The sequence below is a fragment of the Balaenoptera acutorostrata genome, chromosome 11 (genome assembly GCF_949987535.1).
Source record: "Balaenoptera acutorostrata chromosome 11, mBalAcu1.1, whole genome shotgun sequence".
Taxonomy (NCBI): Eukaryota; Metazoa; Chordata; class Mammalia; order Artiodactyla; family Balaenopteridae; genus Balaenoptera; species Balaenoptera acutorostrata.
The window spans coordinates 106,872,346-107,089,197 of NC_080074.1; the positions used below are offsets into that span (position 1 = coordinate 106,872,346).

The 216,852-nt window shown below is 51.5% G+C and overlaps 1 protein-coding gene across 18 annotated transcripts; it reads right to left on the reverse strand.

The window, feature by feature from the left end:
- Nucleotides 1-5,757: 5,757 nt before the first annotated feature.
- MICAL3 (microtubule associated monooxygenase, calponin and LIM domain containing 3) lies at nt 5,758-182,886 on the reverse strand. 18 transcript variants are annotated; one of them, XM_057556878.1, is made up of 44 exons: nt 182,655-182,886; nt 156,181-156,365; nt 155,218-155,268; nt 137,703-137,838; nt 105,829-106,167; nt 103,607-103,814; nt 101,670-101,786; nt 101,170-101,271; nt 100,489-100,644; nt 99,421-99,521; nt 97,181-97,438; nt 96,724-96,839; nt 93,990-94,116; nt 93,010-93,106; nt 90,519-90,666; nt 88,328-88,524; nt 86,885-86,997; nt 86,733-86,795; nt 86,116-86,289; nt 84,685-84,768; nt 81,743-81,841; nt 80,035-80,091; nt 77,861-77,968; nt 75,530-75,637; nt 74,873-75,059; nt 65,489-65,577; nt 64,677-64,764; nt 47,257-47,452; nt 41,291-41,499; nt 39,907-39,993; nt 38,053-38,187; nt 37,021-37,083; nt 34,281-34,394; nt 33,441-33,578; nt 33,171-33,253; nt 30,587-32,285; nt 30,051-30,145; nt 23,117-23,227; nt 21,967-22,060; nt 17,676-17,726; nt 10,738-10,803; nt 8,643-8,742; nt 8,412-8,485; nt 5,758-8,338 (listed from the first exon to the last, which is right to left on the reverse strand). In XM_057556878.1, exons 5-44 carry the CDS (start codon nt 106,090-106,092, stop codon nt 8,154-8,156), a joined length of 6,561 nt encoding a protein of 2,186 aa, XP_057412861.1. In that variant the 5' UTR covers nt 106,093-106,167; nt 137,703-137,838; nt 155,218-155,268; nt 156,181-156,365; nt 182,655-182,886; the 3' UTR covers nt 5,758-8,153. The 18 variants fall into 18 exon arrangements, 17 of the variants coding, with proteins under 17 accessions (XP_057412861.1, XP_057412863.1, XP_057412862.1 ...); XM_057556880.1 differs by lacking the exon at nt 137,703-137,838; XM_057556879.1 differs by lacking the exons at nt 137,703-137,838; nt 155,218-155,268.
- Nucleotides 182,887-216,852: the final 33,966 nt, after the last annotated feature.

Below are 216,852 nucleotides of genomic sequence, written 5' to 3' on the forward strand. Positions count from 1 at the left end.
AGGGCTGCTGTAGCTCCGGCAGCAGCACCACGTTCCCCAGATGGCGGTCACAGTAGTCCTGCTGTGAACACTGTCCTGCCAACCATTTTGTAGATGCGTGTCCTCACTCCTCTTCAGTCTCATACCTAGGAGTGGGGCTGCTGGGGCATAGTGCTGGGGAATGTTTAACTTTATCAGAAACTGTCAGTTTTCCAGAGTGGCTGTGCCATTCCCCACTCCCGCCAGCCGTGTCCGAGCATCCCGGCAGCTCCCACCTGCGCAGGGTCCAAGCTGCCCCTCCTCCCGTCAGGGCAGCAGCCTCCTAACAGCTCTCTCCCTGCCACCTTGGCTCCAGTATCCTCCCTCCTGCTGTAAAATGTCAGGTGTTGACACCCCACTCTTGAAAACCCTCTTGGGTTTCCTGGGGCCTTTTCAATAGCCCACGAAGTCCTCCGTGCTCTGCACCCTCTCTGCTAGAATCCCGCCGCTGTCCCTGCGCTTCCCTGGGCCCGGCTCCATTCTGCCCAGCACGTTTCACCTGAAATATGACATAATTGTGTATATGTGTTGGAAGGTGTCCCCTCCCTGGAATGTCACTCTCTCGCCACGGTACCCAGGGGCACTCAGCGTGGAATGAACGTGTGAACAGGAGGTGGGTGCCGCATGGAAGGCTGAGCAGGGTGCTGTGAGGGCGAGTGGCCAGCGGGACTTGGTCATCTAAGAAGGTGACATCTAAACTGGCAGCTGAAAGCCAGAAAGGGACCAGATGTGGCGAGAGGGGAAGGGCATTCTGCACGCAGAGGACGTCGCTGTGAGGAGTGGGTGACACGGGAGGGCGGGGGGCTGGGTGAGCAGTGGGGTCTCATCCTGAACACTGTGCCGGCCACTGCCCATTAGGCCAGGTGGGACCTACACCAGTAGGCCCCCCAAGGGGTCCCTTCTCCCCGATCCAGCCCCCAGTTCTAATTTGCAGCTTCTGCTATGCTGTGGGCTTTATAATCCATCCATGTGTTAAAAATGAGAAAATACATCGCGATGAAGAGTGGCCCCCGCTTGCCACAACTGGAGAAAGCCCTCGCACAGAAACGAAGACCCAACACAGCCAAAATCAATCAATCAATCAATCAAACATACGCATCTGATTCAAGATCCTCATTAAAAAAAAATAAATAAAAAATAAAAAATAAAATGAGAAAATAAATATATAGATAAACACACAGAATGATGGTCTCAGCAATGAAAACAGAACACAAAACCCAGTGCGTTTTGTTTGTTTTTTTTGTTTTGGCCGCACTGCGTGGTATGTTAGTTCCCCGACCAGGTATCGAACCCACGCCCCCTACATTGGAAGCACTGAGTCAACCACTGGACCACCAGGGAAGTCCCCCAGTGCGGTTTTGACTGAGAGGTGTAGCCAGCTAAGCAGAGCCAGAACCTGACCTCGGTTTTACTTTTTCCTGAGGTTTCTCACTGCTGCTTCTGGCTGCTGGCCTCTCCTACAGTGACCCCTATCATGGTGATGGGGACACTGGACAGCTACATGCAAAAGAATGAAACTGGACCACTGTCTTACCCCACACACAAATATCAACTCAAAATGGATTCAAGACTTGACATCTGAAACCAAAAAACTCCTAGAAGAAAACATAGGCAGTAAGCTCTTTGACATCAATCTTTGCAATGATTTTTTTTTGGTTTCACACCAAAAGCAAAGGCAACAAAAGCAAAAATAAACAAGTGGGACTACATCAAATTTAAAAGGAAACCATTAACAAAATAAAAAGGCCGTCTATGGAATGGGAGAAGATATTTGCAAATCATACATCTGATAAGGGATTAATATCCAAAATATATAAAAGGGACTTCCCTGGTGGTCCAGTGGTTAAGACTCCACACTTCCAATGCAGGGAGCCTGGGTTCCATCCCTGGTTGGGGAACTAAGATCCCACACGTTATGTGGAGCAGCCAAAAAAAAAAAAAAATATATATATATATATATATATATATATATATATAAACTCATACCACTCAATAGCAAAAACAAACAAAAAAATTGATTAAAAAAATGGGCAGAGGAACTTGGACATTTCTCCAAAGAAGACATACAGATGGCCAACAGGCACATGAAAACAAGCTCAATATCACTAATCATCAGGGAAATACAGATCAAAACCACAGTGAGATCACCCACACCTGCTAGAATGGCTATTATCAAAAAGTAAGAAATAACAAGTGTTGGTGGTAAGGGTGTGGACAAAAGGGAACCCTTGTGCACTGCTGGTGGGAATGTAAACTGGTGCAGCCACTATGGAGAACAGTATGGAGGTTCCTCAAAAAATTAAAAATAGAACTACTATATGATCTAGCAATTCTGCTTCTGGGTATTTATCAAAAAAATGAAATCACTATCTTGAAGAGATATCTGCACCCTCCTGTTCACTGCAGTATTATTCACCATAGCCAAGACATGGAAACAACCTAAGTGTCCATTCGCTGACGAATGGATAAAGAAGATGTGAGCCACGTGTGTGTGTGTGTGTGTGTGTGTGTGTGTGTGTATGTGTGTGTGTACCTATAAATGGAATACTGTTCAGCCACAAATAGGAGTTCCTGTTCTTTGCAAGAATGTGGATGGACCTTGAGGGCATTATGGCTTAGTGAAATAAGTCAGAGAAAAACAAATACTGTATGATCTCACATGTGGAATCTAAAAAAAAAAACACCTGGGGACTTCCCTGGTGGCGCAGCGCTTAAGAATCCGCCTGCCAATGCAGGGGACACGGGTTCGAGCCCTGGTCCGGGAAGATCCCACATGCTGCAGAACAACTAAGCCTGTACGTCACAACTACTGATCCTGCGCTCTGGAGCCCTCGAGCCACAGCTGCTGAGCCCGTGAGCCACAACTACTGAGCCTGTGCTCTAGAGCTCATGAGCCACAACTACTGAGCCCGCATGCTGCAACTACTGAGCCCACCTGCCTAGAACCCGTGCTCCACAAGAGAGGCCACCGCAATGAGAAGCCCACGCACCACAACAAAGAGTAGCCCCCGCTCGCTGCAACTAGAGAAAGGCTGCGCGCAGCAACGAAGACCCAACACAGCCAAAAATAGAAAGAGAGAGAGAGAAAGAAAGGAAGAAAAACGGACACAGCAGATTCGTGGCTCCCAGAGACAGGGACAGGGAGTGGGTGAAACGGGTGAAGGGGGTCGAAAGGTACAAACTTCCAGTTATAAAATAAACGTGTCCTGGGAATGAAATGTTCAGCATGGTGACTGTAGTTAACATTGCTGTGTCGTGTATGTGGAAGTTGTTGAGAGAGTAGATCTTAAAAGTTCTCACTGCAAGAAAAAATGTTTAACTATGTGAGGTGATGGCTGTTAACTAGACCTACTGGCGATCGATCTGCAACGTGTACAAACATCAAGCTGTGATGTGGGCAGCCGGGAGCCAGAGGTCTGCGTGCGGGAGGCGGTCTGGGCAGAGGGAGCTGGGCTCTAAAGGGGCAGGAAGGGGAAGAAGGGGGCACAGGGACGCGCCGCCGCCCTCCTCCTGAGCTGCCTGCACCGCAGGGCCTGCGTGGGGCTGGACCAGCCAGGGGCCCTGGAGCCTGCAGGGCTGAGGCCAGGGCTCCGAGGGGACTCCTACGGTCGCTGCTGCTTCGATGGGCACCTGTTCCCTCAAGCCAAGGAGGTGAGGCCTCCGACTTCCCCAAGACAAATCCCTTCGGGATGGGGGCTCTGGGTGGCAGCAAGGCTCACACCCCACCTCCCACAGCACCCCCGTCCCAGCCTTCTCTCGGGGTCAGGGTTCCACGGCCGCAGACGCCACTTCTTCCCTCCTGGCGCCCAGCTGACTCCTGATTTGTGGGGTCAGGCCTTCCTCCATCCTGGCTACCCCAGCCCGTCACCACAGGATGCAGACTGACAGCCAGTTCGCGAGGGCTGACATCTCACATCCCAAGGGCCGTGAGTCCCAGGCGTGCAGCAGGAATTGGGCCGCGGGGCCACGGGCCCTCCCCGCTCTAGACCAAGAGCCAGACCAGCAGAGGCCGGGAGAGCTCTTTCCAGCACCCAGGCCCCTCCAAGCTCCTCCTCTGTGCGCCCCGCCTGCCCCACGGAACCCAATGGGTCGAGGTGCGTTCGGCGGGGTCCGTCTGGGAGGCCAGGGAGGCCCAGTAACTTGCTTGGAGGCCGGGGGAGGTTGGCTTACGTGTAGGGGCCACCCCAGCCCTGGAGAAAGGTCTGGCCCTGTGCGGGGGTGGACCAGCTCCCAACCTTCAAGGCGCTTTCCCACCAAGACAGAGCCGAGGCTCTGGACCTCGAAGGACAGGCAGAGAGGTGAATACCACCCGGGTCCCCAGTCCCCGCGCCCTCCGCCCCTGGGCCGCCCCCTCCCTGCCCCCGCACACTCCGTCCCCGCTGCTCCCTCCGCGTGAGGCAGACGCGGGTGCGGGCCGAGGCGCGTCCCCGGCTCGCGCTGCCCTGGACACGCTGTGGGCGGCGGAAGTGGGTTGTTGAGTGACGTAGTGACCGGAAACCCCGAGAGGTGTGAGACCCTCAGCCAGCAGGCGCAGCGTGTGTGCACGTGTGCACCCCGGGCGCTCTCTCCACGTCTGTCCTGGAATCAGGGGCCTTCTCAGGCCCACAGCAGCCGGGACTCCACTGCCCCGCTCAAGTCCCAGCTGCAAGGCCACCTCAGGGAGGGGACACGGGCGTGGGGCTGCCACAAAACGCTCCCTGCCAAGCCTGGCAGCCCCAGCCCCTGGGCACCGCACTGGAGGTCTCTGTGCGGGGCGCTGGCCCACCCGAGGACGCTTCCTCCCTCCCCGCCGAGCCGCACTCGGGGGGGTCTTCCGGGCAGTACGACAGCCCGCTCCGTCCTTCCCATTTCCCACGCCGGTTCCTAAGACGGGACCGTGGGGATCAGGGTTCAGGAGGGATTCCAGAGCCACGGACGCGGGTTCTCGGACGGCATGGTGGCAGCTGCAGGGCAGCCTTCCCTCGGTCGTCTGCCTGAAGCCACCATCACCTCCTACCACGTGGGTGCCTGTGGACCGCAGCCAAACCCTGCCTGTCTCCGTCTCTGATCAAGGGGCCCCTCTGTGGAACAAAAGGGGGTCAGCACAGGTGGCACCGGCCCCACTCCCCCAACCAGGCACAGTCCCTGACCCAGACTTCCTCTGAGGAATCGAGGGCCACGCTGCTTCTGTTTTTCTACCCGATGCGCACGTGGTGCTGGAGGCTCTGGGAATCAGCTGGCCCGGCACTGACCCCGCCCGCTGCCGCCCCAGAGGGAAGCCCTGTGCCTTTGGGATTAGCTCCACAGTGACAGAGGCCAGCCACACGCCCCGCGGCCAGCGCACGAGGAGGGCACCTGGGCCGCAACATCAGGGCTCCCAAGACCCTGTGCTCTGAGTGTACCTGGGGAGGTGGATACATCTCATCGACTTAGGCCTGCAGGCTGCAGAGCCCACAACACCGGGCTGCCAGGGCCTCGGGGTCACCCTGACGAGGAGACCACTTCACAGAACGCGCGTCTCTCCGGGAGGGTCCTGGCGCTGCTTTGGAGGGCGGCCCCGTACACCCTGGGCGCTCCACACACTTTCTCAAGGGGTGTCAGCAGGTGGCCAAACCAGGACAACATGGACAAAAATAAAGTCCGCTGAGAAAGCACAAAGGTTGTGTTCTTCAAACCCATACACACTGACAGGTGCCGCCACGTGTGGACACCAACCCACCGAAGAGCGTGCCCTGGCTCGTGCCAAGAATACACTCTGTACCTGTTTTAAAAACTTTTATTGCGCATAAAATGGCCCATTCCCCTTTGTAGATCAGTTGTTACCACCTTTAAAACTGTTTTCTTTAAACTCTCCCCACTTTCTGCCCCACTGAAAAAATTCTGCTCTTTGAAAAGATAGAGGATAGTCTATCACTGCTGGTCGGAGCAGCTGGGGGACAGCTCCCGGGGCAAAGGCCAGAAGACGCCATCTGAGCAGGACTGGACCCCCAGGTGGAGCCGCTGGTGACCTCAGACTGAGGCGAGGTGCACTGCCGCCCTGCCTCTGCTGGAGCTGAACCTGGTTGTCCCTGCATGGGCCTCGGGCTTGGGCTTGCTCACGCCGTGGCATTTCAGAGAGAGAGAGAGATTTCCTGCTGCCCTGCCTTCACGGGGACTTGACAGGAGCTGAGTGCATTTCCAGAGCTGGGAAACACTGCATGCAGCCGTCAGCAGGGCACTACAACAACCTGCAAACTAGTGGTTATAAAACGGGAGCTTTCAGAAAAAGTGCTCTACTAGAACCTGAAGTCGTAGCCCTGCGGGAGGGAGTGTGGGAGCATTTCCGAGCTTCTCTGCAGCCTCCAGGCCGTCCTCGCTCCTGCAGGCACAGTGTGCTTCCACAGGGGCGGGTGTCGTGTCCCTCCTGGCCACTCTGTAAACTTGTCCTCGTCCTGGGTGGGCAGAAGCTCGAGGGACGGGCCTGGCAGTTGCAATGCACTGGGGCGGTGGGTGGGAAGGGTATGGGAAGGGTAGGCAAAGGCCACACAGGCGATGAATCCTGTCCCAAGCCCAATTTTATTGGAAGGCTGGGATTTAAGGATGGGATCTAGAACACCCTCCGCTCCCCCTTTTAAGAAAGGAGAATAGAAATGGAGGCTCTACCTCATCAAGCAAGAGGTGAAGGTCAGAGCCATGAGGGCTGGAGCAGCGCGTGCCCTGGATTCCAGGGGGGCAGACGGCAGCTTTGGGACAGATTGAAGAAGAAGACAGTTCTTTGCTCCTTTGCGGTGAGAATGACTCTGTTGAAGTTGAGGCACGATGTGGTTCCCCAAGGACATCCCAAGGTCGGCGTGGACGTCCCTTGTCCTGCCAAGGCCTCTCCTCCCTGCACGCGGTCCCGCTCCACCAGGAGTCGGCTGGAGGGCCTCGGGGCTGGCCTGGCGCTGCCCTCGCTCCTCGGTGTACGAGCACGGCCCCTGCAGAGTCTAACAGTGGCTCTGCAGGCTGGACGCTGCGGGCCTCTGGCTGAGCCACGGCTCCAGCTGGCTCCACGGTGCTTCCCGTCCAGTGCCTCCCCACGAAGAGGCGCGGGGCTGGAGCTGGGCCGGAGCTCGTGTGTGTGCGCGACCCCAACTGGAGTCCCCCAGCATGCCATCACTGCAGCTGCCGCTGGCTGGGTCTGGGCCTCGCTGAGCAGGCTCCCACACGCTGGTGCAGCCGGCCTAAAACTTTCTTTAATAAACATGCTGTGGGAGGTGAGACCTCGGCACCAAAACGGAGGAAAAATGGGTTCTGCAGAGCCAGGATTCCAACAGGGAGGCCAAGAGGCATCTGTGCCTCATGGCGTGGCCTCCAGCAGCTCAAACGCATCCTTGACAAGCGAGCGGTGTAGACACGGACGCCCGGGGCCGGGCACAGGAGGACGGGCGCTGCACGCCGGGGCCCACACGGGGGTCTTGCTGACCTGAGGGCTCAGGTCAGCCCCACGACGAAAGAGTAACGAATGGAGTGACAGCGCGGTCAGCTGGGACCCACCTCCACACCCCTACCCAGGTGCCAGGCAATCAGTATCCTGGTAAAGATATAAAAGTGAAGTTGCTTCTTTTCAAGTATTAAAAAAATAAGTTAATTGACAAAGAGGGTGCGAAGCGGCCGCGTCTCCCAGGCTGTCAGCTTCGCTCGGGCAAACACAGGAACAGGCGAGGACAAGGCCAGCCTGTGGCGGGGCGGGAAGAGGGTCTCCGCCCGACCCTGAAGTCAGTATCTTCCAGTGTCGTGAATTAAAAGCAAATGCAGCAGCCTCAGGCCTCAGGCCACAGCCAGGAGAGGCCTGGAGTGTGGCACTGGGCCCGCGGGCCGGGCCTCCTCAGCCCTGGGCCTGGGGGTCGCGGGGGGAGCCGTGACCCTCCTACCAGGCGTCCCCCCCCAGGACCCATGTTCCTCCGTCTCCGAAGCAGGAGGACAGGGAGGCCTCTTGCAGGAGGCTGAGCTACTGGACCACCATCTTCACCTGGGGCTCCCACAGCTCGGCGCTTGACTGCTTCTCAGAGCCCCGAGGAGGTCTGAGTGCAAACTCCCAGGAGGCGCCAGGCCCGCTCAGACCTCGGATCTGGGTGGTCTGGGAGAAGCCAGCCCGGTCAGACGGATGCACAGACCAGCCAGGGCCGGGGCGGCGCTCAGGACCAGTTCAGGCTGAAGCCCTTGGACAGCATGGCGGCCTCCAGGTCCTTGTCCTCCTCCTTCTCCCGGAGCCGCTGCTCCTCCAGCAGGGCCACCAGGGCGTCTCTCTGCTCCACCACCTCCAGCATCTCATTCAGGATCCTCTTCTCCTCCGACAGCTCCTCCTCCGTCTTCAGGTGATCTGGGCAGAACCAAACACGTGAGTTCGCAGGGCCAGAGGCAGCGGCCCACACCTGCCTCCCCGCCCCTCCTACCTTCCATGGCCATCCGCTCACGGAGCTCCTGCTGCAGCCGGCTCTGCCGGTCCTCCAGCTCCAGCTCCCGGGCGCTGGGGTTTCCGGGGATTTGGGGGGAAAACAAGCAAGTGACTGGTGGGGGGGTGGCACAGTTCCACGTCCCCTAAACTGGGAGGGGGCTGCGCTCCTGCTGTGACGGGCCCTGAGCCCACGTCCCACCTCGGCTCCCCGAGACCCGAGGCCACTCACAAGATCATCAGCTCCGACTCATAGCGCACCATGGCGTTCTTCTCCTGCACCAGCTTGAACCACTCCTGCATCAGCTTGGGGTCGTCCTTCTTGCCCATGCCTGCCGAGAGAGGGCGTGTCGGGCAGGCAGTGCCGCTGTCCCCAGCCCAGACTCGGCAACGGGGCAAATGTGCAGAGAGCCCAGCAGGGCACTGCCTGACGCTCCCAGGCCAGGCCCAGTTCGCCTTCGGCCACGAGGACGCCCCACCCCCAAGGGTCCCCAGCCTGCGCCTTCCTCTGTCCCTCCGGCCGGCCTCACGCCCCAGCCGCTGGAGGCAGCTTGCCTGGACCTCTCCTGCTTGACCGCTTGCTTTCTCTTGGCATGTTTTCGGTGCTCTGCCCTCCTTTTTTCTCTTTTTCATTCATCTAGCATGTATTTGGTACTTGCTAGGTACTAGGTCTGCTTTGAGGCCAGTCTAATGAAGAGGCAAATGGAGATTAAAAGGGTACTCGGCCTTCCTTTCCGGGGACACTCACTACAGCACCTCCACAGGGTCACTGCCCCGAGGCCTCCTCGTTTCTGATATCCTGACCAGGGAAGGGAGGTGCCTCTCTCAACTTGCGGCTCCTCAGGCTTCCTGACAGATGCTCCCGCGACCCCTGCATGGCAGACGCAGTACGTCCCTGGGAGGCGTGGGGACTCTCAGCAGGGCAGGGAGACCGCAGGCTCCCCGCTCTGATCCAAGCCCAGCGGCAGCTTCTGGGGCAGGTGCCACCCACGCTCGGCTGCCTGCACCCTACTCAGCTGACACCCGTCTCCACCAGGAGCGGCCTGACCCCCTCGGGCTCGGCCGCAGCAGGGGGAAGGAAGACCTTTCCAAGGAACCACACCCCACGGAGGGGACACAAGGAAGCCCACGGCCGTAGTGGGTCCTGTCCAGACGCAGAAGCCAGACTGCGGTGGCTCTTCGCTGTTTTCAGATTACAAGCCACTCGACAGTCTCAGGAAACTTGGGGACTCTCTTCCTGGAAAACTGCATGTGAACACATCCAATAACTCTGCCAAGGACTCCAGGTGTTCATGGGCCCCAGAAGTCCACCCACGGCTGGGCTAAGAGGCTGGGACGGGGAGGTCTCTCCTCTACTTTACGGGTCACTGGTCAGAAGTCCTCTCCCAGTAAAACCAAGCCCAGGAACACACGGGGTGACTCTCTCTCAGGGACCCCGGCCTCCCACCGCACGCAAGGGCAGGGGCCGCGTCTGCACTGCGCTGTCCTGGGTCCTGGCCGCTGCGGAGTGCGTGCTGGGCGCCGGGGCCAGAGCACTCCCAACCGCCCGGCAGCCCATCCAGCTCCGCGCGTTCCTTCCTGAGCGGCTCTGCACAGGGCACCCGCGGGGCGTACAGGGAGTACGGGGCCCGGGGCAGGTAAGCTCTCTGGGCACCAGGATGCCTCCTGAAGCGCTCGAGCCAGCTCCGGAGGGACGGCCGAGGTGGACGCAGCTGGTGGTGGTCAGCGGTGAGCAAGCGCCGGGGAGAGCAGAGGAAGGTTAGCGGGTTAGCCGTGGTCACACTCCCTGGCCCCGCCCGCATGCCTTGTCAATGACAATCACCACCACAAGGGACTGCAAACCAGACAAACTTAAAACACACACACTCAGCAAGACACGGGGCAGAGAAGTTTGCTTTTAGTGGTTTGGAAAGAACTGGGGCATCTGTGTAGCACAGTCTTTGTAAGGACAGTATTCCTCGACTTCACCAGCACAAATCGCTGCCACATGGGGCAGGGCTCCTCACCCGCGTCCCGGTCCCTCTATCTGCGGGACTGGAGGCTGAAAGGCCCGACCACGAGTGGTGGCCTGGAACCGTGGATGCCTGCAGCCTGAGAGGCCCCCAGACCTGGACCTGCTCCCTGCCTGCACCCCACCCCCCAGCCCCCCGAGACAGTCGAAGGGATACTGTACCTTGTAAGGGACTGCCACATACTCAGGGGGTTTGTAACAGGGCTACCAGGTGTCAGAAGAAGAACGAGAAAGAGCTGGGTTTCGGGTCCCTGTTTGACTAGTGTTGCTACGCCCCCCCGAGAGGCGGTGGGGAGAAGGTTGGGGTTTACTTTACCTTCCTGGACACAGCAAGGGCAGAAGGAGAGAGGTCTACGTCGTGGAGTCCCGCCACTGGGCTCAACTTCAAAAAGGGCCAAACAAGGAGGAGGAGGAGACGAGATGGACAGAGAGGAGAAGGAGGAGTGCGGAAGTGGAGAGGGACAGGGAGAGGTGAAGTGAAAAACAAGCAGAGGACAAAAAGCAAAAAAAGTGAGAAAGGAACAACAGGAGGAAAAGAAAAAATACAAGAAATGGAAAAGCAGAAGCAAGGGAAACACGGTCTACAAATGAATTCAGTCCTTTATCCAGCACGGAAACTGAGCAGGAGCAGCCCCGGGCCTGGGGAGGGCGGGCTCCCTCCTCCTCTGGTCCTTGCTGGGAGGGCGGGAGAGCCGGGAATGACCATCTGGGGGCCTTTTGGGTTTGGGGATCCCTCCGTGAAAACATCCGAAGTGTCAGCAGGCCTGCCCGCTGCCGTGGAGTGGCCAGGCCCGAGTGAGAGTTCTCAGATGTCACCCTGTGGGTGAATCTAAGGGCTGGGGGCGCCTCTGGGCACTGAACCCATAGAGGAGCTCCCCGCCAGGGAGGCAGCGCCCGGTCTTTGATGGGCCTCCAGGGCTGACGCCTGTGACGCTCTGATTCTGCGCCAGGGCTCGTTGGCCCAGCGCGTCCCCACGGAGGCGGTCCCCACCGCCCGAATCTCTGTCCCCCCGTAGCCAGGCAGAGCCGATCGCCCCTCGTCCTCTGCCCCTTCCCTCTCCGCAGAGGGTCGACGCCACAGCTGGGGACGCTGTCACACTGCGGACTGCACGACAGGACACGCCAGAAACTCACAGAAACAAAGCTGGGAAGTTGTGCAGAGGACATCTCTAGACTCGGGGCCTGGGGCTCTCGGGAGGGGGGACCGTCAGCAAGGGACCATCACAGAACCACAGGGCGCACGCAGGGGCCACGACCCCGCGTGGTAGGCAGGGCCTGGAACACTAGAAACAAGCCTGTTTCGGTGAACAAGGGCCAAGCAGCCACGTGTTGGTTGAGAGGCCCTTTACTTTGCAACGGGGTGAGTGCAAGTGCCACGTTTTCTCTTTTAAGCTCTTCTCTGTGTTCTCCACAGGGCTTTGTGCATGAATCTGATATTGGGTGAAAATTCACGACTAAGGCCAGAGGCTGTTTGTGTGTGGGTGTACAGAGGCTGTGTGTGTGGGGCGGGGTGTGCAGAGGCTGTGTGTGTGGTGGGTGTGCAGAGGCTGCGTGTGTGGGGCGGGGTGTGCAGAAGTTGTGTGTGTGGTGGGTGTGCAGAGGCTGTGTGTGGGGGGGGTATGCAGAGGCTGTGTGTGTATGGGGTGTGCAGAGGCTGTGGGTGTGGTGGGTGTGCAGAAGTTGTGTGTGTGGTAGGTGTGCAGAGGCTGTGTGTGTGTGGTGGGTGTGCAGAGGCTGTGTGGGTGTGGTGGGTGTGCAGAGGCTGTGTGTGTGTGGTAGGTGTGCAGAGGCTGTATGTGTATGGGGTGTGCAGAGGCTGTGGGTGTGGTGGGTGTGCAGAAGTTGTGTGTGTGGTGGGTGTGCAGAAGCTGTGTGTGTGTGGTGGGTGTGCAGAGGCTGTGTGTGTGTGGTGGGTGTGCAGAGGCTGTGTGTGTGTGGGGTGTGCAGAGGCTGTGTGTGTGTGGTGGGTGTGCAGAAGTCGTGTGTGTGGTGGGTGTGCAGAGGCTGTGTGTGTGTGGTGGGTATGCAGAAGTTGTGTGTGTGGTAGGTGTGCAGAGGCTGTGTGTGTGTGGTGGGTGTGCAGAGGCTGTGTGTGTGGTGGGTGTGCAGAAGTTGTGTGTGGGGTGGTGTGCAGAGGCTGTCTGTGTGTTGGGTGTGCAGAGGCTGTGTGTGTGGTGGGTGTGCAGAAGTTGTGTGTGGGGTGGTGTGCAGAGGCTGTCTGTGTGTTGGGTGTGCAGAGGCTGTGTGTGTGGTGGGTGTGCAGAAGTTGTGTGTGGGGTGGTGTGCAGAGGCTGTCTGTGTGTTGGGTGTGCAGAGGCTGTGTGTGTGTGTGTGTGGGGGTGGTACGTGTGCAGCGATCACGTCCAGAGTTCCAAGTGGCATGACCAGGTGGTCACTGGGGCAGGCGCAAGTCTCCCTTCTTACAAACACCCCCAACTTATAACTCATCTACATGCAACCTTCTCTGTCTCAAGGCTGGTGCTCAGGACACCTGGATATGCCCACAAACTACAGGGTCCCCACCTCTGACGCTTCCTGGGTCAGATGTTAAATGCAAACAGGCTGTGGGTGAAAGTGGAACAGCATCCCTGCTTGTTAGCAAGGGACAGGGACATGACACACAGCCACACGCATCCGAAACAAGGAAGCACGTGCCGGCAGCACAGGTAAGAATGTGCTTCTCCTTCTGGACATCACAAAACGCAGCATTCAGCCCCTTTTATGTAGACCACGTCCTCAGACGCCCTTCCAGCACAGAATACGGCATGAGATCACAGAACAGGACTCAGGACAGAAATTAGGAAAGCAGCACCCTCGTGACAACAGGCAGAGCAGATGTGAAATGGCCAGAGGCCATGAAAGGCGGGTTGTGACTCTCTTCCTTAGCCTTCCTGCGTGCTCTGATATTTCCATAATGTATACTTTATAATCAGAAAAAACACCCAATAAATACTGTTTTAAAAAGAAGAAACTGAAGGGAAAAACCAGCCAAACAAGGGGAGTTCCACCCCAGACCTGAACCTGAAACGAGCATGCAAGGGAGACACAGAGGCGCTGGTTTGGAGCTAGTCTCTTGCCTCATTTGGAGACATGAGAGACACAGATTTGGTTCACCAGCGGTAAGGGCAGAGAGGTCGTCACACTCGTGGCAAATAGAAGTCGTTGACATTAGTTTCTGTATAACATCGGGGAGATGGGTTCCTGTCCGTGTGCATCACTCACTCTGACCCCAGCTGCCACCCAGAGCACCCAGAGCCCGCGTGCCAGGTGCGGCCTTGCAGGGCGGCCGTCAGCACCCACCCTCCCCAACTTCGGGTCAGGCGACATGTGTCACTGAATTTGAAAAGCTGCAGATTATCATCGTGCAGCCAGGCACATCTCACGGATTCCAGAGGGACGTGTGACGTGAGCGTGGCAGTGCGTCAGAATTCAAACCACGGGCACCTGTGTGGCCTCCTCTGGCCCCGGCACTGGCCCCGGGGGCTGCCCAGCCAGACAGGCATCGGCAGCTCTGCCGTCAAAGGAGGGACCGGAGGCTCAGAGGGTCTGACGTGCGCAGCCCGACTAGGACCCGCCCTCGCTCTCCGTTCCCAGCACAGAGGGCCCTTCCTAGAGGACCGACAGAGGCTCCAGGCAAAACCAACAAAAGGACGCAGCTTGGAGGACAGGGGTCACACACAGAGCCCACTCGGGCGGCAGACCTGGAAGGGCCACCAAGCCACCTCCGCCCCGCCTAACGGAGAGGCCCAGAGAAGGCGAGTGGCCGGGCTGGGGACACGGTGAAGCGGGCCTGAAGCCAGGTTTCGGCTCCCTAAGTCGGGTGCTCTCCAGCGACTGCCTTGCCTCTCTGGTGGCCCGGGGCCGGTCCAGGACCCTGCAGGCTGTGGAACAGCGGGCAGCCACGACCAGTCCTGCGGCGACCCCCCCCCCCACTTGTTCTTTCTATATTTCCATCTCCCCTGCTTCCTCATAAAGGCTTTGCCTGAAGCACTGCATCCTCCCTGCCACCCAATCACCCCACTACAGGGAACGTCAGGGTAGCTGGAGACAGAGTGGCTGGTCTGCAAGCCGTAGGGCGGCCTGCAGCATCTGACAGGGTGGAAGGCTCTGCCCGGCAGGCCCGGCCAACAGAGAGCTGGGGAGATACCTTGTTAGGAAAACTCAGTATGGAACAAACCTCTAGACTGGGGGGAAAACGAACGGAAAAAAAAAAGCATGTGAAAATTGAGATCCAACACACACACACACACACACACACACACACACACACACACACACACACGTGTGTACAAACACAGGCTGGGACACCCACACACACAGGAATGCTGGGGAATCTCAAGGATTTAAAGTTCCTAAAGCAAAACCAGAGCCAGGCTAATGCTCAAACCGAACAGACCAGCCAAAAATCTGCCAGCATCAACTAAGGGGGGTGAACAGCACAGGGAGGCTTGGAAGGGGGAGTGGGCGGGCGGGACATGCTTCCCTGCCTTCCCACCACAACTCACAGCAACAATGAAAGCCCCTCCCCAGTCCTTTACACTACGTTTCTAAACCACTCATGTTCTTTCAATTTCCCCTTGAGACATACAAATCAAGAGGTGAGGGCTTTGAAAACTAGAAATCAGGTGTATGTATTTCAATTAATTTTTTTTTTTGGTCACACCATGCCGCATGTGGGATCTTAGCTCCCTGACCGGGGATCAAACCCACGCCCCCTGCATTGGAAGCACAGAGTCTTAACCAATGGACCGCCAGGGAAGTCCCCAGGTGTATACATTTCTAAGTTAAAGTTCTCCAGAAGAGATGTTTTTCTCTGAAGATGTCCAGTCGCCTACTTGGTCTAGTGCAACAAGATGGGTGGCCGGGCAGGCGGGACGCTGCCTCTGTCCTTTAATGGGTCCTTTGAAATCACAAGATTCAGCTGTGTGGAAAGGGGATCTTTATACTCTGTGGCTCAGAAAGAGACTTTTAACAGATTTGGTGCCTTTAAAAGTTAGCTGAGAGCCACTGTAAGACCCCATGGAAGCAAGTCTGTGCGGCGGGCAGAGGTCGGGCAGGGATTTGGAGGCTGGTCTCCTCTGGCAGGGTGCCTGAGCCTCCTCTTACCCACGCAGGAAGTAAGACTGGTGCTGGGTTTCCCTGTGGCTCTTTGGGGATGCAACAGTAGAGAAGCAATCAGATTCTACACTTCAGGCTCCAAATTTCAAAAGGGTAAAATTTCCCCAAAAAATGAGATTACCAAGCGCTCCAAGAAGGAAACATCAGCAGGAACTGAAAAGGGGGCTGATTCTGGCGTCTGTTCTCCTCCCGGAGCCTGTGGGAGGGCAGCAGCCTCTGTGTGCTGAGCAGAGCCCACCAAACTTAGACGTGACACAGAAATCACAGAGAACTGACAGAGCAGGAAGTGAATCGGGCAGCGGGGGTCATAAGGTGTTTAATGTGGGCGTTCATAATTCAGAGATACACTGAGTTCCTTTTCCTATTTATTTCGTTTTCCCCTGGAATTTGTGGGAATTCTAAACCCAGAAGGCTAGAAGCTGAAGTCCAGGGACATAGAAATGGAAACAGTCAACATCTTATCACTCAAGCCAACAGGAGCAAAGAAAGCAAAACTAGCCACATGAGGTAATCAATGTGGCAACAGTATTCGAGCTAGGAGGGAAGGGCGAACGTAATTTTAAAGAAATGGGTTTGAAAGTTCTTCCCAGTAGATTCTGAATTAAACAAAAAAATACTTTTCACATTCGTTTGGAATCGACATAAACGTTCCCCAGGGGTGTCGGGAAGCGGCGGGAAGGGAGCCCAGGACGTTAGTCAGGGGTGGGGTCTGTTAGTCGGGGTGTAAGCATCAGCCCTTTTACAGCAGCAATGGCCACGAGGTGGCAGCACCTGGACACCAGAAGCTCAGGGCCCTGGAAGGCCGTGCAGAGGGGCGAACCCATGGACATGGGGTGAGAGAGCAGAGCAGAGGCCAGCGACAGTCCACCCCCAAGGAGGCCGGGAGGCTGGGAGCCTCCTTACTGGTGGAGCCTCTCTAAGACCAGGGCTCTGTCTTGAGTCGCCATCAGAATCATGCTTTGGTTTTTAAATGAATGGGCCAAGAAGTGAGTCTCTTAAAAGGATGGGATTACGGTAAAATATGAGAGAGTGATCTTTGTCCCCTCGTCTGTTTTAAGACCACTTTCAGGCACGGAGCCTGCATGGGGAGATGAAGAGGTCAGACCGCCTGACCCAGGACGCAGGACTCCAAGAAGGCGCCGGGCCCCGAGCAGCCACCCGGCTTGGCTCCTGACACGAGGGCAGCTTTCCAGGAGAAAAGGTGCCCAAGGTCTAGAGGTGAGACTCAGGCCTTGGCTGTTTCTCTGATCCGACACAAATGGTGAGCTTTGTATGCAAGAAAACAAACATACTGAGTTCCTTTGAGAGGGCGGTTCCACTTTAGAAGGCATGAGAGTGGCCTGGAAGGTTTGTTAAAGCAGGTAACCAGGCCTCACCTCCAGGGCTCCTGACTCAGAAGGTCTGGGGCGGGGCCTGAGAACCTGCACTTCTAACAGGCCCCCAAGGGGTGGTGCCAAGGCTGGCACTCCAGGGACCATACACGGAGGACCACTGCCTGGGACTTTTCCTGTCTTTGTTGAAAAGAGCTGCAAAGTAGGTCCCTGGACAGAGCAAGGAGGGAGGAACATTCTCAGAGGCATCGGTCAACACAGCCTCAAGCCTGGTGATCCGGGCAGAAATCACCATGACACCACTCCCAGGCACCTGGACCTCTCAGCGGGGGCCCGAGCACGCCCTGATGGAGACAGTGGAGGCCGAGCTCTCTGTGTGTTTGGTTCCCGAGTGTGGTTGGCAGTGAGCTTCCTGGGGGGAGTGGGAGGGATGTGATTCGAGGGGAGGTCATGGTAGAGTGTGTGTGTATGCGTGCGTGTTGAGTGTGTCCGTGTGTGTTCCTACCGTCAAACAACCAAACGATATTAGTGGGACCAGAGTGAAGATCTGAGGTTGACAGGCTTGGGTAGGTGAACTTTTATTTATAAAACATTAAAATAACCCCAGGCAGCAAAAGCTATCTCAGGTCTCCCCCTGGAGCACGTACGGGCAGGGGGAGGGTCGGGCATTGCTCCCTTTGAGCTGGAAAAGGGCCTGTGCTTTTGCCATCTGCTGGTTATCGGGATGACTTCTTGCTGTTTGTGAGCAGGTGCGGGGGAGGGGGGCATCAGCAGGGTTAGTTCAGCAACAGGGCTGCATACATACCACCCAGACGCAAGTCGATGAGGTCAGTGTAATAAGACTCTCCCCAATAGTCTACAACAAGGAATCGGTGAAGAGAGTTACTGCATCAGATAACCCTCCGGTCCCCACGAGCCTCGAGCAATGAATGGCGTGAAGCATAAGAAACACCCAGAGACGCAGCAGGAGGGGACAGGCGGCAGCTGGAAAGCATGTGTCCCCCCAGGTGCCCCCCACGTGCACACTGTAGCCACAGACCTTGGGTGCGAGGGGCGGTCACAGAAAACCACAGGTGGCTGCACTGACAGCAAGCGATCAGCCAGGACAGAAGCCTTGGCTTGGTCGGGAATCCTGCTGGGACTCGACCTCATCTAACTAAGATTTAAAGAAACTCAAGGGCAGATCAAAGGTTACGAACCTCCCTAATTTCCGAATATTAGAAGCCCCAGGCTGAGGGGCTGAAGGCGAAACGTGAACACCCTAAAAAAGCTGTGTCAGGAACCAGCCCTCAGCGTGCCCTGTCCACACCGACCCCACCAGGAGAAGCACTTCTGCTGGACGGCCTGAGATGCAGGAGGCCCTGTTTCTTCTGCGTTCAGGCCCCCTGAGAGCGGGCAACGGCCGGCAACGTATTCACGTTCATCACACTCCAGGACCCCGACACAGGCGCTGTGAGCGAGGGCGGCCCCCCAGGACCGTGACGCACGCAGAGCGGAGTCGGCTGCGGTTCGCTACCCTTTCCTCCACAACTCACAATCTGACAGCTGGTCCTGGCAGCCTCTGGTTCCACACGAGGGCTCCTCCTTCCAGAACACACACACTGGAAAGCAGACTGAGGCTGATCCAGTGGGTTCCAGAGACAAAGAGGGCTTCCCAGCTGCCCCAGACCAGAAACCTCACGAGTCTCAGTCTTATCCAAGGCTCTGAAGCTAAACTTGCCGTGCGGATATACGTAAGACTCAGAACTATGCGAGCCTTCTCTGGAAGGCAGCTAGGCCACCAGTCTGACCCCGCAGAGAGCCCATCAGGTGAGATCGAATGGCCAGTTCAGGGAAGGAGCTGACCAGCACTCCTCAGCCCGAATGGCCTTCTCAAAGGCTTGGCTGCGAGCAAGCAGACTAGCAGGAGGGATGGGACACAGAAGCCCAAGAGAAGGCACAGCTGAGCCTCAAAGACGACCTCTGTCAGGTGGGAACAGAGCCCCAGGGGCTTCTGACAAGAGGGAGACTAGGAAGTGATGTGCTTAAAAGGAAAAAAGCAAAGTACTGGGTTCCTGTGTCGAGTGTTTCCCAAATGCATTGTGGGAATCTCCCAACGAGGTACCACAGCCCGTCTTTGAAACAGGAGACGTGTATTTGGACACAAGTTCTGGGAAGCTTAGCAGACTCTGGACCAGAATTGTGGTTTCAACCTGCTCTCTGGAAGCTTCGGGCTCTTCAAGTGCTGTTCCGGGGTCTCCCAAATACCCAATTCACAACTACTTTTAACTCATCAAAAAACTTAAACACGGCTTCCCTGGTGGTGCAGTGAGTTAAGAATCCTCCTGCCAATGCAGGGGACACAGGTTCCATCACTGGCCCAGGAAGATCCCACATGCCGCGGAGCAACTAAGCCCGTGAGCCACAGCTACTGAGCCTGCACTCTAGAGCCCATGAGCCACAACTACTGAGCCCAAGTGCCACAACTACTGAAGCCCGCGCGCCTAGAGCCCGTGCTCCGCAAGAGAGGCCACAGCAATGAGAAGCCCACGCACCGCAACGAAGAGTAGCCTCCGCTCACCGCAACTACAGAAAGCCCGCGCACAGCAACGAAGACCCAACACAGCCAAAAATAAAAAACAAATAAATAAATAAATTAAAAAAAAAACAAAAACCTTAAACAGGACACACCACGTTCGAATCTTTGATCCGCCAATGTGTAACCCACTGAAGCCCATCAACATGTTAATCTGTGCTGCAGGTAAACATGCTTCTGTGAGGCCCCGGGACCAGGCTTCTTCTGCCCTCTGTGTGCGAGTGTCTGTCCTGCCTGTGACGCGGGGGAAAATGACACTTCATTCATTAACTTCAATCCTGGCCTGCTAGCAGAGTCTCACTCTCGGAGTGTCCTGCCAGGGTGGTCCTCCAGGGGTCAAGGTGGTCCTCCAGGTGCCATGGTGGTCCTCCAGGTGCCAGGGTGGTCCTCCAGGTGCCAGGGTGGTCCTCCAGGTGCCACAACACATAGCACAGCTGGTTCTGGGTTCACTGTATGTTTGGGAGCATTTATCTGAGATCTCTTCTTCATCAGGAATCTGAATTGCAGTTGGATCTGTAGTGATTCCACTGAGAGAGCAACTCCGACTTCAAGCTGCAGACACCCAGACCGTTCTCACTGTGCACGTCCTGAGATTCCCATGGCTGTATATGACCTGCCCCCACCTCTGAGCATCAGGTGCCCACCCTGCGTCCAGGGTTGGACTGGACATGGAGGGTATTAACCCTGCAGCTCTCCACAACCTGCATTTTCAAATTTGTGTTTATTAACATTTAAGAGTAATTTTTTTTTTTTTTTGCTTTAAACTTGAACTCATAATCTGTCTTGTAAAAAAGCTTTCTGCTGCTGATTAAAAAAAAAGTTTGAAAACCACGTAGATGAAATTCTGGTTGTATGTGTTTATGAAAAGGTAATTATCTAAACAACTAGTAAGCGGAATTTCAGCAAAATCCCAGGTCAATCTTCAGTGGTGCCTTTTCTCTGGCGCCTTGGCAGGCAGCAGACTGAGGAACGCAGCCTGCTGTGGAAATGCCGAGGGGCCGCCACGGACAGACCGCAGGGCAGGTGACAGATATCTGAATGCCATGCGGAACCATTAGCGCTGGGTGCGCATCTGGACCTCAGAGCCCTGTGGAGCACAGGGGCACTTAGGCGAACTGTGACCCCTCTCCACCTTGGCAGGAGGAATCTGAGGGTCCAGGGCCCTCCTGGCATCTTCTGCAAGAAGAGAGCGCAGAGATGGCAGGGCCCGCGGGTCCCCGTTCCCACTGTTGCAGGGCTGCTCCATCCAGGCGGTCAGGCTTGGCCGAGGAGGCCGGGTCAGGGCACGCAGGGCGGGGGCCCTGCCGGGTGAACCTGAGTCCCCGCTCCTGGGCACAGGGGCCGGCTCGCCTCATGAGTCAAGTTCTCACATGTCATCTGGTGGCACAGGGAGTCCAGCATCAGTCACAAGACATCACAGCCTCATCTTCCTGCCTCGTGTCCTGTCTTCACCTGAAGGTCACCCTGAGTCGACTGTTAGCTGCACTCCGTGGCCGTGAAGGGTCGGGACGGGAGACCTCCTTTGTGCCTGACCCCAGTCCTCCAGAACCCCACGAGCGCATCCTGACACCAGCCGCTCACTCGGAGGCCAACCACTGGTCAGTCTCCCAGCAGGACCAGAGGCAGCGACAGGCCGCACCCGTGGCTGCCTCCTCCTGACTCGCCTTCAGTTCTCCCTCAGCCCAAAGCCCAGAGGACCCGCCCCCGCGCCCGAGGAAAACCACGCCGCCACCTGTCCTCATCCCTGGTCCCACGACCCTAGTGCTGACCCTGGAGGCCCGTGCTCTCTACAAAGGGATGGAGGCTCCAGATTCGGGGGCTTGGGAAGGCGGGGAGGCATCACTAGTACCTGGGTTGGGGCTACAGCTGGGGCTGGTCCAGTGGTTTCAGGGTCCTGAACCAAGAGGGCCTCCTGGGCCCTCGGCACCTCTTTGCTCTCCCTGAGCCCCACTGTGCTGGGCCCACCCACAGGCTCTGGGGACAGTGGTGTGACTGCACTGCCCCCATGGCTCTGCCCCAGGAAGAGCAGCCACCAGCACATGGCCCTCACAGCCACTTCCCAGGGTCTGCTCTGCTTGGGCTCTGCCCTGAGTGCCCAGCCTCCAGGACAGAGCCTGGTCCACCCGGGGCACTAGCTCCACCCGTTGGGGCGGGTGGGGGGTGGGGTGGCCTGCACGAGCAGTTCTGTGATGGTTCCTTGTGCACAGCCTGCCCCGTTCCAGTCACTGTCTTCTCGAGGAAAAGATGGGGAGGAGGGAGGAGAGAGGAGGCCCAGGGCGTCAGCAGCAGATGATGGGCCGAGGGGACGGCCGGCCCTGAGACTGGGCGGGGCAGCGCCAGATGCACGGGCCTTTCTCCTCCTTTGCTTAACAGAAGCCCCAGCTCTCAGTGACGAGGGGACCAGAGAGAGAATCCTGCTGGAGACTAGCTGACTCCTAGGGACGTGACGGGAACTAGCCTCCCGCGGGGCTGGGTGGGCTTTCCTCGGGGATCACCTGTCCGCCAGGAACCCAGCCGGTACCTGCTTCCCCACGCAGCGCCTTCTCCACGGCAACCCCTCTCTCCTCCAGCTGGCGCTGCTTCTCCTCCACCTGCTCCAGCTGCCGCTGGATGATCTGCGGGCGACACGACAGTGTGAAGGAGGGAGAAGGGCGAAGTGGCCGGGTGCCCAGAGCACGGCACGAGGGCATGAGGGTGCAAACACCCCAGCGGGGCTCCTCAGAGTCTCAAACAGATCCTGCTTCAACAAGATTAAAACTGCCCAGAGCAGACTTGCGCTTGCCGGGGTCAGGGGTTGGGGTAAGGGACTGGGAGTTTGGGGTTAGTGGCTGTAAGCTATTAGATGTAGGATGGATGAACAACAAGGTCCTGATGTACAGCACAGAGAATCATAGCCAATCTCCTGGGATAAAGCATCATGGAAAAGAGTATAAAAGGAATGTATACAGGTAGATAACTGAATCACTTCGCTGTACAGCAGAGATTAGCACAACGTTGTAAACCAACTCTACTTCAATGAAAAACCACGGCTCCACTCTGCACGGAGAGAGGCTTCTTAGGGATGACTGACACCCGGGAGGACCTCCCACCCCGAAGCAGCGGCAGGGACATATCTTCACACAGAAAATGAAATAAAATCCAGGGATCCGGTCATGCAGGGAACACAGATCCAGAGTAATGTCCAGGGAAAGGACGAGAAGACTGGTTTTGGAAAACCAGAGGAATATCTTTGCTGGGATTTGGACTTGCTGTTAATGTTTCTTGCCGTTGTAGAGCTTTTGATTATTGTCCTAATCTTTATGAACACAACTATATACATACGATGTCATTTAAAAACCACATTGCATTTAGGTATCTTTTAATACTTCGCATTAAAAAATTATTTTTTGTTTAAAAAAAAAAACGCTGGAAGGCCTGGGACCCTGAGGACAGCCCCAACCTCTAAATCCCAGGCGTGTCGGAGGCCAGCGAGTCACAGCTGCCTCTTGCTGACGGCTCCGACAAACGCGCGAGCTGGCTTTACAGTGCTTCTTCCAGGGCTAGGGATCTAGGAGACTCAAAGCCTGGCCCCTCCCTTTCACCCAGCCACCGCCCCCCCCCCGCCCCCCGCGAGGCGGCTCTGCTGGCCTCTTCTCCCGCCCTCCCGCGGGTGCGGACTCCCCGCTGCTCACCTGGGCGCGGTGCAGCCGCTTCAGCTCCTCCTGCTTGGCCTGCCTCCGAGCCGCCTTCTGCACGCGCCGGGTCAGCTTGGTGTTCAGCTCCTCCTCCGTGTAAGTCCTCGGCTGGAGGGGACGACAGGGGTTTACTCAGTCAGGGTCACGGAGGCCGCAGGGCAGGCGGGGGCGGGGTGTGTGCAGACGCCCAGACCCTCGGCCTGGCAGGAGCTCCACAGGCCAGGGGGCACCCGGAGATCCACGGGAGACGCTCCCATGGGGCAGGGACAGGAGGCTGGCTGCACAATGACTGCTGGGCAGTTAGGACAGGAGGGCGGGGCGCCTTTACTGCTGAGATCACCTGTTTCGCATGTAAGGACGTCTGCTCTTCTTTAAGACGGTGGGGGTAAACATGTTGATGAAATGTTTTCCCCAAGCCTCTTGCTTGTAGGGGGCACACAGGGAAAGGAAAAAGAGAACCCAGAATCCTTCTACTTTTTTGTTTGGTATCAAAGCCCACTTTTTTCAGATGAGCACTACTTGCAAGGTTCTTTGAAGAAGTCATGCCTGAAGGAAACAGGGGTGCTTCTATTTTAAGTTTGAGCGAACCCAAACCAACTAATGCAGCTGGAAGAAGGGTGCCGGTGAACCTGGACAGATCAGGGGTCTGCACACCAAGGGGAGGGAGGACCTGCTCTGGCAGGGCTGTGGGGCTGTCAACAACGGAGGGGCGCCCAGCCAGACAGCACAGCTGCACCTGCGAACGTGGCGTGGAGGGCACAGCAAGTGTCGGGCACAGTGGGTGAATGCGGGCGACACTGAGGGACACCTTCTTTACAGCCTCCAAGAAAACGAAAAAGGAGCCTTTGCAGACTTTAAAGGAGCTTCCGAATTTAACTCAGGAGTTTATCCTGGTGATCTTTATTCTAAGAGTTCCAGTGCTAATGGAGAGCCACCACTTAAGGACCGTCCCGGGACTCCCCGAGCAGGTACCCTGCAGGTCACGGAGCCAAGGGCTCAAGAACTCCCCATTCCTGTGGCGCCCAGGCCCAGAGGGGCCTCCCTGTCCCCACTGGCACCCGGAGCAAAAGCACCACATGGCCCCCCAGCCTGCGACAAGCAAGGCACCTCCCCGTCCTTGCCCGTTGCTGCCGTCCACGCGTGCCCAGACACGGTTAGCGAGGGTTCGGCTGCCGGGCTGGGCGGGGCTGCAGCAAGGCCTTCCCACAGGGACAGGACACAGCCTTCGATGTACATCATGTCCTGAACATAAACCGACTTTTAAGGGGACGTGATGGAGAACAAAGCAGAACGGCAATAATAACAACGATCAAAAATTAAAAATAGAACCCAGAAATGGAGCAAAATCAGCTACAAGTTTAAAACAAACATGCACGACTACAACACATGATGGCTCTTCCCGTGTCAGCCAGGATGGCTGCATGCAGGCTGGGAGTGAGACGCCAGCAGCATCACCTCAGTGAACCCGTCTGAGTGAGTGAGGCCTGGGGTCACTCTTCTGCCGAGAAGACAGCGCCTCCTTCACTTGCCCCAAATTTTCTGTGCTCTGTCCTCAGTCCCCTTGTGTGTAAAGTAACCACAAGGTCACAGGAGCTCTTTCTCTGTGCAAGTTCAGACTCCTCCTCTGGCCGAACGCTACAGAGTGATGGCTGGGGGCAGGTGGTGGGAGCCCCGGGTAGACTGCGTGTCACCCAAGCTCTCTGTCCTGCTGGTGCCCCTGAACAGGCCCCAGCAGCCCTGGGAGGGGGTGGCCATCTCCCCATTATATGCCAAGAAAGGGACCTAAATGGCATGAATAACAGACTTCCACCAGGGATACTGCAGGCAGTCAGCGTGGCCTCTTCTCATCCACTGAGTCTAGAAGAGAGCTGCTTGGCAGCCCCATTAAATAGCTCAAAAGCAGGAAGGGAGCGAGAGGGGCGGCCGCTTCTCCCAGGTCAGGGCCTCCCGGAGGCCACACCTGGCCATGTGTGCACATCCTGCCTCAAGCCAGAGTGAGGAAGGTTTTCATTATCAGAACAAGGCAGTTAAAAAGGAGACAGGTAATTTCCCCATGTGGCATGTGAAAAAATCCAAAGGAACTAGTAACTATAGCCTGAGGACCAGCACTTATCTATTAAATTAAATGGGGAGACTGAATAGCCAAAACAACCTTGAGAAAGAAGAATGGAACTGGAGGAATCAGGCTCCCTGACTTCAGACTATACTACAAAGCTACAGTAATCAAGACAGTATGGTACTGGCACAAAAACAGACACATAGATCAATGGAACAGGATAGAAAGCCCAGAAATAAACCCACGCACCTGTGGTCAACTAATCTATAACAAAGGAGGCAAGGATATACAATGGAGAAAAAACAGTCTTTTCAATAAGCGATGCTGGGAAAACTGGACAGCTACATGTAAAAGAATGAAATTAGAACCTTCTCTAACACTATACACAAAAATAAACTCAAGGGCTTCCCTGGTGGCGCAGTGGTTAAGAATCTGCCTGCCAATGCAGGGGACACAGGTTTGAGCCCTGGTCCGGGAAGATCCCACATGCCACAGAGCAACTAAGCCTGTGCGCCACAACTACTGAGCCTGTGCTCTAGAGCCTGTGAGCCACAACTACTGAGCCCCCATGCCTAGAGCCCATGCTCCGCAACAAGAGAAGCCACTGCAATGAAAAGCCCAAGCACCGCAATGAAGAGTAGCCCCCACTAGCCGCAGCTAGATAAAGCCCGCACACAGCAACGAAGACCCAATACAGCCAAAAATAAATAAAATAAATAAATATATTTTAAAAATGGTATTTTTTACAGAACTAGAACAAAAAATCTTAAAATTTGTATGGAGACACAAAAGACTCAGAATAGCCAAAGCAGTCTTGAGGGAAAAAAACGGAGCTGGAGGAATCAGACTCCCTGACTTCAGACTATACTACAAAGCTACAGTAATCAAGACAGTATGGTACTGGCACAAGAACAGAAATATAGATTGATGGAACAGGATAGAAAGCCCAGAGAGATAAACCCACACACCTATGGCCAACTTATCTATGATAAAGGAGGCAAGGATATATTACACAATGGAGAAAAGATAGCCTCTTCAATAAGTGGTGCTGGGAAAACTGGACAGCTACATGTAAAAGAATGAAATTAGAACACTTCCTAACACCATGCACAAAAATAAACTCAAAATGGATTAGAGACCTAAATGCAAGACCCGACACTATAAAACTCTTAGAGGAAAACACACGCAGAACACTCTTTGACATAAACCACAGCAAGATCTTTTTTGATCCACCTCCTACAGTAATGGAAATAAAAACAAAAATAAACAAATGGGACCTAATGAAACTTAAAAGCTTTTGCAAAGCAAAGGAAACTACAAACAAGACAAAAAGACAACCCTCAGGATGGGAGGAAATATTTGCAAATGAATCAACAGACAAAGGATTAATCTCCAAAATATATCAACAGCTCATGCAGCTCAATATTAAAAAAACAAACCACCCAATCCAAAAATGGGCAGAAGACCTAAATAGATATTTCTCCAAAGAAGACATACAGATGGCCAAGAAGCACATGAAAAGCTGCTCAACGTCACTAATTATCAGAGAAATGCAAATCAAAACTACAATGAGGTATCACCTCACACCAGTTAGAATGGGCATCATCAGAAAATCTACAAACAAATGCTGGAGAGGGTGTGGAGAAAAGGGAACCCTCTTGCACTGTCGGTGGGAATGTAAATTGATACAGCTACTATGGAGAACAGTATGGAGGTTCCTTAAAAAACTAAAAATAGGGGCTTCCCTGGTGGCGCAGTGGTTGAGAATCTGCCTGCCAATGCAGGGGACACGGGTTTGAGCCCTGGTCTGGGAGGATCCCACATGCTGTGGAGCAACTAGGCCCGTGAGCCACAATTGCTGAGCCTGAGCGTCTGGAGCCTGTGCTCCGCAACAAGAGAGGCCGCAATAATGAAAGGCCCGCGCACCGCGATGAAGAGTGGTCCCCCACTTGCCGCAACTAGAGAAAGCCCTCGCACAGAAATGAAGACCCAACACAGCCATAAATAAATAAATAAATAAATAAATAAATAAATAAAAATTGTATAACTTTAAAAAAAAACAAAAAAACCCCACTAAAAATAGAAGTACCATATGACCCAGCAATCCCACTACTGGACATATACCCAAAGAAAACCATAATCCAAAAAGACACATGCACCCCAATGTTCATTGCAGCACTACTTACAATAGCCAGGTCATGGAAGCAACCTAAATGCCCATCGACAGATGAATGGATAAAGAAGATGTGGTACATGTATACAATGGAATATTACTCAGCCATAAAAAGGAATGAAATTAGGTCACTTGTAGAGATGTGGATGCATCTAGAGACTGTCATACAGAGTGAAGTAAGTCAGAAAGAGAAAAACAAATATCGTGTATCAACGCATACATGTGGAACCTAGAAAAATGGTACAGATGAACCGGTTTGCAGGGCAGAAATTGAGACTCAGATATAGAGAACAAATGTACGGACACCAAGGTAGGAAAGCAGCGGGGCGGGGTCGGGGGTGGGGTGGGGGGGTGGTGGTGGTGGTGGGATGAACTGGGAGATTGGGATTGACATGTGCACACTAACGTGTATAAAATAGATAACTAATAAGAACCTGCTGTATAAAAAAATAAATTAAAAACTAAAAAACAAAACAAAAAAAACTCAAAATGGATTAAAGACCTAAATGTAAGACCGGATACTATAAAACTCCCAGAGGAAAAATAGGCAAAACATTCTTTGACATAAATCACAGCAATTTTTTTTTTGGATTCATCTCCTAGTGTAATGGAAATAAAAGCAAAAATAAACAAATGGGATCTAATTAAACTCAAAAGCTTCTGCACAGCAAAGGAAACCATAAACAAAACAAAAAGACAACCTACGGACGGGGAGAAAGTATTTGCAAACCATGAGACCAACAAGGGATTAATCTCCAAAATATACAACTAGCTCATACAGCTTGATATCAAAAAAACAAACAGCCCAATCAAAAAATGGGCAAAAGACCTCAACAGACATTTCTCCAAAGATATACAGATGGCCAACAGGCACATGAAAAGATCTTCATCATCGTTAATTATTAGAGAAATGCAAATCCAAACCAGAACGAGGTATCACCTCACACCGGTCAGAATGGCCATCATCAAAAAGCCTACAAATAATAAATGCTGGAGATGATGTGGAGAAAAGGGAACGCTCCTACACTGTTGGTGGGAATGTAAATGGTGCAGCCACTATGGAGAACAGTATGGCGGTTCCTTAAAAACTAAAAACAGAACTACCATATCATCCAGCAATCCCACTCCTGGGCATATGTCCGGAGAAAACCATAATTCGAAAAGATACATGCACCCCAATGTTCATTGCAGCACTATGTACGATAGCCAAGACACAGAAGCAACCTAAATGTCCTTCGACAGAGGAATGGATAAAGAAGAGATGGCACATATATACAGCGGAATATTACTCAGCCATAAGAAGGAATGAAATAACGCCATTTGTGACAACGTGGATGGACCTGGAGATTACCACGTTAAGTGAAGTAAGCCAGACAGAGAAAGACAAATACCATATGATATCACTTATATGCAGAATCTTAAAAAAATGATACAAATGAGCTTATATACAAAACAGAAATAGACTCACATAGAAAAAAAACTTATTGTTACCAAATTGGAAGTGGGGGAGCGATAAATTAGGAGACTGGGATTGACAGACACACACTACTATATATAAAGTAGATAATAAACAAGGGCCTACTGTAGAGCACAGGGAATTCTACTCAACACTCTATAATAACCTATAACGGAAAAGAATCTCAAAAAGAATATATGTATATATATACACACACATATATGTATAACTAGATCCCTTTGCTGCACACCTAAGACTAACACAACACTGTAAATCAACTACACTTCAATTAAAAAAAAAAAAAACGCGCTGGTGCTTCACCGGCTTCTGGGGGTTCCCGGGAACGTGGCTGCCAGCTCCAGGGCCAGTGCTCACGCCCTGGGCCAGGCCGCGTGGTTTGGTTGTATTTGAGTCAAACTGAGGCAAAGTGGGAAACGTGAGTTATCTCTTAGTTGACAGGGCTACAGATGATTTTTTAAAAATCTGTATTAATTTTTCTATATAAACATTTCAAATAAAAATAAGTCATTTTTAGTTAGTTCCTTGCTTTTTTAAATGAAACGAAACTCAGGAGAGGTTTGTTTCACAGCCGCCTGCAGCAGGGTCGAGGAACCACGTGCCCCAGTGCGCAGACCCGAGGCTCCCCACCCGCCGGCTGACGCAGCCCCATGCTCTGGGGGTGCCCCACGCCCCTCAGTTCTTACTCTGAAGATGCTCAGACCCGCAGGAGACGGAGAGGCGGACGACACCCTTGCCCACCTGTGCCTCTTCTCCCGAGTCGCCTGCAGACGCCACGGCCCTTCCCCCCACAGAGGCAGCTCGTGTGTCCTCAGCACAAGGTGCCTCCCACGCAGCTCCCGCACCCCAGTAGCCTACTCGGGGCGGAACCGGGGTGACGTTATCACGTACCCGGACACAACGTCGTGCCAGGTCAGCACGTCCTGGGCGCAGCCCTGACTTCAGTGTTCCCTACGCGGCCCCCGGCGAGGGGGCGCTCGTGGGATCCTAGGGCTGGGGTCCCAGACTCGCTGTCGGCGTGGATGAGTAGGGCGCCTGGGGCCCGGGGACAGCTGCGGTCAGAGGGACGCGCTCCCCCTCAGACTGGCCCTGACACAGGCGGCTCGGGCCCAGAGGAGAGCTCCCGCCGTGTCTCGGCCTGGACACGGGCCAGGCGCGGGGCTCAGCTGCGCGTCGGCTGGGGTGGGGCGCTGAACAGGGGACGGAGTCGCAGCCGCGGGCCACCCACCTCTCTCCTGGACTTCTGGGAGGTCCGCTCCAGGACATCGTCGCTGGAGATGTCCGAGTCCTCCGAGCAGCTCAGCTGGCGCCGGGGCCGCAGCTCTGGGGGGGCAGAGGCAGAGCAGGGACAGTGACCAGTGGCCACACGGGGTACTCTCCCCACTTCCACACCCACGGCAGCCCAAGGCAGGCGAGCGGAGGTGTGGTTCTCCCCGGCTTGGGTCTGCCCCGCACCCGGAGCCACGAGCCTGGATGCTGACGCGCATCCGGGCGGGACTGCGCCCACACGCGCCGCAGGGGCGCCATCTGGCGCCAGCGCCCGGCCACTCACCACCAGGCCCTCCCTAGGAAGTCACAGCCACCCCGACGGCCCCCGCCCAGCTGCACGCTGGTTTCAGAACGTCCTGCTGGGCTTAGTTTCCTTCTCCCTAGGAAGCCCCAGGGGAGGGGGCAGCATGGGAAGTGGGTCTTTCGAGGGAGCTGCAGGGGCTGGAAAGCCCGCGCCGTGCGCTCTGCCCGGGAGGGGCCCCCGTGCTGCCGTACCTGCTCTTGTGACAGGAGACGCCCCCGGCTTGCCGGCATCCACGGTGGCCCCGCTGGAAGGGGTGCTGGGGCGGGACCTGCCATCGCCCTTCTTCTTTTTGTCCTTCCTGTACCCGGAGAAGACGGACTTCCACAGGGACCTGGGCTTGGCTGCTGCTTCCTCCAGGGCGCTGGGGCTGGGCCTCTCCGGGGGCCGGCCCTCACCCTTGGGCTTCTTCTCTTTCTTGTTTCTTCGGGGGGAGAAGAGGGACGATCTCTTCTTGCTCTTCCCGCTGGAGCCCTCGGACGAGGTGACCGAGCCGTCCAGGCCCCCTGAGTCCGAGGGAGGGGACGGCACCTCCTCACTCGTGGCCTTGTGCATTGGGGTGGGCTCCTCGGGGCCCTTGGGGGGCACGGCGGTGGCTCTGCAGGGCGCCGGGGTCCTGGGGGCCCTGGGGGCGGTGGCCACGGTGTCCATCTCCTTCATCCTGCTCAGCTGCCGGGCCATGGCGTCCCTCAGCGCCGGGCTCCGCACCGACTTCTCCCGGGCCCGCATGCGCTCGGCCGCCAGCTCCTTGGCCTCGGCGGAGACCAGCGGCAGCCCCCGCTTCTGCGGCGGGACCCCACTCTCGGGCCCCCGGGTGCTCTCCTGGGCCAGGGGCTGCTCGGGGCAGGGCCAGCGGGAGGGGGGCGTGAAGAAGGGCTCCTGCAGACTCGAGTCCTCCGTGCGGTCGTCATACGTGTCCTCCACATCGTCCGCGAACGGGATCTCGTCCACGCTCTCCACAAATGGCTTCGGTGCCTCCTCCGGGGGCGGCCGGGCGGGCTCCCGCGGGGTCCGCGCGCACGTGGCCGGTGCTCGGGGCTCCGAGGCTGCGGGCTGCCCTGCCAGGGCCGGCTTCCCGTGAAGGGTGGCGGGCTCCTCGTCGGGAGGTGGGGGCGGCGGGCTGGAGGGGGGCGTGAGCATGGTGGAGTCGGAGGTGCTGAAGCTCTGGCTGCCGGGTGTCCTGGTGCGGGAGGAGCTGCCCTGCAGGCCCAGCCCCGAGCTGCTGGACAGGTCTCTCTGCTCCGCCCGGGCGCCCTTCGGCTCCCTGCCAGGTGGGGACCCCTGGGTGGGCAGGGAGGGCTGGGCCCCCCCGGCAGCGGGCGGCCCCAGCCTCCCGGGGACGGGTGTGGGTTTCAGAAGCCAGGGTCCCTCGCCCTGGGGGAGCTTCTCAGCTGGAAAGGCCTGCAGGGGCGCGGGCTGGAACCCAGGCTCGGGTCCAGGGCCCCGTCGCACGGGCGTGAGCCCCAGGCTGCGGCGTATCTCTGCGCTCTTCATCCAGAACTCTGCCACCAGGTCACTGCGTTTCAGGGCCTCATCCCCAGGGAGGGGGCTGCCCAGTGTGTCCTTGGTGACCCCTTGGCTCTTCACGGGGAGGGGGGCCAGGGGCGTGGAGGTTCTGGCCGGCACAGGCTGGAAGCGGATGGGGGACACGGTGGGGGACGGCACGGTGGCCTCGGCGGACGGCTGAGGCTGGGAGCAGATGGGGAGGGGGGCCAGCGGGGACCGGCGCTGTGGGCTTGCAGGCGAGGGCGGCGTCCTGGCTTCGGGCTGTGATCGGACGGGTGTGCCGGCTGTGGGCTCCCCATGGGAGAGCTCTGGCTCTGGCTCTGGCACAGGGCTCTCCGCAGGCAATCCCTTCGTGGCAGCTGCAGAGGCGAGCGGGGCTCGGGCGTCCTGTGGGAAAGCAAGGTGCCAGGAGCTGCTTAGAAGGCAGGGTTCTGACGGGCGTGCTCTCCCACCAAGGGCCTGAGCTTCCTGAAACACCCTCTCCATACGGGGGCCACGATCAAGGGCCAGGAGGACACCGCCCTTTTTGATCTGTCTGTCAAGCTTCAGAGCCCCTCACCCGGTGAACACGTGAAGCTTTCAGGTTTGGTTCATCCCAAACGCATCCGGTTCTTTGGGCCCTGAACTGACAACAGCCAAAGGATGCTAACGACAAGCCCCAGAGCTCCGAGGTCTCTGACGTGAGACTTAAAACAGCATCAATCGCATTCTGCCTCCCGGACTGTCCTTCCTGCCACGCCCCGGCCTCACTGCAGATGAAACCCCCCAAATCACCTTGCTCCTCAGGACCCCAAAGACCAAGCCAAGTAGCCCCAGGCCTCGAGCTCCGGCCGCCCTCTAGATGGCCTCCCCTAAAACGTGCTCCACAGGACACAGTGTTGCTATCTATTTACGGAGCATCCTGCAGTGCGTAGTTCAAAGACCACTGGTCACCTGGACAAGTATTTTTAATTTAGAAAATCATACGTTCATTTTAGCATAATATTGAGAAAAAACACATCTGTTGTATCAAACCAGTAATCCCACAAATATGACCGTTTTACCTTAAAAATGAGTTTACGTTTAAAACGGCGTGCTGTGTGGACCCACAGGGAACAGTGGTGGGAAGCTCGGCGGTGGGACTGGCGCACAGCAGGCCACACCGGGCCGGAGCCCCAGGGCCACTCCTGTTTTCAACAGCCCATCAGCGCAGGGAACAAAAAACTGGGTTCGCACCAAGGCCCCTAAGGAGTCCCATCAGCTCTGCCTCCAAAGTGGGCCCCAAACCCTTACCTGTGCCCTGGGGCTGTGGGCTGGGGAGGACAGGACCGAGTGCTCCTCAGGGGACCGGCTGGGGCTGGAGACCGGGGAGCGACCTGAGAAAACAGACGCAGGATTTGCGAGAGGAAACACCCGCTCGCACTGCAGCGGGGCTGCTCCCAGGGCATCCCGGCCTCGGCCGTGTCACCAGTGTAGGATCTGCGTCCAAAGGTCCAAAGGTGAGCTGCACAGGTGCCACAGGGGAAGGGGCCGTGCAGGGAGGGGAGGGGCTCGCACACAGACCTCTCTCTGGGCGCCTTGCCGAGGCCGGTGGTGGCTCCTCCTCGCCTTCAGACACCCGCAGCTCCGGTCCCGCTCCCGCCGCCACCTGCTGCAGCTCCGTGTCGGTCTCTGACGGCACGTCGTCCGACCAGTGCTGACCTGCCGAGGGAAGCAAGCACAGACCTCCAGTGAGGCTGTGCTCCTTGCCAGGCTCCCGGCTCCTCAGAGGACAGCCGCCAGGCCATCAGCTGCAGCGTGAGGTCCAGCCAGCTCTGCATCCCGGCCAGGCGCTGCCCACTGGTCCCCCTCCTGACACTCGTCCATCAACACAGCATCCTCTGCGACGCGGAGCCCCAGGATGCCCGTGGCACCCCCTCTCTTTTGAGGGTGCGGGCCTTCCTGAGCACACGGACGGCTCCACAGGAAGGACCAGCCTTGGGGACTCGGAGCCCTCCCGGCCCTGCCGCCCCTGCCACCAGTTCCAGGCTCCTAGCGCCCAGCCCGCCCGTTCTCACCTCCCAGCCCAGTCCCTGCCCCTCCCCCTCAACGCCACCTCCTCCTCGTACCAGCTTCCAGAGGCAGCAGCTGGATTAAAGGCCTCGTAGGAAGCCCTGAATCTGCTCGGTTTCTCCCCATGACTCAACGAGTGCAGCCCACGTCCAAAGGGTGGGTGAAACAACACACTTTCAGATTAGTGGCAGAACAAGGAAGGAACCAGGAGCCCTAACGGCCGCTTCTCTGAGCACCTCACTTCCGTTTTAATGTGCGTTCTGTCTTCCCTGAGCTCAGACCACTGCGGCCCCCTCCCCAGGAGGAAGAGGGTGGGCACCACGGTTGGGGGAGGCTCTGGGGTCCCCGTACCATCATCCAGCTCTGCGCCAGTGTCCCCCGTGTCCCCATTCTCTGCTGCCTCGCCTTCTACCTCTGCTGGCTCTGAGTCCACATCTTCCTCCAGGTCGTCCTCGTCAAACGGGACTGCAAGGCAGAGACGTTCAAAGGAAGGAAGAGGAGAGAGACGGACAGACAGACAGACGACAGACGCATTGGCAGGGGATTCCCAGGGCTGTCAAGTGACGACCACAAGGCGAAGAGGGGAGAAGCCTGCCTGGGTGGGGGTCGGTGGGCCGGGAGGTCTCCAAGAGCAGGGTGGGGCCTCCTGAGCACGGATCAGGCAGGCACCCAGCTGCAAACGTGGCAGCCGGGCCCTGCACCGACCGCTTTGTGTGCAGGACTCACTTAAGCCTCGAGGGGGCTGCTAACCCTGCCTCTCAGGGAGGACTCGGAGCCCAGGCAGCTGGCGGGTCTGTTCGCAGCCCCACCGCTCAGCCTGGCACCAGGGCCGTGTGCAGGGGGGTGACCAACCGGCAGGGCTGCAGCCCCGCTTGGAAGAATTTAGACACGTACTTTTTTTAAGCATAAGAGAGAGGGACAAGGGGATGTGGAAAGTTCGTTTTTTGGACTCAAGACCAGCCCTTCAGCGCTGCAAAATGTGGCAAAGCTTCATTTCTCCTGAGCAAGGAGCCTAACATACACACACACACACACACACACACACACACACACACACACTCACACCTGTTCCCAACCCTGCACAAGAAGAACTCAGACTACAGTTCAGGTTACAAGAAGGCAGCAGGAAGCAGCCACAGAGGCATCGCGCTGCCTGGACCAGGAGTCCCTCCTCCCGGGGCGCCCTGGGGGCTCTTCTCGGGTCTCCTTTCAGGAAAGGGGCTGGCCTTTGACCCGCACATACTTGGCCTGAGGGTCAAGCCCAGCAGGCTGGGCAGCAGAGGAGCCCGCTGAAACGCAAGGCCAGGCCAAAGGACCACGAGACCCTCGACGGCCAGCAGCCCGGCCTCATGAAGCTGTGTCCCTGGCGCCCCGGGCCGTGCAGTAACCAGCAGTGACCGTGAGCGGCCACAGGGTCAGAGCACAAGGAAACTGGGGACAAGACAGCCGTGATGGCCTGGAGGTGGGCACCTCTAGGTGCTAGGACTGTATTTCTTGACCCAGGTGGCAGGTGGGTGAGCCTTGGTGTTTTTAAGTAATTCCTTAAGCTGTTACTTATCCTCACCACCCCTTCGGTGCACTCGGCTTACTAAGACGAGGTGATGGTGCACACCCGCCCTGGAGAGTGCTATGAAATCGGCCTGGGACGGACGAGGCAGGGCCGGGACGCCCTCCTCTGACGACGGCGTTTGCCGGGAGAAGCCCTGCGGCGAGCACTCAGTTACTTCCACAGACTGAGACCTCTGTGCGCTAGCACTGCTGCTCCCTCATCACACGCCAGGGGAGGGGGCTTCTGAGGCAAACAAGCCTCTCCGCCCCGTGCTTCCTGGGGGACAGCGAGCTGGCCGCCGATGGGGCAGAACCCGGGCCCACCCACGGCGGGTGCCCGCCGGGCCCACACGCGTGCTAGAATCAGTCTGCGAGCGGCCGGGCGTCGAGAGGCAATTTTACACGTTTGTGTTGGCAAGTCCGTTGGAAGCAAGCGTGGCATGGACTCGCCAGCCTGGCATGGCTCCGGACACAGGACACTAGAGCCGCCCAAGCCCAGACCTGGCCCTGCAGCCCCCAGCGGTTCTCCTACTCAGAGAAACATCTGCGCAGACTCGGGGTTAGGAGTCTACGGTCCTCAGCGGCGCCCTGAAAGGAACGACTGTCACACGTATCAAAATACACGACAAGCATCAATGCAGCAGCAGCAACGCTGAAAGAGACACAGCTTGAGGGAGGGAACTGGGGGTTAATCCAAGTTAGGACGGAGCGGGTGCTAGAAGCAGCCACACACAAGGAAGCAGGCGGCGCCGACACGCTCAGCTCTGGTCTATTCGGCGGCCGCTGGGACGTCCCAATACCTCAGCCTCGTCCAACCGTCCTGGGGACAAAACTAACTAGGAGAGGGTGACCGCAGCCCTCTCTACAGCTCGGCATGAAGGTGCCTCCTGACCTGTGAGCCGAGGAGGACAACGGGCGGCTGGCAGGCGGCTGGTGGGGCAAACATCCTGCCCGCCCGGAAGGGGCACCCGGCCCTTCTGCATTTCACAACCGGTGGGGGCCAAGGCTGTCCCACGTCCTGCCCGGATGCCAGGGCCCCTTGCTGAGAAACGCCCACCCCCGCCGAAAAGTGCACTGAGGACAAGCAAGGTCTCTTGGCTCCCTCGTGGCCTGAGAGCTTGCAGAGAGCCCTGCACCTCGGCCTGCAGACCCAGCCTGGCCCCCACCCCAGTACTGACTGCCTCAGCCGTGGCACCCCGGGAGGTCTGCTGACCGTTACGAGAATCCTCCAGCCCACACCCCACCACGGTCCAGCCTCATTTCTGCGGACTCTGAGCCCCAGTGCCGCACACAGTCCTTCAGCTTCGGCTTCCCCCGATCTCTACTAACAAAACACGCCCACCCCCGCCCGACTGCACTACTGCTCTGCGTGGCGCGTGTCTGTCCATGCAAGGGCGGCGGCCTGAGCGAGGCATGCACGTGCCCCCGCCCTCCGCCGCGCATGCACTAGCGGCAGCACCGGAAGTCCAGGGTTAAGGGACCAGCAGAGCTGCCAAGAGAGTGGTTATGGTGAGCGGGCAGAGAACGAACATCACCCGACAACCTCCGGAGACCGACTCCAGCCAGGCCTGCACTGCTGCACGGCGAACGGAGGGAAGGTCGGGCCCTGAATTTGAAACAGACGATAAATACAAAGTTACACAGGAGTAAGCGTTCCCGGCGAGGAGAGCGGAGGTCCTCCTGGAGTCCACACGGAAGAGAGAAGGACGACGTTACAGCCCAAGGCCCGTCCGGCACCGACCAGGGACAAGCGGGGCGTCGGGACAGGGAGAGGAGAGAGAGCACGGGGGGTCAAGGCGGCGTCCCCGGTCAGCAGGCTCTCTCTCGGCTCCTGCAGAGCTGCTGGGTGTTTACGCGGCTGCAAACGTGGCTAAAGAGGTGGGCCTTGCCTGCGGCGAAGGTGGCTACCTCCCATGAAGACCGGGCCACCCGCTCTGTGCCCTCGGCACCCTGCAGGCTGTGTCCCCAACAGGCACTGAGTGCAAACGTGGAGACAGGTGAGCAAGAGACAGAGGGCGAAGCACCAAGGCGGGCACGCCGAGGTCGGGCACGGGAAGGACGCCCCCAATGGTCTCCAGGTTTTCCTTTCCTTCCTTAAAAGAAGCCAGAACAAGGTTCATCTTCATCCTGCCGTGGGATGCAGAGCACCTCCCCTAAAACCTAGAGCTGGTAACCTCCTTGATATAAATTTCTTCTTAAAACTTAATTTCAGTCCAAGGTATGGTCCCTTGACCCCATCCTGTCCACGCACACTCAGACCGAGACACAGCGCATGAGGAAAAGCACAGGACATTCCTCCAAGTGGAGAAGGAAGACGCCTGCCTAGTGACACGGGCAAAGTCAGCAAATTCTTGGTTTTCCCAACGTCAAGTTCACTGTTTCGCGTCAGCGGACAACAGCCCACCTCTTACCCACCGAGACTTCACATATCCTCTGACGAGAGCCCAGGGAGCAGACATGCTCCGCTGGCTCTTACGTGTGAGGAGCCCGGGGGCCCCACCCTACAGAAGAGTCCCCGGCAGCCCGAGGGGAAGCGGGACAGAGGTGCCAGGCACCCTGCGCCCGGAGGAGTTACCTCTGGAAGGAGGGGACTCAGAGGCCGGTGACACTCGCTCCTCCTGGTTCTCACGAATGTGCGTCCAGTGCACGTCAGCCTGGATCTCCAAGGGATCGGCTGGATTTACGAGCTGCTGCAGCCTCGGGCTCCCAGCTAGTGTACCAGGTTCGAGGGGCAGAGGAGATGAGGAAGGGAGAGATGACGGGAAGGAAGGAAGGAGAAAGTAAACAGTCCAGGGAAGGAAGGATCAAACACCACAGGAGAGGAAACAGAAGGAAAAGTTACCATATTTGCCAGGATCAGTTTGAATCAGAAAGAGGCAAGAATTGAGAATAAGCACACGCACACACACGTGCAAACGCACACACGCCCGACTTCTACTCATTCAACTTGATTCAGTCCCTTCAAGCCTCATGCAGCTGTCGATGTGGATGAAGAGTCCTACACTTCCCTCCGATGCAGAAAGTACCTTCCTTTCTGAAGCTCTTTTCATCTTAACTGCGTCTGAGGGACCCAAGTGTCCAGTTAGGAGAAAAGAGCAGATCACAACTGGCCTCTGCAGGGCCAGCCTCCCAAGGTCCCAAGTACGTGGCTCTGTTAGCCACAGAGCCCGTGCCTATGGCCACCTGCCACGTGGACACAGAGGTGGGGCGGGACAGGGCAGTTCTGCCACGAACCAGCCGGCTCACGCGGGGCAGAGAGTGACGCTGTCGGGATTCTAGTTTTTATCTTATGCAGCTAAAGAGAAAAACATCCCCTTCTACGATGGGCCTCATGCAGCATGTTGGGCTGAGGCGGGGGTGGGGTCAGAGAAGGCTACGGTGCGGGGGAAGCGGAGTCTGTCCTGCAGACCCCAGAGCGCTGGGAATTCACGGGAACAAGAAGTCAATCCCCCTTTGCCCTTTCTGAGGTCAAAGCCCTCTTCCCGAACACTCTACTGGTGCCCCGCTGATCCCCCCCTGGACATAAGACTCCGCTTCTTAGCCAGGTGAGAACTCACCAGGGGCCCCGCCTTCAGGCTGTTCTTGCTCTCGGGGCCCAAGGAATCTGCATGCACCCCTGCCCCAAGGGCTCCCATAATCAGTGCTTGGACCATGCCATACAGTTGGGTTAAAATAAGGGACAGCCAGCAACTTGGGGGAGGGGACCCTACAGGAGGGAGGCTGGCTTTTCCGGCAGCAAGAGCAGGTACCACCTGATCAGAAGGACTCTCTACTGGGCAACCTGGCTTTGGCCTTGGCTTTGGCTTCATCACGAAAACGACAACCTCCTAATCTCCAAGCAACAGGGAACGTGACGTGGGCAGAACTCACCGCTAAGGCCACCGAACGTGGATGGGGGCTGTGCTGGGCGTGGGGTCGCAGCCCTTGCGCTCTCTTGGGAGCCGCTGGCCTCTAAGGGCTTCCTCTTGGCGGTGCTGGACGGGGCTGAGTCACAGCAGCCACCAGAGAGCCCGACTGTCTTCGGACCAAGACATTAAGTCAAGGAGGAAACGCAGGCCCCTTCTCCACCTTCCAGGCAAGCAGGGGAAGACAGCGAGCCTTCTCCCCGGGGCGTGCCTGCGTGCCGCCAGTGCATGCAGCCTTGGGGACTCATCGCCCAGGCACAGGGGAGGGGCTCCGGGCGCCTGTGCTGGCCCCGCCACTTCTGAGAGCTGACTGTGACGTGAGGTGCTCGGCTCACATCAGAGGAGGAGCTGAGTCGTAATCGGATGAGGGACTGGCAGCAAACGGTCAAGGGGCACAGGGCGCCCAGGGGTGGATGCCTCGCCCGCCGCCGCGGCTCTAGGAAACCCCGTCTCTCCACGGGGGACCTGCTCTTGGGGGCGGCTGGACGGCTGCCAGGGGCCGGGGTGGAGGTGGGCAGAGGTACCTTCACGTGTACCCATGTCCTCTTCCTCTGGCAGGTGCCCCAGCGGCTGGCCTTGCAGGAGTTCTCTGTCCCGGGGCCAGTACTCTCCTTCCACACCCACAGCAAGGCACCGCGTGGGGGCAGATGGGGAGGAGAGGACAGAGAGAAGAGTCATCTCTAGGCTCCTCCACTCCAAGCCCGTTCCCGCAGGCTGGAGCTGGACGCTACTTCCGCGTCCAGGAGATCAGGTCTCGGGAGGGAAGCAGGGCCAAGCTCTCCTGAAAAGGGGGCACGCCCCGACCCCTGGCTGTGTCTGGAGCTACAAGCCAAGTGGCCTTCCCTGGGGCGGGCTGTGCACGCGATCCCCACTGACTCACGCTGGGGCACTCGGCTCTACAGACACAGCCGGTGAAGGAAGCAGCCCCGGACGCCATCCCCCCGCTCCTCACACGAGGGCGGTGTGCAGGCCCCACATGCTGCCTTGGGGTCCCACCCCAACCTCCGGGTGGGAAGGAGGCCTACAGCAGGACCGGGGCCATGGCGGCTCCAGGAGCCCGAGGAAGGAAGGCCCCACCTCTGCCACCCGACCTCGTCAGGGCCGCCAGCTCGGGGCTCCACTGCCAGCTGAGGACCATGGGTCACGCACACCCTGCCCGGTCAGCGCCCAGCCCTCGCTGAGCTGGAGCGAGCGAGCCCAGGCTGGGACTGGCCGCCGAGCACAGGGAACTCCAGAAGGAACAGAGAGACAAGCTTGCGAGGCGCAGAGCCCTCCAGGGCCAGCCCCATGGGCCAGGCTCCTTGGCTAACGGCTCACGTCCTCCTCGTCCTGTCCACACCCCACAGGGAGAGCACGGCCTGAGCAGACACGAGTTCCCACGGACTCAGGTCTCTGCCTGCCTGGCCCTGCTCACCACTCCAGGCCCGGTGCAGCCGGAACAGGGAGAACGACCCTCCGACAAAGGCCAGAGAAGGAGCCCAGGAAGCTCTTCCTCACCACCCGGGATCACACAGGCGGACGGGACAGGACCCAACACCTCGAGTGCGAGACAAGAGGCATCTCAGAGCCAGCCCGACCGACCTTCCAGGACACAGGTCCCAGCACGTCACCACACACCACAGGTGACCCCTCCTGGGGGGCCCTCCCTCCTCAATGCTCAGCAGCCTCCGACGTCCAGGACCAGGAACCAGGGAACCCCAAGAAAGCTAAGTTCCCTTCGTTCCTTTAGCTGGAAAAGGACAGGACGAGTGGCCTGACCTGGAGGAGGCCCTTGTCCGCCTCTGCGTCCAGCTGTACCCGGACAGCCCTTCGTGGGTCCCCTGGGGCCCGCGGAGGCATGTCGCGTGACCCCGGCCACAGAAGCCTCCCACACCCGGGCCGGGGCAGGAGGAGAGGCTTTACTCTGACCTTCACTAGACTCGTCCTCCTCGTCCTCCTCGTCCTCCTCGTCCTCCGCGTCCTCCTCCCCAGCCACGAAGCTCCTGGAGGCCTCGAGCTCCTCTTCGCTCTTTCCTTTCAGAAGAGCGTGGATCCTCACGGCCTCCTTCCAGGGCACGCCACCCAGGTCCGAGGGGGGCAGCGGCGGCTCCTCCTCCTCCATCTCGGACTCAGAACTGCTGCGGAAATGACCACAGAACCCAGTGAGGGGACCCCAGGACGGAGAAGGGGGCGGCTCAAAGCCAGGGGCACAGGCAGAGGCCCCTGGCAAGGCACCCACCGGGCGGGAAGGGAGGGAGGACACCTTGGGGCCAGCGCACAGAGGGTGAATGGAGGGCAAGATGGGCCACACGGGCCGGGGCAGCCCCGCCGGGCACAGGCTCGAAGCTCGTGACCCTGGGGACCGAGGGTGAAGAGCACCTCCGTTCCCGTGGACGCACCGTCTCGTTGGAGGATCTCGGGTGGGAAGATGGGCCGCCGGCAGGAAGCGGGCTGGCGGAGGTGCTGCTCGCAGGAAAGGGAGCCCCGGGCCCCACTCCCAAACACCACAGCGCAGTGTGCAGCGCTGCGGGTGAGGGCGCCTGGGCAAGCCCCCACCCTGCGGAGAGGCGCTCGCTGCGCGAGGGCCCCGGCGCCTGCTCCCGGGGCTAAGAGCGTCCGCCTTGCTCAGAGAGCCCGGCCCGGCTGCCCGTGTCTGGGAGGGAGACCCTAAGCCCCGGGGTGCCCTGCCTGATGGGGAGGCCTGACTCCCTGGGGCCTCCGGTCAGGATGGAGAGTCTAAGAATGTGGTTTGGGGTGAAGGCCTTGAGTCACCAGCATCAGCCGACCCGGAGACCGGGGTCAACCACATTCCACAGGGAACGTGGACCCCAAGGCTCTGTGGGTGTCGCCACACATTAACACCAGGAGAGTGGCTCTGCATGAGCCCGCGGGGACGGGAGCCGCCCTTCTCAGACTGGCCTCCGCGCCCCTCCCCATAACAGAGAAGGGCTGTGAGCACAGCCCCGCCAGTGGGTTCTGTCCTGTAGCCTTTCTAGAAAATTACTGCGCCAGAGGGTGGCGCTGGGGACTCCATCGCTTTCATCGAGTCAGAAGTGAGGGTGGCCTCCCGGGCTGCGTCCCTCGACCCCTCACTGGGCCGCAGGGCTCTGCCACGACAGCTGTGTGACCATGAGCTGGCTGGTCATGCTCTCCAAGTTTGTGTCCACGCCGGGAAGGGGGTGTGAACACTTGCTTGCCGCGGGCGCCCCTAGTGGAGCGAGATTTTATTGACCGCATCACGCTTGTGCCACACTCGGGTCCTCCAGCCATCCACTCGCTTGTTCACGCACTCACACACTCGTGCATTCATGCGTTCAGCAGACGGTTCTGAGCACCTACTGAAGCTCAGCCACTGAACTCAGAAAGAGCGAGCGGCTCCTCGCTGTCCGCAGCTCAGTCTGGCGACTCCTACTTCGTTCATTCATTCAACTAAAACTTACTGAGTGTCTCTGCTCACAGCGCCCTTCCTAGACGTCACAAAGCTGCCACAGAAAAGATCTTCAGTGTCAGGGGAGATAAGATGCAAACACCAGGACTAGACAAGGTGGGCGGTAAATGCAGGGCGGTGGGGGTCTGTACGAGGCAGTTTCAAGTGGGAAGACATAAGAATGTGGACCACAGAAAGCTTGTCCTCTGGAGTCTGATTAGCCCTCAGTGTTTACTTAGCCATGATTTTTGCCTTATCGTTGTGATTTCATTTCTTTACTCTCATTAACTAACGACAACGTGTGAGCCCGTGTGTGTCATTTAACATCTTTCAAACGTGAAATCAGGGTAAGAATGCCTCCTGTGCTCAGCTCTAACCTCAGGTCGATTTGCAACACTGCAGGTGGACAGGGAGGCCAGCCTGCCCTCCTTCATGCCAGGCACACTGGGGCCCCAGCTGTCGGCGGGCAGCTCTGGGGGGTGGGCTCAGGGCAGCCCCTCCCCGTGCCGTGTCATGAGGGCAGCTAGCGTGATGAGGTCCCACTTGAAGCTGTGACAGCTCAAGGACCACAGAGAATAGCAAGAGAGGCACAGAGCATAAAAACAGGGCGGAAGTCAACCACGCTTCTGGAGCGCCACGCGCTTCTGGAGATGGGACACAGGCAAGCCGCCCTGCCTGCCGTTGTGAAGGACAGAGGCAGACGGACAGGTATTGCCAGCTGTTCCTCCCCAGGCGTCACTGTCCACGGCCCTCAGAGCAGCCCTCTGGGTCTGGCTAGGCTCCTCACGTCACGTAAGAGTCACAGTGTAAGGTCACTACTCAAGGCTCATCTTATAATGTATTCTCTGGCTGCTCCCAGTGCCTGAATCTCTGGGTCTGGCCTTTGAGGGGCAGGAGGAAGGATCTGTGTGAGGCACATTCCCCGCCTGGACCACAGCCTGGAACACTTCCAGGGGGCAGAATCCCCACAGCAGAACAAAACATAAGACAACCGACTTCCCTGTCCTTTAGGGAGGAGAGGGGGACCTCAGGACACGGCCTCCCAGGAGACACGAGAGCCAGAAAATGTAGTCGTCAAGACTAGCTTTCCACGACAGCAGGGATCTGTTTCCACCTTTGTAACGACATCCTGCCCTGTGTGGCTATTTGATCCAGGCAGCCTTCCAGACCACACCCTCTCTTATCGCTTGCCTGGCGCTGCCGAGACGGGCAAAAGCAGACAAGGGACGCGGCCAGGCAGGCCAGGCAGGCTGCACCCGAGCTCACAGGGTGGGAGGTGGTCCCCGGGAAGGCCCTCAGCAAAGCGCACCGGCGGAGCTGACGCGTCCCGCTGGAACCTCCCTGCTGGGCGTGTCCGAATCACTGCTCTCACAGCGCCTTCCTCTCACGGAGCCCACGGTGGGCTGGCAGGAGGACGCAGTCCACGGACCAGCTTCCCAAGGGACAAGGTCTGTTCCAGACTTAAAAGAGCCAGCAGAGGAGCAGACCCAGGGAAGAGGACGTGCCCGGAGCACGAGGCACTTCACGTGGATCGGCTCAGCTGATCACACAGCAGCTCAAGGGCACAGCCACTGTTATCATCCCCGTTCCCACAAGTGAGGGAGCCGGGCTTCCAGAGGTGGGATGGTCTGGGTGAGACGTCAGGAACCCCCAGCGTCCGCCCACATCAGCTCACCCCGTCAAACCCAGGAGGAAGGTCACGACCCGGCTCCTGGCTGCCGCGGTCGACCTGGGAACTCGGGCAGCCGCCGCGGATGGACACCACCTGAAGCTGCTGGTGGCTTCACTTTTAAATTAACCCGCTGGTAATCAGAGCGTCTCCGAGCAATGCCCCGTCCTGCACGGCTGCCCCGGGGTCCCGCCCACGCTGCCAACCCTGTAGGAGACCTGCCGGGTCCTGCCATCTGCACGCGGTGGAGACCACTCCACGCTCAGGCCGGCACCCTGCTCAGCAGCGGCTCACTCACCACCTCTGCGGGTGGAGGGCGAGGAGGGGAGCAGTCAGGGGTGCCTCGCAGGAGGGGCTGTTGCTCACGCTGTCACCCTTTGGGCTGGCCTGTCTTCTGTGACCTTCAGGGAGTCCTCTGCAGCCCTGGCTGCCTGTCTGGGAAGCATACCTGGGCTCCGGCCCTCCCCGACACAGGAAGGAGAAAACACACGGAAACCAGACCAGCCTTCTCCTGCCCCGGCACACAGGCTCTCCCAGAGAAAACGGAAGTACTGTTTCCAGGGTCCCCTCTGGAAGATGCTCCTTCCCGCCCCTCCAAGGAAGGGTCATGGAGCTGATGAGGCCTCGGCCAAGATTCTCTGCTTGTGTGAAGGAAACCGCGAAGATGATGGGAATCACCTGGGTGTCTGTCAAAACAGGTGTTCCTGGTCTCCACCCCAAGCCCAATGAGTGAGACCCTGGCAGGAGCAGGGCCAGGAATTATCCTTCGACCCAGTGTCACACGTGTTTATCATCAGGGACATTTGAGAAATTTAGAGCAGTGGTTCTCACAGCATGGTCTCCAGACCACAGCACCAGCCGGGAACTTCTGAGACGTGCAGATCTTGGGCTCTACCCCAGACGGACTGGGACAGAAACCCCCCAGCTGTCTGTGCTCTCACGAGCCGGCGGGTGATTTTGATGCAGGCGAAGCTTGGTCACCACTGCCCCAGGGCAAATTCGAGGCAAGCCCGATTTCTGGCACTTAAACCACCTGTTCAAGGAAATCCAAACAGGAATCACCACGCTGCCCCTCCTAGTGAGGGTTGCCTGGGCTGTGCTTGGATCCACAGGTAAGACAGTGATTACAGCAACTGCCCACCGGGTGCAGACACTGTGCCCACTACTTTATTTGGTTTAATCCTCAAAGCAAACCTCTGAGGTGCAGTGTCCTTTGTAGATGAGGAAAGCAGGGCAAGAGAGCGTAAGAAACTTGCCCCCAACTAGCAGAAAGTGGAGCTAGGCCTCAAGTCTGGGTTATCTGCCTGCAAAGTCACGTCCCAACGGCGTCCCCTGCTCTGCCCGCACCACAGGCGCCCAAGGTAAGAGGAGAGTGAATCCCCGCTTGGACCGGTCAGTTCCTGGAAACTCTGTCATCTCTCATCTTCAAGTCCGATGACTCCCCAAGGAAGGACGGAGGCATTTTACGGCTTCCTTGGGGAAATAAGACAGCTCTGGCGCTGCACTCTTACGAGACCATCGTTACACTTTACATAGCATCCACGCTTAGCGCTTTTTCAAATGGGAATGTGAGTACGATGGGGCATTTACTACACCACCGGGTGCTGACTGACCTATCCTTCTACCCCACCTGCTGCGAAGGCCGTGACTCAGCCTTCCTGCAAAGCCCAGGCTACATCACCTCCACTCCTGCCCCATAATCCCTCGGTTTACGGATCACAGTGCAGAAAACGTTATTCCTGCAGGACAGGGTCTGCCCACGTCACCGAGCCCAGCCCTCCACTCCGCCCCACCTCGGGAGCGCTGCGTCCTGAGGGCGCTGGTCGGGGAGGCTCCGCAAGGGGGGCTGCAGGGGGTCCGCCCGTCCTGACTCCACTCCACCTGCCTGTCCTGTTCTCTTCCAGCCCTGACTTGGGCACTGACCCCACTGACTCAGGCAGGCCTGCGGGTGGCGGGAATGCGCGGACAAGGACAGAGACGGGGGGGGGCGTGTGGGGCACTTTCCCCAAAGGTGTGCGTGCGGCTCAGCCGGCCAGCACCATGCACTGCGAGGGGCCCTGGGATGCAGGTTTCTGCTCCTTTCCACACACGGGAGAAAGAAAGAAGCCCAGAGAGGTGAGACGGCTTCCCCGAGACTGCACAGCGACCTGGTGGCTGAGTCACCCCAGAGCCTCCATGGAACCCACCCCAGGGGCACAGTCGCCCCCCGCGGAAGCCCCCTCCCCAACACACCTGTAAACACCAAACCAGGGCACATTTTTTCTGTTCCTTTTCAATGAAAAGCAGTGTTAACGTCTTGGTAGGCGCTCAGTAAGTCCTGAATCTGAATTAAGTCAAACAAACTGGTCCTTTCTGACTAACGAGACGGGGAGCTGGAGCACCAGGCAGCAGGGAACACGGAGAGCCCTGGACGTGGACCAGAGACCCTGGGCTTGAACCTCAGTCAACCCTCCATCCTAGTCCTGGTCAACATCGGTTTCCTTACCACGAGGGGGCGAGATGCACATCCTGTACATTTCACAGGCCCCGGAGGACGACCAGGTGAGGAGTCGGACGCTGGAGTCCGCAGCCGTCGCCTACAAGCGCCTACACGTGCCCAGTTCTGTCCCAAGCACCTTCTACCCCGGGACCCTCGCATGACTCTGCAGGAGGCCCTGGTGCTGCCGCCCTTCACATGGACGAGCGGGCAGGCAGAGAGGTCACACGACCCGCCCGGTCACGGGTCACGACGCAAACCCAGGCCGTCGGGCTCGGGGCCCCGCTCCCCTGCCCGCCGCAGACACAGCCCCACAGGCTGACCTGCTGGCCGCGTCCTCCTCCGTCCCCGTGTCCAGCACACTGCTCAGGTTGTGCTCGGCCTGCGTCTCCTCGGGCACCTCCTCCAGCCCCTCCGCCGGCCGCACCGACAGGCGGTAGTTCTCCAGCTCAATCCTCTCCGGGGTGCCCCGCAGCCTCTTGGCGATGCTGGGCTCCTCCAGGCCGTTCACGCTCGGGCCTGCACGACAAGCAAGAAGCAAAGTTCTGGGATCAGCGACAGGGACGAGGGAAGGAACTTCTCCCTGGAAGGAGGGGCAGCCGTCCCACGAGGCCATGGAGCCGGACACGGCAGCTGTCAACAAGGTCGGGCCCCGGAGAGCCCAGAGGTCTCTGGTGTGAGGGGGGCAGAAGACAAAAGACCCCACATCTGCCCTACAGGGACACGACAGCCTGGGGAGCAGTGCACACTGGCCGGGGGGCAGGGGCAGGACTGGCCCTCAAGGGAAAGCAGCCTGTTGAGAAGGGAGTCCTCCCCGCTGCCCCACCCCCTCGGTCCAAGACCTGCTGCCCCCCGACAAGGTCCAGGACCCGCTGCTCCCAACTCCACATGGTCCAGGACCCAATGTCCCCACCCCCTCGGTCCAGGACCTGCTGCCCCACCCCATGGTCCAGGACCCAGTCGAGGTTCGGGCACTGCATCCGTCTGGTCTACTGAGGTGTCCAGGTAAGCTGTTCTGCAGAGCTTCTCACACTGTGGGTTTGTCTGTCTCATGTTTAGATTCACAGCAAGACTTTTTGTTCCACGGGAACACCTTGTGGGCGACTCTGGGCCCCTCCCACTGCACCCACGCAGGACAGTCAGGCCCCCTCGTTCCTGGTGACACCAGCTGGACGGCTTGGTTGAGCTGGTGCCCACCCATGTCTCTGTGGTAAAGAGACCTTTTCCTCTTTGTAATTAATAAGTAATCTGTGGAGTGATGCGGAGAGACCCTGGACTACCTGTTCCCAGAATACCCACGTCAGGGGGCTAAAGATCCACTGATGACCCTGCCTGGTCAATTATTGCTCTGGGAGGCCCACGATGACGGTTTCTAGATTCTATCATTCCTTTGTGAAGAAATCTGAGGACTGGGCTTCCCTGGTGGCGCAGTGGTTAAGAATCCGCCTGCCAATGCAGGGGACACGGGTTCAAGCCCTGGTCCGGGAGGATCCCACGTGCCATGGAGCAACTAAGCCCGTGCACCACAACTACTGAGCCCACGTGCCACAACTACTGAGCCCACGTGCCACAACTACTGAGCCCACGTGCCACAACTACTGAGCCCTCGTGCCACAACTACTGAAGCCTGCGCGCCTAGAACCCGTGTTCCGCAACAAGAGAAGCCACCGCAAGAGAAGCCTGGGCACGGCAATGAAGAGTAGCCTCCGCTCGCCGCAACTAGAGAAAGCCCGCACACAGCAACGAGGACCCAACGCAGCAATAAATAAATAAATGAAAGGAAGGAAGGAAGGAAGAAAGAAAAAAATCTGAGGCCCGCGATGGGCTCGTGGACTCTGAGGACTCAGGTGTCCGATGTCGCCGTCACGCGCCCCCCACCTCCCCCATCTCCATCGTTACCCTTCCTAACACACCTTGTGACCCCACGTTTGGGCAGAAGAGGCCCACCGACCACTTTCCTGTGTCCACTGTGACAGGATGTCACATGTGGTGCAGTCAGACAGACCCGCTGAGACATCGGACTCCCCCAGTGACCAGCTGAAGGACCTTAGGAAAATCATACGACCACTGAGAGCTCGCTTCCTGATCCGTGAACAAGGACAATCCCATGTCGCAGGGTTACTACGGGTACGAAGTGAATTACACACGCATGTATGCACGTTTGTGCAGGTGCCACCTCTGTGCCCTGTACACACTGCCTCCCTCTCCTGCGAGTTAGGGGATACAGCTGAGGTCCAGGAACATCTTCACCACCAATCTGTACAAGTGTGTTGCATCCATCTGCCCTGGATTGCGAATGACAGTTACTGGACGCAGAAAGCTGGGAAGAGGCTCTGAGCACAGGGAGCACACAGGGAAGGCGCCCGGGCGGAGGGACGCAGGCACCGGGGTGGGGCGGCGCACAGGGCTTCGCGTCCCACCAGGGCAGGCGCCTGGCTTCACTGACGCTCTCGGCTCTGGGGACCGACACTAGGTTTAGCAGGTGAAGTCACACCAGCCAGTGTCAGGTGGTCTTAAGGCGAAGCCCAGAAGCCCCCTGATGAAGGGCTGAAGGACGGAGTGGGAACACTGATTTAGTAACTTTTGTGACGTGAGAGGTTGTGCAGAAAACATCAGGAAGGCTGGCCCTTCTGTCGTGCGCATGTTCCGAACCTCGTCGTAAAATCATTAGAAATAACCCTGTGAAGGCAGGCAGTCACGGAATAAAGTCTCGGCGCATCTGCTGCAGTGACCAGGATCTCCCACCAAGTGGCACCCTTCAAATCACTAGAGATTCTTTCTGAAAAGCAAGACCTGGGGCGCGTTCACTTACAAATGCAGGTAAACGTATCACCGTGGGGTCTGGGCACGAATCCTGTGCCGTGTGCACACATCTGCCCGTCCCGGTCTTGGTGCCCTGGGAGCCTCATTTTGGACACCCCCGGACTGTCCTTCGACACTGAGCTCAGGGCCCGCGAAGTGTGAGCTCTGATGCTGGACGAGGGCGTGGTCTCCAGGTGACAGCACGAAAGAGGCAGGGAGCACAGCAGGTGGACACGGTCTCGACAGTCTCCACACCTGCCCCCAGGCCCTCTGAGGGCACAGGCTCTAACCGCGGGGCCAGCCTTTCCAAACACCAGCCTTCCCGGCCTCCTTCTTTCTCCTCATCAAAACCCAGATCGATAAAGACAAGGCCAAGGGTCCCCGACCACAGTACCACTTGATTCTGTCCTTCCCATCGTGTATTTTTGACAACTGCCCTTAAACAGAAAGGAAAATAAATGGGTGGCAACTACCTGAGCACAGAGTTTTAGGGAACTCCATGAATCTGGAATGAAGACTAGTATTTCTTTTAGATGGTAGAAGAAAAACAGAGTAAGAACTGTCACTTCAGGGAAAACAACTCACATCATCAGTTCAGACTGAGCAATTTCAAGGTAGAGAAGGAACACTCATGGGAAGACCCCTGGGGGAAACGCACAGTGTCTGCCAGGAATTCCACGAGAACCTGGGGAAACAACGCAGGCGAAAACACTCTCTACGCCGAGCGTCGCCAGCCGGGCATGGCAGAGAAAGTCCTCACAGGGATGGTTCCAGGCGTGTAGAGGCCTCAGGGCTCGAGCACACACGCGGGACCACGGGAGCATGGAAAAGGGGCGCGTGGCCCACCCAGGGATCCAAGGAGGGCGCTCTGGAGGAACACGGAGGTAGGCGCCTGCTGTAAGGTAGGTAACAGTTTGCAAATGAGATCACCGAGGTTCAGAGGCAGTAAGTCAGCTGCCCAAGGTCACACAGCTGGTGAGCGGTGCGGCCAAGACCCGAGTCCCAGGAGCACAGCGTCTGTTCAGAGGCATGGCGTGCTGCCGCCAAGGCGCGTTTCCTTGGAGTCCTGCTCTGCCTTCCCCCGCAGGGGCGTCTTCACCACGATCTCCTCCCCACCATGACCTTCATGACGAAGGGCAGCGACTCCGTGGAAATGACCTGGAGCAGAGCATCTGGCATCTGGAATGACATCCTGCCCTCCTCCCAGCGTCAATTCTCTGGAGTTTCCACAGGCTGCGTAGAGCAGGGGATCATCCAACTCCAAGCCCAGAGTCTGGGGCTTTGGGGAGGGGAAATGTTAATTTAATACCGGGCTTGGCCACAACCAACCAAAACGAAGCCAGAAACACTCAGATCATTCACGTCAGTCCCCACAGAGAGGAGGCTGTGGGCCGTGAAGCCTAAGACATTCCCACTGGAGACTTTGTAAAAGGCGGGAGGAGTGGAGTCACTCACTGGTCAGGCCCCAGGCCCCTCTGGTCTCCACCCATTTCCAGCGACCAGGGAAAGCAGGACGTTCCCTCAGGGCCGGGTCCCCATGGAGGCCGTTTTCCCAAAGGGAAGGTGGCACTCAGAGGATGCTCGGCAAGTACCCAAAACTCACCAACTGCCAAAATATGCTTAGCATTCCTGGGCCATAGCCTTAAAATGTCATGGGAAATTAAAACAAACAAACAAAAAAATCAACAAAATCAGCATCCTTGATTCTCTGTCCTGAGCAAAGGGTCATTTGCCAGATTAACTGGACGGTGATGATAAATTAAGACACTGAAGGAAGTAATGGTGGAGGAGGCCTTGGCAGTGGTTCTGACACCGTGACAGACAGAGGACCCCCACCGGCCACCCCCGGGTCCTCGCTGTCTCGTCAGCTACGGAGGAGCCCAGGAGAGCAGAGGCTGCGGAAGGGCAGTCTGGAAAATCAGAGTGAACCAGCAGGGTCAGGTCAAGACCCCCGGCCTCTCCACGTCACATGCTTTTGATGCGGCAACACACAGGGGCTTCCCAGCTGAAAGTGGGACGAGGGATTTGGGATCATTCCTAGGCTGACTGTTCCCTAAGTCCAGGCAAGCAGATCTCAGGTCACTGGAGGCCAATTCCAGCTCCACAGACCAAAGGGAAACAGCTCCAGGATCTGGGTGGCACCCTAAATAAGAGAAAGGCTCTGAGCCTGAATGACGGGCCCTGCTCTGGGACAGTCACTGCCTGCGTGAGCTCCATACGTCATCCTCAAGGAAATATTTTCCTCGCGGGAGAACCTGCTCTCAGCTGACGGACGAGCGCTGCCAAAGCCCTTGGCAACACGCGTGAAATCACCCTGGGGGAGAGGGCGCCCTCCTCACGAGGAGCCCCCGTCCTCACGGGGCTGCGAGGGGGTCCCTGCTGCAGTTCTGCAGCAATGCATGGCCACCCCAGGACAGGACCGCTGTCTGGACCAGAGACAGCTGCCTCTGTGGGGCACTGCCTTCGAGAGGGGCCCCGTGATGTGAGCTGCCCGGAGGCCCCGCAGCCAAGAACCAGCCTGGGGACCAGCCCACTCCTCTCACCTCACTTCCACTCAGCTGTCCGAGGAGCGGGTGGCCGCTCTGCCCGGGACCCCGTCACCGCTCCCGTCCAGCGGGACGGTGGGGTCTGGTGTCTGCGGGAGGAGGAGGAGGAGGCCCACCGTGGGGGAAAGGCTCCCTGGGGCTGCTTCCAAGGCCTTCTCAGAAGGGCCCTGGGACAGCTGGTTTGGGCCTCAGCAGACTCTGCTGGGCCGGCCGCACGCCTGAGGCCTCACACGGCGATTTCTCCCTCTGGAGGACACCGCACACTTCGCCAGCGCTTTGGTTCTGGAGGCCAAAGGAAGGAGTTTCCAAGCACTGCCTCGGTGAGGTGACTCCGGCCCCTGCGCGTGGACCCTCCGACAGACTCTTCTGTGGTTTCCTGCTGGCAGGGGGTGGGGTTCACAGCATGTCCCGAGGTCACAGGACAGGAGGGTGTCAGATGCTCCTTTGCTCGGGAAGCAGGTGATGGAGGAACAGGGACGACCCGCTGAGTCAGGACTGTGACGTGGGCTGCACGCCCAGCCGCTGGGCGCTGCCAGCGCTATTACCACCCAGGGTTCTGAGGTCCACAGGCCCTAGGAGACCGGTCCCGGACGGCACCCGGGGCCATGTGGCTGTGCAGCGAGGGCCGGGATTGCTAACTGCCCCTCCACACCCACCGTCTCGTCGTCGTCCAGGGGGACCACGTGCTCACGTGGGGCACGGAGAAAAGCAGGTCACGCGGACGCGAGGGGGAGATACTGAATTACCAAGAGTCGGGCAGTGACCAAGAGGCCGAGGAGGGGAAACACAACAGGGACAAGTCAGAACTGTCCCAGGAAACCCACCAGGCGGGAGGGGGGAGCCTGCAGCCCGCAGAGTCCCCTCAGGAAGCTGAGGGGCTCGTCCATCGCCACAGCCCTTGGCTCCCCGTCTGCAGGATCCCAGGGAACTTTTGCTGTTACGTTAGTTTTCTAACATTACGTGACTTTTGCTGCCATTAGTACAACATCTCCCAAAGGTGTCTTTTTGGCAGGTGGAAATCCTGGCACATGTCACTCAATCTGGTCAAGGCAAAGAGGTCTCTTTTAAGGCACGTACCCGAGTCTCCATAAAAAAAACACCTTACCAGGGCTTCGTGTAGCTCTCTTGATAACAGATCTTTCATGTGTTGAAATATCTCACAGATGAAACTCGACTTGACCCTTAACAGTCAGCTGGGTCACCCGCAGAACGGCCACCTCTCTGCTGTCGAAAGCGCTGGGGTCTGCTGTGTTTTCTCTTAAATCCCACAGAGCTGAGCTCTAGCTGCCATTCTGCTGTTCCCACCTGGCCGCCCACATCCACACACCTGTGCACACACGGGAGCCATGGGTGCGGCCGGCAGATCAGGAGGGTCCCTGCAGCTCAAGGTAAGGGACCTGTCCACCAGCCCACTCGTGGGGCTAGCCTCTGAAATCTTAATAAGAGGCAGGTAAAGATAAGGATGGCCCACAGGTCAGCCCAGCCTGGCCCTCTGCTCCTCCCGCTGCCTGCTGCTGCTGGCCCCTCTGCACCCCCAGGGCTCTAGCACGCTTTCATCACACCATCTACCTCCTGAGCGCACCCCAAACTGGAGGGTCCGCTGCAGAGGGCTCTCCCGGCCTTCTGTGGTTCTGGTGCCGTCAGTGTGGCAGAGCAGGTGTTCGGTAAAGCGTCTTGAATAAACAATCAAGACGGAAGGTCTCAGCCTGTATCTGAACCTACAGCAACACTTCACTATACTTTTAAGGAATCGGTTGGACATAATCTGGTCTCAGTTTCCTCATCTTGACACACTACACTGAGGGCCTCTGCGTGTCTCAAGGAGCTCGATGCTGTTCCAGGCCCCAAGAAGAGGCAGGAACACCACCTCTGTGAAGACAGTAGCCGTTCCCTTAGCACCCGGGACAGAGAAATTCCTATAGAGATGCCAACGTCCTACAAGACTCCACGGAGGAAGGCTCTGAAAAGACACCATCTCAAACGACCTGATGTCCTAAACGCATGTCCTCGCTTCACCGTGGAGAGCAGCTGCGCTCCAGGGAGCATCTCGCTCACTGGAAGACCAGACCCGTACGAGCACGCGGAGGGGAGAGGTGGGAAGGCAGAGAAGCACCACGAGTCTGCCCGCCAGGCACTGCAAGATGATGAGCTTTTCCCAAGATGCGCATTTAGACTGCACCCCTCCCCTCCGGGGCACTTCAGTCCAGAGTGCGTCCCAAGCTGGCTGCGAGGGGCTCTCGGGGGGCCAGCTGCACAGCCCCAGAGCTGGCTTGGCCTCTGAGCCATGGAAGGTGGGAAGCGAGGCCCTGCCCATAATCCAATGATCAACAGGGACAAACCCACCTCACGACGAAAGGCCCTCTGCTCTGCGACAGGCTCCTTCCAAAGACAGCATCTCCACAACAGCCTCCCCTCAGGCACCGCAGATCTGTTTTGGGAAAGGAGCCAAGCTCCTCCGGCAATGCCCACAAGCGCCACCTGAGGCGCACCTCGGCCCCGTCACACCTGCGCTCTTATCTGTCAGCCGGTCCCTGAGACGTCCGGGCGTGGGGGCCCGCACAGCTGGCGCTGGGAGTTCAGAGCCCTCTCCAGCGGCCAGCCGGGCACCCACGAAGCACTGTCCCTGTGCTGACTCCAGGCCGGGAGGTGGCTCGGAGCCCCTGAGGGCTTGTGGTGAACCACACCGCCCCTCGGCCCACGTGTAACCCTAGCTCTGCCTACGAGAAGCTATAATCCTGCCCAGTCCTCTGACTCTCACGTGGGTGCTGAAGTTCAGCTTAATGTCAACCTATCCAGGACTGCTTTTCTTCCGTTGCTACAGTGAAGAGCCCCCAGGGTGTCGTGGAGTTAGCAGGTGACCTCACAGCCCATCCACGCAGGCTGAGGAACAAGCAAGGCCAAATTTAGCCAAGCCCTGCAGAGATTCAACGCCCACTGTCAGGACCGGACACGGCCAGCCCTCCTCACTGTTCTGTTTCCCCAAATCTCTGCTGGCTGGGAACTCATCCCAGCAGGCCGTCCGGTCCTAACCCCCGAGGATGCATCGCCCAGTCAGCAGAAATAACCCTAACTCACTCTCACTCTGATTATGCCAGCATTTTCTGGAATCTCCACCAATGATCGTAGTTGATATTCCTGTAATCCTTTTAAATAAACGAGTTTCCACACGTTTCAGCTTATTTGCTTTTGACAACAACCTTACGAAGTAGAGCAGCAGGGAGCCTTTTTTCCATTTGATGGTCTTAATAGATGGGGAAACTGAGGCTCAGAGAGATGAATGACCGAAGACAGCAAGGATAACAGGCTGCATCTTCTCTTCAATATCTGTGCTTGTTCCCTTTAGACCCAGCTCTGCTCTCCGAGGCTGTGGTCACCTCAGAAGCTGAGCACATTCTGCGGCGCAGGGCGATTCACTGTGGTTCAGGAAAATGGACTCCTGTTCTAAAACATTTCCTCGGCGTCTGTGAGCACACACAGTACCGGCATGGCTGCCGACGTGTACACAGCGTCACACGCTGGGAGGCGTGTGCCCACAACCTAACAGGGGCGGGCAGGCCACTGCTGTCCAGTGTGGTCTGTATCACTTGCTTTGTCCTCACGCACTCTCTTCCCTGGTCTCCTACAGGGAACAATCAAATGGAGGCTAATTTTACATTTAGGGCCTGTCCCTACTTCTCCTGACTTTAGTCTAGAATGGTGGTGGTCAACCAGGAGATCTTTTCCTCTGGGGTCACCTGGCAATGTCACAACCTGGCAAGGGGGGTGTCCTGAGATCCAGTGGGAAGAGGCCAGGGATACCGCAAACAGCCAACAACGCACAACAAAGAACTATCCGTCCAAACGTCAACAGTGCTGAGCCCGAGAGCCCTGCCTGGAAATCACAGCAGACTATCTCCCACCTCTCACTGATCAGGCCAACCAGCACACCAGATGCTGGACCGCGGCCCAATGGGCAAGGTCATTAGGACAGAGCAGCGATGCTGCCACCAGTGTGAGACGTCCTGAACCTCGGAGGGCAGCGCGTGGAGGGCCCGTCGGGAAGGGCCGTGTGGGGCACACAGTCCGCGTGCCAGGCGGACGTGCCCCGCCCTTCACTGTCCTTCGGTACGGAGCAGTCTCTCTCTCACGGAGATGCTGCCCGGCCCGCCGTCCCCCGTCCCCCCGCCCGGCCCTTCGGCGTGGGGCCTGGGGGCAGAGGCCACGTGCTGGAGGCTGACAGGTACCTCAGAAGGCCCGCTCACTAAATCCAGGGAGAAAAGCAGACGTGGAAACACGACGGGGAAAAACACTGCTTCTTTCTCCGTGTCCCCAACTCTTTTCTTTTTCCATTTTCCAAAAAAGATCCTCTGTGAGCTCGCAGGGCCCGTCATGACACGCCTGCCCGAGGCTGGGCCTGGACGTGCTCAGGCCTCCCGAGCTGCTTCTGTGCCCAACCCAAGTTGATCCAACACGGCAGAACCCAAAATGCTCACCGCAGTGACATGCACGCTTAGCCCGGATTTAAGCGTCATTTTACGTGAGTGGAGTCTGGAGCGGCCCAAACTCCGACAGGTAAGAATGTCCGTGTTTAACTCCTGTCACGGGTGATTCTGCTCAAAGTGTCAGGACAGAAAGAGGCAGGCCCTCATCTCTCCCTCTCCTCTGCCAACCCCACCCAGGGCCAAGCCAGGCAACTACTGCGAATGGCAGCTGCAAAGCATCAGTAGTAAGAGAAGGAAACCGTCAGCTCCACCATCCCCCGGGCCTCTTAGAGAAGTGTGATAAAATGCGAGCGTAGAGGAGAAATAAGCAACAGGCGTACAAGTCAGAAGTAGCGAGACTGTCGCCCGAGAGCAGCACTGAACATCGTCCTGGCGCACAAGCCCGGCTCCTCCAGACTGACAGGGAGCTTCCAGGTGGAGGGACATCTTAATAGCACGACTTTAGGCTTGGTATCGTTTGAACTGATCAAAGAGTGCTGATACGGAGAAAATGAAAAGCAGTCGATTCAACATCATTATTCTCCTCCTCCGTCTCTTCTCATCTCCCCCTTCACATACCAGTGATGAAACCTTTTGCTCTCGAATCTACCCTCTTTGCAAAGGGACATTCCCAGCCCTGGGGGTCACCGCTAAAAATCTGGGGACACGTATTTCCTGGAAATAACCAAATGCACATTCACGGATGACACGGGCGTTCATGCATGTTTTTAGAAAGTCATCTTGGTGGAGCCGACACGCAGCTCTCTTCCCGCTGCCCCGTGCGGACAAGCTGAGGCTGGAGGACAAGGGAGTGGAGGGGGTGGCACTGCGCGCGTCCTGTACAGACTCCACCCGCCCCTGCCCGGGTCAGTCACGGGGCCTCGATCCAGTCTGCAAAATGCTACCTTCCTCACAGCCTACGGTGTGATTAGATGAGGGATGCGCACACAGAAGGCGTCTGGACACTGCCTGGCACACAGTAAGTGCTACACGCTAGCTGTACCCCATAACGCGTCTTCCTGAGTCGTTCTCTATGAGCTCGTGTGACATCAGCCCCAAGGGCAGATTCACCAGTATAAACGCTTGGGGGAGACTGACAGCAGTGAACACCCTTCGAGTTTCACTCCCTATTTCTCTCTGGGGGCGACTCCAGCAGAGGCGGAGGCTCTCCCGGTTGTAAACACGACGGCCCCTTGGCGTGGTATTTGCAGCCGCCCGGAGCACGGCTGTCGGCTCTCAGCAGCCCCCGAGGGCAGCAAGACTCTGGCCCTTCCCGCAGGCAGCTGGCCAAGCCCCGTCGCCCCGGGGCCCAGAGCCTCCACTGGGGCTGCCTTCCCCGCACCCGGATCCCTGTGTTCCTGGGCCTCCAGCAACGCTGAGGCCCCACTGAAGGCAGGCAGGGAGCTGGTTTAGAGTAATTCACAGGAGACAGAACCTAGGGCAGAACCTTCTCTTCTAGAGGAAGAACGTACTAATCTAGGTAAGTCTGCTGGTGGCAAATGGTGGGAGGGAAATTTTACAGCTGGTCTCTCCAGCCTGGTCTTTCTAGATCCTGACTCAGTTCTAGGAAACAGGGGAACAAGAATAAACAGGCTATTATAACCGTATTGTGACAACATCAGCTGTTCTCCTTCGGCACCAGGTTGAGCTCAGGCGTCTTACAGACTCTCTGCCCTCAGGTCCCTAATCACACTTTTTAGGGCTGATCTCTGAGCAGCCACAAAGTACCAGGAGGATCACACTCTCAGGAAGTCACTTCCACTGATGCCCGGCTTTATTACCTTGGAAGAACACGAGAACTGAATGAAAACATGTTTATTTAGGCCTCTGCACTGAAACAGCCCCGATTTTGTCATGTGTTTGAGGCCCAGGTCCTTCCGGAGCCCCGACCCCCGTCTGGCAGCACAGGTCTGCAGGGGCCCCCAGTAGGGCCAAGCTTTCTTGGGGAGTCAGCTGTGATGGAGGCCCAGTCACACCAGGACCCGGGGTGCAGGAACCGCAGAGAAGCAAGCAGGTGCCTGAATTGCAGGGCCCGAGCTCTGCCGGTGACCGGAGCCCCTTAACACAAAATAACCACCAAAGACCTACAATTCCAGGCAAGGACACTATGAAACAACAGTGACACAGTGGAAATAACCCTGACATTTTACAGAAGTACAGAATAGGAACTCATACTAGGGACAGTTTCGTACGATTAATGCACAGTCACGGCGAGCTGGTGAGTACAGAAATAGAGGTAAAGAACACGTAAGAGGCAACAGAAATTCTGACTCAATTTTAAGGATTTTTCTAGCAATCACTAGCATGGCCCCAGGAGCCTGTTCTTAGTAGGCAGAGGTGGGGCCCCGGACCCCCTTCTGCCGGAAGGTATCCCCAAACTGCCCTTTATGCCAACGCCCCTCTGTGAGTGATGGGGGCAGTCTGACCTCACCTGTGGACACCATCAAGGGCGAGGTCAGGTTTGCTTGGCTTGGGTGCAGGGGCGACTCAACCTCTCACCCACTGTCCTTCTTGGAGCAAAGCCTCGCCTCCCCCATCCCCTGCCCCCAGAGCAACTGTGGAGCAAGAGGCGTTAACCCCAGCACACACGCCTTCTCCCTTCAGGCCCTTAGGATGGATCTACTTGCTGGCACTTGCTGGATGCTTGGTTGGATCTGAGGTGCCAGGTAAGGCCTGGTTTTGGAGTCTGGGTGAGGTTGCAGAGCTCTGTGAAAGGGCCTGGCGTTCAGGGAGGAGTCTTCCCAAAGCTGTCTGCTGGCTATTACACCCCAGCAAGGCCCGAGCTGGGGCTTGTCTTCAGTGGGTCCCTCAGGGGACAGGACGGGAACAGAGGGCAGCCCATCCTCACTGCTTCCTGCGCCCCCGTTGCACGCAGGAGCCCTCCTGGGCAGTGTCCCAGTGAGGAAAGGGCCAGGGAACAGATGAGAAAAAAAGAGAATGGGCTTCAAGTTTCAGAAAGAAACTCGACCCAAAGGGAGCTCTCCAGGGTCTTCAGCCCGACTCTTTTTTCTCCCAGCCTTCTGCAGGGCCCAGGACAGACCCGACTGACTTATTTCAGAGAAGGGGGAAGGTGGCGAGCAGGCCGGGAGAGGCAGGCGCTCTCCCTGCCGGGACCAGTTCCCAACCCAGTGATGGTGCTGCGGCCGCGCAGGGACCCAAGGGGACCGCCGGGTGGAGGCGAGGCCGGGAGGCCACTCACACCAGGCCGCCATCGCCTAGAGCACGGCGGGCGCAGACTGGCGCTGAGCGCCCCCCTCCGACGTGCCCTCTCCTGGCCCCAGTCAGCACCTGGTCAGAGGGCCGGCCGGCACCAGAGGCCCCGCTGCCAAGGTCACAGTGTGTGCGAGAAGCGGGCTCAGCCCTCCAGGCTCGAGCAGCCAAGCAGAACTGGAGCCCCTGCCTCTGTGTCCAGGTCACAGAAACAGACAGAGCTGGGAGGACAGAGCAAGGACCGTCCCTGACGCCAGGTGAAAGCCTCAAGGCAGCGAAGAGGCGCCCAAGCGCTCCGGTCCCCACAGCACCAGCTAGTCGGAAAGAGGAGGGCACGGCCCGGGCTCAGGCAGAGGCAGGCTCCACGGAGAGCTTTTTCCTTCACCTGCTCCCACCTCAGGGCCCGCGTGCGGGATGATGGAATGGGGGACACAGGGGGCGTCTTCCTCCACGCAAGGAAGCAAAATGTCTTCCACCACGCCCCCCCCCCAAACAGGGGCCCTTCCGCTAATGGGAACCTGTATTTTAGGTATAAACACCCTGTTTCCCCATTTTAATACACCTACGTTCTCTCCCGAGCCCAGCCCAGGAGCGAGAATCCTGAGGCACCGTGGTTTCACGCCCACTCCTGAGACCTGCCTGAGCGACCCCTCCCCACCCTCCAATCAGGAAAAGGGGGGGGAAAAGAAATACTCAGAAACCTGAAGATTGTTTGGAATTTATTCTCTTAAATAAGAACGGTAACACTTGTTAAAAAAAATTAAAAGCACAACACCTTAGTTTCACAATAACGGAAAAACAAAGTTACACAATTAAATAAAAACAACTCACAAAGAAACACACCAAAACGCACAACAGCACAGGTCAGAGACGAAGGCGAAAGCGAGGCTTCACGGCAGGAAGGCCGGAGACGGACAGGCGCACCGTCCCTGGCATAGCTCCGGCCTCCGCACCACGCCTGGGGACCCGCCTGCTGCCTGCCTCCGCCCTCCACCCCACGCTTAACGGATCAGGAAAAGTGGGTGCAGAACCCCTCAACTCACTGGCCAGGCCTTCAAGGCCATGCTGAGGCCCCTTTCAGGAGAGACTAAGGATTCCACTGTCCTACAGACACACTAAACACCAAGAGACAGCAGGGAGCCGTGCTAACAGACCCGCGCCTGGAAGCGACGCGGTCCCCTGGGGTTCCTGAGCGAGAGCCCTGCTCCCTGCTTTGTCTAAGTCCCCTTTCTGGGGTGGAGAGTGTGCACTGCTCATGTCCGGGGACACTTGCCCCCGGTGCCCACCTCCCCCGGGCGCCTGGCTGTTCTGCTCTCCCCAGAGCCCGATGGGAACACTAAGCCAGGTCAGTGGCACGGTCCCCAGTGTAAGCCAGAGCCAAGGGACAAGAAGCTTGGGGAGGCTTCACTAGTATTGTTATTACCACTTAGGACACAACATATAAACGTGTACTTGTAGATATGAAACTAAGCCAGCGCAAACACATGTGTGTATATATATAAGTGTTCACACATCACCGTCTACTTGGACTCTTGGGGTGGGGTTGGACAGTGAAGCTGGATTCGGAATTCTCTTTGCTTTTCTAATAGTTTTTCCAGAAATGCCTATAAGGGAAGAGGGCTTGGGAAGCAGTGGGAAAATCTCGTAACTTCCTCCTGACGGCAGGAACCCAGGATTGTACCGCGCATGGCTATTCTAGCTGGTGTGGGAAATGCCTGCATTTCCTAATGGCTCATTCAGCATCCAAACTATGGAACCCAAGAGTGACCGTGCAAGTGTGTCTGGGGACGCGGCATGCACCAGCCACAGCGAGGCAGCCTTTTATGATCATCTTTCCGGAAGACGACAATGAAGCCTTTCTCCCATCCCATGTCTGTCACCTGTACTGGAAGCAAAGCTCTTCTGTTCCCTATGATACCCCATGCCTGTACGCTTCAGTTCTGGTTACCCACTATGTGAGGTGTAAAGGGGATTCCTCTGGATGAAAAAAGGATCTAAAAACCTTCAACTGAGGGTCTTGTATTCAAGGGCAAAACATCCCACTGGGGGTTTTCTTTCTCTGCCTGTTGTTATCCAAATGTTTCCTCAAGTCAGGGCAGGTACTATGAGGCCAGGGTAAGAAAATCTGTGCCAGGTCCACTGACCTGCAGCACTAAATATAAGAAGCTTGGAAACAAAGCACTCACTGATTTTGAGAACAGCAAAGAGGGTTTCTACATTAAAAGCACATTACAAACAAAGATGCTAAATCAGGCAGCAGCCGCAGGCCAGGGGCCCAGAGACAGATGACGCCGGACCAGGTTCTAACTCGCGGGTTGTGTCTGTTTTTTTGGCAACAGCAGTCATTTTGGTGTAAGAGGAGAAGAACATAAGGGAAAAGAGGGAAATGCCACAGACGAAAGGGGGGCGCAGAGCAGTGCCAACCACAGTCACGGCTCCTCCAGACCAGCGACCTGGGGGACGCGGATCTGGGGCGTGAACCGCGCTCCGCGTACGACTCGCTCTGCTCAGAGTGCAGCCCAGCGGACGTGCCCGGAACCCGCCTGACCGCTGCCGTCCGCAACACACTTCCTGAAGCCCCGAAACACCTGAGTTTTTCTGAAGCTTTTCAAAAGGAAGTTCTAGTTAACCAATCAAAGCTCTAGTTTGGGATTTAAAGAAGGAAATCCTTATTAAAGGAGAAAAAGAAATCAATTTCCTGCCAACTGTAACATACACCCGTGGTCCTGCTCGTCGTCTACGAAGGGAAAGTGCTGGTGCTCTGGGGCACGGCCACGCTCGGAGCCGCGCTCTCGGAAAGCTCGGGCCTCCAGAGGCAGGTACTCACTGGACCCCAGCGGCCCCGGGTGCTGGCCTTGCCACTGCCCACAGGGCACCTCCAACCGGGCTTCACATCTTGAACCCCTCATGCTGTGACAGGCGCGTCACCTTCAGAATCAAGAAGGTCCTCAGGACTTGGATTCTGTCACCACAACCCCAGCTCTCATCTTCTCTCCCTGCTTCACAGAATGTTCCTCTTCTCTATGGAACCCTTAATTCTCCACAGCTCCTAAAAACCTGACGCCCACTATGCTTTCAAAGCAGGCAGTCAGATGGCAAACTGAACCGGACAGAGTGCACGACCTTGGCTCAGGAATGGCCTGACCTCCACTGGCTTCGCTCTTCTTCAGATGCCCACAAAGAGAGCCGAACGTCTTAGATGTCTGCTGAGCACCCAGGTGGTTCTCACCTGCTCAAAGGCACACGTCCTGTCTCTACCAGCTCCCCTGTTGCAAGGGCCATCAGCACTTCTTGAAAAAGACAGATTATAAAGGGGCTCAAGGGGTACCAAGTCATTCGTAGCTTAAACATGGCTATAAAATATTGGTCCAATCTGCAGGGCACTTAAAAACTTGCCTAGATTTTATCAGGGCACACGTAGTAGCAGAAGCTGAGTTCACCTAAGCTCCAGTCACTGCACCCGGGGGCACTGCCCAGCGTCTGGGACACCCTCCTGCCCCAGAGCAACACCACGGGGCCTGCGTCAGTTCCGGAGCACGGGCGAAGGAGCAACTCTGCTAACCTCCCATTTGAAGGCTGAGTGGATAATTTTTCTCTTCTCCCATTTTGGAAATTCCACTACCAACTCCCTCTCCATAGTTTCTGGCCTTAGCTGATAATCTTTAGTTTTCAATATGGTGATTTCTGTGAGTTTGTAAACGGCTGCTTGAGACCTATTTGCTCTGAAGGGAAGAAACTTGTGACAGGTGAAAACAGGGCCCTGACGACTTCCTCTCCGACTGGCTACAGTGACCGTGGGCTGTGACCTGTCGGGGCTGCGCAGGGCATCAGGACCACCCACGTCTATGGAACTGTGGACACACGTCACAGGCTGGTTTGAAAGGGAGTAGGGAGAGGCGATTTTACGGGAAAAAACACAATTCTTCACAAGAAGCCTGGTGCCCATGAGCCCTTCCTTCTCCTGACCTTCGAGACCAGAATAAATGTGTTTTTAGGTGTGGGGTGGTGGCACTCACCTCCTGACACAGGAAGCGGTTAGTGAAAGAGGGACCAATTAGGGCCTGGTCCTCGTTAGGAGTTCAAATGCCCTAAAATGACCAGGACAGGGCATGTCCTGCAGTGGTTACAGGTGAGGTGGGAGAGCAGAGGCAGCTCACCTAGACACCTGAGCAGGGAAGAGGAAGGAGGCTGTCCAGTTCAGGGGGACACACATTCAGACCTTGGGGCCTTTTCACAATTCCACGCTCTATCCAAGGAGCCCACAGCGAGGGACTACAAGAAGGCCCTGCTGCCCTGGGTCATCACTTGGGTCAGTGCTAAAAGCAGCCTGTTTTGAACTCCTGTTCCCTAGACAGGGCCTGGGCCAACCCTCCGAGGTATCTGCTGGATGTGGGCAGGTCCCAGGACTCCAGCAATAAAACTTTGAGATTCTGAGTAGACGGTACCGAAGCCTGGTGACGCCGCGCACCAGACGGCACCCCTACTGGCTCACGGTCGGCCAGTGAAGCTCCCCTCTGATTTGTACCAGCACCTCCGACAGGCCATAGAGAAAGGGGACTCCGAATGCAAGCAGCTGGCACATGAAAAAGGAGTCCAGAGGGTTTTGGGCCACCTGATGCCCAATTGAAGAAATGTTGCTTTGGAGGTGCTGGCTCATCCCCTTGGCCTTGTCACAGAGGCCGAGAGAGTGACGCACCACCCAGCCAAACAAGGAAGTGAGGCTACCTGGAGTTCTCTCGGCAGGGCTGGCACTGGTGCTGGGCCGTCCGTTGGTGTCTGCAGTGGGGCCGTCCTGCAGGGGTCCCCTGGCCTCCTGGGAAAATCCACAAGAAGAGGAAGAGTGACTGAGTGAAGCACCCACATCTCAGGAGACAATGACGTCTGGCTGCCAGTCTGCTGCCCTCACCAGGAAACCCAGAGCTGCGCCAGGGCCCACTTCACGCGGGAGTCGCAGGCACCTCACGTCCCTTCCCCCACAGGCTCTCTGCAGTCCGCAGAGGCCCTCCTGGAAGCATCAGTCAACTGCACGCCCACAGGGCAACACCACAGAGCGGAGAGAATACACAGCTCACTTGGAAAGACAGATGCGGGAGCTGATTACACTCACTTTTTTTTTTTTTTTTTTTAAAAAGAAGGTTCTTAGATAAGTAGTTCCCAGAATATAGAAAGTTCAAGGAATTGGCTGCAGAGCATTTATTTCTAGTCAAGTCCTTTTCCGGTGTCCTCCTCTCAGGAAAGCTGAGATTTTCAAAAGCAAAAGGCTTTTTTTTACACAGTAAGCAGAAGAGAAGGTCTGACATGGTCTTCCAAATCCAACTCAGGTGGTCCTGGAACATTACCTTACTGAAACCCAACATTAGATTAGGCTTGAAAAGATGCTCCCTCCCCATACGGGACTGTGACCATCTCTCAGGCCCTCCCACTCACAGGAAAGGCAATGCAGTGGCCGTTCAGGGCCTGCTGGCCACACCCTGACCTGTCACCGCACTGAAGCAGCACCTGCTGCCCCCCCGCCCCCTGTGGCCGATCAGCATTACCTTTCCAGACAGAGGGGCCACTGCTGGTCTCTTCCTCTGTACAGGCCCGGACAGCCGGTAACAGTAGTGTGGTTTGCAGTAGAATTTACCTGCAGGCAGCAAGGGGCAGGGGAAGAGGGTGAGCAAGTCTCTGAAATTCCCAGCTTGACCCCTGGTCTTGGCACGGTCGTCCGCTCACCCCGGCACCAGCCTTCCCCAGGCCCAGGCTTCTTGTCCAGGGAGGCCAGGCCCTCCTCTCCCCTGTGCCCGGATGTGTGGAGGCCACGGAGCCATCACCCAATCAGGGCCCAGAGCAAAGACCGAAGCCTGCACGGCAGGGCCAGCAAACAAAGTGGCAGTGTGTGCAGAACAAAGATGTGGTCACATGAAGAGCCAGAGGAGCATTTCTGGGGAAACCAAGAATGAACACAAGCGGTGGTGGCCTGAAGGCTGCCAGGGGTGGGGCGGGACTGAACATGAACCGCTGGGGCCCTCCTGCTGCCCTTCTGCAAGTACCCGCGAGCCAGTGTGGGTCGAACTGCAGCTCTGACCCACAGTGGGTCAGGATCAGCATTAAAAACAACGCAAAACAAACCAAAAATCCTACAATGCACTATGACTAAAACAAAACAGAATAAAGCCTAATAAAAAGCATCAGCATGCACTGTGGCATCCTCAGAGTCACGGATTATTTCTCACAGCTCAGCTGTGCCCACCTGGGTTTTCTGGGTCCTAGTGTAACATGTATGTCCTACTGTGGACATGATCAAAAGTTTGAAAAACACCAACCTTGGCTTTTCCCACGATGCTGGTAGTGGGATTCAGTCACTGAGGGTTGTTTTTTCCTGACTCTTTCTTTCCCCCCACTTACAGCCAAGGCTTTCGAAAATTAAAGGATAGACCCTATTACAGAAACTGTTGAAACAGGAGTAATTCCACTCATCCTTCTCATCTGGAGAGAGTGGCTCCTTTGACAAATGAACTTTCCTATTCCCAAAGTTAAAGTAAGAGGACCTAACCAGAAATACAATAGAATAGATCAATGAACCTGATTTTTTTTTGAAAAGATAAACAAAATTGACAAACCTTTATTAGACTAATTCAGAAAAACAGAGAGAAGACTCAAATAAATAAAATCAGAAATGAAAGAAGACATTACAACTGATACCACAGAAACACAGAGGATCGTAAGAAACTGCTAAAAACAATTATATGCCAACAAGCTGGATAATCTAGTAGAAATGAATAAATTCCTAGAAACATACAACCTACTAAATCTGAGTCTCATGAAGAAACAGAAAATCTGAACAGACCAATATTGAGTAAGGAGACTGAATCAGTAAATAAAACCCTCGCAAAGCAGAAAAGCCCAGGACCAGATGGTTTCACCGGTGAATTCTACCAAACATTTAAAGAAGAATTAACAATACTTCTCAAACGCTTCCAAATAACTGAACGGGAGGGAACACTCCCAAACTCATTTTATGAGACACAATTACCCTGATACCAAAGCCAGATAAGGACAGTACAAGAAAAGAAAAATACAGACCAATATCCCTGATGAATACAGATGTAAAAATTCTCAACAAAATATTAGCAAACCAAATTCAACAGCACATTAAGAGGATCATACACCATTATCAAGTGGGATTTGTTCCAGGAATGCAAGGATGGTTCAATAGCCATAAGTCAATAAATGGGATTCACCACATTAACAGAAAGAGAGATAAAAATATGATCATCTCAACAGATGCAGAAAAGCATTTGACAAAGTACAACATCCTCTCATGATAAAAATGCTCAAAAAACTTGGTATAGAAGGACCGTACCAACAAAATAAAGGCCATATATGACAAGCTCACAGCTAACATCATATTCAACAGCAAAAGGTTGAAAGCTTTTCTTCTAAGATCAGGAACAAGACGAGGATACCCACTCTCACCATTCCTATTCAATACTGGAAATCCTAGCCAGAGGAATCAGGCAAGAAAAAGAAAAAAAAAGGCTTCCAAATAGATAAGGAAGAAGTAAAACTGTCTTCATTTGTAGATGATATGATCTTATATACAGAAAACGCTAAAGACTCCACCAAAAAAACTGTTAGAAATTTAGGAAAGTTGCAGGATACAAAATCAACATATAGAAAACAGTTGTGTTTCTATACACTAACAACAAAACATCAGAAAGAAAAATGAAGAAAAAAATCCCATTCATAATAGCATCAAAAAATAAAATAAAATTCTTAGGAATAAACCTAACCGAGGAGACGAAAGAGCTATACACTGAAAACTACAAGACTTTGATGAAAGAAACTGAAGAAAACACAGATAAATGGAAAGATATCCAGTGTTCATGGATCAGAATATTGTTATAATGTTCACATTACCCAAAGCCATCTATAGATTCACTGTAATCTCTATTAAAATTTCAATGGCATTTTTCACAGAAACGCAAAAAACAACTGTAAAACTTGTATGGAACCACAAAGGATCCCAAATAACCAAAGCAGTCCTGAGAAAGAAGAGCAAAGCGAGAGGCATCACACTTCCTGATTTTAAACTATATTACTAAGCTATAGTAATCAAAACAGTATGGGGACTTCCCTGGTGGTGCAGTGGTTAAGATTCTGTGTTCCCAATGCAGGGGCCCTGGGTTCGATCCCTGGTCAGTGAACTAGGTCCTGCATGCCACAACTTAAAAAAAAAAAAAATGTAATGAATTGGGAGATTGGGATTGACATATATACACTAATATGTATAAAATGGATAACTAATAAGAACCTGCTGTATAAAAATATAAATGAAATAAAATTCAAAAATCCAAAATAAAATAAAATAAAATAAAGTTATTATAGGGACTTCCCTGGTGATCCAGTGGTAAAGAATCCACCTTCCAATTCAGGGGACACAGGTTCGATCCCTTGTCGGGGAACTAAGATCCCACAGCTGCAGGGCAACTAAGCCCGCATGCCACAACTACTGAGCCCATGTGCCTTGGAGCCTGCAGGCCACAACTAGAGAGAAGCCCACACACCACAACGAAGAGCCCATGCGCCGCAATGAAAGATTCTGCATGCTTCAATGAAGATCCTGCATCTCGCAACTAAGACCCAACGCAGCCAAAAATAAATTAAATAAATAAATAAATAAATAATAAATCTTTGGAAAAAATTGTTATTAAAATAAAAAAAAGATCTTGCACACCACAAAAAAGGTCCCACACGCAGCAATGAAGATCACACGTGCCACAACTAAGACCTGGTGCAGCCAAATAAATAAATAAGTATTAAAAAAATATATGGTACTGACATAAAAACAGACCAATGGAACAGAATAAAGATTCCAGATATAAACCTCTGCATATACAGTCAACTAATATTTAACAAGAGAGCCAAACATATTTAATGGGGAGAGGATGGTGTCTTCGATAAATGGTCCTGGGAAAACAGGGTAATCACATGCAGAAGAATGACACTGGACCCCTATCTTACACTACTCACAAAAATGAATTTGAATGGATTAAGGACTTAAATGAAGACATGAAACTATAAAAATCCTAGAAGAAAACAAGGGAAAATCACCTTGACATTGGTCTCAGCAATGATTTCCTATACATGACAGCAAAAGCACAAGCAACAAAATGAAAAAGCAACCTATGAGATGGGAGAAAATATCTCCAAATCATATATCTGACTATGGGTTAATATTCAAAATATATATAGAACTCATATAACCCAATAGCAAAGAACCTAACAACCTGATTAAAAAATGAGCAGGGGAACTGAAGAGACAGTTTCCCAAAACAGACATACAAATGGCCAACATATAGATGAAAAGGAGCTCAATATCACTAGTCATAAGGGAAATGCAAATCAAAACCACAAGATATCACCACATACCAGACAGAATGCCTATCGTCAAAAAGACAAGCGGTAACAAGTGTTGGAGAGGGTGTGGAGAAAAGGGAACCCTCATGCATTGTTGGTGGGAATGTAAATTGGTGCAGCCACTATGGAGGTTCCTCAAAAAATTAAAAATAGAACTACCATATGATCCAGGAATTCCATTTCTGGGTATTTATCTGAAGAAAACAAAAACACTAATTATAATAAAAGATATATGCACCCCCATGTTCATAGCAGCATTATTTACAATGGCCAAGATATGAGAACAACCAAAGTTTCCATCCACGGATGGATATATATATATATAATAAATATATATACACATACACACAAGTATACACAATGGAATATTATTCAGCCATGAGCAAGGAGGAAATCCTGCTATATGATAACCTGGATGGACCTTCAGGGCATTGTGTTAAGTGAAATAAGTCAGACAGAGAAAGACAAATACTGTATTATCAACTACATGTGGAATCTAAAAAAGACAAACTCCGAGAAACAGAGAGTAGAATGGTGGCCAGTAGGGGTCGGGGGAGGGGAAATGAGGAGATACTGGCCAAGGAGTAGGGACTTCCAGTTATAAGATTAACAAGTTTGGGGATCTAACGCACAGCATGGTGATCAAAGCAAATAATACTGCGTCATGTACCTGAATGTTGCTTAAAGAGTGGGTCTTAAATGTTCTCACCACAGAAAAGAGTTAGTAACTATGTGGTGGCACGGAGGTGGTAACACTGTAACTAGGTAACTGCCTAGGTTACACCGTGGTGGTAGTAACTTTACAAATAAATGTGTCAAATCAATGGGCAGTACACATAAACCGATGTGTCGATTATATCTCAAAAAAAAGTCAAGGCGATAAATGAGATGGCATTCTTCTTCCCTTCTCCTGGTGATCCAATTACATCTCTCTCTCTCTTTTCCCCTCAAAGTAACTGACTTCTGTTCTTCTTTTACTGGTACTTCTCCCCCTCCCAACACTGCATAAATCTTTTAGAAAAATAGAGCTTGTGGACTTTCATAATTTCAAATAATATTCATATAGATAGTATATTTTCTGAAATAGAGTTTCCCACTAGCTCCTGGAACGTAATCAGAACTCAGAGAACCACACCTCCTGTCAGGGGCACTTGAGAGCAAAGGACCATCAACCCCACTGCTTATCTTTCTATAAGGGGAGTTGAGTCGTGGGTTATTTTTAGCAGCTTGGACACAGTCTCCTTCTACAATCTGTAATAAACCATTTCACTTTTGCGAATTTTGGCCAAGATAAAATGTAATTAGGACAAGACAAAACGTATTGGTGCTTGGATCACACACTGCTTTTTGCCTGTCTTGTGTCTCATTCTTTAAGGAACACTCCTCCCTCCTCCACATGACTCTGATGGGGCTGCCAGCCACATGGCCTGACATTACCCAGCACAGAAGTGGATAAATGACCCAGACAGGTCAACCAGAATATCCCCTTTCCCTCCAGCCCATCCCAGGACACGGTGCTCTAGGATCTGGCACGTGGCTGAGTTAGGCTAACAGATGCTTAGGGATGGGGAGAGAGACGGGGCAGCCCTGCTGTCTGCAAGAAAGATGTCACTCTTACGCATAAACTTTAATCTGATCTGGGTTTCCATTACTTTCAACCAAGAGTCTTATTTATTGTAGTATCAGAAAACTACAATCATTTACAGTTATGTTCATTCCTTTCTTCTATTTTTCCTCCATTAATTTGCTTTTTTTCTAGTAAAAGCAGAATTCTAGATTAAAAAATACAACTCAGTAGACTGACCTACCAGGGAATCCTCATTGAATTCTGCTACGGTATCCTAAATAAATAAAGTAAAGAGGTTTATTTAGGTTTCAAAAACGAGTCCCACGAGCCTGATCAAAAGGTAAAAAGAAAATTCCAAAACCTTGTTTCCTCTATGAATGCAGCACAGCCTGAGGGGAGGAACACACACACTGAAACCAGAGCTCAGTGCGGGCACCATCCCAGCCACTCAGTGGTACGTGACCCTCTCTCAGCACGCGTCTCCTCATGTAGAGCATGAAGACCACACCGTCTCGTGGGGTGAGATCCATCAACGAGACACCATCACACGTCCTGCACTGTAGCTGCTCGATTAATGCACCTCAAACCCCTTCCCAAACCCAACTTGGTGATACTTTTTGCTTCTTATGTTAACAACAAAAAGGGCTGATTTTCATCTAACGTTTACCATGTGCCAAACGCTGTAAGTGCTTTATAACTATCGACTCATTTAATCCTCAAAACCCTGTGAGGCACAGAAAGGCTAAGCCACGCTAGCGAGTCTCAGACAGGACTCGAACATCGGACGCCTGGCTCTTCACGATGGTGCCCATCTCAATCAGCAGGTACGGCCATGCTAACGTCACAAAGCAACCACAAAGCATGGTTGATCCCGTCAAGTCACTGATTTTAGATGGTCTAAGTAAATTCAGGAACCTTGACAATAAACGTAGGAATGACTGAAGATGGAACTGGAGAAAACAGACAGCTAAGAGGCGAGCCTGAGGCAGACGGGCCACAGATTCCTGCCCCCAGCAACTCCAAGTCAGAGCCAGAGATGCTCTGGTCAGGAGGCAGAGGAGCCCTGCCGCCTCTCCGGGGAAAGAACGTGTGGCCACAGGGGGCTGCCCCACGAGGGTGGGAGGGGCGCACTCCAGCAGAGGACACGGCGAGCGCACGCGTGTCAGTGCAACAGAGAAGCGAGCAGCTCGCAGGGGACAGGCCGAAGCAGGGGGCCGGGGGGCAGGCTGGGAGGACGTGCAGAGCTCTCAGCCCCGGGGACCGCGGGTCCACCTGTGCTGCAGGTGGTGGTCAGGGTGAACAGTGGGAGGCCGGGAAGATCTTCTTGTCTCTTTAAGATCCCCTGGGCTGGGCTTCCCTGGTGGCGCAGTGGTTGAGAATCTGCCTGCCAATGCAGGGGACACGGGTTCGAGCCCTGGTCTGGGAAGATCCCACATGCCGCGGAGCAACTGGGCCTGTGAGCCACAACTACTGAGCCTGCGCATCTGGAGCCTGTGCTCCGCAACAAGAGAGGCGGCGATAGTGAGAGGCCCGCGCACCGCGATGAAGAGTGGCCCCCGCTTGCCACAACTAGAGAAAGCCCTCGCACAGAAACGAAGACCCAACACAGCCATAAATAAATAAATAAAAATTAAAAAAAAAAAAAAAAAAAAAGATCCCCTGGGCTGCCCTGTGGGAGCAGACATGGGGTGGGAGGGGGGCGGGAGGGGCATTGGCGGGGGGCAGTGGGCTCGTCACTCCCGAGGGTGGCCCTTCACAGACCTCCTCAGCGGATGGTGTGTGTTTTCTCCCCTCGAGAGGACAGGAAAGACGTGACACACTGTTTGATTTAGAGTCCTTGTCTTAAGAGCTGGCAGCAGGCAAATAAGCTAGTCTGTGGCAACAGAAAGACGGCATCCTTTTAAAGGGGCCGAAGGGACAAGGGTAAAACCTGGACGCCTCTCTCAAGTGAGTGAGTCCCCACTGACCAGGCCGGAGTTGCCGTGGGCCAGAAGCGCTAACCCCAGGACGTCTGACCTGGGGGACCTCGGAGGCCACTTAACTGCTGTGTGGACCTGGACAAGCAACTTACAGCTTCTCTGAATTCAGTTTCCTGATGTGTAAAATTACAACAATAAAGCTAGCTACCTTCCGGTGGTCATGAGGATGAAATGTCACAATATGTGTTAAGGGCCCAGCACGGGCTGGGTTAACGCCCTCTCTCCGGAGCCACAATCCCTGCCCTTTTCTCTCTTACCTGAGGCTCTTCCATTAGAGTTCTGAACCTCATGAGGCTAAACCCTCAGGACCCCTAAGATTCTCTCCTTTCCCCAAGTCCAGCTGTCACTGAGGAGGGCGGAGCTGAGGGAAAGGTTCACCTGGGCTGAAGTCTGGGGAGCTGGTCAGGCCCGCTGTCAAGAAGGCCGTGCTTAAGCACGTGGGCCTGCTCGTCCGGCCCCCACACCGTGGTCACTCCCCCGGGCTCCGCTGCCCTCTCGCTGGGCACGCCGCCTCCTCCGTCCCTCTGCTGAGCCCTCGCCCACCACGCTCCAGAGTCCACGGCAGGACGGGTAAGTTGTTCCTGATCCTCCTGAGCTTCCCGGACTCCTCCTCCTCTGTGCTTTACAAAGTTACGGTCTGCACTACGCACCGTCGCCCGCCCTCGGTCACTCCCTTACACTGTCTGCTGCCGGATCACTCCATCAGGACACCGGCCCCTCTTACACCATCTACGCCCTCAGGAGAATGTGGCAAAGGTGTGGCGCACAATCTACGGGCAAAAATACTCGTGGATCGATTCGCTGGACCTGAAGGGATCTTTCCAGGCAGGCCTCGCAGACAGTTAGAAACACTGGGTGGGCTCCATCTGCCAACCCCATCCGGGGAGATCAAAGGCATCATCCAAAGACCAGGTGTGTGGGGGTACTGATACCTAACAGTATAGACAATTGTCTTACCTCTTCCCTCGCTGGGTGGTGCTCTTCACTAATGTAACAAGAGGACCAGGGGCCACAACAGTAAGAGTCAGCTTTTCTCAGGTCACCACTCGGCTCCTTCTGGCTGCTCCTCGCTCACCAGTCGAAGAGCCTGGAGGACTATTTCCTCACCGCAGGGCGTCCCTCCCCCATGTGACATCACCTGACAGTCTCCTCAGGCAATGCAATGGACCTGAGGATTTACTTCCCCCTTCTATTCATCTGGGTCTTTTCATTACTGTTGAATCAGTAAGGCGGCCTCTCATAAGGTCCATTCTGCTTCCTGTAGGAAGGGGCGTAGGAATCACTGACATCTTCGGTGACCTTTTCCAATTAACCCCAGAGGGTTTTCAGGTGGCACATACACCTCTCCATCAGGCTTTGTTACCTGTCTGCATAATTCTCCGCCTCTGCCTTATCAAGGTCATTCCACTATAAAACCAACAAATATCACAAAAGGCCAGGCTTGAACCGCGCAGTAACCTGACTGAGGCCTGGGCAACGTGCTCTCAATTCACCAGAGATGCTGATACGAGAGAGCACGGGTGACACTGGGCATAACTCAGGCACCTTCAGAAAGCCAAGGTCTGAGAACAGTGGCAGGGGATACAGTTTCAATGTGCTGTCACTGACCTTAGGCAAGAAATGTGGCTTCTATAAGCCTGTGATTCTTCTTCTCTAAAGCGAACACAAAAAAGACTTACTCTCCTCAGTTCCCTTTTATCTTAAGATCCCACCGTGAGGTACGACAGCAGGTGTCTGTGAAGCCAGGGAAAGGATTTAGGTAAACGCATGCCCTTCTCATCACCACGGTCACTGAGTCATCTATGATACAGCTTGGTGACTCTGCAGAAATATTTATAAGAAAGAGTCTGGGAGAAAACACAGACTAGAGGGGGGTGGATGGGAAGGCTCAGGAGAGGCAGAAAAGAGAACGTCTGCGTAAGAATGCAGCGGGGGCCCTGAGTCTGGGTGCGGCCTCCAGCGCGGGGACTCACCGTCCTCGAGGGCGTACGCGTAGGCCGACAGGCGCAGGGTGGTGGCGCAGTACTCGCACTTGAAGCAGCTCCGGTGGAAGAACTTGCCCTCGGCGCTCAGCCGCTCCATCACGTAGACCCGCTTCCGGCAGAAGTAGCAGGTGTCGCTGCCTCCCAAGTTCTGTGGGAACTCCTTCTTCATGGAGCCCTGGGGGTAGTGGGGGGCACGCGTCAGGCGAGGCCTCCCGGCCCCTCCCCAGGGCGCACGACCCTCCCTACGCGGTTCTGCCTGGGGACGGGAGCCGCGCACCAGCGCAGGCCGGTGCCTCCGGTGCCCACGCAGCACTTGGCACTGCGTCTGTTCTACACGATTTCATAACAAGCAAACCAAATCCTCTTAACAGATTCTGATCTGAAGGTGTTCCCGTGGTTCTCCATGGACACAGGCCCTGGACTCTAGAGCAATCGCTTTAGAGATACTGAGTATGCTGTCCACACAACATTCTGAACAACGGTTTCAGTCCTGAAGTTCAGTTACAAAATTCAGACAACCTCAAAAAATCATTACCACATGGCACGCAGCGGCCACATATGGATGGCACTGCGCTGCTTGGAGCACAGCAGCTTGTTCACCAGAGCTGTCTTATCTAGACAGACAGCGCCCTTAGTGTATCTTACCAGTTTCTTCTTGTCTAGAAGGGTTTTAGGATGTTCTTTCCTTTGAAGCTGATTGGCTATCTGCTCAGCCAATGAGCTCACTCCGCCCGTGTACATCTTTATATACTTCTATTGGTTGGAGATTGTTAAACGACCAGAAAGAAGGGAAATGAGAAGGAAAAAAATAAATTAAGAAGACAGGGGAAAAAAAATCTTCGAAAGGTATAAAATGAATACAAGGTGCAGCAACAAACATGCCAACACAGTGCCCACAAGCAGGGGACTAGGTGTCAGTGTCCACACACTGGTGTCAGCACAGGCGGGAGCGACGGCCGCAGAGACAGGGAAATTCAGGAAGGAGAACCTGGTCTCTCACGTCTCTCTGGACGAAGTGCGGGGAATGCGGAGGCGGGACGACAGGATGGATGCAGACAGAGTGCGAAGGGCCTACCACCCAGCGGCTGAGATTACACACAGAGGACCTAAGAGGACACCTCCCTTAAGGCGGCGGGCCCCAGACTGAAGGCACATCCCAGGGCCTGGGGAGCTGTTTCCTCGTTCAGAAAGAAAGCAAGGCCGACTCTCCGTCTGGGTAACGGATGCCAACAGCCCAGTGTCACCGGGGAGGACATCCGTCCTCACTATTACCTCCTTCGCTCAGAGCCCCTGTCCTGGGCATCAGCGGCCCCCGGGCTTTACCAGGAAGAACCCTCCTCTGCCCGTTCTCCCCGTGGAGACTTCTGTGTTCCCCTGGGCCCTGAGACCAAGCCTTCCGGACCAGCTGGGGCACTGCTGACACGGCGGCTGTGGAAGCCAGAATGTGTTTCTAGTCCAGGAGGGGTTATTTCTTTATACGTTGAAACAAGATAAAAGAAAAAAGAATCCAACCACCTCAATCCTCTTTCTAGCAGTGTTGAAAAAGCAGCAGGAGAAAACTATAAATTTCAATGGCTAACCTTCCTGCGGGAGCCCAGCTCTGAGCCCGTCCTGTGCAGACGGCCCAGACACCCAGTGTGTCTGACACGCCTCTCAGCAGCTGTGTGCCTGCCAGGTCTGAGGAGCCCTCACTCTAATTCCAAATCCGAAGCATTCCGGGAGCAGCTGTGCTGGGGATGCCCACAATCCCATCGGGAGACGGTCTGAACACACGAAACCGGGTGTAAGAGAATCACCAGCCCGAGCAATGGCACGTCCTGGGCGGGGCAGGGGCAAACCAGAGGGGTGTTCTGGGGGGGCTGACCCTGTGCAAATACAAGGACGACAGCAGCACAAATGAGCAAACAATTCTCCAAGGTGCAGCTGGAACTGAGGAGTCAATTATATTTTCAATTTAGAATAAGGAGATTTCCAAAGGATAGTGCCATTTGCTCATTAACTCCACAGCTTGTACCCATCTGTGGTCGAGAAACACAAGTGGCTCTTAGACCTAAGCCTTCTTTAGATTAGAAACATTAGGGAACCTTAAGCCTGGAACAGACAGGAACCCAGGCACAGCCAACGCTGAGCATCGAACAGCTGACGCCAGGGAGTAGGAGCGTGAACCAGATGCCAAGTCTGAGGCTGGGACACTGGGCAAGCCCAGGGTCCTCCCTGTTCAGCCAGGACCTGCTCTCCCATCAGAACCAGCACTCTCAGCAAGTATAGCCCAGGGCTGCCTGGTGCAAAGGCATCTGTCACCTTCAGTTCTCAGAGATGTGACAGCACTGACGAGCACACCCCTGGGAGAGGTGGAGACTCAAGTTCTATTTGTTTCTGGCATGAAAAGCAGATGGTTTTCCTCTCCCCACTCTTTAAGAAACAGTCGAAATGCAGCACTCTCTGGACTTATACTGTGGCCACCACACATGCGTATCATTCTGCACAGTCTGCTACCAGCTCAAGAACAGGAAACAAAGAGAAAGGACAAAAGACCCTGCAATCTCTCTGTAAACTCGTCCACAGCTGGGTCAGTTCCATCATAGGAAATAGCAGAGTTCATTCCGTAAGAGATTACAATTCAAGAGGCACCCAGAATACTGCGTTTCCACCACTCTCTTTAAGAGATTTAATTACACTATGGTTCATATTTTATAACACATTAATAGGAAGAGGTCTGGAGACAAAAAAAGCTAATGGCTACGAAATGCTTTCTCATTATTTCATACAGTTGGACTACAATGAAAGTGGGTTGACTGGGACAGAATTTGCTGCAGTGAAGCTAGCAGCCTCCTTAACTCAGGTGGACGCCTACCGACCTCACATGCATGACGGACACACACAACTGGATTCCTAAGGAGACAGGCTGCCGTTCGTGTGGGTGAAGAAAGTGCAGGCTGAAGAGGACGAGCCTGGCCAAGCCCCGGGCCCCGCTACCTGTCGTAGGCAGTCAGAGGAGGGAGAGGCGGGGCGGCTGGCGGAGCGGAGGCTTAGAGAAAGCTCCCACTGGTCGACAAAAAATCGACGAGAAGGCTCAGGCTCTGGCTATAAAATACAAGATGGAGAAAAAATCAAAGGAAACGTTAAGTTAAAAGTTACACGCTGACCTGAACACACGGAACTTGGCAGTTTCAGACCCTTTATCTGGATGACAAATGCAATAAAGAAACGCTCTTAGTTCCAGAAGCACCAACGGCTCATTCCAGGCTCCCACTGTGCCTCACGCTCGCAGCCACACCCGCGCTGGAACACGCCCCCCCAGAAAGCCTTGTCTGCACCCCTGCTCTCAAGTGCGCAGTGCTGCCAGCCAGCAGGCAGCGCCCTGCTCACACGTCCTGTGTGCCCTGCTGAGCCCCTCACGGCCTGGGCTGGAATTTCTCTTGAGCACAAAGAGATTCCACCGGCTCGGCACTCTGCCGGCCTTACGAGGAGCAGACAAGAGACGGCAGCTCTGGAGCAAAGCTCGCTTTCTCCATGAAAGCCAGGAAAGTGGCCCCTCCTCCTCCTCCCGGTGGGGCTCAGACACCGAGCTTGCCCCGGAGCCGGCCCCAACCCTCTGCAGACCGCATGCAGCACGTGGAGCAAAAGTGGGCCCAGCAGCCAGGCACTCTCCGGTCCCCAAGCCAGGAGGGGCTGCGAGCTTGGCAAGCAGTAACTGCTTCGCTGCCTGCAGGTTCGGGCTGAGATACCTGCAGGCCGCAGGGAAGAAGCACCCCTCGGCCTTCAGCTCGCACTAACTTCAAAGCTTCAGGCGTGACAGGGGTGATGGGGGGTGTCACCAGCCTCTGCTCCAGAGGCTCAGAGAGAAACTCCCTGGACGGCGGAGAGCAGGCAAGCGCACAGCTGGACTGGCAGGCAGTGGAGGGAGAGGCCGGGGAGGAACAGAACAGTGACCCCCAGGAGTGCCTGGATGGGAACCCTGACCCGAAGACCCTGGAGAGCAGCCCACCGGGGAAATGAAAGAAAACTCCCGCCAACCCTGCTGCTTCCTGAGCTCCAAATCCCACCTGTCCTCGGTGCCCTGCAGCCCCAACTTCTACCAGCTTCCCCATCCAATCTCTCTTTCCTCCACCGACTTCCCTCCGCTCCCCACGGAGACCCTGTTTCATTCAAGACCATCAGCACCTCCTCAAACAGGCATCCCCCAAAACGGAGGGCATTGCCCTGTGCAATGGAAGTGCCTAGCTTTCTTCTTGACAGGAACCAGCCTGGGAAGAAGGAAGAAAGAGGCTGGGCACAGGCAGTGAAGCTGTGGGTGACACGAGTGACATGGAAAGGCCACCCCCCCCCCAACCCCGGGCCTGCTTCCTGCCTGGCAACTGGTAGGAAGACAGTGCTACCACTACTTTCCTAATGGGTCCAGGAGGGAACCAGACTTACTGCTCAGCCATGAGGGCATTTCTCAGAGCAAAGGCAAAGGGGGAGGCAAAAATAAGAGAAGGCCCATGTGAAATGAACAGTTAGAGATGATTCTTCATTCTGGCTGCAGAGCTACACCCACTCAGGCCTCCATTTAAGGGTAACAATAACAACCAAAAAAGTTTCATAGTTAGCAGGTTTTGAGATGAGCATCTCTGCAACTCATCAGATCATACGATGGCCAGGTGTGCTCAGGCGTCTCCCTACTAGTGTCTCGAACAGATAAGCCACCACTTTTCATTATGGACCCTGTCTTGTCATCACCTTCCTTCCCGCCCCCGTCCTCTTCACACCTGAAGAATCCCCATGCTCTAAGAGCTTTGGCTTTCTCGGTATTTCTATGTCAGGATCCCGGAAGTAGCCAAGCAAGTGCCTCCTGCTTACTGACCTCGACCCTTCCCCAGAAGTCGAAGGTGCATATCTGGTAGTGGGAAGGCGGGGCAGGGAGGGGAAGAGGCCGTTCACAGGGCACAAACTCTCAGGGTTCCTATCTGGTCTGACGCTGAGTGGGTGGATGTTCCACCGCGAATGCTATCTGCAAGGGTCATCACTGTTAGCGGAAAGAGTCCCGGCTCTTGGCTGGGTGACCAGAGTGTGGAAAAAGCAAGGGAGAGGGGCCACGCCTGCCCCCCCGCCCCAGCGTGCCGCATCTGTGTGGCTGCCAGCACCCCATGCCACAGTCGTGCTTTTACCCTCTCGTGGTGGGGACTCTGCTTGCCACGGCTGTCAGCATCAAGATCGCTGTACGTCTGTTGGCAACAAAGTAGAAACTTAAGCTCCATCCAAATGCTCTATCTGGACCTACTAAGTGACAGCACCAGAAAGTGAGAGTTCATTTCAACACATAACCTGTTGCCTACTGGTCCCCAACCCCAAGTAACCACAGTCCCATCTACATCAAATCCTGTGACCCAAGGACAGCTGTACACAGCTGTTCTCCCACCTGGCCTCCAATGAGGTCAGCTACGTGGATAAATAAGGAACTACGGTTAGTACAAAGGTGGAACAAACATATTTCTTTCACACAGCGGCACGTGATCAGAGGCATTCAGTGGAAGGTTAACAGGAGAGGCAGGTTAGGAGGGTGAAGCTTCCACACCAAGGCATTAGAGACGACAACAGTCCACAGGAGACTCCAAGAGCACACGGCACTAAGGGGCGAGGTGAGCACAGAAGCTGTACCCAAGAGGCCGGGGACCGTGACACAGGCCCACGCCGCCTCCGCTGCCCTGAGGAAACCACTAACACAGCGACGTGGGGTTGGGGCGTCTAGGCCCTAGTCACTCTCTGGATAGCCCAGCATTCACTGTATGGCCCTGCCCCGCTGCAAGAACTGACCCGGAGCTCCCGATGTGGCCACTCTGTTGTCCAGAGCCCGTGAGCGTGTGGTCTCCGCGGGCAGGACGAGGCCGGGGCTCAGGCTCCAGAGTCACACCACTTGGCTTCAGCTCCTAGCTCGCTGCTCACTGTGTGACTTCACACAAACTGCTTGGCCTTCCTAGCCTACACCTCGGTCTCCTCATCTGTAAAAGGTGAGGATAACAGGACCTGCCTCGTAGGGTTATTGTGAGAACAGACCAAGACGACACAGGAAAAGCACTCAGAACACTGCCTGACTCAGAGGAAATGCCCCATGTTGGTTCTCGGGCAGAGACAGGGCCCAGGGTGGTCACTACCCTACAAGGGCTCAGCGTCCAGACCCAGGGACATAGGCTGGGCCCCTGCACATCAGACACATTATGGGATCACCTTCTAAATAGGCTACCAGAGCTGAGAAAATGTCTTTCCGTAGATCCTACCTCCAAAATCAGTGTTTTACTTTATAGGGACATACAACACAAGTCAAAAAAGCCGTCCTATAAACGCACTTCATATGACCGTGCTGGTCGCAAAGCACGTGTGGTTAACTCGCCGTGAAGAAGTTCTCCAGTGATCCGCCTGGACAGTGAGTGGGGTGGACGGAAAGGGCAGGTGTTTGTTGGCAAAAGCTGGATAAGCAAGAGGCAGGGCTCTCAAAATCAGAAGGAGCCGAACTCACGGAGTGGAGCCCTATAACAAGCCTCCCAAAGTTCACCTTAACTGTACCTCCTTGGGCAGCAAGACAAAAATGGCTGATTTCAATGGGGTTATACAAAAATGCTCTCCAGGGCTTTTGGACCGCGCATCTGTGTCAAGTGCAGCTTAGGTTTTAGTTTGTGGCTGCACAGTTGTAGCCCTGTGATGCGGGACCAGATTAAACTACCCAGGGTGTGAACGGACGGTGGGCCATCCTGAGGCCCCCCAGCAAAGGTCGCTTCGCCGGCAAGTCATCACCGAAACGAGGGGACCCTGACTTGGCCTCCCCCCTGGCCACCCACACAGGCAGGCAGGCAGGACAGCGGAGCATGCAGAGGGGGTCACCTGCTGGTCGCCACGTGCCCGACAGGGAGGCGGAGTAGGGGGAGGAGAGAGTGTGATCACTTTTTTGGGGCAGGTCCGAGAATGCTCCTTTTCCTGTCGCTTTTACGCCGATAGACACAAACAGAGAGAACACAGGTGACATGGTGGCCACGTTGAGGCTGGGTCTGGAAGGTCTGAAGGCATTTGCCAGAAGCATCCCAGAGGCCCTTCCCCACCCATCCATCCTCAGCACAAATTGGCGTGTTCAGGCAGAGGCCTGTCCCCGCCTGTCGTGGCCTCTGGGCAGAGGCACTCTGTTTGCAGATCCCAGAGTCATCTCCGCAGCCACTGCGGGGTCAGGACCTGCACGGCAGCACTTTCTAAATGCCAGGGACCAGGGCATATTCTTCTCTGTTGGCTTATCAGGGAAGCTGGGGGGTAGAAGGGGCTCAGTTACAAGTAGAGAGAAGGGCACACAGACTCCCGTTATGGGGGGAGCGTGGCGACTGCTGCCCACAGCGGGGGCGCCCGGGCACCTGCAGCAGCAGACCAGCACCTCCTGGGCCGCCCACGCCCACGTCCTGCCACTGCTTCCCCCTGCTCAGTCCCCTCACTCACACGCGGAAGGTTCTGGGAGACGACCACAGAAATACAGGAAAGAACAGGAAACAGGGTATAAAATTAACCCCTTTCGCTAACACACCACACAATGTCCGTGGATCACTTCCCCACGGTGTCCGCTTCCTGTGAACCTATCTCTGATTGACAGAACCCTGCAGTACTAAAGAAACCACCAGATTCCCGAGTCAGAGGAAGCCTCAGTTTCCTCACGCCCAGAGCTACCGTGTGGGGCGGCTCCCAGCAAAGCCCGGAGGGGAAGAGGCCAAAAAACCACTCCTCCGTCTGTTCCCACACCACTGACCATCTACAGCCAAACCAAGGCTGCTTAACCGCAGACTCTGCCTGCAGGACGCATTTCTGAGATCAGAAGGGGACGAGGTGGGGAGGGAAGAGCCGGGTGACGTCATAGGAAGGTGACGAGGAGCGGGCATCCCCACACTCTTCCTCACCACGACCAGCTCGGCCTCACCACCGTGCTCGCCACGCCCGCCTGCCTCAGTCGGAGCCGCTTCCAGGGGAACAGCAAGTGAGTCACAGGAAGGCGTGCCGTCAGCCCCCAGGGCGCACCCCTGGACTTCCTGTGTCCCTGGGCTGGTGCGCCAACTGGCATGGCCCTCCAGTGCTCTATCTTTCAGGGGATAAGTGGGCAAAGCAAGGCTCATGACGCCATTCCTGACTTAGCACTGGGGATAAGCTGTTTGTGAACACATCTCACGAGGACGTGAGAGCTGTGCGTCACGGGTCCTCTCACAGCCCAGCACATTACAATCCCGCTCTACACATAGGATCTGATGGGGTCCAGCTACCCGGCTGCTCCTTCTGACCGGCATCTCCGGTGCCCCCTCCCCAGGCCAGCCTTCACTTTAAGGGTCTGTTCGGCCTGGAGAGCCTGGCGGTACATACTCAACTCCACCGACCGTGATCACAAATCACCTGGGTGCGTTCAGGCAGCACCCGCACAGGCTGGAGGCTCCCAGCCGCTGCAGCAACAGGAGAAGCAGGGCTCTGGGCACCCCTGCAGCCAGCACCCAGCAGGAGCCGAGCCCGTCTTCCGCAGGACGGAGGCAGCAGCGGTGGCCGAGCCAGCCCCTCGGGTCCCTGACCCGGGCTTCCTGGGATGCCCGCCCAGAGCCACTCCAGGACGTGCCACTCAGAGTCACCTCTTCACCCACCGACTGTGCCTCCCTGTCTCAGGCCGCCTCCGTGACTAGTGTAAGAACCGGGGAATGCAGCGCAGAGTTCACCTTCGCCTTTAGTGATACTCAATTCAAGACTAACCTTCAAATCACACCTTCCACCTAGACTTCAAAGGTCTACCCGAGGCAAAGGGTAAGTACGGAAAACCGAAGGGAATTTCTAATGAGTTTTTCTCAGAAGACCTCCCCTCCCCAAGCATGGGGAGAGAGGCAGCTTGGCTTCATGGTGACTGGACGCTGCTCCCAAGCTTCCACCTCAGCCTCACAGGCCCTGCCTTAACATGCATATTATCAGAAGAAAAGTTAGAAAGAAACATTCTGCCCTGAGTGTAATTCAGCTGAAATCTAACTCACCACTCCCCAGCACCTCCCAGCACAGGAGGGAATCAGGGTCAGCCCCTCTGACTGCTCAGAACCCCAGTCCTCAGTGATTCCAAACCACGAGACAGCAAACCCAGGTCGCACTCACGGCTGTGACGTGGGGGGAACAGAGCAGAGGCCCATCGCTCTGGCGGGTTTCCTGTTACCCGCCAGGCGCCAGCCCCTCTTTCTTTCCGCCCCACTCTATACTATGTAGGAGAAGCAGCTTTACAGGAGATCCTGCAGAAACTTTAGTGAAAATTTCCAAAAACAGTATTTTAAATGTGGACAAAACGCCCATGATCATCTCTGTCCATGATCTGAAACAAGGAAAAAACCAGTTTGAGACTATTTCTTGGATAACATTTTCCTGTTTAACACAAGACCACTGCCCCGAGCCCCAAGCTCTAGAAACTCGGGATTGTCCTCCAGGGGTCACGCGGACGCATTCCAGCCAAAGGTCAATTTGGGACAAAGGTTATAACAGCAAAACCCCAAAGGCTAAGTACCTGAACACAGGTACCACATAGCTTCAGCTAGTTTCAACACTAATTTAACAGCCCACCCTTTTCACTGGTTTCCCAAATCCCAAGGAGTTAAACAAGTCATGCAATACTATCAGTACTGTCTGTTGAACTTTCCCCCAGAGTCGCCACTCAAATGCGCACAGAGATCCCTACCCCCCGTGACCTAGGCTTCTACGGTGCAGGCCCCACCCGGCTGGCTCGGAGGAGGAGCAGGTGGGAAGGCCCAGCACCCATTCTGGTCCCTGGGCAGTTCCTTTACCTGTTTCCACTGGGGGACAGGAGCAGGGCGACCCTGCTCAGGCAGGCAGCAGGACGGCTGGCTGAGCCCACGCTCTTGTGTCGGCTGTGACACACAGGCCAAGTATTGGGTAGGGGACAGGACACAGAGACAAAAACAAAAACAAAAAAACATTAAGGTAGCAGACACAAAAATGGTTCTCACGGAGGATAGACACGCATCTATGAACTGAAGGAGGGTGCACGGAATTAGTTCTAGGAAGTTACACTTACAAAGGAAAATCCTCTACCCACCCCCCAACTCGGGCGAAGCCAAATGCAAAAGAAAAGGCAAACAGAAGCTGTAATCCTGATTATCCTTTTCCCAAGCTCAATGCTCTGAGCCTAAACTACTAATTCTGGCTTGGAAAATGAATCTTTCCACTCAAAATGAGTGCGGGAACACTTCCTCCAGTGGAGAGCACCCCAGCCTTGCTGAGGAGGACGGAACCTGGGCTGCTACAGCCGCCCGGCCGCCTCACACGTTCACAGTCAAGCCTGCACGTTCTCTGTGGACCTTGGCACGAATGCCTGGAGCGTGAGGATCTAACCAAGCACTAGACGTGAGAAGTTAGTGATGGTGGTCGGCCTGGCCCCTGGTCCACAGGAACAAGGGCTGGCGCACGTGGCCAAGATGAAGAGGCGCTCCCCGCACCAGGAGTTTTGGAAGAAACGTTCAGTGTGGATCTCACAATGCCTGTACCTCCTCTTGAGAAGCCTTAGTGACTTTTAGACAAGCAAGAGGAGAGACGAGACCTAACAGACATGGCAGTCCAGCCCTCAGCAGGACTCGGGAGTGAGGACAGTCCACGGAGAACCTTTACAGCGCTCACACTAGTGACCTAGTTCAAGGACAGTGTAGGAAAACCATGTGCAACACATAAGAGTGTCTACCTCTGTGCCATTCATCAAAGATGAGAACCAACTAAACATCCAGCACCAGAGGAAGAGTTAAGAAAAGCATGGAGCACACACTTTGGAACAGGCTTATAAAGAGTTTGGAACATGGAAATATGCCCAAAGTTACATGAAGAAAGCAGAACAGGAAAGTGTACGTTAAGAATGACCTCAACCATAAAAAAAGACCAGAAAGAAACATGGCAAAATATTAACAGAATTATAGGGGCCTTAATTACACTTTCCAGCATTTTCCTCAGTAAGCAGGTACCTCTTATATTACTTATATATGCATGTACGTGAAAACACACCTACGTACACAGATCTGGACACCCCGTTTTAAAGATCCTCGGGTGGGCCTGGCTGGTGAGGACAGGAACCCTCGTCCCTGCCCCACGCAGACGCCAGTCTCGAGCCCTGAGCCCTAAGGACCGGGAAGTTCCCCGTCTCACTCACTAACCCCCCTTCCTCTGTGGCCAGCCCAGGTCCGGGCGGGCGAGGTGTGAGCCGGGCTTACCTGTCTCCTCACGCCCGTGGCCTGCGCGGGTGCGTTCTCCTCAAACTTGGCCAGCAGCTGGGTCGCCATGTACTTCACCTTGTTCTGGTTGCCAAGGGCCACGTCCACCCTCCGGTCGCTCAGTGTGCTCACCAGCGTAGGCCTTCCTCCTCTGTAGCCCCGGGGCGCGTCCTCCTGGTGAACAGGGGTATCGAGAGCCGGCCTCGGTTGGAGAGCCCCTGCCCACACCCCAGGGCCTGGCACAGCGGCTGGTCCCTGCTTTAGGTCGAGCTCAGTGGCTCTCCTCAAGGTTCTAATCGCAAGATGGCCTCGGGCGCAGGGGCAGTATGAAGAGGTACTCGGGCTCTTGCTGGTGTGGTCACATCCCAGGAAAGCTGCTGCCCTTCGCCACATATGGGATTCCAAAGAGACAGGAAGGCCCAGAGCACATGTGTGTGTTCCCTGGATGCTCTCCAAAAAACTAAACAAAGGCAAAAGGCCACAGAAAGCATCTGTGCACAACAATTCTCACAAAGAGTGAACTGAAAAGATCTAGCAATACCGATTTGGGAATTAAGCGTTTCAGCCAAGGAGGGCAATTCAGTACAATATTCTGGCAAATTCCAGCTATTTCTCACCTCTTCCGACTGGCTGGTCTTTCTCCTCTTCCCAGCACCGTCCAAGTCCTTTTCCTTTTTGTCCTGCACCAAGAGCAGAGGGAAACCGCACTCCTCTAGCCACTGCACTGTGTCGTTAGTTCGGCAGCTGGAGGAAGAACCCTTCCACTGACCTTGGGAGAGCGCTTCCGAGAAATGGTCTGCCCCAGCTTGCTCAGGAAGGAGATGGGGGATTTAGTGCTGGCTACCAGGACGGCCCTCTCCTCAGCATTCAGGTCCAAGGCGTCTGTGGGCAGAAACCAGCAGTGTCCAAGGACAGCCCTGAGGGCGCCTCCTCGCAGGAGGCTCTCAGAACCTCAGGAAGCTCCGCGGGTTCGTGCGCTCTGAACCCGGCAGGGACTCCACAGAGAAAATGCACACGGAGCCCTGGACGCTGGGCCTTCTCTTCTCCATCCATACAAACAAAACCAACGCTTGCCCCAATCCACTTCAGTCACAAAAACCTCCACTTTCGCTTTTCAGACGCTGCAATCTGCCTGTGCTTGCTGGTTACAACAGAGTGCCGAAGCCTCACTTCAAGATGAAAAGTTCAGGTCGGGAGAGAAAGGGAGGGGCGTCGGGGAGAGGAGACAGGACTTGGGTCATGGGTTCAGGGTGTGCTTGTTGATGTCAGAGTTGTGCATGTCTGTTGTAAGAACTGCATCTCTAATGAGAGAAAGCCACAGATGTCTACAGATGTCTACAAGTACATGGGCTAGAAGCACTGGAGAATGGTACCTAAACTCTGTGGGTTCCAATGTTTTATTCGTAACAATAGTAGTGTTGAAATAATAATTGAAACTAATAATTCATTGCTAACATTTGTTTAAGTGCTTCCATTCGCCAAACACTCTTCTTAGTGTATTACAATCTAGCCATGTACATGTTATCCCCACTTTACAGATGGGGAAACTGAGGCACAGGGAAGTTTAGTGACTTTAGGTGGAGGAAATCGGATGTAAACCAGGTCAGGTACCATGGTCAACACTTGTAAGTATCATGACGCTGACTCAGTCTGTTTTCTGATAGCCTGAGGGTCAAGGGAAGATTTCTGGAAACACTAAAAGGTAGGAGAAGAAAGAGAAGCCAGAGAAGGAACAGTTACAGAAGAAAGAGAACGAAGCAAGTATAGTCCGGGATCACAGAAGCCAAGAGGAAGAGAGAATTTCAAGAGAAAGGACGTCATTCCAAGTGCTGAACAACGCAGAACACCCGGGTGCCCGAGAGGTGAGAGAGGAGGGAAGAATATGCATCTGGTGATTCTTCACGACCACGGACAACAGTTTTGGCTGGGTTGCAAAGTGTCACAAGATTAGGCAGTGACGAAGTCCAGGCCACAGCAAAAGCACCTTTTCAAAAAGTCTGGTTCTGAGAGAAAGGGAACGAGGGTGGTGGAGTCAAGGACAAGGCTCTAGACGGGAATGCTCATGGCCTCCACAACTGCAGGTCTGCTGAGCAAGACCTGGGTCAGAACAAGGGGCTGACAACAGCACAGAGAAGCGGGTCTGCTGGAAGAAGGGGCACGGGGGAAGGAGAGGTAGGGGAGCCGCACGGCAGCACCTCTGGGGGGCCCTTACCTCGGGAGGGGAGCGAGTCCCTGAACATCTCGTAGAACTGGGTCAGGTACATCACCATGGACAGCTTGTCCGGCTCCCCCACCGAGGCCATCTCTCTGCCTGTCATGATGGGAGAAATGCCCAGCTCCTTCTCAGCAATATCAAAGGCCAGCTGGTTATTCTTCTCCACATTTTGCTCATCCAAAGAATCAAAATCTCTGAGAAACAGGACGAGGAAAACGTGTCAAGATGGGCTGCTTGTCCCCAGACCAGAAAACACGGTATCACAGAGTCATCATTATTTCTTGGTCTTTCAGCTAAAATCCAAGGCGCAGGCCTCACTGAAATCAAAGAGCAAACCTGTCTCACTTCTGTCTCCCTCCTTTTAAAAACGAAATACAAATCATCCTTAGGGAGAAGAAAGGATTAACAATCTACCCATAAGAGAAAAGAGGGGAAAAGTTGGAAAACATAACATTTTATCAGTAACATAAAGTTCTTACTAAAATGTAAGCTCAAGAAAAGGAATTGTTTTTGTTATGTTTCTCCTGTGCCCCGCGTGTGGTCTGCATGTATTAAACTTATGCTCAATAACAATAAAGGTCCTATTTGGATCAGGCTGTGTCTAAAGGCTTGGAACCATCACCCCCTGTGTCCTTTGGAGCTGACAAGCTGTTGATGTACTAAATCAGCTCTGGTGAATCTTACTCAGCCTTCCCCTCTAATTCAAAGGGAAATTCCAAAACTTTCCTCAAAAGATTTCTCCACTGCTAAATTTCCTGAGTTTTCCTAAGTATTTAGATTAACAAACATTTCCCACTGGGTTTCAGGCTTCTTGCTATTCAACCAAGTAAAGACTGACAGCATCCTTCTTCAGGTGATTTCAGATTAACTGCGCAGGCCTTATTTTGTGTTAACCTGCTGACTCTGCAACCGTTTTTCACTTTTTAAACTCCTTTACTCTGTACATTAAGCCTACTAAACTATGGGGGCCTCGTCCTGAGTGACGTCACGGCAGCCTCAACGGTGCCACATCAGCTGCTCACGGCTCTGTGCGCCGTCAGGGGGAAACGCCCGGGCCCCCGGCAGCCTTCGGCCCATTCCCACAGGAGTGTGTCCCCTCCGCGCCAGGCTCCCTTCAGGGACTCTGTCCTGCCCTCCCCCTTCTGTCCTGCCCTCCCTCTGGACTAGGGCTGACTTGCCTGGCCCTTCTCCTGAGCACTTCTGGGTCATCCACCGCCGTCGTTCTCAGGCTGCCCCCTGCCCCCCGGAGGGGTCAATAAGCCCTACTTCAACTTAATTTTCACCAGTCTCGGCATGAGCTAAGGGACAGGGGCACAGAGGTCACTTCCGCTTATCAAGCACGCCAGCACCCCCACTCCTAAGCACTAGGTGAGGCTCTTTTCTTTTACTAACATAAAAAAGAGCCAGGTCTGTCAGGATTCCTTAAGTAATCATTAGAACAAAACAAATACACAAAAATGGGCCCATAAGTGGACCTAATGATGAAAGGACAGGCAGCCAAAATAATGCCATGTGCTCTGCTCGTTTCTGAATCTTCTTGCTTGGCTTCCATGGTAACGAATGCCTACGGGGAGATCTGGGTGCACCGGTCACCACAGCTGGCCTGGGTCATCCTGTCATACTAGTCTGCATTTAGGTGAGTACAGAATGACCGAAAGAGGAGATGTCACCACACAGGTGCGAAAGGCCACCTGAGTGTTACAGGCCTAACAGAGCACGCATGCAAAAAGTGCAAGAGACCAGAGACAATGCCGACAAGCCCCGGTGAATGGAGGAAGTGCTCTGCTGGTAGTGACACACGTGCCTTCAGCCCACACTCCGGCCAGGCTTTCCTCGTGACCAGCAGCACTGGACAGAGAGTTGGCCGCACGCAGAGCTCAGCCTGGGGCCAAGAAACAGAGTTTTCCTTCGTCGTGTGATGTTAACAGGTCCGGGGGGTGTTATAACCAGTTTTCCACCTTTTGAGTGCTGAGACTTTACAAACAGCGAATCATTCCTGGGTTGAGCTACATAATGCCTAACAGACACAGCTTTAAATATAACGATAAATCAAAATTAGTGACTGACTTCCAGAAGAAGTGCCTTCTATCTACATCTCGTTCTAGGAAAAGGTACAGAGTCTGGCCGCTTGGAAGCAGGGCACTCGCAAGTCCTGTGGGAATACAGATGAAGCAGAGTCTGGACTCACATGAGGTCAGGGCGGTATCTGTGGATGACGGCGCACAGGGCCAGGCCGCTCTTCCACGACATGGTGAGGTCCGCCACGTTCACCCCAGCGTAGCCATCTGTCTGCCGCTGGCACCAGCCCAGCAGTTTGCTGGAACGAGCCACAGACTCTAAAACAACAACGTTATTACTGGAAGTGTGGTCACTTGGTAGCTTTGATAGAGAATCCACATAACCAGGCTGAAAAAATACTGAAGGCAAGGACAAAATAGTCGTCACTGGTTTTCAAAAGTAAGAAGTTATTTAACTGGTATCATAAGAGTGGAATTTAATTTAATTTAATTTTTTTTTTTGGCTGTGCAGCGCAGCTTGTGGAATCTTAGTTCCCCGACCAGGGATCAAACCCGGGCCCACAGCAATGAAACTGCAGAGTCCTAACCACTGGACTGCCAGGGAATTCCCATGGAATTTATGGTAGACGAGAAACTACCGATTTATCCAGACTCTGAGGTCAACATCCATGCCCCAAGAGAATGAGAGATCACAAGTGGGTGCTGTGGATCCTCTCACGCTGAAGCCCAGGGTCCCAGCCAGGGACAGGGACGTAGAGGGAAGGGTGCCACCTGCTGAGCTGTCACCCTCACACGTGATGGCTCTAAGATTTCCCTGGAGAGTTGTCTGGCAGGTGGCGGAGGAAACGCCTTCCCTTCAAAGTAACATTGGGAGCACCCGAGAAGAAACGTTCCATTCCACCTAGCAGCACGTTAAACACTTGCTCTCTCACTTTCCAAGGTACCGAGCAATCTGCCAAGTGAAGAAACTTTGCAGGACCACACAGGCAAGGCCAAGGATGCCAGATCAGGCCAGGCTTGGCACTCAGTATGACAAGTGGTCACGTCTTGAAAAACTCAACACATAGACACACATACTGGGACGTTTTCCAGTCACTGATGTGTCTTCTAAAACACGAAGAGCCTTTATAAAAAACCGTTTTTCATGATCACATCAGAAGAGCTCTGATATAGAACATTTAGAAGAATCTGTGAACTCCTATTTGTGTCCAAGAAAGTCTGTTCCTTACCTTAAGCAGCTGAAAACACTTAACCTTATACTAAGCCATTTGTACATAACAAATTGGTGAACATAACAAAATTAAAACTGCATATCTAAAAATCCCGTTTCACTTCAGTCTTTCAGGGAAAATGTATCCTGAAATGACACAGAGAACTACTGCTGGTGTCATCCTCATAAGTCTCCTGGCTTCAGAAATTCACTTTATTCAGATGTCTCCCAAGTCTGTGTATCCACTGATCCAATACGTACTGGACGACTTCAATATTCCAGGCTCTAGAATAACAGTGAACAAAGACACACTCTCTGGGCACTTCCCTGGCGGTCCAGTGGTTAGGACTCCGTGCTCTCACTGCCAAGAGCCCAAGTTCAATCTGTGGTCGGGGAACTAAGATCCCGCAAGCCGTGTGGTGCGGCCATAAATAAATAAATAAATAAAAGACACACTCTCTGCTTTCAAGGAGATGACACCCCAGTGGAGGAAGATGAAAATGTTTCCAGCTGCCTGCTGGTGGTCACATCTGCCTTGACATCCCAACAGCACGTCAAATTCAAAACGCCCGTGACAGAGCTCAAATCTCCTCAGCCCCGAGTCCTTGTTCAGACTCTGCCAGTGCTTCTGGCTCCTCAATGCTCTCGGCAGCCACTTCTGACGCCCCGCTGCACGCCAGGTGCTGCAGCGAACACCCCAACACGCCCCCGAGTCCTCGCAGCCAGCGTGAGGTGGGCATGGTTACCCCCACTTTGCACACACAGAAACCCAAGTTCAGAGACGCTACGTAGCTGTCAAGCCACATGCTTCACGGACGGGCACAGCTGGACCGGACGTGGTCTCCCTTCTCATCCGCGGCATCAACACCGGACCGGCCAGCCTGACCACTGGCGCACTTCTAAACTACCTGCTCTGCCCTGTTGCCCTTCTCTGTCCCAGCTCACCTGCAGCTGGCCGGTCACTCTCCTTTTAAAGAACTCTTCAGGGGCCTGCACCGCACAGGCTCCGCCTCCATCACTGTGTCCTGCAGCCGTCGTGGTCCTCAGCTAAGAGGCCACTGCTTCTTCTGTAAAGCCTTCCCTCAAAACCTTGGTCTGCGTGTGTGCTCCCAAGTCCGCCCCCGCCCCCCGCCCTCTCAACAGCGCCGTATCCGATTTCTCTTTACACCCTCGTGACGCCTTAGACCAGGTTTCCCAGCCTCGACAGCACTGCTGCTTTAGGCAGTTGATCCTTCGCCGTGGGGCTGACTTGTGTACCACCGGGGGCAGAGCAGTAGCAACACCCCCAGTCCTGACACCCAAAAATGTCTCCAGACACGACCAAACGTCCCCTGGGGGCAAACCACCTCCGGTGAGAACCATGTACGTGAGAGCCGGTACTGTGCACACCAAGAGCTCAGCCGATCACACAGAACGCTCTCGACGGCGGAAAGGCCATCACCAGGACTCACCATTGCGGGCCAGTTTTGGGGTAGTTCGGGAATTCACGAGGTTCTCCATCTCCAGATGAATATCTTTTGTTTCTCCAGTATCATACAGATGGCGCACCTGGCAGGACGTTTACAAGTCGTAAAGAAGGAAAATCACATACCAAGTAACAAATTCCCTACTGAGGTCACACTGACTGAAGTGGAAGGCTGGGGAAAGTGTAGCCAGAAGGTGTAACGCCAACCTTAATCCTTTCTGGGATACGGTGGGTCACGTACACACAAATGCACGTGAACTGTAAGAACCTGTGCTCAGAGACAGCCACGGAGGGCCCTCGCACAGTCTCTGCTGGGCCATTACTGCCGCCCAGTGACAGCGGGTTTCCCCCACAAACACAGAGGCCTGGATGTAAAGTGAACAAAAAATTACTCTAGAACACAGGCAAATGCGTTGAATGGGCTGCTTTCTCAGCATTGTTGGGCTCCCTGGGATTATTATGCTTTGTAAAATGTCACTCTCAGTGTAGTAACAAGGCTTTAGACATTCTGAGTTGGCCGGCAGTATCTTTTACTTGCAGAGGGCCTTATCTTTCCAAGTTGTCTCAAGCGACCCGTGCTGTCTGCCTGCACAACGATCCTGGGAGCAGCAGGGATGGTGACCTCCATGGTACAGATGGGGAAACAAGTTCAGGGAAGGTGAGTGGCGGCCCCCGGGTCACGGTGACCGGTGGCAGTGACGCAGGTGCTTGCTGCACGTCCTGACTAGAGGACGAGGGCTGAGCTCCTGCCCCGTCCACGGGAACCAGGAGATGGGACAGAGCCCTCCGGTCATCAGAAAACCCGCTGCCCCAGCTGGCCAGCCTGCTGACGGCAGATGCCTCCCTCAGCCAACTGAGGAAGACGTCTGCTTGGATTGTGAAGGGACGCTGGGTGCGCCGGTATTCACGGCGTCTGACTGGTCCTGACCGGGGCCGGGACACGGATGATGGGCCAGGGGCGCTCACCTGGCTTGGCCGGAGGAAGCTGACGTTCATGTTGGGGTATCTGGTGACGGGGTCTATGCTGTACTGGCTGAAGTTCTTGCTCACATTCTCGGGGGTGGTCTGAGGCAGCAACCTATAAATGCTTTCCCTGCAACGACGAACAGCAGTGCGCTCAGAGCAATGACGGCACCAGAAGCTCCTCCCTCTCCTTTGATAATATTTCTATTTTCTGACAGTCCAGGGTGGGACAAGTCCTCCTCCTTGACGGGTTGCCTCCAACCCCCCATCAGCCCTGGCTTCCCATCCCCACCATCTCAATGATCCCACAGGCACCAGACTGCTAGGGGCCAAGGAGAAGGGCAAGTCCACTGCTGTGGGCAGGGAGCCAAGCCTCACTCTACTTTACTGCTGCGCTGTTTTAGCAAGTAGGCCAATGTTTAATTTTTAAGAAAATCACTGATGAAAAAAACTTGCCACCAAATTTACCCAGAGTACCTCAGGTAACAGACTTAAAAAATGGTATCGACCACTAATTTCATCCAGCAAATCCTCTTTCTCTAGTTCTGGTCAAGGCACTTGTTCTTTATTAGCAAGCAAATCCGAGACCTCACCTCACCTGCAATTATCTGCTTCACAATATCTGACCGTTGAGAGTCAATGTTCACAAGCACTTTGTTGTTTCCCTTTGGATTCGAAGTCACTGTTAATTTCTTCTCTTATGTTAGTACATCCCCTGCTACCACACTGATTTCACTAGTACAAGTCTCTCTAGTTAAGGACAGGATGATTAAACGCACTATTTTCATGTATTGGGTTGGCCAAAAAGTGCCTTCGGTTTTTAAGTAAAAACTAAAGACATTTTTCATTTTCACCAAGAACTTTATTGAACAACGTATTTACCCTTTTGTTCCACTACCTTCTGCCATTTTTCAGACAACTTCATAATTCCATCTTCCCAAAACTTTTTATCTTTTTGAGCAAACAACTGTTCCAGGTGGCTTTTACAGTCTTCCAGGGAACTGAAATTTTTTCCATTAAGAGAATTTTGTAAAGACCAAAATAAATGGAAATCCAAAGGTGCAATGTCTAGTGAATACAGCAGATGAATCAGAACTTCCCAGCCAAGCTGTAACAGTTTTTGCCTGGCCATCAAAGAAACACGTGGTCTTGCGTTATCCTGATGGAAGCGTATGCGTTTTCTGTTGACTAATTCCAGACGCTTTTTGTCGAGTGCCACTTTCAGTTGGTCTAACTGGGAGCAGTACTTGCTGGAATTAATCGTTGGGTTTTCCAGAAGGAGCTCATAATAGAGGACTCCCTTCCAATCCCACCATTTACACAACATCACTTTCTTTGGATGAAGACTGGCCTTTGGTGTGGTTGGTGGTGGTTCATTTCGCTTGCCCCACGATCTCTTCCGTTCCACATTATGGGACAATATCCACTTCTCATCGCCTGTCACAACTTGTTTTAAAAACGGAATTTTTTGCTACGTTTAAGTAGAGAATCACATGAGGAAATATGGTCAAGAAGGTTTTTTTCGCTTAACTTATGTGGAACCCAAACATCAAAGCGATTAACATAACCAAGCTGGTGCAAATGATTTTCAACGCTTGATTTGGATACTTTGAGTATGTTGGCTATCTCCCTCGTGGTGTAACGTTGATTGTTCTCAATTAATGTCTCGATTTGATCACTATCAACTTCAACTGGTCTATCCAACCGTGGAGCATCGTCCAGCGAGAAATCTCCAGCACAAAAGTTTGCAAACCACCTTTGACATGTTCAATCAGTCACAGCACCTTCTCCATACACTGCACAAATCTTTTTTTGTGTTTCAGTTGTGTTTTTACCTTTCTAGAAATGATAAAGCATAATATGCTGAAAATGTTGCTTTTTTTCTTCCATCTTCAATATTAAAATGGCTACACAAAAATTCACCAATTTTGATGTCTTTTTTTTTAATTTTTAAATTTTATTTTATTTACTTATTTATTTTTGGCTGCGCTGGGTCTTCGTTGCTGCACGCAGGCTTTCTCTAGTTCTGGCGAGCAGGGTCTACTCTTCATTGCAGTGTGTGAGCTTCTCATTGTGGTGGCTTCTCTTGTTGTGGAGCACGGGCTCTAGGTGCACGGGCTTCAGTAGTTGTGGCACGCGGGCTCAGTAGTTGTGGCTCGAGGGCTCTACAGTGCAGGCTCAGTAGCTGTGGTGCACGGGCTTAGTTGCTCTGTGGCATGTGGGATCTTCCCGGACCAGGGCTAGAACCCATGTCCCCTGCATTGGCAGGCGGATTCTTAACCACTGTGCCACCAGGGAAGTCCCAATAAGTCTTTTTTAAAATGCAGGCTGATATGACAGCTGTCACATACAATCTAACAAAATTGTTTCGAATGAAGTTAAAGACAACTAAGTGCTACTAGAGCCATCTTAGGGAAAAAACCGAATGTATCTTTTGGCCAATAGAAATTTATTTGTTCATGTAGCTGACACAAAGGAATCAGAGAGCATCCTTCAATGTTACACAAAGATTCAGATACCACTCATCAGTAACAAATTTGATTTGAAAGAGATAAGAGAACATCACTTAGATTATATAATCTTTAGGTTTCTATGATTTTATGAATACCTATCTTGCCTTCCCTCTCCTAAACATAAAAACATCATTAATGAAGAAGGAAAGAGAAACCTGAACTCTGCCTGAGGAGAAAACCACTGACCCTCCTGTGTCACCGCGGAAGGACGCCCCTCCGGTTACCTCTCTGCCAGGACTTCCAAGGGGCTCCTTCCCAGAGACCAACTGCGCACCATCCAGGCCGAGTCCATAGCAGCTAGAAAGCCCCGGGCTATTCCTGTTCCCATTGGCCAAAAAGGCTACAGAAACAGAAAACAAAGAATTAACCTGAATTACCTTTTAAAAGAGGGAAACTAAACTAAGGAGGAGAGAAAGAGTTTGCTGTTGAAGAGCAGCTGTACCCTGCCCTTCCCTTCCCTACTTCACAACCTGCAGACGGGCAAGTCACAAAGCCTGCGGAACTGCCACCCACAGTGGCAAGCCTGGGCTCCCCGTGGCCTGGGGCCCTCCCCTGTACACTAGACCGCGTGGCGGAGTAGACACTTGCTCCCCAGCTGGGACCCCAGAGCTGCCCCTCAGTGCGATGCCCCCTCGCCAGGCCTCCAACCTGAACTGCCACCTCCTGCTGCTCAGCACTCACCTCCAGAAGGCTGTCCCCTACCAGGGCCACCAGCAGCTGGTGGCCACTGTGCTCCCGCACCAGGGCCGCGTTCTCGGAGGCGTACATGCACGTGAAGTCGAACATGGCCACATCGGGCTGCCCGTAGTGGTTGATGGCGAAGTCCAGGGAGGGCAGCTGCTGCTGGGTGGAGAAGTCGGCCGCCTCCCGGGCATAGCTCAGCAGGGCCTCCTGGTCCACATTCTCCCGGGAGAGCAGGAGCTCCGTGTCGGCGTAGTCCTGTCTCAGAGGGAAAAGAGACTCGATGGAAACGCCCAGGCAGGGGCGCAAGAGCCCGCCGGCCACAGCCATGTTACGCGTGCCAGACGGAACCTAGTTCCGCAGCCTTCCCCTCCCTGTTCCAAAAGCAGTCTTCTATGCAAACTCAAAAGAAAAGGGGGGAGGCTGTTTCTAAAGGAACACAGGTTTTGCCGCCTAGAAACAGAGCCCCCGCTTTTCCATTTACTTGGAACAAGTCACTGCTTCTTCATTCTAGTCCACTCCACCTCACGGAGTTGCTCTGAATACCAAATACAATGATTTAATGTGATGATGCTCTGTAAACTGAAAAGCATTCATAGTTCAGGCTGCTATCAGCAATCACCGTCTTCTGGGCAACAGCTGGACCTACACGGGACACTCAACCTTGCATAGCTCATCGAACCCAAAGGAAGAACCTTAAAGCTTCAGTGCCAGAGGGATGAGGAGGTGGGGGCAATAGGAGTCCTGGGGGCCGGGAAGAAATACACTGAAAATGGAACAGAAGTTTTCAAAACAATACACAAGATTCTGAAAGGCCCCACAGTAATCCACCAACAAAGAAAAACAATGATGAGAGAAAAAGGGCTTTCCACAGAAAGGATCGAGAAACTCCTTTTCTGTTTTGGAGGCTCCTGGCACACTGAGCCAAGTCTTTCTTCTCAAGTGGGACCTAAGCTTTCCAAGTGCCCCTGATGGTACTTTCCGCTGGCACTACAAGATGTAAAAGCCAAACACAAATACTCAGGTTGGTCCCGGAAACTGTTTGTTCAACACTTAGTAAGTGGCCACCGTGGGCTCCAAGTCTTAGCTTAGTCCCAAGGCGTACCAGTGGGTTCACCGGCTATTTCTCACTGATAAAGCATCCAGCCAAATATATCTTGCTCATGCTTTTGGCAGAATGGGCTGTGCCCACTGCTCTGTCCTGTTCTCCTCACACGCATAAAGGGCCACGGGGCTGAGATACAGACACGAGGCCCACGAGCTCCCAGCTCCCAGCTCCCCAGCACCGCCTGCAGACAGAGCAGCACCATAACTCAGACTGAAGTCACCCGACTCATCATCATCCTGCAAAGACAAAGGACACCCTGAATTCAGCCGCCAGTCTGCGCTGGGAACTGCACAGGCCTGAATCACCGCATCTGGTGCCTCTTCTCTCCACTCATCACACAGGGACAGTAATTCTCAAATCCAGACCAACAAGACCAAGTAAGACTTAAGAAAGTCTCCTTAAGGAGCCATCCACCTGTGGTTCTCTGAGTCCATATTCTGATCATCATCTCAGGGAATGTCATACAATTAGTCATCTGGAAAAAAGGCTTAGCTGGCCCTGGCTCTGGGTGAACAAGAGCCCTCACTGTCAGCCCATAAAGAGGTCCAAATATAGCCCGATCCAGGCACTGTAACCATACCTGCAGTAAAACCAGAACCGTTCTCAGGCTCCCACAAACACCAGTTTTTGCTTCTTGGTCTAACTCCCTTCCCTCTATAACCCCCTCCCAAAAGATGACCTATTAACCAACCACTAATCGGTCATATATGGAACTCACCATAACCACAAACAGAATCACCTGAAATTAAAATGAATATTTATGCGTGAAATGCTATCTGAGATTTGCTTTGCACAGCCCAAAGTGGGAGCGGGCAGTGGGCTGGGCTACTCCTGGGACAGTGCTGGCCACGTGCCGACAACTGCTAATGCTGGATAACAGGCACATCGGGGTCATCACACAAGTCTCTCCGCTTCCGTTCACGCTTGAAATTTTCCATAATAAAAGATTTTTTAAAAAGTTAAACTAAAAAACATCAGAGGAGTACAAAGTACATGGTCCCAGGAGACGAGTGAGGCACTCATTTTCATCCCCTTGCAGGAAAAAACTCATCAGACAATAAAATTCTTTCTCTTGGTAATCACATGACCCAGTACAACATAAAAAGAGGTTTAAAAGAAATCCGTGACTCACATGCAGTATCACCCCTTTGTCCAGTAAACTCTGCTTTTTGGCTGTCATAACAAAATAGTGTGTGTCATCTTTGTAGTAGACGATGTTCTCCAAATCGATCCCTGCCAACAGAGAACAAACGTGCACGTAAGGCTCTGCTGAGATGAAGGTGGGTTAGGGCAGCCAGAGAGACTGTACTGGCCCACAGAGACCAGGGTTGTGGAACTCCAGACAGGGAAAGAGAAAATAAAAAAGGCACCTGAGCCTGATCCTCACTTCCTGCATATTTGTTCACAAAAAGGGGGGAGCTCTGGTTATCCTCACACTACTCTGCATTCACCCGACACCCTGTTATCCTAGCAACAGCAATCAATCGGAAGCAGAAACACGAGGATGGGAAGAAAGGAGAGGTTAACCTCTAGTAAGAGGGTTTGAGTCAGTTCTCAGGTTAAACCTCTTTGATGCTCGTCAGGGCAACGGGGGAATCTCCTAGACTCTCACGGGCAGGACAGACAACTGGATGCCTGGAAGTACAGAGTGCACTACTGGCTCTTTAATTCAATTAACCTGAAAAACAGATGCAATGGGAAGAAACCATGTTCTTTCAGAAAACAGGTAAGTGGAATTTGCCACACATTTTTGTTGCAGCAAAATGTCTAAGTGAATCCATCTATCCACAAGCTATCATACAACAACCTCATTTCTATCTAGCATGTGGTTTACTTCAAAGCCAAACAAACTCGGGAAAAAGAAGACACACTCAACACCTAGAGTCAGGTTCTCAACAAGCCAGAGCTCCCCTCCAACAGCCGACGGCGTCAGGCACCACCATGCAGAGCCGGGCAGGGGGAGGGCTGGAGGAGCAGCCCATCCCTGCAATGAGGACAAAGGACACCAGAGTAGGAGACGGAGACACAGAAAGCATACGCGCAGAACGAAGCACGGGAGTGAAGAAGGAGCAGAGGGGCAAACAACACAGCAGTAACACTGATGATCCCCCCCCACCCCGCCGACCAAACCCTCCAAGAGAAAGATCACAAGCGGTATTTAAATTTCTATCCTTTTTGCTGTGGAGGCATTGACACCAACCTGTGGCTTCCCTCAGTTCCTGGAAAAATTTCTGGTTGAATATAAAAGCCACACCACTGATCTCTTCCACTTTGGCTTCTGCTGTTGTATTTCGGTTAATAAAATTTGCTGTAATGGCAATGGCCAGTTTGCCACGAAATTCTTTCCGACGAAATCCTGGAAGGAAAGAAATTTTCAGAGGTGGCAAAAGCTGGCTAAAGAAGGAAGATCATGTCACACAGGAGGGGTGCTGAGGAAGACATTAGGGAATATGGGGGATGGGAATCAATGGGAAGATTTTAGGGCAGCTCTCCCCTATCTGGAAATAAGGTGTTTACCTCCCAAAGACTGTAACAATCCAGGAAAGACGTCAAAGTCACCCACAACTAACACACCGCTGGAAATCTGACGGACCAGAACAGTACTCAGTACGAGGGGTTCCATTTCATAAAAAGGGACGCCGTCTGCTTTAATAACTTAGGTTTAATCCTGCAATGTTCCCTGCTCACGGGTGGCTTGTCTCCCTGTGCCCTGGGGAAGTGGCCCAGTACCAGCTGGCGGGGCGAAGGTGGGGCCTGCCGTTCACCCAGCCTAGGCAGCGCACGCGTGAGGATTCTCAGGAGTGGGACCTCTGAAGACACAAACTCTTGGCAGGGTTCCTCCACATGAAGCAGGTGAAGGAGAGAGGAGCATTGCCCGTACCTTCCAAGGTGTTCCTGCGGCCATCCCCTCCAATGATCACTTCAAACTCATATTCTGATACAGGATGGGTTTTGGGGTGCACCAGGGCCCGCCAACCTATCCCTGTGGACGAAAAGTCAAAATGAAGGTTATCACCCAGACCCATTCATACATCTAAGACATCTCTAGGTACCCAGGTGGGCAGACTGCACAAAACCCCACGCCAAAAACACACCAGGCGTAAAAGCATGGGGTACAGACCAAAGAAAGAAGCCTCGAGGAAGGCTCACAAAGGAACGTCCCCACCACACGACTTCCTATAACGAATCCAAGCACCTGTAATGTCTAATACTATGTCAGAGGCCTCCTCATAAGCCAAAAGTCCCTCCAAAGACACAGGCTGTGCAAATGGAGACACCCCTTTAACTGAAAACAACCCTCAGATTCCTCTCTTCTCCCTGGATCTCATCTTTCCTCGCCTCTTCAAGGCCCTTTTATCCCTCCTTCATTTGTTCACTCACGTTCATTTTCTTGGTCCTCAGGAGGCTCCACAAGTCCTTGGAATTCCACGTTGACATGGATTTCAATGCCTAGGATCAATGCTACTTTCAAAAGTATTAGCTGAAGCTGACGGATACCTGGGTGAACAGGAAGATTACAGGAGTGAGGGCCCACCGGGGGGAGAGGACCAGTCAGCATCACTGCCCCGGTCCCCCCGTCCACCAACGCAGAGTTTATCCAGATGCTCAAAGCCACCTACAGCAGGCGGCTTTTCCGAGCCATGCTCCATAGCGTCTTCCTTTCTTTCTCAAGGGCAAATACAACTCAGTGCAAGAGATGTTCTAGAGAGACACGCAGGCCTACCTCTCAAAAGCTCTGAGACAGAAGGAGACTCTCCCTTCCATCCTCCCTGACACAGAGCCACAGCGACCGAGCAGCACCTACGATCCTGACAGGACTCATCACAGGAGGCAGAAGATAGGCACCCCCAGGGGTGCTTCCAACTGGACACAAAGGGCTGCCCTGCTTCCTGAATTGCCCACGGCATCTCTCTCTCAGCCTGTTCCCTCACTGATCTTCACACACTCTTACATGCTGAGAGGGGATCCCTGAAACCAGCCTTAGTCTCTTACCATTCCCCCTCCCACCACTGGTCTACGGCTGCAGAAACTAAGGCTCAAAATGATTGAAAATCTTGCTCATTATCATAGTGAGACTTATTTATTTGTTCAGTGTCCAATGAGTAGTTCCCAGGTGCCAGACACGGACGGCCCCAGGTACACTGAGAGAAAGTCTGGGCCCTGATGTGGGACCCTCTCAGCTCCAAGACAAATCCTGCCACACACAAGGCAGACAAGTCCGCTGACACACTGACCTCGGTCCTCTGTTAACACCGACTGCCTACAGGCTGTGACCAATGTGCTAGGAATACGTGCTAGTCCTCCACGCAGCCGTCTCGGCTATCTCCCCCACTTTCCACCCTTCCACGTCACACTCCCAAAGACTTGTTAAATCCCCTGCTAGCGCATCTCATTCCTGCAGATGGCTGCTACCCATTACAGCCCGACAGATGCACAGAGTGCTTCTGCTGCCGGTGGAATGTGGCATCTGCTGGCCAGCGTCTGATAAACTGGCACAACTGCTTCAAAGAGCAAAGGGTTGAGTAGCTGAATGTTTACAGGACACATCTGAGGAGCTCAGAACAACAGTTCCTTGATAAGGCTGTCCTGCAATCATTAATGGTGATCAACAGACAAGACTTCAACTTCATAATGTAGACAACAGTCTGTTCTGAACCGCTTTTCAGAGCGGCATGAAAACAAAAGCACCGTCTGCATTAACTTCTACTGCCTCGAGCACAGGCCCAGGCTGAGCTTGGAGGGGACAGGAGGAGAGCAGGAGCCCTCCACGCTGCAGACCTCACGAGAATCACTCGGGCAAAGGGATCCCACTATCTACTTGCCATTCACAGCCAGACTAGGAGTCTGCTTCTTCCATCACTGTGGCTCCCCAGGACCATCCCCAGAGTGTTTTTTCTCACATTAGGAGAGTACCCACCTAGCACATCACAGCAAGCCGCGTACCTCGTGCTTCTCCCATCGGACTAAGAGCCACCAGAGGGTCAAAGCCCAAACTGGCAGTCTGTTTCCTAGCCTGGCCCCAATCCTATCCCACCCACTGCCAGTGCTCAGTAAGCGCTCAGGATGTTAGAATTCCTTAAGCTAAACTCATTTCATAGGAGACACACCGGTAGTTAAGAATCTCAGGTTACAGAACCACTGGAGGGCAGGTATTTTGACTCCAAGCTGAGTGTATTTTCTACACAGTAGATACTAAGGAGGTCAGCACACACTGGGCTGCTGAGTACGAATTCCTCCGGTAACCTGCCTGCCTCTTTCTCCTGAAAGATGAGTAGAGGGTAGGGGTGGGATCCTACAGGAGAACTGATTTTACTTACTGATGTGGTCAATGGCTCCAGCACAGAACTTGCCGTAGAACTTCTTGGCACCCAGGCCTCGCAGATCGTGTATGGTAAATGGCCAGAGATGCAAGACATTGTTGCGGGAGAAGGCATCTCGTTTCTCAATCACGACCACCTTAGCTCCCAATAAGGATAAATCGATGGCTGTGCGGAGACCGCAAGGGCCAGCTCCAATGATGAGACACTGAAAAACACAGCTGCTTTCAGGGCGAAGGCAGCACCTCTTGAGCGCATAACCATCATTCCCTAAAGCCCCCCAGTAGGGCTATGCTCCCCATGACCAAGAAACCTTCAAACCCATCCGGGTCAGAGCGGAGTGCCTGCAATGGCTTCAGAGAAAAGCTGTGGGCGCTCTGGATGGAGGAGACTTAACTGTAAGTGCTAGACAGAAACTCAGACGCGGCACCTGCAGATCACATTACCTGGGTCCTCACATCAACACACAATATGGAGATCACATCTCATCTCTCAACAACAGGAGAAAACCTTCTGGAAGGTTTCTAAGTCAAGCAGATCTCTGTCCACGGAGGCACAGATCATTAAATACACAGCCAAGCATTCTTAGGGTCCTGGAATGGACCTACCACTTGAGAGACTCCCAGGTGGTAATTTTCAAGAGCCTAAGATTTATGTGCAGAAAAGAGTTCTAAAATCACCAACTTTAGCCTGAAAATCCAGGGAAATGATCTTGAAGATCCATATTCTAGAGAAGTACTCAGGGTGAGACCGCACACTTAACTAGTTGGCATGCACATTCAGAAGAAAGACATGCACTGTTTCTGGCTTCCAATTCCTTTTATCCTTTTATTCTTTTTCCATATAAATTTATTTATTTATTTATTCCATATAAATTTTTTTCCATATAAATTTATTTATTTATATTTTTAATTTTTATTTTTAATTTAAATTTTAATTTAATTTTATATTTTTAATTTTTATTTATATTTTTATATTTTTAATTTATTTATAGTTTTATATTTTATATTTTTTATTTTGGCTGTGTTGGGTCTGTGTTGCTGTGCACAGGCTTTCTCTAGTTGCAGCGAGCGGGGGCTACTCTTCATTGTGGTGTGCGGGCTTCTCATTGTGGTGGCTTCTCTTGTTGCAGAGCATGGGCTCTAGGTGCGCGGGCTTCAGTAGTTGTGGCTCACGGGCTCTAGAGCGCAGGCTCAGTAGTTGTGGCACACAGGCTTAGTTGCTCCGCGGCATGTGGGATCTTCCCGGACCAGTGCTCAAACCCATGTCCCTTGCACTGGCAGGCAGATTCTTAACCCCCGTACCACCAGGGAAGCCCCTCCAATGCAGCCAAAAATAAATAAATAAATTTTTATATATATATAAAAACTCTAGAGCGCACTTGAATTACTTGCATTTTGTGGATGAATATCTACCCAAATGCAAACCAACACAGGGCAAGTTAAGGCTCCTGAAAGGACAGTAACAACAGCCATAAAGTCATCTGCAACTTCATTTCCCTGCTAGCTTTTCCGAACTTCTCACAGAAAGTGGTCTTACTAAGGAGAAGAGCAGGAATATATTACCTTTCTCCTCTCCCCACGCCTCCCCCTGCACAGGTGACTGCGCATCTCGGGTCTTTCCCCAGGCCTACCCGTTTCATAGAAACTCTATTTCTCTCGATTGTGAAGAAAGCAAAAGAAATACTTTAGTTTACAAAGCCCTTGCTTATCAAGATAGACTTCTGGAAAATGGATGAAAAGAGGTCTGAAGCCTGTGGGAAGAAAATCCCCAAGTTGGCAAATACTCTACACCTTACCAGAGGCTGAGTCTGGAACAATGACTTTGCCCAGCACCAGGCTGCCACGGTCAGACAGGACACTGACAGGGCCTGGCTACCTCTTTGCTCAGAGGCCTGCATCCTCCTAACAGTCTGAGATTCAACTAGAACCTCAGCAAAATCAAACAACTCCTACGGTGTTTGACTTCAGGGTTGTTCTCAGTAGCTGAAACCCCGAATGTTCCTATGTGAATCCACGGGATAAGAATGGGGCACACAGAACAGTCGAATGAATGCACACAGGTAGTGGATCCACAAAGTTCTGCCGCAGTGTGAGCTTGACGGCCTCCCTAGGCTGTGGCCTAAGCAGCCTTGTCCTCACCAGGCTACCTCCACCCAGTGCTCTCTCCTTCTCCAGCTGAGTCCTTGGGTCAGTGCCCAGGGCCTGGGCGGCTGCCCCTACCTTAGTGTTAGTGCACGCCTTTCCCTTCTTGTAGTCTTTGTGGCTGCCCCGCTTGTCCAGCTTTGCCCAGAGGGCCTTGGCTCTCCAGTAGTTGAGCTTGGACTTGAGCTTGTGGTAAAAGGAGCGGTGGTCCTTAGGCTTCAGTTCCAGGTGGTCGCAGAGCTCTTGGAAGGCCTTGAGGGTCCCCTTGCAAGTGGTGGCCTGCACGAACCGGTCAAAGAGGATGTGAGCCCGATTCGTCGCCTCGTTCTTACGCTCCTCCATGTCTCCCCACTCTCAGGCCCCTGACAAATGGGGCGGTGGGGGGGCTGTCGATCCACCTGATGCCGTCACGTTAATCTAATAAAGAAAGAAAGAGGAACGGTTAGCAAATCCAAAGCTGCATCTAGAAACGTTTTCTAGGAGACATAACTCTTTCCAGAGTGCACTTCCTAAGTGTTGCAGGCGTTCGTTACACAAGCGTAATAAGCTGCCGGTCCTCTAGACTCCAGGCACCGTCTGAGACACCGCGGATGGAGAAATGAGGAAGACTGCGGTTGCTTTCAAGGCTCTTGCAGTTTAGCGGGTGAACAGAAGCTTAGATGTGCCCTGCTAAGCGTCAGAGAGAGACAGGCTCAAGGGATGTGGGAACACAGAGGAAGAGCGCCTACATCATGGGGGAGGGATCCTCACCCAGGATGAGCCTCTGAGGGACGACAGCTGAGGGTTTCAGGATGAATTGGTGTCAGCCAGGCAGGCGGGAAGCACAGGACGTGGAAAAGGAAGTAAACGGGAAGGCTTGCAAGGGACTCTTACAGACGAAAGGGTCAGGGATGTCTCCCGTGGGGTGAGTGGTGAGCCCAGGCCGAGGGATTACAAACAGAAGCCCTCATCTGTGGCGGGTACCCTGTTACAGCTGAGCTGCCTCAGTGGAGGGGCTCACCAGGCAGTCGGCTGAGTCGGCTCGGGGGGCACAGCACACAGGTGGTGGCTGACCTGTGAAGGCTGGTCAGATGACACGGGGGAGCCCTGGGCTCCGGGGGAGATCTGGACTCAGCGAGGGAGGGGCTGGCAGCCAAGGACGAGCGCTCTGAAGAGCTTCTGAGGCGCAACGGAGAGGTCTGAGAGCAGAGCCAAGGTCGGCGTTTAGGGACTGAAGTCCTGCCATGCAGACGGCACGTGGCAGGTAGGAGGATTTTACAGCCATTCCATTTTGCCCACAAAGAAACCTGACAGCAGTAATGATGCTGTCTATACCTCCCACTTATCAAAAACCTCCAGCACCTACCAGCCTACGTTTGCTGGGAGAAGCTTCAAGAAGGGAGGGGCCCCGCATGCGCTCCTTCACCCACTCCCTGCCTTGGGTCTGTACCACGCTTACTTGTCATCACTACGGAGAACTGTTGCTGGGGGCGGGAGGCAAAGGGCCAGAGGCTGGAACAGGGCGAGCAGAGAAGCAGGGCAGGGCAACAAGACGAGCAGCACCTCGGCCCTGGGTCCACGCGCGCCGGGCCCGGGCTGCCCCACTCGGCCTCAGTTCTCCCTCGCGTTAGATGAGGTGAGAGTGGATGCCCGGCGTTCAGTGTGGGAAAACCCTCCCAGCCACAGGACTCACGCCCGGGGCTCCAGGCGACTTCCCGTCGGGTGACAAACAGGGCTGCGCCAGAGCTCTGCTTTAAAGAGGACCTGCTCGTGGAGATGGCAGGGGATGGAGGAAGGGAGCTGCTGATCTACTGTGTTGGGGGAGGAGGGGGGGTGGAAGTGAGACGTGACCCACTGTTTAGTGAACCAGCCCAGGGCAAAGGGAGCCACCAACCTATGTGCTGATGAGACCCTCTGCTTGCCTCCCCAGGCCTGGAAGAGCCCCACGTCCCGTCCTGAAGCTCTTACAGGCGGGAGAAGCCCCCTTGGGAAGCGGGAATAAGATTCTGCTTCTTTCCACACTTTACCACGTATTATAAGGTTGAACTGAACCAACTGGAGGTGTGGGTGGTTTCCTGAGAGAAGGCAATACCTAAATACCAGGAACTGCCACTTTCCTCTTGTGTTTTCTGTGTCAACAGACACAGCACTTGTTCTGTGGAGGCCGAGGTGAAGATGGTTAATTCTTTACCTGAAACACACTGACTTGGCTTCTCATCTCAAATACATCACTAACTCAACAACCCCTCCTATGCACACTGCTGAACAACAGCTTGTCCCAACAGCCAGGTGGCCAAGAGTCCAACAAGAAATGGAATTAACTGGAGCTAACCTTCAGTTTCCCCTAAATAAAAGTTTATTCTAGGTAGCGCTAAGCAGCAAGATAAATATTTTAAAGTTTCTAAGAAGAGCCCATTCTTCTTCTTACAAGTCAATGCTTATCCTAGAAACTGCAGGTAGTCAAAAGACGGCTTGTAAGTGGCAGAGAAAACCAAACATGCTCAGCCAGAAGCAGAAGAAAGGGTAATAACCCACGACTAGAAACAAGGGTCCCGGGTGTTGCCCGGCGGGGCCTCTGCGGCTTTATCTGCTTTGCTCGTGAGGCCAGCAGACAGCCCTCCTGCCCCTGCGTGCCCCACCTGTATGCACAGCTCTCTCGAACTCCACCAGAGTCACAGTGTTTAGAAAGCTTTGAACACACCGGCTCTGATCTCTCTGCCTCTCGTCAAGAAAGAAAATGATTTTTCTTTGTTCCTAAACAGCAGCAGCCACCTTCCACTTCCTGCCAGGATCTGGAGCCCGAGGTACCACCGTGTTCTAGCTGACACCAACACGCTCAAGATCCTGCGACATGCATTTCTAAAGGCCTTTCCCCTGTCTCACCCCACCCTAAAAGAGTCTCGGGCATTTATTTTCAAAGAATTCTGATGTGTGGGCTAACACCCCCTTGGTTGGCTGTAGCCCACCCTGTTTGAAATAAACATTTACTTCCAAAGAGCTGAGCACTTGCTCAAACCAAATCTCACCACAGATGAACACCTTCGTTAATAACTGGCCCCCAATCCTTCTGCTGATGCAAAACACTTTCAAACGAACAGGTTCCAGCCGCTCCCGGACAGCTGCAGAGAGCCTGCTTGCAAGAGGCAGACAGGGAGTAAGTGCCCAGTGTAAGAGAGTTCCACCTGCAGGTCACTAATGACAACAGATAAGTAGAGGGAAGCTGGTTCCTGGAACAATGTGACAGGCACCCGAGGTAAGACTACACAAGACCAATTCCCTCGGGCTGCCTCAGCTTTCCCCCTCTGCAAGCCAAGTGGCCGTAGCAGAAGACACTCCACTGTCTGTTCTGCAGCTCTGCTGGCGGGACAGCCTCGTGCAGCCTGGGGACTACCTGGCACTGGGGTCACGCTAAGAGCAGCTGGGCAGACGGCAGAAGGACCACTCCCGCCATCGCCCTCATGCCCTCATTCCTGAACGTCAAACCCAGGTCGTGCTCCTCCGGGCCTCTCCTGGACCACCCCCATGTGCTGTACGTCCCACTAGCCAGGGAAAATCAACAGTCATAAGCGCAGGAGCCTACATACCAGGAAACCTGGCCGGAAGGTGCCAGAAATCCTGAGGACTGAAAAGTCAAGGTGTGGAAGGAAGGGACAAGGGAAGTGAGGAGCCTGAGGAGAGACGAGAAGAGGTGAGGCCAGCTCTCAGCATGTCAGTGCGATCTCTGCCACCGGCAATGGCCTGCGAGTTCCGTCCCACAGCAGCTGACTGCTGACTCAGAAGCACACTCCTTGGCTGTGGAGGAAAGTGCTAGAGAGACAGCCTATGAAGTGCATGCAGGAACAGAGTTTATGTTTCTATTTATAAGAGTAAAAGGTTGTCACTGACTCATGGCTGGTTTGAGAACACTCAGTCTCTAGCTCTTAGAATAGATGGGTGGTTATTTGAGGGGTGGGGGAGACTTACCTTTAAAAATATAAAAAGGAAAGAGAATCAAAACAACAAAATAAGAATTATACTTCAAGAGTAAGAAATCAGAGCCAAGTTTGGTTAATTTTCTCCCTAGCCACTGCACCACTAATATACTGGCGCATGTGCAAATCTGACTCTTACAAAGGATCTATGAAATGCTCCTTTCCTAGCCCATGCAGTCAGAGGCATGACTTGTCTAAACAGACCTTAGAAGGAAGGCAGATAGGAAGACATGTTTTACAATGTCATTAGGAGGAAAATTAGATGACAAATGCACTTCAGATTACAGATATTCCTTCATGTTTTACAGAAACAAGGACCAAAGTAGCCAAATGCCTTGAGTTCTTGGTCAGTCTTTCTGCAAAAGAGCCGCTCAGGCCACCACCATCTGTGGATGGGGACACTGACTCCCTCGCCTGGGGCATCTGATTGAATCAGACTGTCTGGTAATGAAACTCCTCGTCGCCCCAACTGCTTCCCAGCTCCTGTCTCAAAGGCCTCTCATCTCTCATGGCCCCAAGATAAGGTTCTCTAGGTCCCAAGGAAGCAAGCTCAAAATACAAGAAGGAAAGCAGTCCTTCTCACAATTCTTGTTGCTGCCTTTGTTCCATCCTTAGTTCTTCTCTGACTTTCCATCCTATTTAGCATCAAATGGACACTCGGCGGGATGCTGAGGACACCGGAAACCAGCCCCCATGCCCCTCCCCATTCCACGGATCTGCTCTTTAGTCCCACGCACCGGTCCTCATCCGCGCCTGCGATTCCACAAGCGCGTGACTGGAATGGCTCTCTCCTCCACCACCTCAGGGCTTCATCAGGGCAGGGACCGGGTCTCTGCAGCTTCAGCCTGACCTGCAGTGGGAACACTCTAGTTTCTGTGGAGTTGACAAGGGAAAAGAATCCCTAGTGGGAGTCTGTCTGGAGGTCCCTGCGTGGCTGGGGGAGGTGGAGGAGAAGCGGGGGGATGTTACAGAGGAGAGTTCTATCTAATGTGCCACCAAAATGGGGTGTCTAAGAACACAGTCAGCCTGGGCAGGGGAGAGCAACTAGCAAAAATGCAGCGCTTTTGTTATGGATTCTCACACTGCCTTATTCTAGGAGGTGGAATGGCCCTCTCTAGAGGGGTCTGAGAAGAGCCTGGACCATGACCTCTGGGTTCTCTTCCAAGTCTCCAATTCTGAAAGACGCTAACCCCTAATGTTGTATCTTCTCAAAACTTTTTATTTTACTTTCTTTGACAGCAACCTATTTCTTCAGGAAAAACACCTACACAATTGACCAAGGAGTCAGAAATGACCTCTGCCCATAGAGAACAGACTTGTGGTTGCCAAGGGGGAGGGGGAGAGGGAAAGGCATGGACTGGGAGTTTGGGGTTGGTAGATGCAAACTATTACATTTAGAATGGATATACAACAAGGTCCTAATGTATAGCACAGGGAACTATACTCAGTATCCTGTGATAAACCATAATGCAAAAGAACATAAAAAAAAGAATGTATATATGTATATAACTGAGTCACTTTGCTGTACAGCAGAGATTGACACAACATTGTAAATCAACTATACTTCAATAAAAAAAATTTTTAAATATATATCAATGGGATCATTAAAAAAATAAAATATTGAAGGGTCAAAAAAAATAAAATATATCTAAAACATAACTTAAAAAAAAAAAAGAAAAGTAATGACCTCTGTCTCTGTCACCCCAAGCAAACACTAACAAGTCCAAGTCAGAACCAAACACCAGTAAACATAATGGCTGATGCCGATGCAAACGCCAATGTCTGTCCCAAATAACCCGGGAAAACAAAGAGTCAAAAAGAACAATGCCCCAGCCCCAGTGTCTCAGGAAGAGTATCTTCACCTGCAAAGTGAAGGTAATGTCCAATGAATCACAGGGTTTTGCAGGAACTGAGGTAATGAGTGCAAAATGTGTAGCAGTGCCAGACGCACAGCAAGACCCAGTAAATGGCAGGAGTGTTGTTATTATCTAGTAGTTTATAATCCCATCAACAAAAGGTTATACTCAGCTAAATAAGTGGCTACTATAACAGAATGAGAGAACTCAGACAGCTCTGTCCTTTGAAAGAAAAATGTTGTAAAACTTCCTTTGTCCCTCCCTCACTCTTCACCCTCCCCACTCCACTTGTCCCAGAAGGTGTGACAATGGCATTGGGCAGGAGGGGCTAAAGGATAACACCCCAGTGGGCAAGTTCCTGCCAAACTCAGATGTTCAAACAAGAAAGATACAAGGACTGTCAGTGACAGTGAAAACAGCCAACACTGAATACTTATTGGCGGTCAGATCCACACCGCATCTCCACCGTCACCACAATCTACCACCTGCATTTTGCAGGTGGAAAACTGCTGCTTAAAGACGTTTAAACGTCACACAGCAGGAAAATGGTGCTGCCAAGTTTTGCATCCAGAGCCCAAGGCCAGAGCCATTTGACGGAAGAACCACCTGAGAACACAGCTTGAGAAACAAGAGCTCATTAGAACGACATCCCTGGTCCAGAACCTCCGGGAGGAGCGCTCCGGGTGAACTTAGCAAGGACACACAATACAAGATTCTTTTTCTTCTCACAATTCATCGCTGTATGGGCTCCTTTGAAATGGAGCCCTTTCTTAAATGGAGGTCAGGGCACTCTGGGGTCACAGTGACCCTCCGAGTGGCGGCTGAAAGGCTGAGCGCTCCCCAGCCTGCATCCCTCAGCAGCTCTCGCACCTGAGCCAGCATCAGCACCTCTCAGGAGGTGATCACAAAGCATTTCTGAATCACCCAATGCTACTCCACTCGCTGCAGGAACTCAGGGCAGGACAGGAGGTGAATCTCAACCTATCCACTACCAAGGGTCCAGAGCTGAGGGACAGAGACCAAAAGACCAACCCCTTCCTGCCCACAAGTCTGAGAGCCTTGTTATGATCCAGGCTGTCAGGATGAGGAAAGGGCCTCTGGCTGGGGAGAGAGGCTCACTGAGGTTGTGGGAAAGCGCAACCAAAAGCTGTTCTTCTGCACAAGGGCAGGCCCCGGTCCACGTAGCTCGGCACTGTGTACCCAGTTCCCGGCACATAGTAGGTGCTCAATGAGGTTCTGCTGACTAGAGGACTACCCAGCCACCTGCACTTGTGCAGGCTCGGGAAGTGGTCTGCCTGGCAGCTGTGCAGGGTGACCTCGAGGGCCACTGCTGGACAGGGGCTCAGAGAACACCACAGCTGCGGCAGCCCAACGGGGTCCCGATACTCCCGCAAGGACGGCTGTGGAGCTGTAGGGAAACACCTCTGGTATCTCCTGCTCCTGGGGGCAGACCCTGCAGCAACAGCTTTGTAAACACATGAACTGCTGGCAAGAGGTTAACGTGGCACCGAATCTGGGGTTTCTCAGTTGTCTGGTCTGCCTAATACCAACCGCCATGAATCACAAAATATACGATGGTCAAGATCCGAAGGACCACCCAGTGTGACCAGCCACCCCACACCTGCATCTTCTGTGTACCAACCACAACACACAAACAGCTGAACCGACAGGTGGCTTTCTACCTTGTGAAGCAGTCTTCACCATCTTTGAGCAGCTTGAAATGTTAATTTCCCAAGGACACAATTTCTAGGTAGAAGACCCCATAGTTTTTTACTCCATGGTCCAAAATTTCCCCTTGGAAGTATCCAGAACAAAATTAGTTCCTCTTTTACAGGCCAGCCGTCCAAACATCTGCTATCTTCACATCCTCCTCAGTTCCTTCAACCATTTCTCTTTTGACGTGGCTTTCAGTTTCTTCACCTCAGCATTCTTCCATAAGCTCCTACGATCATGTCAATACCCATCTCATCTGCCCTCCCCCCGTGACGATGAACACGCCCACGTGAAGCAACCCGTGTGCACCGATCCCACCCCCTTTATTCCACCACACACACTGCCTCCTGCACTGGTCCTCTCCTCCTGCATCAGTCCCTCCCCCAAAATGAACTATTCCCACTGACGTAGGCTCTCATCTTTAAAAACCCTGCCCTGTCCCCATCTCCTCTGACTAGTGTACTCCACTCCCCAGAAGAACGGTCTGTGCTTGTGGTCGTGACTTCCTCTCCCACTGTCCTTGAAACCTACAACAATTAGGCTTCATTCCCACTGCTCCACATAAACATCTCATCAAGGACACAGTGATTTCCACACTGTCAAATCCAATGGCCAGTTCTCAATCCTAGTTTCCTCCACCAACCCAGAGCTCGAGTCAGCCCACCACGCCTCTTCTCGGCCCTGGGACACCATCCTCCTGGTTCTCCTCTGGCCTCTACAGATACTTTCCTGTGTCCTTTACTGGTCCCTCACATATCCCCACCTTTCGCATGTTGAAATGGCCACAGGGTCACTTAGTCTTTGGGTCTCTTCTCAATCTACATCCACTCCCTGAACATCAGTGGCTTCCTAACTTTTTAAATCGTACACACAGTTCTCTATATAGTTTATGTAAATGTAATTTTTCTTAACAATAAAGCTATTTTTAATTTCAATCAATCAAAATTTTGTAGCTTTTAGAATCTATTGCTCAAGACTGCACGTAAGCAACTTAAATGCAAATTATACTGGTAGCGCTTAGGGGAAGCAGACTGTGTACTTTGTTTTTTTTGCTCTCCACTTCTATTTGATATTTTTTATTAGTTATCTGTTTTATACATATTAGTGTAAATATGTCAATCCCAATCTCCCAATTCATCCCACCACCACCACCCAGCCCCGTAAATGTAATTTTTGAAAAATGTCACAAGTTACCTTTACTACTGAAATATTCTGACGTTTTCTGTTCTCTCATTCTTTAAAGTTGCTGGTCCCCACTGTATTGTTTTCATGACCCATTAATGAGACACAACCCACTTTGAAAGTCTCTGCCCTCCATGTCCCCCAGTACCACGGCTTTAAGTATCCATTTTACGTAGAGATCATCACTGGTGCACAAATTTATTTTCTCTCCTCTGAACCCGTAAAACCGACTGCTTATTTGACATTTCTACTTGGAAATTTGGCAGGCATCTCAAACTTAACATGCACACAACCTTGATTCCCATTCCTATCCCGAGCCTGCTTCTTCCTCAGCATTCTCTGCATCTCAGCAAGTGGCACCAACATCCAGCCAGCTGCTCAATCTAAAACCCTTAGAATTATGCTAATTTCTGTCACATCCCATAGTCAGTTCTTCAGTATCTTCTGTCTGTTCAATATTCAAAGTACAGCCCAATCCAACCACTCTCCACCATCTCGTCCCCCACCCTCATCAAAGTCATTTCATCCCTCCCTTGGGTTCCTCCAGAGCCCCTCCCTGCTGCCACCGTCCCAGTCCCAGCTCCCCCGAATGTTTTCCAATAGCAGCCTGAGCATTCACTCAGTGTTGGTCCAATCAGGTTACACCTCTGCTCTAAGGCTCCACGGCTTCCCAGCTCAGAGTTAAATCCGAAGTCCTCACAATGGCCTCTGAGGCCCGGAGTGACCTACCGCACTCCCGTCTCCTACGCTCCTTAGGCTCTAGCCAGACTGGCCTCCTTCTTGTTCACCAAGTACCCCCAGCAGCGGCCACCCAGGTCTCTGCATGCCCGGTCTCCCTGCTGATGCTCTCCACCAGATGGCCACACGGCGTTTGTTTGTTTGTTTTTTATTTATTTATTTTTGGCTGTGCTGGGTCTTCGTTGCTGTGCACTGGCTTTATCTAGTTGCGGTGAGCGGAGACTACTCTTCGTTGCGGTGTGTGACCTTCTCACTGCAGTGGCTTCTCTTGTTGAGGAGCACGGGCTCTAGGCGCATGGGCTCAGTTGTTGTGGCTCACGGGCTCTAGAGTGCAGGCTCACTAGTTGTGGTGCACGGGCTCAGTAGTTGTGGCTCGAGGGCTCTAGAGCGCAGGCTCAGTAGTTGTGGCGCAGAGGCTTAGTTGCTCCACGGCATGTGGGATCTTCCCGGACCAGGGCTAGAACCCATGTCCCCTGCATTGGCAGGTGGATTCTTAACCACTGCGCCAGCAGGGAAGCTCCCCACAGCTTCCTCTTCACCTTCATCAGGGCTTTGCTCAAACACCACCTCGTTAGAGAACCCTTTCCTAACCCCCCCACAGACGAAAGAGCACCCACCTCCCATTTCTCTTTAACCCCCTCACCTTGCTTCATTTTTCCTGTGGCATTTGTTACGACCTGACATAGTGTATGTGACTTATTTGTGTATTGTCCATCTTCTCCAGCAGAATGTAAGCCCCAACTATAAAGAAAAGAGCTCGACTGGAATGTGCCCCTCACTGCCGACACCACCGCACAGAACAACCCCCAAATCTTTATCACTAATGTGCTGCTTCTAAAATCTACCCCCATATTTATGTGCTTTGCTTTCAAGACCCACTGGGACCTTTCAACTATCTTTACTAAAACTCATCTTGTTTGATTCAGCCAGAATCACGGATGCAGCTCCCATCTTAGCGTTAAAACAAACATTTTTACCATGGCCTACAAGGCTCTAGAACAGTGTTTCACAAAATTTTGGTCTTAGGACTCCTTTATACTCTTAAAAATATTGAGAACCCAAAGATCTATCAATACTTACTGCATGTGAAGTTAAAACTGAGAAAAATTTCAATATTAATTCAGTTTGAAACAATCCATTACACAGTAACATAATTAACATTTTTTTCATAAAATATTTTCCAGAACAAAAATTTAGTGATTAGAGTGATAATGTTTTTACATTGTTGCAAATCTCCTCAACGTCTGGCTTATTTAAGACAGCTGGATTCCCACGTCTGCTTCCTGCACTCCATCTGCTGCAGTATCACGTATCATGCAGCCTCTAGAAAACTCCACCATACACTCGTGAGCAGAAAAGAGGGGAAAAGGCAAGTATTTCCAGCTTAGTATCATTGTGAAAATAGCGTTAAGCTCACGGACCCCCCCGAAGAGGTGTCGGAGAGCCCCTACGAGATCCGCACCCCATGCCCTTACCTCTCTCACCTCCTGCTACTGCGGCCCCCTTGCTCATCCCCTCCGGCTTCCTTCCTGCCCCGCGAACACACTCTCCCCTCAGCCTGGCCACTCGCTGCTCCTATGTCTGAAATAGTCTCCCCCAGATCCAGTCACACATTCAAAAAATACTACTGAGCATCTGTTGTGTGCCGAGCACTTTTCTTTTTCTTTTTCCATAATTCTTTTTTTTAATATATTTATTTTATTTTATTTATTTTTGGCCGCATTGGGTCTTTGTTGCTGCGCGTGGGCTTTCTCTAGTTGTGACGAGCAGGGGCTACTCTTTGTTGCAGTGTGTGGGCTTCTCATTGCGGTGGCTTCTCTTGTTGTGGAGCACAGGCTCTAGGCACACGGGCTCAGTAGTTGTGGCTTGCGGGTTCTAGAGCACAGGCTCAGCAGCTGTGGCATGCGGGCTCAGTAGTTGTGGTTTGTGGGCTCTAGAGCGCAGGCTCAGTAGTTGTGGCTCATGGGCTCTAGAGTGCAGGCTCAGTAGTTGTGGCACGCAGGCTCAGTAGTGGTGGCTCGCAGGCTCTAGAGCGCAGCCTCAGTAGTTGTGGCTCATGGGCTCTAACGTGCAGGCTCAGTAGTTGTGGCCCGTGGGATCTAGCGTGCAGGCTCAGTAGTTGTGTGCCGAGCACTTTTCTAGGCTCTAGAAATAACACAGTGAACAGAGAGAAAACCTGTCCCTGCCTCCCCAGGTGCCCGTCCTCTGAAGGGGCTGACAGGTGTGTGATGCACCCTCACCACCCTTGGCTGTTATTCGAGTGTCACCTCCTCAGTGTGGCCTTCCCTGACCACACCATTTAAAACTGACCCCCCATCCAGCTTAGCCTCTTGCCCTGTTTTCCCCGAGGCACTCACCACAGTCTGATGTACTATAAATGCCATTTACTGTCTTCCTCTCTAGAGTGTGAGCTCTACGAGGACAAGGATTTTTGCCACTTTGCTCCCTGCTGTATCGTCGCACCGAGAATACGTCCTGACTCAGAGCAGCGCACAACAACGGCCTCTTTTTTGTTGTTGTTGTTTTAATTTATTTTATTTATTTATTTTTGGCTGTGTTGGGTCTTCATTGCTGTATGTGGGCTTTCTCTAACTGTGGCGAGCAGGGGATACTCTTCGTTGTGGTATGCGGGCTTCTCATTGCAGTGGCTTCTCTTGTTTTGGAGCACGGGCTCTAGGCACGCAGGCTTCAGTAGTTACGGCACGTGGGCTCAGTAATTGTGGCTCGCGGGCTCCAGAGCTCAGGCTCAGTAGTTATGGCGTCTGGGCTTAGCTGCTCCGCGGCATGTGGGATCTTCCCAGACCAGGGCTCGAACCCGTGTCCCCTGCATTGGCAGGCGGATTCTCAACCACTGCGCCACCAGGGAAGCCCAACGACTACCTCTTGAATCCATGAACAGATGCGTGACATCGGGGGTTCAAGCAGAATTCTGTTGGGACGTGAGATGGAAGTCACCAAGTGAAAATGGGCTGAGAGCCACCAGGTTGGGAGCAGGAACATGCAGATCCGGGAATCCTACAAGGGGACCCGAGCCTTTTCCACAGCCACACCTGCTCTGGACCCTCCCTCTGTAGACCCCTCCGGCAGACCCCTGCACCCACGCAGCAGGAGAGGAGAGCCGGACAGGAGCCAAGCCCTGGAGGTAGCTTTGTTTTCACAGCCAAATGGTTTCAGAGTAACAGCTCCCAAGAAAAGAATCTGGTTGCAGAGAAGAAGAGTTTATCAGTGTCATGAAGTGTTACAGGGCAGCTCCCAGCCCACCTCCCCCAGAAGCTAAGGGAAGGACCCATAATCTTTCTATATCCGGGGTGTGTGTGTGTGTGTGTGTGTGTGTGTGTGTGGGTGTGGGTGTGTGTGTGTGGGTGTGGGTGTGGGTGTGTGTGTGTGTGTGTGTAAAATCTGTCTCAGAAATCCATGCTGCTGTCATAAGCCAGGGTGTCTGCAAAGGCAGCGTTTCCTCACTCAGGGCTGAAGACAAGGGGAGCCGCGCCGCCCAGCAGCTTCTGACAAGGCTGCCCAGAGATTAAGTGGAGAAGGCGGGCAAACAGAGACAGACAGCTGGACCCCTGAAACACCGGCTTCAGAGGTGGGACAGGGATGGAACTCCCCTGAACGGCAGGAGGAAACAAGTCAGCAGCGCAGACTGACGTGGCCACTGGGAGGGGGGTCGGCACCACCCAGGGATTCGGGCCCGCGAGCCAGCCCCACCCCGTCCACTCTTAATGCCCGCGCCTCGCAGGAGCACCTCGCAGGAGCACGGGGCCGCACCTTCCCCTCTCCAGCCCCCACTCACTGTCCTCACCCCTCCCCTCCCCGGAGGAGGGTCCCGCCACTCAGAGGCCCTTTGTTCTCCTCTGAAACCCGCGCCATCTACTGTAGAACATTTTCCCCCTTCTTGGCCATTTTTAAGTGCACAGTTCAGTGGCATTAAGTACTTTCGCGTCCTGTGCAACTATCACCACCACCCACCTGTCATACACTTTAAACTTCTTCCTCCCTCCCAGCCTGCATGCTGGGGCCTCTCCCATCTTCCCACACACCCGTGTGCCTTTCCAGCTGCCGGGCCCTCCCTCCCGCTTCCTGAGGGCGCCGTCTACCCTTGCTGTCCCCACCGCATGACCTCCTAACTACGCCCCGTCACCTTTCCCCTCCCTCTGAATCTGGCTTCTGTCCTCATCACTCCACTGAGGGCGCTGTGAAAGGCTCAGACACTTCAACCGCTATCTCACTTGTTCCCGCTCATTTGCTCTTCCTGGAAACCCTCCTCTCCTTGGCTCTGTCTTCTGCTTCTCAACCACTACTATCCTCAGGCTTCTCAGCTCCCTCAAATGGCTACAATTGTTTCAGCTGCCCCTCTCTTCATAAACTGGACGACCCCTACACTTCTAACTTTGCTGACCTTGCTTCTGAGATCCAAACGCTACTGAACATCTTCATCCAGACATCCCACGGGTACCTCAAACTGAGGAGTGCACCACAGGACACTTCCATTCTCTTCCCCAGCTCTCACCCCCTCATGTAGTCAAATGCTGCCACTATCCACCCACCAATGGAAACCGGGGGTCATTTCAGACCCTTCTCGGTGTTAATCTCGCAATCCGATCAACCAATAGCAAAGACCTCTTGATTCTAACTCTCTGGAACCTCTGCTTTATAAAGCATCTCCCTACCAGTATCTTGGTGGGAGCACTTGTGACCTCTAGTTGGACCATTACAACAGCCTTTTCATCTTAAGGCCCCTCCAATCCATCCCCCACATGAGTGCCTGAGTGTTTTCTTAAAGAGCAAATGTGATCCCTTGCCTCAAATGTGATCCACTACAGCCTTCCAGTGTTTTTAGGGAATAATCCAAAGCCTCAGCAAGGTTCAAAAGGCCCCAGAGGTCTAGCAGCAGCCTTGCTCCCATCCCTCCCCACACAGTCCACTGTCCTCAGTCATCCTCGCAGCCTCCAGGACGCGCCTCAAGTGTGGTCACGGTGCTCCCCTCGCCCGGCACGGCCTTCCTCCCTGCCCACCACCCCAGCCCCTCTGTGCACCTTCTCACCTGGGCACATCCCTTCTCCCTTTCCAAACTTGCCACTGCTCTGGAATGAAGCCCACGTCTGCCTGCTCATCAGCTCAGGGGGCGCTAGTTAGCAGGAAGGGTCATTCACTTCTGTTCTTGCACTCAGTACACGTGACAGTGGGAAGGAGAAAGAGAAATGAAAGGCTCAGGTGGGGGGCTTCCCTGGTGGCGGAGCGGTTGGGAATCCGCCTGCCACTGCAGGGGACACAGGTTCGAACCCTGGTCAGGAAGGTCTCACATGCCGTGGAGCAACTAAGCCCGTGCGCCACAACTACTGAGCCCATGAGCCACAACTACTGAGTCCACGTGCCACAACTGAGCCTGCACTCTAGAACCCGCGAGCCACAACTACTGAACCCACGTGCCACAACTACTGAGCCTGTGCTGTAGAGCCCGCGAACCACAACTACCGAGCCCATGCACCCACAGCCTGTGCTCCGCAACAAGAGAAGCCACCGAAATGAAGAGTAGCCCCCGCTCGCCGCAACTAGAGAAAGCCCGTGTGCAGCAATGAAGACCCAACTCAGCCAAAACAAAAAAACAAACAAAAAAGGGCTCATGTGGGCCACAGAGTCTAATGTCACAGAATACAGAAAGGAGAAAAAATATGTGTGAAGATTCATTTGTTACTAACTTATTATTGATTTAAGGGGTGAGAGAAGGGCAAGGAAGTGGCCAAAGCTGAGTTCCCTAAGGTATCTCTGGACAGTTCTTGATTAAGAAAAGGACTTGTGTTTTCAATTCACATTTCAGGACAATATTTACCTTTGCCAGATACCAGAGGATCATGGGTCACTGGTATAGTGATATCTAAGCTCTCAAGGGTTAGACAGTCCAAAGGAAAAGATTCACCAGATGCCCACAGGGTTCTTGGAGATGGAAACAGGGAAGGAAGGAGGAGATAAAGCAAGTATAAGTATGCTTCCTCTGGGAAGACTGGCTGTAAAACAGGAGCGGTAAGATGCAGCTGTTTCAGGAGGCTGGCAGCTAACGAAGGAAAAAGATCTCAAATCTCCAACAGGGTTGATGACGACCCCCTCCACCTCCACCCCACACACCAAGCAAACTGACCAGATCTGCCTTGGCTCCAGGCCACAGAAGAGAGTGGGGCTAGATGGCTCCAAGACCATGATTTTTTTTCAACTATTTTCATGGAGAAAATCTCAGCTGTTTTCTCCAAAGCAGAAATAAACTGAGAAGGCTAATCTTAAACCAGCTCTATAGAACATACTTTCCCTTCCCAATTAGCTTAAGGCGGTATGGGACTTAGGTATAATTTCCCCAGCAAAACACAGTTTTTTCTGGATCAAACACTTCTCAAGGCCAGCTCTCTCATTCTGCTGATTCCTATTGAGCTCTGACACCATCGACCATCATTCCCGCAGCTACAGCCCTAACTCCTTCACGAGGGAAAGAGTCCATCTGGTTAGAAATGAAACACTCAGAGAAAGGGAATACAACAAGCTTCATTTCCTTATGCTTAAGGAATACTGCAAATTCCTGAGCTACACTCTGGCAGGCTCTTGAAAGGGCCCAGCCCACAACCTCTCCTTGCTTACGCCAACCCTGCCCTGGGGAGGACCCCCACCCTGTCCAGGGGCTGCTGACGTATAGCCAAGACTTGAGTTTCTTTTCTCCCACAGACCAACTGCCATGAGACCTTTGGGCTCCAAAATTCCAACTACTCTGGGCCCAAAGCCAGCAACCTACCAAAGTTTTTCTACAGAAGACTAATTAATCTTCACTCAATTCAGTGCCAATGAGATTAGGCAGTAAAGCCCCCAAAGGGCCTAAAGGCCCTGCTCCACATCCACCCGTGTCCTAAAACACCTACAGCACCCTATGGTCACCTTCAGCATCCTTCTCTGGTCCAGCAGCGGCGAGCTTCAGGTGACACGTTGTTCCCTGCCCACCACTGGATTTTCTGAAGCCCTTGCCCAAGTTTTCACAGGCGTAAGTCACTGCTACTTGACCTGCTGGCTCTGGTGCACAGAAGGCGAACGCTTTGGTTTGCTCCACAGCCTGAAATCTAACATCTGAGAGAACTCAAGTGCTCCCTAGGGGATATCATTAGGCACTACCTACTGCCTGACCCTCTCCCCACTGTGGGTGAGGCAGGTCTGCCTCTGGGAAGCCACCCTCATGAGGAATACCCTCTGCCCTCTCGTGAACTGGACGAGCTCCGTGCCTCAGCCATGATCACGACCACTCAGTGCTGAGCACGACCAAGTGATCTGGGTACATTTCACCCTCTCAGGTTCCTGCTTTTGGGTACAGACCGAGTATATCACTTTCAGAAATATCACTCACTTCGGGACAGGGAAAAGTGAATGCATCTGTTCAACTTAAATACTTACCTGATACAGACACTGGACATCAGACATAAAGACCTTGTTAAAGGACCTTAAACTAAGCAGCCTTATATCTCAAAAGACGTCTGACCAGAAGCCCCAGAGTATCTCAAATCACAGTGTGAGCACAGTAGGAATTCAATAAATGTCACACTAGGAATGACCTCAAAAGGATGGCCTCTCTTTGTGCTGACTGCCTACCTCCTATAGGGCAATTTAGCCCACTTGTTCATGTTAAAGCCTCAATCCCTGCTAACAGCAAATTTGCTTTTTAACAACCTAGTGTGTGACAGGCACTGACATACAACAGTGAAAGTGGACAAGATCTTTGCCGTCATGAAGCACACGGCTCCTGAAGAGGAAGTTAATGATAATTAGACAGTGAACCAAACCTGCTTCATATACTACAATCCAACTGCATAGAGTGGCATTTGGGGTGAAGGCAGGAAAATCTGTTTACCTCCTTTTCAATCATCTGGATAATTTGGGGGAGAAAGCAGAAGAGGATAAAGAGGTAAGAGAATATACAGACAACGGGAATCATTACTTAACCACCTCTCCCACAGAACCTTCAAAAGGAACCATTGAGAAATGGCCATACTGCAAGATTTTAGTTTCACCGAAATTCCTGCTCACCCTGTAATCATGTGTTAACAGAGCAATAAAATGGCTAAACAGCTAGTGGGGGAAAAGTCATGGGCTCCAAATAAATAACAAGCTGGGTAAATGGCCTCTAAGCCCCAGAGAACCTGAGCTCCTCACCTTAGAGCCTCACACCAGAAACAGATGGGCTTGGCTTATTCCCGGTGGATATTCCAGCCCGGTCAGGTGCTGGACGCCCTGGGCAGAGCAAGTGCAGAGGAGCCAGGTGAGAGCCCAAGCTGTGCCACATTCCTGACATGAGAACCTGCAGGACCTGGCTGAGAAGCAGAAGAACTTTAAGCAGGCCTTCTGTTGCCCCCAACAGCGCAGCGCCCAGGCAGCAGAAGTGGCACAGTGCTTAGGACTGCACGGAGTGTTTTTCTAAACAACTTTGAGGTATAACTTACATACCATAAGATTCATCTGTTCTAAGTGTACAGTTCAATGATTTTTTAGTAAATTTACCAAGTTATGCGACCATCACAATAGAGTTTTAGAACATTTCCATCAATCTCAGGGGATTTTTAATAACTCCCAAATCTGAAGATGATTATGTTATAGTCAGGTTTAAGGGGCTGATGAACACGAAGGTAGCATCCACTGCTCTTGCTGCCAACTCAGCAGCATGAAGGGAACTCAGTGCAGCCACATAAAGGAAGCCACAGCCGTCCTGTGTCCGCATGAAAAGATGGGCTTGGCTTGGGGACCTGGAAACGTATACAATTTTCTTAAAAAGTCGCTAATGCTGAGAACAGTGCTTCCCAAACCACAAGGAAGAACCCCTTAATCTGTTTACCTTCCCTGGCACCCTGCCCACAATGGCTCAGTGGTGCTAGTGCACAAATCTCTGCTCACCGCGACAGACTGTGAATACTAGAGCCAAGAACTCAGAAACGTTTCAAACAGGCATTGTCCCTTCGTCCTGACAGCTGTTACACTTTCAAGAGCACAGTGTAAAGGAACAGGTCATGAATCTCAAATCTAATAATTTTCCAAATCACTGATCAAACAAAAGAAATGAAATTTATGAAAAAATGCTCTGACCTTTAAAACATAAATGCATAGGCATCTTAAACTGATGTTAACTCATGGGATTATAGGGTTTTACATCCTATAACATCCCAAGATTGATGTTGGCCAAAGCTGTCAATTTTTCTTCTTATGCAGAATGTAAGCAAAAGCAGCATGAAGGGATAGTGGAATCAGAAAGTTAGAAAACGTTAGCAGATTGAAGGTCTACAACTTCCCAACACACAACGGAACCATACAGAAGCGCACACCCTTCCCTGAGCCCATCTGGCGACCGCGCCTTTAGCACCTTCAGGATGTCTGGGCCCTCCTACCGACAGCCTGGCGTGGAGAGGGGACACCAAGAGAGGAGGGCGACTCTACAAAGAGCAACGAGAAAGCCAATCTGACAAAGGGTGAAGGGCTGCACAGCGCAACTCTCCTCGCCGGTTTCTTCCGGACGCTCCTCCGACTTCTGCCGCACTGAAGACCACTGAGGGCCCCCAAGCCTCCGTCCCTGGACCTCCTCCTTTCTGTTTCCTTCTGCACCTTCTCTGTAACTCTCTCCTGGGCATCTCCAGCAGAATATGCCGGGGCACCTTCGCGTGTGGTTTCAGGAAAAACTCTTCATCTGCTCTTCCAAACTGGTCCATCCGCCTGACTTGCAACCCCTGTAAAACTGCCATCCACCCAAGCCAGAGCTCCAGGCACCGGCCTTCACGTCTGCCCTACTCCGCATGTCCTTCTCGTCGCCCCCAGAATGTCAGGGGCTGTGCTGTGTGTGGTACTGTAGAGAATGCAGAACGGGACCGGATGAACTGCCATCTGTTCTTCCTAAATTTCTCTCCACATATCCCCTCCTTCCCAACCTCGTTGCCTTGAACTTTATTATCTCTACCTGGACTCTACCTAGATCTCCTAAATGCAGATCCTGTCTCAAGGTGGGGTTTTTTACTTTTTGTGGTAATATATATACAAAATTTACCATTTTAACCATTTTTAAGTGTGCAATTCAGTACATTCACAATGTAGTATAATAATCGTCAGAACTTTTCATGACCCCAACAGAAACTTGGTACCCGTTAAATAATGACCACTCATGTCCCGCTTCCCTGTACCCGCTGGTAATCTCTATCTTACTTTCCGTCTCTGTGAATGTGCTTATTCTAGGCGCCTCGTATAAGTGGAAGTGGGTGATATGTGTCCTTTCGTGTCTGCTTGTCTGGCTTAGCACAGCGTTTACTGGTGTTGTCACAGGCAGCAGAACTTCATCCCTTCTCACGGCTGAGAATGGTCCGTTGTATGTGCGTGTTCATCCGCCAACGGACACCTGGCTCACGCCCACATTTTGGTTATTGTCAGTAATGCTGCTATGGACACCGGTGTACGAGTTTGTAGACCCCGTCTCAAGTTTGAAATTCTAATTCATATGCTGTATTTCTTCCAAAGTGATCTTTCTAATCAAATCTCATCATGCCACACCTCTGTTTACACATTTTTTTTTTAAAAATTATTTATTTATTTATTTATTTTTGGCTGTGTTGGGTCTTCGTTTCTGTGCGAGGGCTTTCTCTAGTTGCGGCAAGCGGGGGCCACTCTTCATCGCGGTGCGTGGGCCTCTCACTGTCGTGGCCTCTCTTGTTGTGGAGCACAAGCTCCAGACGCGCAGGCTCAGTAATTGTGGCTCACGGGCCCAGTCGCTCCGTGGCATGTGGGATCTTCCCAGACCAGGGCTCGAACCCGTGTCCCCTGCATTGGCAGGCAGATTCTCAACCACTGCGCCACCAGGGAAGCCCCTGTTTACACATTTTGAGACACGCTTCGCTGATGGACTAAATTCCTTGGCGGCCAGAGCACCCGCTTCCCCTTCATCCCCCTCACTCACTGCCCCTGACACACCTCACTCTTCCCCGTGCGTCCTGTTTCACTGCCAACGACACGCTTCCCCACGCTGCACACACATTCAACCTCCTCCGATCTTCTCTGCACCGAGGCCGATGATGGCTGTGAACCTACTCACCACCCATCAGGGCTTCGGTTCCACGTTCCCGCTGAGCCCTTCTCTCAACAACTTCACTCCTCCCTTCTCTGGGCACAGATTCTTCCTCTGTTCCCACTAGACTCTGTGCTCCTGGAGGAAGCAAGTTTCTCTCAGGTCTCTATCCTCAGCATTTAGCAGAGTGTCAGAGCCACGACAAACGTTCAGATCTCTACAGAATGAATTTTTGGTTTATGACTATATACTTCTAGTGTTCAAGATAAACTGTATTTTTAAAAAGCAGCAGAAATACTTGTGAGTCCAATATTTTATTTTTAAAGCCATAAGTAAGTTGAGTTGCTAACTTCCAAACCTACAACGCATTAATTCCCAAGAAAGGAGCAATAAATAACCACGTTTTGTCCAAAGGCTTCCCTCCTCAAACATGCCTGAACCCCATCTGTTCCCAGTTTCAGAAGGAACACACCTCCTTAAAGCCAAAGGGCTACCTGTAACCAAAAAAGTCTCATATCCAGAATATGTACTCTCTCATAGTAAACAGTAAGAAAGAGACACCCGATGAAAATTAAGCAAAAGATCTGACCAGGCATTTCACAAAAAAAAGACATCCAAATTGCCAGAAAGCACCTGAACGGGTGCCCAATATTATTAGTCATCAATGAAATGTCAATCAGAACTGCAATGAGAAACTACCGCCTGCCCATTAGAATGACGAACAACCAGACACTCAGAACGTAAGCTGAACAACCAGAGTGTAAGCTATACAACCACTTTGGGAAACTGTTCAGTAGTAGTTCCTAAAATTGAACAAACTCTACCATAAAACTCAGAAATGCTACTCTTGAGGATACTTCCGAAAGAAATCAATGTCTATGTCGACCAAAAGACAAGTACAAGAATGTTTATAGCATTCTATACACACACACACACACACACGTATTATATAGAGCATTATAGTTCATAATACTCCAAGATCAAACAACCCAAATAACCAAAATACAAAATGAGAAATAAGCAGCAGCCATGGAATACTATGCAGCAGTGAAAAGGAATGAACTACTGCAACATGCAGCAACGTGGATGAAATGCATAGATCAATGGTGAGCAAAAGAAGGCATATTGACACAAAAGAGAACACAGTGCCGGGCTCCATCTCGGTAAAGACCAAGGACAAACACAATTCAAATCTATGGAATAAGGAATTCCCTGGAGGTCCAGTGGTTAGGACTCCGCACTCTCACTCCGCACTCTCCCGAGCCGAGGGCCCGGGTTCAATCCCTGGTCAGGGAACTAAATCCCACAGGCTGCGGACAAAAAAACAAAAACAAACAAACAAAAACAAATCTATGGAGTAGAAGAAGTCCGTCCAGAATAATGGCTGGGGGTGGGGGGGTGTTGTTACTGTCTCAGAAGGGGCAAGAGGGCGGGCGCCTTTGGGATCCTGTTCTGGACGGTGGTCACACAGTGTGGCAGACAGTGCCGGCTTGGCTTGGTTCAGCTGGGAACTACGTTTCCCAGAAGCCCCAGAGTTCTGAGTTAGAACTGGCCAAAAACGGAACTCTCGTGAGGTTTGGAAGACGGACTGGATGCAGCAGCCACTCCTCTACGAAGGTCTCGGCAGTCAGACGTGGCGATGGACAGAGACAGAGAAGTGCGCGGGGTTCCAGCCCGTCCTCGCTCTCCCCCACGCTCCACCCAGCTCTCCCTTCTCGCCCCTTACCCAGACCAACAGACACCCGATGGACCCCCCCTGGACAGCAGCTCTCCAGGAGCTCTGCCCTGTCCACCCACACCAATGCCTCAGGCAGACTGGGGAGTGACTCCCCTGTGACCTCCAACCCCCCCATCTGGACTTTCACTGTCCCAACACCTCCCACAGTGGGTAAGGTCTAATTTCTGTAATAAATCCCTTAGCCCCCCAATTTCATATGGCTCGACTCCCAGCTGAACACCCTGCTGGATACATACAGAGGTTTATACATATATACATCTGTGTGTGTGTATGTTGCATACTTAGGATTTGTGCACTTTAAGAACATTCATTATACCACCGTTAAATAAAGAAAAAAAAAGTCAAAAAACAAACAAAAAAAGGGTATTTTTTCCATGCCCTGAGAGAACAGTAACCTGAGGGCCACCCAGCAGTGCACACCAATGGAATCTACACTACACCCCTCACACCAAGGAAGGACCGGAAGAAGCACTGCTTGGCTAAGGCCCAGCAGACAGCTGGGAGCCCGGTGGGTGTGGCCAGAGCCTGGATGTGTGTCTCTAGACACCAACAGGACACATGCTCCCTGTCTGGCAAGCTGCCGACTCCTTGGAACCAAGTTCCATCGTCCAGAGGGGGTTTTCCCTTTTGAAGAGATAGACTCACCACAGTCAATGTGCACCTGAATGCAAGTGAGTTAGGAGTCTCAAATGGGCGGAAAGGCACCCGCGGGGCGGGTGCAGAGACGAGGCAGAAGTCCCCGCTGTGAATCCAGAACCCACACTCTGGTGCTGCTGCTACAGCGGTCTTGGGTACAGACGCTCCTCTGCACCCCAGTACCCACACGAGGATCAGTGCATACATGGGCATCCCCAAAGTCACTGTTTTCCAAAGACCAATGTGTTTTGCCAACTTTTACTCCATTCAGCAAATCGTTTATTGAATATATGGTATATGTCAGGTCCTACGGTTGGCACTGAATTTACATTGGTGAATAAAAACACGGTGCTTGCCCTTGTCTGCTGGAGGATACAGACAATAAACAAGCATATACAGCTGACCCTTGCACAGTGCAGGTCTGAACTGCGTGGGTCCACTTACACACAATGTTTGTGAATAGTAAATACTACAGAGCTACACGGTCTGTGGCTGGTCGAACCTGCAGATACTGGGGCTTCCCTGGAGGTCCAGTGTTAAGACACTGCACTTCCACTGTAGAGGGCGCGGGTTGGATCCCTGGTCGGGGAACTAAGATCCCACATGCCACGCGTAGCATGGCCAAAAAACTGTAAGAACCCGCAGATACACAGGAACCAAGGATCGGAGAGCCGACTGTAAATTATACACAGATCAACCCCCGCGTTGTTCAAGGGTCAACTGTAATTACAAAATATGAGTGCCAGGAAGGAAATGCACAGGTTACGGTGACCTAGACTAATAGGAGGGGACCCCAGATAAGTTGGTCATGGAAGCTTCTCTGAGCAGGTAACTTACAGCAGGTCTGAAGGACACGAGGGGGCTTGGGCCTCCCTCCAGCGCGGACGAAGCCCATCCCCGACTCTCCCCACACTGCAGCAGCACTGCATGCTTCACAAGGTATTTCCGCCCAGGTTACCTACTTCCTTCTCACACAAGCCTATGAGCATGGAAGGCGGGCGGTCGTGTCACCACCTGTCCTGAGTCACACAACGAGCTACCAATGGCACCACGGTTAACTGGTTATATTCTCTCCACTACCTCCCTTTGCTTCCTTTCATCATTTCTTTTAAGTGAGGAACTCTTCTACTACAGGCCCTTCCAAGGACCCATCAATCCTCTCAGGATATTTTTTTAAGCTGGAAAATGCCAAAGTCTAGCTTTCCCACATCTACTTCAGTCCCATACTTATTGTAAAAAGACAAGCCCAGTCCAAAGCAGGAAAGGAAAAAAAGGATGACTGCTATCAGAGGTAGACTGCTTACTGTACCATGTCCCACAGGGACGTCTATCACAGTGCCTGTAAGGTTCAATTATACTCCAGGAGCCAGTTTATATGACCGTCTCCAGATCTGTGAGTTCCCAGGGACAAGGACCATGCCATATCTTATTCCCAGCATTAAAGCGGTCAAGATATGAAGGAACAAAACGAACCATTTTAAAAAAGCCACTATTCCCTTCTCCCTCTTGTAAATGATTATAGTCACTAGATTTCAAGCTAAACGTAAGACTTTACCATTACTCCCTGCTTTGGAAGGAGGAGGTTTAAGAGACTTTTTGGCCGTCTCTTACTGATTATAATACCTATAACCATTTATTGAACTCTCCTATGTGCCGAGCCACTGTGCTGGCACTTCACAATCTTTTCATTTGCTCCTCACACAATCCTATAAAGAACTCTTATGATTTTCATTGTGTAGATGAGAAAACTGAGATCAGAGGGTAATTAACTTGCCCAGCTAGTAAGCTGAAAATGACAACATTTAAACATAGGAATGCCTCACTCTAAAGCCCAAATTGTCCCCACCTCTTCCCAAAGGTCCCTAGTGTGTCAAAAACAGAACACAAGGACTTCCCTGGTGGTCCAGTGGTTAATAGTCTGCACTTCCAATGCATGGGGCACAGGTTCGATCCCTGGTCAGGGAACTAAGATCCCGCATGCCTCACGGCGCAGCCTTTAAAAAAAAAAAAAAAAAAAGGAACACAAATTCTAGGAAGACCAGAGCACCCAATGGGAAAGGACGTTGTTCTGGGCCTTGGACGCTCCGTATCTTGACTTGTTACACCACCAAGATCAGCGGGGCTCAGCTGTGAACACTAGCAGCTCCACACACTTCTGAGGGACAGACCTGGGGGCGGAGTGGGGCCCCTTTACAATGCTGCCCTTGCCAACATTAAACTTGGCGGATAACTGTGCTGAACTCTGGGGCCAAATACAATTTTGAGCAAAAGATTTGGGTGTCAAAAGGTTTGAGTTCCTCAGTCTAAGACGATGCTTTGATAACCGGAGTCTGAAAGGACTAAATGGCACTTGGGCAGAGGGTGAGACCACTTCTCACTTGTAAGGTAAGTGTACTGCTCTCCCCACCAGTGCCCCTGGCTCTAGAAGAAAACTCAAGGACATTCAGCACTTGCAGCAAGACCCATTTGGGTAACAAGTAACACAGGATAAAGACACACCTACACAGGCACTGGAGCCCATGACTCTGAATGAATACCACGCTCTGCCCCTGGCCACCATGTGGAGTAGTGCTAGCTCCCGGTTAAGGGGAAGGGGTGCAGGGGCTGAAATCCAGCCTGTGACCCCACCCAGCAAACCATACACCTGGCGAGGAGCAGAACCCACGTATAAGAAGGGGTGCACACAGAGGTGCCACAGGAGAGGAGGATGGCCGTGCATCCCTGCCATCCGAGGCCCCTGCGAACTGTCTGGACCACAGACAGTGAAGTCAGCCGGGGAAGGGCTCTGACTCAACGCTGTGTACCTTGTGAAGAACAAGCGAAAACTAAACAAACCCGGCCGCCTGTCTCTGCAACTCTGAAAGGTGGCACCAGACAATCATTTCCAAAGGAATCAGACAAATACTTCTTTCCACACTTAGAAATGAAAGGCCTTCCTGGCTAGAGAGTGACTCAGGAAACTAGGCTCCTATTTTTATATTAAATTAGAACAACTGCCCTCCTCTAAAGCAAACGGTCCCATCCACTACTGCCTGTCGACAGGCACCTCCCTCAAGACAACACAGAAACATTAGACACCCATTCGAGAGACATCTGGAACCATCGACCCCGCTGCACACACTAAAGATCTGAGCCCCGTTAGGCAGACACAGGAGTATGTGCTGTATTTACTGAAGGACTCACACTCCTCCAAGTAGCCCTACAAGTCATGTCATCACAACCAGCAGTCCTGTACTACTTCTGGGGAGGAACACGCCTCCAGATCACTGGAGAAGGTCCCTGGACTTTCCAACTCTGAGGCCAAGGACAAAAGCCTGGTCAAGAAAGTGCCACAGTCTGGGTTTGGTTTAGTTTTGTTTTTCAAACACAGAGCACTCTTTCTTCCTTTATTAGCAAAATGAAATAATCAAACTGTGAATAATTTATTTGCTAAATCCTTTAAAGATTTTCACTTTTATCTTTTAAGTAAAGGTATACACATGTACTATATTTTCAAGACAAAGGAAATGAGTAATAATAATTTCATCAGAGGTTATAAAAAACATAAAAACAATAATGTTGGGACTGTGGTGACTGACTTGTTCTAGTTAAGTTGATCTGCATAATTTATTTAATGAGAATAAAATGTCATAATTAATGATTAACCAAAGATAATCTAAAATTAATTACCTTATTTTTTGTAATATAAAAAAATCTCAAGTCCTATATGTTTCTAATCAATAAGGGATTGTTAATATTGAATATCATTCAGCTTGCTATGGTTGGGTTTGAATAGAAGTGAAAAAGATTTAGCAATTGTACTGAGTAATAAGTGATCAAGATTACCACTAGGACTAGTGCCCACTCTTCTCAAAGAGAGCTGACCCCAAATTTACCAAACCCCTTATTGTTATTTTCAATAGTCAACACCAAATGTGTAAGACCCCTGAGCTTCTTGTGTCATCACACTATTATCCCCATAATGCTCTGAACTTCCTGTTCCTTCTCTCCTCCCTTCAATCCTCAAATCCAACCACTGTGCCTTCTCTAACTATGGCTACATACGCAGCCAGCTCCCCTACACACTCAACCTCATCTCCAGAGCTTCGTCTCCATCCTTGCTTCAGATAACCCTCCCCTAAGGAACATCCTCTTTGGTGTTCCCAAGCAGGGGCTGTGTATTAGGAGCTGATGTGATTGGTGTCCACTGACCCCCACTGTCTCCTCCAGACACTACCACTCCTTCCTCTTATACAAAACAGCACTTCTGAGGACCAAGGTCTGACTTTTTTCAAAGTATCAATCAGCTGCCATGTTAATAACCTTTCTGGGCCAGTTGAACACAACTTCAAAAAAACAAGACTTCTTATAGTTGACAAGCATTTGTGAGTCTACCTATAAAGAAGAGAACTGATCCTGATGAAGGCCATTAAATCCATAAAACACAACTGAAGAAAAGCCAAACTCAAAGATCAGAGGGAACATGGAAGGACTAGTCCCATGAGATAATCAAGTCCAGTGATAGAATATATGAAAGAGGGCTTCCCTGGCGGTGCAGCGGTTAAGAATCTGCCTGCCAGTGCTGGGGACACAGGTTCGAGCCCTGGTCCAGGAAGATCCCACGTGCCGTGGAACAACTAAGCCCGTGCGCCACAACTACTGGGCCTGCATTCTAGAGCCTGTGAGTCACAACTACTGAAGCCTGTGCGCCTAGAGCCCGTGCTCCACAACAAGAAAAGCCACCGCAATGAGAAGCCTGCCCACTGCAATGAAGAGTAGCCCCCGTTTGCCACAACTAGAGAAAAGCCAGCATGCAGCAACAAAGACCCAACGCAGCCAAAAATAAATTTAAAAAAATATATATATATATACATATATGAAAGAACACAACATTCTTAGGAGAAAAAGAATTTTTAAAAAACTTCATCACGAGGAAAGAGGTAAAGGTCGCATGAACCCAAGGCTGTGTAAATACAGAAGCAAGGGCAGCCTCGGCAGGGATAAAAAAGGGAAACTAGGCTGAGAAGGGGGAGAAATTAGGCAGAGAATACTCAAGCAGCTGAAGAACATTTTCTAGATCTATGGACTAATTTGTCAAAGGAAAAGCTGTAAACCCTGCCTCTGACAGGCAGTGTCAAATGTGCACAGAGAGCTGCCTATCAGGGTAAGTAACATAAAACAAGCCCAAACGAGCAAACTCTCACGATGCCAGACCCTGGCAGAACAACGGTCAGTCGGCCCCCAGCGGCCCACTGAAAACGCCCAAGGCGCCCAGCTGTGCGCAGAGGCCCCGGGACAGAGGGGACAGAGGACGGGGGCGGGCGGTGGCGCATCTCCCCCCACCCGCCCCTGGCACAGCACGGCCCCGCCCACGGCGGCCCCTGCTCTCGGAGACCAGTGGCGAGCCTTCCTCTCGGAGACTGTGGGGGAAACGAGGCTCAGAGCTGTCCCACAGCATCCTTCTCTGGCCTGCCACCGCCCGAGGAGACCCAGGGGTTCACCGTTAGAGACGTGAACGGGAACACTAATGCCACTGTCACCAAGCGGAAAAGCAGGCGTCCGCACGGGTGGAGACGAAGCTTTCCCACCAGCGGTGACGGCGGCAGCAGGCCGAGGTCTCGAGCGCCTCAAGCACATCCGCATTCTGTTTTTCTGGAGGAAAGCGCCTGGGGCTTGGACAGGCCCCCAGAAGACCCTACAACTGCGCTCTTCCCAGCGCTCAAGGGCTCCCCTGCAAAGATGGAAGTTAGAGAGAAAGCAGAGACGAGCAGAGCTTCAAATGCCACACCAGGGTGACAGCTGTCATTGTTCATAAAATTTAGGCAATTCCCTATTTATGGGACATAAACATTCATGATGGGAAAGAACTACCATGTGCTTCAAGTGTGCCACTTTTGGGGTGTGTGAACTAAGACAGGGACATTTTCCTGTACTCTGATATTAGCTATCTGTTCATGAGAATCACCAAGGAACCTGAAAAAAATATTACCAATGTAATATTCAGGCCCTACCCCAGAGCCATCAAATCAGAATCTCTGCAGCGGCGGGAGGTCCCCCCACCGTGATCCTCATGTGCTAACAAGGCAGAGAAGAAGGGAGACAGAAGGCCAACCTGGGAACACGGCACACATGTGGCTGAAAAATCAGAGGTTCACCCACTTCAGACGGGCTTTCTCCCCTACATACACGTCACCACCTCATCGGCAAAGCCCTACGAAACCTCAAAACACGGTAATGGAAGGAGAAGAGCTGCCCGACAAAAGAAGTGAGTCGTGCTCCACCGGGCTTGCGGGAGTGCCTTGCTTAGCCTCTGAGGGTGTTTTGTTTAGAAGATGTAAACCAGCTGTGATGTTCCGTCCCTCCTAGGTGAAGTTACACCACAGCTGTCTGAAGACGGCCCAGTGATTGTACGTTTGCAGGGAGCACAGTCCGCATGGGTGAAGGCAGATTAATGAGTGATGTGGCCGCCAGGCCAGCTGGACTTTCCTTTCACCTGACAAGTCAAAGCCCTGGGGACCCGCAGAGGGTAAATATAGCCTGGCCCCACCAAGGGCCACTCTGTGGGTAGGCAGGGACGCCTGTCCAGTCCTGTCCCTCTTACCAGAGTGGTGAGCCCTTTCCGGGCAAGCTTTTTGGAAATGGTCATTAAGGTCAGTGCTAATTCATGTCTGACCATGAGTCTGAGAAAAGAAAGGTGGGTTGAAAAAAATGTGTCCTGAAGTAACTTTTTGGGTCCTTTGGCCATGATCATATGAGAACCTGAGACAGGCTTTCAGACACTCAGAGACAGCAACGGACCCCTGACGGGATGGACACTGGTGCTGGCAGCTGCAGAGACCCCTAAAGGAGCCTGGCCTCTCCACGAGGCCCCCAGACGCTCGGAGCAGCTGGAGATGGCAAGTGTCCCATAGTTCCAGCAATTCTCCCAGGCAGTACGAGGTGAGCCCAGCCCAGCAACAACCAAGGCAGCCCTGCCGGGCCAGGCCCGCTCTGCTGGAACCCTAATGGCCCAACTGCACCACAGCAGGCCCAGGAAGGTCCAAGGTGAAGGTAAATCTCATCAGGCCCACTAAGAGTAAATTCACACGGAACTTTTGCTCCTTGGGCTCTTTAAATCAGAGGCAAAACTCTGAGGCTGTACCATTCCCTTAATCTACCTTAGAGTTGTCACCCTATAGCTAAGTTTACCTCTACGATGAAAGCATGCTGACAGCAAGAGTTCCCAAGCTCTGTGAGGAACCAAGTGAAATTTTTCCAATTATTATTTATTTTCCTGAAATTAACTCCTCTTCCTACCCTTTCTTGGGCCACTAGAATAGTTTCCTTGAAAATGCCTCTAGGGACTTCCCTGGTGGCACAGTGGTTGGGAATCTGCCCGCCAATGCAGGGGACACGGGTTCGAGCCCTGGTCTGGGAAGATCCCACATGCCGCGGAGCAACTAAGCCCAGACGCCATAACTACTGAGCCTGAGCTCTGGAGCCCGCGAGCCACAACTACTGAGGCCACGAGCCACAACTACTGAAGCCTGTGTGCCACAACTACTGAAGCCCACGTGCCGCAACTACTGAGCCCACATGCTGCAACTGATGAAGCCAACACGCCTAGAGCCCGTGCTCCGCAACAGGAGGGGCCACCGCAATGAGAAGCCCACGCACCACAACTTAGAGAAAGCCCGCGCACAGCAACGATTCAACACAGCCAAAACAAAAAACAGAAAACAAAAAACAAACAAACAAAAAGAGAATGCCTCTATCTTTGTCTTAACAGAGAAGATTAAGGCAGCAACAACAAAATCCCTTCAGTGCAAAAAGTACTATGTGCTCTCATGAAAAACAAAGGCTCTCTCCAGGTGTAAGAAGGCCTCCTGTTCTAGGCACCTGCGACTGAGCTTTAGAAATAAATCAAAGCTACCTGCAGCCACAGCTCTGCTCCCACCTTTCTCTATCCCCTGTGACAGCATGGACTAGAAGCAACAAAAGAGCAAGAGCTCTGCTGTCTGCTCTTTGGGGGCTTGTCCCACAGAGAAAACAGTCAGTTTGAGCTTTATGCCATGACATCATCAGCCACCAACCAACGCAGAGAAGGTGGAGCAGGTTTTGTCTGTGGAACCAACCACTGCAATTGTCAAACTGCAAAAGGCAGTGCAGGTGTGAGGTAGGGTTTTCTCTTACCCTGTTTCTGTTAAACTATAAAAGAAAAGTGAGAAGAAGAGGGAAAAAACTAGTCTATGGAAAAAATAAAGAAACCCCCAAATTCCCTAGGTATTAGCAACAGACCATCCAGGACCCTACACCTGTGCAAAGACTGACAGTAGAAGCCCTTGTTCTGTGAGGCAATGAATGGAATCTTTGCAGGGCACCCCCTGCCAAGAAAATAGTCAGTTTTAGGAAAGTTTTTTTTTTTTAACCTGAGCGCACACGCGCGTGTGTGTTTTCAAATAGGGTTCCAAAGTAGTGAAGGGAGTATGGAATAAAAAGAAAACACTTTGGTTATCCAGACATTAGTTAAAATCTCTACCCAGAAACTACACACTTTTCACTTGTGCATCACAGCTGGAGGTTCTTGGGAACTGCTTATTTTCAGTCCATTTTCATCCCAGAAAATGCTGCCCATCTTATTATGAATGAAGCCGTTTAGCCAAGGTTAGAATATGCAAGGAGAGAGGGGTGGCAGAGGACACAGGGCTCCGAGAGTGGGGGTGAGGGAGCAAACTCACAGAGCAAACATTGTTTACGACTGCCAGCCAAGCTAATGTGGTCTCTCCGCCTGTTCAAGCAGATTATTACAGTAAGTCCCAAACAATGAAGTCGAGGCAGGGAGGGGGCCGACCCAGCCTCCGCTCTGCGGATGGCACGAGGGCCACATTCCACGCAAGGTTCGCCCGGGCCACAGTCTGTGCCAGCTCTTCTGGGAACCCACCAGGCGAGAGTGCTGGACACAGCCAGGCAGCAAGGAGGACAAGCTCTCAACTCAGGTTAAAGGCCGAAGCGACTAGGCTTCCAGAGGCAGGCACTACACCAGTTCACGTACAGCCATGTGAGAAGGCATGAGGGAGGCACTGCAAGATGCATTTTTCAATGAAAATAGGGTGCAACCGCACTTGCTGGGAGAGGCACAGGCTGCTGGGTCCTCACACAGCCATCGGAGGATGGGGCGGCCGCACTGCTGGGGGTGGAGCAGTCACTGAGATCACCGTACGATTTACTTCTGACAGTGTCACTGCACCCTCTGAGCTCCTAAACGTTAATATAAACAACAAACATACTATCAGAAGCCATTAAACGGAAATGTCTCACAAGCAGTCGGACTTTTTTTTAAACAATCAATGCACGCTCCGATGTTAACTTCAGGCCAGACTTCCCCGGCTCTCCCTCCCAGGGTGCGACCCCATCTCCACCCTCTCCTCTCCGGAGCGGCGCCCTGGTGCAGGCCTCCACGCTGCCTGCCCGGCTCAGCTGGGACTAAGTCTGAAAACCATCCAGGGGCCTGTGCTCCCTGTCCCTCAGCCACTGAGGGAGACGAAACCGATATTCAGGACACCCTGGCTCCGGTCCCCCCCGAGGCACACCTTGCTGCGAGCCCCTGAGCGGGACAGTCACCTGCTACAGGAAGAGGGGCCGCCCTCATTTACACTCCACGGTTCCCTGAACAAAACAACAGCAAGATTAGCAGGGGAAACTGCTCCCTTCCACCGGACAAGCTACTCCGTGAGGCTCGGACATCAAGGCATAAAGAGGAGCCCGAGGCTCAGGGGACAGAGGGGCTCCGAGGGAGCAACGGCCCCTCCACACAGGCCTGCCAGCAGCACCAGCGTGCCCCCACCCCACCATGTGCACCCCCAGCCAACCAAGAATGCTGTTCCAGCCCGGCCCACCTCATCAAAGACCACAGAGACCGGAGAAGGCAGGGGTGAGAGAGAGAAGAGGCTACACTAAGCTGGCTGACCAAGATAAAGGGATGAAGTGAGTGATAAAGGCCAATCACCATACGAGCACTTCACTGTCGCTCAGGACGGTGGAAGGTCTGGCCACGAGCCACGCCAGGGCAGGATCAGGGCCGGGGGCAGCTTTCGAGAGAACACAGCTACTTTCTCAGGTCACGGGAAAAGGCAGAAACAGGTCCAGAGGGATACACTGCAATACCCTTATGAAGTTGTTCAAAATCTAGTCTGAAAGTCAGGACAGAAAATCCTCCCTGGTAAAAACAAGGTGTTGATACTAAACATGAGAAGGAAGAAGTGACAACAGGTGTAAAGGACCCAGGGCAAGTGGCGTCTCAGGCTCCAGGTCTTTTCCTTGGAGGCCCTCTGGCCACCCCGGGACCCTCACCGGCTCTAATCACAGGAGCGCCTTCTACATCTGCACTAGAGTCCCGAAGGCCAGGGAAGGCGTCATTTTCTGTGGTTGGTGGGGGGAACCCCTACTTTTTAAAAGAACAGAAAAAAGGGGAACAAGGCAGCTTGTCTATCTTATTAGAAGAGCTGGCACCGCTGGCTTTTTGACCCTCAGCTCTGCAGCTGGTACGCCTCCTGTGTGAACCAGGGTCCAGGCTGTGTATTTACTGGACAAACAGGACCCAGGGGAGTTTCTTCCCTTTAGTGTCAGGAGAGCTGCCTTGTAAATGGGACACATCCTTCTCCACGTGCGTGGCAAAGACCTCTTGGGAAGAGCCTCTGTGAGAACACCTACCCACAGTCCCAGAGCATCTCAGCACCTGACACACGGAACCATCCTAGTGTCACACACGTGGACACACACACACACACACCGGGAATTACCAGGGGACACACATCTAAATCCACCAGGCAATTTGGGAGCATCCCTCTTATCTGGAACATACAGTAAAAACCCGTATTTTGTGGTGATATCTGTCTCTTTCTTCCTTTTAATGAGGGTTGATTTACTTTCTCTTTGTTCCAAAAGCAACACTCTACTTTGAGCCCGGTTATCACAGGAGGACCACATCTGAGCTGAGGGAGCAGTAAGCTGGTTCTTAGAAGCTGCCTATTTTTTAGTCTCTGGTCCTTCCTGACCTCTTCCCAAGGGAAGGCCCCTCCCTCTGCTCTCCGGCAAACAGCTCTGCCAGAGCACAGGACACTCACACCAAGTGGGAAGCGGGGGGCCGGAGAGCCCTGATGCTGCCCTCCACACGTCAGACTGCAAAGAGGTGAACGGAGGAGCCTGGAGGAGAAGTGGCAGGGAGGACATTTTTTAAATCACAGAGAAAGTGGGAGCGGGACTCAGAAGAGAAATACTGTACAAAAGTCATTTGTCGTCCATCTAGGATGGGAGCACAGCTCTGTGCCACGCAGCTGGACTGGACATCTGTCCTGCATCTGTCAGGCATGGTAACCTCGCAGCCCACAGCACTGTTGGCAAGCCTGAACCAGCCAAGACAGCCACTCACCCCGCAGAGACCGAGGCCGCCCACCGGCATGACCGCGACTCCCCTGACACGGCCAGCCTTCTCCCTTCACCAAGCAGGGAGTATAGAGGAAAGAGGAAAACACTCGGACACCTGCCTCACTCTGAACTCCAAGATACGTCCTTTTTTCACGAGACTTCACAGTATTTTATACATGTAGCTGTTACAGAATCGCCAACCTGAACTGAAGAGTGAATTCTGCTAATTCCGGTTTTCCACTGACTTGTCATTGTAAAATCGTAAGTATAGGAAGAAGTCTCAATCCCCTCAAGAGTTAAACATTTTTTAACTTGACTTGTAACAAGGTTCAAACATAGTAGGTGAAATATGAATAGATCCAATGCATAAGACAAGGTAAACACTCTATTTTAAACCAAGAGCAAAGAAAATGAGGAAAAGAATTTGAAAAAGATTATGTGTGCATGTATAACTGAATCACTTTGCTGTACACTTGAAACTAACACAACATTGTTAATTAACTGTACTTCAATTTAAAAAATGGGGGAAAAAAAACCCAAACAAGATGACTTAAAAAAAAGAGTAAAGGGGGCTTCTCTGGTGGTGCAGTGGTTAAGAATCCGCCTGCCCTGAATGCAGGGGACACAGGTTCGAACCCTGGGCTGGGAAGATCCCACATGCCATGGAGCAACGAAGCCTGTGAGCCATAACTACTGAGCTTGAACTCTAGAGCCCATGAGCCACAACTACTGAAGCCCGCATGCCACAACTACTGAAGCCCGTGCGCCTAGAGCCCATGCCCCGCAACAACAGAAGCCACCACAGTGAGAAGCCCATGAAGCCCGCGCACCACAATGAAGAGTAGCCCCTGCTCGGTGCAACTAGAGAAAGCTCGCGTGCAGCAGTGAAGACCCAATGCAGCCAAAAATAAATAAATAAATAAAACTTAAAAAAAAAAAAAAAAAGAGTAAAGGAAGTGACAGTCCAGCTGATAAACTTAACAATTTTCATCTTCAAAGAGCTTGACATCTGTGAACTCACCCACATATGTACACCCCGCCTTGCGGGGGGCACACCAGCAGACAGCAGAACACAACCCGGGCCTCCGCTCCAACACTAAGTACACGCACCGTATCACAGCGGCTCCCAAAGCCGACCTCCGGATGCCTGTACCACCCCACTCCCATCCCACCGCCTGCCCTAGAAGAAGAAATCATTTCCTAACCTGGCAAGTCCCCCCTTCCCCTCCCGGCCCAAAGGAAGGGCAAGAGCTTGGGGGAGGACGCATCCACTGTGTGGCGACAACCTTGCTGACTTTCTAACTGCATTTCTGAGCGCTCCCAGGACAGTCCTTTAGGACAGCTTCCACCGTTTAGTAGTTCTGTGCATCTGTTTGCAGCAGCATAAACCCTGGGGCGGAGGGGGCAGGGGGGGCACGGTGTTCCAAGGCAGCTGCTCCCCTCACAGCCTCACGCCTCAGCCAGGCAGCATTTGGTGCCAGGCCCTCCCTGAGACTGGTGTTCTTGGGGACACTGAATACAGAAGATAGGGACTTGTCCCCCAGAGCTGAGGGCACATCCTGGAAACCATGAGACCACAAGGGGGGCAGACGGAACATGACCCTTAGAAAGCTGTCCCTATTTCAGCCATTTTATAAAACTGTGGATGTCTCAAAGGCTAGCAAGAATCCAATTAAAGCGCTTTAAAACTTCTAGCGACTGTTGAGTCCATGAATGCCTTCATTTTGTACCATCTGGCTACCACTTGCTGAGCATTATGTGCCAAACACTGGTGTATGCTTTACCTACATTATTTCATTTTATCTTTAGAACAACACTGTAAGTATGTTGTCACCCTCATTTTAGAGATCAGACCATTAAATTAGGGTTTGAGAGAATAATCAAGGCCGCATACCCACAGCAGGTGAGGGAGCTGGGAGAACTTATCGACCGAGGGTTGGCTGGTTCCAATGCCTATGCCCCTTCCACAAATGTTGCCGCACTCGGCGCATTCAAATTTATTGTGTCTCCTCTTAATTTTCTTGCTCTTTTAGCAGTGTATTTTTATGTGCATGCATGTCACATCTCTCATACAATTCCCTACATGCTGACAAATTTTTTACATGAAGGGTGACTGCCAGTCAACCCACAGGTATTGATTAGTGCCTGTTCAGTGCCAAGACTGCATCAGGTACTGCCAAGAGATCAAAAAGAAAAGATAAATTTGCAAAAGGGAGGACAAAATACTGAGACTGTTAACTTCTAACACAAGGTGATAAACAAACACAACAGGAGGCCCGAGAGCAGGTGCTCCTCTGCATACACCCATCACCCGAGAGCCCTTTTAATGCAGATTCAGATGCCACAGGTCCAGGTGGCGACCTGGGAACAAGCTCCTGAGCAGCAAGGAGCCAAAGGATTTCAAAGGTCTACCTGGGCTGGGGTGCTCTGGAGAAGGTAAAGAAGTGAATCAGAAACAGCCTTTACATTTAGAGGACTGAGTAGAATTGGAGAAGTTTGGGATACAGTGTTCGGAAGAGAAAAAATAGTATTTTAGATGGAGTGAAAAAATTCAGGCAAAGGAGAAGCATGAAACACAGGTCATTCAGGGGATAGCTGTCTGTGTAAAAAAAAGATAAAAATATTCCCCGGTGCTTTGTGACCACCCAGAGGGGTGGGATGGGGAGGGTGGGAGGGAGGGAGATGCAAGAGGGAAGAGAAATGGGAACATATTGTATATGTATAACTGATTCACTTTGTTAAAAAGCAGAAGCTAACACACTATTGTAAGGCAATTATACTTCAATAAAGATGTTTAAAAAAAAAAAAAATATTCCCAAACTGTATCACTACTTAGGTACCAAGAATTACGAGACTTAATTATCTTGAAGAGCCCTGAGTGGCCTGAGAGTAAGTTCGAGGTAGGGAATAACTTCAGTGTGTTGGTCTAATAAAGGGCAACACCCGTGATAAACATCTTGCAGACGGCAGCCTCAGCTACTCAGCTACTTGGTGCCCCTCCGAGGTTTAAGGCCATGAACTTGGGCGCACACCCAGCCACTAGCCAAAGAATGTTCACGAGATATTTTTAAATACTTGCCATCCCGTAATGACCAGGAAAGGAAATCCCACTGTCAGCTCCACCCTATGTCGACCTCCTAACACGGGTCTCCCAGGAGAAGGGCCAGAACAGTGGTCTCCAACTGTGCCATCTGGTGACGTGGCCCAACTTCCGGGCTGGGTCACTTCCTCTGCTGTCTCAGACCAAGTGGCTCTGCCGGTGCCCAGTAAGCTCCTCAGCAAACAGAAATGAAGAGCCAGACGCAGGAGGGGTCACCAGGATGCCCCGACAGTATGCACGCCCTGGGAAGGCAGGGCAGCGCGGCAGGAGCGCAGTGCGCACCACAGGGACGGGGTCTGAACCAGGGCTCATCTCACAGGCCACACAACTGCTCTCAATCCATTTGTACATTTACAAACTGGAAATCACAGTCCAAGCCCTACCTACCCTACTATTGCAAATCAATTTCAGCCATGTCTGTGAAATGCTTCTTAAGTTGTGAAGCACTATAAAAAGACAATTCCTTACTCTTAAAGGGTCTGAGAGATAGAGAGGCCCTTTATGACACTCTCCCTTTCTTGTCAGCACCCCACTGTCTATATCTGGTATTTAATATCCCTTTCACCAAAGGAAAAACCCAAAGCACAAAGAAGAAACCACAGACCTGTTCAAGGTCAAACACCAAATACGTGTGTTTGGAGGAGTGAAAGCCATGGCTCAAGGTTGCCACGAAGTTAAACATTTTTCTGTTATGGGAAAATAAGAGAGCAACCTCCTAATTTGCCTCTAGAGGTCCAATGTTTTAACCCTTCCTAAAGGTGCCCTGCAGAGTCAAACCACTGGACCCACACTTGTGTGAACCAACCCAAGAGCCTAGGCGGAGCTGACCGAGGGTGGACAGGACTGCAGCACTGACCCAACAGCTCCCTGGACCACACCAGCCGTGCGGGCAAGGCTTCAGCTTCCTTTTCTGTAAAGACAGGCCAGAACTACCTAAGTGATTAGACCTCCTGTAGGCAGCCAGTCCCCAACACCCAGAACAGGTAGAAGCTTCTCTGAAATAGTTAGGTGCTTGTCCCAGCACCTCCAAGACCCATGCACTTCCCTACAGACCCTTTAGACAATCGTGTGTTCTAATTTCCTTAAGGCACCGCTAAGTCCCAGCATCCAGACTAGAAACCTCTGGAGTGAGTGACCAGCTCCGACATGCAAAGGCAGCCTCCTCAAGTCTCCCACCACATTCCACTCTCCCAGCCTTTTAAAGTTTGCCACAATTCTAGAATTGAGAAGGCAGACCTAAGCCAACCTGGGTACATTTGGGGGAAGGGAGGGAGGAGTGGAAACAGAAAGAGGAAAACATCAAACAACCAATCAGTCACGCTGCAAAAACCCTGAGCTTTTGTGATTTGTCGTTTGAGGAGAGGAGCCCACACAAGCTGGCATGTCCCGCTTGGCGGGTCCCCACTCAGAGCTGAGGAGCACGGCCCCAGCAGAGCACCTGACGAGCGGAAGGCAACCATCCGTGCATGATGTGTGTAAGACCCGGGAAGCCTCAGTTCAACCCCAACTCTGTCCCTTCCCCATCCACGTGGCTCCGCGGGAGTTTCTTAACCTCTGTTTCCTTTTCTGGCCTCAGAGGAGGCTGGAACGTATGTAAAATACCTCTCACAGTGCCAGACACACAGAAAACACTCAATAAAGCCTGGAGATGAGGATGATGCTGGTGGGGGCTCTGCCTTCCAGCCTCACGTCAGGAAATTGAATTTGAAAACCTGCATCCAAGAGATCTCACGAATGTGCTATTCTTAGTGGAAAGTAGTCTTGTGACATTTTCCCTCCTCTTTCCTATAGAAGGGAAGTCATCTGTCTCCAGGCACCTCAACCTGATGTGAAGACAGACAAAAACATTCAGCTAACCTTCTCTTGTATCCATAAGGCCTGAACCAGACTCCAGTGGAAAAAAATAAGAACGTGACCACCTAAAATAAACTGAACACAAGAACCTCTGAAACCAGCCCTCAAAAGCAACTGAGCGGGGACTTCCCTGGTGGTCCAGTGGTTAAGAATCTGCCTTCCGGGCTTCCCTGGTGGCACAGTGGTTGAGAATCTGCCTGCCAATGCAGGGGACACGGGTTCGTGCCCTGGTCTGGGAAGATCCCACATGCTGCAGAGCAACTAGGCCCGTGAGTCACAACTACTGAGCCTGCGCGTCTGGAGCCTGTGCTCCGCAACAAGAGAGGCCGCGATAGTGAGAGGCCCACGCACCGCGATGAAGAATGGCCCCCACTTGCCACAACTAGAGAAAGCCCTCGCACAGAAACGAAGACCCAACACAGCCAAAAATAAATAAATAAATAAATTAATTTAAAAAAAAAAAGTATCTGACTTCCATTGCAGGGGATGCGGGTTCAATCCTTGGTTGGGGAACTAAGATCCCGCATGCCGCAGGGCAACTAAGCCCATGCACTGCAACTACTGAGCCCGTGCTCTCTGGAGCCCGAGCACCACAATTAGAGAGAAGCCTGCGTGCTACAACGAACAGCCCGTGCGCTGCAATGAAAGACCCCGCGTGCTGGCGTGCCTCAACTAACACCTGACACAGCCAAATAAATAAATTTAAAACAACAACAACAACTAGGGGATGGGAGTGGGGGACACAAAGCAACTCCATGTAAGCCAGGAACACCCTTCCCTGGGAAAGAAGGGAAATGACAGGCACCGCCAGACCCCAGATATGGGTGACCTCCTGAGCCCCAGGCCTCCCATAAGGCACTGTGTCTTAGCTGTCCCAATAACCAGTTATGATGCTGGAAGCAGGGGGCGGGAGGGATCAATATTCCAATAGCCAACAAACAAGAAACCCCTAGTTCTAGTGCTTGAGAAAAAGAAAAATCATTTAAGGAACACTCTGGGGAAGAAGTGTGGTGTTCATACAAAATATCATGTTAGGAAACTGACTGTGAAAGGTGGTGGGAACTTACCCACTGTTATAAAATAAGCTCCACGACGGTACGAACTTTTCTTTGTTTGGCTTGCTGCTATTGTCTCCAGCACCTAGAACCATGCTTGGAACACAGAGGCACTCAGACACTCGCTGAATGAACGAAATAAAGAAGCAGCAGCAGCTATGTAACATGGTTAAGGGCACAGGCCGTGAGTCAAACAGAATCAGATTCAAATCCTGGTTTTGTTACTTAAGTCTCAACCTCTCGGAGAGACAATCAGAGCACTGGACAGGGACTGGCAGCTGCAGCCCCATATTCCACCCTAACCATAACCCTAACCCTAACCCCTAACCTTAACCATAACCCCTACCCCTAACCCCATTCCATCCTAACCCTAACCCCAACCCTAACCCTTAACCCTAACCCCTAACCCCAACCCCTAACCCCTACCCCAACCCTAACCCCTAACCCTAACCCCATTCCACCCTAACCCTAACCCCTAACCCCAACCCTAACCCTAACCCCTAACCCTAACCCTAACCCCTACCCCAACCCTAACCCCTAACCCTAACCCCATTCCACCCTAACCCTAACCCTAAGCCTAACCCTAACCCTAAGCCTAACCCAAACCCCATTCCACCCTAACCCTAACCCCTAACCCCTAACCCTAACCCTAACCCTAACCCCATTCCACCCTAACCCATGTCACAGTGTGTCTGCTCCGCCCCCGCCCCCTCTCTATCCCTGCGTTCCTGTGGAAGACATGCCCACCCACCCCTCTCTACAGGGAGCCTTCCTTCTGTCCTGTACAGCCAGGGATTAGCAGGCAGACCAGCACTGGGAGAAGCTAGTACAGCAGGAGAAACAGACGGCATCTAAAAAGGCGCCCAGCTGAGAACCAACCAAAATCTAAGAGCCAAGACAGCCTCCTACGCTCACTCACACAGTGATTCCCACCTATCAGCATCCCATAATATGCTAGTTTGATTTTTACAAATTAACACTTTCTCAAGCTGCTGAGAGCACCGTTTTCTAAGATGAACCCCACAATTCTCTTGACAGCTCAACGCAAATCTGCTACGCATCTCAATGTGTCAGGGACAATTTCCTAGACAACTTCAGCCAGGGGTGGGAGGTGGAAATACATCTCCTGCCTGAAAAGTCCCCAGCTGATGTCACAGAGCTGCTGAGGATTTCAAGTGGAAAAGATCTGAGAGAACTCCAATTAACTCACTGAGCTGAGCATAGGATCCAGGTTTCCTGAGGACTTGGGTCCAGAGAATTTAGGAATTTCAGATTTTTAGTCATAAGCCCAAACCTTGGACCATTAGGTGGTATTTGTGGATGTGTACGTGCAAGGCGGAAGAAATAAGCAGGAAGACGGACTCCTGAGTGTGTCCTCTGTGACCCTGACATCCTAGGAGACACAGCCGCAGAGGGACACACACATCAGCTTCTCACTGTACTGACGTCGCACCCACTCCTCCGAGGACCTGCAACGGTGAGTGACGCAGCAAAGCCAAAAGGGGTCGCACATCACAATCACAGCTTCTAAACAAAACAGGGTTCGGGGAGGGGAGGAAGAGTCCTGAGATGTAAGAACAGCAACCTCCGAGGTGTGCCCAGGCCTGAGCTGCCACTGCTGCCAACTAAGACGTCACCTCCAGAAATACATGCCCCTCTTACCCACCAGGCTGCCAACTGACTCCTGCAACTGGATTATCATTCAGCTGGAAGGAGAGACGCAAGGACAGCCAGTCAGTATCCAGAGAAAGAATCACTGTCCCTCCAGACGCCTGCAGGAAGCAGGGCACACTCATGTGAGACATGCCAGCTACAGCAAAGAGCTCAGACACACTCACTCACTGTAGCAAGCCGTCTTTCTTAGCAACAGAACCCCAACTTGATCAGGGCCAGCAATGGTACAAAACCACGCTTCCCAGCCTCCCTTGAAGCTAGCTGTGACCATGTTTTCTAAGTGCTGGCTAATGAGATATAAGCAGAGGTGTGTGAGCCTTCCAGAAAGACTCCTTTAAGGGAGTTGTCTTACATGCGAGAGCAACTTTTTGTCTTTCTCTTCATTTCCTCTGTTTTGTGTTTTTCGTGGAAACAGAAATATGATGGCTGGAGCTCCAGCAGCCATGTCTGACCACCAGGTAACCTAAAGGATGGAAATCATGTGCCAGGGCAGTGGAGTTAGGTCAGTTAAACTCTCACCTGTCAACCCACGGAGTGGACCACATGCTGCAGCTAATAGGGCCAGAACTTCTATCTTTTTAGACAGAAGGAGGCAACGTCCTGATGACCATGGAAATGGCTACTGGCTGAGCCTCCCACCTCTAGGCCTCTTTACATAATGGAGAAAACCTTCTTTCATGTTTAAGCCATATTTTGCAATTCCCAGCAGTTTTGAAACTAACCCTAACGGATACACTAACCTTTATTCACTAAGGGAAGCTCTGAAGGAGACAGAACTGTGCACAGTCTTGCATGGAGAACAGAACAGACTCCAACGGGGCCGCTTACACAGAACGGCTTTGGCTAGACTTTCCTAAGTGGTAAGCCCTGTTACTAAAAAAGAGCAGAGCTTTTCTAGGAGTTAAGAGGAAGGAAGGTTCATCCCCAAGCAACTAAATATTCCACGTTACCCATAACTGAACTCTCAGGATAAACCGACCCAGGGAGGTGGCATGATTTGACCTCTTGGGTGATATTCACCTACAGATTTTCATCACCAATTAAAATTATGCAAACCCCATGACCCTCAACTTCTAACACTTTTAGGCCAGCTCATCTACTACCACCTCCTGCAGAAAAGCCCCGCCAACGCAGAGCCAGCAGACCTCTAACCCTTCTGTCCATTAACTCACCAACTAGCACACACCCTTACTTGGGTTAGGTGCTCAGTCCACGTGGTGTTATGTTCCCCAAAATGCAAACGCTTAACAGTCAGAGACAACAAGGGCTAGAGGCAGTTATAGAAGAAGGAAAGTGTCCTCCCCGCAAAGGTGCCTCCCCTGCTGGCCCAACCTCACCCTCTTCTCCCGTTAAAGATGGAGCAGACGCACTCCTCTGCCCCAAAGCCAAGGTCAAGTTGAACTGTCCATCCGTGGAGAGGACCATACCACCAACACGTTGCGACCAGCAGGGCCAGAACGGACCATGAGAAGGGGGCTTAGGTGGTGGTGGCCCTGGCCCTACGGCCCATTTTGCACCATGCGTGATTTACAATGACTGCCTACCCTTTGGAGAAGGGAGGAGAGGGCAGGATGGTTTTTGAAAGTCAAGTATTAGGTAGGTTAAGGAAATAAATTCCCCCCTGGTAGGGACGGAATCCTTCTAGGACAGAAAAACAAACATAGATCAATAAAGGGAGGAAAAACCCTGCAAAGAGTATAGAAAAAAAGAAAATTAACTTCATGTAAGACAGACCTCATAAGGACAGTTTACAGGAAATGGACTCATTCGACATGAAAATGAAAAAACTCAGGACACCTTCCCTGCCTTCAAGACCCACTAGTATTCCAGTGTCTAGAAGTGTACTTTGTATGCAAAAGAGCATTTACTATTTGTTGACTGATTAGCAAAAGGCAGCTGGCAATCCTCTCTGAGCCTCACAGGAAAAGATGAAAAGAAGATGTGCACAAAGAGCAGCAGACCGGCTCCAGGTAAGTGGTCCTCGTGTCCAGGGTAGAGATGGTCCGGGCAGCTCACGGCCCCCCCCGCCCTACCCTGTGCAGCATGGTCAGTTCCATCCTTACTCCTACAGAGGCTTATCGGCCCTCCTTCCCTGCCTTCCCACTACGCTGTCTGTCGTTACTTCATCATTTGCTTCTCACTAGGCAGTGAGCCCACTGTGCGGGGCGGGGGGATGCATGTCTTATTCAGTGTGTGTGTGTCTGCACACTCTGGGCCCCAGAGCCTGGCTCCTAGAACATAACGGATGCAGAACAAATGGATGAGAATGAAGCCAACAAGTATTTGCTGTTCACTCCCCATGTGCCTAGCACTGGGGACCAGAGTGAATAAGACAAACACTCCTGTGCTCAAGGAGCTTTCATTCTAGTGCGGGAGACAGCAGGCAAGCAAACGCCCACATATTAGAGGGAAACACGCACTGCGGAGGAAAAACGCAGTGTGGGAGAAGAACGGGAGGTGCTGGCTGGGGAGGGTGGCTGCCGTCACCCAGACTGGTCTGGGATTACCTGCAAGGGAATAGCACGCAAGACTGGAGGTGGGATAGTGCCGCCAGGGGACAACAGACTGTGTGGGACCTTGCAGGCCACTGTGAGGACCACTGGCTGCTGACAATACATCTAGGGGTGCAAGGGTGGGGGGAAGCAGGGAAACCGGTTTGGTGGTTACTGCAAAAATCCAGGGCATGGATGACTGTGACTTGGCTAAAGCGGTATCACTGTAGGTTGTGGTCAGATTCTGGATCAAAATACAAAAGTGGAGTTCACAGAATTTGCTAATGGATAAAATATGAGGTATGAGAATAAGAGAGCCTGAGGAGCTGAAAAGATAAAAAAAGAACAAATACATAAACCTCCTTCCTGCTGGGTCCCACTGGCAGCCCACGCACAGACGAAGTAACCCCTTGGCCATCTCGCTGTGCAGGAGCGTCACACCTGGCGAAGCTGGTCCCCTGGCAGAGGCCCTCCCCCACGCTCGAGAGCTGACCCTGGATCCAGCCTCTCACCCCACCCCCACTTTGCTTCCTACACTCTTGGCCCCGTGACCCTTTGCTAAGTAGATGGGCACATGGTCTCACCCACAGAATCTGCTCCTTTATCAACCATGAACAGGTCCAGAACAGCTCAGTGCAGCTCCTGATAAAGAGAAGGTCTACATCCTTAGCACGTTCCCCAACTGCTAGAGTCTCTTCCCCACACTTTGTGCCACTTAAGGAGGCAGTATCACCTCCAACACAGAGGAGGCGGCCCAGACTTGGGGGTGGAGGTGGGAGAACGGAGACAAGAAGGGGAAAACAAGAGAGCAGCCGCTGGAGGGTCTGCACCCCAAATCCCCCCTCAGGCTGTGCCTGTCCTCAGCCATTCAAGAGCATCTCCTGCTCAAGGGAAGGCCTCCATCCCCACCCACACGTGCCATCACCACCATCACCAAATCACCCATCTAGACCTACTCCTCTCCTCTTCCACCCCACTTTCCAAAGAGCAAAAGGGTACTTGGCATTTCCATGAGATTCACCTTTGAAAATATACTGTTTGGGGTTTCTTTTCCTAGCCAAATCCATACAATCTTGTCCTGAACATTCAGCCTGAGACAGACAATAAGACATACAGAAAAAAGAATTCAAAATGGGGCAAAGGTAGGGAAGTGCTTCTTACTGATCATTTTCTAGGCCAATGACTGTAAGATCATGGTAAGCGTGTCAATCAAGTGTTTGCTGACTGCTCACAAAGTGGCCAACATACGATGACCCCTGGAAGAGACACGCAGACAAGACAGCATTCCCACCCTCAAGAAGCGTACAATCCAATTAAGGAAGAAACTACCGCAGGCACGAGAGCAAACAAGCAAATGCTTCCTATACTGCGTGGCCAGGCTATCGGAGTAAGGATGGTTAGGATCTGGGTGAGCAGAGAAGAGACAGAGGAGGCACAGACAAGGCTAGAGGCAGCACTCAGCAGAGCGCACGCAGGGGACTGGGAGCGTGGTGACAACTGCCCTGTGGGCTTCCAAAGCCAGGTACAACAGCTGATGGGGGCCTTGCAGCGAGCAGCCCAGCCTTCAAAGCAGGATGGCTTGGCCACAGCCAGGAGGGTGGTACCAAGGAGGATGGAACTGCTGCCGGGCAATGTCCAGGAGGCCTGGACAGTCACTTGGGCATAAAATGAAGGGGGAAGAGACTAGAACTATAGCAATGGGAACCGGAATCTAAAAAGGGAAAGTCCTTACAATACTGAGCACCAATTATGGCAGGTGTAGTCTTAGACATTGGAGATAAGCGATTTCCAAAGATGTTTTGAAGAAAGAAATAACAAAGCGGATTAGCTATAGAGGGTATAGAAACCAACTGCTGACTTTATTTACTACCTGCATTCTGTTCAAGGGTGGAAAGGCTAATAAATACTTTATATCCCAATCAGTGGCTTAATTTTATCTACAACTTTCTTAGACACAGAATGCTTAAAGGAAGACTCTGTTAGGGACACACACACGTGAGATGAAATGACAGCCATCTTTAGTTCTTCATGGAATTATTTTGCTTCCCTGTGTTTTACATAAATATGGATGAAAAGATCTGAAAATTCCTAACTATCTCCCAAGCAGTAAAGCAAGACCATTGTTAACACGTAACGGGCCTACATCACCATTCCTTACCCTGACACGGCCAAGCACACCTTCCTTCTGCGGGAGCCTGAGGAGGTGACGACAACGGGCAGGGGCTCGAAGTACCTCTGACCCCCCGGGCACTGAGGAAGGCTTTTCACTCATCTGAGCCCTCTCTCACCCTCTAAGTGCCCCACAAGCCCCAGGGGTCACGACAAACCTGGCACACAGGCTCTGCTGAAGACACGGCCACATGCACTGGGAGCCGTGAAAGCTTCTTCTGCCACCTCCCACCCTAACCCACACTCCAAAATGCCACAGACCGAGCATCAGCCTCCCAGGGAAGATGCTCAGGCTCCAGACAACTGAGCAGCCAGCTGAGGGTCAGGTGCCTAGGGGTGTATTTAAGGATGTGGCCCCTCTCCGCTGCATTTATAACACAGGGCAATTCTGAGCCCCTCACAGACTCTTCAGCGCAATGGCAATGACGACCAAGGTGCTCACAGAGACGCCCTTCTATGCATCCCCAAGGCAAAGGCAGGTTGGTTTCCTAAGCCCAAGCCACAGGACATTGTAAGTGGAGTATATTCAAAGCAGTACACTACTGAGCTGGAATCCTGTGTCCTCACAAGGATGAAGAAGGAGCCAGTCGTTACCCAAAACCCGCCTCTCCTCCTCAGCCCCAGTGCGAGAACCAAGGAGGGCAAAGCTGGAGCAAGGCCAGTCTGCTGTATCACTCTGCCACTCTGGTCTGCAGCAGCCAGCCCTGCTCCGACAGGCTGTCCTCCTGTACATCCTTCTGATGCACTTTGAGGCCAAATATGCACAAGCCCAGTCTTCTGGCGATTCACAAAGTAACTGCTAACGGAGGATACTGCTCCAGGTAAGACACCACTGCCCTCAAGCGAGGCTTCTTCTGTTTGATCATCTGCCCACGGGGCTAATGCGTGCATCTGGGTTTTGTCCACCATCTCTGCACATGGCACACGTCCATACTTATTACCAACCGTAATGGGGGGCAGGGGAGTCAAAGGGATTAGCTCCAGAAGACTTTGACCCCACCTGAGATGAAAGTCTTAAAACCAGGCTCACGCCTCTGCCAGCCGTCACCCACCTCAACACCGTCCCAGTCTACACCAGAATCCTACAGACACCCAGGTTGTGTGGGCAGGGAATTGGATCCACAAATAAACTGTCCCTTTAAGGATCCACAGCAACTTAAAAGCAGCTGGTTTCTGGTATGAACCAGTCCTCAGAAAGCAACTCTCACTTCATCTACAAAGGACAAGGTCCAACAATTTGACTTTTGTTTAAAAAAAATAAAATAAAAGGAAAGAATTGCTCCACACAGATAAATTCAAGACTCAGACACAACTGCTGGTTCAAGAACAGGGATTGAGGGCTTTTCAAAGCAGCCAGAAGGCTGCTGAGTGTGACTGTCCTGCTAAAGCTAAACGTGGCTGGTTGAGGTCTGGGTCGAGGGGAAGGGGAACAGTCCTGAACAGAAAGGTCCCGCCTGCAGGGGCACAAAGCAGGCGCAGAGCTCACGGTGGGGCCTCTGCACTGCCCATGCCCAGGGCAGATCCAGCAGAGCTGATCTTGCCCATACAGGCAGGTATCTCCTGCCCTGCCCTGCAGTAGCAAGTCCTCCGACAGAGGCAACTGTGTGGCCAGAGGAAATCCAGACTTCTCCTCTCTCCTCTCCCTCTCTCCCCATCTTTGTTTAAAAGAGAAGGGGAGGGACTTCTCTTCCCTGGTCGTCCAGTGGGTAAGGCTCCGTGCTCCCAATGCAGGGGGCCCGGGTTCCATCCCTGGACCGGCAACTGGATCCCAAATGCCGCAACCAAGAGTCTGCATGCTGCAGCTAAGAATCCCACATGCTGCAATGAAGATCCCGTGTGCCGCAAATAAGACCCGGAGGAGCCAAAATAAATAAATAAATAAATACTTTTTTTTAAAAAAAAGAGAAGGGGAATACTTCTGTGCCTAAGAAGTGTTGCGACTGCAAGAGTCCTATATCAAAAAACAATGACTGAGGACTTTCCTGGTGTTCTCAGAATCTGCCCTGCCAATGCAGGGGACACAGGTTCGAGCCCTGGCCTGGGAAGATCCCACATGCCACGGAGCAACTAAGCCTGTGTGCCACAACTACTGAGCCTGCGCTCTAGAGCCTGTGAGCCAGAACTACTGAGCTCATGAGCCACAAATACTGAAGCCCAAGCGCCTAGAGCCCATGCTCCTCAGCAAGAGAGGCCACCGCAATGAGAAGCCCATGCCCCACAACGAAGACTCAACGCAGCCAAAAATTAAAAATATAAATAAATAAATTTATTTTTTAAAAAAACAAAACAATGACTGAGACACTGCTTTGGGAAAGATCTCCAGTATTCTCCTTACTTGCTGCAAGTAATAAATCCTTCCTTCTCCCCCAAAAAAAAGAAAAGAAAACAATGGCTGACTTTTTAAAGGATTTCAGTAATACCTGGGATCTCTAAAAGATCCTGAAATTGGCACAAGATGGTTATAATTTCAGTGCTTAAGAGAAGCTCTGAAGTCACATCATTTCCACACAGCGATCAGAGGTAGTTTCTTACCATATAGTTGGGAGGCTTTATTTTTTGGTCTCCTGCCTCAAAGAAAGTCCCTACTCCAAACCAAGTACTGTGATGGTGGTAATAATGATACTATCAAAAATATCAGCTGCAATTTATTAATCACATTACCACATACTAGGCATGTTTAAGAGCCAGCTACCTATCTTTCCTCATTTAATTCTCCTTGTGAGGTAGGTACAATTTTTAGGCTGATTTTATAGATAAGAAAAAGGAGACACAGAAAAGTAACTTGCCCAAAGTCACACAGTGAATGATATAGCTGGCACTTAACCCCAGGAAGTCTGGAACCACTAGACTAAACAGCCTCTGTACTTACATCTGCTAGATTTTCATCCTGAAACAACCCTATGAGTCATCATAGGGTTATCTGCAAATTACAGATGGGGGAAAAAAAGAATGAAGAAAGGTCGGATAATTCGTCCAGCTAGTAAGCTACAGGGACAGACAGGGTCAGGAATCGGATCCAGGTCTCTGACCTCCACGTTCTACACTCTTCACTTCTCCACACTCCAGGGCGGCTTGATCAGCCAACACGGGACCTCTGTACAGATGGTTGTTCCCAGGACCAGAAGAGGTGGCACTAGGTCCCAAGGGCATACAGGCAGGGAAGAATTAAGAACCATCATGCCTGTATGCCAGCTGTGGCAGTGAGAACACTTCAGGACTATCTGACCTCTTGCCCTTGCACCGTATCCTGACATTCACGAAAGACGGTGTACAGTGGCACTAGCAGAGCGATTTGGTTTCCAGGTGCTTTGTTAACACCAGGGAGCTCTCCTGGCGTTAGCTCAGCTCTGTCTGAATGGCACGGCTGGCATGTGCGCAAGAGAGTAGCAAAGTGGCGCTGGGCTTTGTTCCCATTTAAATGCCAGGCTTGAACTGGAAAAAAAGAACCATCATGCCATGAGGAATCTGCCATCTGCTGCCCACTTCGTGGCTCTTAAACAGGATTTACCCTGTCATGTCCTGCTCAAAAACTAGAGACTTATTATCCCTCATCATGTCTCCTGTGTAATTTCAAGTCCCTCTGGCTTGAGTTACCCGATCTCATCTCCCACTTTCCCCAAGAAACCCAGCCCTCCCTCCAGTTTGGCGACCCCACTCCACCCCACCCCAGGGCACATCCCTCTCACTCGGATGTGGCTCACGTGGCTCCCAGCACCTGAATCCGCTCGTGCTCATCTCCCTGCCATGTTTCAGAGCCCCTCGCCACCCCCAGCCCTTCCTGAGCGCCTCCGCCTCTGGGCACCTTCGCAGTTCCAAACAATTTCATACTTACTCATATCCAAGCAGTACTGTTTGCCATTGTTTCTGTTTCCCAAAGCGAAATTCCTTAGGGGAACAACCATGCAGGATCTCAGGAGGCACAGACACCAGAAGGCTTCCGAGCACAGGCTTGGGAGTCAGACAGAGATTGGATCCTGACTGCCACGCGCTCAGCCATCCAATTCCTAGTTGGCACACCTGTAAAATGGAGGTGAAAACAGTACCTACTTCACAGGGTATTTCTAAGAAGTAAATGAGAGAATGCATCTCTACAGCGTTTTCCACAATGCCTGGTAAAGATGCTCAATAACTAATTAATTCAATGGTAACACACCGGGCCACAGTGTTTGCTGAGTGTGCAGCTGGAGCACGACAGGCAGCTGCGTTAAGTGACGGAAGACTACTGAAGGCTGAGCACTACGTGTAACAACTCGACAGAAGAAGAAAAGCAAGAGGGAGCGCAAGGAAGTAAAATAATAGAGTGGAACAGGGAAAACAGGATCTAAGAACTCAACCAAATCTGAAAACACTTCCTGGGCACTGACTATGAGCAAGCACACCAAGGGGCACAGAGGGTGTGTAAGACAAAGGTCCCACACTCATGGGGCTTAGGATCCAGCTAAGCACTTAAGACAACACACAAAATAACTAAAAACACAAAAAAGTACATAACTGAGAAATGAATGGTACAGCCAGGGGTTTCCAGCTTTTTTCAGTTATAACTCCTTTTTACCATCAACTATTTCTTTTTTGATCATTATGTGATATATGGCATTCCTTATAATACCTTGTTGATTTGGAAAAAATGCCTAACAATAAAAGAAATCTACTACGAATTCAACATTTTCCAATGAATTTGTATTTTGTCAATCACAACAGCATCTACGTGCACTGCAGAAAAGGCAGAACATATATATTCGCGATGTCATTAACTCAAGCTATGACGTTTGATGAATCTACTCAATAGATCCACAAGACTGGCCGATGGGCAGTACACACACACACACACACACACACACAGAGTCTCTGCCCAAAGCATGGTGAATCACTGGCAGAGAATCCTACTGACAACAGTAGTTCAGAAGCGAGTAGAGACTAGATGACACAGTTCTAACAGATTCAACTCAATAAACACTTAACTAACTTAACTACAACAAACAGTTAACTATTATAATGAAAGAGATCCTGGAGGACGGGTGGGATGAAGCTGGGCGGAGGGAATGGGGAACGTGACCGGCGTGTGCAAACCCGAGCCTGGAGCCTCCTCTGCAGGCACGCTGGGGGGAGGACGGGACCGTGACCTGGGCACAAACTCAACCCACCGTCTGGAAGGGACACAGCTGCTCAAAAGACGAGTACTGCAGATGCCAGGAGCTCCTGTGTGAAGAGCACGGGCTCCAGAGTCCACGGATCTGGACTTGAATCTGGGACCCACCCCCACTGGGCCTCGGTCGGTGAAGGAAGGCTTCTGAAGCCCCATCTCCCTGCTGTAAAACAGAGACCAACACTATCTGCCTCATAGGGAGATAAGGATTTTGAGGTGAGGCTAAAATAAGTAACCATGGTGAAGTGAGCCCGCGGTGTCCCAGGGAGCAGATAGTGCCGCGGTGCCCACGACCATACCACAGGGAGTGCCAAGGTGAGACTGAGTGCAGCATTCCTCAAACAGATTTGACCACAAAGCAGTTTTAAGTTAAAATTTACAGAAGGAATCAGTAAAGGAGCGCAAGAGGTATGAGGTACACTTAGATTAGCATGGGACGACAAATAAGAAAACACCTAAGGATCCAAACTATGAATTCAACATTTTAGATAATTCTTTCAATTATTTTATTAATTTATTATGTATTTTATTAATCACAAATTGAATCAAAAGGTCTCATGGGTAAATGAACTGTTGCAAAAATGACTAGTTTTTAAGAGGTTTATAAATAAAATCCTCCCCCCTACCAAAAAATTGAGTAAAATTCAATCATCTTATTAAGAATATGTTTTGCTTTTCTCCAGACCCCTTTTAACAGTCCGTGGAACACAGTTCAGGAAGCACTACCTCAGAGTGGGGTGCGGTGCTGAAATAGAGGACAAGATAAATAGGAACGAGGAAGACACAACAAATAAAATATTATTCTACACTTCTATGAACACTGATAAATTGTATGGCTTAGACAGCTGGACTTGGTACCTCTTCTCACCACCCCCAACTTAAGGACCATGAAAACACCTGTTGTATGCCAGGAATGCTACAGGCATTAGGGGATAGGACTTCTCAGGATAGAGGAGGGGAGGAAAAGGCAGTGAAGGGAAAATTATCAAATTCTGCTTCTGAATTTGGCCTTTTTAAAAAATTTTTATTTATTTATTTATTTATATTTATTTTTGGCTGTGTTGGGTCTTCGTTTCTGTGCGAGGGCTTTCTCTAGTTGCGGCAAGCGGGGGCCACTCTTCATCGCGGTGCGTGGGCCTCTCACTGTCGCGGCCTCTCTTGTTGCAGAGCACAGGCTCCAGACGCGCAGGCTCAGCAGTTGCGGCTCACGGGCCTAGTTGCTCTGCGGCATGTGGGATCTTCCCAGACCAGGGCTCGAACCCGTGTTCCCTGCATTGGCAGGCAGATTCTCAACCACTGCGCCACCAGGGAAGCCCCTGGCCTTTCTTTTAATTTGGATTTTTTTTAACTGTATGTGTATTATTACTATAGAAATCAGATGCTTTTTCAGAAGTGAAAACTAAAGCTTAAAAACAAGGAAGACAACGTGCCACTGTAGTGAACGGACACAATTCTGATTGCAGAGGGCCTTTATCTGTCCCCCAAAGGGAGCTCCGACCAGTGTGGCCTGGGGTAGAGAATGGAGACCCCCGTGTGGGCTCCACGACAGCGAACGGCTCCTCAAGGACTCAGAACCAGGCCCAACTCCATCCGACAACGAGCAGGAGAGCCGCCCTCTCCTGGAAGGCAGCTGGAGATGCCATGGAACTGGGGCCCGGTCACACAGCCGCTCTGCACACCAAGGCCAGTCCCTCAGAGCGGCGTTTCTGTGCAGTCCGGGCCACTGTGCCAGGAGGGCGGGAGAGGCGGCCCAGGGACTTTCCGTCTGCGAATCCTGGCAGCCCGAGCAGCCGCAGAAGGCAAACCCAGGGCAGAGAAGAGGACCAAAGGAAAGTCTGATTAATAATTACACTCTGAGTTTACACAGCACTTCTTTCTTCCCTGATGAGCTTGAAGTGTTTTGGAGACATTACTTCACCAGGGCCTTCAGGTTCTTTATTTAAGACAGTCTCCAGCACACGGGAAAGCTGAACTTAAGTCCACTTTAAAAGATTAGGAAGAGCACACATACCCACACCAATCTGCCCGAGGGGAATCGGCAGAGCGATGAGACTCCAAGCTCCCGTTCTCCTCGCTGTTCTGGCCAGTAGCATAAGGTTGCTTCTCAAAAATGATTCTGAGAGTTTAGGAAAAACTGAGTATCCCACAGGTCCCAAAATAAGCGTCTAGAATTACACAGAACAGAATAATAGTCCTGCCTTACCCACAGCACAGATCAAGGGCCCAAGTTGCCTTAAATCATTTCTAAGACAAGCCAAAAAAGGAATAAAGGAGAGAGGGAAATGGAAGGAAGAAAGAGGAAAGGAAAAAAGCTCATGTGTTGTGCCGAGATCAAAGTAGTTTCCATTTGTATCTCAAGAGAGGGGCACTGGTTGGCTCCGTAGGCCTGTCTACTGCAAGCCAACCAGAGCACTATAATCTACAGGATAAATCGCTAGTCATTTTACAATTCTTTCTTGTCTCTCAAAAAAAATACATCTGTTTCTATAAGAATACTCAGTCATTTAGCATTTATTGTGAGTCTACCAAATACCAGGCATCATGCTGGGTCTGAGTACAGAAGTGAACAAAACGTCTCCTATGCTGGATGGAAATGCAGTGGTGGACACAGCCATCAGGACAAAAATGTCAACACAAACAGAAAAACAAGTTCATACTTACATACCATGAAGAGGTCTGAGGGGGAGAGAAGAGCAGAAGGTAAGAGGAAATTACACAAGGGACCCTTGGCTGGGGTGGTCAGGAAGGCCGCAGGAGCGAAGTGCTGTCTTGCCTGAGGCGGAGGGTGGAGCTGAGGGAAGGCGGGAGCTTCCTGCAGGGGCAGGAGGAGGCACAGGTGCACGGCCATCAGGTGAGAACAGACGTGGGCCTTCCAGGAACTCTGGGTTCTCACCATCAGGTTAGAACAGACGTGGGCCTTCCAGGAACTCTGGGTTTAAAGGTCACTGGGAGAGGAAGAAGAGGACAGCAGGGCAGGCGAGGCCACATTATGGAAAGCCAGGCTTGGCATCTTAAGGAAAGTGGATTTAAGGACCTTGCTTCTTCCTGTGTCCCTCATAGCTCTCGGCCCAATGCCTTCCTCATGGCAGACACCAAGAGAACACACGCTTCATTCAAATATAAACCACTGACCATTTAACAAGCAATGCAATGACTTAAAACCTTCGCCCTCAAGAATCTTAAAGAAAAAAGAACAAAAAAAAACAGGCCACCCCTCCACCCCAAATGACAAATGTTCTTGAGACAACAAGAAAAATATCCTGAGACAGTATCTAATTAAATGCCAAATGAAATGCTCAAGTCGTATGTCGTTCCCTGGAAGGGGGGTAATTTTAGGCCATAGTAGTGATGACAGGTTTCCCAGAGAGGGTAGGACTGCAAGTGGAAACTGAAGTTCGGGGAGAATTTAGCTAAGCCACCTGGGAGGATGCTCCAGGAGCACAGAACAGGGTAAACTCAAGAGCACAAGCAGAAACGAGCAAGGCCTGTTTGAGAAAAATACACACAAAGGGACATCTGGGCCCATCCTGGACACCCGCACAGCAGTCCAGCCCAGAAGCCTCTCCAGGCCGGCTGGCCCAGCCTCAGGGCCTTGCAGGGGACAACAGGAAGGTACCCACCGGTCAGGCCCCCGCTGGTCTCCTGCCTGGCACACTCTGGGTGAGCGGCCTGGAAAGGAGTGTGAGTGAGACTGTCTGCCCCAGGAGGAGACAGACAGGCAGAGGGCTACAGATCTCATTCACTGGGATAAAAAATTAAACGCCAAGAAGGAGGGTGAGAAGAGGAAAAATCCAAGTTGTTGTAGAATTACGCAACTGAAATTCCATGCATAAGCCAGGAAATTCAAAGGTCACAGTTCCCACAGCAACTGCAAGCTGAGCCGCCGCCGGCTGTGTAGTCTTTGGCTCCGCCGGGCCCAAGGGGAAGCACCCTACCGTGCGCAGGGCTCAGTCAGTGCCCGGTGCTTGGCCTCCAGACCGCACCGCCAGCCACGACCTGCCGCTCAGGGTCCCAGGCCCGGCCCCTGGAGCGCCAGGCAGTCCTGGGCCGTGCTGCTCTGAGCTCACCTGCGTGGCCACACCAGGCTGCAGTCCCGGATTCGGATTCTTTTAGGCAGAGCTCCACCCTGACCCCGTGCCCACCAACTCGAGTCTCTAATCTTAACTCTTCTTCAGGTTGCTTGACCTTGAGAGGGAGGGGAAGGTGCACAGGGGAGGGGCTGCTACCCCCTCTTTACATCTGTGGCATCCCACACATGCAAAGCCTCACCGACTGGGAAAAAGGGCGGGGCCGGGCGGCAAGGGAATGTTGGGCTTCAAAGGACACCACCAGAAAAAGGGAAAAGACAACCCACAGGGACCTCCCTGGTGGTCCAGTGGTAGAGAATCCACCTTCCAATGCAGGGGACAGGGGTTTGATCCCTGGCCGGGGAGCTAGGATCCCGCGTGCCGCAAACTACAGAGCCCACACACCCTGGAGCCCGCGCACCTTGACTAGAGAGAGAAAACCCGCATGCCACAACTAGAGAGAAGCCCGTGCCCCAACAAAGGGTGCCCCAACAAAGGATCCCCGGGTGCCTCAACAAAGGTCCCACATGCCGCCACTAAGACCCGACGCAGCCAAAAAAAAAAAAAAAAAGAGATAACCCACAGAATGGGAGATTTTTGCAAATTATTCACCTGATAAGGGCCTTGTCTCTAGAGAATATGTAACTGAGCATATGTTCCTTCCCCAGAGGGGCGGGGACACAGGCAGGTCATCCAAGGCCCTGCACCCATCCTGAAGCAGCCTGTATTATGATAGTGGAGGATGGGGCCTGAGCCCCCTTCTACCCTCACCCCGCAGTCTGGGGTCGCAGCTAAGGCTGTGGGTATCTGCCTGTGGGTGGAAGGAAAACCAATAGGCACCTGGAGATCATGGGCCTTTTTAAAAGACAAGGCCCCTGAGGTTCTCCTCCTCCTCACTGTTCAATCATCACAACAGAAAAGACTCACACCCAAAAAAGTTTATGTTCTGGAAATCTTACCTCCCTTCAGGCGACGTCTTATGTGAGTAGCTGATATTACGGGCTCTGGGCAAAGGATGACTTTCCTGTTACTTTGGCTGCCAAACTGGCCATAGACAAGGAAAGCATGAGGTCGTCAAGTGGAGGCCCTGCTCCACACTGAGCAGCTGTCTGACCTGAGCACGGCCCTCCGTGATGTGATGAAACTGCCCTGCATGACGTCACGAGAAGTAAATGGACTAAGGCATGTAAGAGCCACACTGCAGGCCTAACACGCAGGAGCTCAACAAGCGGAGTCACTAGATTGCTGCTATTTCTTCTCACACCCAACCTGATGGCCCACTTCACTTATAAGAGCTGGGTCCAAATTAACGATAGCAACAAGAACAGCAGCAATTATTGTAGCTGACATTTAATATGGGCTCACTCTGTGATGAAGTCCACACGAGATTTCACTTAATCCTCACGACAACCCTGTGATATAGATGTTATTATCCACATCCTTGGGTCAAGAAACAGGACAGTCACGTACTCAAGGTCACACAGTTCTAAGTGCTAGAAGATGGACGTAAACCCAGACAATCTGGCTCTGGAGCCCTCACATTTAACCACATCACAGCCGTCCTCAGGTGTCTGTCCCACCAAGAGCAAAGCAGGCAAAGACGTTCCAAAAACATCCCAAGAGTGACTTCCATGACAGAACTTCCAGCCTTGGGTTGACCTAGTGACCACAAAACCATGTGGAGGGTTCTGAGTTCTGCAGAAGAGAAAGGCCAGAAGCAATCCAAGATGCCACCATCACCCACTGTCACCCACTGATCACAGGTAGCTCTGTTCAAAGTGGGGGCGCGGGACTATGCTTCATTTCACAAGTACACTTGCTAAAAAAGCATTCTGATACCTCACGGGTAACAGTGAACAAGCCTGGGAATTTTCAAACTGTCTTACACACTACTTGACTCCCGCTCTATTTCATAAACCCCACAACTGTCCCGCATTTGCACAGACAGGACTTCTCACCTTCTCCACTGTCCTTACCCAGGTCTCCTCTCCCTCACATATCTGTTCCTATGCGCCACACACCCTCTAGGCCCCAGCTACATGGTTTATACCCACTTGTTCAGATTACATACAAAGAAAAAAGTCAACACATTCATTTACCCCAACTTAGAAATGGAAATACCTGATAAAGAAAGGGATACAGAACAAATGAGGCACTGAAAAACCACATTTGCAAGTAATCCCAAGTATGTCCCCCCAAGGAGACCCCAGCATCCCCACGACTAGTGGGAATGCGACCTTGGACAGAGACAGCCCACCTCCTGTGCTGGCTCCCTTCTCGAGGGGACATACTACCCTACTTACTGCTATGCAGGCGGTAGGAAGGGAGCAGATGAGACAGCCAACAGAACACTACTACGTAAGTCAGATGTCTTACTGCTTTTTAGACTTGTCTGAACAGCCTAGGGAGAAGGTAGACTACTAAAGTATCTTGCAGGGATCAGGGCAGGAGGTAGTTCACGTTTTTCATTGTGGTAACTTATCTCCATAACCCAGATACACTTCTAGTTATTAAATTCCATGCCTTATACTAGAGTAAATAGAGCCGAAAATCTCACTAGATAACACAAGAGAGTTAAGACTACAATGGGAAGTGACACTGCTCCATTTTCCTGACTTAATGCTTAAATACAACCTCAGTATACTGTGTCCAACCTCCAGCTATTCCCAGAAGCCTGGCCCCCAATCAGTGTGTTTAAGAGTCATCAGCTTATGGCTGTTTTTACCAGCAACATAGTGAGTAAAATGCTATAAAGAGCCTATATGCCTTAGTCTCTGCTTTCATAAGATTTTAAGTTTCTAAAAGCTAAAACAAAGTCACTAACATAAGGTCTAAGTATTGAAGGTTATGAAACTGGCTACAGACTATTCAACTGTAGAGACTTGTTAAATACAACAGAAACACCTGAAAGCATAGACATTTGTCATGTAAATCTGGATTTACTCAAGAACTGAGGGCAAATTTGACCTGTCAAAACTAACAACTTTTATACTTTGAAACATACAGAACACTGTCAAGAAAGTGAAAGGACAGCCCACAGAGTGGGATAAAATATTTGCAAATCATATATCGGATAAGGAACTCATTTCCAGAATATATAAAGAACTCTTACATCTTGATAATTAAAAAAGTAACCCAAATTTTTAAATGGGAAAAGGATTTTAATAGATATTTCTCCGAAGAAGGTATACAAATGGTCAATAAGTACACAAAAAGATGCTCAACATCATCAACCACTACGAAAATGCTAATCAAAACCACAGTGAGGGCTTCCCTGGTGGCGCAGTGGTTGAGAGTCTGCCTGCTAATGCAGGGGACACGGGTTCGAGCCCTGGTCTGGGAAGATCCCACATGCCGCGGAGCAACTAGGCCCGTGAGCCACAATTGCTGAGCCTGCGCGTCTGGAGCCTGTGCCCCGCGACGGGAGGGGCCGCGATAGAGAAAGGCCCGCGCACCGCGATGAAGAGCGGTCCCCGCACCGCGATGAAGAGTGGCCCCCGCTTGCCGCAACTGGAGAAAGCCCTCGCACGAACCGAAGACCCAACACAGCCAAAAATAAATAAATAAATAAATAAATAAATAAGAAAAGCCTTTAAAAAAAAAAAAAAAAAAAAAAAAAAAACCACAGTGAGATACCCCTTCACACCTACCAAGACAGCTAGAACCAAAAGGATAATAGCAAGTGGTAGCGAGGATGTGGAGAAGCCGGAAGCCTCATACCGTGCAGGTGGAAACGTAAGATAGTGCAGCCACTTTGGAAAACAGTTCTGCAGCTCCTCAGAATGTTAAACAGAGTTATCACAAGACCCAGCAATTCCACTCCTAGGCAGGCATATATACAAGAGAAATGAAAACACATGTCCACACAGAAACTTGTACACGAATGTTCATCGCGACATTATTCAAGATAGCAAAAAGCCGAATGTCTATCAACTGGTGAATGGATAAAGAAAATGTAGTAGATCCATAAAATGGAATATTATTTGGCCATAAAAGGGAATGAAATTCTGATACAGGCTACAACATGGATGAACTCTGAAACATTATGCTGAGTGAAAAAAATCTAGTCACAGAAAACCACAGATTGCATGATTCCATTTATATGAAATGTCCAGAATAACAAAATCTATAGATACAGAAAGTAGACTGGGGGCTTCCCTGGTGGCACAGTGGTTGAGAATCTGCCTGCCAATGCAGGGGACACGGGTTCGAGCCCTGGTCTGGGAAGATCCCACATGCCGCGGAGCAACTAGGCCCGTGAGCCACAATTACTGAGCCTGCGCGTCTGGAGCCTGTGCTCCGCAACAAGAGCGGCCGCGACAGTGAGAGGCCCGTGCACCGCGATGAAGAGTGGACCCCACTTGCCGCAACTAGAGAAAGCCCTCGCACAGAAACGAAGACCCAGCACAGCCATAAATAAATAAATAAATAAATAAAAATAATTAAAAAAAAAAAAAAAGAAAAGAAAGTAGACTGGTGGTTGCCTATGGCTAGTGGGAGAGGGACTGGACAGAAGTGGAGAGTTACTGCTATGGGTACAGAGTTTCTTTGGGGGATGATAAAAATGTTCTAAAATTAATTGTGGTGACGGTTGTACAACGCTGTGGATATACTTAAAACCAGTTAATTTTACACTTAATGAACTGTATGGTATGTGAATTATATAATAAAACTGTTTAGAGCAGTAACCATGTCTTTTGTGTCACTGTATTCTCATAAGTAACACAGGGCCTGGCACACAGAAGGTACTCAACAAATGTTGATAAAATAAAGAGAACAGAAAAGCTGAGTCTTTTCACCAAAGATTTCATTAGAGGAATTCCCCCACTGCACTCAGGGGCTCCTGTGAGCCGGTCCCAGCCCAGAGGAGACAGGGAGCCCTCTCCAGCCCCTTCTCCCAGCCCAGCACGCCCCCTAAACATCAGGCTGATAGTCTCTGTCTACAGTCTCTTCTAAACCTGAATTCTAGGATGCTTTGCTGGTGGATATAAAAAAACAACAAGGGTCTTCCCTGATGGCACAGTGGTTAAGAATCCACCCGCCAATGCAGGGGACACGGGTTCGAGCCCTGGTCAGGGAACTAAGATCCCACACGCCGAGGGGCAACTAAGCCTGCACACCACAACTACTGACCCCTTGCGCTCCGGAGCCCGTGCACCACAACTAGAGAGAAGCCCGCGCTGCAACTAAGACCCAACTCAGCCAAAAATAAATAAATAAATAAATATTAAAGATGTATAGCATATAATAATAATAAAATATGTAATAGTAATATATAGTAATAAGTAATAGAGTATAAAATACATAATGCTCTTTACTGTAAATTCCATGTAGCCAACTGACTCTCAGACAAACTTGTCATAGATTTTTTTTGTCTAACTCATATCTATGGCCAATCCATGGACTCAACTGATAAATAAGTGAACGTTAGTTTTCATTTACCTTAAGGAGTAAAACAAAATTGGACAAAAAAAGATGTATTTTGGGACTTCCCTGGCGGTCCAGTGGTTAGGGCTCCACACATCCTCTGCAGGGGCCTCGGGTTCAATCCCTGGTCGGGGAACTAGGATCCCACATGCTGCGCAGCACGGGCAAAAAAAAAAAGGAACATGTATATCAAACATGATATAAGCAGCTTCTTTGCTGAATTGGACCCTAGTTTTTCAAATACTAAAAAAAGTATTTCCTCAAATTTTTTGTGCTATTCACAATGCACTAGATATGGACACAAAACACTTTAAGTTTAAACTGCAAATGTTAACATTTTTTCATCACTTTCTTAGACAATGAACAAAACAACAAATCAAGCCCTGATGTGTAGTGTTTGTTGGTTTCTGTGGTGTTAATACTCCCACCATGGCCAAGTTCAAGCTACGTACATCTCTGAACACAGAGCTGGGACGAAATGTACCATAGTTCACAATTATACAGTATTTCCACCATATGGGGCAAGAGACCTGAGAGCATAGTTCATGCTAAAATAATGAGGAAGTAATGAATTTTGAGTATTTGTTACCTTTGTTTTAAATACAATTTATTTAACTATAAGTTTATAATTTTTAAAATATTTATTTATTTATTTATTTGGCTGTGCTGGATCTTAGTTGCAGCATGCAGGATCTTTAGTTGTGGCATGAGGGATCTTTAGTTGTGGCATGAGGGATCTAGTTCCTTGACTAGGGATTGAACCCAGGCCCCCTGCACTGGGAGCACTGAGTCTTAATCACTGGACCACCAAGGAAGTCCCTAGAATTAATTTTTAATAATAGCTGTATTTAACAACCAACTTGCAAAATTCCTTAAAATTTAACCACAAGGTATGAACAGGCTCTGGCAGGCCATGGTTCACTCCTACACTCCCAGTGTTTAGTACACAAAAGGCGCTCATGCACGTTTGTGGAAACAAAATATAACCCTATAGTTACTTCACCCCTAACACTCCAGAGGGATTCAAGGCTTTCCTATAACAAGATATTCCTAGAACTGGGAATTTTGAAAGCCAGACAGACTAGCACAATATTCCCTGTAACACATTTCTTTTACAAAGGGCAGGGGGCAGGTCTTTTAATACTTAGTATAAGCTCAAATCTAAGACACCTTCTTTGATATATTCTCCCTGAGGTATTTCTTCCACAAAACACTCAGGCACTGGGAAGCTAATTTTAAACCCTCGACAGTCTGATCTGGTTTAGCACCCTGGGTGGCATTATTCACAGGGCGTTCCTTAAAGCTCTCTTAAAGTTCTGGCTCCTGCACTGGAAAATACAGAGCCCCACAAGCACCCACCGCTCCCACTCCCGGCTGCTGGAGCTCAGTTTGGGCGCTCTCCCTCCCTCCCAGTTCTGTCTCTGGTCTGTACTCCTCTCCTTGGTTCCCTGTGGATCCTGCCCAGCCGCCTTCGCAAGAGTGGTTTTGGTCCTTGGCTTCCCACCATCCTTTACTACCACCTGCCTTTGTCACTAATGACTCCTAGGTCTACGTGAGACCTAACCCTAACCCTAACCTGAATGCTCCTCTTTACCGACTAGCTTCATGACAAAGCCTCAAGTACTGCTCCTCTAAGAAGGCAGCAGAGGGACTTCCCTGGTGGTCCAGTGGTTAAGACTTCGCCTTCCAATGCAGGGGCGCGGGTTCAATCCCTGGTTGGGGAGCTAAGACCCCACATACGTGGCGGCCAAAAAACCAAAACATAAAGCAGAAGCAATATTGTAACAAATTCAATAAAGACTTTAAAAATGGTCCACATCAAAAAAAATCTTAAAAAGAAAGAAAAAAAAAAAAAAGAATGCAGCAGATACTCTATTCCCATCGGCCAGGAGTTGGTGGGCCTTTATCTTCCTTAGACTGTAATATGAACAAAAGAGGGGAGAGACGTTTCATTTTCCCAAGTACAAACTAAAGCTGAATTTGTTTTTTCAGTTATGCGTGCTGCTCTCCTAGCCAGAAAGCAGCGCAGTTACTCCCTGCCCCTCCCTGTCCCCGATCCCAAGACTCCACTAAACATCTCCCGGGTCTGTATCCCTCCCACTTCTGGTCACAGTTTGCCCTCATCACCCTCCAGTGGAAATTATTCCAAACTGCCCGCCCACAGGACCCCTGGCCTTCAGCCCATCTTCCCCAAGTACTTTCACACCATGCCACTTCCCAATTTTAGAACCTAAGGCTCCCTGTCAAAATCTAAGAGAATATCCCTGTTCCTAGGAAATAAACACTCAATTATTTAGGGCTGAATGTCCCTAGTTTATTCAAAGAGAAGCAAAAAATATGAAAAAGCAAATGGGGCAAAACGAAAACAATGTGTGTTTATGGAACAAGAGCTCCCTGTACTATTCTTGCCTCTTCTGAAATTATATCAAAATAAAGTTACAAAAAAACAAAAAAACTAAACCCTCATCTTAGTGTCAAAGTTTGATAATAAACAGCTCCTTCTCATGGTCACATCTCTGACATACTGTTTTTGTCCCTCTCTCTACACCTAGACTCAGGATTTCCCCTGCTCCTCCCTGCCAGCCCGCTTCCTTCACTGACTCACTTCTTCCAGGGGTGCTGAGGAACGAAAAGAACTAACATTTACTGACCATATGCTACCAGCCAGGCGATATCACACTTGGCATTTCGTGTATATCATTTCATCAAATTTTACTAGGACTCTACGAGGGAGGTGACAGCCGAGGTCTGGAGAGATTAAGACACTGGTCCAGGATTCCACAGCCACTAAAGGCAGAGCTGGAATGGGAACCCAGGTCGGCAGGGGAAGAATGATAAAGCAAATGGGGCAAAGTGTAAATAATAAAATCTAATTAACAAATTTAGGGAATGGTACAAGGGAACTCCCAGTACTGCTCTTACCACTTATCTGTAAGTCTGAAACGACATCAAAAGTTACCCAAAAGAGGGCTTCCCTGCTAGCACAGAGGTTAAGAATCCGCCTGCCAGTGCAGGGGACATGGGTTCGAGCCTTGGTCCGGGAAGATCCCACATGCCGTGGAGCAACTAAGCCTGCGCGCCACAACTACTGAGCCTGCGCGCTAGAGCCCGTGAGCCACAACTACAGAGCCCTCGCACCACAACTACTGAAGCCCACGCGCCTAGAGCCCGTGCTCTGCAACAAGAGAAGCCACCGCACTGAGAAGCCCACGCACCGCAACGAAGATCCCCACATGCCGCGGAGCAACTAAGCCTGTGCGCCACAACTACTGAGCCTGTGCTCTAGAGCCCGTGAGCCACAACTACAGAGCTCTCGCACCACAACTACTGACACCCGTGCGCCTAGAGCCCGTGCTCTGCAACAAGAGAAGCCACCGCACTGAGAAGCCCACGCACCGCAACGAAGACCCAATGCAGCCAAAAATAAATTAATTAATTTAATTAATTTTTTAAAAATGTTATCCAAAAGATAAACTTTTCTTGTGCCCCGACAAACAGGTGGGCCCACTGACCCAGCTACAGCAGCCACCTCCTGCCTAAAGCACCTGGAGGCCAAGGCAGCAAAGATGTGTGTGAGACAGTCGGGAGAATTCACAGTGCTGACAGTCTGGGAGCCCCTAAGGAATCAGTATCTCTGGGGTTTTTCTCCAGAATCAAGTCACATTCTTGGCACATGGAAAACAAGACCAGTTTTACCAAACCTGGGAAGGCACCAAACCTGAAACTTGGGTGTCCTCTGGTCTCTTCCCTCTCCTTATCTCCTCTATCTAATCAGTGTCTTCTTTCCAAAGCGCCCCTGGCATCAACTCCCTGCCTCTCTATCTCCATCGAAGACATCCTGTTCTAGTTTCTTGTCATTCACACCTGAATTATTACCATGACCTGTGGGCCAAATTCAACCGTCAAGTGAAGAAGGGTTTTTATTTATTTTTTAATGGTTGGGGAAAAAAATCGACAGATGACTATTTTGTGACATGGAAGAATTAGATGAAACTCAGATTTGGGGGGTGGGGGATAAAAGCTTTACTGGCGCACAGCCGCGCCCATTCATTGACCAATTAATTACCTGCTTTCTTACTACAATAGCAGTCGGGTGGTTGCATCAGAGACCATATGGCCCGTTGAAACTTAAAATACTTACTTTCTGGCCCTTTACAGAGAAAGTTTGCCAAGTCCTCCCATAGCTGGTCTTGCCTGACTTTCATCTCTCCCCATTCCATAAGATTAACTGACAAAAAATATTACTTCTGTGCTGTTGCTCTGTGTTCAAACACCTCTGATGAACTCTCCCTTGCTTATAAACTTCACACTGTATCCTGGCATCCATCAGACCAGGTGAGCAACCTTGCTTTTAGCAAGACAAGCCCAAAAAGCCATGCTTTTGTTCATGCTACCCTCTGCCTTTGTCATAAGGAGTGAAGTCAGACACAGAAAGACAAATATCCTGTGATATTGCTTATATGTGGAATCTAAAAAAAGGGTACAAATGAACGTATTTATGAGACAGAAGTAGAGTCACAGATGTAGAAAACAAACTTACAGTTACCGGGGATAAGGGGGGGGAGGGATAAATTGGGAGACTGGGTTGACATACACACAGTACTATATATGAAATAGATAACTAATAAGAACCTACTGCATAGCACAGGGAACTTTACTCAATACTCTGTAATGGCCTACATGGGAAAAGAATCTAAAAAAAGAGTGGATATATATAGATGTATAACTGATTCACTTTGCTGTACACCTGAAACTAACACAACATTGTAAATCAACTATACTCCAATAAAAATTTAAAAAGAAAGAAAGAAATTAAGAAAGAAAGAAAGGGCTTCCCTGGTGGCGCAGTGGTTGAGAGTTTGCCTGCTAACGCAGGGGACACGGGTTCGAGCCCTGGTCTGGGAGGATTCCACATGCCGCGGAGCAACTGGGCCTGTGAGCCACAACTACTGAGCCTGCGCGTCTGGAGCCTGTGCTCCGCAACAAGAGAGGCCGCGATAGTGAGAGGCCCGCGCACCGCGATGAAGAGTGGCCCCCGCTTGCCGCAACTAGAGAAAGCCCTCGTACAGAAACGAAGACCCAACACAGCCAAAAATAAATATTAAAAAAAAAAAAAAGAAAAGAAAGAAAGAAAGAATAGAAAGCTAGCTCTTCTTGCCTTCAACTGCTAAGCTCACTGCTAACTTGCCTTTCAAGACGCTGGGAGACGCTGGGAAAGGAACATTTCCTGGTTTCCTCTCCTCTGCTTCCACAGCACCCTATACTTACCCTCATCACAGCCCCTACCACACTACACTGAAATCATCTATTTGCGTGTCTGTCTCCCCAGCTACAGTAAGGTTCCAGAGGGCAAGGAACGCATCTCACTCATTTCCCAACACCCAGACCCAATGTGGCTCTGCGGTCCATGAACACTGAGCTCAACTCCAACCCCACCAGGCTGGCCTCCTCACTCACCGAGGCCCTGGTGCGCCGTGCTCACTCTCTTTCCAGGCACCCCTTCACCTCGCCTAGACAACCCTACCAATGAGCTGGGACACAGCCTATGCAGGCCCACGAGTCAGCGGACTAGGGTCCAAACCCCAGGCTCCTCTCACTCATGTGCCCTTGGACGAGACACTTGGGTGTCTGTCCTCATCTGCAAAGCAGGGGTGCCAGAGCAGCACCTGGACTGCAGGGCTGACAATGCACGTAGAGCGTGTAAACCAGCGCTGTGCATGTAATAAAGACTCAAAAGGTAACTTATTGTCCTTGTTCTCCCCAAAGACTGGAGTCACCTGTCTGTGCCATTTAGCACTTCACTGCTTTTCTTCTTCCCTTACCCAACCGTCTTGTGCATTCATATTGTATCTTCTGAACCAGGGACAAGGTCAAATACCGCTAGGAACCTGGGCCCTGCCCTAACACCCAGTACAGGGCAACATGCGGAGAAGGGGCCCAACAGATGATAAATTAATGAACAAATTATTCCAGGAAGTCCAAAGAGTTGCTAAGAAGAAAAACAATGCAGAGCCAGGGATGAGGCAGAGAATAATGAGACAGAGAGCAGCAGCTGGGGGGTATGTTTGGGGTGCTTTCACACTGGTAAGCACGGGGCCACACATGCTCCCCCGGAGACTGTCCCTTCAGTCAATAACAGTACCAGCTAACACTCAGGGTGTTCACTGCTGCTTATCAAGTGCCGGCAGGATTCTAAATGCTCACAGCCACACCAAGCACATAGGACTGTCATGCTATTGCACAGATGGAGAAACTGAGGCCCAGGGAGGTTAAATAACATACACAAGGTCACACACCCTAGTAAATGATGCAGAAGTCTAGTTCCAGAATTCATGCTCCTTACCACTACACATTGTGGGGAGTGAGTGAGTGTGTCTCTGTGTGTGTGTGTGTGTGTGTGTGTGAGAGAGAGAGAGAGAAACAGAGAGAGAGAGGGGCGGTGTTAAGTTTCACTTGGGACCTTACTGAGGACTACAGCCCGGGAGACAGCCTCTCTGACAGCTCCGAGGAGCCGCTCCGAAGAGGAAAGGGAAGAGCCAGGGTATACATGAACTTTTTTGTCCGGAGAAACATGTAGTCAAGCATAAAAAGATGAGTCATCGATTTTACTGCTTTTCTGCATATGGGAAGATGCAAGAATCTGGGGTCATTGAAATTCTTCCTGAGATATGCATCTTAACTATCCAGGGGCCGGCATATCCAAAGCACAGGATGGTTGTTTTTCTCCATCCTGAATTCCTCTCAGGCTGCACTGTCAGTGGGCAACTGCAGTGGCTAATGGCTTGATCCTTGTAGAACTGGAATGGCAGGCAAGATTTTTTTCTTTACAGTGACATGGAACCCGGGAAAATGTCATTCCTTCTTTCTTTCCTCTTCCTCTGGACTTCTTTCTCAGGTAAGATTATTCAGGCAACCCCTGAAACCTGGGCATGGAGAAGCGGGGCTTGAAGATTGCAAAGCCCAGGTGTGAACCAGGAAAACAGAGACTCACTCCCACATTTTGGGTTTTACTCTAATTTCGCTCCACCCTTCACCAGCTAAGAGATCTCAGGCAAGCGACCTATCGTCACTGAGCCTCGTGTTTCCCAGCCTGTTAAGTGGGCATCATATATGTAACCTCCCAAGATTGTTATAAGGATTAAAGGAGATTGTCATGTCATGACAGTGTACTGATAAAGCATACTCCGGATAAATTAGTTCCCTTTCCACCTTTCCCACACCTTAATATAAGTAAGGTTTTCAGCCAAATCCCTTGCCCTCCTTCACTGTCCTACCAGGGAACAATCTATACTCCACCCTGGCTTTTCCTGCCTGGTGCATATGCCCAAGCACCTGGGCCTCATAAAAGCCTGCAGAAGCAGCTTGGAAACAAGCACGAGAGGGGAGCAACTGCACCACGGTCCAGACGGCTGCTGGTGTGCAAATGAATGTTGCATGCGGAGAGGCTGGCCAGCCAGGCACTGCCAGACCTGACTGATAGCCGGGACAGAGCCTGGAAGCCTGTAGAGGCCGGGGCTAGTACCATCTGCGGTTCTGAGGCTGCATCTGTGTAGGGCTCGGAGAGAGCAACGCAGGTAAAAGTGACAGGCAGCTACTTCCACCAACGTTGGAAGATCAGACTGCCTGGGAAAGTTGTATACAGAAAAGCAAAATTCTGAATTCCTTGAGAAGGAATTCTGTTGCAAAATTCCTTTACTGTGAAGAATTAAATTTAAAGCCAAGAAGTACAGATACACACAATTATATTTTGGAGGTCAATCCACATTTTCATACAGCAACTTTGCTTAAAGCAAGGATATCTTTAAGCTGATGAACTCTTCTCTGAGGTCACTGGTCATGGACACAGAGAATATTTCATTTAGCAACATGTGAAAGGGTCCTAAATGTTATTACCAAATGGAGTCAACTCAACCAATATAGCAGGGAGCAGAGGGGAAGATGCTTAACCACTGCCAGGAGATGTAAGTAATTTCTATTTGAATGGACTTGATCATAGTGATCCAAAGGTCTTCTAAAATAAAAGATTAAAACACAAGCAAAAACTGTATCTCACTGAGCATACCCAGCAAGAAGTCCCATTAGGCCTTTCCCACAATAGATCAGCTTCCAAATACAGACATGACAAAGAGATACTGAAGGAAGGAGGAGTGGGAGGGCTGGCAGGCACCAGCACAAGGCGACCACCGAGTTCCCAGGTCCCTGTAGGCACAGTATCAGGGTCCTGGAGTTAGAAAGGAGCCTCGGAGGTAACATGGTCCAATCTAATTCCCAAAGCATCGGTTAAGCGCCTCCCTGCTCACGACTGCTCCCACCCGTTAGAGCACCTGGGAAACGGTACTCCAGCAGCCCAGGGCACTGGCACCTCCAAGGCAAGCAGCACAAGCCACAGATGGCAGTGGTGCTGGGCCAAAGGGCAGCCTTCAGGAAGGGGAGGTGGCCCCATCCTTTCCTACAGCCAAGGTGCTGGGCTGGTCCTCAGAGAGCAGCTGCAAACAGATCCGCGGTTTGCAAATATACAAACATTCCTGAAACAATAGCCACGGGGGTAAATTCTACAAATTCTCAATCTTATGTGTATGAAATTAACAAAACCAAATGGACAAAAAAATATTTTGCCCGTTAGCATAAATTTTCTTACCACTCCATGTTCAGGGCTCCCAGGCCAGTGGAGCCACTAATCACAACACATTATGGTTTTCTGCATCTGTGCTTTCCCCCCTTGCAGGCGGACAGCGTCTTATTGTCTGGCACGTGCCTTACATATAGTAGCTGCTCAATAAACATGTGCTAAGAGGAAGCCCCAGCATGAAGTCAAAGCTCTTAGGTTCCGGCCCCTCTGTCCCCGAGCTCCCTGAGGGTGGTCGAGGTCCGAGGAGTCTCTGGGCCCTGCTCAGCCCACTGAGGCACACAGCGTCCAGTGAGTCCTGGGGGCCCAGGCACACTGCCATCTCTCCCATTTCTCTCCCCTGCCCCATACTGTCTTTTTCTTCCTTGCTTCCTCTTCTTTTTGCTCCCTCAATATGTCACCTTACAGCGAGGTAATTAGACGCACAGGATTTGGAGTCATCCAGCCTCAGCAACTTATTTGAGGTTACGGACCTTAGCCTCTCTGCAAGTTTCCCTAGTGTGAAGCAGGAGACTAGAAGTGGCGTGTGCACATAAGGCGCTGGGCTGTGTCTGGCCAACCGTAGCGCTCGGTAGGTGATGGCTACTCCTATATAATTGCCCATGGTACCTACTTGTCTAAGGGTGCTTAAAAATGCCAAAGGCAGAAGGTTGATTTGTTTTCCCTACATCTGCAAGTCTGGTTTTGAGAAAAGCCTATCTGCTTTGGAAACAAACTGAAACATGACCGTGTCACTAGTTAAAATATTTCCTTTTCCTTTTTCACAGGGAAACAAATGGCTCTGACCAGTCATGACCAAACTGGGTAAAACGTTCTGTTCCAAATAGTGGTTAGGATCCCACACTACCTCGTTCAGAAAAACAGAATAAATAAATTAAATAAAAATCATCCATAAAGTAGTTGAGCTAGGGCAATGATAGGGTTTGCGCGAGCTCTAGGTTTTGGGAATCAGAAACCCATGCGGGGCAAAAAAGTAGAGGAGGGAAGGGCAAGGGTTTCCTCAGCTTTTCAGACAGACCTGTAATCAACCCTCTTTCCAGATCCCATGGTCCAGCCACTAGGTCCCCGAAGACTACACTGTCCTAAGTGTCCCTTCTGGGAAGCCCACCTGTGTTCCCCTCTGAATGCTTCAGAATTACCTCCTCTGACCCCGCCCCCTTTTTAAAGGAATATGCGAGTTAACCTAAACGCATCTCTCCTGTAGCATTTCAAACAGATAACTCAAAAGTGAAGAGAGGGACAATGTGAAACAGTGCAGGGAAGGTTGGAAGAGAGGAAGGGCTGACCCCCATGACAGAGGTAAGTCAGCTGCCCTTGACTGGTCCGTGAGAGCACAACTCCAGAACCGAATGCCTGAGTCTGAATGAAGCCTAAGTCCACCTTTTCTAACGGGGCAATCACTGAGCTCTCTGTGTGCAGGAAACAGGGGCCATAGCAGCACCGACCCGCTCGGGCGGCCAGGAGGACTGAGTGCAGTCACCATGCACCCACTCAGAACAGGATCGGCACACAGCTAACGGCCTGGACGCGGGACTGCAGACGCCACCATCGGGGTGCTACTCTCCCCACTTCTCTTCCTCTGCTACTCACAGACCCAGCGCTGGCAATCACAAGGCAGCCTGGTCGTCGGGGTGGGTGTGTGAGGAAGGCAGCAAAGAAGGTAGCCGGGACCTTTGTAAGCCGGCTTTCTGTAGGCCGGGGACAACCTGCGTGGAGGTTTGTTGGCATAATCCGGGGGGCGACCGGGGCTGGAGGAAGAATTGCCTACCCTTGGTCTTCCCTCTGGGCTGCTCTGCCCCTCTCTCTCCCAAGCTCCAGCACAGACACAGGGACTCAAGCCTCCTCCATATTTTGCTTAATCAGCAACAGAAAAGAGGCAGGGCAGGAGACAGGGCAAAGCTGGGACCAACCAAAGTTTCACTCCGCCTTTCATGTAGTTATTTGTTTTAACAGTAAGGAAAAAATCAATAAAAGCTACTAGTTAACCACTTGATGGAGTACTGTTCCTCTCCTTCCAGAGTTAACCAGACCGGACCCTTCACTAGGTCACTAGGTCAACGGTTAAACAGGCCTCTGTAGACCCGCCTAACACAGAAAGACCCCTCTCCCGGTGTTCATCCACACACGCACACGAGCTTGTCCGTCCTCCGGCACAGAGACTGGAGGCGCTGCTCCTGCCAGGGACCTGACCTCTTAGCAGAAGCTTCTGCCCTTTGTCTTCCACCTTTCACCAGGGTACAAACCAACAGTCCTACTTCTTCTCCCTTCTTTAATCTGATTGTCACCACTTTCTTTTTTTTTTTTTTAACTTGTGGCAATTTTCTCTTCTCTGTGAAACTTGACACTGACAAAAAGTCAATGAACTGCAGGGTTTAGGGGGATAGTTTGCCTGTCCCCCCTCCCCAGTTTCTTGATAACAATGACCATACACCTCAAGACAGCTAAAGCCCACACCAAGAAAACAGCAGGTCACGTGCAGCTGAGCCCCAGGGGGCAGGGATGTTGTTCTGTCCCCTGGTGTGTACCACACACCTCAGAGCCCGATGCCCTCCACCACCCCACCCCATTCCACAGGTTCAGAGCTGAATTCTGAAAAGTGGAACCAAAGGTGACAGAAGGGGTGGCTGGAGGAAGGGGAAGTCCACAGAGAGTTTAGGTGAATTTCCCAACAATATTCCCACCATTCCCACAATGTACCGCATTATTTGTAGAAGTTAAAGACCAAAGAAGAATCAGATTTTCAACTCTGCCATCTAAAGCAGAAACTGAGAGCCTTATTTACTGCACAGATTCTAGCCCAAGTGCCATGCCTCCAGGTTTACAATTTCAACCTGCCACTTAAGTTAAAAAGCCTGTGTACTAAAGGTGTCCCCTGGGTTAGAATATCACAAATTTCCTCCGCCCACAAACCATTTCAATTCTCTCTATCCCTAGTCTCCCCATCTGGCCTCATTAAATATTTCACACTCTCCAAATAAAGATCGTTTTTCAGCTCTATTTTTTCTAAACTAATGATCTGGCTAAAGAACGCTTCTGGTCCAAGAAAAGCCCAGAATCTTTTCTACTATTCTACTTCAATGAAAACTAAAGCCCCCAGGGACCTCCCTGGTAGCACAGTGGTTAAGAGTCCGCCTGCCAATGACAAGGTGACAAGGGTTCGAGCCCTTGGTCCGGGAAGATCCCACATGCCGCGGAGCAACTAAGCCCGTGCACCACAACTACTGAGCCTGCACTCTAGAGCCCGTGAGCCACAACTGCTGAGCCCGCGTGCCACAACTACTGAAGCCCGCGCGCCTAGAGCCCGTGCTCCGCAACAAGAGAAGCCACCGCAATGAGAAGCCCGTGCACCGCCACGAAGAGTAGTCCCTGCTCGCCACAACGAGAGGAAGCCCGTGCAGCAACGAAGACCCAACACAGCCAAAAATAAATAAATAAATTTATTTTTAAAAAAGAAAGAAAGAAAACTAAAGCCCCCGTAAAACCACAGCCCGTCAGACCCAGAGAAGCAGCAGCAACAGGTGTCAGGGACTCTGCCGTCTACTCCCCAGTCTCCACTAAAGCATGGAGGTTAGGAGCACACACTTCAGAATCAGCCCAGCTCTGAGCGCCAGCCCTGCTTTCTGTCACTGCCTTGACCTGGGTCTCACCAAACCCTAGTTCATGTAAAACCAGGGAAAATAAACGTCCCACCTTGTACACTGTCGTGGGGAAGAAATGAGGTGATGGCATAGGCTCCCACACATAAGCACCCAACAAATGCTAACTATTCTTAGCTATCTAGTAATCTAAAAAGCACAATGGTCTGGTGTCTTTAAGTTTTCCAGGTTCCAAAAAAAGAGGGTTTTTTTTCCCCCTACAAACGAATCAGTGAAATGCCACATGGAAGCAACCTAAGTGTCCCATCGACAGACGAATGGATAAAGATGTGGCACATATATACAATGGAATACGACTCAGCCATAAAAAGAAATGAAACTGAGTTATTTGTAGTGAGGTGGGTGGACCTAGAGTCTGTTCTACAGGGTGAAGTAAGTCAGAAAGAAAAACAAATACCATATGCTAACACATATATATGGAATCTAAAAAACAAAAAAAAAAGGTTCTGAAGAACCTAGAGGCAGGACAGGAACAAAGACACAGATGTAGAGAATGGACTTGAGGACACGGGGAGGGGGAAGGGTAAGCTGGGACGAAGTGAGAGAGTGGCATGGACATATATACACTACCAAACGTAAAATAGCTAGCTAGTGGGAAGCAGCCGCATAGCACAGGGACATCAGCTCGGTGCTTTGTGACCACCTAGAGGGGTGGAATAGGGAGGGTGGGAGGGAGACGCAAGAGGGAGGGGATATGGGGATATATGTATACGTATAGCTGATTCATTTTGTTATAAAGCAGAAACTAACACACCATTGTAAAGCAATTATACTCCAATAAAGATGTTAAAAAAAAAGAAAGAAAGAAAGAAATACCATAAGGAGGAAAACTCAGTTGAAGCCCAATTCAGGCATCAACTCACTACTTAGAACAAATCACATCACCTCCATTTCTTCATCTATAAGGTAGGAATAACACACTGCACTAAACTTGATGACCTCGGAGACAAAAACAAATCAATGATAACAGGCGATGAAAAAGCTTTCACTTCTTCAAAGAAAAGCAATAAATAAATCCAGAGTATGATTATTATTAAAATGTGACTCCCAATATTATGGGACATACATAAACCATGATGCTACTTACTGTTTCAAGAACATTGGGTTTGACAGCCTTTTAATCTGGTCACATGGAGCCTGGTACAAGCAGGAGGGGGTACATGTAAACCCCAGTTCAGAGGCAGAGCCCACAAATCTAGGACCATGCCCTGCCTGCTGGTCAGGTGTCACCCACTCTGGGCCATTTCTTACATCCCGATGCCAGAAATTAGGAAGAGTTTATGGTTCCGCCCGGACAGGTTAAACCAATGACAACCAAAATCCTTACCCACAGGACTTCTCAACAGACCCAAGAAAGGGTCCACTCTGACCATTTATTCACCTGTGTGAGCAGTGTAAGACCTCTTCCACGGTGTACACCATCCTTTCTGAAAAAATGCACACATGAGCTGGAAGGAAGAGCTCAATTCTTTCTTGTTTGATATTTACTTCTAGGTCCGGAGGTTTGAGTTTCATTTTTAACGTACCATAAAAATTTTGGTGTGAGAGCTAGGGGTTGGGATGGGAAGAGGAGTGGGGAGGTTGGGGGACTAGTCCTAACTTAAGAAGGGAGCATGCAAACAAAACTGCATCTGATTTCATCATCCATGGGTCTCCCAAAACCAGACAGGAAAGAAGAAAATCATTTGTGGTTATTAAACATCTACTGTGTGCCAGGCATTGCACTAAATACTTGGTATACATTACTCCAAAGCCCATTTTCTCCCCAGCACCTAGAACACCAGGAAGCAGCAGTCACCTGGACCATCCCAGGTGGGGGGAAAAAACCTCACAACCTAGCAGTCAAGTTCCAGACATTTCAAAGGTTAGTGCTGTGAACACAAAAAGGAGGCTTAGCTAGGAACCAGGTCCAAGTTCCTAAAGATTCTTTGCAAGAGGAACATCTAAACCCTGTTTTTCCTATAATTCTGGAATTAACTCATGGTATTTAATATACTATCCAAAAAGTTAAAAAATTTTTAAAACCTGGAGCACAAGAAGCATTCACTGTAGGGCCACAACAACCTGAGTCAAGTTTCTGACCAGGTCCGTCTGAAGATCAAATAAGAAGTTTATACTAGCCTCTCTTCTCTTCTTCCCTTTGGCCGCACCAAGGGACATGCAGGATCTAGCTCCCCGAGCAGGGATCGGACCCGCACCCCCGGCATTGGGAGCACGGGCTCTTACCCACTGGACCGCCAGGGAGGTCCCTGTGCTATCCTCCTGAGGGACCCTTACAGATGTGCTCACAGGAGAACCACCGCAACAAGGAACTGGCATCGGTGTGGCCAGGTGGTGAGGCACAGAGCCCTCCTGCTGGCCCCGCAACTGAGGGGCACGGCCCTGCTCACTACAACACCCGCCTCATCCGCACCCTGGGGTGCGATCCAAACGACTGTCTCCCCGGCAAACTGTCACACGGATGGGACTTGCAAAGTTTACACGCCATCTCTCCATCCACAACCCAAAAGATGAGAAGGTGGTAAGCCTTGAAGAAACACTGCTCCCAAGACACCTCCATGTCTCGGCACTAAGCCCTGATGTCGGCGGTAACTGCTGCCCGCGGTAAAGAGCCGCCACCTTAGACCTCACACGCGGGGTGTATGGCTGGAGACGCTTTCCCTGAACTGAGTCTGGAGGGGAATCGGGAGACGAGGGCGGTCCGTGCGCCTCAGCGGACGGGGTGGACACGGGGGACGGGGGGACACAGGCGGACAGGGGCACACGGGAGATGGGGAAACACGAGGGGATGGGGACACGGGGGACGGGGGTCACGGGGGGATGGGAGACACAGGGGATGGGGGACACGGGGGACAGGGGCACATAGGGGACGGGGGGACACGGGGGACAGGGGCACATAGGGGACGGGGGGACACGGGGGGACAGGGGCACAGGGGGGATGGAGGAACATGGGGAGGATGGGGACACCGGGAGATGGTGGACACGGGGGAATAGGGGGTACGGAGAGACGAGGGGACGAGGAGAAGGGGGATGGGGGACATGGGAGGACCTGGAGGGAAGGAGGGACAAGGGGGACACAGGATGGGAGACACGTGGGGACCTGAGGGGACGGGGGCCACGAGAAGAACGAGTGGTCAAGGCCCCGCCGCGCCCGCGCTCCCCGGCGCGGCTTCTCGGCGGCGCGTCCGCTCGCGGACTCGCCGGCGGCCTGCAGGCCCCCTCGTGCCCGGCCTCGGACAGCGCCCCCGGCAAGCGCGCCGAGCCTCCCGCCCGCCACCCGCCGCCCGCCGCCCTGGACCCGGGCCCGCCTTCCGCTCCGGGGCCGCGGCGGCCAGAGGGAGGCGCCCGGCCTGCGCGGGTCCCGGCCCGGTCCAGAGCCCGTCTCACCTCCGCCTCATGCCGCAGTGCGCCGGCGTCCCGGCCGCAGCCCGCAGTCCCGCACCTCGCCCCTCGGCCCTTCGGCCGCGGCGTCCGGCGCCCCAGCCCCGCGGCGACCCCGCTCCGGCCAGCGCCTCAACCCGCGGCCGCTCCTCAGCGTTCGGCGTCCCGCGCGGGCTGCACCGCGGCGGCTGCTGAGGTAGCAGCGCTACCGCCGGGCGGGGCGGGCACATGTGAGGGCGGGGCTGCGGCCCCCGGGGCGCGACCACCGGACACCGGCCTCGGGGCGCTGACATCACCGCGCCCCCGGAACCCGCTGTGCCTCCTAACCCCAGGGACGCCGTCGCTACCCGTAGGCTCAGACTCTGCCAGAAGCTCATGGTTCTATGCAGAAGTTAAGGAAAGGAGCCGCCGCCACACCCTTCTTCCTCTCCACCCCCTCCCCCGCGGGTCCAGTGGTACATTCCTCAAAGCCCGCCCCGAGGGGCCAGGGAGAAGCTGATTGGTTGAGAACCTTAGAAGGGGGCGAGGAACCGCGCGAAATGGCCAATGGAAAAGGACGGTGGGCACATCAAAGCCGGCCAGATGGGGAGGAGAGAGGATGCGATTAAAGGGCACGTATTCGTTGCGCTCAGTAGCCGCCGCACAACACAACTGGAATTTTCTTTCTGATCCTATCGAGAAGGGAAACAAAGAGACCGGGGATCCTCAAGTTTCGGGATTAGAGAGCGAAAAGAAAATATGGAGAGAACTGAAGCAGATATCTGTGTGTGCCTTTCGGTAGGTTACTCCATCTTGGCCTCAGTTATCTAATCCGATGAGGATATTGGACTAGAATTGATCTCTGATGGTCCTTCTCATACTTTGCGAGCCTATGAGCCTTTGCATGGGATTAGCAATATTTACATATGTTCTTCAAATTGGGGCATCTTCCTAAAGAACTTTGCTTGAAAGTGAGTAGACTTTCTTTCAACCAAAGTTGAAAGTTGACACCAGTTCCTTGATATAGACGGTATTAACCTCACCTTTTGTCAAGACAAAGTCAATATCCTTTCTGGGTCCCTTTCTTAAAGCAGAGCATTCTTCTTCTATGTGGAGAACCACACTCTCCCCAATAATTTATACTCTTCCAAGAGTCACCTCCTCCTCTTCTCTCTTCCTCCATGTAATCAGACAAAGCTTCAATTAATAATTCATTCGCCTGTTGAACTGTCCAGAATCCCTGGCTTCAGCAACAAGTCTTGCTGGTCAGGCATCATCAGAGTTGCCAAAGTGCTGGTCACTATCTCAAGTCTGCAGCAGCCATTCAACTCTGCAAGGCCCGTGAGGCTCTCAGTCTCACTGCCTGTCAAATTCAAGAATTCAGCACGCCCTATAAGGGTCCCACCCGCTCTGTTTTAGAGCTTTACACCGGCAGCAGGCCTACATTTTGGTACCAAGCCTAAGGCCAACTCCACCTTCCTTTTTCAGAACTTTTCAACCTCCCGTCAGCTGCTCACCCTGCACCCACTCAACCCTCTTCCAAATTGTATCAGGTGTTTGGGGTACCCTTAGTAGCTCCACTCCCCAGCCAGAGAACTCATCTTCCAACTATTATGCAAAGAGTTCTAGAAAGTCCAGTTCCTCCATGAAGCCTTCCCAGATGGATGAACAGAAGCTGCTGGCTTATAGAGTTCCCACTTCTACTTTGTGCTACACAAACCCTGATTTTCTGCCCTACTATGCAATTTTTATTGACATATATACCTCTCTCCGTCATTGACAGCAGCAGCACTGGCTGCTGCTTACATTTATTGAATGCTTACCATGTGCTGGGTACTGTTTGGAAGTGCTTTGCATGCACCGTTTCATTTCAGTCTCAGACAGGCTTGGAGAGCTGACTTACCCAAGTGCACAGAGTGGAGGTCTAACTCCAGTGCCTACCTTCACAGTCCCCACAATGCAACGCTATCTCCTGTTTCTTCGGAACCAACTGCATTCCGTACAAAAGATGATGTGATACACCTATATCGTGTTTTACATTGATCTCTATACCTATATCATTTCAGCCTCAAAACAATCACATCAGGAGGGTTAGCAGTTTGTTACAGCCGAAGCTGCATGTAGGCTGATGCATTTGGCTGCTGTAACAACACTGGTGAATAAGGCATCTGGTTTTCCAAGTTGAGGATTTTCCCCCTGCAACACCTGCTCCCTGAGTGAACACAGCCTTTTTATATGTAACAAGTAGAGAGCCATTATAAGCAACAAGGGGACAAATACAAAATAGCAAACTGTGGGGCCAGGAGCCTGGTACAGCCAGTGCTCACAGTGGGCAAAACCAGCCAAGAAGAACGGACGGTGAGAAGCACCGTGCATTTCACTTTACTGGTTTATTGGTTATACTTTGTCAATGAGATCACGTCTTTGACACATCTGGCAAATTCAATAGCAAAGGGCAACAAAAACTGCCCCCAACTGATTCTGCCTGGAGACAGAATCAGCCCCACGCCCGTGAGGAAGGGGCTTCTACATGCAGGGTTGCTGCCCCCAACTCGGGGAACTTTCTAATTTGCCATTTAGTGAAATTCCCTGCTCCACTGACAGTCGTGATGTGGCCCGAAAACACAAGCCGGGCTAATGATTTCATTCTTTTTAAACTGCTGAAATCCCCCCCAGGGATGGACATGCCAGCAAAATGGCATGGGAGCCAGTGAACTTTTAATATTGATTGAGAAGACTGAGCACGGCCATCCTGAAGCCAAGTATTTCCGAGTCGCTCTCTCTGCCTGGCCCAGCCCTAGTCCATCCAGTGAATTTTCACTCCCATAGCTCTCCTGTCTTTCCTCATCCCCAGAGAGCTCAAGCATTTCTTGGGCACCTACTGTGAGCAAACAACTGTCAGGTTGCGTGAGGTTATCCTGATGGATCGCCCATGAAGCCTGTACCTACTGGCTGGATGAGTGTGGAAAACATCAGACGCCCTTGGTGAGGAGTGGATCGGATCAGCTCCTCAGAGGCGCGTGCTGGGATTCCATCCCCAGCTAAACATACACGCTCGTGTTGGAACGCCCCTGCCCTAGAGCAGGAGGAGCACAGGACTGAGTTCTGGGAGAGGGCTGGGGTGGGGAGAGGGCGTGCATGCTCGGGAGGAAGGTGGAGAGACAGAGGATACCCAGAGATAACTGCACACAAACCAAACAGTAGGCAGGAGGACGCCAGTCCATAATTTGGCCATTGGAAGCATTGTGGTGTGGTCTTCCTTTTAAGGAAAAAAAAACTTTCTGATTTCCAAAGTAATACATGCCCATCATTTAGAATTTTTTAATAGAGAAAAGTACAAAAATAAATAAATAAAATAAAATTTAGCCATTCCTCTTACTGGCATATCACTGTTACAATTTTGTTTTGATTTTTTGGGTTTTTTTTTGATTGTTTTTTAAATAATTTTTTTAAATTTAAATTTATTTATTTATTTATTTATTTATTTATTTATTTTTGCCTGCATTGGGTCTTCATTGCTGCACGCAGGCTTTTCTCTAGTTGCAGCGAGCGGGGGCTACTCTTCATTGTGGCGCGCGGGCTTCTCATTGCGGTGGCTTCTCTCGTTGCAGAGCACAGCCTCTAAGCGCGAGGGCTCAGTAGTTGTGGCTCGCGGGCTCTAGAGCGCAGGCTCAGTGGTTGTGGCATGCGGGCTTAGTTGCTCCGTGCATGTGGGATCTTCCCAGACCAGGGCTCGAACCCGTGTCCCCTGTATTAGCAGGGGGATTCTTAACCACTGTGCCACCACGGAAGTCCCTTACAATTTTGATATATGTTTTTTCCTATACTTTTTTGTGTGAACATGTGTATGTATCTTCTTTTTTGTATGTATCTTTTTTTTTTTTTTTTTGGCGGTGCATTTACCCCACCAGGGATCTAACCCGTGCCCTCTGCAGTCTTAACCACTGGACCACCAGGGAAGTCCCCTTGTATGTATCTTTTTTAAAAACAAAATTTATCAGGGACTTCCCTGGCGGTCCAGTGGTTAAGACTGCAGGGGTCACAGGTTCGATCTTTGGTTGGGGAACTAGATCCCGTGTGCTACACCTAAGACCCAGAACAGCCAAATAAATAAATAAAAATTGATCAGGGGCTTCCCTGGTGGCACAGTGGTTAAGAATCCGCCTGCCAGTTCAGGGGACACAGGTTTGAGCCCTGGTCCGGGAAGATCCCACATGGCACGGAGCAACTAAGATCGTGTGCCACAACTACTGAGCCTGCACTCTAGAGCCTACGAGCCACAACTACTGAGCCCGCGTGCTACAACTACTGAAGCCCGCGCGCCTAGAGCCCGTGCTCAGCAACAAGAGAAGCCACTGCAATGAGAAGCCCGCGCACCGCAAAGAAAAGTAGTCCCCGCTCGCCACAACTAGAGAAAGCCTGCACACAGCAACAAAGACCCAATGCAGCCAAAAAAAAAAAAAGAAAATTGATCAAACTGCTTTGCAATCTACTTTTCTCCTTAACAAGACCAGGAATTTTCCCATGCCACGTAGATTATTCTAAAACATAATTTTAAATGGCTGCGTCCTATGGTTATACCTTAACTTACTTAACCAAGATTCTATTTTTACTCATTAAGATTATTTCCAATTCTTCATTATTTTATGTAACTTCAAGGATTATCCATATATGTAAATGTTTAAATATTTTTATGATTATTTCCTAATAATTCTAGAAATAGAATTGCTTGGTCAAAATGCATGTACATTTTTTAAATGTCTCACATATATTGCCATATATAAGACATAAATGGTCTCTCAGGAAGTTTACACCAGTTACGTTCCCACCAGCAATGTGTGATGTAGCTATTTCTCTGAACCCTCACCAACCCTCGACATTTCTTTTGTAATCCTTGCCATTTGGCAGATGAAAACAATATCTTGTTGTTTTGATTATCATAGTGTATTTTTAATCCATTGAGGTAATAAATATGTATCTTTCCTTCCAAGTCCCCTGGAACTTAATAGCAAAATGAGTGTTTCCTTTTTCCCCCATTCAACCACTCCTCTCTCAAATCCCTGAGAACTGATATAGAAATCAGAGTAAAATCTGCTCAAATGACTAGACAAACTCAGGGCCATGTCACTTGAACCAGTAAAAGAAGGTAGTGGAACAGATGGCTCAAAACAGCCCATACACCATAAATTACAACTGTGAAATGGGTAACAAATCCTTACACAGAAACTTTTTTAGCTATAAAAGGAGATCAGTCCTCTGAGTTATATTTAGCACTGACTAATACGAAAATCGCATTTCTTCAACAACACCCAGTTCTGTGATGGGGCATCCTCCATACTGAGTGGCTAATCCACCCAATATTATTCTCAACTCCTGCCTAATGTTCTTGTCCCTTGGCTTTGTTTTTGTTTTGTGGTTGCCTCCACAGGATCTCCTCCTCTCTGGCCGTCAGTAGCCTAATTTACCATTGAAGAATTTATCCCTCCCCCATTCCCAGTGCGGTTTGGTCAGGATTGAGCACAACCCCTCTCTGGACTTGATGTGGGATGCAGATATCTCTGGGAGCTGCTGGCAGCCATTTTGGGCCATGAGGTAGAGCCTGCATCAGAAGGAGTGGAGTTGAGAAACAGAGAGAGAGGAGCTAGGTCTGGTCAAATCTGTGAGCCCTGAATCAAGCCTCACGGGAAGCCAGTGTGTGAAACGATACATTCCCTCTTTTTTTTTCTTTCTTTCTTTTTTTTTTTTTTTTAACTTAAACCAGCTTTGGTCAGCTTTCTGTCACAAGCAAAGAATGCTGAATGAAACACTGCCTGTGGATGGATTCCATGGTCCAATAGGAACTCAGTCCATTCAATCCAAGCATTCTAAACATCACACCCATTACTGCCACTAGTTCAGTTCATCATGACCCCAGGGGTGTTCAGATCCAAGGTAAAACCAAGCTACGTGGAGCCTGAAGGCCCCAGGATGCCTGGATGGGCTCAGAAGCCCACCCCCTCCACCCCTAGCATGAGAGAGTCAAGAGGGAGGAAGAGGGTGGTGTGGTGCAATTTGATTCCTGGGCTACATCCATTGTCATGTGGACCTACTGCAGACACGAAGGTCCGAAAAGCTTGATGTCCTGCCCCTCTTCTATACTGAGGGCTGATTTGGAAGCAACCCAGTCTTCTGCAGAGAAGCTAAGAGGATCATGGACTGGGATGTCCCAGAGCTGGAAGACATCCTGGGTTCTGGGCTTTATCCTTAGGCTAACAGGTAAAAAAATCAGAAATCTTCCAACTAAATCTTTCTAACTAATTCCTTGATTGGGTTGCAAGTTTCACCCTGCCAGGAAAAAGGAAATTTAAATGCAACTTGACAAAATTGCAAAGCTACTTCTGCATCAATTTTTCATAATACAATGACAAAAAATTGAGAGGTGTCTCCCCTAACTCACTGGTATGTACATTCTGTAGTAGCCAGAAATTCTGTGTAAGTACAAGTGAGCAAAATCAAGATGGGAGTCTATGGAAGATACCTCTAGTCACCAAAACCACTGCAAAATAAAATCTAGAACCACCACATTGTAATCATGACCAAAAGAGAGTTTCCTGGAGCCCTGATGTAACTTGCAGGAAGACGCTTCCCTAAGCGAAGCCACACCAAGTGCTGGAAAGCCTCTAGGAAACATAGAAAATTTTGTGAACAGGGTTTTTCCAGACTTATATCTTCATATACAGCCACAACTAAGAAAAATTTACCAAAATAAATAAATAAATAGATATACGTATTCATGTATAGGTGTAATGTGTACAGAAATATATATATACTTCTCTGAACACAGGCCTTGGGGTTCCACCCACCATCAGACAGGATTGAAGGCTACCCAGCTGCAGAACTAAAACAAACTCGCCTAGTGACTGGCCCCTTCCCCAGTGAGGAGGGGAAGAAGCTCTCTGTCCTTCCAGTCTGTCCTTCCTCTGGGCCTCAAACATATGCTCTTAAAAATAAAAACATTGGGCTTCCCTGGTGGCGAAGTGGTTGAGAATCTGCCTGCTAATGCAGGGGACACGGGTTCGAGCCCTGGTCTGGGAAGATCCCACATGCCGCAGAGCGGCTGGGCCTGTGAGCCACAATTACTGAGCCTGCGCGTCTGGAGCCTGTTCTCCGCAACAAGAGAGGCCGTGACAGTGAGAGGCCCGCGCACCGTGATGAAGAGTGGCCCCCGCTCGCCGCAGCTGGAGAAAGCCCTCGCACAGAAACGAAGACCCAACATAGCAATCAATCAATCAATTAATCAATAAAAAAAAAATAAATCTTAAAAAAAAATAAATAAATAAATAAAATAAAAATAAAAACATGAGCTTCAATACTGCATGAGGCAAAGGTCAATCTCGGCCCAGCTGGGTTATATCTGAATATGACTTGTTTCACACAGCTCTGTTTTCAACTGTGAAAGAGAAAAGAATGAAAAGAAAGGAGTGGAGGGAGAGAGGAGACAGCACATGACACTGTACATGTAGGAATCTGGTAATAACAGACGATGCTCTGATAAAGCCTCGGAATGGAGCTGACACACTCAAGACCACTGGCACACAAGTCAGCGTTTTCAGGTTTAAGAGGAAAACACATCCAAGTGGATCCGTCTTTTATGGGAAAGGAAAAGATGTCAAATCTGCCTTTGCCCGGGGCCTAGTAAGGGCACATGCAGGATCCCAAATCCCCTTTGCTCCTATTTGAGATCATGGAACTTCTGTTTGATTTCAGCCTCTAATTCCTTCTCATTCAATCATCACGAGTGTCTGGGACGGACAAGGCACTTGTCTGGGCACTGAGAGCATCCCAAGATCAACAGGACATAGGGTCTGCCCTCAAGGAGCTGACAATGGGGCAGGGAAAGTGAGACATGGATAGAAAAGGGTCTTTGCCAGGTGGAAATTGCTATCTCGTGAGAGTGAGAAGGCTCCCATTCAAGAGGTCAGAGAGGGCTTCCCTGGTGGCGCAGTGGTTGAGAATCTGCCTGCCAGTGCAGGGGACACAGGTTCGAGCCCTGGTCCGGGAAGATCCCACATGCCGTGGAGCCACTAAGCCCGTGCGCCACAACTACTGAGCCTGTGCTCTAGAGCCTGCAAGCCACAACTACTGAGCCCACGTGCCACAACTACTGAGCCTGTGAGCACTGAGCCTGCGTGCCACAACTACTGAGCCTGTGTGCCACAACTACTGAACCCTGCGTGCCTAGAGCCTGTGCTCCGCAACAAGAGAAGCCACCACAATGAGAAACCCGCGCACTGCAACAAAGAGCAGCCCCCGCTCGCCGCGACTAGAGAGAAAGCCCGCACGCAGCAACGAAGACCCAACGCAGCCAAAAATAAAATTAAATAAATAAATAAATTCATAAAAAAAAAAAAAAAGAGGTCAGGGAAAGTTTTGTGGAGAAGGGGCTATTTGAGTGGGCCCTCAAAAGAGAGAGAGAGAGAGAGGTGTTCCAGGAGTTGAGCCTCTTTAACTTGTCCTGGTTCCCACATGCAGAGAACAAGCAGAGGTCCTCCCCAAGGACCACCTCACTGCCCCAGGGGGAGGTAGGTTGAAGGGTTAGAAGGAAAGGGAATTTGAAAGGGTAAATGAGAACATGCTGACATCTCAGTGAAGAGAGGGATTGGGTGGGGGGGGGGCTTTGAGATTATCTGAGTTTTGCTCATTTGTGCTCTTTCATTTCGGGAAAGAATGGACAGTGGAACCTACTTTTGTAATGAAAAAATATGTACGATTTTAACACAATAGCCCAACCCACCACCACCAGCCTCCCCCCACCCTCCCACCCCACGCCAAAAAAAAAAGGAAAAGAGAAGGCATGAGAAGAGCATCCATGTCTCCTCTCTACACACGGTCTCCTGCTTGGAAACCCAGCCTAGACACAGCACCATGGCGCACCCTCAGAGACTACGTCACAGCAAAATCGCAGAGGTGAAACCTATAAATCGCCTAGGCCCCTTGGGCCAGATGCCCCTAACCTGATCTAGAAGAGAAGTTACTTTCATTTCCTGGGGATGTTGAACTCCTGACCATGAAAGCCCTGAGGCGAGAGCGGGGACCGGCGACAGCTGACTCCCCTCTCCTCCGCTGCCTGCCTGTGCGGACCTCGAGCTGGCAGGGGCCAGGCCGGGGCAGAGCCGCCCTCGGGGGTGGACGCCTCAGCGCCGGGGGTGCGGGCCCACCTCCTGCAGGGGCACCTCAGGGTTCACCGCAGGGTGTTGTTCAAACGCCACCTCCCGGTGTGCCACAGCCTGACACGTGGGGAGAGCGCTAGGCCCCGCGGTTTGGGGTCCAGAGCTGCTGGCCTGAGCGCTGCCACCAGCAAGAGCTCACGGGCTGTTCCTTTGTGCCAGGTCCAGGGCTGGGGCGCTTGACGCGCTAGCTCCGGGGGGACGGGGATGTCTGGGGCTCTTGCCAGCCCGGCGTGCAGGCGCTCTCGCGGGGTAACAGTACCCACAACTTCTTTTGTGGGCGGGCATGTCACGAGGCACCCTGAGCCGGCCAGGCTGACTTCTCTCCCTGGGACTTGAGTGTTAAGCAGAAAGGCACAAGAACTGAAAATAACCGGGGCTGATTCATCCCGTCGCGAATACCCTAAAGAAGGAAGCTGGTATCTCTCTGCCCTCTCGACCCCCTTAGCTGCCCTGGGTCTTATCCTTCCCGAGACCTGGCTGTTCACTTTTCTTTCCGTTGTGTGAGCTAATTCATATTCTTCCAGTAAATGTCCTCCATCCTTCCCCAAAGTTAGCCCTAGAGTCTACTTCCAATGTTGGCAACCAAAAACCCCCAAAAGGTATAAGTTCTAACCATCTTAATAACCTCATTTTGTCATTATTATCCTTATTTTAATATAAGGTAATTGAGCTTCAGAGAAGTTTAAAAAAAAAACTTGCCCGGGCTTCCCTGGTGGCGCAGTGGTTGAGAATCTGCCTGCCAATGCAGGGAACACGGGTTCGAGCCCTGGTCTGGGAAGATTCCACATGCCGCGGAGCGACTAGGCCTGTGAGCCACAACTGCTGAGCCTGCGCGTCTGGAGCCTGTGCTCCGCAACAAGAGAGGCCGCGATAGTGAGAGGCCCGCGCACCGCGATGAAGAGTGGCCCCCACTTGCTGCAACTAGAGAAAGCCCTCGCACAGAAACGAAGACCCAACACAGCCAAAAATAAATAAATAAATAAATAAATAAATAAATTAACTCCAATCTCTTCTAAAAAAAAAAAAAAACTTGCCCGAGGACACAGAGCTAACAAGAGCCACACTCAGAACGTGAACCCACGTCGTCTGGCTTGGAGGCATGACAAGAGTATGGGTTTTGTCATGAGAGTAAAACGAGCCCAAATCCCCACTTCCCTGGTTTCTGCAGAAAAACCCTGATCACATTAGTGTCTCTGAATTGCAGGAACCCTCTCCAAATCAGAAAAATGGAGAAAATAACACTCACTTCACAGAGCTATTGAGAGTTTGATATTGGGCTTCTGAGTTGACCCAACGACAAGGTTTCCTCTCTGTCTCTCTGTCTCTGTCTCTCACACACTTTTGTTTATGGGGGTTTCCCCCGTAACTCTGTATCCTCCTGTGTCCTGGTGTACTGTTCCTGGAAGGCCTATCAGAAAACGCAGACACCCTCAGGGAAGGAGCGTAAGGGGTGCATAAATATGCATAGAATCTAAACCTTCCACCGAATATGCCTTTGGAAGGAAGAGAACAAGAGTTTTCATTCCTCTTGAGGACGATGAAAACACAGAGACACTAAATGTTTATCTCGAGGTTACACAGAAAACCCAAAGGTAAGGGGCCCCCAAGAGTTATATGCCCGGCCAGTTGGTCTGAAAATTCCAGAGAACAGGTGTCCCAAGTTGCTAGTTTTGAACCCGCCCCTCACTTCCCCTCTTTCCCTACTCTCTTTCCCAATTCAAATAAATCATGTAAACATCCCACATTAGGCAAATTTCTAACAAGGTTTCCCCAGACCCCTGTCCATTACACACCTTATCTCTCCCTTCAGAGCTGTGACCTATTTAAAATGTTCTTATAATTCTTTGAATGGCGGGAACGTTCCCAAAGACATGCTCCCTATGCTGGAAAAATTAAAGTTCCCTTATAATATACAGTTAAAGAGAAAGTGTTATTTCCACTAAGATTTCTGATGCTTCTTCAGAGATAAATGCAAGTGTTCCCAGGATTGAGATTGTGAATAGTGTAACTAATAAAAGATCAGTAGGTCAACAGATATTCACAAACTACCTGCCTTAAGCAAGGAATTTACCAAAATTGACACTAGTTTACAAGAGTGAAAAAATCCACACAGCATGAAGTTATTCAACATAATTTTGATTCGTGATTTTTCTGGTTTTTAGGGCCAAGAAAACGACAATCTACATTGTAATGTGATAATTTCTGGGATTGCTTTTCTTCTCCTGTACATTCATTTCTTCCAGTCTTACAGGTTTTATATACAACAGCAAATCAATTTTTAAAACAATAACCCATCACTTTAGCAACTTGAACATGGGAATTTATCTTCCACAGGCACACAGATTATTTAAAGTTACAAACATGGTGTGCTTGCTATTTTGTATTCTATTGTACATTTTATCATGTCTTTCCTTGTTTCCCTCTACATGTCTCTGGATATAAGCTTTCGTTAAAATGCAAAATACTCCATTATATTGATGTACCACAAAATTTTTAAACTGTTCCTATAATGTTGGACATTTCAGATATTTCTATTTTTTTCTATTACAAGTAACACAGTAGAGGATATCATTCATGTATTTAGAATTTAAAAAATCTTTATTAAATAGCTTCATTGGGAAAAATTCCTGGGTATAGTACTTTTATGGCTTTTCCTATTATCATGTTGCATTTCCCCAAAATTTTACCAATTTACAATGCAACCCACAATAAAAAATGCAATTTTACTGCATCCTCAATAGCATTAGGTGTTATTTTTTTTAATTGTTACTCCCATTAGCAAGAGGTAAAACAGTGTCACAGTTTTGCTATGATGTGTACTTTTGATTACTATCAATGAGGAACATTTTCTATGTATTTTTTTCTTATTTCCTTATCTGAGTAAATTTCTTGTTTTTTCTTTCTAAAATGCTGGTCATGACCCACAAAATTGATTTCATGACCCACTGGTGAGTCATAATCCACTGTCTGAAAACATGTAAAATAGGGTTTTATTTTACACTGCAGTCTCTCTAGTATCTCCCAAATGAACTGATACACATAGAATGAGCCAGATCAACTGGACATTTCCCCCCAGTGGCCTGTGACGTAAACTGCCCTTTTTCAGGGACTAGATGTTGGTGGTCATGGGTGGGCGGGCGGCAATGAGAACTGACACATGGTTTCACTGTTTCCGGCCTGCCATCCAGGGGGCTGGCCGCCTTCGCAGGCTTGATCTGGCCTGGCCTGCCCGTGAGGTGTAGCAGCTCTGAGGTGCCGCGCTGGGAAAGGGCGCTTGGGCCTGAGGTAGCAGAAGCCAGGAGCCGTCCTTCCCAGGGAACCAGCTGAAAGCAGCTCCAGTTCAGCTGAGAGGCTAGAGCAGCGGGTGAAGTGTGCCCACAGCCTGGCTTTGCCAAGCGGACACGGGGGAACCTGAAGGAGGCCCAGTCTGGGTAAGTGAAGGCATTGTCTCAAAAGGTCAGGTCACTCCAGGAAGAGACAAAATGTGTGGACTAAGCAGGCACTGGGAAAGGGCTCCTCCAGGTCAGCACCTGGGGACGCCGCCGAGGGTGATTCCAGACAGCAGCGTGGGAGAGCCTCGGTCACCCTGGGGACACCACCCAGCCACGTGGCCCTGGCACGTGAGCTTTGTGTTCCATGTCAGATGGTTGTATGACCTTTAAATAGCGTCTTAATTCTCTTGCCTATTGATGAGGTGAATGACCAAGCCTTGCCAAGGGTCTCAGAAGAGACAATACTTTTATGCTTACCCATCAAGGGGACCACAACCAATCGCTATTCAGCCAAAGTTATTATTATGATTTTTTTTAATTTTCTTTTTTTGACCTCACGGCGTGGCATGTGGGATCTAGTTCCCTGACCAGGGATGGAACCCGGGTCCCCTGCATTGGGAGCGCAGAGTCTTAACCACTGGACCGCCAGGGACGTTCCAATTCAGCCAGAATTAAAGCAAGCGCCTTAGGAAGCGTTGACTGGGGAAGTTCTGGCCCCAGGTTGGTACCTGACACTTTCTAGTGTGTTTACATTTCTAGCACAGATTCTTGCCTCCCGCTGCATATTCGTGAGGTGACCTTAGAAGGCAGGTGTTGGAAGAACCTGTCCCAACAGGTGTGCCCCCTGTCGTCAGTAGAAGCTGCAGAGAGGAGCTGACCCTGGCCCTTGGATCTTCAGGGAAACCCCTCAAACTTAGGAGGAGTTCAAGGCATGCTGAAGGGTTTCAGGCCTGCAAAGGATAACATTTCTAATTCTCAGGTGTTCTTAGGTTGCTTCTCCCTTCTTCAGGGTGACCACCGCATTCCTAACCCTTCTTTCTAAGTGTCCATTCTCCTCGAAGCGGGTGGGAGATTTGCACATGACTCTGCTAACTACTAACATGAAGTCCGTCATCTACAGGAGGACACAGCTTTCACCCTACAGACTTGCACAAGCATGAATCTCCTCTCCCCCTTTCCCTGGGGAAAGCTTCTAGACATTCCTGACAGATATACACCCTGCCCTACCACTGGAGAGAATAAGCGATTACCAAATTCACCTGGAAAAATGTCATCCTGATTGATTAGAATGGTGGATTGCAAATTTAGCTCATTAGAATCACATAGGAGCTTAATCCCAATGTTTAGGCTGTATCTCAGACCTATTAAGCCAGAATCTGTGGAGATGGGGCCCAGACTTCATTTTATTTTAATTTATTTATTAATTGAAGTATAATTGACCTACAACACTATGTTAGCTCCTGGTGCACCACATAGTGATTTGATATTTCTGTACATGACAAAATGATCACAGCCAGGCACCAGTACTTTTTAAAGCTCCCCAGGTGTTCCAACACGTAAGCAGGGTTGAGAACCACTGAATAGTACTGCAGGGGCCCAGGGGTTCAGCGTTGTATTTGTCTTTCATTTAACAAGATTTCGCCCTTCCCTTGAAAGGAATCTTTATAACAGTGAAACCTCTAAATAGTTGATCACAGTAACAGACCAACAAGAAAGACTTTTTCTTGGGGCTGGGGGAGGAAATGGGGAGGGATGGGCAGACAAGGAGAGGACTTACATACAGAGAGTATTTTACCATGGAATCATAATCATCGGATTCTAAACAAAGCCATTCCCCCGAAAGGCATTCGGCCCTTGCTTTGCTTCAGGAAGGGCTGAACTTCACACCCTTTGTCAGAGCTCTCCAAGAGAAGCACCGGCGCGACGGCCCCCGCGGCCTCTGGTGCGGTCACACGCGCCACGTCCATCTCCGGGCTCAGGGCTGAGCCGCGGCCTCCGCTGGAGGGAAGGAGACTCCCCGGGGGAACCGTCGCCTCGCTGCGGAGGTGATGGAGGCATGCGCTTCCTTGGGCTCGCCAGCAAGGACGCGCGGCTTGGCCCAGGACAGCTGGCAGCCGCCGTTTGCCCCGGGGAAGGTATTTCTCTGATTGCGGGATAAGAACATAAAGCGAACTGGATGGAAGCGGCTGGGAATCTGAGCCCCGCGGCCTCTCGGATAGGTTTGGGGTGTGTTTGCGATGCAGGGACCCGCACGGTGGGGCGTTGTCTGAAATGGAGGCACCGAGACGGCGCAGCTGCGGTTAGGAGAGGGGCGCGTTTAAAAGGAGACGAAATAATAATTCCAAGGACCCAGATATGTCAGAAAGGAAAAGCCTTCCCGGCCACAAGCAATTTAACGGTGTGATTTTTAAAAGGCATCAATCCAGACACCGCATGACCTTGTGGTTCGGAGATCTGCTCCCCGAGGAGGACTGGGTGGTACTCACGGGCGGGCCCTCCTGGCAGGCGGTCCTCGGCGCACGTGCAGGTGCAGGTGCAGGTGCTCCGGCCGCTCGCGAGCTGAGCACAGCCGCTCCGACCCCGAGGCCCCTTCCACCCGCCCAGCTCCCGGGCCGGAGGTGCGCGTCCGGCGGCGGGCGGAGAAGGCCGGGTCCTGCCGCAGCCTTCTCCGCGCTCGGCTCCGCGGTCGCTATGGAAACCAGGCGCGGCCCCAGAGGTGACACAGCGACGCGCCCCGGGCCCTCCCGGCATCTGCGCGGCCCCGCGAGGTCTGGGATGTGGGCTTCCCGGGCGGCACCGTCAGAATGTCCTCTCCGGCCTCAACCAGACCCTCCCCTCCTCCCCTCCCCCTCCTCCCGGCCTCTTCCCTCGCCCCCTCCAGGCCCACCTCGGTCCGCAAGTCAGGGTGGAAATGCCGGCCCTTCCCGGGCCCCTTCCAGGCGGGGACTCCGGGTGCTGAGCTGCCGGAGGCCTGCGCCTCTGCTGGGGTCGGGACCCCTCCCCTCACTCCTCACGAGCCCTGGATTGCCCAGGAAAGCAACCTGCCAAGCCCTACGGAGGTCAGACGGAAGGCCGGATAGATCGGAATAAATTCCTATCAGCATTTGCTTATTATAATCGGAGTAGAAAGAAGCCTTAGCGATGATTTCGTCTTCAAGCATCATTGGCTTCAGTACGACATCCATCAAGCTGTGTGGTCGAGAGCACACCGGCTCCAGCCAGCACCCTCAGGGGAGGGCTGACGACTCTCAGAAAAGCGGCGCCTGCTTGTCTCTGCTGGTGTACCCTTAATCCCGCCGTCCCCTTGAGTCGCGTCCCTCTCCTTTCCGTAGCCATTAATGCGAGGGGCGAAGCTCCAGGATCATGGTGCAGCTCAGAGGTGGTTCCGCTTGTCACCCGCAGTCCCTCCTTCATCTCACCACTCTGCATCCATGTCTGTTCTACCTAAATCTGCAGGTGTTTTGCTCCAATTCCAAAATAAGGGAAGGAAACACATTTCTTTGTAACTCTGACAATATGCTTAGCATATTTATGGGTTATTTCATTTAATCCTTGTGTCAACCTGTGAGATTTTACATCACTGTCTTATAAATTAGGAACATAAAAACACAAAGAAGTTACTTACCTGTGCAAGGCTACACAGCTAGATAAACGGTAAAGCTGGAACTCCCACCTAGCTCTATTTGACACCATAGCTGAAGACACAAGGCTGTCTGGGGTTGGCCCATGTGGATATAAGGGAAAACTTCCTAGGATGTCCAGAATCACTAATAATTTCTCCCACCTCTCATTTACTGATTTTATTTCCAATGTATTTTTTTTAAGAAATAAAGCATTTATTTTAGAAGCCTTGAAATATATAGAAACATAAAGGAATAAAAATCATCCGTAATCCTACCACTCAAATTCATGATTAATATTCCTATTTCCTTCTAGTCTTTTTTCTATCTTTAAACTAAGTTAAAACTGCCATAGGTTGTATGTTTGTGTCCCCCCAAATCCATATTTTGGAATCTAATCCCCAGCTGATGGGATTTGAAGATGGGGGCCTTTGGCAGGTTATTAGATCATAAGGGCTGGGTCTTCATGAATGGGATTAGTGCCATGAATGGTAAAGGAGACCCCGAGAGCTCCCTTGCCCCTTCTGCCATGTGAGGACACAGTGAGAAGGTGGATGTCTATGAATCCTCACCAGACACTGGATCTGCTGGTGTCTTGATCTTGGACTTCCCAGCCTTCAAAACTGTGAGAAATAAATTTCTGTCGTTTGTAACTCACCCGGTCTGTGATGTTCTGTTATAGCAGCCTGAATGGACTAAGACAAAAAATATATGTATAATTGTATCCTACTTTTCATTTAAATTAGCCTTGTGTAAATTTCCCCCTCTCCAATAAGTTTCTTTAAAAACACTATTTTTAATGCTACACAATATTTCATCGTATGAATGTACCATCATTTCTTTATTGACTATTTGAGTTATTTCCAATTCTTATTGATTGCATATAACTGTAATAAAATTTTCTCTACATAAAACTTGCCTAGGGACTTCCCTGGTGGCGCAGTGGTTAAGAATCTGCCTGCCAATGCAGGGGACACGGGTTCGAGCCCTGGTCCGGGAAGATCCCACATGCTGCGGAGCAGCTAAGCACATGCGCCACAACTGCTGAGCCTGCGCTCTAGAGCCCGTGAGCCACAACTACCGAGCCCATGTGCCACAACTACTGAAGCCCGCGCACCTGGAGCCCATGCTTCACAACAAGAGAAGCCACCGCAATGAGAAACCCGCGCACCACAACAAAGAGTAGCCCCCGCTCGCCACAACTAGAGAGAGCCCGTGCGCAGCAACGAAGACTTAATGCAACCAAAAATAAATAAATAAAAATAAAATTAAAAAAAAAAAAAACTTGCCTATATTGACATTTCCTTGCAAGTGAGTTCTAGAAGTGGAATATTGGATCAAAGATATGAACTTTTAAAATTCATATTGACATTATTGGGACTTCCCTGGTGGTCCAGTGGTTAAGACTCCACGCTCCCAATGCAGGGGGCTCGGGTTCGATCCCCTGGTCAGGGAACTAGATCCCGCGGGCCACAACTAAACATCTTGCGTGACACAACAAAGACCTGGCGCAGCCAAATAGATAAATAAATAATTTTTAAAAAATTAAGAAGAATAAAATTCATACTGACATTAGTGACATCCCCACCAGAGTGGCACAATTGTTACAACTGGTGAGCCTACATGGACACATCATTATCACCCAAATCCATGGTTTATATTATGGTTCACTCTTGTTGCCCATTCCATAGATTTGGACAAATTTACAGTGACATGTACCCATCATGATGGTATCATATAGAATATTTTCACTGTCCTAAAAATTTTAAAAGCTCCACTTGATGGGATTTGGAGATGGGAAACTTAAATATGCACTGAAGTTTTCTTATGTCTTTTTATGACGTGATAGCTCATTTCCTTCTAGCACTGAATAATATTCTGTTGTCTGGATGCACCATGTATCTATTCACCTACTGAAAGACATCTGGGTTGCTCCCAAGTTTTGACAATTATGAATACAGTTGCTATAAACATTTGTGTGCAGGTTTTTGTGTGGTCATCAGTTTTCAGCTCCTTTGGGTAAATACCAAATGTGTTTGCTGGATCGTATGGTAAGAGTATATTTAGTTTTGTAAGAAACCACCAAACTATCTTCCAAAGTGGCCGCACCATTTTGCATTCCCCCACCCCAGCAACGATTGAAAGTTCCTGTCGCTCTGCATCCTCACAAGCAGTTGGTGTTGCCAGCATTCCAGATTTTGGCCATTGTGTAGTGGTATTGTTTTTTTGTTTTTTGTTTTATAATATTTATTCATTTGCTTGTGCAGGTCTTAGTTGTGGCTCACCAGCTCCTTAGTTGTGGCACATGGGCTCCTTAGTTGTGGCATGTGAACTCTTAGTTGTGGCATGCATGTGGGATCTGGTTCCCCAACCAGGGATCGAACCCCGGCCCACTGCATTAGGAGCTCGGAGTCTTAACCACTGTGCCACCAGGGAAGCCCCGTGTAGTGTATTCTTTTAATTTGCATTTTCCTGATGACATACAATGTGGAGGAGGGGATCTATTGCCTTTGACTGTTTTGTTTTTTTTGGCCACGTCTTGCATGGCTTCCTTGACCAGGGATCAAACCCAGGCCTTGGCAGTGTAAGCTTGGAATCCTAACCACTGGACTGCCAGGGAATCCTGCCTTTGACTATTTTTAAATGTACCTTGCAAATCCAGATCAGGCGAAAAAGTTTCTGCTCTTGAATAAAGGGTTAAAGTGTGCTGCAAAATTGATAGGAATGAACACAACATGGTAACGGATCTTTCATAAATTCTCTTACTGGGCTATGTTACAGTGGATATCTAAATATAAAGACATAATATTTATTTATTTATTTATTTATTTTGGCTGCGTTGGGTCTTTGTTGCGCGCGGGCTTTCTCTAGTTGCAGTGAGCAGCAGCTACTCTTCGTTGTGGTGCGTGGGCTTCTCATTGCGGTGGCTTCTCTTGTTGCGGAGCACAGGCTCTAGGCACGTGGGCTTCAGTAGCTGTGGCACACAGGCTTAGCTGCTCCGCGGCATGTAGGATCCTCCTGGACCAGGGCTTGAACCCATGTCCCCTGCATTGGCAGGTGGATTATTAACCACTGTGCTACCAGGGAAGTCCAAGACATAATATCTACCACTGATTTCACTAAAGGTAGTATAAGACTAATATATTTCACCAAGTAGTTTATATGTGTATACATATACATAACATACAGAATTTAGGAACTGAATTTACTACAATTAAATTGACAAAACACCAATATAATTTTGCAGCTTTTCTCTTCCACAGACTAGAGCTATACAAATGTAGGATGTCTATATATGAATGAAGGCATCTACCATATTGTTTTCCGAGTTTAATTGCTATAAACAGTGCCTGGGGATTACATTGAAATCCATGTATTTGAACGCAGAACATATATTAGCCAGGGTCCTCGGAATTGGCTCACACAGTTATGGAGACTGAGAGTCCCTTGGACCTGACATCTGTAGGCCAGAGAACCAGGGCAGCTTGTGGTGTAATTCAGTCTGAGTCCAAAGGCCTGAGAACCAGGAGCTCCCCTCTCTGAGGGCAGGAGAGGCAGGATGTCCCAGCTTAACAAGAGAAAGAGAATTTGCCTTCCTCTGCCCGCCGTGGATTGGATGACCCACCGCACTGGGGAGCTGATCTTCTTTACTCAGTCTCCCGATTCAAAGGCTAATCCCTTCCAGAAACACGCACAGACACACCCAGAAATGACGTTTTACCAGCTGTCTGGACATCTCTTAGCCCAGTCAAGTTGACACATAAAACTAACCACCACAATTGACTTGAGCAATTTATGCCATAAGTGAAGGAATTTACTCTGCTCTTTTTTTCCCTTCCCAGTCTTTCACCAGCTGGCCATTTGGATTTGTATAAGATATACTGAAATTCCTTGGGAACAAGGAAGTCATTCCCTGCCCCCCTTATTATACAGGTGAGGAAACAGAGGCTGAAAGAGGTTAAATAACTAGCTCAAGGCCACACAGAATTTTATTAGTAATCTTCAAGTCTGAAGACAGGCCCATGAAATTTGCAGATGACTGGAAGCTAGAAAGAAGCCAATAGAAATGGACTGAAATCTATTTCTAATCTAGAGATGACGGATAAACGTTAAAAACGGTCTGCTTGGGATGACAGGCTAAAGCCAGTAAGTAGAGAATTAGCATTAATAAACGCAATGGGGCTTGCCTGGTGGCGCAGTGGTTGAGAATCTGCCTGCCAGTGCAGGGGAGGCGGGTTCAAGCCCTGGTCTGGGAAGATCCCACATGCCGCAGAGCAACTAAGCCCGTGAGCCACAGCTGCTGAGCCTGCGCGTCTGGAGCTTGTGCTCCGCAACAAGAGAGGCCGCGATAGTGAGAGGCCTGCGCACTGCGATGAACAGTGGCCCCAGTTCGCCGCAGCTGGAGAGGGCCCTTGCACAGAGACGAAGACCCAACACAGCCAAAAATAAATTAATTAATTAATTAATTAATGAAAAAAAAAGTCAAGGCCTTAAGAAGTATTAAAAACAAACTTTAAAAAAATAAATAAACGCAATGGCCCTCACTTCTGGTTGAACCATTGTAAGCAGATAGGGTAGGGGTTCCCCAGAGAAAGAGAACCAGGCACGGCTTTCTAGACCTAAGGGAAGCCATTTTTGGCCTAAGCCATTCTGTGATCTGAGCCCGGCCGCAATGCTTGCCCTTCAGCAGATCTCAGTAATCAATGCTCTTAAGGGAAGAGAGGGAACACAGGGACAAAGGAAAAGCAGTCAAGAAATAACAGTTCAGCGAGCAACAGTCCTAGTTCCCCGCTGAGGGATGCACACCACAGTCTGATACAGTCTTTGGATCGTCCTGCAGGAACTAAGGTCCCCACCCGGGGGAGGACAGAGTGACGATGCTGACCCTTGTGACTTCCGCCAACCAAAGCCTGGACTCTGTTGACCTTTGCCCAGTTCTATGCTGAATTCTCCTCTGCTCAAGTCCCTTCATGAACACACATGTACCCTTAGCTTAAAACTTCCCCAATTTTGCTGTTCAAGGAGACACAGCTTTGGGAAAGACCCCCGCTGTTCCCTTACTGGCTGCAGGTAATAATCCTTTCTTCTCCCGCTTTTTGCCTTGGTTGGGTCTTTAGGCTCGATGCCCAGTTTGTCAGGTAACGACATCAACTGCACAGTACAGGCTCAACCTGGCTAACGTTCACGTGCATCAGAATACAGAGGAGTTACATCATCAAGCACGGGTCCAGTGAAGGCCCTGAGTGGGGAGCAGCTGCTAAAACAGCACTGCGGCCTCAGGAGCCTCGTGAAGGGGCAGAGTGCTAGGGACTGGCCCCGGGTTCTTGGTGCCGCCCAGGTCAATTTGTGCCGTACGTGAGGTACAACGTGCCAAGCGGGCTCTTGACAGCCGGAGTCCATCCACCAGAAGATGGTGAGGGCCTGAGCTCTGCCCCAAAGGAGGAAGGGCTCCAGCAGCTGTGCCTGTGTAGCTTGGAGAGTTCTGAAGGACATGATTACTGCCTTCAAATCTCTGACGGGCTGTCACACAAAGGAGAGGTATGTGGTTGGTTTTGTATCCCTCACAGGGCAGAAGTAAGGTCATTAGGGATGCAGGTCAATGGGAGACGGATTTCTACTCAGTCTAAGAATTTTCCAACGTTGATGACTCACAACAGGATGGTCTAGAAGTGAGCTCAGGGAAATGTTGGGTCCACGGGTCAGAGGTCTTGCGGGTGGAGACCTACTTTGGGGGAAGAGTTGACTCCATGACTTCTAAATTCCTTTCAACTCAAAGATTCTGTGACTCTTCAAGGTTTATTTTTCTTACCGCTATTTCACTCAGGTAGATAATGTTTTAGCACTTTTGACCTTTTGATTTCCAAAACAATGCAGAATGGTTTGTACTATTAGAATGCATATTTTTTTAAAAAACAAACAAAAACTTTAAAGAAAAGTTGAATCCAGAAGTATCCCTGGGAAAAAGGGAGTTGCTACAGAATTTGGGCACTAAATTCAAATCTAAGCTTGCTCACAGTCTGGGCAAATAGAAGCATGTGTGATGTCATAGATTCTCACTGTTCCGGGAAGGGGACACCCACACCCCACCAGCTTCGACTCCCCAGTGGGACTGTAAGACCCACAATGACAGGAGCAAGTCTTCCCTTCATTTCACCTCCAGTAACACCCATAAGAACATTTTATACGGAGGAGGTGCTTAGTGTGTTCTGAATGATTTGACTTTTTTTTTTTTGCTGCGCCGCGCGGCTTGCAGGATCTCAGTTCCCCAACCAGGGACTGAACCCGGGTCATGGAAGGGAAAGCCCAGCATCCTAACCACTAGGCCACCAGGGAACTCCCTTTTAGGTTCGTTTGTCTGTTTTGTTTGTTTGTTTGTCTTTGGTTTTTTGACTTAAAGATGGAATCGGATACTTTTTCCCTGGGGTCTGGTGGAAGCAGTGTCCGGGTTAGGCGCTCAGCCGTGGCTGTGAACCTGCGTTATCCTGCTCCGGGGGGTGGGGCGGGGGCTGAACCGGCCCACACTGGGCCCCAGGTTGCCGCGGTGGCCCCCAGGGGTCCCTCCTCATGTTTGCAGGGCGGGTCTCCGTCCTCAGTGTGTCTGTGCTGCAGAGCACAGCTGCTCCGGACACTGGCTTGCTTCCCTCTGTAGCTGGCCGAAGCAACCATAACCGACATTTATATTCCACTTGTTTAGAACCCGAGCGCTGAGCTAGGTGTCCACCACCCGCTATATTAAGCAGCTACCCCGCAGCTCTGTTTCCCAGGGGAGGAAATGGAAGCAGACAGGCTCAGGGCTTCGCTCAAGTTCACAAGTCCCACTGTGAGCCTAGCACTCCAGCTCCAGGTTTGTGCTCCTCGCCACCAGCTCCCCGGCCCCCGCAAGTGTCTGTACGGACTTAAGTCACCCAGGCACCGAGGTCCAAAGTGAGCTCTTCTTGGTGGAAAGACTCCAGGTGGTAAGTGTCCTCTGCCCCCCTCTTTCCACGCTCCTCTGTTCCCTGGAGGCAGGCTCCGAGGCGGCCCTGTGTTTCCTTCTCCACGCGGCTTCCTGGGAGGGCTGCTCCCCAGCTCCGCGCCCAGCTCTGCTTGGCTCAGGGCTTTGGAATGAGACACAAGACTGAGATCCTTGGAGTGACTCACCTCTGCCTGGAGGGGTTACAGCCTGTTTTTGTGCCACTTAGCAATTCCCTCCCATTTTCCTGAAAATGCCAGAGGGTCTATATTTTATTTTTAAAATCAATGGGAATTTTCATATACTTCGCTTTGGGTGCTTATCAGCACACCCGTGCCCCTTCACCTCCATCCCCGGCCCCAGGCTGGTACTGCAGAGCCTGGGGGCCTGGGTCACTGCTCCGGGGCAGATGCTACAGGAACCACTCTCCCTCTGTGACCTGCAGGCAGATGCTTCAGAGGAACTTTCTGACTCCATCTCAGGTCCAGTGGAGCCGGGCCAGGACCAAGCCCTGCCTGGGGCTTCCAGGCCTGGGTTGGGCAGGGCAGGTCTGTGCCGGGCATCTCCTGCTTCTGCTTCTGTTTGACTCAGCTAAGCCCAAGGGCAAGAAGACACAGAGGGTGTGCCCATGGGAACCTCGCCCTCCTTTACAGCTTCCCACACAGCCAGGAGTCAGCCCCTTCCCTCCGCTCCACACGCACCGTCTGGGGTTGTGTGGATCCCACCACACCCGCCGTGAACGTTCTCTGTCGTAGGAACCTCCCAGGCTTGAAGCAATAAATGAGCAAGTCAGTCAGTACTCTTCTCCACCTGGACACAATGCACCGCGTGCCTGGGAACAGCCAGGCTCCTCCGTGGACTTAGTCAAATCTGCCGAGACAAAGGCCAGATGGAGGCCAGACCTAAGGAGGTCACGCATACAGCATCTGGATCTTTCACTCCTGATCTGCCCTGTTACAGGGTGGCAGGAAGTACAAAGACAAATGAGCACCTAGGATACTTCAAAAAATGTCTTTAGACCTAATATAAGAAGGTCTGGGTTTGAGTTCCAGCCGAACCATCTATTGATTGCATGACCTTGAGCAAATCAATGAGCTCCTCTAAAGCACAAATTTCATTATCTGTCAAATGGGAACAGAAACATCAGTTTCCTTCACACAGGAGCATGTGAGGATCAAATAACAATACAATGAAAACACTTTGTAAACAGTAATGTGCTATGAAACTGTAAAAGGTTATGATAAAGTGCTATTTATTGCAGTTAACAATACTAGTTTCAGCAGTTTGTTCCTCTACTCAATTTTTGACCAGAACTGTGCAAACAGTAAAAGTGGAGAGCTTTGATTTTCTCTCCCTTTCTAGTCCACTGCCTGCCCCAGGCAGGCAGGCAGGTGCCTGGTGGGGGCTGGGATGGGGAGGGGCGGTGCAGTCCTACAGGTACACAAGGTGTGGAAGAAGCACGAAACTATGTGCTCGTCATAGTCAGGGGCTAGATCCCAACGGAATTCAGGGTGGGCTGGAGCGGGCCAGCCCGGTCACAGCAGTAAGACCACCCCAGGCAGAGCTGACCATCTGACAGCACGAAGCGCAGAGGATGCTGGCCCATTGACAAGTCTCCCTGCGAGGTGGGGCTTCCTGTCCTGGGCTGCTCAGAAAATGCTGGTCACCTCTACTCTGGACCTCGAGTGCAAGGACCTTGAAAGCAAGCCCCTTGGCAGACTTGGAATGTGCTCGCGTATCCACAGCCCCCAGGGTTTCCGTGCATATTCCTAAGCAGGCAACGCTGGCTCACAGAAAAGAAGCCTATATTTTTGGTATCAGAAACTTCATCTTTCATGAATCCCGGCGCTTCTGTGTCTGGGACAAGAATTCCAGCAGTATGGATGCTGCTGTTGCTGTTACCGAACAAAGTGCATGTGCCCAATGCACAGTGAGGCCAAAAAACCGAAACATCAGAGTTTGGAGCTGAGAGAGGTTTATTGCAGGGCCGAGCAAGGAGAACGGGTGGCTTGTGCTCAAAAACCCCGAACTTCTCAATGGTTTAGAGGGAAAAGTGTTTATAGGTGAAATTTGGGGTGAGGGCTGCAGGGTACATGACTATCTTCTGATTGGTTGGCGGTGAGGTAGCAGGGTGGGGCTCCAGGAATCTTGGGCTCAGCCTGAAGTTACCATCCTCCACCTGGGTGGGGGCCTTAGTTCTGCAGAAGAGCTCAGAGACATTGTTAGGTGTATCCCTTGAGGAGGAACCAGGACCCTGCCCCAAGGCTGCACTATTGTTCCTCCCCAGTCTCTGCATCCCCTCCCTTCCCTGATTAGCAACTGTTTGAAATGAATCTGCCGTTTGGAACTCAGGGAAGGTCAAGGAGGCTGAATGAAGCCTATTTCCTACAAACAAGAAGCATGGGACACAGAAAGGATTTGTACCTGGGAGCCCCACAGGGTCCTGCTTGGATTCACTGACAAGGCCATCCTCTAAGAAAGATACTTAAGGGAAAAATTGCAGACAGCTCCAAGGAGAACAGTGCAGAGGGTTCAGATCATTCCCAAACTGCCCTATCTATCCTTAGAGAGCTAAACGCAAGGACAGAACCCAGGGTCTTGGGTCCCAAATTAATATTCACCTGTTCCTAGAGGTGATTTTGTGGACTAAGAAAACAAAAACAAAACCAAAGTGGATCCCTGTCAATGATTTTCCAGAGAGGATTATCCAGAAGACTTAGTGTTGTGACTAAGGAACTTAAGAAACAAGATTCTGGTCTTCCTGAGGATCCAAAATAAAAAAAATAAACTCTCAGTTGATAATTTTTTGGCTTAAGTCAGGGGTTACAACTGGCCACAGCTGCGTTGGTCAGCAGTGTGCTCGTTTCACTGTTTTGCTGACGCCCGCGCAGTGTCCTAGTGGACCCTTCACAGGCCTGAGAGACAGTGGAGCAGGGCCTCCACCGGTGTGTTTCATGAGAGAGCTGGGTCTATAGTCCAGTACCAGGAGGCGAGGCGCACGCACGGGAGAGAACTAACCCGAACCATGAGCAGCAGGTGGCCGGTGGGGGGGAGTGATGTGGACAGGACCAGGAGAGTTCTGCAGGGGAGAGCTGCTCCGGGTTGGGCGGGGGCGGGAAGCGACTGACTCATGCCTGGAACTGGGGGTGGTGGAGAGGCACGTTCCGGGGCAGGGGGAGCAAGCCAAGACTCGGGGGCTGTAAATGTCCAGGTGTGTTCAGGAAGCAACGAGCAGGCTGAGGCAGAGAATTTGAGTTGGAGTGAAACGGCAGTTCTTGAATGAAGATGAGCAGGAATCCTGTCTCTGAGTCCAAAACCTATTGAATCAAAAGTCTTCTGATTGAAAGAAGGGTCTTTGGGGTGAGAGAGGCGCCCGGTAGCCAGAAGCGTGGGCTCCCTGTGGCTTAGCGCCCCTGGTAGCCCCTCTCCTGTTTCCGCTGGGCCACCTGTAGGGCTCCCCACTGCCTCCTCCTCCTCAGCTGCATCACATCTCAGCTAGTGCCATGGGAGAAATGAATCTCAGAAGTGGGTTCACACTGAGATGTAAGTGTCTAATAGTTTGACTGTAGAACCATTTATTGGAGGGGACTTCAGAAATCCTTTAGTTCAACCTCTGTCTTACAGATGAGGAGACTACAGGCTACAGAGAGGAAGTGACCCACCTGACTTCCGGAATCAGGGACAGAGACCTGGGAACTAAAACCCAAGTGTCCCCACTCCCAGGTGGCAGGAACAGAGTCTCCCCGACAGGGACAGCTCAACACTCGTCCAACTGTAAAAGCCAGGTCCTGTTTCTTTTACCTCCAAAATATCTCCAATATGCCCACTTTTTTTCAACTCTTCTGGTACAAGCCACCATCATCCCTTTGCTTGGACCCAGGAGACACCTAATCGAAGTCCTTACTCCCTCTTGAGTTCATCCTGTAGGAAGAGTGATGTCTGTTTTCCTTCTTTTTATTGTGGTAAAATATGCATAGCATACAACTTACCATTTTAACCATTAATTTTATTGTGGTAAAAAATACATAACATAAAATTTACCATCTTAACCATTTTTTTTCTTTTTCTTTCTTCTTTTTTTTTTTTGGCCACACCACATGGCTTGTGGGATCTTAGTTCCCCGACCAGGGCTCAAACCCGGGACCTCGGCCGTGAAAGCATGATGGAGCCCTAACCACTGGACCTCCAGGGAATCCCATCTTAACCATTTTTAAGTGGATAGTAGAGCAGTGTTAAATATATGCACACTGTTTACAACAGATCTCCGTACCCACGAACCACATCTCCCCACCTCTTCCTCCCCAGCCCCTGGCAAGCGCCATTCTTTCCGTTTCTAAGAATCTGACTGCATTACACACCTCATGTTAAGTGGAATCATGCAGGGTTTGTCTTTTTGTGACAGGCTTACTTCACTTAGCATAATATCCTCAGGGTTCATCAAGTTGCAATATATGACAGAATTTCCTTCTTTTTTAAGTCTGAATAATAGTGCATTGTATGCACATTCCACATTTTCTTTCCCCCCCCCCAGTTTTATTGAAATATAATTGACATACAGCACTGTATAAGTTTAAGGTGTACAGCATAATGATTTGACTGACATATATTGTGAAATGATGACCACATTAAGTTTAGTTAACATCCATCATCTCATATAGATACAAGATTAAAAACATCCCCCCAGAATGAAGGGAAAAATTTCCCTTGTGATGAGAACTCTCAGGGTTTTACTCTCTTATCACCTTTCCTGTGTACCACACAGCAGTGTTGACTATGGTTATCGCATCCCTAGGACTTATTTATCTTATAACTGGAAGTTTGTACCTTTTGACCACTTTCATACAATCCCCATCCCCACCCCCTGCACATGGTAACCACAAATCTGATTTCTTTTTCTATGAGTATGAGTTTAGTGGGGTTTTTTCCTTTCCTTTTCTTTTTTAGATTCCACATATAAGTGAGATCCTACAGTTTTCGTCTTTCCCTGTCTTTTTCACTTAACATAATGCCTGCAAGGTCCATCTATGTTGTTGTAAATGGCAGGATTTCCTCCTTTTTATGGCTGAATGATATTCCATTATATCACATTTTCTTCATCCATTCCTCCATTGATGGACATTTAGGTTACTTCCACCTCTTAGCTATTGTGAATAATGTTGCAATGAACATGGGTGTGCAAATATCTCTTTGAGATCCTGTTTTCAATTCCTCTGGGGTTTTGGGGTTTTTGTTCTTGTTGTTTGTTGTTGTTGTTTTTGCCCTTGTTGCATGGTTTTTGGGATCTTAGTTCGTCAACCAGGGATTGAACCCTGGGCCCTTAGCAGTGAAAGTGTGGAGTCCTAACCACTGGACCGCCAGAGAATTCCCTCTATTCCTTTGGATATATACCCAGAAGTGGGATTGATGGATCACATGGTAATTCTATTTTTAATGTTTTGAGGAATCTCTATATTATTTTTTGCAGAGGCCGCACCATTTAATATTCTCACTGACAGTGCACAAGGGTTCCTATTTGTCCACATCCTCACCAACACTTATTTTGTTTTTTTTTTGTTGTTGTTGTTTTGATAGTGGCCATCTTAATAGATATGAGGTGATATCTATTAATAGATGTGTGGTTTTGATTTGTATTTCCCTGATGACTAGTGATGTTGAGTATCTTTCATTTGCTTGTGGGCCATTTGTATGTTTTCTTTGGGGAAATGTTAATTCAAATCCTTTGCCAAATTTTAAATTGGATTATTTTTGTTGTTGTTGTTGAGTTGTAGGAGTTCTTTATATATTCTGAACATTAGCCCCTTATCAGATATGTGGTTTGCAAATTTTTTTCTCCTACTCCCTAGGTTGCCTTTTCACTCTATTGATTGTTTCTTTCATTGCATGGACGTTTTTAAGTTTGATATAGTCCCATTTGTCTATTTTTTCTTTTGCTGCCTATGCTTTTGGTGTCATATCGAAGAAATCACTGCCAAGTCCACTGTTGTGAGGCTTTTCCCCTAAGTTTTCTTCTAAGGGTTTTATAGTTTCTGGTCTTATGGTTAGATTTTTTAATCCATTTTGAGTTAATTTTTGTATACAGTGTAAGGTACGGGTCCAATTTCAATCTTTTGTGTGTGGATGTTTGGTTTTTCCAACACATTTGTTGGAGAAACCATGCTTTCCCTATTGTGTATTCTTGGCATCCTTGCTGATGATCATTTGACCACATATGCACAGGTATATTTCTGTGCTCTCTATTCTGTTCCATTGGTCTATGACTCTCTTTATGTCAGTACCATACTGTTTTTTTTATACTGTTTTGATTATTGTAGCTTTGTAACATAGTTTGAAATCAGGATGTGTGATCCCTCCACCTTCGTTTTCCTTTCTCAAGATTGTTTTGGCTTTTCAGAGTCTTTTGTGATCATTTAAACAATTTTTAAGTGTACAATTCAGTGGCATTAAGTACATTTACCATGTATGCAACCATCAACACTATCCATTTTCAGAATTTTTTCATCATTTCAAACTGAAACTCTGTACTCGTTAAACAATAACTCCCAATTCCCTGTCTCCCCACACCCCCAGCCCCACCCCCTGCTAACCACCAGTCTACTTTCTGTCTCTATGAATTTGCCTATTCTAGGTACCTCACATAAGTGGAATCATATATCATGTGTCAGCTTATTTTACTTAGCATAGTGTTTTCAAGGTTCACTCATGTTGTAACATGTTTCAGAATTCCTTCCTTTTTAAAGCTGAATATTAGTCCACTGTATGAATATACCACATTTTGTTTATCCATTTATCTGTTATGTACAAGAGTGATATTTTAGAAACACAAATCATCATTCCTCTGCACCTTAAGATGCTTCCTAATGCTCTGTGGATAAAGTACAAGATCCTTCTGGCCCTACCTGACGGGACCTCTGCTGACCTCAGCAGTCTTATCTCTGCCATTCTCCCCACACCAGCTTTCATTTACTTCCTCAATAAGCCTCACACCTCCCTGCCTCGGACTTCCATGCACATTGTCTTCCCTCTGTGTGAGATATACTTCCTCCCCTCCACTCACCCCACCCTTGTGGGGCGGACTCCTACTCAGCCCTCAGATCTCAGCTGAGCTGTCCCTCCTCCGGACGCCTTCCCTGACCTCTCCGAGAAGGCTGCCTTGTAGCATCTGCATGCCAGGGGCACTGACCACAGTGGTAGTTAATTAGTTCAAAATCCATATTCTTTGCTCATATTGTGAGAATTCATCCTTTTTTCTCCATACCGTTGAAAGAGTTATTACTCCTTCAGCAGGGAGTGATGGGTGGAGAAAAGAAGGCATTTTGGAACAATGGTGATTGCAGTGTACACGAGCTCCCGTCTGGGAATGAAGCCCCTGCACCAGAAGCTGCCACTGGAAACCCCGTCTGCTGTCTCAGCCACAGTTTGTCGAGTTCGGGCCCAACACCCACTCCTGCTGCACCCCTTCGCCCATCTCTCCTTTCGCCCATGGTGCTGGGGCTTCTTTGTTTCCTGCCCACTAGCCACTTCCAATACAGGGTTTGGCTTGCACCTTCAACATGCTCAAGTCAACCTTTCAAGAAAGTTATCTTTATAGCCCCATCCCAAACTGAACCACTATTTCTAGAAATGTGTACTGTCTCATTCCTCTCTCAGCCTTAAAAAAAGGACTGTGACCTTAGCTCAGAGGAAGCTCGATAGTTCAAATCAGTCCTCGTCAGGAAATATTTATTTAGCTTCTACTGTATGCTAGACATGCTGCTGGGCTCTGGGGGTACAAAAATAAACCAAAAATGGAAGTCTTTGCTTTGAGGCAGTTGAGCGATGGAAATGCACACATACACAGATACCTTCAATCTAATATGATTAAGGCTATGCTATAGGTCCTGGGTCCAGGCTGGGAGTAAAGGGGCACTTCCTGGATGAGAAAGCCTTGAGCTGCCTTGAAGGGTAAGTAAATGTAATCAAGGTGAAGAAAGCTGGGATGGGCGCTCTGGAGGCTCTGAGTTGTGAAACAGCACAGTGAGCATGAGGGCTGGCTGCAAGCAGTGTGACTGCCAGAACCCAAGGAATCAGTGACCAGTGGGAGGGAAGCCCGAAGCACCAGGAGGAGCCTGGCTGGAGGACCTTGAGGCCAAGCTAAGGAGCATAAACTCATCCTGTGGGAGGATGGGGAGCCACCATAAGACTGTAAGCAGTGTCACAACATGGTCAGACTTGAGTTTTAGACAGATCTGGCTATAGGGGGCATGAACTTTACGATACACTGTTAAGTGAGGAAAGTAAGACGCACAATAGTGCATGTAACATATGTCGACTTAAATAACGCACAACCTTAAAGGTTGAGAATTATGTTTTATTTGGCAGACAAAACTGAGGACTTAAGCCCAGGATGCAGCATCTCAGATAACTCTGACGGGCTGCTCTGAAGAGGCAAGCGGGGAGCCAGGATATATAGGAGTTTTTACAACAAAGACCAGGTAGTTGGGACATCAAAAGAGTACTGTTTTTTTGTTTTTGTTTTTATAAATTTATTTATTTTATTTATTTACTTTTGGCTGCTTTGTTTCTTTGTTGCTGTGCGTGGCTTTCTCTAGTTGCGGTGATCGGGGGCCACTCTTCGTTATGGTGCACGGGCTTCTCATTGTAGTGGCTTCTCTTGTTGCCGAGCACGGGCTCTAGGCACGCGGGCTTCAGTAGTTGTGGCACGCAGGCTCAGTAGCTATAGCTCGCAGGCTCTAGAGTGCAGGCTCAGCAGCTGTGGCTCAAGAGCTTAGTTGCTCGAAGCATGCGGGATCTTCCCGGACCAGGGCTCAAACCCATGTCCCCTGCATTGGCAGGCGTATTCTTAACCACTGCGCCACCAAGGAAGCCCAAGAGTACTGTTAATTAAGGAAAACCAGACATCTCAAGTTAAAGGAGTTTAGCACTTTTCTATGTATGGGAAGATGCAAGAGTCTGGGCTCATTGAAATCATTCCTCTGACATGCACCTCAGCTACCTGGGGCCAGTATCCTGTGCTTTCTCATCCTGAGTCTTCTCAGGGGGCACCATCGGGGAGGCTGTAATGTGATGGCTTGGTGGCTGCAACATCCTTTGTTTACTGATATGGCAGGCAATATGTTTCACTCACATATACTACCACTTGTGCTCATAAAACTTTATCCAGGCATATAAGTACATGTGCTTGGACATGCATAGATTATCTCTGTGAGGATATTCAAGAAGCAGTCGTTGTCTTGGGTAGGAGAGCTGGGTGGCTGGAGACAGAGATGAAAAGCAGACTTTCTGGTTTTCAATGCGCACACTTTTATCTTTTTATTACTTATTAAGAATGAATTTAGGCTTGCTTGGGAGTGGTCTGTAAAGATGGTGACATAGGAGGCTCCTGAACTCCCCTCCTCCCGTGGACGCGCAAAATGAACAGCAACACATGGAGCAATTCCCTCTGACAGTAATTCAAGAACCAGCCGTGACCCCCACCCTTCAGGGGGGCAAGAAAATATCGAAAGGAGCAGGAAAGGCTGAAACACACTCTCACTGCAAATCCCACCCCCTAGAGCAGTGCCATGCAATCGGAAGGGAACCCCAACTCCCAGCTCCTCCTTGAGGAGTGAAGAGCTTGGACCCCATATCTAGCACCCCAACTTTTAAGACTTCCACCTGAGGAATGGGCCCCCAAAACATCTAGCTCCAACAGCCAATGGCGCTTGTGTCCACGGGACCCACAAGCCTATAGCAAACAAAGAAGCAGTTATCAAGGGCTCAGCGCAGAGGGAGCTGGCAAAACTTGCCCATCTCCCAGCCTTTGCCTGAATGGGGCCCATCTGCATGCTTCAAAGCTGCTGCCCGTGGGTCAGGCTTCTAATCTGGCATGCACCTAGGGGTTGACTGCAATCCTCCCCAGAGACTGGGGAAGCCAGCAGACACGTCCCCTACCCTCTTTCTCCTGCCCGGACAAAATCAGCACATCCCTGGAAGAAGCCTGGACACAGGCCTGGTGCCCCAGCTTCTGTGACTGCTGTGGGCGGAGGGTGGGACCCCAGATAATCTCGCTCTGATAGCCAGTGGGGCTTGCATTTAGCAGCTCCATGGTACTGTGCAAGCAAAGAAGTTCTTAATGAGCTCAGAAGCACACCACCCATGGCTATACATCGGGGCCCACCTGAGAGGGAACAGGCAAAAATGCCCATTTCCCAGTTTCTCCCTGGAATGGCCTAGCTGCTACATGACAGTCTGGCTTCCAACCAGCCTACGTCTGGGTGCTGACTGTGATCATCCCCTTTGAGACACTGATGGTCTTGGGAGTGTGAATGAAAAATGCTGCCTGCGTGCCTGCCGTATCAGTAAACAAAGGATGTTGCTGCCATCAAGCCACTGCAGCCACCCCCCATGGTGCACCCTGAGGGGATTCAGGATGAGAAAGCACAGGATACTGGCCTCAGATAGCTGAGGTGCAGATCAAAGGAATGATTTCAATGAGCCCAGACTCTTGCCTCTTCCCATACATAGAAAAGCGCTAAATTCCTTAACTTGAGATGTCTGGTTTTCTTTAATTAACAGTAATCTTTTGATGTTTCAACTACCTGGTCTTTGTTGCAAAAACCTCTATATATCCTGGTTCCTCCCTGACCTCTTCAGATCAGTCCCTCAGAGCTATTCTGAAAGGCTGCCTCCCAGGCCTGAAGTCCTCAGAAAGTCCACCAAATAAAACTTAATTCTCAACTTTTAGGTTGTGCATTTTTTCCAGTGGACAAGAGACACTAAGAACAAAGGACGTGGCTTGGACAATCACAAAGGTTTGAGAAACTTGCAGGAGCACTGGCAAGGCTGATTTATGAGGTCCACCTCCCACACAAAACTACTCTTTCAAAACTGGAAGAAGTGGCCGTTCTATTTAATGCACAGAAACCAACATAGAGAGTCAAGGAAAATGAAGAAAGAGAGGAGAACATGTTCCAAACAAAAGAACAAGATAAAACTCTAGTAACAGATCTTAATGAAACAGAGATAAGTGACCTACCTGATACAGAGCTCAAAATACAATCATAAAAATGCTCGCTGAGGATCAGAACAATGCATGAACAAAATGAGTATTTCCACAGAGATAGAAAATATTTTTAAAACACCAAACAAATCACAGAGCTGAAGAATACAATAACAGGCTAGATCAGTTGGAAG

What these genes read in the sequence shown, in the direction of transcription:
- MICAL3 (XM_057556879.1), bottom strand. Translation starts at nt 106,092, where the DNA reads ATGGAGGAGCGTAAGAACGAGGCGACGAATCGGGCTCACATCCTCTTT. An exon ending in TTCTAGACAAGAAGAAACTG is followed by an intron (nt 75,060 to 75,529) that starts GTAAGATACACT and finishes CACTACCCCCAG; the next exon opens with GGCTCCATGAAGAAGGAGTT. An exon ending in GGCAAGGCGCCCAGAGAGAG is followed by an intron (nt 33,254 to 33,440) that starts GTCTGTGTGCGA and finishes CTGTTTTCTCAG; the next exon opens with GTCGCTCCCCGGTCTCCAGC.